The following is a 284,116-nucleotide window of genomic DNA, read 5'->3' as shown; positions in this document are numbered from 1 at the left end:
TATGTATGGGACTTATTCCTGGTGTGATAAGCGGTGATTCCTGAGAATATTTTATGATGAACCAAGTGGCAAATGGGAGAAAAGAATACCGACTTATGTATGGACTTACTCCTGGTGTGATAAGCGGTAATTGCTGAGAATAGTTTATGTAATATACCTTGTCCCAATTGTGTCAAGGTTGTCTATTTTATATGTTCCAAATGAGACATATTGTTATTGGAAAATTTAATTCATGTCCCAATTGTGACATACAGCAAGGGGAAATTTTTGATTTTGTAGCAATCGTGCCAAAGGAGGGCAGCATTGACTATAATATAAACCTAAGAATAAGGAATCAAGAATGACAAATGGAAGGTGGCAATACTGACGTAAACAATGGATCGTATTCCGGTGACAAAAGCTGGTCCTAGTAAGAACCAACAAACGAATTGGAAAACGGCTGACGAAGCGTCTGAAAAAATGACGAACAATAACAGTCTGGTAAAACCTGATTCGATAATCCCGATGCGAGTGGACGGTGATCTTCAGTATGAACTTCAGCAACTGATCGGGTCGCGATGGTGACAAGAGAGAGTCCAGTTAATTTGATGGAAAACAAGCAGACTAACTCGGGGTCGGCAAGTGGAAAGGGTGTATCCTTTTTATTAATAATAATAGATTTATCTACAGAATAGGGGTACAGAAGTAGATATCATGGTTGGAAATCACTTTACCTGTTCTAGCAGATACTTACTAATGTTCAAGGGTTACTTAAATTCAAATTAAAGTTCTTATAATGGACGTATTCAGTAATAATATATTAATTATGTCTTGCTGAATTCGGTACGTAGTAGAAGTTGTATAGACCCTTTAAAGTAGATCTAAAATGACATGCTGATTGTAAATGCTAAAATATCGGTTCATGTTAATGTACATCTTCGCAGTCACTCATTGTATTACGTTGATGTTAGGTGGAAACAGCACAGTAAAGAGCAAATTCTTAAATACTATTTCAAGTAACATCTATTCCAATAGACTATATAAGCAGTTCGCGCACGAAGGCTTGCTTACTTCACTCGCTAGGTATTAATGTATGGATCGCTGATATGTTATCAAAGCGTATAAGTACACCAATGTATCACGAAATAATTTCCTACATCTTTGTCATTCATTTGTCACACACTGACACGAGACAAGCAACGGTGAGCGATGCAGCAATTCACGGCTCAGCATGGCGCTGGGTTGGTGCAGCGTTGGGTGCTGTCTGTCCTCAATCACCGTGTTCAAGTTAACCATATTATCATAAGAGGACGAGGGTCTCTGGCATCGTTCGTCCTTACGCGCTCAAGAATGTACAAGAATGGAAGTTTCCAGAAATCAGATTTTATTGTATGTTACATCAATTAAGTCTATAGTGCCATCAAGGACTCGTTGCTTGCAAGACAATAAAATGGGGCAACAAAACGCCGTCTGTTGCGCTCTCTATCGCACTTACGGGGCTTATGGTAGACACAGTTATGCATGCATCTACCCCTAGTGCAAGGATGATATGGGGCATCACGGGTAACGAGTTTATAATAATACAATAATACCTTGGCTAACATCATTGTGACTTATTTTGTTATATTAATAATAGTATTTGTTGTACTACAATCGAGATACAGTCAGAGGCAGTCGTCTCAGTTATTTGAAAATATAGGATTACATTGTGCACATTGTAGATCTCATAGTGATCTGTACTGTGTATCATTATCAATTAGTGGATTCATGTTTCTTTAAATTTCTGAAATAATATGATTATTGGGGTCTCCTTAGAATACATTGTGGTTTGTTTCGATCTTAGTACTTATTAATAATAACAACTACATTTAACCATTAAAATTCAATAATTCAATTTGATAGGTAATTATCTTTTATTGTTATTCAAGTAGAGTACAAAATATGGTCACATAATATCTGTGCCGACATCTCTGCCTTTCTGGTCTGCAAAATTATTTTACAATCATTATTCATATACTTACCGATATTGCTTAGTATAATACTACATATATGCAATTAAAGATTGGCATATTGTTTTCTTATTATTTTTTTACGTTACATACTTATATTGTAATATTATTATTTTTTCAACGGTGTCAATCAGTAGGTACCACTTGAGAATAATTAAATGTCAATTCACGATAGTCAAATTGGTAATTCATGAAACACTACAAAGACATTATAATCAAGGTCAACTCATATCAAATATTCATCAATTGTATGAGAACATTGGATTATAAGATATTCTTTTAATTTATTTTTAAGTTTAAAGAAATTATGAAGTCTACAGAAGTAGTTAGGTTCATTGGTATATTGTAGAACTTTGTGATTAATTTTGTATAAAGTGTTAGTAATGGTCAATGGGATCCAACAACTCTTGCCATATCTCTTAAAATGTTTATACTAGTGAAAATATTGTATTTGTGTTGCATTAGAGCATTATGTAGGATTAGAATTCATGTCATTACAGTGGTAAGAAGGAAAGGGCAAACAAACTTACTTTAATTGAAAACTGATAGTGACATGGTTTAAAATCATAGAGTACTTAGCACTCAGAATTCAAGTTGGTGATAATTCACTATCCTTCTTTTCTTTCCTCGTTGTTGTTTTGTTTAAGTTTGATTATATTTTATTCGCTTTAAATGCAATTTACCAAAGATGTTTTATAATTCTCATAATTAGTATTGCCACATTTGCCATGCAAATATTTATTCACGTATTACTAAATACAAATACAAACTTGAAGAATATGTAGTTCATAATAATATTTAAAAATTAAATTATTGATTTCACTATAATTTCCTTGTATTAAGTATTAACATAAATTGTGTTGATTTCAATATTTGATTATACTATTGTGAATTGGTTGTATACGTATATCACTAATAATAACTAGATTATAGAATTTTCTTAATATCAAGCTTAAATCAGAATGACTTATAGTATTTACTATTTACTTATCTCAGTGTGATTTGTTGTGTATTTATAAGAATTAGACTTACAGATGTTGATTGCAATGTACATAATGACTATTGATACCAGTATTTTGTAGGTCTCATTGGCACTTGTTTTGTGCACTTGTTAAATCTAACAATGTTAGCTTTGATCTGTTAGAGGAATTATTATACTAATCATATTAATTATAATATAGGACTGTTAAGGTATTCTATGTTGCTCCTATTGAGTTATGGGTATGAGGGCATTACCCTCGGTTGGAAGGCCGAGTGGTCAGATATGGGGACATATCTGGGGCAGGATGGACGACTGTTGGCAACACAGAAAATCTGCCATCTGTCACCCGTGAGTGGAGGTGTGACTGTGTGACAGCGCGCGGGAGTAAAAATAGGGACGATATAAAAGTAATTAAGCGAGATATAAGTACTAGGTGATTAATTAAGCTAGATATAAACTAAGTGGATGTGACAAGTGTACCTGAATATAAGACTGTGGACATTGGAACTGCGTTTGATTCATATTAGGGTCATCCCGAGACTAATAAACCCGGATTGGAGGTTAAGTTGTTTATATTATGGAGAACTCGGCATGCAGGTTTCCTCACGATGTTTTCCTTTACCGTTAAAGCAAGTGATATTTAATTAATTAAAACGCGTATAACTCCGAAAAGTTAGAGGTGCGTGCCCGGGATCGAACCCCCCGACCTCCGTTTAGAAGGCGGACGTCCTAACCACTAGGCTATCATAGCTTCACCTAGTTTATAATATTAGTAGGATATATGTAAACTACTACCACCAGCTGTCGATACGATGCATTCTAAAATAAATCGACCGACCGACCGACAGACCGACCGGCCAAGTACGAGTCAGACTCGCGCCCCGAGGTTTCCGTACTACAATAGTAAAATGTTTATCTCTAAATCTCCGTTTAGAGATAAGCATTTACAATGTAACTTAATTTATTACTACTATGTAACTAGAATTTCGGTACATATAAAAATGAATCGCTAAATGTGTTGCTGATCGCAAATCTCGAGAACAGCTGAACCGATTTCGCGAATTCTTTTTTATAATATTCCTTGAAGTACGAATATGGTTCTTACGGAGAGAATTTTTTTAAAAAATTCCTGAAAAAGAATCGACTGTTAGGCGGTACGAAGTTCGCCGGGGCAGCTAGTGAAAAATAAAAATAAATAAATAGGTAAATAGTATTTTTTAACATTTTGCATGATAAATCAAAAACTATTTATTATGCACTAGATGATGCCCGCAACTTCGTCCGCGTGGATTCAGGTTTTTTAAAAATCCCGTGGGAACTTTGATTTTCCGGGATCAAAAGTCAAAGTCAAATGATTTGTTCAAAATAGGTAATAAATTACTCTTTTCGATTGTCAGTTGTTGGATTTGTAAAATATAGTGGTGATAATTATTTCGCAAACGCTACGAGGGTTCCAAACGTGCCCAAGACTGAGAAGAGCCCACAGCTAACTCAGCCGGGTATTCTTTTTATTATCACCACTTTACAAAATCATAAATTAAACTTATTAGAACTATCACAAAGCCGAGCAACTCATTCCCAAGCTTGCTTATCATTTAAATAATCCTTTACAATGTAATAGGATTTTTTAATTAGTTTACGTTTTATGAAAACTTCGAACTTGTTGAGAGACATCTCCAATATGTTTTCTGGAAGTTTATTATAAAAACGTATAGAAGTACAATAGCAAATGAATTGAACTTTACTTAGCCTAGAGGCGGGCATTAGGTACAAGTTTATTTTTATTTCTAGTATTTACATTATGACAGTCACTTTTTTTTGAATTTATTTATGTTTTTATGTACGTACAATAAATTTTCAAAAATATATTGACTATGCACTGTCATAATTTTAACTTCTCTAAATTTAGTTCTCAGTGACTCTCGTGGTCCCATACTATATTATGGCTCGAACAGCCCTTTTCTGCAGCACAAAAATAGAATTTATATCAGCAGCATTAATTACCCCATAATAATTCCGTGGTGCCACCCGAATCAGGGTTCCTACTGAAAACCAGCGCTATATGTTTTTGTACTTGTGCAAGACAATATGCATTTATGCTGAGTAGGTACCTTTTTTTTTGGGTTGTGCCACACATGACATACTTTATTCCGGCGCTTCTTCTACTTGAGGTTTTTTGACTTTATTACTCAAGTATAAGAGGCACTGGGATAACCTAACCAGTTGGTAACTGGTAATGTGTGGTAGCTTTAAAAAATAAACGTTTTTTCTTTTCTTTCTTTTTCTTTTCTAATAATATGCCATATGACATAATGCTGTGAAAGTAACTAAAATATACTAGTCTCGCCGTTTCTATGTCTGTCAACTGGCGAATCTTTTCTACCGCATATGCAGCAGAACTGTCTGTTCGATAAGTTATTTATATGAGAGCCCCATTGAAGTTTCGCATCTAACGTTATTTCCAGAAAAATAGCGGTATCCACTAAATCTAATTTATCATAAAAGTAGCCTATGTCCTTCCCCGGGATGCAAGCTATTTTTGTACCAAATTTCATCAAAATTGGTTAAATGGATGAGCTGTGAAAAGCTAGCAGACAGACAGACGGACTGATAGACAGATACACTTTCGCATTTATAATATTAGTATGGATAAAAATAAATAAAATCTGTTTTTGATGTACAAATAAGGTCCTTTCATATGATACCCCACTTGGTTTACTAATCTTACTTAAAGTTGAAAATACTAACTATTTGTTAATGAACACATTTATATTTATTTTTTGTGATGTAACCACAAATTCATTGTTTTCAGATTTTTCCCCTTACGTGTGTTATAAGATCTACCTACGTGCCAAATTTTATCATTCTAGGTCAATGGGAAGTACCCTACAGGTTTCTTGACAGACACACTGACAGACTGGCAGATAGACAGACAGACAGACAACAAACTGATCCTATAAGGGTTCCTTTTTCCTTTTGAGGTACGGAATCCTAATGATCTCTCTTTTTGCACTGCATTTAATCTGAATCCAAGAATTCCCGATCCGAAATAGCCGTAAGCAAGACTGTATCGTCACTTACCACCAGGTGAGATTGCAGTCAAGGGCTAACTTGTAGCTGAATAAATAAATAAAAAAATACTATTTGTACTAAGCGTTGCGTACTTTATTTGTAAGACGGACAGACAGACAGCCAACAAACTGATCCTATAAGGGTTCCTTTTTCCTTTTGAGGTACGGAATCCTAATGATCTCTCTTTTTGCACTGCATTTAATCTGAATCCAAGAATTTCCGATCCGAAATAGCCGTAATCAAGACTGTATCGTCACTTACCACCAGGTGAGATTGCAGTCAAGGGCTAACTTGTAGCTGAATAAATAAATAAAAAAGTACTATTTGTACTAAGCGTTGCGTACTTTATTTGTAAGACGGACAGACAGACAGACAACAAACTGATCCTATAAGGGTTCCTTTTTCCTTTTGAGGTACGGAATCCTAATGATTTCTCTTTTTGCACTGCATTTAATCTGAATCCAAGAATTTCCGATCCGAAATAGCCGTAAGCAAGACTGTATCGTCACTTACCACCAGGTGAGATTGCAGTCAAGGGCTAACTTGTAGCTGAATAAATAAATAAAAGTACTATTTGTACGAAGCGTTGCGTACTTTATTTGTAAGATGGACAGACAGACAGACAGATAGACGGACAGACAGACAGACGGACAGACGGACGGGCAGACGGACCGACGAACGGACCGACAGACGCATGGACGGACGGACGGACAGACGGACGGACGGACGGACGGACAGACGGTCGGACGGACGGACGGACAGACGGACGGACGGACAGACGGACCGACATACGCACCGAGGGACGGACGGATGGAAGGACAGACAGACATAGGGTTCCATTTTTTCCTTCTGAGGTACGGAACCCTAAAAGTACAAAGAAATACCACCAGGTAGGTACCTACCTACCTACCGACAGACAGACAGACGGACAGATGGACAGATGGACAGACGGACAGACGAACAGACGGACAGACGTACCGACAGACGGACCGACGGATGGACAGACTGACGGACGGACGGACAGACGGACGGACAGACAGACAGACAGAGGATTCCGTTTTTTCCTTCTGAGGTACGGAACCCTAAAAATACAAAGAAATACCACCAGGTAGGTACCTACCTACCTATATTATTATACATATACAGGTACCTTTTTAGGGTTCCGTACTTTATAAGGAAAAAAGGGACCCTTAGTATCACTTCGTTGTCTGTCTGTCTGTCCGTCTCTCCGTCTGTGTCGTATCTGTCACACAAACCTATAGGGTACTTCCCGTTGACCCAGAATCATGAAATTTAGTAGGTACGTAGGTCTTAGAGCACAAGTAAAGGAATAAATCCGAAAACCGTAGATTTGTTTGTGATTACAACATACAAAAAAATTTAAAGTTTGTTAATGAAAAAATAATTAGTATTTTCAATTTTCAATGTATGATAAGTATACCAAGTGGGGTATTATATGAAAGGGCTTTACTTGTGTATTCTAAAACACATTTTTTATTTATTTTTATGCATAATAGTTTTTGATTTATGGAGCAAAATGTCAAAAAATACCTGAGTACGGAACCCTTGGTGCGCGAGCGACTCGCACTTGGCCGGTTTAAAATTAGATAAAATAAATAACTAAACAAAGTTACTTACCTATTGTACTAGGACCACACGAGTAGATATCCTTACTAGGACCTCAACAACAAAGTCAGGTCAATAAACCAATGAATAAAATTGGTGTCCAAAGTTCAAATTCCAGAGGTCAATGTACAAAATGCAATAAGTATTTGAAGGATAACACTTATTGACTCTGCTCAATTTTCTACACATTTGCATAGCCACTGAATTATAAGAAGAAACTAATTAACTTATTAATAAATAATCAAGTACTTTTATGAAATAATTACGACTTTTATTTTTGAAAACAACACTCGTCGTCATAGAAACCACAATATTACACGCGCAGCCGCGCGCCGCTGGGCTGGCCCTTCCCTCCGCCACCCGCATGGTGTCTAATGTTTTGGGGTGAGAGGCATGATTATTTTAGCCGAAATCTAGCGCTTGAAAAGGGTTGAACAGTAGTTTGGGAAAAGTATTTTTGAGAAAAAACTACTGAATTTATGTTTGCAAAGTAAAGTTATTTCAACTAATGAATAAATAAACTACGTGTAATGATAAATTGTTTTAGAATTTTCATATCCCTAATCTTATTTATTTACGCCCAAAGTTGACATAAATTTAGTGTTAAAATAGGAATCTTTTGAGGCTCGTAACTTTTAAATCAATATTTTTTTCAATGTTTTAGATATCATTGAACCTAGATAATGACGAGATAAATCGATATAATTCTTAGTTTTGTGCGTTCAATATCGAATATCGTTGTATTTTCCCTCCTTCGTTTGTATGAAGAAAGCACCGAACTGAGCTGCCTTAAGGTGACGCAGGACGCTTGACCAAACCTATTTGCTTTTCACTTGACATTGTATGAGAAAGGTGAGAGGCACGATGATTTTCAGCAAAATCAAGGGTTTAAGAAAAGTATTTTTGAGAAAAAACTACTGAGTTTATGTTTGCAAAGTATAGTTATTTCAACTAATGAATAAATAAACTATGTCTAATGTTAAATTTCTTTAGAATTTTCATACTCCTAATCTTACTTATTTACGCCCAAAGTTGTCATAAATTTAGTGTTAAAATATGAATCTCTTGAGGCTCTTAACTTTAAAATCAATATTATTTTCAATGTTTGATATATCAATAAACCTAGATAATGACGAGATAAATCGACTTAATACTTAGTTTTGAGCGTACAATATCAAATAATGTAGTAATTACCCTCCTACGTTTGTATGAAGAAAGCTCCGTCCTGAGCCCTCTTAAGCCGAGACAACAATAAGGATTGTAAAATGGCCGTCGCCTGATGCTTGGTGTTTTGATAAAAAGAGGAGTTGTGATGTGACGGCCGTGGAATTGTTTCATCAAATGATTCTTTAGATTTAATTTCTCACTTAGAACTTAGAAGTCGCAGTAATTACTAAAGGTTTAGACACACAAAGTGGGTAATGCGCAGGTTACACAGAAAGCTCGCAAATTATGGCTGTACGATTTTATCAAATATAAGGAGTATGAAACAAGTCACTGCAGACTGCGATGGCGACGGAGCGGGGATCCAAACAAACGTTCCTTCCTCCCAGTGTTGGGGACGATACACAGAGAAATTTCAACTTTTATAAAATAACTAGCTTATGCTCGCGACTTCGTCCACGTGGACTACACAAATTTCAAACCCCTATTTCACCCACTTAGGGGTTGAATTTTCAAAAATCATGAATTTTCAAAAATCAATTTCAAGTCATAATAGCTATCTGCATGCCAAAATTCAGCCCGATCCGTCCAGTAGTTTGAGCTGTACGTTGATAGATCAGTCAGTTAGTCACCTTTTCCTTTTATATATTTAGACGAAGGTCTGGCACGCGCTGGCTCTCTCTCTATTACGTTTCTGTCACGCGTTGCAGGTATATTTCCAAGCCTTAAAAATCAACCATCATTCTTTAACAATGCTATCGACAGTTAATGAGCTGGAAGGAAGCTGCTTCTGACCTACCTCGATGGCGGAGTTTGCTTGACCAAGCCGTTTGCTTGACCAAGCCAATTCCCACCCAGGAGCGCTTTGTTGATGATGATCGACAGTTATTTGAATAGATAGAAGAGAACTTTTTGCGCTCAAATCCACTGTAAAAGTAGAAGAACTTTCCTCAAAGCCTTTAAATTCAAGTTAAAAGCCATTGTGTTGAAAACTTGTATTCACTATCTGTTGCAGACATACCTACTCTTGGCTCTCGTAAAATTGTAAATAAAGAGATAGAGGCGACGGCTCAGCTTTTAAAATGCAAAATAAAATAAATAAGAAAGGCTTTTATTTCTCACATTTTACAAGATTTGATATGTCTTGATTAGGTTTTTGTTATTTAGTCAGTTAAGCTTATAATATACTTATCTACTAGCTGATGCCCATGATTTCGTCCGCGTGGATTTTGGTTCTAAAAATCCCGTGGGAACTCTTTGATTTTACTGGATAAAAAGTAGCCTATGTCACTCTCCAGGTCTTAAACTATACCCATGCAAAAAAATCTGGTTGATCCGTTGCTCCGTTATGACGTGATTGAAGGACAAACCAACAAACAAAATTAAATACAATTTCGCATTTATAATATGGGTAGTGATTATTTATGTAAGAACCCCAGGTTGGGTAAAAGGGTTGGGTATAAGTCTCCTCCAAAGATGCCCAGTTTTACTCTGGTGGGTGTACTAAATACTATTAATTTAATAAGCAATCTATGAAAAGATACTTTTTTCCATGTTCAAAATGTGGAAATTTTTAAATTTTTTGTTTCCGCTGGATACACTTAGCTGCTACGGATGGGAACGTTTTTAATTAAAAGTCCATAGCACCTAAGCTATGCAAAATTGATCAAAAGTCAAGTGATAAGTAAAATTTTAAAGCGAACCGGTGAAAAAGTTATGACGGCACAAGCGCCATAAGCTGGTAACCCACGTAAAAAATTTGAAAAAAAAAATTGAGTTATAATATGTATCTAAGAAGTTGAACTTCTTTTTAATACAAATATGCTTGTTTTGCCATGGGTGAAGATAACATACACGGTAAGTATGTTATGGGTGTAGATAACATACCTAACTACAAACATTCTAGGTCCTAACCTACTTACTACCTGTCTCCCAAAATATTATGATGTCAAATATTCATAAAGACAATACCAAGGTTTCTGCATTCATTTTCATTGCGATATCCCTTACAAATGGGGTGATTCTAATGGATTCTTTTCAGCGATGAGTGACACTACGTCGAGATCACAGCGAGGGTATCACTGGGTATCATGATACCATAGACAAATATTTGAAAACAATGCTTAGCGATATCTTGCTTGTTCTTCAAGGGTAGGGAGATACCTAGTTATAAAGACGAGCGAATACAATATTGTCCTCTTTATTATCACCTTCACACTCAAGTGTCAAAGTGAGATATACATACATATACATACGCATTCACGCACATACACAGACATACTGAGAATTTCCCAGGCTATTCATATTGAAGTGCCAGCCAGGTAACCTCCCAGTGGGCCTGGGTGCTGCTGGTCCCTTTTGGATACGTCCGAGGGGAAGAGCAGTATTCGGGCCGGTGCACCCCGATAATATGGCTAATAATTTCTCTTCGGGGATAGTGTTGGCTATGGCTAACGACCTGGCAGGGGGGGGGGGGGGGAGGTTTCTCCGCATGTCCCTCTACTACTAGCAGAGGGCACAGTGGACGAGGCGAAGTATGGGACGCTGGCGAAAGGCTATTCATATTCACTTGTGTCATATATCCTCAATATTAAGTGACTAGAACTTGAAACCATCTTGAAACACTGTCGTAAGTCAAAGGACAAAGTTGATAGACAAGTGGGCTCAAGATTATGACACAAGTCCAGCGGGAAATTTTTCTTGGTGTCATGCTAAGGCTGCAGTAGGTAATAGGACGTAGGCAGTTTCCAAGTAGATACGACTTTACAAAAATAGTTAACTCTAAAGATTTTAATTTGTAGAAATTAATGATACGTTTTCTGGATGAAGTTGAAGTTGAATGCCCAAAAAATTAAATAACTTTTCTCTTCATTCATTTTTTCATGAATATTCAATTCCATTTCTTATTTTCATTTTGAAATGGGGCTGTCCTAATGGGTTCTATTCACCGCGGAGTGACACTCGAGGCCGGTATTGTGCTGCGAGGGTGTGACGACATGACAGACAAATCCTTGCGATGTCTTTTGAGGGTGCTCCAATGGTGTTTGTGAATTTTTCGAGTGGTAATTCAAATAGATTATAACGCTATTGTAGTGAGATGGCCTGTATGGACTTTAGCTTTAGAATATTTATCTACTAGCTGAGGCCCGCGACTTCGTCCCCGTGGAATTAGGTTTTTTAAAAATCCCGTGGAAACTCTTTGATTTTCCGGGATAAAAGTAACATGTCACTCTCCAGGTCTTTATCTATAGGTACCTATGCAAAAAATCACGTCAATCCGGTGCACGTTTATCGGCTTCTCGACTCTCTGTATATACCTACTATTTGAGTAGTCTACATCCCTACTATTTAAGTTGTACATGCAAGGACGTTCGAGGCTGAAAGTCCTGAAAGAAAACATCAATAGTGACTTACGTTCCTGTAATGTCAAAGTCAAAGTCAAAGTCAAATGATTTATTCAAAATAGGTAATAAATTACTCCTATGGATAGTCTGGTATGGTGTTACATTTGTAAGATATAGTGATGTTAATTATTACGCAAACTTAAAAACTAAAGCTACGAGGGTTATAATAGCATTGAAGGTAACAAACAGCATATGCAGGAACTTAAGATTTGCACTTAGCACTTAAATAAAATAAATAAAGCCTTTATTTCCAATCGATAATTCAAAAGTTACATTAATTTTTATAGTTCATTAGGTACAAGCATTGTTTAGCAAGCAGCACTTAGCACTTACTATTGAACTAAAGATCTGAATGAGAGATATACCTACTTCGTTCATTGGCTCAAAAAAAACCCTCTTCCCTCTTTTCAGTGAGTCGTTTTGAGAATTGCACTCCTCTAGAGTAAACCAACCCATTATGCATTCCAAGAGGAAGTGGGCAAAAAGGGTACAAAAAGTGGCATATCCGGGCGCCCGCGGCCGCTCCGGCCCCGGCAGGCGTTCAGACAGAATTCAAATTAACCACTTCATATTCCGGTTCGTACATACCGATACCTACTACCTTCATTTGTGTGTTGTAGGAACTAAGTGAAAAACTTGCGAAAAAAATCTATATAGGTATCTAGTTCTAGACTAAGTAGACCAAATTCACCAAAGATATTACACCTAGTAGTATATTATTAGGTCGGATTAATCACACATTAGTTAGTCAGTCAGTGGCCAGTGCACAGTACGAAAGGCGCTTAGATACAATATATATTATTTATTATACTTCGTCATCGTCGTTATCGTCAACCGATAGACGTCCACTGCTGGACATAGGTCTCTTGTAGTAAGTAATGACTATGGACTTAAAATTTTATAGGAAATATATAGGCAGAAAGTGAAAAAAGTGCAAAAATTACAAAAAAACGCTATCATTCCCAGAGCGCAAGAGGTATAATTTCCAACATGACGTGCAAACAAAATTCTAATTTTAACCACTTCATATTTCATACAACAGTCACATAGTCTCAGGGTTTATTAGAAGAATTTTTCCCCGTGAAACGACGTGATAAATATAGGTAGGTACATGTCCCTTGTCAGTCTGTTTGTTACCAATCTTGACAATTGACCAAAGATAGCGAGATTATTTGAGACTAAAATTATACCTACATATCAGGACTTCATGCTTAAGACTGTCTTCCGAAAGTACCTACCCACTAAATCGAATCAGCTGTTTCAAAGATTGGGCACATACCTAGCCAAATGCATAATATGTCAAAATACTTACTAACTACTACTAGTTCCCTAATTTCATGCCTATGAAAATTCATCGATTCGGACATAATAATATAGGAGTTCTTTTTTACTATATAGAACCTAAAACTAGACCAAACAAAAAATCAACTATTAAAATCAATAATTTACCTATTAATTTGGTTTACCTAAACCCATCGCTTTTCCTCCTAGTTTAGGTATACCTATCTCTAATCTCTGGTAAAAGCCAACCTTAGCCTACAAGGTATATTGTCGATACTCAGTAGGTCTAGTATAGGTACCTACTTACTTAGACATTTATGCCTTGTGGTAGGTACAGAAATGTTGACTGAGAAAATAAACTCACAAAGGTCTTCTCATTCATAATAATATGGATAAGAAAGTTTCCTAAGTTACCTACCACTAGCGAAATGAATGTAGAGCGGTTAATAAGTTCGTGAAATCTCCTTAAACTTTGAGCGTTTGCTTGAAAGTCGTAAACTTAAATAACGCTTATGCACATCATAGAAATAGAGCACTCACAGTTCAGAACTGAAAGTTCATCCAATGGAACAAAAGACTCCTTTTGAAAGCGACTGCTCTTTCCTTCACACGACCCCATATTTATATAAAAAACAACCTTATTGTTGTAAAGAAAGAGGTCACTTTACAATGAGCGCGTGAAAAGTTACACTCTATAAATAAGTGGTAGGGTTGTCGACGGACCAGGAAACAATGACGTTGAAAACGGCTGTGTTAACTGATACTACATAGACTGATGCAAAAACAATCTCATATGAGTTTTATTTTTGTGTTGATATAGAACTCTAAAAATAAGGCAAGATATTAGGTAGTTAAACTGATTACATACCGTCTACTACAAGATCACCCGTAAGTAAAGTCAGTATTGTAGGTTTATGCAACCGTATATTTGTATAGTACCTACTTATTATTATAAGTTGTACGACACATGCAAGGTTCTCGTAAGCTATAAAATATCCCCGCCAAACTAAGCTTTTAAAAAAGTGTTTAGTCCTAGAAAAACAAGATATTTTGTTGCACGAGAAAAAAATTAGGTACCGAAATAATGGTTAAAAGCAGTATTTCTGGAGACAACAGCATGTGACAACCCTACGGTTGGTGCAAATACTTCTCTTTGAAAATTGTTAATGAACGAAATCATTAGCACTGAAAATTTCGCAAAGATAAAATACTTTCACATAAAATATTCTGTTGTTTTTTGAGCACTTTGTAACTGAAAACTTTGCTGAAGGCAACAAGAGACGTCTGAGACGGATTAATTAAAAACTAAGTATATTACTTGAAGTACCTACTTACCTAGCTGGCTTTTTTCTTCAAGATAAAAGAATTAAACTAACTATTAGGAGATAAGTAAAATAATTTGTAAGCCGTGACCAAAACAAACGAACATTTGTTTTTTCTTTGACGGTTTGTTGAACTCGGAAATGAAACATTTCATATGCCCAAAATAATTGCTAATGCGCGTGGCCGCCATTATAGCGCGCGACGTCAGCACTAGATTGAAGTTTCGAGCTGATGGTATATTTTTACTTAAATATACGTCAAGTGACGTCAAAATGCCGTCATTTCGACGTTAATGAGGGTTCCAGCGCAATAGCAATTTGCGGTACTTACAAATGGTTTGTTGGTTTGTCGGTTTTTCCTTCAATCAATTATTATTATCATTTTGCATAGTTTTGCGTAGTGTAGAGTGACATAGGCTACTGTAATCCCGGAAAAACGTAGATTTCCCACGGGTTTTTAAAAACCTAAATCCACGCAGACGAAGTCGCGTCCATCAGGTAGTTGATAGATACACAAATATCATAATATTTGTCAGAATACTAAAAACATTTCCATATGGGGAATTACTTGTGATGCATACCAATTAGCAAGTCGGGCCTCCGATACTTTATATAGGTGATCTTTATAGCAGAAAGACTCAGTTGTACAAAACGATCAAAAATAATGGCAGTTTATGTAAGTTCATACTTAGTTCTTTTGTTCTTATAATACTTATACTTAATTAAAACTTTTATTATTAGTTTCAATTGTAAGCCCCCCCATACGCACTGTCGACTAATCGCGCAATTTTTATTCACTGTGCGGGCTAGCTCTAATAAAGAGCCTCCCATACGCACTGTCGACAGTGCGTATGGGGGGCTTCCGGGGTTGTGTTTTGCTTGATCAAACAAACGGCCTTTTTCTCATAGCTCGAACACTGTCCGAATGTCGCGTCAACCAAAAATATAAAATCGCATCAATCACCGTCAAGCACGTAAATGCTCGGACCTATGGCTCGGACTCAAGCATCAAGCAAACAGTTGGCTCAAGCAAAAATTAAGACGTCAAAGAAATCTTGACGTCAAGCTGGCTGTCGATAGAGTTACGATAGAGTTGAGATTATTTTCATTTATTGTGAATGCCTACTATTATTCTCCTAAATCAACGTTTTTTTAATGCAAGTTAAGCTAGTAAGATGAATACCTAGGTAAGTATTTCATAGAAGTTTCGCTCTAAGTTGGTCAGAACTTAGACGTTGCTGAGGTAGTTTAACCTAGCTAGTTTTCTGTATATAAAAGTTAAATAATTAATAATTTAATAGAGTCATACCTAATTTCATAATATTTATAAGTACCTAACTACCTATGATTCATTTATTTAAAGATTTTTTTGTCATCTACTGAGAAAAAATTTAATGTTAGGTAGGTACCAGGTGTTTTATCAATTATTATTTATGACTTGAGTATTTTTTATTATTTTACGCTGAATTATTCTAATGTTGAAGCACTTACCTATTTATATACCTACCTACCTTATTGTCTTTCCCTTTCAGAATTTTCACAATATTCTTTTCTTCATCATTTTATTACAAGTTGTTCAAAATACCACAACTGGATTCGAACTAACAAAACGAAGCGAAAACATTCAGGATCTACGCTATAATATTAAACCAAAAAAAGAAATAGAAATAAAAAATATCCAAAGTGATATTACTGAACAAAACAAACATTCGCGGGTGAAAAGGCAGTTTGGTTTTGGTCCCTATCCATATTATTATGGGCCAGGTTAGTTTTTCTTATCTTTTATCTAAATATTGAATCACTCCGAAAAAGCTTCCCATCTTTGGCAAATGAGTCCAACATAGATTTTCTCCTATAAATATAAATAGCTGCTAGGTACTTTAGTAGCCTATCGATAGGGTAGGTGCTATAGATCCCAGATAAAAATGAAAGGAAGTTGTTTCTCTAAGACCCAAAGCTACTATAGGTAAGTACTAATAGGGAGATGGTCGGTAACCGGTGTACCTACCTTTGTGACTCAGCTGACCTTACTATTCATCTATTATTTTTTTCAGGATATTATAGGCGTCCCATAGCCATACCAATAATCGTTGGCGGAGGTTTTGGGGGTTTCGGGCCTGGTGGTTTTGGTGGTCGAGGTTTTGGTGGAAGAGGCTTTGGAGGAAGAGGCTTTGGCGGAAGAGGTTTTGGTGGTAGAGGCTTTGGAGGTAGAGGAGGTTTCGGGGGTAGAGGAGGATTTGGTGGACGTGGTGGTCGCGGATAATACCTACTTGCATAACTATCCAAAATCGTTCCATTTTTTAATAAAAATTTGTTAAGTAAAATATTTTTTTGCAATTCATTTTTGTTCAAATCCTTATTCCAGCTCTCAGACTAATGACAATTATTATGGAATGGAAGTCGCATTACTTTTTAAAATAAAATTATTTTGTTCAGTGTCCTAGAGGCTTAAAAAGCCATAATCTGAGCTGTAACTGGTTTTTTTCAAGAATACATACAACTTACATAATACAAGAAGTTGCAAAACAAACTTTGAGAATTCGTGGCGTAATTGTATTTCTCGTGAGTTATTTACTTGTTTTCACATAAAAAACGTTTAATGCAAATATTGTTGATCGGTTAATACAAATTTGACTACTAAACAATGGTAATCATATTTTTGTGTTATTCATCATTACGTCGTGCTATCGCTACCTCGTACGCGGCGCGGTTACCACATATTAATAGGGATAAGCGGTTACACAGTACCTACCTATTATTCTATCTACGGAACTAGTAGTGACTTATGTCAGTGTCAACATAATGCATTTTATATCCTATATGTTATTGGTCTGTGTTTTATATCAACTGTCAAACTTCAAAGTGATCAAACCATAGAGATAGGATTAGTGATTAGGATCAAACATCAAACTCGAAAGTTTTGCATTGCAAAACATGTTTTTAATTTATATTTCCGTCTGCAGTAAATAATTCAGTGTTTTTAAATCAATAATCTCCTTATTTTAGAAAAATATACGATGAGATATAGGTAACTATATTCTTACCGAACTTTTCCCACACACAGCCGGTCCGGGACGGCAAAAATAATTTGCCTATGCGCTAATGAGACTTTGATTGTCCGTAACATTTAGAAACAAGTTCAAGGCAAGAAATTAGCATAATAGTAGTTAAGAAATAAAGCCTCGTTGCATAATAATCGTAAATACTTAATAATCTTCAGTTGGAGCGCATAGCTCGGTCGCCATGGAAGGTGCGTACGACGAAATTATTTCAGACAGTCCATTTTTCATACAATTAAAAAATGAATTTTCTAATTTGTTTCAACATTGTATTTCACAATCTTGGATTATTTGTGTGCCTCGGATCGGTAGTTTGAACACCCGCGCGTTTACCATCGAGGATTTCTGTGCACATGTTCTAGTGCCTAGTGATGAGTTACCAGAGACACACTACAGCACTCTCACAGAAAAGCAAGTCAGTGTCGCCAACAAAGTCATCACACTCGAAGTAACCAAAGGTTTGCCTCTTCAGAGCCACATACTATTTGAAGAAACATTCTACACAGAGGACTACATAAAGTACAAGGTATGGTGTGTCGAGAGCCCTTTAGAACCGAATGCAAATTTAGGGGACAATACTGTAACTAAAGATTGTTTGCTGTCAATAAATGATTGCATTGATTTGCTCTGGACGCAGGCTGCCGGCCGTCAGGTCCTAGATCAAATAGAACTAAACGTACAGCTGTTCATAAAGAAACATTCTACTCTACCAATAGCCTTAGCACCTCTGAGAGATGCAATCAGTGAATTGTACACACAATGCCTTCAAAGCACTTTGCAAAACCGCAGAATCAGAGAGAAATGTAAATCATCTAAACATCTATTGGAGAACATAAAACTGTCTGTTGAATGCTACATGCAACATTTATTATTTGACTCACTATTTAGACCTATCTGTACAATCTGTGCTTATGAAGACTCGCATCTAAATAAAAAGGTAAGAAACATGTCTGATATTCAACTTAGAGACCTAGATATAAGAAAGGAATTGTACCATGCAGTGCCTAAAGCAAAACAAATTCTCTCTGAAATTGATACATACAATACTGTCCTAGAAAAGGTATTGTGTTTAAAACGAGCACTAAATGCTATAAACAAGATTGATGAGAGCAATAACATGGTCTTATTAACTGCAGATGACTTACTTCCTGTATTTGTATTTCTACTCATCAAATCCGGTTTACCAAACTGGTACAGTCAGCTTAAATACATGAAAGAATTTCGTTTTAGTGGTGTGGGAAAGGGGGATGGAGATGAAAGTGATTTTCTTATTACAACATTAGAAGCAGTCATAGAACATATACAATCTGATGCCCTAGCTGGTCCACCTAACCCCGAAGCTTATTATTATGAAAGTAGTCTCACAGAGGACAACTTAATTGACAGTTCAAAAAGAAGGAGCAGTTTAACTGAATCTATATCAACTTGTGACACCAATGGAAGAGAAGAAACTCTTGAATATGTATTTGATTTGATCAAAGCCAACAACTCTGAACAAGTGCAAATACTACTCGAAAAGAATCAAAAACATTTAGACAGCATCCAACATGATAAAAATGCTATAAAGCTAACAGCACTTGATAATACAGATGATGATGATGACGATGATGACAGTGATACAGAAATATATCAAAAGCTATGTCACCCTCTGTGTAATTGCAAAAAATGCTGCTCCAAAATATCTAGAAAACTCTTAAAAACTTCCCCGACTGTGTCCTCCAGAGATAGCCATGGACTAACATCCTTGCATGTTGCCTCAGTACATGGTAGAGCTGCAATAGTTGAAATTCTTATTGACATGGGTGCACAAATAAACGCTACCGATCTTAATGGATGTACACCTCTGCATTATGCAGCATCTAGAGGTCATCAGAATGCATTATTGCTTTTATTACACTCAGGGGGCTCTATAAATAAGGAAAATATTGACAAAAATACTCCACTGCACTTGGCAGTGAATAATGGACATTTGAATTGTGTGAAGGCACTCATATACTTTGCAGAACATGGTAGAAAGAAGCTAAAAATAAATTGTACAAACGAGATTGGCAATACACCCTTGCATTTAGCTTCAAAATGGGGATATGAGGGCATAGCTAAACTCTTGATTGAAAATGGTGCAGAACCTTCTCTTCAGAATCGCTACAGTAAATCTGCATTTGACTATGCACACAATTTGAAGATACTGCAAGTTCTTAAATCCAGCACTCCTAGTTTGTATGAATACATCCACATAACAAGTACAGATGTAAAGACATTGAATTGTAAAACCGACAATCCTGTGACCTTGAAACTGCAAAGCCTTAAAATTAAAAAAAATGATGCAAACAGTGCCTCAAAAGCTGTTGAAAATTTAAAGAGAATTGAGAGAATATTACAAGCCATATCTTATGGTGACGTGAAACTTGCTTGTTTTTATATGAATATTAATTATGAAAATTATGCTAATACTAAAAGCACAAACAAAAGTCCATCTTGTCACCCACTATGTGAATGTCAATTTTGTAAGAAAACCGTGCAAGCTGTATCTGACTTTGATGTTAATTTCTCTGACTCAAATGGATTCACAGCGCTCCACTATGCAGCTAGATATGGTTTGGATGAGCTATGCAATATTCTAGTACTAAACAGTGTCAATGTAAATTCTTGTAATAAAAAGGGTCAAACGCCTTTGCACTTGGCAGCTATAAATAACAAGAGTGTTGTAATCAGGTGTTTACTTGATAATGGAGCCAATATAAACGCAATTGACTCGTCGGGCAATACTCCATTGCACAATGTAAGTGAAATGGGAAATATAGGGGCAACCAAAGTCTTACTTAACTTTGGACCAGATGTTACCTTATTGAATGGATCTGAGAAATCTGCTATAGATGTGGCTAAGGAAAAACTTCACTTAACAGTCATAGATTTAATAGAAAAATATTCAAAAATGAAATGAACGTTGTACATTATTCAGTGTAATCAGAGGTAACTCTTAACTATATTAAATGATTAAACTAACTTATATAACATATAGTTTTATATCGCAGCTTTACTAATTCTATTAAGTTAAACATGTTAAAATAATTTCTACTGTAATCATGAAAGTAAAATGTGGTTAGTTTCTTAGATTGTTCTAATAGTGCAGTAATAATGAATAGTAAGTATAACAAAATACTGTGCATCATTTAGGTGATGATGTCGATACTTAATATCGAGAAAGGGAAATACTACATAGAAAATAAGAATTGTATATTTTGTGATACCACTTATGCAAGTTTTTGTACACAGTTTTAAACGAAAAATTATTTTTAAGGTTTTTTTTTTTTGAAAAAAATTGTGAGAACACAAAATATTGTGTTCCCACAATTTTTTTTCAGTTGGAACTTCAGTCAAACTGAGGCTAATACCGCGCACGATGCGAAATGCGAATTATTATCGATAATGACCTATCTTCAGTGAAGTTCTACAATGCGGAAGTCAAAAAAGTCTACTTTACAGGATAGTAATAAAATTGTACTTATAAAATATTCGTTAGCAACCCTTGGTGTAGGTAACTTTGAAAAAGGATTTAAAAGTTTTTTACGAAATAAAAGACTGATTGGTCGAATGAAAGCGGTGGTATCTTCATCGAATGTTCAAACTCGCCAAAAATGACTTGCGCACTTAGAACTTCACTGACGCTATAAGGCTGAGATCTATAGAGCGCACTTTGACTTTGCTTAGACTAAAGACAGAGTTAAACGGATTATTTTACTGAAGTTAAAGGAGGTAGATTTCGTGTGAATTATTAATGTTATAACCCCCCCGCCTCATGCCCCGATTGCCAGATATACAAAACAGTACTATGACTATACATATAAAAAGTATAACCTTTAAAATTCGTAATTCCGAAGTAGCAAGCATCCATGAGCAACTTTATTTGTCTCCGCGTCAGAAGACTAACTATAAAATAAATCAAGTACCTAGGTATTATGTACTTGTACAAAAGTGCGCCGGCCGCGGCGCGCACCTTTGCATCTCTTTGTGGAAAACTCAACTTGTTGTTGGATAAACTTCTAATTATCTAAATCACAGGCTTGTAGCAAGTACCTATAAGGTACTTATTACAAGTTTAAGTCAAGTGAAAGGAATATTTAACATCTGTTTGATTTGTTGTGGTTGAAATAAAACTCGTTGATGGCGAATTGGCGTCACCGTATACCTTGGAGTGCCACTTGATTACCGTGTGTTCTCGCCCTTCTCTTTAAGATATTAACACCCGGTACATCAGTTGGGATTTATCTGAAGCTGCTTGAGTTTGTCCACCAGACAGTCCCAAGTTTTCCTCTGGTGCGGATATCTCTGTGCTCTTAGCGATGGCCTGCTGCAAACACTGCAGCGTCGCTTGCAAGTCTAACTGCCTCTCCGCGAGGTCCGCTCGACACTCCCAATATAGGTCGCAGATTCAGGCGAAGAAGGGAAATGCTCGTACAAGGCGCGGAGCCAACACGCGCTTTGTTCGCAGTTGAAACCCGCCGGCAACAGCTCCTTCAATTCATTCAAAGCGCCGAGAAGCAGTTCGTGGTTCAGCGCCTCACGAGAAATCAGTGGTGAAGTATAACTGTCATTGTAATCGCTAGTGTCCGTGACACAGCTTGCTTTACGCCAGCTGTGCGCAAGGAATCGGGGGACTTCCTTCATTTTCCAGATTACTATTGTTATTTTCCGAAAATGACTCCTTTTCACTTTTATGTCCTGATGCTACATTCCCTTTATTTTCATCAGCGTCGTCGAACTTCCACGCTCCCTTTTGTTGTTTTATATTACGATTACATAAATGATTCATTCCAAACCACTGCAAGTGGTAATATGAATCTAAAGATTCCCCCTTTTCTTTAACCGACTCTGCAATCTCTGTATCTCTTTTTACGGGTTTGGAGGGCTTTTTGGAGAGCTTAGCCGTGGAGGTATTTGAAATTTGACTCTCTTACTTTCTTTTGTGACCGTTGAAATTACTTTCTCGCCTTTGTCATCCTCATCGCCTTTGTCGCCTTCATCATCATTTGACTCTTGTAAGTAATTCTTGTTAATATGGTCTCCTATTGATGCCCACTTATTATGTATGCAGTTAGGAAATTCATTTTTATTTACACCTTCGAAATGAATTGCAGATATTTCCTTTGCCTAACATTTTTACTAGCCTTTTTAGTGCAGTTCGGATCAGTTTTAGGTTTTGTTGCACTGTCAACAGTTTGTTTGTGTACAACAGTTTGTTTGTGTACAACTTTAGGCTTGTAAGGCCTGTCAAAAACAGATTCTTTAGAGTTCATACTTTTTTCTTTAAGTTGTTGAATCATAGTTTTACTTCTATCAAAGGGTTCGCTATTAACTCTGGACGAAGAGGCAAATTCGCTAGTGACTTTGGTATTATTCGTTACAATATTTTTCCCACTCACTTGTTGAATCATAGTTTTACTTCTATCAAAGGATTCGCTATTTACTCTGGACGAAGAGGCAAATTCATTAGGGGCTTTGGTATTATTCGTTACAATATTTTTCTCACTCACTTGTTGAATCATAGTTTTACTTCTATCAAAGGGTTCGCTATTAACTCTGGACGAAGAGGCAAGTTCGTTAGGGGCTAAAGTATTATTCGTTACAATATTTTTCCCACTCACTTTATTTGGAAAGAGTTGGTGCTGCATTTCATCTATTTCTTGGATTACTCCTACCACTACCAGTATTGGAACAATCTATTTTAATAGTATCAGATTTAGATGTGGTAGGGGCTACTAAAGGGACATCTGGTCTGGTTCTAGATATAGTTGAAGCAGTTGGTTTTGGTGGTTGGAAATCATTTTTGCCGTATTTTTTCAAATTAAGTTCTCGTAACTTGTCAAGGCGTGCATAACTCTGGACGAAGAGGCAAATTCGTTAGGGGCTTTGGTATTATTCGTTACAATATTTTTTCCCATTTTACTGGTAATCTTATGGTCCGGTATGGGTACGGTAAGGTCTTAAGGTACTCGACGGGCAGGCGAAATCTTGCACGAACGGCGTGCGTAAGTATCCCGTATTATAATTATGATGCTCCCATAGGTTTATAACCTTCAAGTTAAGCAATGCCATTAGGACAAATTAACCAACCAGTTGAGAGCGAATATTTTCAATATTGCCGAATTTATAATTAATTATTTTACGAAATCTACCTACTACTATATTGATTTATACTACATTGATTTTTATTGTTTTCGTGCCATACTTTAGAATTTGTTTATGTAGCCAAGAAAAAGACTGATTAAAATTGTTAACTGTTTTTATTTTTTATAACACAAGTATGACTACTTACATCAAAATATTCTGAAAAATAAACTTGTTGCATTTATAAAAACTGTCTTTTATTCACAATCTCTGAAGGTTAAAATGCTGAAACTTGAAAATGTACTTAATACATAAATATATTAATTAGGTGTATCTATTAAAATAATATTAGGTATATCTATTAATATATTAGGTATATATATCTATCAATAGGTCAATATATCACATCTCTTATTTACAATAAAATGTATATTGTAGCTCTGGTAACGTGTAACGAGATTCAACAGTAAAAGAACCAGTTAAGTGCGAGTCGAACTCGCGCACGAAGGATTCCGTACCATTTGTACAAGAAAACTTTGTACCTACTTTATTTATTTTTGTGATATAACCTCAAATTCACGGTTTTCGGATTTTTCCCTATACTTGTGCTATAATATATTGCTACAGCTGCCAAATTTCATGATTCTAGGTCAACGGTTTTATTCCCTGGACGGATCTTGACAGACATGACCGACAGACAACAAAATGATCCTTTTTTGATAGGGTTGAAAATGAAAAGGGTTTTTTTCTCTGGAGGTACAGAACCCTAAAAACAATGTAGCAATTTTAATCTATTTGAAGCTTGCATAGTAGGTTTTAATTATTGGTTGAATCTCTAATACATGTCAACTTACAATCTAATTATGTACAATAATTTAAGTAGGTGTTAAAAATCTACTAAATATAAAAAATTACAATCTAAAAAATAAATAATATTTAAAGTTTTGCGCCCGTCTAAGTTATTTACAGATGTGGGGTTTTCCCTGTAAGTCTGATCGCTTCTTTCTGTTTCCGTTACAAAAATCAAATATACAAAGTCGTAAATAAATAATCTAACTATGAAGCAATTGTTTCAAAATACTTTGGCCCCATCTATCAAAAACATTCTCAAAAATCCTCAAAACCGAACCAAACTGATTTTCATGTATACAGCTTACAGATGTCTATCAAAGTTAATTACAAACTACATATATTGTGCTGACGTCGAAACATACTATATTTAAACAACGAATAAAGCTAGAATTATTTAATCAACACAAAAATGTGCAGAGTTCACCATTGTGATTTGAGAATATTATAATAAACGTGAGAATTTATGTTTATGTATGTTGAAAAATTTAAACTTGTCAAGGAACCTGTAAAACAAGGTCATTATTATTAACAAAATATAATAATATTTCCAGATTTTACTAATTTATTATAGTAACAATTGGGTATTTGACTCCAATTTTTTTATTTTATAAACTAGGATAAAAATTATGACGAAAACTGAAAAAACTAATTAAATCGGATCAAATAACAAAAATTTATAAGCATTTAAATATTTCTGATTAGACAGAGATAGCGATGTAGAATTATGACGTCATTGTGACTAATGCCACACACACCCACAACGCGCCCTGTCACCTCTTATTTTGATGAACTCCCTGGCGTTGTCCTTGTGGTCTTATTAGTGAGAGGTCCCGGGTTCGATTCCCGGCAGAGGAATTTCAGAATTTTATAATTTTTAAATTTTCTCTGGTCTGGTCTGGTGGGAGGCTTCGGCCGTGGCTAACTAGCCACCATATCGGCAAAGCCGTGCTGGCGATTTAGCGTTCCGGTACGATGCCGTGTAGAAAACAAAGAGGTATATTAATAAAAAACTGCCAAACCCCTCCCAGGTTAGCCCGCTTCCGTCTTAGACTGCATCATCACTTACCACCAGGTGAGATTGCAGTCAAGTGAATAAAAAATGAAAAAAACCTACCAATTTAATAAAGCTGAGTTTTTATTCTTTCCGCTTTGTAGGTGTGCGTTGCGCTTATGCGTGACAAATGTGCGCTTCTTATAATTAATTTACAGGGCAGACTCCCTACATACAGTACGCGGTAGAAAATAATGCACATAGACCCTTAGAAAGAGAAAGCGGTTTTGTAGAACATTGTCTTTGTCGTTGAGACCTACACAACGTCACATAGGTATGAGTGACAGAGACAACGCTCTACAAAGCCGAAATCTCATTCTAAAGGTCGATGTACATTATTTTCTGCCGCGTACTGTACCAAATAACGACAAAATATTTAAAAATACCTTTCGACGTTAGATTGGGCTGAAATATTATATTTGGCTCGCGTAATAATTCATTCATTGCTGTCTATTCTCTAAACAAAACTGATAGGTCTAAAAATAGTCCTTTTCTGCAAAGAAAAATTGAGACGTATAGGACTTTATTTCTAATTATGTCATTTATTGAGCAAAGCTATAAAATGACAAAGTTGATTGACTAATCGTCCATGAATTAATTTCATCATAAAATGCATTAACTGTATCTATCATTTAGATCACTATAAAAATTGTACTTACCTACTTAATACTAAATAAAATAAATAAAATATAATAGGTAATTTAACCTAAACCTACTGGGGAGGTAAGCTCCAAACGGGAATTTCCTCCTTTTTCTTATCTTTTCTATAATGCCTATCCCTCATTCGGATGTCATCTTGTCGCGTTCTGAACTCTATTTGCTCACTGCGCCAATCGACGCGTTTCTTCGGCGATCCATGTCTATAAATCCGTTTTTCTTTATCATTATCGTCAAAGTACACTTTGCTCTTAAGGAATAGTCCATTTAGTTCTGGATCGACTTCGATAGGTATTTCGTCTACGTAATCATTATCGTCTAGAAGTTCTGATACATCTTCTCGGTTGAATGTAAAGGAATGCGGGTAGTACACTTGTAAAATGTCTTCTTGTCTGAACTGTTGCATTTGCAGCCACACGTGTGGGAGTAAAAGGGGAAATCTGCTTATCCAATATGTGATGAAACCATCTGGCAGTTTGCCTAAACTGTCCCGAACTTCGACTTCCAACTCTCTGTAGTGATGTTTCTGTAAAGATATAGAAATCCTATGTTAATCCACAAAAATCGACAATTTACCAAATTTTAAATCACTAAGGTCTTTTGATTAGGAATATCTTTTAGACTGTGGAATAATTTGGAACATACAGATTTTTTTTAAGCACAAATGATTCCAAATACCCAGTAGCCCTAATAGGACTTTGCATGTTTCGAAAACCCTGCTGAATTTCGGTATAATAATATCAGAGTAAAATATTTTGTTTTCAAGGTCTGTGTTCTGTGCTTCATTAATATATTTTACTAAGGGCGGTAGTACATATAATAAAAATAATAATAAATCTTTTTTATTCAAGTAAACTTTCACAAGTGCTTTCGAATAGTCGGATACCTCTACCACTGGTTCGGAATGCCTTTCCTACTGAGAAGAACCAGCAAGAAACTCGGCGGTTGCTCTTTTCAAATATTTGATATACAATATTATGCCATGTATTACCCCTATTTCACCCCCTTAGGGGTTGAATTTCCTAAAATGACCTCAACATCGGATTTTTCAATACCATAATGGGGTGCATGATGCATCAGAAGTGGGATTTCAATTAATATGTACCTTATTTCTAATCGCCCTCAATAGATGCGAGACTCGGTCCCCTCTATAAGTGCGTCGCGCGCGCAAGTCTCCCGCAACCATAGAGCATACGTGCAATCTCCAGTCACCGCGAATGACGCAGCGCGCATCCTTGTCTAGAGGATGATCTATGCCTTCTTTGCTGGAACTTTCTACATGGTCGCTAACATCCTGTGGATTTTAATTATAGTAACTTAAAGATTAAACTTTACGAACTTGAACCATAATTAAGTTACCACAAATCAACGAGTCATGATCTTTAATATGGTTTAATATCTTTAGTAAATTGAAATGTCGTAAATCTTCTGTCGACTTAGTTTGCGTGGACTACGACTACACAATTTTCAAACCCCTATTTCACCCCCTTAGGGGTTGATTTCTAAAAATCCTTTCTTAGCGGATGCTTACGCCATAATAGCCATCTGCATCAATTAATCAATCAGTCACCTTTTCCTTTTATATTTTTAGACTAATCATCATTATTGACTTGGTTTGGTGGCAAGAGTACTTCTGAATTCTGTTTAATAAATATCGATGTACCTGCAAAAAGTTCAATATGCTCTGCTTGCCCCAGAACATGGGGTATTTGAGCACAGTCTCACACGGCGGCCGCGAGTGTGCCTTGCTCGATATCATCGCCCTGATCAAAATCTTTGTTACCAGCACCTCCTCTTCAGGCAATACTTTGCTAAAAAAATTATCCTTAATCAGACCCGATAGTAAAAGTTTACTACATACAAATAAATATTCTGTCCAGTTGCCGACTATTGGCGAGAAACGGTTGAGTTAAAAAAAAGTTAGCCAACAAATGAGAAGCCGGAAGCGAGTGTGTAGTTCGGATAGAAGTGTCGCTGCGCTGGGCGATGAGCGAGTGTTCGAGTTCGACAAGCGAGTAATTTCCCGCCATACATTAATTAATCCCTGCCCAAACTGTGCGAGTATTTTGACCGCCATTTTTTCTTTGATAGCTCTTGTTGATGCATCAAACTAGTGGTGAGCGAGTTCTCGCCGGCAGTGTACACAATCAGCGATCAACTATTAACATATTTACTCGTATATTCTCTTATTGACATGAAATCATACGTTTCTTTCTAACATTCTACGTTTCTTGAGCGAGAAAATAGTAAACTTCAAGAGGAAGCCTAAAGATCAATATATCTTAAAATGTCCCGTATGGCCATATCAAATTGGTACTAATCTACTTGAAGGTAGCAATTTCAATGGAATGGTAAACTTTAACAATTTCAACTTACTCTAACAGGTCTAAATTATAGTCTCCGGTCAATATATTGGCCTGTCTTCTTAACATGTCCCCAAACGGATGGTATCCTTTTGACAGCACATAGTAAAATACGCAGCCTAAAGAAAACATGTCCACTGATGTCGTCTGAAAATAAGAAAGAAAATTCTATAAACGGTCAATAAATAAGAAACAAACGGAGGACCTAAAAGAATCAGTACCCATATTATAAATGCGAAAGAGTGTTTGTTTGTTGGTTTGTCCTTCAATCACGTCGCAACGGAGCAACCGATTGACGTGATTTTTGGGTATAGTTAAAGACCTGGAGAGCGACATAGGCTACTTTTTATCCCGGAAAGTCAAAAAAATAAAACCTAAATCCAGCCGTACGAAATCGCGGGCATCAGCTAGTCTTGTCTATAAATTAATATGTTAAGACAAAATTCATGGAGAAATTTTGAGGGCAGCGGCAACGCGGTGGCACCATGTGAGCCTTCATATATATCATCTACATTTCTAGTAGGTATCTCAATATTGAATTTACAGAGATTATCACTATTAAAAATTAGACATGTGTCCGCTATAGCTTAACTTAACTGAAAACCGCTGCCTTGCCTTTAGCGTACCATAGCGTTATTGTCGTAGCTAACAACGGTTATCAGCTAACATCTATGACGAACCACTTGAGAACGCAACGCTGCCAACTGGCAACTGACAATGCATTGTTTGGTTTTTGGTAACTAGAAACGCAATAATTATGCCTTCTCTTTCTTTCTTTCACTAAAAGCTGAGAAGGAGCGGTTATTGGCTACCGGCTTAGTAACTAAGAACTTGATAAACCAAAGCCGACCTTATCTCTATTACGCTAAGGCTTAACTGTACAAGTACTTGTCCATTACACTTTGATCTATCAATCTTAATACAGTTAGCCTTAGAGTAATAGAGATAAGGTCCTCTTTGGTTTATCAATCTTCGTGAAATGTTTTTGGTTAACTTGACTGTGGCAAACTATTCGTGCAGGCGTCCACTATAGTTTGACCTATGTCAATGATCATTATAATTAAACTTTGCTGCTATGAACTTAAGGTTGTGATTACTTCACGATATTCATGAAAGTAAAATTGGTTTTATTTTAGTGAATATGCGCGCGCTAGCTATACAGACGCGGTATTGATACGGCAGCTAGCTTAGTTACCACTACGGAAACCGCTGCGCGTTGCGCATATTAAATTAGTTGAAACACAACTCTGATACCGATATTCGGCAACGGTTATCAATATTGGTATTGAAACTAAATAACTGTTGATTAACCGTTGCCAAAAATAGCCAATAACGCCCATCTTTATTAAAAATACTTCCACCATCATCGTTATCGTTCAATTTCCCAATGACCATCGAATCATCATCAACACTGTCACCATCATCATCAATGTCCATCAACCTTTTCCACAAATCCTCCTAACTTATCTTAACATAACCAGTACTTACCGTTCTCTCCCCATTAATCATCTCAGGCGCGATCCATCCATCAGTGCCAGTAACTCCGGACCTTCGTGAGAAACTAACGCGGCCTATATTCAGCTTCTTCGATAGACCGAAGTCTGAGATCATGGCTCTAACTTCGCCCGACCCCGTGGGCATTGACAGTAACACGTTGTGGGGTTTTATGTCTCTGTGGACTATAACAACATGGGTTTATTTTTGCCATATAAATGAAAAAACTTAAACTTAAAAAACGCTTCTTCTATGTTTTTTCGTTCACTGTTTTGACAAATTATAAAGACAAAAAAATCAAATTATTGTATTAAAAAGGGCTTCAATATTAAACTACCAATTACCATGATCTAAATATATAAAAGAAAAACTGACTGACTGATCTATCAACGAAATTTGGCATGCAGATAGCTATTATGACGTAGACATCGCTAAGAAAGGAGTTTTGAAAGTTTTACTACTAAGGGAGTAAAATAAAGGTTTGAAATGTGTGCAGTCCACGCGGAAGAAGTCGCGGAAATAAGCTAGTCTTCGATAAAATATAAACTTACCAATATCCATGGAATGTAAATGTGAAAGGCCCAACGTGGCCTGTCGTAACACTTCGACTGCATTGATCTGACATTCGAAACTCAATTTCTTCTCCACATAATCTTGTAACGTCGCCGAGCATAACTCTAGAGCTATATACCTGCAGAATAAACATTTTCGCTTATTACTTATCTATATATATAAAAGGAAAAGGTGACTGACTGACTGACTGATCTATCAACGCACAGCTCAAACTACTGGACGGATCGGGCTGAAATTTGGCATGCAGATACCTATGATGAGGTAGGCATCCGCTAAGAAAAGATTTTTGAAAATTCCAACTCCTAAGGTGAAATAGGGGTTTAAAATTTTGTAGTCCACGCGGACGAAGTCGCGAGCATAAGCTAGTAATACAATAAGAAAAAATCGTAGCCTTACCTTAAAAGAGGGTGGGCTCGGAACCGACGGCTTAAAATCCTTTCCGAAGCACGAAGGTCACGAAAAGGGCAAAGGTCACCTCGGTCATCTATTTAGTTACTGGCTAGGGTCAACGTCGCTTAACCAACGTGATTGTTTTATATGCGCTGTCACAACTATGCCATAAGTCCCTCAGGGTGTTGACTGCAATTTTTTCTTTTTTATACCAACCAAAATTGGTAACTGGATAATTGCCCGTTCGCGATTTTTGCGTGCCTTGGAGAACGCTTTAAGCCGTGGATTCCGATAACAATAACGCGAAATTTCAAAAAAAACCAATTATTTTAAACGCAGCCTGGTATTAAAAGCCCACAGGCCACAGCCATCCCAGTTTTGTAAATAACTGCTCGGTCATCCTTAAAAACACTGTGTTCGATCCGGTGACTTGCCAAATTGTTAAGAATAACAGATCCTGGTTGAAAACATGATAGGACGAAGGTCTTACCTAAACTGCTTATCCCGTTCAGTGCAGTAGTAACGTACAACGTGCGCGTGCGCATCGGATTCACGCAGAAGCGCCACCTCGCGGTCGGCGAAAGTGAAACACTCCGGGAGTAACCGTTTCACTGCAACTGCTCTCTTGTCAAACACACCTCTGCAAATAAAGAATAAAGTCGTTTGTAAACTTCCATAGGACAATAACCTTTAGTCCAAATAAAAATAATAGAAGTAAGATGTTTATTTTTATCCCTACACTGATTTTGACAAAGCTCATATTATTTCTACGCTCTAAGCATATAATTAGTACCCTTATTATAAATGCGAGTGTGTTTGTTTGTTGGTTTGTGGGTTTATTGGTTTGTCCTTGAATCACGTAGCAACGGTGCAACGGATTGACGTGATTTTTTGCATGGGTATAGATAAAGACCTGGAGAGTAACATAGACCTGGAGAGTAACATACTTTTTATCCCCGAAAATCAAAGAGTTCCCACGGGATTTTTAAAAACCAAACAAAGAAGTTTAAATAAATAACGAATCTTGTTACAACGCAATAAAGTGCAATTCAGCTCACAAGGAATTACGTATCATTTAATTAACGTGTCTCTTTCTACCATGTAAGCTCTTATCTCCTCCTCTCTTTCATGGATTAGTGGAACGCGAGTGCCGTCGAGGGGGCGCACAGCCATAGGTTCTCAAGTCATGTGATCAAATGAGCCATGCCTGCTAGTAGCCCGTCTACCAGTCACTTCCGGCCACCCTCTTTATATAATTCCAACGTGCTGAAAGTCTCCCTACACTGCGCTTACTTACACATGGCCACCAATCTAGGAATTTCCGGTTCCAACGACCATCAGACTCAAACTCAAATTATTTATTCAGAATAGGTAAAAATTTACGCTTACTGATGGTCAAAATTGTTAATTTGTAAGATGATATAGTGGTGATAATTAATACGTACTTAAAACTAAAGCTACAATGGTTCTAAACGCGCCCAGATATGAGAAGATCTCATCTGTCCTCAACTTGCCCATTGTTTGGGTTACGTCAGTGACCATAGTCCTCCTGAGGATCTTTTAATTAACTACAAAACCACTTACCTATACACAAAAGTGCCTTCACAGCCCTTTCCCAGCACCTGGTCAGTGTTGAAGCTAATCCTGCCGATGCGGACTTCCCCTTCACCCACGTCTATCAACTGACCGGTCACTTCTCCTTGAGAGGAAGTCGATGTGTTCGAACTACGAGACCCTCCTTGCGAAAGTTGTTGGAATTCGCGAGCCTAGAAACAATATTCTCGTTAAGAATATCAAAACATAAGGGTATAACTATAGATTGGTACAAAAATCTTTTTTTTGAATGGTGTAAAAATATCTCAGCCATAGCGCGCTTCCTTCCACTATAAGTCGTTGCCTACGCGCCACGTTATTTTGAACTAGCTGATGCCCGCGACTTCATCCGCGTGGACTTAGGTTTTGAAAATCCCGTGGAAACCCTTTAATTTTCCGGGATTAAAAGTAGCCTATGTCACTCTCCAGGTCTTTGACTATATCCATGCAAAAAATCCCGTCGATCCGTTGCTACATTGCGACGTGATTGAAGGACAAACCAATAAACCAACAAATAAACACACTTTCGCGTTTATAATAGGGGTAGGGGGTAATGATGGCGCGATTAATATGGAATTTCTTATGTATACCTACTTATGTGATAGGAAACAAGTCTAATTATTCACCTGAATAAATAGATGAACTAGGAAGTATTGAGAAGTAGTACAAAGTATTGAATACGATAATAATTTAAACAGATAACTATTAATTAATAATATACAAATATTGTTACAGTTTAGCAATTTTTAATACTACAAATACAAAAATTATCAATGGATTATATTTATAAAGCATATTAATACGCATATTGATAAGAAAACCTGAATAAAAAAAAATAAAAAATACCTGATTAAAGGTACCTGAATAGTGTAATTTTCCGATTAAATTAGTGCGTATTTGTATGGTGCGCCACAGGTTGAGATGGCAATCAGGGTATGAGGCGAGGGGACGCCCCGCTCACTCGACAGAAAAATAATTGTACATCGACCTAGAGAGAGAAAGAGATCGCGTTTTCGTAGAGTGTTGTCTCTGTCGTTGAGACCGACAGAACGTCACAATGGTATGAGTGACAGGTCGATGTACAATATTTCTTGCCGACTACAGCATTTAAACTTAAACGGCAGTACAATACAAACCTGATATCGCAGATACCAGAACATGGTAACGACTAATCCCATTAGAATTATAAGCAACACTTTCAAGGCCTTATTCTCCTGCTGATGCAACCAAATGTACGCCTGCTTGTACCACAGATCAGGTCTGAAATAGAACTCCTTTATCTCCAATTCATCGGTTTGGACAGACACTGATACGGAGTTAGACTTTTTAGTTTCATTTTCGCCATCTTGTTCAGCTGAATGAACTTGTCCATTTATCAGTTTCATGCCGTTGTTTTGGGGTACATTTTGGTTCATTAAATTCGTATTTGGCAGTAGCGGTATCCATGTCGTAGTGAGCTCTGGCACTTTATAATGCCCTAGTAGCAGGTATGGAGGTGTCACGTGTAAGTTTATATCATTGAGTTGAAAATGCACGTTTTTATAGGGCTCGTATGTGTCCCTATCGCCTTTTGCCTGAGTCTCTGTGACCGGACCTTCTAAGAGAAGAGGTCTATGCCCCGTGGATATAGTTACAGTGTTTTTGTCCACAAGTGATGAGAGAGCGTAAAGTCCGTGGTTGTGCTCTCCAATGTATAGAGTGGGGCTGCAATGAAATAAAAACTGTAAATGAAATGTATTTATTTCATGTAGGACAGCTTGTGCCACTTATGATGTCTCGACTCTACCATCGTTTCGGAAAGCAAATTTTAGTGAGAAGAGCCGGCAAGCACAAAGCATGTATATCGAAATGTGATGTGATGTGAGCTTATCTTTATTTACTCGTATTGATAACAAAGCCCGGCCTTATTTTGTTTATGGGATAAAATTTCAATACATTCGACTTGGAGAAGATAAGGCGGTTTCTGTAAAAATATGTAGTTTCAATGTTAGGTTCAGAGATGTGTATATAAAAATCTTTGAGCCCGCGAAACTTTAAAACTACACATTTTAAATAATAAACTCCTCTACAACTAAGGCAGGGATACTTACTATAACTCAATATTCGAATTTTTAATCCCTTGGCCATTCGTCAGAGTAGTGGCATCCTCCATAATATGGTCCAAAGTATCATCACCAATCGAGTTGAAAGGGACAGAGATAAGCCCTTCTCTGTCTAGCAAATAAGCCGCTATTACTGGAGTTTCGAAGTTATGCGACCACACAAGGTCGCCAGTTTTTCTATCGAACGACATTACCCGCCCATTTGAAGTTGACGTGAAATGTATTATACCTACCAACAAAGAGAGATTCAATTACAATTTCATGAAGATTGAATGGCGTGTCCAGTGATAAGAGATCAATTAGTTAAAGCAAAGGTTGACGCCCACTGCATGCTGACAGATTGAACATAATATTTTTTTAAAGAGAATTGCAACACGATCTATTATAGTTTATTTTATTGGGAAAACCAACAGCTTTTGTACTACATATCTAGGCATAGAATTAGATAACTTATAGCTAATATGCTAATAATATGTTTTCATGTTGCATTTAATATTTAACTTTGTCGGTATTTTAAGTAGGTACCTATTCAAAAATATGAACTAAGTCAACGCTTAACTGAGGTTTACACTAATAATCTAAATATATAAAAGGAAAAGGTGACTGACTGACTGATTGACTGACTGACTGACTGACTGATCTATAAACGCACAGCTCAAACTATTGGTCGGATCAGGCTAAAATTTGCCATGCAGATAGCTATTAAGACGTAGGCATCCGCTAAAAAAGGGTTTTTTTGGAAATTCAACCCCTAAGGGGGTGAAATAGGGGTTTGAAATTTGTGTAGTCCACGCAGACGAAGTCGCGAGCATCAGCTAGTTATTTAATAAAACTTTTGGTAGTGGCTGAACTTTTCATAGCGTCTGGCGTCATAAAACGTAAGATCGATCCAAATCAATCAAAGAATCAAGGAGATTTTGTTTATGGTATACTTAAATTGTGCACTATCTTTTACATATCAAAAGGCATTTCTGTTGCTAAAAACAAAGCTATGATAACATTTTTGTATTTACCATATAAATTGATAACCTGTAAAGTAGCAGATTACTTTACAAAGTAGGCGCACTTATCAACCAATCCTGTGAGCTATAAGATACTGCAATTTTTTTTATGGTTCTGTACTTAACAAGTTAGTAAGTACAGAAAATATAGGCTTATTTGTGATTGATTGGTCACTCAAAATCGGTAACGCCCACCGACTTTTTTGTCTTTTTCATTTGTATGGGATTACGTAACAGACAGAGCTCTATACAATATACAAATTAACTTACTCCATGGATAGAATATATTATATATGTAGTTCATTTTCATCTTTCGTTCGCGACCTTCCCAAGTTGGTATGCAAACAGTGAATGGCACGAATCGGACAACTTTAATATACCTATACCTATAGTACGCGACAGGTTGAGATAGCAATCGGGGTATGAGGCTGGAGGGATGCCCCGCACACTTGCACCTCACCCGCGCTCGTCCGCATCGGGTTAGCGCGGGTGCTGTGTGGTTGTGCGGGGCATCCCCATCCCGATTGATATCTCGACGTTGCACACTATATAGAAACCAACCATGTCAACAGTTATTTTTAATATTCACAAAAACACTTGCGTTACAGTTATTAGTTATTTTAATAATACCTAGCTGTAATTACCCGTATCGATCGTACTACTTATCGTACTATACGGTATAAACATATCACTCTCAAGGTAACTCAAATAAGTCACTGAAACTTCATTTTTTGTACACACATCAATGATCTGTACTAATATTATTAATACAAAAATGTGTCTGTCTGTCTGGTACCTTTTCACGGTTCATCCGTGTAACCGATTTTGACAAAATTTTGTACAGATATAGCTAACATCTTGAAAACTGACATAGGCTACTTTATATCCCGGAAAATCATAAGAGTTTCCACAGGATTTTATTCGAAGTCGCAAGAATCAACTAGTTTTATAATATGTAAAAAACAAGTAGACACTAGATACGCTACGCGTTTGAAGTAAAGACATTTGGGTCACCTAGCTTCGTGGTTAGCTAGCTATCTCTTCTGCTTTCGTACGTTTTGTATCATCTGCCTTATTCACCACCGAAAACGGATTTTATACGCCATATATACTCGTAATATAAAAGTTACATATCTATGGTATAACAGCATCGACCAACATAATACTCTCATTAACATCTATCCTATACTAATAAAGCTAGAACTATTGACATATTTTATAATAGGTCAATGACTACAACCGCTTAGGAGAGTTTACAGTGCACAGTGCTTGCGTAAGGAAAATATCAATTACCTTAAACCTGTGCAGTGGGTGATTTATCGATAAACATAGCCAGAGTGCTATATGTACCTTTGATTACTGAAGGTAAGTTGACAAAATGCAAAATACATCACATACCAATCTGAAAGCTTAAAAAACTGTACATACCATAATCGTTTAGCATTTCTTTGCCCATGGCGTGGGAAGTGTAGTCGAAGAATGTGACATTCCACTTCTGATTGTCATTGTTCGCGTCGTGCATCAGGATGTTGTACTCGGTCCGCGCGACGAAAACACCGCGCTTCTTGTCCGGCGGGCACGTGTTATCTTCCTCACTCTTGAATATCTTTGATGTATCAAAGCCTGGAACAAAAATAAGGTCATCATCTTCATCAACCCATTCATCATCGTCATCATCATCAATAGACGTCCACTGCTGGACATAGGTCTCTTGTAGGGACTTCCACACGCCACGGTCCTGCGCCGCCTGGATCCAACGGCTCCCTGCGACTCGTCTGATGTCGTCCGTCCACCTAGTGGAGGGTCTTCTAACGCTGCGTCTTCCGGTGCGAGGTCACCATTCCAGCACCTTGGGACCCCAACGTCTATCGGTAGTACGAACTATGTGCCCTGCTCATTGCCACTTCAGCTTCGCAACCCGTTGAGCTATGTTGGTTACTCTAGTTCTCCTACGGATCTCCTCATTTCTGATTTGATCACGTAAAGAAACTCCAAGCATAGCTCTCTCCATCGCCCGCTGAGTGACTTTGAGCTTTCTTATGACCAACCCATTGCCGGCTCATTACTGAGCACGAGTCTCCTCTCAGAATGAGAAGGGTTTAGCCATAGTCTACCACGCTGACAAAGTGCGACAACAAACTCTATTTCTTAAGAATCTTCGTCTAATACTGGCTTGAACATAACGCAACATGATATTAAGTACTCATAATTTTTAGGGTTCCGTACCTCAAAAGGAAAAACGGAACCCTTATAGGATCACTTTGCTGTCTGTCTATCTGTCTGTCAGTCAAGAAACCTACAGGGTACTTCCCGTTGACCTAGAATCATGAAATTTGGCGGGTAGGTGGGCTGGCTTTAGGGGAAAAATCTGAAAACCGTGAATTTGTGGTCACATCACACAAAAAAAAATTGTGGTCATAAACTAATAATTAGTATTTTCAATTTTCGAAGTAAGATAACTATATCAAGTGGGGTATCATAATATGAAAGGTCTTCATCTGTGCATTCTGGAACAGATTTTTATATTTTATTTTATGCATCATAGTTTTTGAATTATCGTGCAAAACGTCGAAAAATACGACTGTACTACGGAACCCTCAGTGCGCGAGTCTGAATCGCACTTGGCCGGTTTTTTAATTTACCTGAAACTTGCTCCCTCGTTCCTGTCAAGGGATCCAATATGAACCATGTATCACTTTTCTTCCCCGTATACAAAATCCCTTCCGTCGACCGACACGGCGCATTGGCAACCAACTCTGGTATGGTAAAAGGTAACTTCTTAAGCATCTGCTTGTCCCCTCTAGGCCCATACATGTACAGAAACCCATGTCTTGGATCAGGTAAAAATTGGGGCATCAAGTTGGCATGCTGATTTGGTACTTTTACCACTGGTTCTGAAAAGATATAAGTTGTACAGACTTTTGGATTATCGAAATCAAGAATAGAAAAAAATATTTATATTCAAATAAACTTTCACAAGTCTTTTGAATCTCTACTACCTACCTACCTACTTTTGAATCATCAGATGCATCTACCATATTTCAGAATACCTTACCTACTAAGAAGAACCAGCAAGAAACTCGGCGGTTGCTCTTTTCAAAAATTCGATTAACAGTAATATGACATACTAGCTAGCATAAACTTTTACAAGTGCTTTTGAACCATCACTGAATCTACGACTGATTTGAAATGCATTTCCTACCGAGAAGAACCAACCATATACTCTGTGGTTGATCTTTTTCTTTTATACTTATATCTATGCATTCTATTATACTTACTAGCTGATGCCCTTGACTTCATCCCTATTATTTATTACTAGCTGATCCCCGCGGCTTCGCCCGCGTAGATTTAGGTTTTTAAAGATCCCGTATAGCCTATGTCACTCAGGAATAATGTAGCTTTCTACTGGTGAAAGAATTTTTAAAATCGGTTCAGTAGTTCTAAAGATTACCCCCTACAAACAAACTTAACGACATCGGGCCGTGCAGCAGAAATCGTAATATTTTAATTTCGCCATAACTTCAAAACCAAACGTCCAATTTTAATCATTCAAAGACCAAATATTATCTCCATAAACTGTTCTTAGTGATGAAATCATTTATTTTGATAAGGATTAATAGCATGAGTAAAATAAACGCGTTTAAATGTAGTCCAAAAAAAATTCAAGATTTTTAAATAAAAAAATGGTTGCTGTGCCTCACTCGACATAGATGGGTATAGTGTGTCGCGGACTTTTTTGTAGATATTTATAAGATCTACAATTAATTAGAACATTTTATGGTTCTATCTTTTATAGTTTAGGCAGCGTACGCAAAATAAGTAACTTTTCTGGTTGATTTTTTACACCTTGTGTCCGAAAAACCCAAATATCTTACGGAACCCTATTTTTTTCCAAAATAAAATATAGCCTATGTTACTCGTGGATAATGTAGCTTTCGAATGGTGAAAGAATTTTTAAAATCGGTCCAGTAGTTTTTGAGCCTATTCAGTACAAACAAACAAACAAAGTTTTCCTCTTTATAATATTAGTGTAGATTATTTATTTTATTAGTTATTAAAAATCCCGTGGGAGTTCTTTGATTTTCCAGTATAAAAAGTAGCCTATGTTACTCTCCGTGCTTTCAACTATCCCTGTACCAAAAATCAAGTCAATTGGTTGCTCAGTTAGGGGGTGAAGGAAGGATAAACAAACACACTTCCGCATTTATAATATTAGTATAAGTATAATATAGATAGAAGACAATTTTTCTTAATGTCAATATTATTGCTGGTGATAAGAATAAGGAAATAAGATTCTTCCATATACATATTTGTTTACTTGTTTACTGTTAGTATAACTAATAGATAGCAAATTATTTATCTTCAAAACTTATTTAGTAATCTATAAATTAAACCTTGCGATTTATGATAAAACAATAGGCACACAGTAAGGATATTACATACAGAGGTTTGACTAAGCCGTCTACAAAGAGTATGTAAGCCGTCTAGACAGAGCAATCGTGCGGAAAGTCCGGCGAGGTGATTACGTAAAACGTTGCAGTAGCGACAGCAGTAGCAATGCGACAGTTCATTTGCTGTCTCTCTTCTTCTTCTTATTTTGCTTTGTGGCTATTGTTGTCTCTCTCTCTAGCCGTAGTTACGTGTGACGTTTGACAGCAATAATCGCGAGATTTACGCCTGTCGCAAGCCTGTCGCGAGATACGTAACCACCCCGCGGGACTAAAGGGCGACACGAACGTACCTACGTAGTTAGGGCGCTATATTGAAGGGTTGTCGTGGTTGTCATTTACCATGAGATCAAAGGGGTCGGGTTATTCTGTCTCTCTTTATATTGTGCTGTAAGTGTACTGCTTGACCGAAACAACCTACGAGTTGCCGGAGAATGATAGCGACGTTGAATTCCTTGATTTTTACGTCACCTGTCACCCTCCCACAATCCTCTGTTTCAGTGAAACGGTAATAAATAATAGGTAAATATAATCATAGAGCTTTATAAAAGGTTTATGAATATAATATACATTATACATAATATTAGGTAATAAACTGTAGGTATAGGTAGTGATAGTTAGTCTTGAGTCGGACGTTTGCTATACATTCGTATCCATCCATTATCATATCCATTCTGGGTCAGAATAATAAAACAGAAAATGCTTTCAAATATTATATTATTTAGTAGGTACTTATGTAGAATTAAATCTTATTGTTAACGCTTCAATTCTCTTGGAAAGCAATTTTCATGGCATACCTAATAATACGTTCGTTGAAATAGGTATCGGATTGATACGATTTTCATTGTCGCAAGTGCAATTATTTTTTTGCATATCTAAAATTGTTACTATTATCTTAATTAATATTCATTGAAAACCCGTCGGCAACGATATTTTAGCGGTTGCCGCCCGCAGTCTCGTATACATAATATAATTTTACAGGAGACAAGGTGTGCCAAATATACACGTTTTCAGGAAGCTACTTTGTTATTTGTGCACGTGATCTAATCAGAAATGAGGAGACCCGAAGGGGAACCAGAGTAGCCGATGTAAATTAACGGGTTGCGAAAGGGGCAATGGGCAGGGCACATAATCATGTACATAGTTCGAAAAACCGATAGACGTTGGGTCTCAAGGTGCTAGAATGGCGACCTCGCACCGGAAAACGCAGCGTTGGAAGACGCTAGATAGACGACATCAAACGAGTCGCAGGGAGCCGCTAGATTCAGATGGCGCGGCGCCAGACTGTGCGTGTGGAAGTTCCTACAAAAGAGACCTATGTCGAACAGTGGACATCTATTGGTTGTAATGTGGTTCTTCCGATACTATGAAATGAAAGGATCATTTAGGACATGAAACAGTCTATCAGCATTTTAAAAAATCGGTTTTATTTATTTTGATGGACAACTCGCGCTTGACCAAAAAATTACTACTTATACGCCAAAATTGTTTTCACAAAAAAAGACCTAATGGTTTCTAAGACAGTAAGTATCTTCTATGGTTTTGGATTTCCCCATTCTGTCCCAGTGAAAAACGTATGATATGGACACCCTAAACGTATTTATTTATGACGGTAGTACGCGCCGCGAGGTGTCTTAGTTGATAACTCCACGTTGCCGGCCATGTGGAACGAAGCCGGCTCAACGATAAGGGCGTCAACATTTAAACGCATTGATAAAAAACCGGCCAAATGCGAGTCGGACTGGCGTACTGAGGGTTCCGTAGAAAGTTGTAGGGTAAATTGTTCGCACATCACGGATATCGCAAAAATTGTTATTTTTTTGTGATCCACAAACTCACGGTTTTCGCATTTTTTCCTTTGCATGTGCTACTAAGACATTTCTACCTGCCAAATTACAGGATTCTAGATCAACGGGAAGTACCCTTATAGGTTTTAATTCCCTTGGTGGGTCTTGCAAGACAGGCGACGAACTGATCCTATAAGGGTTTCTTTTTTCTCTAGATGTACAGAACCCTAAAAATGATAATAAAAAACGTGCCAGGCACCTGAACTGGGCGTTATGTAGATATAGTCATAGATTAAGTTAATCATTTGTGGTTGTATTAATTATTTGTCCTGATTTGCACTAAGTAGCTTACTTCGACTAAATGAGTTTCTTTATTGAATGTAAAATTTAGGCCATTTTGGCCCAAATTTCAGATATCATCATATTACACTGATTAAATATTCTATTTTTATTGTTCTAGGTCAGATATCATATCCAATTATCTTATTATCTATGCCCAACAATAAACAACATAGTTTTATATTTGTTTTAGAGTTACGAACCTTGAAAAATCTCTTTTTAGGGCAAATTCTATGATGTTATCATAAATAAATATAGTAGGTAAATAAAAAATAAAACAACCTAATAATGTAGAAGGCAAAATATATAAAAGGAAAACCTGACTGACTGACTGACTTATCCTATATGACGTAGACATCCGCTAAGAAAAGATTTTTGAAAATTCAACCCCTAAGAGGGTAAAACAGGGATTTGAAATTTGTGTATACCACAAGGACGAAGTCGCTAGCATAAGCTAGCCATGTCTAAAAGAAGAACTGACTGACTGACATTTATCATGATCATGAAATTTTGCATGTAGGTTCTTTTAACATCCCATACACGATTACTTAATATTCTCCTTTTCCTTGGAACTCAAGCATAACTAGTGGGAGGAGCGGGCAGGAATATCGTCGAACAGCTGGAAGTTGAACTGACTACATTACTGATTTATAATTTTTAGTTTTACGTACACTTCATATTTTTTAAATCCATATCAATAATTGCAAAACTGGCAGAATTTGAACCCACATCTGCCCGCCAGATCTGCAATTTTTGATATATGTATTTAAAAATTATTTACATTTCTGATTGCTGTTAAGATTATGAGATGTTGTTTATTGATGCAGACTTTTAGTTAGAGCTACATATAGGTATACATCAAAATTTAAATGACTCTGTAACCTTGTTATAATATAGCTAAGATTGTAAATAAATTGAATGTGGATTAATTTTGTGACAGACCCTACAGGTATTTTTAAGTATGTTCAAAAACTTATCAAAAGTGATGTGCAAAAAAAAATTATCAACATATTATTTAAGAAAAAAAATTAATCATAAGTTGCATCAGACACTCTTAACTCAGACACTCAGAAATTAGTTTGTTATTATTTTATAAACATCTAATTTATTGTTGTGTAATGTTTGTTCTAATAGGTAGGTACCTATTCGAACAAACATAGAATATATGATGATTGTTATAATACATCCACAAAAAGTCATAAAGTTCATGCAATAATGTATAAGTTTTTTACAGGTTTTTTTCTACAGGTAATGAAGATGATACAAAAGCACATGTACAAAATAGTTGTTTTACCATCTTTTAGTTTCCATATAATATTTCCCGATTGCGGCTCCACAGCCACCATGCCGCCGCCTAACGTGGCAAACAACAGCGGCCGGTCGTCCAAAGTCCTAGAAATTTCCGTGATCTCCTGCAAAACAATTACATACTATTCAATTCACATTCATTTCACCTTGCACTTTAATATTTAATGCTCTCATAAACCACTTCACCTTTCTATCCTTATTCTCCGCTCCTAATACAAAGGTCTCCAACGCAATTAATAAAATAAATAGTAACTTCATCTTTGATTTTGGCTTATCTACTTTTGTACAGTATTATATCCATTATTCCCAAAATACATGTGTTATTAACTCCATCACAATTAAGCCGTATCAAAAGACAAAAGAATAGTCGCAGTAGATTTAAATGAGAAAATAAATAAAACACCGAAAACTTGCTTTTGCTTCCTTCACTTTCAATTATGATCACAGAGTACATTATATATACTGCAGGCCGATTGCGAATCGACTGCATCTATCATTTAATGACAGCATCAATGTCAAAATATGGTTTTCCTATCACGGTTCGGTGAGACAGTCCACAAAGGATAGATGTGGACAAAAAAATGTTTTGACAGTTCATTTACACTATCGATAAAATTTATTGTATGAAAAATGCTATTGCGGACGCGTTTTGAAGTTTGATGTCATATAAGAACCTCGACAAATGTTACGTCAAATGAGGTTTTCATTGAAACAACTCGAGAGGTGTTTTTATCAGTGACATAAGCTATCCGCAAATCGTTTTACTACTCATATTAATTAAAATAAAGTTATGAAAGGGATTAAAAAAGGCTATAGTAATTCTTCTGCTAGATAAGAAATCAATTATTAATTTTAGAAGCTAGTATAATAGTATAAAAGTATTTTTAGATTAATGTAAGTCTCATAAGTACTTTTAAAAGAATATGTGATGACTCTTTCATTAGTAGGTTTGATGCACAGAGTACATTAAATATAGAGGTATACTAACACTGAGAAACGAGAATCACAGAGTACTTTTTACACGCACCTATAACTTCTTGGAGAACAGTCATGTGCATTTTAACTAAATAATTAAATATCATTGCTTTAACGGTGATGGAAAACATTGTGTGGAAACCTGCATGCCTGAGAGTTCTCCAAAATGTTATCAAAGGTGTGTGAAGTGAAGTCTACCAATCCGCATTTGGCCAGCATGGTAGACTATGGCCAAAACTCTTCTCACACTCAAGAGAACCGTACTCTATAGTGAGCCAGCGACAAGCTGAACATAATAGTATACCTTTGACTCCTTTGAAAACAATATGGAGAACTCTCAGGCATGCAGATTTCCTCATGATGTTTCCTTCACCGCTAAATCAAGTTAAGTATAATTAATTGTTTAAAACGCACATAACTCTTAGAGATGCGTACCTAGAATTGAACCCCCAACCTTCAATTATTCAGAGGTGGACATCCTAACCACTAGGCTCTTAGGGGAACTTCTAAAATTATTCCCCAAAGTAATGTCCAAAAGTCAAATCATTTTCTGATTTAATTGATTTAGCTTTGGAAATTACTTTGGAATTTAAATTATTTAGGCAAATAAAACAACAGTTTGATGATTTTTTATGTATTCTTTTATTAAAGTAGATTAGATTCAGACATTTTAATTATATCACCATCTGCTTCATAAAATAAAACAACAGTTTGATGATTTTTTATGTATTGTTTTGTTAAAGTAGATTAGATTCAGACATTTTAATTATATCACCATCTGCTTCTTATAAATCTAATCTGGCACCGTTCATTATTTTATTTGTCTCTGCACGGGGTCCAAGAGCTCGAGTTCACAACATATCCCAATCCATATCTTTGTCAGGATGAAGAAATGAATGCAGCACTGTATCACCATTGCCTGAAAAAAATTATGATAACTGAGTAAGTGACCACTGACTGTGTTGCTTAATCTATACCACTAGGCACTACCAGCTTCTGTTTAGGTATGACGTTGTCTGCGAAGACTTTAGAATCAGTGTATATGGTATCTTTGTTACTAATTTAGCTAATCCAAATTGTTTCTTTAAATATTTGTGGTGCGAAGGAGTAAGAAACATCCAAACTTTCATATGAAGAGCAACGTTTTAGGCAGCTCTAGATACATAAGGAAACATACTCGAGAAAGCACTTGTAGTGTGGAGGTACTTACTATGAAGTCATAACCACCAGTAGCAATGGACTCAATTTGTATAATAGGTACTTTATGAAACGCTGTTAAAACTCCTCTAACTTTTCGGAGTTTAATACCATTGTAACAACTAAATATCACTTGCTTAGCTGTGAAGGAAAAGGAAGATCGTGAGGAAACCCGCATGAGAGCCTTTACTTGTATTGAATGATAACGTTTGTTAACTTACGAGTTCTAACTTCCAAGCAGCCACAGTCCGTCAATAAGGGTCCCAATACTTAGGCAAATCAGTGCCCAGGCATTTGCGTATACGTTCAGTGAGAAAAACTAAGTCTCCGGAGTCCGAGAAGCAAGCAAAGTTGCAGAATTAATCACAAAAAACAAACGCGTAAACTAAGGAAAAACAACAAAAAATTGTACTTTGTGCTCTGTGCTTCTGGGGTTCTAAATAGTTACCACAGACTAACTACTTATTTGTAATAAGTAACGTAGCCAAATTTAGGAGACTGTTATGTCCATGTAAATTGCTAGATTACCAAGTGATTACCATAGATATTCGATTTAGTCGGGTTATAAATAGGTCCGTGCTACCAATACGTCATCAAAATGTCGATAATGACCAATTGCGATATAGTGCATTAGTCGTCCGCGATAGCAAATTTATCAACTGTAACGATCACGATTCTTAAGGATATTTCTATTGAGATGTCATATGTCAGTTTACGGCAATCGGCCTGCTGATTACTACTGATACTGATTATGATTTTTGCTTTTGCTTGCTTCTAACTGTCAAGCACCTGTCAAGTGTCAACTGTCTTTTATTCTGTCATGTTCTGTCAAACTCAAGAAGGATGTTAGAAGGAGCCTCTGGGAGCCCTATTGTGACACTTACTGTTAGAGCGAGATAGCTAAATGCATTTAAGCTCTTGTTAAAGTTAGAACGTGACAAAATGATTATGTTTCGTCCTTATCACCGTGGCCATTTTTTTTTTGTTTGTCAAAATGTATTTGTACGTGAGTATTTGACAAACAACGTGAAGTGTAGAACGAATGACATTTCACAAGCGAAACACTCTGTGCCCAGCTGGCACACCTAAAAGCCAATAATTAGGAATTGAATTGAATTGACATTTCACAAGTAAGAAAATCTGCTTGAGCGAGAGGGACTGAGGGGGCCACGCTAGTTGCACATAGTCTGGACATATCTGTGCCTTGGATGAATGATTACCTTCAGGCCTTTTTAAAAGTTTCTTTTACAAAGTTAACTAAGTAACATTGTGAATGAAATTTTTAAAAAGGCCTTAAAGGTCTGATATCCATGGCTGAAAAATAAATTTAATAAAACTTGTAAATGACACTTGAACGTAGATAGAGTAATAAAGGTAGATTGAAGTACTGTGTAACCACGTTTGAGATAGCGATAGCACGACGTGACGATGAATAACACGACAATTATTACCATTATTTTGTAGTCAATATTTATTTTAACCGATCAACAATATTTGTATTAAACGTTTTTTATGTGAAAACAAGTAAATAACTCATGAGAATACAATTACGCCACGAATTCTCAAAGTTTGTTTTGGAACTTTTTGTATTTATTCTTGAAAAAACCAGTTACACGATAAGGGACAAAAAATTGGTTAGCTGCGTCCCTGTTTATCACATTAGTATATTTATCTGTCTTCTCTTTTTAGTGTGAATGAGAAGGCAAACGTTCCTGTATCTACCTTTATTACTCTATCTACGCACTTGAATTTGACAATCGTTTTAGTTTCATTTGACAGTACTCTTTTCGGTCGATCTATACGAGTGATAGCAGTGACCCTACCGCGGTTGTTTGACAGCTACAATGTCACGATCGCAATCATCTCTGATTGGTTAATGCTCGCTCACTATTGGCTACAATGTATTGTTGCAACAAGAATCGCACAAATTCAGCCAATCAGAACAATTGAGATTGTAATAATGATTGATGCAGGTTTTAGACAATCGCCCTACAGATGTAAATAGTTTTAATGCTGTAGAATACTTATTAGTATTGGCAACAATCTGGTTGTCGCTTATCGGACTGTCAAATTCAAATTTTAAAAGTGTCAAGTTTATGTCAACAACTTGCAAATAAAATTGCAAAGAAGAATAAAATTATTTTGTTGGGTGCAGTCCATGTGCAGTCCCGTGAAACGTATTGAAAATATAAAATTATAAACAAAGATTAAGAACTGTTAATTCTTTACGGAAAAGCTAATGGTGATGTAGAGCATTCGCCTCTATAATAACATGGAAGTTTCAGGTGCAGGTAGGGGTTTAGTTTATTTATGTATTCATTTATTTTACCAGTGAATTTATTTAAAAGTTTGCAGTACCTTTCTGTAGAATAACGTGATTAAATAAGTCTCCCGCTTTGCGATCATTCAAATCCCAGTTTAGGTGTTTGTACTAAATGTTTCTTTGACAACAGATGTATGAATGATAACAAAACAAATTACTTTTGTATCTCTTTGTAAACTCTTTGTTCGAATTTCGCAATGTTTGTTATATATATTCACATTTATTTTATTCAGCCACACTATAAATATACTTTCAAACTAAGTAGTAAATTTAAAAACAATGTGAAAGTGTTCCTTTCTGTTAGCTTTGAAATCAACTTTTGAATTACAAAATTTGGTACAAAGATAACTTGCATCCTTGAGATGGTCAGATGGACATAGGATTCTTTTGATCCCGACAAGTAAAATAACTCCAGTGGGAATTTGAAGGCCTAAATTGGCCTATATGACGTTTTGTCGGTCTCAAGAACTGAGACAATGCTCTACAAATCTATCTCCTTCTAAAAGTTGATGTACATTACTTTCTGCCATGTACTGTATGCATATTTTAAATAAAAATATATAACTATAATATTTCTAAAGGGTCTGTACTTTAGGTAATCTCTTTGTTTGATTAGTGGTCTCTGGTCTAGTATAATGAAAGACAGCTGTGGCTAGCTACTGGCAAAGCAGCTGCCAAGCAATTTAATGTTGTGGTTTATACTGCATGGAACCCTTCTAAGTTAGCCCACTTCTATTTTAGACTGCGTCATCACTTACCAATAGGTTAGATCTCAAAAAAAGCAGAGACCATTGACTTATATATTACTTTGTATGTATGGACAGGGTTATAAAACTAACAAAATGGCACAGACTCATTGGTGCTATAGCACCAATGCAACCTCAGTGATGTCTGCATTTCAAACGTGTCGTTCATTAGTATCTAAGAGGTAGCGCTGATTTATTTGGTTCCTACACCATGAAAAATGTTCGCTTGATTATATCTTGTCATTTATATCGATGGCAGAGACTTTTTTGCTCCAATCTGTGATCTCACCTGATGGTAAGTGAATATGCAGGGTTGTAAAATTGATTGTTTACACATTAAAATTCTTTCAGGAAAAGCACCAAACACTTCGTTATCGTTTCGCTACAACCCCAACAATGAAGAACTGGAAGAACTCTTCCAGGGCTGCGATGATGACCCACCAACACCTCAGCCTGAACCACCTGTCCGAAGTGAGAGTGCTAGCCCAAAAAAGATGGAAAAATCATCCTCCATAATAGACAAATATTTTAAATCTATGAGAAATGAAAAGCCTGTTGAAAAAGTTGAAGAAGTTAAAAATGACTCCAAAGATGCAAAAGTTGAAGAAAAAAAAGGTATATTTCAGTTTTACGATTCCCATGCAACTTTTTATACATTGATGGCACTTTGCCAGAAACTTTCACATAAATGCTTACAACAACTGTATGAAGTTTCCATTCAATCAGATGAACGATGCACATATGCACAGATAGGTACTATGTATATTGTAAATAGTGGTGTATAAAAAAACCTCTTGTTAAAACTACTTGTATAACTGTGTATTTTTTATTATTATTTTTTATTTGTCACATATTTTAATCTATAATATACTTTATTAAAAGGACCCGACTGACTGACATCAACAGCTCAAACTCCTGGCTCTAGAAACTTGAAATTTTATAGGTATTTTCTTTTTTTTTTTTTTTTTTTTTTTTAACACTTATAATGTCACTTCTTCTTCTCCTCCTCACGTAATATATGTATAATGTCACGCTAAGAAAGGATTTCCAGAAACTTAGATTTGGATTTCAAGTAGCCCAAGATACCAATTACTCTTCCGAAGTCACAGTTTTTATTAGGGCATAATATGTATATGGAACATATCCTCCATCATCATCATCATCATCAACTGATAGAAGTCCACTGCTGGACACAGGTCTCTTGTAGGGACTTCCACACGCCACGGTCTTGCGCCGCCTGAATCCAGCGACTCCCTGCGACTCGTCTGATGTCGTCCGTCCGCCTAGTCTTCCAACACTGCGTCTTCCGGTGCGAGGTCGCCATTCCAGCACCTTGGGACCCCAACTTCTATGGGTTGTACGAACTATGTGCCCTGCCCATTGTCACTTAAGCTTCGCAACCCGTTGAGTTATGTCGCTTACTCTAGTTCTCCTATGGATCGGCTCATTTCTGATTTGATCACATAGAGAAACTCCAAGCATGGCTCTCCCCATCGCTCGCTGAGTGACTCTGAGCTTTCTTATGACATATCCTCCGCATTAATGTATAATGATGATGCCTCGTGAAAAAGCAGCATTAACTTTATAGTTAATGATATTCTTTTTTTGAAATCAAATAGGTGACACTCCTAAAGAGGCGACATCCTCCCCAATGAAGGAGTACTTGAACCGTCTTGGTAAGAGAAGCATTTCGGAAGTTGTTACAGAAGTTAAAGATAAGGAGTCCAATGAGACATGGAAAATATTCCATGATTTTAAGTTTAAAATTGCTCAAGCTGTTGAAGATATGAAGACACGCTCAGTTGAAGGTTAATTTTATATTTTGTACTTTATATTACAGTACTAACTACCACTTTTATGTACCAGTGGTAAACTAAATTATTTGATAATTTGAATAAAAATGTATTCTATTCTATTCTAATTATGAGTTACGCTGACGTACCTGCGCAAAAATGTTATTTTTGAATGGTGCGAAAATATCTTAGCCAATCATGTAAAGTCATTATAAATTAGCCATTTGTTTTATATATATAACTAGTCTCTCACATGCAATTATAACATGCTTTATATATTTTATATATTTTTGCAATACACTCAAATTATAACATGCTTTTTGAATGAGCATACTTTTAATAGATTTAATTAACGCCAAATTCATTCAGGTTTTTATTTATAAACAGAAAAAGAAAAATCCTTGCCAAGAGAGAACTCTACAGATTCTGAGGATAACTCTGCAATAAAGGATTCTGACCAGCAGAGTATGGGTGATACAGATAATCAGGTAAGTTATTAATATTATAAAACACCTCATCATGATTAACCCATCACTGGCTCACTACAGAGCACGGGCCTCCTCTCAGAGTGAGAAGGGTTTTGTCCATAGTCTACCATGTTGGCCAAGTGAGGATTGGTAGACTTCACACACTTTTGAGAACATTATGGAAAACTCTCAGGCATGGAAGTTTCTTCATAATGCCTTCACCGTTAAAGCAAGTGATATTTAATTAAAACATACATAACGCCGAAAAGTTAGAGGTGCGTGCCCGGAATCGAACCCTCTATTTCCGAATAAGAGGCAGACGTTCTAACCACTATCACAGCTTAAAACACCTTCAGATTAATAAACTAGCTGACCAGCCCAGTCTTTGCTTGGCGGTATTTCTGAAAATCCTTTCTTAGTGGAGGTCTAAGTTATAAAGAAAACCCAAACGTAGAATCTCAAAACTAAGCGGCAGGCTATTTTTTGCTATGTCAGTCAGGCAGTTTCTCATTTTATAGGAAGCTTTTGGAACCCTCGTAGCTTTAGTTTTAAGTTTACATAATTAAATTATCACCTTACATGATTATCTTAGAAATCCATCAATTTGCGATCAAAAAGTGTTCAGTGGTATGTATTTTATTATTTGAGTAAATGCTTTGAGTTTAAATATATATTGTATTTAAATATATTTGTATGGATTTGGATTTATAGCCTTTTTATTGAATCCTTTATTAAAGTCCTTGAAATTACATTTCCAGTAATCTGAAATATGTATTTGCAATAGAATATGACTTCCTTATCAGTCAAACATTTTTATCTTTCCCCACTGTATAAAGGTTTTTTAAGAATGAGTTAGACCAAATAACTACTAACGCTATCTTAATAGGATTAAGATTAGGCACCAATACCTATAAAAATTTTGTTAATAGGTATTATATTTTTTACTCATTGAGAGAAGTTCTAGTATTCAGCCGTATCGTAATAATAATCCGTAAGTATAGTGCATTCAATATTAACTGGCGTATTTCCACTTGAGACCGTCATTAGCAATAACAATAGGATTAAGTCGTGGCGGGTGAATTCAAAAGTATCAACACTGGTTGGTTTGCAACAAAACATAATATAAGGTTGAACCGGCTCCGTTAAAAATGATAGGGCACTATGAGTGTTTGGTTTATTAACCCTATTGTTATTGCTAATAACGGTTTCAAGTGGAAACACGCCAGTTAATATTAAATGCACTATAACCACAGAACAGAAAAAACAATAACTCAAACCTCGTTAGGTATCATCATTGGATAGTAGTATACATAATTTATCGGACGTAACTCAACCATTAACAGCCAAACCTACCGACGCTGATCTTAGCAAGGAATTGAGTTTGAACAAAAGTCATTCGGAATCTAGCAATGACACACATAAGAATTTAGGTAAGAATAATAATTGTAGAAAAGTTTTTTACCAACATAATTGAGATGAAAATGATTTTAATGGTTTTTTTATCCATGAAATTTTTGTTCTGATCAATTTATTATTTAGTGTACTCGGGAATTCATATATTTTTTTTTCATCTTTTCAAACTTTTAAAAACACAAAACTCTCGGAACTCTTTACTTTGACTTTGCTCAAACTTTACTTAAAGTTAAAAAGAGAGTGAGCAAACAAACAGGTGGGCCACCTGATGTTAAGTGATTACCGCCGCCCATGAACATTTGCAGTACCAGAGTAACTGCCGATGCGTTGCCGGCCTTTCAGGAATTTATTTGCAATGGAATTTATGATAGACAAATAACTCTGTCTCGTTTTACTGTTCCGCTGTGGTCCATCTTGGCCCTTAGAAAAGAATATTTTCTGGCTTTAAATTCTACAAACACTATTTTGTATAGACTATAGGTACTGGGCCTTAAGAATTTGAATTTAAAATAATTTCTTGTACAGTTCTTGCAATTCACGAAGGCTAGTGAACTTTATTTACTTGTGGTAACGTCATTTACATGGTCATTGCGTAAGTGTGCGTGCATGTCGGACCAATCAGTCGCGAGCAAGCGCTGTCAAACGCACACATTTAGTGTACCTTACGTATACCGATACGACTTAAACACAAGCATGAGTCAGTGGCCTTCGTGAAATGCAAGAAGGCATTGTTACATTTACAATACTGTTGTAGCTCGTAGCGAATCAGATTTAGCGGGAGAGTTCCTACAAGACAGTTTAGAAGTAGAGTCAGGGGTAGAGGCCCTTGAAGACACGATAGACTCATTCGGAGATCAAGTAGAGACAGATATTGAGAACAGACCACGAGATACAGATGTGATCCAAGCCCCTCCTACCCCCACAAACTTCGGATTGCCACCCAGCAAAAACAATTTACTCAAAGAAGAATCCACAAAGAAACCAAAAAAAGTTTATCTGTTCAAATTCTCAATGTATTTACTAACAATCTTTCTTATAATAAACTTTTTATTGTTCCCAAATTGTAATATATGGAATGGATTTTGGTTGGGGATTTGGTTCTTCAGTTTTATAAGTAACGTGAAAGATTGGGTGCTGGACAATTACTTTAGTGAGTGGGAACCTCGGAAAACCTTTTTCCAGTTGAAGAACACGAATGCAGTGCCGTTTGTGTATACGATACCTTCGGTCAAGGAACACAGGCCGTTGAAGAAATATGAGGTATGTGTTATGCACTATGTGTCACTATTTACCTAGTATTTCCTCACATTATTTCTGTAAAGCTAATCGCATATTAGAGTCAAGTCATGCGCACCGCATTCAATGCATCTTTAGTACTGAAAATTTGAACGACATCATGAGTACGCGTTACATTTAGGCTAGTCTCACTTTAGATGCGTTTACGTAAGAATTTGACACATACTTACGAACACGCACAAACAATCCCGACCTTGCAATACTATGCAAGCGCACAGACTGGGTGCGAGGTTGTCGTACTTACACCCGTAATTACGTATTAGGAAGATCGGGGGGGTGATTACGTAAAACGTTGCAGTAGCGATAGCAGTAGCAATGCGACAGTTCATTTGCTTTTACTATTGTGGTTTTGCAAAAGTTCTGCTTGCTGTTTTTGTGGCTATTGCTGTCTCTCTCTAGCCGCGGTTACGTGTGACGTTTGACAAAAATGATCGCGAGATACGTAATCACCCCGCGGGATTGTTCGTGCGTGTTCGCACGAGTCAAATTTGTACGACTAGCTTTATTCGGCGCATGTATAATATCCGATTAGCATTGAACGTAATACTAAATTCTCTTTATAGGGTTGGATTAATCACTACAGGTATCCAGACTATGACCCTTACTCGTACCATATAAACAAAACATTGACTGCATTCATGAAACTAGAAGGTGAGTTAAACGTTTCCTTTTAAATAGGTTTCCCACCCCATCCTCCTATATCGTGACCGCAAATAATGATTTAAATTGTAGCTATAAAATTTAACTTATAATGAAGAACCGTTTTTTGAATTCAGTAAAATCAAAGTCAATAAAATCCATGATATAATTAACGTCTAAGCTGGTATGCAGTAGTTAAGTCTCCTATTCAAGGATCTAGGATTCACACCTTTAACTCTTTAAAGTTATGTGCGTTTTAAACAATTAAACATACCTTGCTTTTTAACGGTGAAGGAAAATATCGTGAATGCCCGTAAGGCCGCATGAGTTCCACATAATGTTTCTAAGGAGTATATGAAGTCTGCCAATCCGCACTTGGCCAGCGTGGTGCACTATGGCCTAAACTCTTCATTCTGAGAAGAGAACAGTGCTCAGTAGCCAGCCTGCGATGGGTTATGATGATGGTGATCTATTATGCATTTGAACCATATTGTAAAATCCTAGTGTGCGTTCTACTTTAGCACAGTTATTAGAACAAAAATAACCTTCAGAGGTAATTGGTCGAATTAAACCCGGCGCTCGACCAGTGTAATGGATGTCATTTCATTTTAAATTTTAAATGTTGTCCAACGGAATTTCCTATTTTTGATTTCACAATCGATCCTAAAAATCTCCCAATAGGTATTTGTAATCGATAAGAAACATAATTATTGAATACAAAAATCGACGTTAATCGATTTTTAACAGTTACCTACCTAATCGTTATTTGAATTTCCAAGAGCTGCTTATTTTTTTTTATTAATATTTGTTATGTCATTCAAGCGCTATATTTAGAAATGTTTGAGAAAAAATAACATGATTTCTACACCTCATTTAGAAAAGCTCCTACGTTATTTATCAATAATTTTTTTTATGTTTTCCTTGTTATATTTTAGAGCTTGATCTCTGCCACTAGCTTCGCCCAGTCCAATAATTCAAATGTGTTTAAATTTTGCCTCGGCCAGCACCATATAACTTTCCTATCAGAATTAAATATACCTTTATTATACAAACATATTTATTGTATACTAGCTGACCCGGCGAACTTCGTACCGCCTAACAGTCGATTCTTTAATTTTTTTTAATACTTTAAATTTTTGTATCCGTAAGAACCATCCTCGTATAACAAGAATATTATAAAAAAAGAATTAGCGAAATCGGTTCAGCGGTTCTCGAGATTTGCGATGAGCAACACATTTAGTGATTCATTTTTATATTATAGATTTCTTTACGAAAATAACGTACGGATTGGTGTACAATAAAGAATATTTTACGTTACTTAATATATATGCTTAAATAATGATTTTCACAAAGACAACCTTTTTTTTGTGCTAAATGTTTTTCAATAAATGTAGAGCTAGAGTAAATTAACAATTAATTGTAGCGTATAGTATTTTAATTGTTAAAATTATTATTGTAAAATAAACGAGAAGATCGAGTTGTAAATTGTATCTAATCATGTTAATTTTAAAAAAAGATTTTTATTTAGAAAAACTAAAAAGATCAACCGCGTTATTCTAAGGCGGAATGCAGACGAATGGAGCTGGGGAGCAACGTTTTTCTTGATAACAACTCTAGCTAACCTTTACTTGTTGTGGCATAAAAGCAGTGACACGCAGCTCGCCTAGGCCATACGTCCTTTGAAACTCCTCCGTGTTTTGTTTTGAATATACCAATTTCAACTATATGTTAACGCTCTTAAAGCTGAGTTTTAGTTGTTATAAAAATACTCGGACGTTAGGGCCATCTCATACAGACGAAGTGGAGTAGACCACTTCGTTCGTCTGTATGAGATGGCCGTGAGGAGTGAATTCGAAGACGATTTTTCCTGTCATCAATATCTGACCACCCATCCCAAATATCCAATAGGTATAATCATACTGTCTAATCTTTTGCCATTCGGTTTTATACCTTCTGTTTAATCTTTTTAGGGTGCAATTTAAGGATATCGTACACGAGCACTAAAATAGCTAAAAGAGCTTTATGGGATGAAAAAATCGAGAACATAACATTCTACCAGCACAGGTTGTACAACCTAACGGGAGCGAGGGTTATTATGCTGCCCAATGGCCTTGTGAGGAGACGGTAAGTTAACTACTATTAAGGTGACGCAGTACGCTCAACCGAAAATGGCAGCGCACGTAGGTAAACTGTTTGCTTTTCATTTGACATTGTATGAGAAAGGTGAGAGGCACGATGATTTTCACCGAAATCAAGCACGCGAAAAGAGTTTAGGGAAAGTATTTTTGAGAAAAAAAACTAAATTTTTGTTTGCAAAATTAAGATATTTCAACTAATAAATAAACTATGTCCAATGTTAAATTGTTTTAGAATTTTCACACTCCTAATCTTATTTACTTGCGCCTAAAGTTATCATTAATTTTGTGTTAAAATAGGATTATTTCGAGGCTCTTAACTTTAAAATCAATATTTTTTTTCAATGTTTCATATATCAAAAACCTAGATAATGGCAAGACAAACCGATATAATACTTAGTTTTTAACCGACTTCAAAAAAAGGAGGAGGTTCTCAATTCGAATGAGGTGCCATGGTGCAGTCCCATAAAAATATGAAGTCTAGACGATTCGCGCAGCTAAAGCTAATTGGCACCGGCACCAAAAAGTATTATTATGGAACTATATTAACTCTTGTATACATAATATATTCGGTAATAAATTAAATTATTTTTCAATTTTTAGTGTTTGTGTAACGAAGTCGGTTTTATTTTTTTTGTAAAAATTTTTTATGATCATACAATATCAAATAATGTAGTAATTACCCTCCTACGTTTGTATGAAGAAAGCACCGAACTGCGCCCACTTAAAACTTGTCAAAGGCTGAGAAGTGTCACAAGTCGTTGCAATGACATTCATTCATTGAGTCACTGATAGGTCAGGTGAGGCCTGATAGGTAGATTGAGTCAGTGTCTGGTCTCAGCCGCCAAAAAGATTGAAGAGAAGTAAACAAACTATTTTTCTTTGTTGTTTGAACTATCTTTGACGACATCAACAAATTTTCATAATATTGCTATCCCTGCGACTTCGTTCGTTAGAGGTTGAATTTAAAAAATCCTTTCTTAGCGGAAATCATAATAGCTATCTGCATGCTAAATTACAGTCCGATCCGGCCAGAAGTTTCAGCTGTGCGTTGATAGATCGGTCAGTCAGTCAGTCAGTCACCTTTTTGTTTTATACCTTTAGATGATTTACCTAAAAAAGCTCTAGCAACAAGATACTGCAATAGGAAATGTTATAAATAGAATGTTTTTGATAACACACATTCACACATTCATAGGTACCTATATACAGATATATAGTCCGTACAAATTAACTCCTTACGCGCCATTTTAACTCTGGGTCAACTTTCATGTCAAAAGGTATGGTTCATCTTTAAAATAAAGACTAAAATCGTACTTTTGACATGAAATTGGCGCGTGAGGAGTTAAATTTTACGCATAAGAGCTAGCGGGGACCACGGCGCGGTGAGTTGCGATGCGTTTTAAAATCCGTAAATTGGAATTCAAAATTAGGCGCGGAATTAATTCCGCAGTGCGCGCGCTGTATAGTATATAATTCTATAGTTCATAGATTTTGCGGAAATAACTGTACGGAAATTTACCGTGGTGCACGCGTGCTTATAGGAATAGTACTAGCTACCCCGCGACTTCGTCCGCGTGGAGTTATGTTTTTAAAAATCCCGTGGGAACTCTTTGATTTTCCGGGATAAAAAATAGCCTGTGTCACTCTCCAGGTCTTTATCTATACCCATCCAAAAAATCACGTCAATCCGTTGCACCGTTGCGACGTGATTGAAGGACAAACCTACAAACCAATAAACCAACAAACAAACACACTTTCGCATTTATAATAAGGGTACTGATTATGTCGCTTTTCGATGTTATATCACAATATGTTTATTTTGCTAGTTGAGATACTATTACATAGAATATAGTGATAATAAGTAATAACAGACTCTCGGATAAAAGTGCTTCCCGTTGCACGAGTGAAAAATGTCGGCCAAATTGATAACGACCTAATTGGGCGTTTGTTTCTTTTTATCACCTAACCTTTTGAAGTTTTCCTGTAATTAATAGCATTACCTACCAAGCAAAATCCTACGAATATTATAAATGTGAAAGTGTGGATGTTTGGATGTTTGTTACTCAATCACGCAAAAACTACTGGACGGATTTGGCTGAAATTTGGAATGAAGATAGATTATACCCTGGATTAACACATAGGCTACTTTTTACCCCGGAAAATCAAAAATTTCCTGGGGGATTTTGAAAAATGTAAATCCACGCGGACGAAGTCGCGGGCATCAGCTAGTTATTTACTAGATTGCCGCTTGCTTTTCGAATTTTTAGAAATCCTATAGGAACTCTAGATTTTTGCGATGCCTTTGTTCGTCTCTGGCTATCGTCGAAAGTTATCTCAAGCTATCTCTGAATTTCGTAAAAATCGGTTAAACGAATGGACCGTGAAAAGACACACATTCGTATTTATAGAATTACTAGCTGATGCCCGCGACTTCGTCCGCGTGTATTTAGGTCTTTAAAAATCTCGTGAGAACTAAAAGTAGCCTATGTCACTCTCCAGGTCTTTAACTATATCCATGCAAAAAGTCACGCCGATCCGTTGCTCCATTGCGGCGTAATTGAAGGACAAACCAGTATACAAACACACTTTCGCATTTATAATAAATGGCCGTGTTTTAATTTTTTAATATACTTGTGGTCTATTCTACATGGAATTCTTCAAAATTAAAACAAAATTAAAAATATCGCATGTTCCCTACTTGTAAACTTACAACGTAGACGTTGTAAGGACGTTGTTTAGAGGAAATAATAAATTCAATATAATCCTTATCTAGGCATAAGGTTTGAAACGCTGGATTTGTCACGCGAAAAGCAAATAGCCTTGCTAGAGCGGCTAGTTAAAAATACAACCGGTTCAATATGCGACGTTCGGAACGAAAGGAATGTAAATATATAATGCGCATTTCATATATGTATTAGTAAAGATACAATATTGGTTTTAAGATCAGCAGGCCTATTATTCCATATTTCAGTCTCGGCAAAGGATAATATCGCGAAGAAACCTGACTCTCACGAAAAGTAGAGTGGAATTCAAAGCAATATTATGTCAAAAAAACCCGGCCAAGTGCGAGTCAGTTTTCACAAAAAGGGTTCCGTACCATCGAACAAAAAATAATACTTTATTTCAAGTTACCACAAATTCACGGACAATGCTACCTGCCCATGATCCTAGGTTAACGGGAAGTACCGTATAGGTTTTGATTCCCTTCACGGGTCTTTACAGACACTACAGACAGACTAATAACAAAGTGATCCTGTAAGGGTTATTTTTTAATTCTAGAGATACGGAACCCTAAAAAACTGGTCGCTGACCTTTGTTTATAGACCCGTAAAATAGGGTTATTGACTCATATAGGCCTTAGCATTTAAAATCAAGTATCAGCTACTATGCACCTTTTCTTATCAACTGCGAAACGTGATGTCATTTTATTAATCAGTCTTTAATTAGTCTTACTTAGATATACATATCTACCCCGAAATGGTATGAATTACAAAGATTATTATTTTAGGATGTTAATAAATAATTATACTCAATAAAAAATTGATAACGTTATGTAAATATTTTATTCTACTAAGTACACAATATATTTTAAATACGGGCATAAGATTGCGTTTCCACAGAAGCGGAGCGGAGGAAGTCGTGTTTAATGAACCAATCAGATTTACGGATAGATTTCGTGAAACTTTATCTCAATAATAATAATGATCTGATTAATCGAAGCACACACGTTTGCACTCCACTCCGCTTGATCAATGAGCTCAGACTTCTGCGGTATGCTGTCAATAGATATCGCCAAACAATCGAGCAGCTGTTTAAGAAACAGCTGCTCGATTACGGTAGAATGACAGCTACAATGTCACGATCGCAATCACCTCTGATTGGTTGACGCTCGCTCACTATTGTCTACAATGCATTGTTGCAACAAGAAGAGCACAAATTCAGCCAATTACAACAATTGAGATTATAATAATAATTGTCGATTGATGCAGGTTTTACGAAATCGACCTACTGAGTAATATAACTTTTTGACCTAATACAAATATATACAATATATAATAATAAATATGTATTTTAATATAATATATATAATGTAGCAATTGAAAAATTAATCTCTATGGATTGACTGGTCAGTTCTGACTGAAACTTAGAGTTCCGAAGTCTTGAAATCTGGATGTAAGAACGGTGCCTAATGTAAAAGAGAAAATGATTTAAACATTTTAAACTGTTCATGAGAATGCGAAACATTTCTGCCGGTATATAATAGCCATTTTTCAAATTTGTGTCCAATAATAGAGATTTGAAACGTTCCAAAAACCAATTCATTCTTAGCGTTTTTTATACCAATCACGTGTCTAAACCGACGCGACGACCTATATTCGTGGCCTAATAAAAACCTATTTTCCACCAAGGCAATGGAGCAAAAAATACCCAATCTGCGTAATATTGAACGAAAAGGAAAAAATACAAGTACTGGAAAAGGAAAGTGCGGCTGATAAGAAACTGCCTGAAACCGGGGAGAAGAAGAGTAAAGACCAGCCACAAGAAACGGAGAGCATAGAAACTAATACTAGTCCCGAAAAAAAGAAAAAGTTCGTTTGGAGAAGAAGAGAAAAGAGGTTTGTAATTTTTTTTAATATTTCATAGACTTCATCCGCGTGGAATTAGGTATTTTAAAAATCCCGTGGGAACTCTTTGATTTTCCGGGATAAAAAGTAGCCTATGTCACTCTGTAGTCTTTATCTATACCCATGCAAAAAATCACGTCAATCGGTTGCACCGTTGCGACGTGATTGAAGGACAAACCAACAAACAAACACACTTTTGCATTTATAATAAGGCTACTGATATAATAAGGGTACTGATGTAAAGACATTTTAGCAGAGTCTTTATTGTTTTAATCCAGTAAGTTCATTCCAGTGCTAGACTGGAATTGATCGTTACTGGACTGGATTACTTACTAGATTCAGTACACTTCTGCAATTCTGGATTGTGGATTACTAGACTGCATTGCAATATTGGAATACTGAGATCTTGAAAATGGAGTGAATTATTTTACAAATGATTAATGCTTAATCACCGTTACATGAAGAAAAAATGATATATACTTTTGTTTATTATAATTTCAGTATCCCGATATCCATATTATCCGAAATAATTATTATTTATTTTATTATAAGTATTGATTATTATTTTAAGACATTTAATCTAATCTATTTGATAGATAGAACGTTAACATTTTACGACTTATGTTTTATCGGTTGTTTCCTGTATCAACATACTAGCAGTTGCCTGCGACTTCGTCCGCGTAAAATTTCTGGTTTCTCATGAGATTCGAAATTTTCCCGCTGCAAAAGGGATTTTCGCGTCGCTAACTTCAAAACATAGGATTTTCATATAATCTTCCAACCCCCATTTCACCCCTTTGGGGGATTTTCGTAAGATCCTTTCTTATCTTACACTAGTCCCCTAGAAAGAACCTACGTTTCAAATTTCAAGTTAAAATAACAATAGTTAAAACTTCCTATACAAACTTTTCCCACCCTATTTTACCACCCTTAAGGGAGGATTTTCCAAAATGACTTATACAGATTTTTATTATTTGAAGCTAGTAACCTAAACGTCGATTTTTACGTCTCTAACTTCAAAAACATAGGACTTTCATACAACCTTCGACCCCTCCTTTCACCTCCTTAGGGGGGAATTTTCTCAAATCCGTTTCTTAGCTGACACCTATGTACGTCCTAGAAAGGAGCTATCTTCCAAATTTCAAGTTTGTAGGCTTTATAGATTTTGAGATTTCGTGATTAGTCAGTGAGTGAGTGGTATTTCGCTTTTATATATATAGAAGATTTAACAAATAATCACGATTATGTTATGCGTAACGCCAGTCAATTATAAAACGATTTTGTGTACTTTGAACAATCCAACGGTCACTAATCGGAAATACCAAGCAACTAACAAATTATTAGAAAAATCACACAGATTTAACAGGTTCAATGTGGCTAATTCCGTTGTACACAATCTCTAAACTAAACTAAAATGGCACGTCTAAATCTATTGCTATCCCTTTCATATTGTTCCTTGCGGGAAAGGATAGCACCAGATTTAGACCTGTTAATTTAGTTTAGTTTAGAGATTGTGTACAAGAGAATCGGCCCCATTGAAGTTTTTTTATGCTGAATTTTTTCAAATGAATGAATTTGATCCATATAATTGTCTCAATTTAGTTGGAATTAGCACCAGTGTCCTCGATTTCGAAATGTATTTCCTCTTGGCATTTAGTTCATCGCATCATATAAACTAACTACGCGACTTCGTCCGCGTGGATATGGGTTTTTTAAAAATCCCCTGGGAAGTTTGATTTTCCATGATAAAAAAACCGGCCAAGTGCGCGTCAGACTCGCGCACCGAGGGTTCCGTACTACAGTCGTATTTTTTCGACGTTTTTCACGATAAATAAAAAAAAATTATCAAGACATAAAAATAAATAAAAATTAGTTTTAGAATGTACAGGCAAAGCCCTTTCATATGAACAGTTATCTTACTTTGAAAATTTAAAATACTAATTATTTGTTCATGAAGACATTTTTTTTTTTGTGATGTAACCACAAATTCACGGTTTTCGGATTTATTCCTGTACTTGTGCTATAAGACCTATCTACCTACCAACTTTCATGATTCTAGGTCAACGGGAAGTACCCTATAGGTTTTCTTGACAGATACGACGGACAGATGGACAGACAGACAGACAGACAACAAAGTGATCTTATAAGGGTTCCTTTTTTCTTTTGAGGTACGGAATCCCAAAAGTAGCCTATAACTCTTTAATTTTCTGAGACACAAAGTAGCCTATGGGCCGTCTTCGGGATGAAAACTAACTCTGTACCTTTCGTCAAAATCCATTAAATAGGGCTGTGAATTCATTGCATTCATGGCATTCATCATATTATGGGTAGTGATTATAGTATAAATATGTATTTCACCTTTTTATTTCAGTATATCTCATAACGAAGCTGAACCAGGAAAAGAAGGCTTACGTCATAGAATAGTTAGGAAAATGCATAGAGGTATGTCAACTTTTTGTTTTGTTTACTTAATTCAGACAAGACTGTCGACAGTCGAAGAGAAGATATATGGAGCATATTTTTTATTGTATGGCAAAAGTCATGGCCTGCAATGGCCTATAACATAGAGATGAATTAAAATAGAGTACGACAAAAACTCAACCATTAAATATTTTAAAATTACAGCTCATTCCATTAAAATCCCCACTCGCTTATTTACAGCTAGAGCTTAGATAACTTTGGGTGTTCTTAAGTTAAGACCATAAAGAACTAAGTTTTCTATGCTTCCACCATTAGAAGCAAAAGCTTAACTAGCTAGGAACTAGCCACCACCACCAAAATCGGAACTAACGTTGCCGTCAAGTGTCCCCTTTGTTCTTGTTTGAATAGTCTAAGCTTTTGTTCTTCAACAGCGCCCATGTCAATGTCATTCAAGTGCCAAAAGAGCTTTGTCGCACTGTATGTAGGATGACGCAGCAGCACCTCGCTGGCGGTGCACTGCCAATGCAACGCATCGTCTGGCTTCACTCTAACATACTAATTACCAGATAAGAAGACAGACAGCACGACGACAGGCGCTGAACCCGACAGCCAAGCCCAATCGGATAAGAACTCACAGTTAGAGGAAGTGGAAACCGAAGTGGAGCTTACCGCCAAGCCAACCTTAAACACTAAAGATGACGACGAAGAGTTGGACGAGAGTGAACTGACGAGAATCAAGGAGTTTTTGGAAGAGACTGTAAGTTCCACTTACATATAAGTATAATCTTAAGGAAAGTAGTGCACAGTACGCGGCGAAAATATTGTACATTGACCTTTAGAATGGGATAGCGGTTTCGTAGAGCCTTGTCTCTGTCGTTCAGACCGACAAAACGTTACATAGGTATTTTACTAACAACTCACTTTTATTTATTATTATTAAATTAAATTCTAGTCAAATAATAAGCACGCTGAGCAAGCGAGTTTATCATCTCAGGGCACCAGTCTAGGCAATTTTGTGGTTATACCGTCATTTTTAGGTTGTCAGAGCCTAGTTGATCACTCGGGTACCGGGTATGACTCTTGGAATGCTGAGATAGAAGCGTCTATGTTCTAGCTTCATCCAAAATATAAATGATACTTAAAAATCGATCAGTTTTATATAATAATCAACTCTTAGCAAAAGATATAAAAAAGCTTTCTATTTTAACGGTTTTCCTTGTAATTGACATACTATAAAAATATCATGTTCTCAGCGCAGAAAATAATCAATTACGCAACCGTATTTACATAAAAAACAAACAAATATCTACTTCGTCTAATGTCTACTAAAACCGGTCGCTAGAGCGAAATAATATGATTATAATGTTGGCTTCATTAGAGTGCCCTTGAACTTGCTAAAGTCCAAACATAATTGGGTATTTTCCTACTTTTGAATTGGGTATTTGACTCCAATTTTTTTATAATTTTATTATAAACTAGGATAAAAATAATGACGTAAACTGAAAGAACTAATTAAATCGATCAAATAATAAAAAAGTTATAAGCATTTAAATATTTCTGATTAGACAGAGATAGCAATATAGAATTATGACGTCATTTTGACAAATGCCATAGTAGGTGGCTTCGTGCGGTTTCATACAAATTTTCGTTTTGCGAGAAAGGGATAGAAGTCCCTCCCACTCCAAAATTAAAATGCCTGTAACTTTGTAAATCTTTGTTGGATTTTAATATTTTTTTCAGCGTACGTCATTATTTTCATCCTAGTTTATAATAAAGTACTAATATTTATCAAATTCAAAAGTAGTAAAATACCCAATTTGATAAATATTATTAAGTACCTACTTTATTATACATGCACTATTATATATGCCTCTTTATCTGTGGTCTTACTTTGAACTTATAACAATTCTAATACTAAGTATTGTTTTTCTCTAAGGAGTTGGACCCCGGTAACGAAGGTACGGTGGAGGGCGAGTGGAGCATACACGTCAAACCCTCGAAGGACAAACACTCGCGCTTGTATCTCTTCGCGCGCACTGGCCGAGATAAGCACGAATGGTATGTAATCTACGGAAAACAATATCTAAGGAAATACATATATCTAAATATATAAAATGAAAAGGTGACTGACTGACTGATCTATCAACGCACAGCTCAAACTACTGGACGGATCGGGCTAAAATTTGGCATGCAGATAGCTTTTATGACGTTGAAATTTTTTTTGAAAATTGAGATTTTTGAAAATTCAACCACTAAAGGGGTAAAATAGGGGTTTGAAATTTGTGTAGTCCACGCGGATGAAGTCGCGAGCATAAGCTAGTAAAATTTTTAACTCTGAAAATGTGTCTGTCCTTTTCATATTACATTACTAAAAAGAGGATTAGAATACTCTAAAATTTACTTGTGCTCAGAATACGACGGTTTTTTTAGAACCATAATGCATACCAACATCATCATTATGATCAACCCATCGCCGGATCACTACAGAGCACAGGTCTCCTCTCAGGGTGAGAAGGGTTTGGACCATAGTCTACACGCTGGCCAAGTGCGGATTGGCAGACTTCACACACCTTTGAGAATTTTGAAATTTAGTCTTAGCACAAGTTAATTCATCAGGTATCGCCGTTTAGTCACTGCGGTATCAGAAGCGAACGCATCTCAGGACAACTCAAACTCTGAAGAAAAGTCTGGAAGCGACACAGTCCAGGAAACTAAAGATGGCGTCGAGTTATCCGTTTATAAGATAACTGAGAAGGACACTGTTGCGTTTGCTAAGGTATGGACTTTGACACTATTATAGTCGACGCATTTTAAACTGAGTCCTTGAGTTATCTGTCTGTTTCGCTCGCACTTACAGGTCGTAGGTAAGTGCGAGCGAAACAGACAGATAACTCGACGACTCAGTTTAAAATGCGTCGACTAATAATTTACAGTACGCGGCAGAAAGTAATGTACATCGGTCTTTATGCGTATTCGGCTTTGCAGAGCGTTATCTCACCACTCTCACCTATACCTCACCTATATCGTCACTCATACCTATGTGACGTTTTGTCTGTCTCAACGACAGAAACAATGCTCTACAAAACCGGTACCTCTTTCTAAAGATCGATGTACATTACTTTCTGCCGCGTACTGTACTACTTAAATGTATCGAGGGTATTGTGCTAAAATCCTCAAAAGACTCATTTGGTTTAGGCTCTATATACTCGATATTGTTAACCGAGTATAAAATAAGAGTTGTTTGATGTAAAATCTCACACAGTTTTACGACTTGGTTATAATGGCTCTTTTCTGGAGACGCGGCGTGTTGCGTGGTGCGTTGTGTCGCGCGTCGTACTACGCCATATAACAAGCAAACGCTTCTGCATAAATGCTCTCATACTTTTTTTTTAGGGTTCCGTACCTCAAAAGGAAAAACGGAACTCTTATAGGATCACTTTGTTGTCTGTCTGTCGGTATGTCAAGAAACCTACAGGGTACTTCCCGTTGACTTAGAATCATGAAATTTGGCAGGTAGGTAGGTCTTCTTCTTCTTCTTCTTCGCTCTGGGCTGGTTTCCGCACTTAAACGTTTCCGTCTGTTGTGCGTGCATTGCCCCTCCCCGCTGAAGTCTTCACTCCAGCCATCCAAGCTCACTCCAGAAGCCGAGTAGACCGCCCAGGTTGCCGAGGGCTTCATGGAATGAGGTCGGGGAACCCAAATGGCGTTCGCGTTGTTCTGCTACGCCCGTGCACATAGGTAGGTCTTATAGCAGACATTCGGGGAAAAATCTGAAAACCGTGAATTTGTGGTTACATCACACAAAAAAAATTAAATTGTAGTCATGAACTAATAATTAGTATTTTAAATTTTCTACGTAAGATAACTATATCAAGTGGGTTATCATATGAAAAGCCTTCACCTGTGCATTCTAAAACATATTTTTATTTATTTTTATGCATCATAGTTTTTGAATTGACATGCAAAATGTCGAAAAAATACGACTGTAGTACGGAACACTCGTTGCGCGAGCCTGACTCGCACTTGGCTAGTTTTTTACTTATACTTGACCATATATGTATTATATTTTGTACTTATACTTGATCCTCAAGAGCTCAACGTTTGAGAAGCGGACTGGATTCTGAAAGGTCGGCAGTTCAAACCCTACCCGTTTCACTATGTTGTACCTATTCCTAGCACAAGTTTTACGCTTAGTTGGAGGGGAAAGGGGAATATTATTCCTGATTATCATGGCTAATATTCTTTTAAAAAAGAAATGCTTGAGTGAAGACGCGACGCGCAACCCGAAAGAGCCCTAAGAGTAAAATACCCTTGAATATGATACAATACATAATATTATAATATTTTGTTTGCAGAGTAAAAATAATGATACCATATCAGAAGGGGTCACAATTACAACACCATCACACCCAGTCCTTATGAGTGTCGACTCATACGAAAAATCTTTTTGGCCTTATTTGCAGAAAATTATACAGGTATACATTTGTTTCATTATTCATTAATTATATCAGTTACCATACTATTTAAAGACCTTAGGCTTTCAAGTCAAATCTAAGAGATACTTCATATGGTTGTTCATATCACCGTCACAAGGCGGATTGAATAAAAAAGACACTCTAGTACAGATTTTCAAAATAAAAACTCTAATGTCTGTATTCCACAGTTAAACATTATACTTTGTCCATTTTATTAATAGTTTTTTGACAGCTCACGCCCATGAAGTTTCGTATTGTTTAAGTTAAAATTTCATACAAATAATATTGTACTTCATAGACGGGTACCGCCCCCTTAGTGATGTGCGACACATAACGATTAATACGATTGTGCCACAGATTACAAATAATCGGTAAAAATAAATGCTAGTATACATACTAGCATTTATTTTTACTGTTACATTAAGGTGTAATATGTTATTTAATCAGGAAAAACACAAAATTTTAAGGTTGAAACCAATAAATTAAAATATTAGCATTGTATAATGTTTTACTTTCTTCTTATTATAAGGCATACAAATAAAACAACTAAAATAGTTTATTTACGTTTACTCAGCTAATGTAAATGCGTGTGACCAGCACGGGCGTTTGTTGCGAGTGACAGACTACATCAAAATGGCGGCTGCACGGACGGTTGACGTATAATTCAGTTTTTACGATTATAGTATTTATTATCATACTAATAAATATGAAAATAAATATAATATTATATTTTTTACAAAAAAATAAGCGATTTCGATTGTTACCTTCTTTAGGACATCACTATAACTTAGCAGTCGTCGAGCTGTCAAAAGGCTGTTCTTAAAATGGACAAAGTATAGGTATTATTTAGCAGTTGAAATTTTTGAAAGATCTCTGGCAATGTGATCAATGCTTTTTAGTTTTTTTTTTTTTTTTTGTAAATTTATAATGTAAATAACGGCTACATACCACGATTAATTTCATGAATATTATTATCAGTATTTCGACCCAGGTGCAGTCGTGGTCACAGCGGGACGGGACATTATAATATGTAAAAGCGTAAAATCTTTAGTTTCGTAAATTGATTTAAAAAATATGTAATACAGAGCCACAAAGTCGCAGTACACCAAAGGGTGGACATCGGAGTAATGTGCCAGTTAGAACCTTCTCCGCAAGAAAGGTCCAAAAATAAAAAGAAGAAGAATACCGGTGTTTGATATATTTTATTCACTTTACTGCTAAGAATAAGGCGCCGTCCTATTGTCATAGCTCGCGTGATGATGCGATGCGATTTCATCGTGCGATGAAATACAATATGAACACATCGCATGATCGCGCGATCTTCAATAGGACATTCAGTAGAACACAGTTTGTTTGAACGCACGGGACGCGCGATCATTTTCGTCGGACGCACGCATCATCGCACGAGCGATGACAATAGGACGGCGCCTTAGTCCTGAAAATTGCTATTGCGCTGGAACCATGTCCCATTAACATCGAAATGACGTCATTTTGACGTCAGCCAAAAAAAATACCATCAGCTCGAAACTTTAGTCTTGTGCTGACGTCACTAAAATGGCGGCCACCCGCATTATCAATTTGCGTGATTTATTCATATTTTGTTGAGTGTCAGATATTACGATTTATCATACATAATTACTTGGACGATCTAACCTAAGGACGCGCCTCGCATGATTATTCCCCTCTGTCAATAGTAATGGATTTTTAATCCACTGCGTTTATAAACACTGTTTGCGGAATCGATTTTGTCATTGTCAGAATCGTTTTCGATGTGTGACGACGTCTTACACGCTGGGTGAAAAATGCCTGTTTGTGCCGTTAGTGAGTGCAAGAACAAATCAAACACATCAAATTTACAAAAAGATGGAATTTCATTTCATAAGTAAGTATTTTTGGTGTAATAAACGCTTTCTATAAATTAAATTACATAAATTATTATAATAAAATAACAATCGAGAACTTTACCGATTCAGTAATTGAGTACGTAATAATTCGGTAGAAACGAGTCACACTCCTCACGAGACTATATTTTGTTTTTTCTAAACAATTGCAACCCTCGGTATATACAAATTAGGTTAAAATTTGAATACGCGTGAACAGCATGAAATTACGTAGTAGTAAAAATAACACTAGTCTCGTGGGAAGTGCGGTATACTATAGACGGAGAGCCAGCGCCCAAAAAACTGTTTGAATTTACTAAGGCTAATTTTTTGCGCATACTGACCAGCTCTGTCCCCATATTCTGCTGACTAACCATTACAACTTTTATTTATATGCAATATACAAGTTATATAACAATTTTCAGCCTTAGTAAATTCATTTTATTACCTCGCAGGTACGACACCTTTGATAGCGCACCTGAGTCACTGTTCTCAGTTCACTTGACTGACCGCAGTATGTTTGTGTACGCAACCATTCTAATGAACTATAAAAAAATTAGCCTTAGTAAATTCAAACAGTATTTTGGGCCCTGGCTCTCCGTCTATAGTATACCGCACTCCCCACGAGACTATAGTGTTATTTTTACAAAATTTTTCGGTATTAGATTTAATTGCATAGGACATAAGGTTCGATTTTTAAGAATCATGTGATAGTGATTGCGGTTCGATTATCGATATCGATGAAAACATTTTCTTTATTATTAACGACTAAATTACCGTCTTCAAGTCAAGTAAAGAATAGTTATTATTAATTACCACAATTTTTTCGCTACCTATACTTGTAATAAAACTGGTCGATTTCTGTGATTTCACGTACTTAATACATTTAAAAAAATATTAAAGCAACGCAATTTTAGTGATAACCGCGAAACGGGGTAGGGTGTCTCTGAACTGGGTAATATGTAGCTAAAAGGTGTACCTTTCTCAAGGATGAGGATTAGGTAATAATTTATCATAATCGTTTTATTTTTACAGATTTCGATATTTTTACAGAGAGAATCGCCAAGAATATACATGACATTAACCTAATGGTAAATAATGACGTGTTAAAAATAGAAGAGGCCACCGTGTGTGTTTACTAATTTATTTTCATAGTATCATATCTGTCTTATGGAATTTTGCTGTGGGGTAAAAGCGGCAGGTATTGAGAAAATTTTTGCATTGCTAATTTGTAAGGGCAATACGTGTAATATTTAATAACTTACATTTAATTTTTTTGGACAAAGAGTACACCATATTGGAATTACCATGTAAACCCAATGTGCAATAAATAAATGATTGATTGGAAAGAAAAAAACATTTTATTAATTGATATACCTACTAATTATGTTTGGTAGGCTTTTGCGCGGTCAGGTTTATTTTGTATTATATAATAATATAAGTCATTAACTTGGACCATCTAACCTAGGTTAGATCGTCCAAGGTCATTAATAAGCACATTTTCACTATCGAAATTTTAAATGAAAATTTCGTTATATAAAAAAATACAAAAGATTAAAAATGATATAAAATAAGTAAAAAAGTATGTGCATATTTTTTAAATAAATATTTTTCTTATTTTTACGTTGCATTATTAGTTTTTGGGATAATTACCTATTAAGTGAGGTGAATGTATGCAAGAATACGCTACGCTGACCAAACACTGGTTTTAAGTAATTAAATACGAGTAATAAATTCTTACTTCTACTTTTGTTTCTGAAAAACTATCGATATATTTTAAAATATCGATACGGTAGCATCGCAAATCAATTTGACTGTCTTACACTCGTAATGTCTTTGTATGTTGATGTATATAACTTATTAGTGTGCGTAAAATGTAGTAGTGTTGAAGATTTAGATATGTGTGTGTTAATAATGACACAAAACTTTGTTGAGTGAGTGTGTCAAGTTGTCTATGTAGTGTTTCCTCGTCCCGCACCAAAAGTGACAGAAATTTTTATTCGTAATATTAGGCGCGTTACAAGTCCATAGGTTAGATCGTCCAAGCATAATTAGTATTGTTTTTGATTTAGGTCCAAGGAACTATCTTTGAAGCATCATTATTTTTGATATAGCGCCAAAGTTATTAATTATCATCATTAGTTTTTGCCCATATAACATTGTACAATAGGGTTACGGTATTTATTATTTTACTACCTTTTTTATTGAGTAATTTAGACAAAAATAGAAATTATTATGCATTTACAAAAAGGTATGTCTATAGACCCAAAAGATTTTCTATACTACATAATAAATATGTAGTACACATTATACAGAGTAGGCATGTTTCTAGCTCTTTCATCATCTAACCGATAGACGTTCTCTGCTGGACATATGTCTTTTGTAGAAATTTCCATACGCTACAGTCTGGCGCCGCCGGATTCTAGCAGCTCCCTGCGCCTTTTTATCAAACGTCAAAACGCGCACTTAGTATGAGAGCTTATATGAAAAAATGAATTGTGATGTCATATTTAACATACATTTTTAGTTCAGACGATAATTTAAAATCGTCATAAAACTTAAAATTACCATCCAGCATAGTTTTTACATATTATGGAAAATTCTCTTGATTTTGACCATAGGCAACATCACTATAGAATAACACTAAAACAATTATTAATATTAGACACTTAGAAGTTATATCGTATCGACAATTTTACAGATTTTACTTGGTGTAGTATACCAAGTATGTCATATCTATAGGTGCAAAACCCATCCCCGGATTGCGAGTGCCGATTGCTGCCCGCCGAGGCGACATGGGTCAACACAATGATAGCGCGACTCATGTACGATGTCATGCGGGACCCGCAGATGATCGCGCGCGTACAGAATAGGATACAGAGGAAACTTAACACACTGAAGGTAAGTTGTGCCGATGGCTGCCCGCCGAGGCGACATGGGTCAACACAATGATAGCGCGACTCATGTACGATGTCATGCGGGACCCGCAGATGATCGCGCGCGTACAGAATAGGATACAGAGGAAACTTAACACACTGAAGGTAAGTTGTGCCGATGGCTGCCCGCCGAGGCGACATGGGTCAACACAATGATAGCGCGACTCATGTACGATGTCATGCGGGACCCGCAGATGATCGCGCGCGTACAGAATAGGATACAGAGGAAACTTAACACACTGAAGGTAAGTTGTGCCGATGGCTGCCCGCCGAGGCGACATGGGTCAACACAATGGTAGCGTGACTCATGCGGGACCCGGAGATGATCGCGCGCGTACAGAATAGGATACAGAGGAAACTTAACACACTGAAGGTAAGTGTTAGTAATTTAAGAGCCCGCTTTATCGAAGCGATAGGAGTGGAGCCTAAAATAGTGATGTAGCCACAGATGACGGAAACAAGGTTACCTGTGCGTGTCACCCTTCTCCTCTAACCGAACCTCACCCGAAAGAGGCCGGATTTGTTTAAGCAAAAATCATTCACCCGTTCATTTTTTAGTCAAAAACAACACAGTGAAAGTTAAATGAAGTGAAGTGAAGATTGGAGGCTCAAAATGGTTAACGCCCACAGAGAGTTATAGTTTGGACGTATTGTAACTCTGATTTTTCATTGCGCAGTTACCATCATTCATGTCGCCATTGATGGTGACGGAGCTGCGTCTGGCGGGCGCGTGCCCACTGCTGGGTGGCGTGGCGGCGCCGTCGTGCGACGCGCGCGGCCTGTGGCTGCACGCCAACTTGAGATACGAGGGTGGTGCCACCATCACCATACTTACCCAGATCAACCTTATGAAGCTCAAGGAGAAAAGTTAGTACAGCCACAGTATACTTACCTTACAGGTAGGGAAGAATCCCTCAGCAAGGACTCACTCTGTCTATATATACCCATGCAAAAAGCCACGTCAATCCGTTGCACCGTTGCGACGTGATTGAAGGACAAACCAACAAACCAATAACCCAACAAGCCGACAAAAAAACGCACTTTCGCATTTATAATAAGAGTACTGATAACGCGCTCGTGGCACTCGATTGATTCTAATGCTCTCGAAGGGACGCGCAGCCTAGGTATTTTTTATTGAAAGAATTATCAAAATCGGTTCAAAAGTTTCAGAATTTATACACCTAAGTATTTTTACCTTAGGGGTATAAACAAACAAACAAATCTTTCCTCTCTATAATATTAGTATAGATGAAAATTATTTTCCAGATGTCGCACTGGAAGAACAAATGATTGAAACAAGTGAAGCTACAATTGAAAGTGAAATTCTGCAATCGAGGAAGTCGTGCGTTTCACCGGAATTAAAAGTAAGTTTTATATAATATCGTATGTTACAATGAACATAACTTGTACTACAAATTAACAAAATTTTGACAGTTATTATTAACTCAGCAATCAATTGAGATTTTATGAATGCTAGTCGTTTTACCCCGCATTTACACATTCGCCCTCGCGTCTCGTCTCACCACTCGACGACGCTCGTTTCGTGTTTTTCTACACATTCACTACACCGCGCATGGACATTAAGGTCCCTACCATAATTCACATATTTTATCTACGATAGATTCTTAACAGAATATAAGTATTGTACTAGATTCATAGATCATTTGTTATTATACTCGGTTGAAACAATACAAGACGAGGAGGTTTTGGCGGTGGCGTCCGGGTTTTATTCAGTTTTTATATCTGCTTAAGTTATTAACGATTAATTTCCATTGTTGTTTATATTCCTTAACACAGATCTAAAAATCTAGCTAGGATTGCCAGTTCTTGATCTTGTAACATTCTTAATATTGTATATGCTTTATCCAACAAGCACACAAATTGTTCAAGATCAAACCCATGTATGTGTGTAACTAGATGATTGAAAAATAAACGTTTTATTTATTTATTTTATTTATTTATTTATTCTGTAGTGTTTGAATGTAACTAATATTCTTTTGCCATCGACTGACATCGTGTCATTCGCGTCAAATATAACCACCGCGCGAGTACTAGATGCAAGTGTCACCAGACGTCTCTTATCTCGACTCATCATTCGTGTGAATGTGTAAATGCGGGTTTATCATCGCATTTTCAATACAATAAATAACTAAGAAACTTTTTCTTTGGGTGCTTAGAGAAAAAAGCCGGCCATTTACGACTCGGATGTGGAAGACTCAGCAGAGTCCAGTAGTGATGATGAGAGTCCGCCCGTGCAGCCTGTCGACAGCGCTGAGAACATGATCGTCACCGACTCTACGTTAGTATTATGGCAATCAGTACCCATATTATATATGCGAAATTGTGTGTGTCTGTCTGTCTGTCTGCTAGCTTTTCACGGCCAACAGTTCAACAGTTTAACCAATTTTGATGAGATTTGGTACAGAGTTAGCTTATATCCCGGGGAAGGACATAAGCTATTTTTTATCCCGAAAAATCAAAGAGTTCCCACGGGATTTAAAAAACTAAATCCACGCGGACGAAGTCGCAGGCATTATCTATGTGTTGTTTAAAGAAATGTAACAAGTCGTAATTAAAAAATACGCACTGCGTAAAAACTATTGTTACGAATGATTTCTAAACAATTCATTTCCTCGTTGTGGAAATGTAGTAGGTTTTGGATTTTTGCTGTTTTTGACGAATATTAAAACAAACTTATGTATTTAGTTATAGATTTAAGATGAACTGGCAGGTTTTATGTGAGCATTCGATGGCACAGCCGATCCAGCCCAATTTAGTAACTTGGAAATAATAAATGAGATATATATTTTTTTTCAGTACATCAGCAAACGAAGGCGGTTCTTCAAAGAAGAAATTTCTTCGTATGGTGGACAAAATCGCTACAAATAAATATTTTCAACAGGTGAATTTATTTTTTAAATAACCTTTCGACAGTATCACCTCAATTTTCTCTGGTCAATTCTGAACTCCGAAGTTCAGTACATCGGCGCAAGGTTGTATTTTATTTTATTCAGATACAAGTTAGCCCTTATGACTGCAATCTCACCTGATGGTAAGTGATGATACAGTCTAAGATGGAAACGGGATATCCTGAAAGGGGTTTGGCAGTTTTTACTAAACCTATACCCCTTTGGTTTCTACAGACTACACGGCATCATAACAGAGCGCGAAATCGCTTGGCGGCACGGCCGAATCCCACCAGACCAAACCAGAGGAACTTTTCACAATTCATTTTAAAATTAAAGTTAATAAATTAATAATGGTGTTCCCAACATTTATACCAATTTTAGCTCCATGCTAATTACTGTAACCTTATCCCTATTTTTTGAGCTTACTTGACCGGGCTATAAAATGATTAGAGTTTATCTTGTACGCAGGTTACCGACTATAAGTACGTGAAACGTGCGATGGAAGGTCTGTCGAATACGGACATCAAATTGCAGCTGGAAGTGAACGGGCTAGAGGGCAGGCTCGCTATAAACCTGCCGCCGCCGCCGCACGATCGACTGTGGATTGGGTAAGACATTATAACCACTATAGGTATATAACCATTGACTTATTACTTCGTATGGACAGGGCCATTGAACAAACAAAATGGCATCGACTCATTGACGTCTGGAGTTCAGACGGGTCATTCATTAGTATCTAAGAGGTGGCGCTGATTTATTTGGTTCCAAAACCGTGAAAAATTTCGTTCGCTTGGGTATATCTTGTCATTTATATCGATGGGTATAACGCATAACTGACTAGGCTTCCGCGGTAGTGGAGCGGTACGGGAGGGTGACAGTTGTCACAATTTGACGAATCATTGATATATTTAATAATGTAGACTAGCTGATGCCCGCGACTTCGTACGCGTGGATTTAGGTTTCAAAAATCCCGTGGGAACTCTTTGATATTCCGGTATAAAAAGTAGCCTATGTCAATCTCCAGGTCTTTATCTATACCCATGCATATGCAAAAAATTACGTCAATCCGTTGCACTGTTGCGACGTGATTGAAGGACAATACTTTTTATCCCGGAAAATCAAAGAGTTCCCACAGGGTTTTAAAAAAACCTAAATTCCACGCGAACAAAGTCGCGGGCGTCAGCTAGTACGAAATAAGCTTAAAGTCATGAAACATATTTTGTTCCAGTTTCTCAACAAACCCTCAGCTAGTACTGAAAGCGCGGCCCGCGGTCGGCGCCAGAGCCGTCCGGTTCGCGCACATCAACAACTGGATCGAACAGAAGCTCACTAAGGAGTTCGAGAAGGTTCTAGTCTTACCCAATATGGAGGATTTCATCATCGACGTGTTGACGCCTACGCCTATAGACTTTGAATAAATAGGTAATTGTGTTTCTGTTACTGTACTCTATCCACAGAAAAGTTAGTATAGGGCTCGCTCTGTTACGTAATCCCATACAAATGACAAAGACGAAAATCTCAGTGGGCGTTAACCATATTGAGTCACCAACCAATCACAAACGAAACTATGTTTTCGAATGTTTTTTGAAAACATTTTCGAATTGAATTCCGAATGTTTTTTGGAAACCGTTTTGGATTTAATTTCGAATGTTTTTTGAATACATGTTTGTGATTGGTTGGCGTAACAAAATGGACTCCCACTGAGATTTTTGTCTGTTGCATTTGTATGGGATTACGTAACAGAGAGAGCCCTATACTTTCTGTTGATAGAGAGATGGCTTTATATTATTTATTTATTAAGACCTGATTTTCCAACGTTATATTAAAACCAACTCGATAATAAAGGCAGATTTTGAATTCGAATTCTAATAAACAACTCATAGCCGTTTAATTAAAGAGCATTAAAAAGTTATTAGACCAAGATTAAAGTGTAGCGGAAAACCCGCTTGAACGCGTCGTATTGTAATTTTAGGAGAGAAATACGCGGACTAAACGCTGAGGAGTTTTCACGCGCAGTTTTCGCTGTAATTATCTTTGGATTTCAGTGAAAATGGATTCAAAAATGTTTGACCAGAGCATACAATGTAAGGTATTGAGGTTTCATGATTACTATGTACGTTAATTTAGCATTCATTTGACGAAAGAAAATGCGCTTTGCTTAGCCATACAGGGTTTAACCATTGGACTGTATTTAAGAGGAGAGAATTGAATTGTGTGTTTGTTTCGTTATTTCTCTAAAATATTCTAAATTTGTATGTGACCAACTTATGATTATAATGTTTTTGCTAAATATTTGATATTACATACTTAAAGATTATAGCTGTGACTGCTTACGCTGCACTACTTACACCACTTACGCCGTTAAAAATGATTCGGGTTTACATAAACAAAATTCCCCTTTTAAGGGAACCCGGAGCCGTAAAACCATTTAAAAAAACAATTACGAACGACATGATACGAATGAGGAGCTGTGTGCTGTGTGTAAAGGCCTGTAGAGTGTTGTAGCATACCAAACACTGGAAAGCTAGCATACCAAACACTGGAAAGCTGGCATACCAAACACTGGAAAGCCGGCATACCAACCACTGGAAATCTAGCATACTAAACACTGGAAAGCTGGCATACCAAACACTGGAAAGCCGGCATACCAAACACTGGAAAGCCGGCATACCAAACACTGGAAAGCTAGCATACCAAACACTGGAAAGCTGGCATACCAAACACTGGAAAGCCAGGATACCAAACACTGGAAAGCCGGCGTACCGAACACTAGAAAGCCGGCATACCAAATACTAGAAAGCCGGCATACCAAATACTGGAAAGCTGGCATATCAAATATTGGAAAGCCGGCATACCCAAACACTGTCAATTGGTAAGCCAGCTTACCAAACAATGACAAGCTGGCATACCCAGTTCCAGCCCTCAGAATAAGGACTGTTAGAAGTAGCCGTATTGTGACACTTACTGTTAGAGCGAGATAGCTAAATGCATTTAAGCTCTTGTTAGAACGTGACAAAATGTTCATGTTTTGTCCTTATCAATTTTGTCATTGTATACAAAATGACAATTTTTTTCTTTTTGAATGTTAAATATGTTCGTCTCAAGGTAGCTAATTATTGAGCTGTACACAATGGGGCCGATTCTCTTGTACACAATCTCTAAACCTAAACTAAATTAACAGGTCTAAATCTAGTGCTATCCTTTTCCGCAAGCAACATTACGAAAGGGATAGCGATAGATTAAGACGTATCATTTTAGTTTAGTTTAGAGATTGTGTATAACGGAATTAGCCACTATGTCTAAACTAAATTGATAGGTCTAAATCTAGTGCTATCCTTTTCCGCAGTGAACATTGTGAAAGGGATAGCAGTATTAAAGATTGTTCACATTTTACAACCAAATAAACAATGGTGCGAATAAAACAACTAAAATGGCAGATATAAATATATTTCTATCGCTATCACAATACTTCGTGTGGAAAAGGATAGCACTAGATCAATTTAGTTTAAAGATTGCGTTCGCAGTACGCAGCACTGTAAGATTTGTCTTTCACTATGCTTATCAATTTCGTGTATATATTAAAAGCTCTAGTGTTAGGCTGTTACATTAAAAATTTAAATCCACAAATATACACACAGTTGAAGGTATTAAGAGATAATCTATTTATATAAAAATACATAAATTACCATCAAGCTCAAAAGACTTTTCTAATAAAGAAAAAAAAGACGATGTAAATATTTGTAAAATATGAAAAAAAATATTAGGATATCTATTAGGCCGTGTCCCATTAATAAAAACGTTGTACCAGGCCGGGCTCGCTTGGTCACGTGACCCAGGATGCGTGTGATCCCTGGCGGTTTTTTTTTTTTTAATTTATTATTAACATACAAGAAAATTTATATATAATAGGTAGTACGCATTGTAAAAAAAACCACAGAGAGTTCCCGATCCCCTTCATAAGAGAGTGAGATATACAAGAGAGGAGTTTACGTGAATTTTTATTGATGTTGCCGCGCCTTTATATGAAATTTATTTGTTTCAAAAAAGTTAAAACGGTTTAACTTAAATATTTTCACCTTAATTTAAATAATAATGTAGAATGCGTGTGTTAGAAACTCTTATTATTTCACATAGTGTTATTCTCTTGCTTTCTAGGATATAATTGTTTAATACGGTTAAGAGTTATTAATGTTATTTAACCCTTCCACTACAAAGAAGTTATATATTATGTATATATTATATTCATAAAATTTGTATATTTATTAACGTGTTTATATAACACATTTTTATAATAAAATTAACTTTTTCTTCATTTCGGGTTTTTAAATCATTACCTAAATACTAAAATAAAATTTGAAACTCCATACTTTAATATTTGACGTAAAATTTCTAAAATATATTTACACCCAAAAATTATAAATATCTAATTGTCGGAGCTTCCTAGAGATAAAAAAACTTTGACAATAATTCCAAATCACAATTGTAAATTATTTATACTTTGTTAAAATCTATAAAACTTGGATTTCCGAACGGCAATAAAGTTTGGTTAAACAATTTTGTTAAAATATTTAGATTTTTTAAATTTTAACCGTTGAAATGTCTTTCTATGGAATTAAATTTATTCTAAGTACTGAATGCTTGTTCTCGTTCGTTCACTGCCAAACTAGACACAGCATTAAAACTGAGGTATTGTTTCAATTCAAGTATGTACATTGACGAGAGAATTTGAGAACAAAGAATGTATCAGAACTGTGTCCAAGTCAGTTCCTTCAAAATAGATTTTGTCATTGTAATCATTTTGATATTGTTAATATATATTATAAGCAAAACAAAAAAATGCTCTTTATAATGTAAAAGAAAATCTTAACATATTAATGTTGTTGTTCGTAATGCTCGACACATCGCTCCTCAGTTTATGTTAATCTTTAAAAAATAAAACATCACCAAAAAATCGAATTTGATTCTAAAAACATTTCAAGGGTACTCGTATTTGAAAATAAATTAATTAAAAATAAATTGTAGATTTTTAACTAAAGGCTGACCGTTTTTGCTCATTAGATTTTGCGAATATGTTTTTAAATAAACGACCACTGCACTGGGTTGAGACGAAAGTTGATTTCGTAGACAGAAAACATATTATATATAATAAAAATGGAAATGTAAATTTAGCCCAAACGAGCCAACGTTCACTCCATAGTCTATACCCACTCTGTCGAATTCTTTTTGGATAATCAGATATAGAGCAACGCTTGGGCTCGCTTTTCCAATAATATCATAATGTTATAATGAATTTGATGGAGTGGAAATAGAGCAAGCGTTCGGTCTAAATCCACCATTATATATGTCAAAAAATCGGCACGCAATTCCAAACACATTTAACTGCATCTAATACTTAAGTGTAAGACAGATGTACGTTTTCACATGGTCTAAATCTTTCTCTGTCTACGACTGATTCTGTATAAAATTCCCGGTCGTTTATTCGGTATGATACCGATGAAGGTCTTATGAAATTTTTGGATTAATATTTAAGATTTTCTATTTTCAAATTATATTTAAATATCTATGTATAACCAAATTTGAAAGTGTATTTAAAATGCACGTTATATTTCAATTCCTATTATTATATTTAACATATCATAACGACGTAAATTATGTACCTGTTTCAAAATTATACATATTTTATTTGATATTTTCTATAATATCTCAACGCGTTTGTTACTTTATGGTCAAGTCCAATCTAAGGGCCCATATTATAAAAAATTGCGATTTTAAACGCGTAAAATTTAACTCCACACGCGCCATTTTATCTTTTTGTGTCCAACTTCATTTCTAAAGTACGAATTTAGTACTTATTTTAAAGGTGAACCCGTACTTTTGACATGACAGTTGACCCATAGAGGTGAAATGGCGCGTGAAGAGTCATTTTGTACGGACTATAATTATTTAATTTATATTGATATAGTCTTAGTCAGATCCTTTCATCACAATTTACAGTGTATTTTGTTATTAGATTTTATTATATAACACTGTCTTATGTTCTTCGTAGATAATTTCTTAAAACATGTTAAAATGTAGAAGATATGTATTTTATAGTACTGTAAAAACAGAATGTAGCAAGAAATGTATTTATTCTAGGTTTATGGTTTTTACTTGCGCCAAAACGGCACAAATAATTTTGCCAATATAACTTAGGTTACAATAAGGCTGTTTTTGCACCAGGAATGTGCGAAGATTCGTGGCGATAAATTAATCACATTTCACACTCATCTTTCACTACGAATTGTTGCAAACTCAGCCTTATATAATGCTGTATTAATCTTGTGTATAATTCATGTTATCGTATAATGGTATAATGATTTATTGCTTTTGTATAATGATTGATAGATTTTGTATAATTGATAGATTGCTTCTTACGGGTACGAAGTTTGCGAGGAAAATGTGTATTTCTTTGTTTTCAAACTCATATGAAAACATTTTTTTTTGCTTAGGTGTGTGCATTATATAATAATTTATAATTCCCAGCAAATAAACTGAATTATCCGAACATAGTTATTAATACAAAGTTGGTGTAAATCTTTTTTCTTTTTTGATGTTATAAGGATGGTTTCTTGACGGTATGATTTTTTTTAATACCTTTACATTGTTTATACTTTATACGCACTCCCATAAACTTACGAACATGTGCACGCCGTGGCTTGTACCTACAACATGCACGCGAACCGCTCGCAAACCAGTTTTATTCCACATTATATTCTTATTATGTGCGTTGTGAGCACGGTTCGTGTGCGTGCGCAGGTATGGATCAGCCTTGAACATGAATAAAGTTAGTCACTGACTTATACTGCAGTCGGCACACTCAAGTATAGCATAGCTTGTCTGTGAATGAATATTCAAATTGTATAGGATTTAAGTTATTTTCTGTCGACAGATTATTGTATAATCGACTTAAAATCTCGTCTGTCAGTTCAGTGACGACTATTTGTGGTACTAATTATATCGGTGCTGTTTTCTCATAAATAAATTTTGATTAGGTGCCTAGGATGCTTTCCTTAATACGCTATATTCGGATAATTTATCTAATATTCTAGGCGTCTTATTCAATATATTATAAGCTGGGCATACTGCATTTTTAATACGCTACCCTACTCCACGCCACGCCACCCATGTTCCAACGACTCATCCGACAACACGTGTTTGAGTTTTATTTGAACCGGATTTTAACTCAAAAAGGCGGCATGAAGTGAGCTGGCGTGTTGTGTAAGTTTCCAGCATTAATTTTATGTATAGGATTATTATAATTTGTCACTTTTTTGCTATTACATATTTATATTAAAGCTGTGATCACAGTTCACATAACTTTCACATTGTACCAAAAACCAAATGCTATATGAATTTGTCTATGTATATAGTTAATCAAATTATAAAGTGTTTATGTGATATTATATTATTATATAGTTAAGAGTTAAACCGTGCCGAGTAGTTTTTCTATGTGGTATCAGTTGTGATTTTGTCGATAAATAAATTGCTATATTTAAAATATATGCTTTTTTATTTAACACGTGTACGAAATAAGTTTTCCTTAGTGGACTTTCGAGTCGAGCGTCAGTGGCGTCGCGACCTTTATAACGCATAAATTTTAATTCTTATTACATCACGAAGTCTTTGGTTGACCCATAGAGTTAAAATGGCGCTTTTGCGTAAATTGGCGTTTGTTCGTGAGATTTAAAAATTAAAAAACAACGTTATTTTTAAACTATTTTATTTCATTCAACAGCTCTGCATATCAAACAATACACATATTAATCCTCATTTATATACATTTTGCACAGGCACTTATTCGTCGTATATATCTATATCACAAGTTGACAACTATATCAATATCATATAAAGTAGGACCAAGAAATGAACTGCGCAAACAAACGATTTGAAATTAATTCAACATAAAAGCCATCTAAAACCAAAATCACCCGTTTAATTGAGAATACCTACTTTTCTTTTTAAAATGACAAACCTAAGCTTAATTACCAACAAAAATTACGAACTTAGCAAAATTCAGAACAAAAACATTTTTTTTAAAACAATTCTTTTAGGTTTCCGTACAAGGGTGCCAACGGCTAACCATATTACTAAGCCTCCGCTGTCCGTTCATCTGCAAGCGGGATGTATCTCGTGTATGTAATAGGTAGAAAGTTTAAATTTATTTTTATTGCCGCTCCTAACAACCGCTATTAAAAATTTCAAAATGGCGGCCATGAAAATTAAAAAAAACTAAAAAGTGTAATTTCTTGTACGATGGTATGCAACCCTTCTTGTGCGAGTCCGACTCGCACTTGACCGGTAGGCTTGTAACGGTGTAAGTTTACTAAGATATTTCATTTATCACGCAGTTCATTAATTGACTCTTATCATCTCTCAAACCTATATTTATTTCAACATAAAATATTAATAATAATTATAATTTGTTGAATAATTTTATACATGAAACTTTAAATTTACATAATCTCTAAAATCTTATTTAAATATAAACTATGAGAATATAAAGTATTTATATAAGTTACATAGGATTTTTAGTAAATATATTATGTTAAAATAGAACATAATATAATATTGTGGCTAATTCCGCTGTACGCAATCTCTAATCTAAACTAAAATGGCACGTCTAAATCTATTGCTATCCCTTTCATACTGTTGCTTGCGGAAAAGGATAGCACTATATTTAGACATGTTAATTTAGTTTAGTTTAGAGATTGGGTACAAGAGAATCGGCCCCATTGTATCTGTTAAAAATAGATTCTTCGATGGAAGCACTTTTAATACAAGATACTTAGCTTAAAAGTAAAACAATGAGGCTAATTCCGGTGTACACAATCTCTAAACTAAACTAAAATGGCACGTCTAAATCTATTGCTATCCCTTTCATAATGTTGCTTGCGGAAAAGGATAGCACTAAATTTAGACCTGTTAATTTAGTTTAGTTTAGAGATTGTGTACAAGAGAATCGGCCCCAGTAAAATATTACAGTTAAAAAATGAAGACGACTTCGAACCTATTACTGTTCTTTTCAAATGAGAAGACCGTCAGCATATTTGAAATGTCAAACTTATAATATTGAGATTTCTTTATTGTTTTGCGTACTTTTACGTTTAATGGTTGAATTTTTGTGGGGTTTCTTTGGAAGTAAAAACAGTTAAATACAAACCAAGCTAAAAAATTTGCGAGCGGTACAAGATTAATACCTACAGGAGTAATGGTGCGTTTCCACTTTAGCGAAGATGTGTTTTCACTTAATCTGGTTATTGAGAGTTACGTAGGTAATAGAATCATCTCTTAATGCTGATTGGTCTATTTAACACATCTCCGCTCCACCCCGCTTTAGTGGAAACGGAGCGTTATGAAGCACCTTGTCGATGGTCTTTCCATTTGAAACGTCTAGTAATAACAATTGATCAAGATTTTTTAGTAAAAATCCAACATCAGAAGTGGGATAAAATTAATATTCTGACTCTAATATTATATTTCTTATTTTATATTTAACTGTATTGTAACTTTAATATGTACATAGTTGAGATCAACCTTGGCATTATATTAATATACAAGCTAAATATAAAGATCTTACGGATTTTGGCACTGTGGACCACATTTCACTTAAAAACTATTAATTTTATTGCAGTAAACTTACCTAAAATATTTATATATAAACTATACTGTACAATATTGCATCTTTGCAAGCATTTATGGTTATATATCTTTGCAAGCATTTCCATGATTTATTTACACTTAAGGCAAGCGCACAAGAATCATAAATTGAAAAAAAAATAAGGGCGTAATCTTTACGTGCGGTTAAAATAAAGCTAAACGCGTGCAGAATAACATTTTTTGAAAATGAGTCGACAAACTATTTTTTTAATGTAGTAAAGATAATAATAGAGCTTTTTTAGTCTATGGCACCAACTAGTCGGTAGTTGGTAGTTGGTACCACCATAAAATACCTTCCAAAACGTACCACTTCGATAGAAGATGGCAGCCTCAAAACACCGTTTGGCGGTTATTTTTGGCAGGAGTGATGTATGAACGTCACTTCCGTCGGAAAAAGGCGACTAATACTGAGGTCTATAGAGTGTACTTTGACTTTGCTCAGACTAACGTTTCGGCTAAAGAGAGACAGTATTATCTCATGACATAGCTCTGTCTTGTTTTAACTCTGTCTGAGCAAAGTCAAAGTACGCTCTTTAGATCTCAGCCCAGTCTCAATAAATCTCTCGTCGCGTCTAGAGAAGCTTTACTTCAAAAATATTTTTACTCAACTTAAGTCGATTAAAAAAATATAACGTTAAACGAAATCAAAATAATTTCGCTTTACTTTATGACTTTAACCTATTACCTACTTGTGTGTACTTGCCTTTATACACCTAATTTCCTAATTAAACTTTTAAATGGCATCTTGTACATACAATCACAATTAGTTACACAACGTGTATAAATACTTTTCTGTAGTCTTACGTAGTAGGTATTTACACTTAAAACATTTATGTATTATATTATACTTAGGTACCTACTTATATAATAATATATAACGGAATATTTTTTATTTATAGTGTCGCTTTTAATAATTTTATGTTAATATACTTTATTTTTCTTAATATATAAGTAACTAGGTATTAGTTTTCAAAGTAGGGTACAGATGTAAGATAAAAAGAGCTCTACACCATAATGGAAGGGGATGTACCTATCTGCGTATGGGTATTGGGTAGGTACCTACTGTATTATCTTCCCCTGCCGCGCCGGTCGCGCCTCAGATCGGAGTACTTTTTATCTGAAGCCTACTGTACCTACTTAATAATGTGTTGCCAGATTACTAATAAGAAATTTGACGTACCTAGATCACCTACATGTAGAGTTTCGACGCGAACACAACACAAATTCAAGTTCAATGTTTAGATTGTGGTGCGCAGACGAGCGGGTTTTCGGTCTCACTACGTTTAATGTACAGAAAAGACAGTGGGTAGGCATTCCATTCGCTTCTCAGCCATCGCCTTCTTAACCAATCGCTGTGAGCGAGCATGTTTTTATCACTAATATAAAGGCAACATGACACTTTCAATGCTGCAAAAAGCAATGCGCAGTCCCTTCAGCGTTCCGCCTCTCAACCAACACCTTCCAATCGTGCAACCGAGGGGCACAGACGAGCGTGTATTTGCCCAGTCTCCTGCGCGCCATAAGGAGGAACTCTCCCGCTCCGGCCGCCGCGCCGCACGACGCGGACACGTGGACGTGCGCGTGCAAACCGCGCGGTTTGCGTGACCGCGCGTGTTTGTGCGGCCTACTGCTCGTCTGCTCGACGTTGTTGTCGATTTCATACCTGGAAAAATAATTTCCAATTAATGTTAAATCAAATAAAATAATTTATTCAAAATAGGTAATAAATTACCTACACTTTTTGATTGTCCGTTGTTGGATTTGTAAGATATAGTTAGATTGACACTGGAATTGAGAGTCAAGATAGGGGCTTCTTCAAGGGACCAGACATGTGTCGCTTGAATGGTCCCCTACCTCAACCTTTAAGTTGAATATGACATATCTCGTCTGAATGGTCCTCTAAAGAAGCCTCTATCTTGACTACCTATACGACTTATAGTAAATACCTAGAGTCTTATGCGTGAAAAGAGACGAAAGTCGACAGTCAAAAAATAAATTGGAAGTTCAGTTCAGTTTCGACATTTACGATTGGTTACATTAGCAGGACAATTTTCTAGTGCAGGAAAATGCTAACACACATTGGTCTCATGAAAATTGAAAACAACTTAAACTGTGGTGAGAAATGATACGACGGGACTTTTCGCTTGAAGTGACCTCTACATCGTATTTTCATTTCGTGGTTCGTCGTTTGTTCGTCTGACGTTTCGGGCGGGAAAGAGTAAACAAACTGACCGATAGTACTCGTCGTCATCAGCGAAGTCCCCCGCGTCGCCCGCGGCGGTGGCTCGGATGAGCTTCGTGAGGCGCCACGTCAGCTGCGTGGTGTCCAGGTCTTCCCGCTGCTCGCTGCCTACCATCATGCCACGGGATACTGCAACCAACAAAACTTATTTTAAGAAAAATAGCGGTAGTCCGCGCATGTAGGAAGCGTCAATACTGAGCGGTGACTAAAATCCGCAAGGTTTGTAGGTACAGTACGCGGCCGAAAGTGATGAACATCGGCCTTTAGAATGACATTTCGTCTTTGTAGAGCGTTGTCGTGTAGAAACCAAAGGGGCATGGGTTTATTAAAAACTGCCATGTCCTTCCGTTAGCCCGTTTCCACCTTAGACTGCATCGTCACTTACCACCAGGTGAGATTGCAGAGAAGGGCTAACTTATAAAAAAAGCTACTATTCATATTTGGCCGCGGTATTAACATGTTGGTCCTCGGCACCTATCTAATTAGATCACTAATTGCTATTCTCCACTATACCTATTATTACCTACCTATCTGTGACTATCTTCATCTACAATTTAATTACGTGAGAAAATACACGTGCTCAAAACCGAATCTAAACAAAAAGTGCCAACGCATAATAGCACCCGACCATTGTGTGAGCCCACCGCCTATCGCCTATAAGTCCTAAACACCGCTGGACACAATAGGACTGACATCATTCCGAGGCAAAAAATCCTCTACCGTCCAGATTTGTTATCGAGTAATAACTGTCACTATTGTCCTCATAGCGAGCTTTTTTGCCTGAACGTAGTCTGTTAAGGTACTGTTTGAGAAGACAGGATATTCCATTCTTTAATGACTGTCGTGCAATGTTGTAGCGAGGAATTGGCAAAAAATATGAATTTTGTTTGTTGTTGTCGATAACACTGTTAATTTTGGGACGATTTTTTTAAATTGTAATACAATTGAAAGTTGGAACTGTATGAAATACTTTAACCCTCTAACAAATAAACCTGGAATAGCGGTGGAATAGTTATACTCTGTTTTGTCTTTCTCTGTCATCAGTAATTTGACATTTGAAGGCAAAAGATAAAACAGATTATAACTATTCCGCCGCTATTCCAGGTTTATTTGTTAGAGGGTAACAGTGTAGAGCGGGAATACCTAAACGCGTTCGTGTAATAGAGTCAGCCTTGAAGTTGTGTAGCCTTGTATATAATCTTCTTCTATATCTATATCTATATTATATATATATAAAAGGGAAAGCTGACTGACTGACTGATATATCAACGCACAGCTCAAACTAAACGGACGGATCGGGGTGAAATTTGGCATGCAGAGATAGCTAATATAACGTAGACATCCGCTAAGAAAGGATTTTTTAAAAATTCAATCCCTAAAGGGTTAAATAAGGGTTTGTAATTTGTTTGGTCCACGCGGACAAAGTCGCGGGCATAAGCTAGTGTAGGTATAAGTACCTATGTAGTTATGAAAATTGGTTAACAAGAGATCGAAATAAAGACAAGATCTTCACCTAACAAAATGGAGTTGAGAACGAAGCGAAGATTCAAATAGAGAGGTCCCGATTCAACAAAAATCAATTGAAACGTCACAATTTTTACAAACCCGTAAATATTTCAACTGAAACTCAAGTAATTAACACAACTTCGTAATATACTTACTTACCCCTACATACTCGAGACTAGAGAGTACAGTATAATATACCTCTACGAGACAGATCGAGACGGCAATCGGGGTTTGAGGCGGGGGGACGTCCCGCACACTCGCACGCGCTAACCCGCACCGGGCTGTAGGAGTGTGCGGGGCGTCGCCAATCCCCAGTCTCCACTTCGATTGCCATATCGACCTGTCGCGTACTATACCTACCTACCCACTTAAATGTCTTTGACTAGACTAAGAGGTATTTTCAAGCAGTTGACTACAAATTGAAGCAACAATTTACAAACAATTAACTTGTCGTATGCTTAGTAATTATAATAGACACATTCAATTGTCTTGTTTTATTGTATCCGATTGTTGATACTATCTATTAAATACGTACCTATTTGCTATTCTTTCTGAATCCACCGCTATAAAACCATACAGATTGTAATTTATAAAGGGAAACTAAATTCAGAGAGTTCCTTGTTCGTAATTTGATCATTTGGATTACTGCAGTACATCATCATCCGATAGACTGTTGGACTTAGGTCTTTTGTAGGGATTTCCACACATCGCGGTCTTGCCCCGCCTGAATCCAGCGAGGTGCGAGGTAACCATTCCAATTTCCAGCACCTTCGTGTTGTACAGGTCTACCGAAATGCTTGTGTTGGGAAATAATCTTTTGGCGTACTGATCGAAAGGTTTTAAAATGGCTAATAATGGTTGTTAACCGCGGTTTCATTAATTGTGACTGTGTTTTATCTACTCGTTGTCTACATGAGCATGTGTAAAATGAATGAATTGAAACCCGCATTAATATTCATGAAGAAGTTTAGAAGTTATGACAGAGGTTATTGCGATTTTGTTTTAGATAGTGAAAGGATCGTATTCGTAGATGATGAAAACGCACTTTAACCGAATAGGTACCAGTAGACTGTAGACTCTTTTTTTAGGGTTCCGTACACGAAGGGTGCCAACAGGTCCCAATTACTAAGCCTCCACTGCTCGTCCGTCCGTCCGTTCATCTGTCTGTCTGTCAGCGGAGTGTATCTCGTGAACCATGATAGTTCGAAAGTTGAAACTTTCACAAAATGTGTATTTCTAATGCCGCTATAACAACAAATACGTACTTAATAAAAATTTCGAAATCGCCGCCAAAAATTAAAGTGTTATTTCTTATATGACTGTACGGAATCCTTTGTGTGCGAGTCCGACTCGCACTTGACCGATTTTTGTAAGTCTTTTGTTTGGTGAAGTAAAGATACCTAAGTGAATAGTGGTAAAAGCAAACGGTCATCCACCCCGCCCCGAGCGGATAATTACAGAGGAGGCTTTGACTAACGAGCCTCCATACATCTCTTGTACATATCCAACCTCGTTATAGGCAACAGTTCCAACTGTACCTATTGTTATTTATCTTGAATCGTCTCGAAAGTGTTATTTATAGGCATATAATTTTAGACTATAGAGATGACGATCAGAAAACTCCATAAAAAAGTATTTCAACATTTTCTTTTATCTAATAAAATTTTACGAGTGTCTGTTGTTTTTTTTAACGGGCAACGATGTTTGAAAATTTTGCATAATTTTACAGACGTTATGTTTTCACTTTTTTGTGGAAACATTAAAATGTAGGTAGGTATACTTACAGTTCTTTCTTCCTTCTGGGCAGGTTTTTACATTTAAAAGTTTCCGCGTGCTATAGGTACAGTTATCTTGACGGTTTTATTTGAAAGTCGCCAACGATTTTTAAGCGCAGTTTTTTTTCTACAATCAACATTGTGGTTCCTTTGAACAAAGTTTCCGATCTCAAAATCTCACCCTTACCTTGCTACAATCTCATCAGTCAGCTCAAAGATTGAATTATTGTTAAAATTAATATTGTACCAAGACTGCTATTATAAACATAAATCAAATGCTAATCCCGACGCACCAAAACCCTGTTCCCGTTCCACCGATTTCATGGAGTCAAAAAAGTATCAACAATTATTATGCAGGATGACACACAAAAATTTCAATGATACATGCTAGCGGCGGCTAATAGCGGCCGCCCACCGCTTCGAACCCTGAGCTATGACATAACTCCACCATTATAATCTATCAAATAATAAAAAAGTATTAAAAACCCTTCTACAGTCACTCCCCGCCGCGTCGCGTGCCTTCATACTAGTTTGTCCAGTATCCTGTACTTGTCACTTGCTTATTATGGTGGTAAATTGAATCTAAGTAGTCATCCCATACTCCTACTGCATATGTAAGAGCTTCCGTAAATCGAGACCGGTACGGGTTGCATTTTAATCTCTGCTCGTTCTAAGAAGTTCGCGCGGCCGTTTAGCGGTACAATAAGTTGGATCTGGTGTCTTTTTATTATTTTTCCTTAGCAATATTCTCATCTTATTATCGCTTGACAAAATCTTGTAAATACCTACTTATAGTCACCGCATTACTGTATGTGTAATATATGAAGTTAAACTTAAGTTGAACAAAGCCACTCGTCTTATCGACACGGCAAAATCTTCAGGTTGTTAACAAAATAATTGTCCATCCCAATTTACCTCTGTTTTGTTGTCATACAAATGTTTGCAAGAAGCCGACAAGACAAAAAGTTTCGTAATAAAAAACCGCTAATTCGACTTTACACGTCTTTTTCTCTCTAACGTGTGCTCATAATTGGCTGTTACGGAATATTTCTCGGTTGCTAAGAGGGCATTATAATTTTATTTCATAAAATTTCATTTAGGATTTCGAGAAATGTCGGTTATGACGACAAATTGCGGTGCGGTCGGCGTAGGCAGGGCTTTATTAACATTCAGGAGTGGTTGCCACCACTTCTGGTCTGAGCCTACTTATTATCGCGGTGGTGTAACAGCTTCCATAATAATCAGCTAATATTATAGAGGGATTAATAACAAAATGGCGCATTAGCGATTATATTGCTGAAGTTATGCAATTTTTTAGTATTGGATAATTTTCTTTGGTTTTTAATATCAATGAGTTGATTCACGAACACTAAAAGAAAACATCAACACTAAAGCTTTAATCTCAGCTCTCAAGCTATTAAGTGTCTGTTTTTCTTTTTCATAAAGGACCCACGCCTACTGCCTGATGGTCAAATTACTTGTAAATCTTGATCCTCATGCCTCGAATCGTGTGTGGGTATGGGCTATGGCAACATTCAAATATTATGGTCATTTCTCCAAACAAAAAAATAGTAACACCATAACTAAAAGACAAAATATTATATATATTTTTTGCAAGTTGCAACACTCACCTTTGTTCATTTACACGTTTAAACCGACAGACGTCCAGTGTTAGGACAATAAGGTGTTTATCAAGATCTCCACAGTACACGATATTATGCCGCCTGTGGCTCTGAGCCACTCGCTTGAAATCGTTCATTCCCGTAACTCCAAACCCTTTCAACGCTTTCACCTTTAGACACTTCTAGATGAGTATTGATAGATGTCTTGGTCATATCTATCAGCTTTTGTTCCATGCCAACATCAAACGAGTTGCAGAGAGCCGCTGGACCGTGTCGCAAGACTGTGTCGTGTGGAAATCTCTATAAGAGACCTATGTCCATCAGTGGACGTCTATCAATTGATGATGATGATTGTTACATGTAAACATAGTGTAAAAATATCCTTACCGAGATCACTAGTACAGAAGGCCATTTCCAGTTCAGAATCAGAACACGGTCGGCAATCGGCAGTCGCTGGGTCGTAGTGCCTCCTGACCAACGGCCGGGCTTCGTATCTGAAGATGGCCACTCTTCTCTTCGGCCCTTCCTCGGGTTCCGCCTCAACGTATAATGCTGCCTGTCCGTGTCTGCTGCGGAAACATCGTAGTTCGCGAACGTCACCATCATCTGGAGCGTATAGGGGGACAAGCCTGCGGACGCCTTCTACGAAGATGCGAGCTGGAAAGCGTTCTGCTGTTTCTGTAAAATAGAAATAGATGGATGTTAAAAGGAATACGGGAAATGAACGGAGCAGTTCTTCCAAATATCTTTAGATAATATGGCATTTGTAAAGACCTTGGTCCCTAATAGCTTCTACACGGCACCGTATCGGAATTTGGAACACGTCCTTACGATTGGCTTGTAAATCGAAGGGGGCTCAGGTCAGGTCTATTTAGTGACTTGAGTGAATTTCATCAAACAATATTAATTTAGTATTCTTTGAACTTCCATAAATTCTTGTATTTTTCCAGCAATTTAGTTCACAACAAATCGATTTTGACCATTATTTTAAGATGTACCTACGGTTACGAAAAAATCAGGCATATCTGAAATCTCTGCAAATTCTGAAATTTCTAGGTAGTACCTACTTACTTACTAGTAAAGGAGACTTGAACATTACGGCTCGAGCATAAAGCCCCGATACGCTCATATATATCTACCTATTTCCTAGCTCAGGTCTACAGGTTACAGGTCCCAATCATGCCCTACTATAGCTTTACCTATATCAAAAATCGTTACCTGTTTCATTCAGCTGAATTGACTGGAAGAAGTCAGGCGGGTCGGGCCTCCTTATAACCCTGACGCAAACCCTGAAGTCCCGTTCATCCGCTGGCAAAGGAGGCTTGAACAGCAACCTCAGCGCGCCTCTTGGGTAAAGCCAGGACACACTGCCCTCCCTACACCTCAGGTACACAGGCGTGACTCCCCGCTCGGCGCTCGATGTCAGCCCACTGCAACAAAAAAGCCATTAGTGAACAAGATTACCTGTAATGGGACACGTAATCTGCCCATTAACATGTTTTCCTTAAGAGGGGTCTCTCCGTCATTCGCTGCATACAAACGTAGTTTGGCTCTTATTTAAATACTAACCAAACTCAATGAAGTTTTGTAGATACTTTCTTGAAGTTGAAACTTATAAGTATCTGGTTTAGCAGATTCCCGTTAAAATATTCAGTTCCAAAGTTACATCGGTCCCAAGAATTTATATACAAATCTTTAAACCCGTGTAACTTTAAAACTGGTTATTTTTACGAAAATGTGGCAAACCACAGACAGATAGGTACTTATTAGTTTCTAGAAAGTCTCTACGAAATTTCATTGATATTAGTTTCTAGAATGCGTCTACAAAACTATAGGTAGGTACATCGAGTTAGATTGATTAATATACAAATGAGACCAAACTACGTTTGTATGGAGCGAGAGACGGAGAGACCGCCGTTAAATACTGTCATGCCAGTGATATCGATATATTAATATTGAACGTCTGAAGAATTTTTATATTTATGGTTCATACGAGACGCTTGATATTGCTTGCACTTGGACCAGAACAAAAATATGCCGGTATTCCAATTTCTAAAAAAAAAGATTCCAAAATTATGAAATCATTAGCTTATGCCCGCGACTTCGTCCGGAATTTAGGTTTTAAAAATACCGACAAAAGTCTGATGTTGCGGGATAAAAAGTAGCCTTGTGACTCTCCTATACCTATACCCATGCAAAAAATTAAGTCGATCCGTTGCTTCGTGATTGAAAGACAAACCATAAAAAACCACATTTCAGCATTTATTAAATAGGTAGTGATATCAGTTGTAGAAGATGCTTCAATCAAACAACAATTCAGTAAAAGGTTTTTCCAAATGTATTTCATACATCAGTTTTGTAGAAAGAATCGGAAAATGTGCCCCCATGGGCATCCGAATAGAAAGCTAGAGGAAATTTTTTAGTTTTGAATGGTTGATAAATTCGTATTTTCGTTGCGATACATAACTAGAACAAGTAAAGACGTGAAAATCACGTCGCCGTTCACGACAGCAAACAAAAAGATATTGTACAAAAAGCACGAGCCATTTTACGGGTAATCAAGATAAGAAATACGCTGCAAGTTGCAAGCCACAGATAACGGCACGCGACAAACGCGTTGTTTGAAAACTGGAAAGTGCTCCGAACTAACCTCGAGGCCCGAAACGAATGTAGTAGGTACCTACCTACATGTACATATACTATGTCTCGAACAATATGGGCAGTATGCCAACTAATAATGGGCATGCTAGTTTTGCATCATTTTCATATTTTGGTGAAATTTTTTTTTCTTCACAGACGGTTTTCCACGGAAAGGGATTTTCCAACGTCTAAGGTACTACATTAATTAATCAAGATCAATAGTGCTGATCGAAGTACGGAATATCGCTTTTCGTGAATCTTAGCAAACTATTGTTTGCTATTAATTGAATCAGATGTTTCCCTTTCTACGCAGGGTGCGAGAGTTCTCGCTCACGCGCTCTGTATCTTGGGTGCGCGCGTAAAATTCAAAAAAAAAATTGGTGAACTTTGTGATTTTGCTTTGTGAATATTCACAAACTACCTTATATTTTGTACGATAAAATAGGTGTTTACAATATGAAAAGGATTTAATATTATGCTATCTGTGAAATGGTCCATCACTACTGCCTACTTATCTCGAATCTTGTCGCGTGGGCATAATTTCTGGAGTAGCGCCTACGCCCTGCCCACTGCCCGACGATGGCCAGCTCGGTCCTAACATAAAACTAAGATATACGACTAAGGGCATGCAATAAAAGATAACATGCCTGAAGGCATATGCGACAATAAAAAAGCGACATGCCTTTTATGTAAAACGCATTGTATTGTATGTGTGGCCGACGAACGCCCCTTGATAAGTCGTGTTGTAGCATCTCAGAAATTCAGCCAAGATTTATATGGCATTGTAAATGAGCAAGTTATTGAATAAAAACCCGAACAAGTGCGAGCCAGACTCGCCCACCGAGGGTTCCGAAGGTTCCAGCGAGGCTTTAAAAAAGAACATAATCATTTCATATACATAGTTATTTGGTTAAATCAATCAATCTACTTACCGTCTCAATATCAAATTCCTTTTGTTTCAAGTTTCAAATCTTACTTTGCTTGTCAAGAATTACCTATTGTTAATTCTAGAAAACTGTGCTGCTATAGAGACTTTGTTTTAATTTTTAGAGTTTTCGCTTTGCAAGCTTCGGAAAAGCTAATGGTAGGAAACGGATTTTCTTGGCATTTTTCATAAGTAAGAAACGGGGCTCAAAAATAAACAAAAATCGATAAGGGTTCCGTTTTTACCATTTTAGTACGGAACCCTAAAAAGGCTTTCCGGGAACTTTGACATGAGGCTATACAAAGTAAGACTTTTGTTGTTGACCCTGTACTGGTAATAAATTAATACTCACTACTTTATGAGCTACTAGCTTATGCTCGCGACTTCGTCCGCGTGGACTACAAAATTTCAAAACCCTATTTCACCCCCTTAGGAGTTGAATTTTCAAAAATCCTTTCTTAGCGGATGCCTACGTCATAATAGCTATCTGCATGCCAAATTTCAGCCCGATCCGTCCAGTAGTTTGAGCTGTGCGTTGATAGATCAGTCAGTCAGTCAGTCAGTCATTCAGTCAGTCAGTCAGTCAGTCACCTTTTCCTTTTATATATATAAGATTGTTGATTTATCTCGAGAAAGTCATACCTAATTATTCGAATTAGATCGATGATTCGTACTTTTTGTTGGGAAATATAAATTCATGATTTTCATTGTCCAATGTCCTGAAAATAAACATACAAAAAAACATTTCTGGTTTAGTAAAATCTTTGATATTTTACTGTACAGGAACCCACCCTGTCTCTTAGTTTTTATTTAATTGTCTTAATACCCGTCGCATTACCCTCTTCATCAATTAATACTCTGTCGTATTTTTCACCTTTTTTATACCATTGAGAGCTATTTTTAGAATGTACGTCGACAAGTCACATCCTTAATACTTTCACGTCATCGCAGGGCTTCCTTAATCCTTCCTAATGGGCTGGATCTTGAGATATGCGCCTGCATTATATAGGCTTGGGTAAAAAATATCGATGTATCAAAACATTGTCGACATTTTCGTCGTTGTCTTGGAATATCCATTGTAGATATTATGTATATCGAACTCGTAAGCGATTTTCAGAAACATGGATCTTGGTTTCCTTCTGTATATCAGTATAATAATAATAATAAATAATAAATAAATAAATTTCTTTTTTTGTACCGTGGCCCATGTGGTGTTAGTATTGTCAGTCTCAATATACATAATTATTTGACATCAAAAATCGATGTACAACCTGGCTACTTACTATGACAAACGTAAATCTTTGCTAATCAGGGGGCACGGCAGTGCCCCCGCCAAGACGAGCCAAACTAAAGGACGGGGCACTACGTACCTTTTCTCGAAGCGTTTCGTCGTATTTTCGAGCAGTCATAGCTTCGGTCTGGATGACGCTAGAAAGCTGAAGTTTTCAGAATAAGGTGTCCTCAGCAAACTTATTAAAAATACTAAGTATCATATTTATTTTTATTTGTTTTTAAACATCTTTATTGTTAACAAAATTACAAAGAGTAAGAACACAGGCTACGCTTAAAAAACATAGGCCCCTAATATTTGTAATATTATGTACACATATTAGAGGGGCCTTTGTAATAAATCACCTTTCGCAACATTCAACTCCTTTTTTTTGCTATGTTCTTACAAAAATAAGTTAAATAAAGGCATAATAAATTTGATATGATTTAAAGCTTGGTCAGATATAGTTGCAATAATAGAAGAATATCTAAAAATTACTTATTTATTTATTTATCATTAGAAAATCAACAGCGAAATACAACAATAAGTTTCTTAATAATAACAGAAATATGGCCAAATTACAGATACTTATATCGATTCTATCTCAAAGCATCGGTAAAACATATCGATATATATTTTTTTAAGTAGCTAAACCATCCCTAGTATTATGGAGAAGCATAAAAACCAGTTGCCGTGAAGATGGGGCTCCGCATACTACTCTACAGATACTTTTTTAAGGCTTCTGAATATGGCAGAATTAATGTTGTAGGATAATATGTTTTTTACTTGTCTTATGGTTTCTTATAGCCATTAGATTTCTAAGCATTCTAAGCATTAAGATTGTCTCACACAGCATAAGAAGTTTAAATCTCAACTGCAGCAATGCACTAGCTAGTTAGAACTTAGATAAATATCAACTGCAGCAATGGGTAGATTATTGCCTTACTACAGTTTGACTTTTCTGCTGGGTCTTAAATTGAATAAGCAGCTCATAAAATAAAAATTAAACAGGAGCACATTATAATTAAGTTAAAGTACTTAGGTAAGTAAATATTAAGAATCAATAAGTACGTAATATGATTCAAATAAATTCCCAAAAAAAACGACGCAAAAGCGACGAATGTGGAATGAAATTGGAAACGATTCGATAAAATATCAAATACTTATCGCAAACATTGCATATTATTTTTATAGAAACAAAGTGAAAATTTAAAAAGTGGCTCAAAAGTTTTTTTAAATTATAGGGGTTTTTTCTTAATAAATTCAGTCAGAGATTTAAATATGGAACTCCAATTCATTACACTGACGTGGGCTGATCGTCGCGACACACACGTGGACAAGGGTTGTCGGGGGTGAACAACCTTCGGCGCAGGCTTGCATCCATAGAACGAACTAGCATGTCGCGCAATGTTGCACCGCGCATAAGGAGATTACGAGGCTCTATTAGGATGTGATTTGCAACTTTTATAGCGTTGATTACTTTCTTGGTAGAGATGATATGTTGACAATTTATATTTTTTTATATAAATATATATTTTATATATACTTATTTGCATTTTTAATGATATTTTTTTATTTGCAGACATGAGTTGACTGCGATATCACCCTCATTTGTAAATTCATGTCCAAACCAGAGATCTCCTTGGACTTTTTGAAATATTTTAATTAGCAACTTTAATGACTTTCTTGTTAGAGATAATATTATGTTGGCAATTTACATTTTTTATCACGTTTATCTTAACGAGCGCTATCTTAGCAGTGCTTAGCAGCAATAAGCTTATGAGTTATGACAAATCTGTTCATATTTACAATTATTATAATTTAATGTTTTGCCGTTTTTCTTTCTTATGACATTTACCATTCTGCAAGAACATAAAATAATAAGCACATACAGGTAGTATTTTTAAGTTATTGGTATTTTATGAATAAAGATGAATCTTCTCTTAATTTAAACTTGTATTCCGAACCAGTACAGTGGTAAATTCATAAATTCCCTTAACGATTCAAAAGAATTTCGTAAAAGTTTATTTGTATAAAAAAATGTTTGTATTCTATTCTATTTAACTCTACTGTACTCTACCTAATTCTACTCTTCTCTATTTTACATTATGTATGTATAACGAACTAAGTACACTCTTGTTTTCTACTGAAGAGAAAAAGAGAAAGAAGATAGTTGATAGTCTAGTCAATCTAGTCTAAAAAAATCTGATAATAAATTGGGTAGGTACCTACTAGGTACTTATTCAATATTTTTGCGTTGTCAACACCTGACTTACTCCTAACGTTATCAACGCGCTAAAACAAACACGTTACAAAAACCATGCCACATAAAAACCGCATCTAGGGATTTTTTGTTTTCAAGCACACAGAAACGAAAAAAGTATGGTGGGGTGTTAACGGCGGCGCGGGCTAGCTGTTCCGCATCTCTAATGGCCACATTTTTTAATTTTTTTGTACAAATCACGTTTTAAGAACCTTGTAACGTTATTCTTCTGTATATACCTATTGCCTATGCCTATGGAAAAAGCTAGGTTGTTAACGAAAAAGTAAGGCGCTAGCATTTTTTTTAGAATAATTTATAGAAGTAACGATGCTATTCTTTCATAGGCACGGTACCTTTCAGATACCTTGGTAGTTGGTACCCATCAAAACTTTCGTGCTAGATTTAAGGCATATTTAAATTAATTTCTACTTCTTCATCAATTTATAATGTTATCGCTACATTACCCAATTTTATAGCGTAATAAAAAACTACTAAGAGATACTCGTATTTTTTATAAAAATGCCACTGAGTTGAGTTGAGGCTCCTCATTAAAGCTACTATTTTTATTTGCATCGTATTTATGCAATAAAAAACCAGGATAAAAATTTACATTAGTTTTATCCCACATAAATTCTTTAAAATAATAGATAGCATATTTTAGTTATAAAATTCTTTGTTTTTGTTCAAAGAAAACTAGATGCTAAAACTGGTATGATGAGGTCATTGAACAATATAATAGCTGTGCTACATGGAAACAAAATAGGTAGCCATAATAGAAATAGAAACTGATAAAATAGGCATTAGATGTATCTACAAAACTGTCTCTACAAATTGTGAAGGCTTATTTATATTAATCACATTTTTATTATGAAAACTCGTGCAGTAGGTTAAAATGTTAAAATAAATAATTAAAATACTAAATAGACACCTACAGCACCTACGTTATCTCGAAAATAAACTCTTGATCGACGAAGTAAGCAATTTAATTTTATAGAACGAAATAAAATATAATCTGTAAAAAATGTCATTGTTAAGTTTACGACTGAGCCGCGACCGTGCATTACAATCGATAAATTAAAAATTGTAACGTATTGGTGATAAAACATAAAATTTTACCATGGCCTTAAAGAGTGCTATATTCATTAAATCCCTGGACAATACATAAAGGTATAAATATCATATTTTACAATACATAAATGACAATACATAAATTCTTACAAGGAATAATTTACATTAGGAACATTTGCCCATCCCTTTGATTTGTTTCATTATTGTAACAAAATGTCTTTTTATTTGCTTTAAAAAAATGTTTGTGATGCCTGCTTAGGTTTTACCTCATATAGACTAATTCACTTATTATTATTTATTTATTTTAGCTTGCAGCCTGCAGTCCCGGACGGTCGTCTTTTAAATTTAAATTTAAAAAGATTGAAGACATTTTAATTATCCATGAAATAAACCGGCAAAATTATTTTCGTCCATTTTAGATTTATTTAAATAAATAAATGCCCATAATATTTTAATTCAATTTTCAGCTGGTACTTTATAATGGAGTATTTATATTTTATAGGTCTATGATGAATACCTACCTAATGGCGTATTATTTAAATTAGAATGGTGGGTGAATGAATCAGATTAAGTTCACAAAAGTCGGATGATAATGTAAATAAAGACTAAACAGTTATTGTGAACGCAAGAGATCCAAATCCCTTGTCGTACTATATAATGCTTTCTGACTGACGAATGCAGTTAATATTTTGATGGCTCAATTTAAGTATCACAAATCTGAAAGAAAGTTCGTTAGCGCATAACAAAAAGCTCCATAAAAGTTTATCGCAGTTACAACAGTCGCGCCTGAATAATAAAATAAATGTGTATCTCTTCTACGAACACTTTTATTTATTCCCGCCCAAACCTGACGCGAGTCGCGAGATAACAATGAGGCGTACGTTCAACCTTCATCTGACGTAGGGTCGACATCATTATCAATTTTAACCGACTTGCAGAAGGTTATCAGTTCGACCCGTATGTGTATACAGTACGCAGCCGAAAGTAATGTGCATCGACCTTTAGAAGGAGATAGCAAATTACGACCTATGTGATGTTTTGTCGGTCTCAACGATAGAGACAGTGCTCTACAAATCTGCTATCTCCTTCTAAAGGTCGATGTACATTACTTTTTGCCTTGTACTGTAATACATTTGTAATTAATTAACTAAAGTGCTTAATAATAAGAGGGCAATAATGTGGGCATGAAGAATGAAAATACTAACCGCTTTTGGCTATAATAAAGGTCAAAGATCATATAGCCTCATCAAGAAAACTAAGTTGAAGACAAGTATAGAGCTACTTATCCCAAATGGTAAAAAATAAAATATTTTATTTAAATAGATACATTTTCCTGTCAAGGCCACTAAACATTAAAACAACTCAAAATCCTAACACTTGAATCTAATTAGAGATATGATATTGATAAAGAAATATAACTACAATCTCTGTATACCAAAGCAATAAAAACCCCATAAAATTTACGATTATGAATAATTCCAGTTCGATAATTTATTTCCATGTAAGATACGCTGATCTTTATCAGATTATGATAGCTAACAGTCAATAAATCTACATAAATATTTATTAATAATTAAGTAGTAGGTAGGTTGAATAGTAATTGATTTGTTCTTAATTATGTTTTATTTAGCTTTAATAGGTCAAGGGTGTTTTGGCGATGACATATATACGAATTTTTGTAGATATTAGAAGAGATACAATTTGTACCTGCGGTGGTTGTTATAAGTGGAGATCTCCTGAGTTCGATTTCGGCAAGCACAATTTTGAAGTTTATAATTTCTAAACTGAATCACATCTAATGATTTTAAGCTTATTTCGTGGTTTAACGACATATTTTAATGTGTATAACCAATCAACCCAATTGCACGGGTCGTGGTCACGACGGGACCACGACCCGTGCAATTGGGTTGAAATATCGACAAATAAAAACAAAAATTAATCGTGGTATGTACCCGTTATATACATTAAAAAATGAATCACATCTATTCTGGTGCGAGGTTTCGGCCGTGACTAGCTACCACTCAAATGACAAAAACGTACCACCAAGCGATTTAGCGTTCCGGTGCAATGTCGTGGCTCGTGTACAAACTACAAACCTATCAAGAGCGGAAATAAGGTGGAATGGGCGTTTAAAGATTTATTTTTGTAATAAGCGTAAGTACCTATTGCTTGCTATGTGGCTGGCTTTTTCCGCTTATTTATCTGTGGGAGGGCGGGCGATGCATATTATCGCTTTCTGTATGTCGCACCATATAGATTTGTCTGTTTTAGCGGATTAAGCTTTTGTTGTGATATTTTTTTAATGAAAATAAATTGGCAACCCTAAGGAAACGACGCGAGACGCGCTTGTTCGGCCCACGCGCCATGCCGGTAGCGTATTACCATACTCGATACCATCGTGGCATACTATTGTAATGCCTTGAATATGTCGCGGTGCATCTTCAACGCGAAAGCCCGACATACCATCATGATCGTTAGTATAAGTCCCGCAAATTGCTATTGCGCTGGAACTATGTCTCATTAACAAATGAGATATAGTTTCAGCGCAATAGCAATTTTTCAATTCAACACACCCGCACGTCATTCGCGCTCGCCCGCACCGGGTTATCCGATTGCCACCGATTGGCATCTCGATCTGTCGCATCGAGTAAAGAAGAACTCTTTCACTGGATCTTACTTAAAATTCTAAGTAGAAGAATATTATAATTCTAGGTACCTATAACAATAATAGTTGAAACAAAAAGCTGAAGGGGAATAATTTACATAATATTACCTACCTTATCTTTAAAGGACACACTAAGTTTAGAAATCGCAGTATAATAAATAGAACTAACGATAAAATCAATTCTGTTACGTAGGTGCAGTACCTACCTACGAACTAGGAGATATACTATCTAGAGCTTATGAGACGCGGATATATTGGCTATTAACTTTAGCCATAGATACGTTTAGACTTTAGACACAAATCGCGACGAAAATTGCACGTTGAACTGAAAGTGCGCGTACGCGATCTATAGAGCGTACTTATACTTTGCTCAAACTTTACTTAGAGCTAAAACGACACAGAGTTATGAATTTGATATAAATCTGTCTCATTTTAACTGTCTCTTAAATCTGAGCAAAGTCAAAGAACGCTCTATAGATTTCAGCCTGAGAGTATTGAGACTGAAAAAACGTCACATAGGTATGAGTGATAGAGATAAGGCTCTACAAAGGCGAAATGTCTTTCTAAAGTTCGATTTACAATATTTCCTGCCGGCCACTATACATCATCATCAACCCATCGCCGGCTCACTACTGAGCAAAGGTCTTCTCTTAGATTGAGAAGGGTTTGGCCTTTTGTCCACCATGCTAGCCAAATGCGGATTGGCAGACTTTACACACCTTTGTAAACATTATGTAGAACTCTCAGGCATGCAGGTTTACTCATATAAAACGCACATAACTCCGTAAAGTTAGAGGAGGAAGCCGGGATCGAACGACATTACCTAGTGGTAAAAAAATCGGGAGGTCGGAGGTAGTAGCTGAGCCAGCCCTTAGACACATTGCCGTGTGCACTGTGCTAGCCCTAATATGTATAAATATAGTTTAAAGCCATTGTGTCCGATACAATTTCAAGTCTTGTCCCCGCCACGAGCCGGCAGAGGCGAGATTTATAGGCTTTCCAGTTCACCCACACAATCACACCGGCTCTTGACTCACACAGCGGCCATTTTTAGGTCAGCGTCAATGCTACTAAGATCACGATTTAGTATCTGTGTCTACGGCTTCATTGTTATAAATACTTAAAGAATTTTGATAATATTTAAGCGAATTTCGAACCTTGCTCTACTGCTCAAAGGCGCTCCGGGCGTGCAGGGAGACGCAGGTTCGAATCCTGCAGGTTCCGCAGTTTTTGATTATGTATTTAAAAATTAGTAGAGTGGGTAAAAACAAACTATCTATCATGAAAATGATGTATTACGTATCGAATATTATAAGTATATAATTAAAATATGTATGAACCTTATGCCATTTATATTTTTTAAACGTAGAGTGTAGAGAAGACCTAAATACTTCGTGTACAATGTATTGCCACCTAACAAGCCTTTTAAAGTAAAAATACCTTGCATGTATACCTATTGCATATTCATAAACGTAAGAGCTTTAGTAGGCTTACACAATGAATCAGAACTTATAAATCAGACCTTAAGCTTCGTATCCACTATATAGATACAGGTACAGACAGATGGACAGTTAATCGGCTCGACCCGCGGCTACTTCAAGATGGGAGACGCTTCCTCAACCTGAGACTGCGCCATGAGGCGACTTTCACCGAGCCTTTATGCCTGGATGGAGTATCCTGGGTAGGCTCTAGGCACTGGCCGCTGCAGCGTTACCGGGGGAGAGTTGCCTCTGAGGCCTCGTGAGTCCACGTCCAAGTGACGCGGACATTAGAAATCGGAGACCTCGTCTTTTCGCCGGCGAAGACACTGTGCAGGGGTTGTCTCTGTGTATTGCCCTACAAGATAGGGTGCATTGTCGGTCCTTGCCGAGCCATATTACTTATATTTTATAGGTTTTTATCACGCTCAAAGAAAAGTCTCAATCAGAACCGTAGGTAATTTAGTAGCCTTAATAAATAAGTCGAGGCAAACTTGCTTCTCCTGAGGCTACTCAAATGGATACGAAGCTTTATATGAGAATGCAAGGGACATTGTATTCAAAGTCACGTACTTAAAAAGACTATCAAGCGTCGATTCGATACACATGTGTCCAATTTATTGTTAGTGACAATGTATGTAGGTCATGATTTATATAGTAATTAGATAAGGCTAGCTTTAAGTTTTATTGTATTAAAAAAAAAAAAAAAAAAAAAAAAAAAAAAAAAAAAAAAAAAAAAAAAAAAAAAAAAATGTATGTACGGATTTCCGTGAAACAATGACTATCTTATATACAAAAATTAATGGTGGTTCGTCACTTATATGTTCGCACAATGTTTTTTTTAAATTCAGATACTATAGTTAACCCTTGACTGCAATCTCATCTGGTGGTAAGTGATGATGCAATCTAAGATGGATGCGGGCTAGCTTGGAAGGGGTAGGTATGACATTTTTTGGTTTATATACGGCATCGTATCGGAACGCTAAATCGCTTGGTGGCACGGCTTTGCCGGTAGGGTGGTAATTAACCACGGCTGAAACCTCCCATTAGACCAGACCAGAAATTTAGAAATTGTTGTTGGGACTTGCAGTAAAGTTTCTGAGATTATTAATTATCATGAAACGCGTACCGCGCGAGGTTCATTGCAGCGCATGTCGGTAATTCAGCGTTTCCCAAATGTTTGCGATCCATCACCGCGACCAAACTGTGAAAATGAAATGCCTCGTTTTTCACGTCTCATATAATTTTATATTATATGGTTTTCACTGTATAACAGAATAGTATATGTACTAACAACAATACACAATAGATCAATGACTAGCACAGAAATCTTGTCATCTAAAAGATATCATCTATCTTGGACCATGCGATGCCGGAACTCAGTAAAACAATGAGAAAATAATACAGTTAAACAACGATACTAGCGAACCTACAATATACCTACTTAGGTACTCATCCGCAAAAACAGGTATTTTCTTATACATAATATGAAGGCTGTAGTGCTATCACAGCGAACTGGTACTGTTGTACTTCCTTTTGCCAAAAAAGCGGCTAACTCCAAAAAGTATTTTTTGAGTTATCGCCAAAAAACGTGGAATTTTGAAAAACTGATGTTTTTACAAAAGTGTGCTATATAGAAATTAGAACCAAGGTTTTTAGTTTGGCCCTACAAGACATACCTACTTTTTAGGAAGAACAGTTTTTTTAAACTCCAATGTTTTTTTAGCGATAACTCAAGAACTAGGGTTTGGGGTTTTTAGCAAGTAATATAAACGAAACCAGATAATAGTTTGGGAAGCACTGGTCTCTATATTCACCTATATGGCACCTTAGAAGGAATTCAGACAAAGGATTTACTGAACCGCACGTGCGTCGTTGTATATTCATAAGCAGCTTTTCAACTTTGGAAATTGGTTTGAAATAAAATGTTTAGACTCTTCGCCTAAGGGTTTAAGAGGAAATATTTTTCAAATTCCAAATTAAAGTAGAATTTGATGTGAAAATCATTACCTATTTAAAGTATTTTCTTCATTTGTGAAATACCTTCGGAGTTATGGAATTCCGCTTAAATAATATATTATTTAAGCGGAATTCCATAATATTGGTTATATTGGTAAGAAAGAAAGAGGCTATCGACAAGCAGTAGGTTAGCGCAGACTATAAAGAATATTAATAATAAACACGGACGTCAAATAAAACAGTCCTCTGTCACATTGAACAGTCCTCTGTGTTATAAATTTCCAGAAGACTGTTGCACAGAGGACTGTTATTTTTACGTAAAAAATGTCATACCACGTATCAGTTTAAATATTACTTCATAACACAGAAACAGCTATAAATTATCACACTGAGCAATTATTTTGTTAAATAAATATAATTACAACACATAAAACACCGTAAAATAGACTTACCAGAGGAATGTTCACTCGACACTACAGAAACGTGGCCCCCACACAGACGCGGAGTTGTCACTGCGCAAAATGGCGGCGACTTGTTTAGCATGGCGACCGAGCAAACTTCACACTGTTAACGTTCGGTTTCAAGGGAAATGTAACCACAATAGTGTTTAATATTTTTGTGGCGCGATATATTCAAATTGTTCAGAGGACTGTTCAAAAATGTATGGACAAAATTCGAACACTAGTTTTTAGTACTAAAAAATTATCTAAAATTATAATTGTTTTTTGTTCACATGCATTCAATATTCTTTATGTTTATAGAGTTATAAGATTTTACATTTTTAAACACAACTAATAAAAACCGAACCGAATCATACTCGATCTGGAATTAGGACATAACAGAGGACTGTTTTTAATGGCTTTTAGACCGAATTTATTAAATGATAATGATTTTAAATATTGATTAAGCTTGGCTCCTTAAATAACACGTTATATATTGTGTGTTTTAATAAATAAAACTATGCATTAATATAGCCAAAGTAAAAAAAAATGGTAGGACAATGATTTTCCTGTTAGTAGAGAAAGGCCCATATACCAACCACATTTTTCCAACAATTTCCCCTCTATTATTGCATTAGGGGACCATTGAATGTTTTAGCCTCAGATTCAGGATTGGTCTCGACAGCATCGACAGCGCAGTGGAGACCAATCCTGAATCTAAGAAATCCTCAATCAAACCAATCTACGGTGTTAGCTTAGCTGAATTATTGCAGCGATTTCTTAGTCCTATTCGGAATCTAGAAAATATATTTCAGCCAAGTCCTGCATGTTCAATACTTGACGTATACAGGTACTAGGAGACTATGAATGCAAGGATATTAGATGTTGATGTGTAACAGTGTAATAGTGCAGAATGGCAGCGATGATTGCCCTGATTGTATAATGGGAGCAACTCGTGCGATGAGCGCGGGCGTGTGGGCGACCCTCCATCAGCGCTCACCAACTGTGCCTACTTGTACGAGATTACATTTCTGCACCTCACCTCACTAATGCTTCAGGTCAATTTAGATCACTGGAGATCAGTTTGAATACTAACCTATCTTACTAACCTCGCTGCCTTACACCCTAGAAACGATCGTGTCTGAAGTAAGTAAAAATTTCAAAAGAAAATAAGTATTTGGATGGCGTCTTCGGCAGGTATTAAGTAGGATAATATTTTAACTTGGTATAATATAAGCACTAAGCGCAGCTACAGAGGTTATCAAAAAAACTTAAGTAGTAGTTAGGTAGGTATGTACTTCTACATAATATATAATATTGTCACCATGCTGACAGCTGACTATTATTATAACTTTACCTATCTATAGCTGTGCCTATAGTACACGACAGGTCGAGATATCAATCGGGGTGGGGACGCCCGGCACCCGCACAGCCCCCGCGCTAACCCAGTACGGGATTCCGATTGCAAACTTGACCTGTTGCGTATACATACATTTTATTACTAACTAGCTGACCCGGCGAACTTCGTACCGCCTAACAGTCGATTCTAAACTTTTCTCTCCGTAAGAACCATCCTCGTACTTCAAGGAATATTATAAAAAAGAATTAGCGAAATCGGTTCAGCTGTTCTCGAGATCTGCGATCAGCAACATATTCAGCGATTCATTTTATATATAGAGATACATATTACATACCTATAGGTGGAGCAAATTGCTATTGCGCAGGAACATCGAAATGACGTCATGTCGACGTCAGCCGAAATAAAAATATACCATCAGCTCGAAACTTCAGTCTAGTGCTGACGTCACTCAAATGGCGGCCACGCGCATTAGCAATTTGTGGGACTTAAACCTGTCTATATATTTACCTAACCTTGTCTAATAATGCCATAATATAGCCAGGTGTTTCATAAGGTGTTCTTGTAGACATAATTTCCTCAATCAATATGCGACAGGTCGAGATGGCAATCGGAGTGTGAGGCGTGGGGACGCCCCGCACAGCCGCACGCCACGTGCGCTCGCCCGCACCAGGTTAGCGCGAGGGCTGTGCGGGTGTGCCTGGCGTTCGCCCACCGGTTGCCATCTCGACCTGTCGCCGACTATACCTACCTAGTCTATTTTATTCAACAACTGCATTGACTGAGAATATTACCTACAAGAAACACCTGGGTATATTATAGAAAATGGACTATGACATATATTACTCAGTTAAGGATATACGTAATAGAAATAAAATTAAAATTAATGTATGATTATAAAGTGCACTCTACTGAGTAAGAGGTAGGTGCAGACTCCAGACCTCCGGCTCCCACTCAGATTTTTTCCATTATGACTGCTATAAGACCTACCTACCTGCCAAATTTCATGATTCTAAGTCAACGGGAAGTACCCTGTAGGTTTCTTGATAGGCCGACAGACAGACAGTCAACAAAGTGATCCTATAAGGGTTCCGTTTTTCCTTTTCAGGTATAGAACCCTAAAAAAACAAGGTCGCAAAGCAGGCACAACACATTCCTCAGATTCTCATTCACCACCAAACTTCCAAAGAAGTGACAAAATTAAATAATCTCCGCCGAAAAAACAGTGACTGTTTATGAACTACGACCACTTAATACGACTAAATTTATGTCCTTTAATTTCACATTCCATTAGTCATAAATTGTGTTTTTGTATGGAGCAATCGTAAAGCATTTTTGGGGTTCCGTACCCGAAGGATGCCAACGCGGCCCTATTAGGCCTCCATAATGTTCTCAAAGGTGTGTGAAGTCTACCAATCCGCACATGGCCAGCGTGGAGACCCGTGCTCTATAGTGAGCCGGCGATGTGTTGATCATGATCATTTCTTGTATGATAGTACGGAACCCTTCATATCTAACTCGCACTTGACCGATTTTTTATTGTTGAGACATGAATTTCGGAGTGCGCATGTGCGGGCGACGTCACCGGCGCCAGCGCAGCACATGTAGTGCGCAGTTGACAGACGTTGTAAATAATATCTTGTAAAACATACCGATGTAGGTAGGTACCTACCTATCCAATGCTGACCCAGCCCTTGGTAATCAAAACAAAAAGTAATGCTTTAAGAATTCAGAATGCAATGCAACTTGCAAGTCAGAAAACAATTTGGTAAGGGACCGTCGCGTCGATGGAGCGAAGTACCCACATAATGTAAACACTAAACAGCATTTGCGGCTGGTATCTTTTGACTTGAGGTTGCAAATAATATTATTATCTTTCAAAACATACCAACTACCGAGGTAATAGGTACCACAAAAGTACCTACAGGTTTGTCAGCATTTGGATACCTGTAGTTATCCTAATACTGACAAAGCTCTTGTACTTAATCAAAACAAAAACCTACCTAATGATTAAGAAATTCAATAATATGCAACAAATTAAAAATCTAAATTAGTATAACGCGTAAAATTTAACTCGAAAAGCGCCATTTTAACTGTTGGTGTCAAACTTCATGTTAAAAGTACGATTTTAGTCCTTATTTTTAAAGGTGAACCGTACTTTTGACATGGCAGTCGACCCATAAGAGTTTAAATGGCGCGTGAGGAGTCATTTTGTACGGACTATACCTACCTAGTACCTACTCGTGATTGTGCGAGTGTCGCTTGACCACAAAGTTACCTTCGACAGCGTCAATAGCTCAACGGGTAAAGAAGTGGACTGAAAACCGAAAAGCTTGACGCTTAGTTGGAGAGGAAAGGGGAATATTAGTCATTTAACAAGGCTAATATTCTTTTTAAAAAAAAGCGCACCAAGATGACCTTCAGGAGGTAAAGCATGACTGTTAATCTGACTAATTTATGTAGGTAAGTAGATACCACATCGTTAGTCGTAGGTACTGGAACACTGAGTCACTATCATCATCATCATCATCAACCGATAGACGTCCACTGCTAGACATAGGTCTCTTGAAGGGACTTCCACACGCCACGGCCTTGCGCCACCTGAATCCTGCGGCTTCCTGTGACTCGTCTGATATCGTCCGTCCACCAAGTGGGGGGTTTTCCAACACTGGGTCTTCTGGTGCGAGGTCGCCATTCCAACACCTTGAGACCCCAACGTCTGTCGGTTTTACGAACTATGGCCCTACCCATTGCCATTTCAGCTTCCCAACCCGTTGAGCTATGTCGGTTACTCTAGTTCTCCTACGGATCTCCTCATTTCTGATTTGTTCACGTAGAGAAACTCCAAGCATAGCTCTCTCCATCGCCCGCTGAGTGACTCTGAGCTTTCTTATGAGACCCATAGTTAGCGACCGTGTCTCGGATCCATATGTCATCACTGGCAACACGCGTGAGTCACTATAGTAGGTATTATTTCTCTGGCCACCAATAGGCTTTTGAAATCCTGTACTCACCAAAAAAACCGAAGACCACTTATATTCCCTGTCCAGTCCATTCCCTGATCTGCTGAATTTGGACTCTATCGTAAATTGAACCTGGGATTGCATTCTGATAATGCCTACGGGCAGAAAATATCGCAATTCGAAATGCCAGAGAACCAGAGAACACGTAATGATTGTTCATAATTAAGTTAACTACGGGTGTTTAACACATTGCCGAGTTTATAAAACACTGAAAAAATGTAAACTACCATAAACAAAACAGCCGTAGCCCGTAGAGCGGCCGCTATTACGTGCAATTTGAAAAATATGTAATTAGAGAGTAGCCGGCGACATAGCACATGCTTTGTTGATTACACCTTGATCTCGGAAAATTCCCTTGATATAAAATTCCTTCAAACTTGGAATTTAAAAATTTCAACAAAATTATACTTACGCTGCTATTTAAAAAGTAACAACTAACTAAATGACTGCGTAGTTATAATTTAAATAGCATTTATGAAATTAAAATAATATGACAAACTCGCAATTGTTCAACAAGACAACTGAAAAGTAGATTTTTTTTATTATTAGATACCTCTAAGGCACAAATATTAATCTGGTCTTAAGTATAACGAATTACAATCATTAAAAATAAAGTTTGTGGGTTTGTGATCAGTCGATGAGTAGTCGGTCAGCTTTCATACAACTTTTAATAAATAAATAGAGATTAGAGAGAGACGTATAAAAAAGTACTAAAAATTATCGCATGTTACGCAAACAATTTATGTGAGATATGCAAATAATTTAGACGAAAGGATCGCATGGAAATATGTATCGATAAGGTGAATACTTGATATATTGATAGGATACAGGCGATCACATGCTTTCACGTGATCACGCCAATCGTGGGAATGTTTACAAATAATGCACATAATTTTACGATCCCATCATAAATTTTTGATAACATTTTTTCACACACTGTCATAAAAATAGAGTAGGTAACTACAATATAGGTAATGCAGTGGGTAGGTAAGAACTTGCGTATATTTTCAATCCCATATCGACTGAGAATGAAAGGAGTGTTCAAGATTATCTTATGAGAGTAGGTACTACGATAGAGTTAACTTTATTTCGTTGGTACTGATAGTGAAGTGATAAGCATTGGTCACATACGACATGACAGGTGTCATATGGCTGTCATACACCTGTCACTCTGTCTATCTCCTTATCAATATTATGTCGGCTAACTGAACAGAACTGAAGTATTAACTAACTGATCTTACTAGACTTTGTGACACCTAGTATACCTTGATAATACAGACACTGACAGTCATGTTTGAACATAATATTATTACATTTTTGTATAACACTTAGATTAGACATACCTACCTACTTAATATAAAAACACATATGCAGTGTAAAACCACTATATCCAGATTAAAATAACATATCAGTGCTGGTGCTCCGCAAGGTAGTGTTTTAGCTCCAATGCTTCATATTTTCTAAACTTCCTTGTACATAATCTGTCTTTCCATCTCAATGCCTATAGTATGGACAAAGGTAACTGATAAAGTCATTTATTATGGTACACAACCTATTCCGGTTGCACATACAGATAAAGCCCTATCATATGATACCCCACTCCGACATCCTGACATTCAGATTTTCCCCCTTATGTCTGCTATAAGACCTACCTGCCAGCCAAATATCATGATTCTAGGTCAACGGGAAGTACCCTGTAGGTTTCATGACAGGCACGACAGACAAACAACGAAGTGATCCTATAAGGGTTCCTTTTTCCTTTTGAGGTACCTACGGCACCCTAAAAACTACGTACGTGAAGTGAAACAGAAAACAGCATATAATCTAGACCAAAATAATGTAGTTACACTTTTAGAATTCAGTAGTGTAACGAAAACGCAAGTGAGATGGTTAGTATTCAAGTCGCAAACCGCACGGCTCTTTCTCACGGCTCCTTGCTATTCCGCTCGTGATCGCCCGTGTGAACCACATACATGCGGGCTCGTACTTGTACGCTTTGATCTTATCTATTGAGCATATATCGCGTGAAATTGTCAAAATTATGGTATCTGCTTGTAGAAAAAAAATGTGAAAATATAAATCACAATTTGCTATCGTATCTTCAACTCCAACGCGGAGGACCAAATCTGGTGCTCGATTACGGTAGAATGACAGCTGCAAGGTCACGATTGTAATTATATAAACCTCTCCTTCTCCTTTCCTTCCTCCTTCCTTTTAAACTAAACAAGGTTGGTAATCGCTAATTATCTACGACAATGTCATAAGGTAAGTAACAAAACAAAAAGGAACGTATTTTCACGAACTCGGACGAACTCGTTTTAAAATGTACAGGTATCATAATATAATACCCCTTTCATAATATGATACCTCACTTGATATCTAAGTTACTTTTTTTAGGGTTCCGTACCTCAAAAGGAAAAACGGAACTCTTATAGAATCACTTAGCTGTTTGTCTGTCTGTCTGTCTGTTTCCTTTCCTTCCATTTCTTCCTTTTGATGTACGAAACCTTAAAAAAGAAAATTTAGACGAGTAGCATTTCTCACATTCGTTAAAAGTATGTCTCTACCAATACAAATTGAGTAATGCACAAAATACAGAGTCATTATCTAAAGTCTAAACAAACAAAACTAATGAGCATCATTAATCATATGTGATGATGACAGTGGTCAACTTGCACCGTAATAAATCTACCGAGGCGGTGAAAACGCGATCGTGTACTGAGATATTACTCGAAGCGATGCGAGTTTTTGCTTTAGGTACTAAATTAATTGTGTTAACTCACACTTCGGTCGGAGAAATCTCATAATTCACCGGGCCCTTTCTTTTATATTTCTTTCTTCTTTCTTTCTTTTCTTTTTCTTTCTTTTCTTTTTACTAGCTTATGCCCGGGACTTCGTCCGCGTGGACTACACTTTCAAACTTCTATTTTTTAACCGACTTCAAAAAAAGGAGGAGGTTCTCAATTCGTCGGAATCTTTTTTTTTTTTTTTTTTTTTTTTTTTTATTTTTTATGTATGTTCCCCGATAACTCGAAAACGCCTAGACCGATTTTGAAAATTATTTTTTTATTTGAAAGGGTATACTTCAAAGTTGGTCCCATTTCAATTTGGTGAAGATCTGATGAACATCTTCGAAGATAGATACTGGAACTCCTCAACGGATAAGAGTAAATTTCTCGCGATCAGTGTAATAGCTTAGTAAACAGTAGACTTTTAACCAGTCATAGCATAATTCCATGGGGCCACTAAAAATTGTGAAATAAAAAATTTTTACAAAAAAAATAAAAACCGACTTCGTTACACAAACACTAAAAATTGAAAAATAATTTAATTTATTACCGAATATATTATGTATACAAGAGTTAATATAGTTCCATAATAATATTTTTTGGGGTCGGTGCCAATGAGGTGCCATTGTGGAGTCCCATAAAAATATGAAGTCGAGACGATTCGCGCAGCTAAAGCTAATTGGCACCGGCACCAAAAAGTATTATTATGGAACTATATTAACTCTTGTATACATAATATATTCGGTAATAAATTAAATTATTTTTCAATTTTTAGTGTTTGTGTAACGAAGTCGGTTTTTATTTTTTTTGTAAAAATTTTTTATTAAACATCCCATGGGAACTAACCTATGTTATTTTTTGGGGTGTAAGCTTATTCTGTACCAAATTTCATCAAAATCGGTTAAACTGTTGGGTCGTGAAAAGCTAGCAGACAGACAGACAGACACACTTTCACATTTATAATATTAGTATGGACTATGGATTTATAGTATTATTTCATGGGTAGATGGGTTGATATTAGTTTCAATTTTATAGTGCTCAATTACAAATTTCTGCCACTAACTTTATATTATACGTAGGTGATATGATATGTACATATTATGAGTGTTATCTCTGGATTATCCCGACGCAGTCATTGATTCAGTCGCAATTTAATATTACATTTTTATTCAAAGAGCTTATGAATAAAACAACGAATAGTTAGGACAAGACGTCGACTCGACATCTCCATTGTGTAGATAGGTATCATAATTTGTCAAATCTCGTTAACATTGTCTATATTAATCATGCGTAAATTGCTTTTGTTCAATTTTTCGCCAGAAGTTTTCCGTTAATTTACTGGAGCCTTCATTATTATTCTGACGCCGAAATGTTAATCTTATACCTACTTTCAAAAAGGTCATACTACATTACATATAATAATTTTATTATTATGAAGGCCGCGATTACACTACTACTTACTTGAGTAAAACTTACAAGTGTATCCGTGGCCTAAAGTCAAGTCTTGACTTTGTTTATAGTATAACCTACCAAGGATAAAAAACCAGGTCATCGGCAAATAAAGTACAGTAGCAGGCAGGAAATTTTGTACATCGACCTTGAGAAAGAGGTTTCGGCTTCGTAGAGCGTTGTCTCGGTCACTCATACCTATGTGACGTTTTGTCACATCACTGTAGCAGTGCAGATCTACCTGGTCATGCTTGGCGTAGAAGCGCTGCGGAGGCTGGAAAATTCCGAACTGAAAACCGCGTAGAGGTATGCGTAGTGAAAGACGCCCTAAAAGCACTTAGAGGAATTATATATAAAGAGGATGGCAGTAGGTGGCTGGATAGGGAAGGAATTGCACCCGGTGTGATGGTACTTATAGGAAAAGCCAGTACAGCTGTGGACCAAATGGATAGTCTAGATTTAGGCATATCTAACATTAGATATGCCTAAATCCATACTAATATTATAAATGAGAAAGTGTGTCGGTCTGTCTGTCTGTCTGCTAGCTTTTCACGGCTCAACAGTTCTACCGATTATGATGAAATTTGGTACAGAATTAGCTTACATCCCGGGGAAGGACATAGACTACTTTTTATCCCGGAAAATTAAAGAGTTCCCACGGGATTTGAAGAAAAACTAAATCCACGCGGGCGAAGCCGCGGGCATCAGCTAGTACAATAATAAGATGAAGTCACATTGTTATAAATCATCAATTCTACGCCCTTAGATGCACTAATAATGTTTACAAAGCACATATTGACTAACGAATCGTAATAATGTGCTCGTGACGCAGAACAGAAGCGGAAAAAACAGTGTTTCTCTTTTGAGTTTTCCTCATTTCAGAGCATTTCAGAGTCAACACAGGCGTTTTGTCATTCTCCCAGCATTCCCTTGTATCGAATTAGAACACGTCGAGTGGGTACCTATAGGTTATACACTTTTAGTTTTGTCTCAAAAATGATTTCTACTTTGATAACGAAGATTATGTACGATTTGTATTACAAATATTGGATACTAAATAATGCCCGCGACTTCGTCCGCGTGGATTTAGGTTTTTAAAAATCCTGTGAAAACTATTTTCCGGGATAACTAGCCTATGTCCTTTCCTGGGATGCAAGCTATCTCTGTACCAAATTTCATCAAAATTGGTTGAACGGTTGAGCCGTGGAAAGCTAGCAGAGACAGACAGACACACTTTCGCATTTATAAAATTACCTACTTAGTATGGATTAAAATTAGAACCCACAACAAAATACACAAGTTTCCTCTTGAGTTCAAATTCTACAACTTGCTAATTCGCAGAATTTTAACGTCACAGTAGGTATCTACTGTTTCTGTTTCTTAATTGTTTTGACTACTTAATTTGAAAGTATTGACTATTAAAATTTTGTAAATAGGTTAAAAGTACCTAACCTAATTCTAGCCTTAAATATAACGAGTGAAGTTGTAGCTTTTGATGATCGACTTCCGATTGCAAGTGCCTTTTCAACACTTGAAATATCTCAGGGAGAATATTAAAGAAATTCTGCTCAATTTAGACGGACTTACTTTAACAGCTTCGAAAGGGTTTTGTTTCCTTGTTTACGGAGAATTTATATCCGATATAACTTTTGGTTAAGTAGCCCCTTAAGAGCTATTTAGACTTGTAGTGGGTATTGACTATGCTTACTTGTGAATCTAAAAGAACCATTTTCTTTTTTATTTGGTTTACCTTTCTTTTTACCAACTGCTAGCAATCGACTTGATTTTTGTAACGTAGGCTACTTTTAATCCCAAAAAACAAAGTGTTTTAAAAACATGCGGACGAAGTCGCGGTCATCAGATAATACTTGAATAATACTGACCTAATAGAGGCTGATTTTGAAAGACATTATAATAGTCCCTACCGGTTGAAGCATAAATATACCTACAAAATAATACCTCTTTCGTAATACGATGTATAAACCTAGTAGGCGAAATTTTAAAAATTATTATTCATGGCACGTTCAGCTGGAAACCTGTTGTGGAAAATAATAATTTGTATACCTACCTATTTATATTTATTAATGTTTTAAGGTATTATAAGGGACTTTACCAATCAGACCACGGCCACGTATCGAAAAACGTGTCAATGGGGGATAGGTCCATAACCCATTAAACCAAATAGATACGGTCTATGTGGTTGCTTTGTTAATATTATCATAATCATCATTATCGTCGCTACAGCCCTTTGTAGGCCCGTCTGCTCTAGCAGAATTCTCCATCTTCCCATTTCAAGTTAATAATGGTGGTAGATTCTGGTGTTGATGGTTCTAAACTAAATTTAGAGTGTCTCTAGCTTTTTCTTTTGAAATTGCTAAAAAAGTATGGAAATCGAATATTCAATAAGGTAAAGCCTCTAAATTTTAGTGCTAAGTTTAGTGCTCTACAAAATATTTAAACACTGTGCTCAAGACTGGCACCTTAACTTTGATAGTTAAATTCAATTTAGTACTAGGTACATTGGTAAGAAAAAGAAGCGAATACTCTAAGGCTGAAATCTACAGAGCGCACTTTGTTAAAGCGCACACTGTTAAAACGAGACAGATTTATGCCATTTATATAACGCTGTCTCATTTTAACAGTATCTTAAAAGTAAGTAAATAAGCAAAATCAAAGTGTGCTCTATAGATTTACCCTGAGTAGCCATCAGAATCAATACCAATGTCGCAATCCTTCCCAACAATTTGCGTAATAAGTTTGCAAGAAAACGTATCTTAGAATTGGGTCAACAGTCCAACAGGTGACCTATTGAGACTTAACAGATTTGGGTACCTTTACTTTCAAAGGTTCACAGCAATGCTAATGGTTTTAAAACGCATCTCAGCTCATATTTATTCACAACGCGTTCATGAATAACGCAACGATTGAGGCTGTAAGCACGATCCTCAGGGAACAGTGTCCTTAGTATGAGGTAGGTACAACTACCAACCACCAACGTTAATAGTATTCGAGTGTTAAAACACTTTAGCGTTATAGCAAATTGGATCTTAATTTCATTGTTTTAAAGCTCAAGTTTATCTATATATCTACAGCCAGCGCTCCAAGCGGAAACACTGCGAAATTAAAATCAATGGTATTGAATTTTTGACTTCGAACGATGTTTTGGTCCATTTTACTTTAGTGTTAAAGTTAAATGAACCTTAATCGCCTTGTCTTCTCTGTTCTTGACCTAGGTCAAACGGAGAAGACCCCGCCTGCAAGGAACCAAAAGCTTAATTTGATATACAACATATTATAATTCAGTATCAGTGGTATTAAATGTTTGATTTCAAATCAAGGATCTTTAGGTCTACTTTAATTTAGCATTATTGTGTTTCGACGGTCGAATTCTACCAACGTTGGTGAGATGTAAAATCTCGTACTAAGCATACAGTACTAGTGATACTGATAACGCACAAGATACCCTGGGTTCGCATTAAGGGCAGTTCAGTTCAGCATCTTTATGGCAGAGGTATACGTTAACTGCGTATAACTGCGAGTGCGAAGTTTCTGATTTTGAGCCTGAGATAAGGATAATACCAGATTAACAAAGTTCTCCCGTGAATTGTAAATCCGTGTAGATCTCGCATGAATATACTTAGCTACTACATTATAAAATATCCCTATCCCTTATGTCCTATCCATAACTCTAACATGGGTAGGCATATGTATAAAAATGAATCGCTAAATGTGTTGCTGATCGCAAATCTCGAGAACAGCTAAACCGATTTCGTTAATTCTTTTTTTATAATATTCCTTTAAGTACCTACGAGGATGGTTCTTACGGAGAGAGAAGAGAATTTTTTTTTTAATTTTTCATCGACTGTTAGGCGGGGCAGTTAGTTATGTATAAAAATATAAATCAAATGAACAGATATCATAGTTCATGACAAAAGTAACTTACATTAAAAATACGAGAACCTAGTTCTTAGGTGACCGGTGTATATAAGTACTATAGATGGTGTTATATGTTGAAGGTATGTTTTTATTATGCTAATAATATTAGAAGATATAAATAATTAATTGCCGAAAGGTAAAAGTAGAAAAAAATATTGGTTAATATTTTGCTAAATTTGTAATACGCAATAGAACTTCTTTAGCAAAATGTTTCCCTCAGTTGTTTACTTAGAAAATTATTACAACAAAATACATTTAGTCGTAGTAGGAAAGGTGCACGGACAGTATTTTACGTGCAGTGGGGTACTTTATGCCCCAGCTTGTTGATAAACGAGTGTTGTCTGACTTTCGCGTCACGTGTCCGTTATGTCGCGCCTGATGTCAGAAAAGTAGTTTAGAAACATCTTTTTGTTACGTAGGTGACTTTAGATAATGAACTTAGTTTGTAAAACAACTTAGCTATAAGTAAGGTAAGTAATATAACTATAAGTAGGTAACATAAGGTTCAGGCGGCGCGAGACCGTGGCGTGTGGAAAGTCCCTACAAGAGACCTGTGTCCAGCAGTGGACGTCTATCGATTGATGATGATGATGATGATAGGTAGGTATTTTTTTGTTTCGTCAAAGTGAAAATCAAGGACTCAATTTGCCATTAGAGTGTCACTGCCAAGGAGTTGCGAGAGTTGAAAAGCAAGCCTAAAATTGCGAGGAGATGAATTCTAACTCCCAGGACTCTCAACTATGGAGGACGTCAGAAGTAGGGATATCTACTCGTGTGTCAGAAGTCAGAACGCGAACGTAGTTTGTTAAAAGGCAGTATTTAAACATAGTGAAGGATAAATTGCTGCTTTGTATTTTTAACCGACTTCAAAAAAAGGAGGAGGTTCTCAATTCGTCGGAATCTTTTTTTTTTTTTTTTTTTTTTTTTTTTTTTATTTTTTATGTATGTTCCCCGATTACTCAAAGACGCCTGGACCGATTTTGAAAATTCTTTTTTTGTTTGAAAGGGTATACTTCAAAGTTGGTCCCATTTCAATTTGGTGAAGATCTGATGAACATCTTCGAAGCTAGATACTGGAACTCCTCAACGGATAAGAGTAAATTGCTCGCGATCAGTGTAATAGCTTAGTAAACAGTAGATTTTTAACCAGTCATAGCATAATTCCATGGGGCCACTAAAAATTGTGAAATAAAAAATTTTTACAAAAAAAATAAAAACCGACTTCGATACACAAACACTAAAAATTGAAAAATAATTTAATTTATTACCGAACATATTATGTATACAAGAGTTAATATAGTTCCATAATAATATTTTTTGGGGTCGGTGCCAATGAGGTGCCATTGTGGAGTCTCATAAAAATATGAAGTCTAGACGATTCGCGCAGCTAAAGCTAATTGGCACCGGCACCAAAAAGTATTATTATGGAACTATATTAAATCTTGTATACATAATATGTTCGGTAATAAATTAAATTATTTTTCAATTTTTAGTGTTTGTGTATCGAAGTCGGTTTTTATTTTTTTTGTAATACCCCTATAGGGCTTGAATTTTGAAAATTCCTTTTTTAACAGATGCCTTCGTCATAATCTGCATACCAAACAGCCCGATCTGTCCAGTAGTTTGAGCTGTGCGTTGATAGATCAGTCAGTCAGTCAGTCACGTTTTCCTTTTATATAAATACATTGTGACGTCATGTGTTTTCATAGATAAAACGATAAAAGCACCTAATCGTAGTTGCAAAAAAATATAGACGAGATAAAATTCAAATGTAATTTGCTGTAACCCTGATGTACCCGCGTGCGGAAATGCAATACAATAATGGAGATATTATAAATTACCTATTATTAATGTTGTGGGAAATTTCTTGTCTAATCTGTTTTTGTTATAGTGAGACTGAAAGATCAAACATAAAGAAAATGCCAACACACAAAGTAACGAATAGGTAGGTATGTTACGGTTAAAAATTATTGCATATATGTACCTATACCGTTATAGTTTAATGCCTATACCTATCATGGTTATACTATGAGGAATTATTACGTTGGTACATAATAATTCAATGTGTTAGTTTGAGTTTCTCTATTGAAACACCTCAAGCTTAAGAACGTTATAGAAAGTCCGGTAAGAAAAGTTATAACTTTTTAGTTTTTGTAGTTTATTTATTGTAGGTACACGCCGAAGTTAATAAATCGCTCTAATGTGCCGTAAGCAGGGCACGACCACGACAAAGCTGAGGAATTTACCGAGCTGGACCGCCGCGCTGCCGTCGCGTCGTCGCGCGTCGGTTGAATCTGCCAGTCACCGAGTCTCGATAGCCCTTTAATAATATAGATATAGTACGCGACAGGTCGAGATGGCAACTGGGGAAGGAACGCCCCGCACACCCGCACAGCCCCCGCGCTAGCCCGGTGCGGGCGAGCGCGGGTGACGTGTGGGCGTGCGGGGCATCTCCCCGCCTCATACCCCAATTGCTATCTCGACCTGTCGTGGACTATAGACATCATATCAAGTAGTAAGAGCACGCGACTTCGTTAATGTAACAGATGATTTTTTAAACATTTCAAACTTTTGTTTGATTAAGTTTATAATCTTTTGTATTTGAAGCAAGAATACCAATAGCTTCCACCATCGGAAAATAGACAAATTTTCAATTTATTTGACCTACTTAGTATCTCCGTTAATATTTTAACTCTCCATAAATTGCTTAGCAACTGAGCGCATTAATTTAACTTATTATCGGATCGAAAGCGGTTCTAGATTGTAAGCGGCTAGTGCAACAATGCCTGCTCCAGTCGCCAGAGGTAGTAAACTTGATCTAGCTATATAGGCACCAACTGGTTACTATATTTTCCGCGTTCAGATTGCGTGCCGCGTGCCCGGCGGCTGCCAACAATTTATAACTTGCTGGAACCACATGTAGATACTTGTTATTATTTAACGGTGGACCTCTACGCCCTGGAAAGACTTCGCCTCGGGCTACTGCCGAAGCGGACTGGCCAAACACATACCCCATACCTCTACCGATACAGACTGTATAGACACAGAATACTCTGTCGTTTAGCCATAACTTTTGCATACCTACTCCGAACGCTTGCAAAAATATGTAGAACGGATCAGCACAATTAACCAGAAATTTACTTCAAACTGCTGCCCATATTTGAATATGGTTAAGACTAAATAAGCACCAGATTTCATCGTAAGTCGTAACCAAATTCATTTAAATGCCCGCTTCTCTATTTGGCGACCGAGCCGTTTTTGCTGCGCCCAATTTAAATACGATTATAGTGCTGTCCAGTCGTCGAAACGATTGCAATGCCTTACGGAGCACGTGCGTATCGAATAACGATGTCGATGACGAATACGCGTTCAGGGAAACGGGTTGGTGCATTAGGGCATAACGAGGCCCTTAATAGAGCAAGTCTCGGGTGCGAGTGAGAAGTAGCGGAGGGATTGGTATCGCCTTCAGTTGACCGACCTTGCGGCACGCGCCGACCGCACCAACCATTTGATCTACCGGCCGTCATTAAATCTAATTCCACAGCTCTACGCCCACGATATATTAAAATTGCAGTACTTACCTACTATATCCAGTGTCAGCATACGTTGATATAAATGACCGTCTCAAAATTGAGGAGATTTAGAAGGGAAACAATTTCGCAATTCTACAAATTTATACTGAACGGTCTTTGCTTAGTTCAACTAATAAAATAAATTGCTGGCTTATCATGAAATAAACTTGTCTGAAAACGCAATGAATAAATTACACTTACTTATCCTTATTTTTTAATTCTACAACGTAAAGCAAACTCTACTTACATATAACGCAATTTTAATTGCTCGTCTGGAATGATTTGTTCAAGTTGCCCATTAGAATTAATTATACATACCTAATATAAATGTTTTAATGAAGATCAAATCTGAATTTGGTCAGAACCCGATACCCAATTATAGTCGCAAAAGCGAACCCTTAAATCAATCGAGATGACAACAGCACCATCGAACGATCGAATAAGGTATTCGCAAAACTGACCGACAAATTCCGGTGCCTTATATCGTTACTAACTTTCTACTAACAAGTATCTCATTAAAGCGTAATTTTGCCGTTTCAAAAAGTCGACATTCATTGCGATTGATAATTGTAAGTAATTGCGTCGATAGCCCATCGGAAATATCGGAGCGTCCCTTCATGCTATTGCAAAAAGATTTTCCCAGTGCAAACTGTGAAGGGCGCGGGTGATGCGTTTGCATTGTGCTTCATCGGAACTTTAATCGATAAGCCTCCCAAAAACATAATTATCATACAAAAAAGATAATTCCGATGAGTCATATTAAAAGGTTAGATTAGGCTGCTGTTAAGTAGCATAAGTATACATTGGAATTCATTCAATAGATGAATAAAGGAAATTGCATGCATGCACGGACTACAAATGAACTTATTGAGAATCATAATCCATTAGAGGGAAATCCTGTCACAAAACGTTTTTCCATGAATGTGAAAAATGAAACTATTGAAATGAGTCTAAATACATATATGTATATCATAATCGGATCGATTACGGATACTTCACAGGTAAATTGGACGAATATTAATGCTAATCTATTCTTTGCCTTTACAATATTTTTTAGCTCTTTCGACATAAATTTGCATACGAATGGCATTATTGCCATTTAAAAAATGTTGATTTATGTTGTTAAAGGTTGCATTCTTCTTCAAAGAATACTGTTTTATTGAGAGAACAGGTTTTAAAAGAAAACGGCAATGATTGTTATTATTGACGAATTTGAATAACGAATTCTCAACTTGCATAAACAAAAGACTAGACGAAATAATTAAGTTCTTTGAATGGAATTCTTTTGATATTCTTTTTATAATAAATTTTATTTTACGAGTGAGGCCACGTACCTATCCGACCAAACGGAGATAGGCGGAGATAATGTTTAGCAGGCCTTAGAGTGAAGAGAATCTAATTTTAAAAATAAGAAAAAAAAATCACCTCATCTATTCTGAGTCTGATATTATCAGTCTGATTGTTCTGCTGAACACATCTCCACTTCATATTAGGTATATGTATGATAAAATTATTATTAGATTAGTCAAAAAAATAAAAGTACCTACTCTGAATTCTGATGTAAGTATTTGACATTGATTCGATACACCTTTTAATGGCTATTTAATAAAATAAAGATAACTTTAAATGTAGGTACCTAATAGGCACTTATTTGCTAGATCGACGTCAGTTGTCAGTTAGTAAAGAGTCAGTGGTCTGAAAGTAATGATAGCGAAACAAGAAAAAAAAATACCTACTTACTACTTGAAATCGTCTAAATTCTATGTTTTTTACGAAAGCACGCGCAATCAAGAGACGAATCAATAATAAATAAATGAAAATAAAACCTCGATCTTCTAAATTACATTCAATTTTAGAGCTGCTAAACGATTACAACTATTACTCACTATTAATAATTCCGATTGGCACAATAATTGCTTTAATAAAACTCCGTTTTTATAGCAAATAATAATAGGAGAAATTATTAAAAATATGGTCTTAGCAATAATAGCCAGGCCGCGGTCAAGTTCGCTCCGCAAACAGGATCCTATTTCATATCGTATCGCCAATGGCCGCTGGGTTACTGAGGCGACAATAATGAAGCTTACCGGTGGAATGTTCAAGATTTTGAGATTTATTGCGTTATTCTCTACTACTCATTAGTATCTAATCGTATCAGCTTTATTAATGAAACATCAGAAGTTCTTTTAAGTCTACATCAAATATCTACTCATCCAAACAGTTTAATAACTGACAGTGATAACAATCTACTACTACTAATAATAGATAATAATAATTAGTGTAGGTATAGCGCAAATTATATTGTCCGCGAAGGCGACAATAGTGAAGTTTAGCGGTAGAATGTTCGAGATTTTGAAATTTTCACGATATTATCTGCACGAATAGCACTTAATTATAGCAGCTCTATTAATGAAATAGGTACAAGAAATTCTTATACGTCTACATTAAAAACCCATCCGTAGATTATTCGTATTATTGGTATTGATAATAATCTACCAATTAGTGTCTACCGTAATTATTTTAACTAAGATTACGCTAAGACTAATGAATTAATTAATTTCCAAACATAACCATTAGTACGATTACCGTGTTATTATCTAATTAGAATAAATCAATAATTGAGCATTGGAATTTTTTTAACACACCAGGTATAACCATTTTGATTTGATTTATCTATAATAATATATTAACTGACACTGGTTGAGTCAGATAAATGTTTTGTGACTTTATTTAATCTAACCTTGTATAGTTTTTTATTTGGTTCATCTAACTTAAATTGAATTTCAGTTATATTATCTTAGAACCGTCACTAGTTACTATCTGTCAATTATTTACCTAATATAACGGAAGAAATGGATCCTGAATATAATCAATTTGGTACAAGTAATTTTACAGTACTTTCATCGCGGCAAACTTTACATGAAAAAATTGTTGTGAGTTCGAAACCTAACCTACCATCTATCGTGAGTGATTTCCATTATAAAATGTAAAAGAAACCGGCTTTACTCACGTATTTAGTCGATGTAAGTCCGACTAGTTTCGAACGAAAAATGACCCCGGGTGGGGTCATTTTTCACAGGGATGGGTTCAAAACTAGTCAGGCTAACATCTAACTTACCATGTTCACTTTTCAGTCTCTACTAAAATTTCTGCAATAAGCTAAATCAATGTTTCAGTTCTGATATATTCTGTGTATTGCACATACCTACGTGGGCTTGTTTAGAAACCGCAGCGGCCAACACGGCAACAATGGCGACCACAAACAGCCTTTTGTGTCCGAAGTCAAAATAAATTATTGAGAGCTCGCGCCCACGTAGATCCTATTCAAACAGTTATGTTTATTTTTCATATTTAATCGATGATACCTTTTTTGTATTTCTCTACCCAAACTAAACCTGTGAAGAAGCATTTAAAGCACTTACCTACCTGAAACATTAAAGACGATGTGTTATGCAGCTTGGTCATACATAATATTTTGTGATCAATTGAATGTGTTATCTCCGTAGAAAATTTTGAAGTGTGAGAAAGCTGAGAGTTGGTAAATAGGTATGTTAGTTTTTCTGGATTGCCTGTGTATGATAGTACCCACATTCCGAACAAAAATTTTTGCGGGCTGCAACTCGTTTATGCTTACAAAGTTACAACTTGGTGTCTAGTAGGGTCATAATGTACTCACTAATTTTACAACTTAATAGAACATGCTTTTCGTCAGAATTAGGTAGGTGCAATAGCTCTTCTTTACTAGATATGTCAGCTGGTTTGTGGTAGGTTTTTACTTTTAGGTGGAACTGCAGAAAGTATTTTGTCACCGTGGCAGAAAATCTACCTTGCTAATCCGTCACGTCTGTCGTGATCACGTCATATTATACTTAATATTGGTCATAAGGTCATAAGCACCTGTACTAATAAATTATTTAGAGTTGTGCATTAACTCAATAACGACCGTTCCTTAATCATTAAACTAGTATGTCCTTAATGGACTTTTTATCGTACGCTTTATCACTTTCTAATTCATTTCACAGTCTTGTCTGAGTAATAAAAGTCACTCGATTAACAGCGAAATACACCTTCCATAGTTAAAACATAATAAATAATGTAAAAAATATGTGCTTTTCAAACATTGTACACGTGACGCCCGGGTTTAAGTGGACTTTTCTAGCTACTTGGAATGTGTACCTACTATTTATTTAAGGCCGGCTGCGTGTCAGGCATATACTGGTGGTGTCAGTAGTGAATGTTTACAGACTGGTTAGACGCCGAGCGCTGTAGCACGCCTACACTTTGGCTCATTGGTCGAGTCATCCCGAGTATCAACAATCAACAATGACCACTCGATGCATTTCAAACCTGACACGGGTATAGATTGCATGAACGATAATATTGATTTTTAAGCCCAGCTTAATTGATACTCGTTTGTGATTTCATCGTCATCCATGTGCCATCTTTTGGGTCCACTGGTCCCTATGATACGGGATATCCTAGTTTAGGGGCCAGGACTCCAATTAAGTCAAATGTAAAAATTCTGGTCGTAAATAAATATTCATTCATTCATTCATTCATATTCCATTCTTAAACATCATCAATCTAAGATCTTCTCTGTCTTCTTAGAATCCCGCAGTACTCTTTTTCGGGCAGGTATCTTAACCTATACTGTCTACGAAGGTAACTTGTATAGTGATTCTCTTTTTGATGCCCGAGGAACGCAATTTTTCTCTATACGACAGTCATCATCAGCTTCCAGTCACAATTGGCTATTTTTAGTAAGAAGTGATTATACTTATTATATATCTTAAACATTAATAAGTATATGCCCCACATTTCAAATGTTTTCGTTGCTGCAACATTCAAAATCAAAATGTAACCTACAGTAGAGCTGGAATGGCGCGTGGAACATTTTGTACGGACTGTGCTACTACTACCATCTACTGCGATCACCAACCCGTCTGTCCAGCGTGGTGATTATGGGCAAACCCTCTCGTTGGGAGAGACCTTTAGTCCAGCAGTGGACTGGATAGGCTGTTGATGATGATGAAGCTACACTATTGATTGTTCTTGATTTGATTGAGTGTTCTTTCTTGTTTTGCAGTCATATGTAACGAAGAGTGGATCAGACCAGACATTAGCGCGATATTTTGTGGGTAATGAAATTTTGGTACCACACAAGGACAATTAACTAAAATACTTCAGGAATTCATAAATAATGCATGTCGAACCCGAAGCGTTTCATCATAAAGGCGCGTATGTACGCCGGGTGATTGCGGTTTTTTCTCGCATCGCACAGCACCTCAATCCGTGACCGAATGGACGGACGGGTAATGCAATTTTGATTAACTCCGCCAAGAGGCACAAATCACTGTGCCGATAATGAAGACATTATTTTATGACGTGCATTGCGTTTCAATGTCTACAGTCTACACGCTGCGTGCTAACACGCGGGGCGATGGTGTTTTATCTGATAAATTGTCTAAACTGGCAATTTTGAGACGAGAAACAATGCTCCGCCGTACTCCGATGAAATAATTAACAACGACAACTTATTACATTTATTAAGTTGTAAATAAAAAGCTCAAATAACTTCGCAAGACAATACTACAATAAGTACTTTTTTCAATTCTAAACCGACATGGGACGAAAAAAGATTTTTTTACCGGAGGATAATCCGGGTCCATTTGACAACAACCTAGACCCAAAAAGAAGGTAAAGGACAAAACTAAATGGAAGATAAGGTCAAGAGTCAAGACCCGCGAAGGGCTGCGATGCCAAAGAAAGTGAAAAGGGAAGTAGGTACATAGTAAAAAGTTCAATATTCTGCCCTCACCGCGCGTATGATGTCTGTATTACATTACCTATTCATCATGTACCATAACTCTTCGTTACCATTGTTTCCCATGGAATCGTAGGAATAAAAAACCGTTGTCCCCGATAGCTAATAGGGTTTTCGTAACACGCAAAAGGCTCGTAAGTCGTAACGTTAACTTTCACTCGAACAATCGCACCGAGCTGACGAGACGGCCACGAGATCGAGTCACGAAGGACAAGACAAGCACAATAGATCTATGGCCTTAGATTGATCATTGTTGCACGTGTGATCACACCTTTACATAACCGGATTATCGAGTATTTATAACAATAATTATTGCCAAATACAAAGATTAAAGCTTTACACCGAACAAGGTACTGGAACTAGTCAACAAAGCGAGAGAGCTCATGTCTTTTATCATGCGGAGGAAGCTCACGTTTTTTGATTTATTCCATTCTAATACCAACAACTAACACCACTGGTAGGTATTTGTTTGAACTCATGCTTATGGCTCATGCTCATGCAGATGAGTGTTTGAAGCAAAAATTGCAGGCAAAAGAGCTTTAGGTCGCCAAAGACCCAAATGGTTGGACAATATAAGGAGGTGGACAGGGCTTAGTTACCCGAATTTAAAAGAAGCGGTTTCAGCTCGCGTTTTCAATTTCACGTTATGACCGCCAAACTTCGTTTCGAAGAGGTCACGCGATGATGATGAAGGAACAACATCTACTTTGGGAGTCTGCAAGTAACCTTGCAAACATATCAAATAAATTCATTTCATTTCATTTGAATAGGAGTAGATAGGTGCGACAGTAATTTTACGGGTGGGGTCAAAAAAGAAACATCGCATCTTTGATCTTTCAGTTTTAAATTTGGACGAATTAAGCTTTCTACCTACTAACTACTTTAAATTGGTACTCCTTTTACATGTTTTAACACATTTTAACATGGTAATTTATTTATCATACCTACTTTGTTCTTATAAATACCTTAGTTACCTACCTACGTATAATATAATAGAGATCTCAGTTGAATGCATTACTCTTTGACAGCCAATAAGTTTTTAGTTACGTCCCTTCCTACAACAGCATTTAATAAGTGGAAATGGCACTTGTAGAAATGTTCACTAACGAGAGAGTATATATGATTTTACAAGAAACGTTTTGAAAACGCAACTGTACGCGTCAAGTCAACAAAATTAAGTATACACAAGAAATACCATTACATAGTGGGGAGGCGATATGTGCTTAGGTGCGAACTTTAGGGGTAGGCACACACGAGGCGTTAACGCTAAATCGCCGCTCAAATACGGAGGTGTGAAAAGCCCCATCGTGGCTTTCTTATTGTGGACTAAGCCGACCGGTCTAATAAATTCGAATGACCGCTACCCGTTGCCGTCGTGATCTATGTGTGCTGCTTAAGGCTTAGCTTTTAAGCTCCATTCTCCTAGAATATTATTATGATTAGTTGCTGCTAACTGCTAACGTTAGGTCTGGTGCTCAATAGGTGCTCATTTTTATCGTCCTTATTTTATATCTCAACTCGATCAGATTCTATTGTACGTTGTATTATAGACTCTTTGACTATTTGGTTTGAAGATTAAAATATAAAGTGTTAGACATGCAGAATATATAAAGCTCCAGATATTCTGTGCATCTAGAAAGTACCTACTTTGGCATTTTAGATTTCTGGATAAGAGCTCTAACGTTTCTATGAGATTTGAAATCCGAATCATTATTATTAAGATTTATGTATTTAATAATATTCGTAAAATCTTTATTCAACGCCTATAAATATGATATTGAAACATCGTCTAAAAAAGGTTTCTAGCTAAATTGGAAACTCTATACTCGCTTTACGTAAACATGAATTTCTATTCAAAATAATTTAAAGCGTGTTAAGGAGACAGACCCAGTTAGCCATATTTAAACAAGCCAATTGGAATTCCGAGTCAATTGCAACATTTACATACATAGGTAGTCTAATATAAACTCGCTTACTTATTGAGTTTATCTCTTCCTTCTAAGAAAATCTTGTGCAACGAGCTGCGACTAAATCTTGTTGTAGATCTAATTTGTTTAAGTCTAAGTATAGCGTTTATCTACCCGATTTACCTAAATTAGCAAACCAGTCAAAATGGCGAACAAGACCCGAGGGCTATAACGCAACGTATTCCTAGCTGCAATCACCAATAATGTTGAAGATGATTATAATCAATTTTCAGTGATTTAAGTATTTGAAGACAAAAAATATATTGTGAAAATAGATATACCTAATTAGGAATATTCTCTCCTAATACTTATCATAATCAAATGATCATAATATTAATAAAATGTAATATGATCAATGATCATAACTTTACACTTTCTTGGAGCTACCTATAAGTATAAGATAAATTAGTGACCTCTGACAGAGTGAACTACCTCTGATCATACTGAATCTGATGTCTATCAAACCATTAGGTACTATTAAGAGTTCGAAAGGCGACTATCTGATTTCAGTTCAGTTCAGTTCTGATAGTAAGTTAACTTCATAGACAGTACAAATTACAATCAGAAGAAAGTGACATTTTAAATGAGTCTGCATTGTGCAAGTGTACTACTCGAACTGAACTTTGTTATGAAAACACATCTCTAATTTTTTATAATAAGTAAGTACCTTCCTAAATCTAAATAAAAAAAGAAACAAGTACCTACCTACATGTGCTCGTAAAATAATGAATAGCGTCGTCAAAAATTACCGCTCCCCCCTTGATATATCGAATGTCACATGCGTGTCATATCGGGTTACGTCTGAACCGCGCGTAGTGGAGTGGAATTAAGCAATTTAACACGAACACCAATCAGTTAACTGTGATAAAAGGAAGTAAAAATTATCGTGCTGAAAGGACGGATATTGATTTACGGACGGAAACAGAAGCTTTTAAAAGCGATATGGATTTACCATACTATGATAACATTGATAACTAAAGTAAAGGTGGTATTAGATGGATCGTTTTCTTCAGTTTTTGATGCGCATTTTAAGTGAAAAAATTAAGATAAATGACAAACTGCACAACTGCAACGAAAGATAGATTAAAATGTTAAAGCACTTCAAGAATGAAACCGGTAAGGTTGGGATCTCGGTTGAAGAAATTTAAACGGAAGACTACAAATAATGTCAATTACTGAACGTTACTTTGCTTCATCATAAAAGACGCTATAAAATACAATGTCTCCAATCAATTAGGCCCTTATCAGACCATCTATAGCTAAGCTGAAACCCATTGTTATGTCTACAATCTACATGGCTAAAGCCATGGCGTAACCAAACAAGTTTCTGTAATATATGCGTCGAATCAGTTTTATTAACAACACAGTTCAATGAATAATGCCTAAAAGCTCCTAATCATGGCAAAACATGTTTTAAATAATCGACTTAATTACGGTATGTGACATGTTCATTTTGTTCTCTTATCTAGTGCGAGTCTAATTAAGTAATTAGTAAGCTAGGAGCGAAGCCTCCCACGCGCTACCTTCTGAGGTATTTTGATCAACAAAATAAATTTACCTGCCGAGATAATCTTTATACAGCCCCGAATCAAAGCTAAATCAATGGTAGTTCTTTCGCCGATGATGTTAAAAAATGAAAGAATCCTTTGTTACGCGTTGGAATTACAAAGGAGGGCCGCGGAGCGCTCACGTTTTTTGTCATACTAATTTCAGTATCCCTAACAGTCCCATTTTCTTTGCTTACACAATCATCGCTAAGGATAGCTAGAGCTCGATGTGCTAAAGAAATCATTGCATGCTTATTTTTTATCGACCGAGATTGCGAAGGGCTATAAATGGCAGGGCCCAGCCTCAGGCGGGTGCCATTTGCAATCGGTTATGGAACGACCGCGAACCTCTTTTTACATTATAATCGGTCGCCCGGGCTCACTTCTTTTTTTGAGACATCCAGATAAGCGGTGACTATAAATGGCAACGGATGCAAAGAGGTCGCATACAATATATTCCTTTGACGACATTAAAAATTTTCCGCAAACGAATACAAGGTTCGATGTTCATCGAGTTGCAAACACTCAAGGTGGTTTTATTTGTAGTCCTTTTAGCTGGAAACAAGATGAGCCTGCGGTGTTGACTTACATGGAGTAAAAGGTATGATGGATGGATTCGAGACGTAGCTATCAAGTCGGTAAACCGGGAGACGCCAACGCGAGAGTCAAATTACAAGACAGCCCGTGCCGCCTCATTAGCGACGCATCGCGTTATAACGTAAATAATAACTCGACGTCAATGCGTGAAGACGACGACGTAGCTCATTTGCATAAAAATAATCGAGAATCACGGGTAAACAAACAATCGATTTTTTATACGACAAAATCCGGTATAAAGACACCACAGTGACTTGTAACAATAACATTTTGAGATGGGTTAACAAAAATGTTAGGTGCCATTACCATTTATTGTCAGCGTGGTTCCGTTGGAGAACAACGCACAATTTATATAGATTTCAATCTATCGATATTAATATTAGAAGGGCCTATTATGATCGACGCAGTGTGGAGGTTGAGGGACATTAAAATGCAGCGCGTGCGACGCCGGCCCGCGCCCGCGCATCCTTCTATAATAACCAGACGTCTCTAATGCATTATTCAACGAATTCTGCTTTCTTCTCAAATACCGAATTTGTTGACGAAAGAGCGAATTTCAAGACCGTATTCCGTTAGATATTTAAATGGGAGACAGATTCCACAGAACAAAGGATAAGGATTGATAGAATTTTTATTACTATAATAAAAACGTATATTCATTTGTAGAGATGTAGTGAATAGTGATATGTACGTATTAATTATGCATCGGTGGCTCGGCTTGTATTACAGGTTATAACTCTTTAATTAGCGCCCGGGAGGTAGTGCGAGGCGTCTCCGGGAACGAATTGAAAAAATAAACAGCCACAGCACAAAGAATGCCTTCATCTGACCTGCCGACACAATGCCGACCTACATACGGACTACGGTGTTAATTGCTTGTTTTTCATTCAAAGAATTCTTCTGTTCAATGAAATCGTAACAAATTGTTGTTATTGTGTTATCTTATCACCTATCACGCCTGGTCTCAAATTGATGAAATTAATGAAATTTCTTTGGTTTCGACATTTACTTAAATCTAAATATATAAAAGGAAGAGGTGACTGACTGACTGACTGATTGACTGACTGACTGACTGACTGACTGATCTATCAACGCACAGCTCAAACTACTGGACGTAATATGTTTACTTTCATAAATGATGATAATTTTTTTTCATGGGTACATGTTTTTTTAATTGAAAATATGACAATAAGCTAGCCTTATCTAATAACTATACAAATCGTGCCCGCGTGGAATGGTGCCAAGAATAATACTGGCTGCATTTCCGCGCTGGACAGCCAGGCTGATCCGTTGCGCGAAAAATGAGCCAGCCCTAACTGTCACCAGATGAGGCTAAAAAAATTTAGCAATAAGAAAATAAGAATAAATATAATTATAAATAAATATATGTATAAATAGCTTACGCCCGCGACCTTCTCCGCATGGACTACATAAATTTCAAACCTCTCTTTTACCCCTTTAGGGATTGAACTTTTAAAAATCTTTTCTTAGCGGATGTCTACGTCATAATAGCTATCTGCATGCCAAAGTTCAGTCCGATCCGTCCAGTAGTTTGAGCTGTGCGTTGATAGGATCAGTCAGTCAATCAGCTTTTCCTTTCATATATTATGTAGAAAATTATTAGGTAATATTCGAACGCCTTTCATACATTTTCTAATTCAGATTCAACTTCCTTATATCCTTTATCATATTACATATCTTCTTTATGTATACCATAAACATAATTTTATACTGGAATGAGCAATCTAAGCTCTGAGTAATTGGATATTTTAGGTTCGCATTTTATTCGGCCGAATAAGCATAGAATGTTGTTCTAATCGCGTGAAAAACAAAGCATTGCAAAATAAGTCGTACATACCTACTTCAATTATATTGTCTTCTCGTTTTGTTGGTTGGTCAATTAATTTAAAATGACTTGGCATTTTATTGGCACGACCTTCAGACTTATTCCGTTCACAATTAATATCAGTTTTGTGAATAATAAATTTGTGTTAAGCTGCATTTTGCTTCATATGTACCAACACGAGTATTGAGGCTATTAATTCAAATAAAACACGACCGCTGTTGTAACTTCTTTCATTTAAAACTAGGCCATAATCATTACTATTAATCAACGGTAAAACGTGAGGTTTTTCTTCGGCTATTATCTTATTGATCATTACTTTTATGGCATTAATTATGTTTCCAATGATGTTACACGAAAGGGTTTTAATTTTTAACATTCAGTATTTATCTTTGTTATTAAGAACAAAAACAATATTAAGCTCTCTATGTTGTGAAAATTAGTAGGTGTGTATATTTATAAATAAATATTATGTTGAATCCGTACAGGCAACAATTTGCGAAAGATTTAAATACAAATCATTAAATACATCATAAGATAAATTTACATACGTATAGTTTTTTTATGCACAGCCTTAGCAAAAATTTCCTTGATGATAAAAACAAGTTGTAATTTTCATGACGCAGTTTTTGGTAAATCCAGTGTCGATCGATATACGTATATTAAAAATAATATTTAGAAGGATTTTATAAGATAAGCTCTCTCAATGTTTTTTCTTTTCTTAAAAATACATAGTATTTACCATTTGGATTCTCAAACGAATTTTTCATTACTAGGTTTAGGTATCCTGTGGGCTTGTATAAGTACGCTCTGTATTTCAGATACAATACTAAGTATATCCTGTATACTAGACGTAGTACAGGCAGACCGTGGACACATGGCAGTGGATTGGATTACCCTAATAACGGCCAGACATGTTATCTTCGTGATTGAGCTTCAAGCACATCATAAAAATATTTCTATGTACACACTGTAGTACGAGACGAAAGATGATAGTAATGTTCCACGATATCAAGTGCCTTGGGAACTGAGATTTAATGTGTACCATACGGACAGTATAGGAATAAAGCTTAGGTACTTATATAAGCCGTGACAGCCTAGTGGCTAGGACGTCCGCCTTCTAATCGGAGGTCGAGAGTTCGATCGCGGGCACGCACCTCTAACTTTTCGGAGTTATGTGTGTTTTAAGAAACTACATATCACTTGCTTTAACGGTGAAGGAAAACATCGTGAGGAAACCTGCATGCCTGAGAGTTCTCCATAATGTTCTAAAAGGTGTGTGAAGTCTACCAATCCGCACATGGCCAGCGTGGTAGACTATGGCCAAAACCCTTCTCACTCTGAGAGGAGACCCGTCTTCCGTAGTGAGCCGGCGATGGGTTGATCATGATGATGATGATGATGATGACTTATTATAGAACTCTAGGTACCACATTTTGTTTCAAAGGAAAGAAAGGTCTTTTAAAGATTACCGATCTCCTCCTGAGAGACAGATAGGGTTTACTAAAATTATAAGGATAGCCATCTTATGATAATTTTACACGATAACTATAAAATATACTTCCCAAATTATGTTCCAAATGTCACGAACAATAATCAGCATTGCCTTTATTAATTGAAATCTTCTTTGAAGATAATATACTAAAATGTTCGATGATCGAAGGTCAAACTATAGACATAATCAAATCTACTGTGTGTATTTTGATCTCAATCATTTGCGGTAAATTGCTTTTTATTACTTTCAATATCTCTTGTAGTTATAGATAAGTTTGTAGCACCCCAATGTAATTCTATTGCTCGATATATTCGTAATTTGATAGCACGGCATTTTCAATGAGCTTCAATAGGCAAGGCAAGGCGAGCGTCTCGGACGGAACACGTGTCGTTGATTGGCCCCAATTGGCGGGCGAATAAAAACAATCGTCGCTTAAAAATAACAGTGATTTCATCCAGCAACATGTGATGGATGTTTTCTCTTAGTGGAACGGAGCGTAGAGTTCCCAGGCATGGCATGTGAAATGTCCTGGCGCCGCGGTCCCATGAACTGCCGAATCGCTTTGGAATCGCTAATGACGTAAACGAAACCACATATTGTACAGAGCAAAGCGTAAACTATTATCATAAAGACAGCTTTAAGGAAGTACTTGGCATGTTTAAGACCATCGCATTTCTAGGCGAAGGTCTGCGTCTCATTAGATCTCATAAACAGAGCTTAGATCTAAGCTTATCCAATCAAAATTTATCCAGAATGTACCAGTAGGTATTCTAGGCACCATTCCACGCGGGCATGATTTGTAATGTAATTAGATAAGACTAGTCTTAAGTTTTATTATAACACTAGCTGACGCCCGCGACTTCGTACGCGTGGATCTCAGTTTTTAAAAATCCCGTGGGAACTCTTTGATTTCCCGGGATAACTGGTAGTCTATGTCACTCTCAAGATCTTTAACTATAGGTACCCATGTAAAAAATCACGTAGTCGTGATTTTCAATTAGAACAAAAAAACGAATGTACCAGAAATATCGATCCTTCTCCTGCCTTTAGTATTATTTTTGACACTTTTGTATGGAAAACGTAGAGGTGCCTTGCAAGTTGCTGGGTGAACGTTATAGCTCGAGGGCATAGCTGTTTTTTATAAGGACAGTGAACTGAGGAAGCTTCCCGGAACCCAGGGCCACGGCACAATGCTCTAGTTAATTCAATCTGCCATATGGGAGGCGGCACTTGGGTCAGCACACTGTAAGGCCATGCGCTACACACCATCTGATGTTTTATCGGCCACTACGTAAATAGATAGTGACATCCGGATTCTGCGGTCAGATTCGTACCGAATATGGGTCGAATTCAGGAAGTAAAACCGCAAAAAGAGTTCACATATTCTTTTATCATTGTTTGCCTTTCGGCGTGGACATCGGCAACGTGTCTTTGTACTTCCGGCATTAGTATAGTGATAGAGACCGTTAATTGCATGTATTCACACAGGCGTCTCATCATCGGGATCGACGCAGATCCCATCTGCACGTTTTTACTGCGTAGATATATCTTGAGTTTTTGAGCTAACGCTTCGTAGGTATATGTACCTAATTAATATTTCACTTTCAAAACACGGACGGTGACGATATTGTGTGTGCTATAAATTAAATTAATTAAAATAGAAGTTAATTTTATGTAACAGATTCATAAATGGAATTATTACGCAAAGTAGAATTTAATAATAAAATAGAGTACCTACCTAAATAAACCTAAATTAAAAATACGTGATTCCTTTATGCTTTCTACCACTACATCGCTATGGTTTCTCCACTAGCTAAAACCTTGCAGAAGCTTTAATATGGAATTTTATCAAAAAGCAGACAATCATTGAAATTTAAATTTTAGAAAGCTTTAAAATATCAAACCAGTTGCTGCAATTTTTTTTTTTTTTGGTAATTTTGTGCTGGTTGCAAAACATACGATAACAATCTTAAAAGCCACTTCTTATGTCCAAAATCTACAAAACATGGCACGAGACCAGGACGCGGAGACGGCGACAAAAACTGGTATTCGTCATGATGTCAGCAAAGTCGCTTTTGTCGTAGCTTATCTATTATCTATTATGTGGAAACGGCCATTGTTAAAAGCGTAGGATCGTTTGTGCGTTGGCGCCAGGAACTGGATTGAATATTTGAAGGTGTTTTTTGACTCCATTAATTGAGCTTACTGATTAGCTGTCTTCATTATTCCACAAGAGGACGCTAAAAGGGGTTAAATATAAAATTATAGCAGCTTATTTAAATATTCTAGACTAGATGATGCCCGCGACTTTGTCCGCGTGGATTTAGGATTTTAAAGTGCCGTAGGAAGTTTTTGATTTTCCGGAATAAAAAGTAGCCTATGTCCTTCCCCGGGATGCAAGCTATCTCTGTATCAAATTTCACCAAAATCGGTTAATCTGTTGAGACGTGAAAAGCTAACAGACAGACAGACAGACACACTTATAATATTAAGTATGAATAGAATTAAGTTAAGTTAAGTTAAGTTAACCTTCAATATGATGTACGAGTATCTATAGCCAAGCTAAAGGTTGATTTGTGAAATGAACTGGTTTTGTATCGAACAAATCTACTATACTAATTTTTGGTTGTATGAATATTTGAAAGTGTAAAATTGGAATTATGAAGAGTGACGATTAAAAGACTAAAGCGATCTTAAAGAATTCGCCATGCTCTAAATGTTTTATTGACTTACACCACGAAAAGTAATTTAAAGTTTAGAGCGCGCTTGAGGCATTTGCTGAACTATTAAACTAATGAAAGTAGATTTTGCGTCAGAAGTCGCGTCAAGCAAAAATATAAAATCGCATCAATCATGGTCAAGCACATAAATGCTTGACTCAAGCATCAAGCAAACATTGAAAACGTTCAACATGCTTGGCTCAAGCAAAAATCTACGTGCTTGCCATCAACCCCCTCGACCGTCTCGGAAGGCAATTCTTTTATCTTATTTTTATCGTTCGTTGTACGCACACACATAACAACATTACGCACATCCGCTGCATTTAGTGACTGCACTTGCATTACCCATAATGCAACTGCATGGACAATTAAATAAAATGGAGGAGATGTTGTTGTCATCATAATAATTTCATCTCTCTTCCGGTGTAAAAGTAGTAGGAAAGTACCTACCAAGTATTTTTATAATTATTATTCCCATCACAGTTAAGGAGAGAAAGAGGGAACCTAAACAGGTATTAGAAACATCATACATGATACATCACCGGGCCTACTACCTACTGTATTGTTCAGTGTCAAGTGTGCCTTGTGTATATTTTATATCCATAGAATCTAAAGCTACTTTAGTTCTGTTCAGTGTGCATGTTAAATTTAGCCTACCTACTTATCAATCAGTGCAGTGTATCGTGCGAACGCGTCACATAATAGAGGATATTATAATAAACAGCCGCGTCCCCTCCGTCCTCCCTAATAAATATTAATGTATGAACTTGAGCCCCTCAATACTCCGATGCTGGTCCATTGACACTCAATTTGCTTTTTTGCCCAATGATACGCTCTTACACTTTGTTCTTAAACTCTTCAAGCACTTTTTGATTAGCGCCGCTTTTATAATGAGGCTTTGACGATTTATTGTTCCAATATAAAGGGATTTTCTTAAGGGCCCCCGCTCAATTTTGATCAGGCTATTTTTATTACTTTTCGAGGTACCTAATTTAAGTCTATAAATCAATAGACCATTGATTCACCACCAAAAGGTTGGAAAATCGATGCCATAGACGTCCAAGTTGTAAGTCGTCAAGAAAGGTTGCAAAAACGATTCCTTTATCAATTGAATTTTTCCTGCCGAAGATTCCAAGACAAAAATGTCTTTTGATCCTTTTGCCTCGTTTACTTTATATGTATATCTTTATTCTTTATCTTTATTATTTTTATTTATATATCATTATTCTTCAATGACTTCTACAGTAGGTATACATAGAAGTCATTGTCATTCTTATTTGGAAATGCACATGGTGTTTCCAGTGGCAGCAATGGCAGTCATAAATAATTTTGGATAAACTATGGCACAAGTATGTATGCACAGTGTGGCATCATTACTGTGATGTTAAATTTTTATTTTAATCACGATGCCGATCTGGTATTATTGTTCTTTGTTCCTCAGGTCCTATTCTATTATTTTTATAGTAGGTGTAGAATTGTTTCAGAACAAATATTAGGTATGATCATGTTACTTAATATTACTTAACATTAAAAGCCGTGATAGCTTAGTGGTTAAGACGTCCGCCTCCTATGTGGGAGGTCGGGGGTTCGATCCCGGATACCTCTAATTTTTCGACGTTAATATATGAGTTTTAAGGAAGGAAAATAACGTGAGCAAACCTGTATGCCTGAGAATTCTCCATAATGTTCTTAAAGCTATAGCTTAACTACGGACAAACTTAAAAAAATACAATAATCAATTGTATTGTAGGAGTCGATTAGTCGAGGGGTACTTTACAATGTCACTTTTTGTGTTAAATTCACCATCAACAATAGCCGCACCCCAGGGCCGGAAGGGTCACGTGTCCTCAAACAGGGGAGGTTGCGAGAACAGTTTTCCCATGCGTTTCCCACGCCACCCCTAACCTGCAATGGGAATAGAATGGGAAACCATACTTGTTGGTTTTTGTTCCATAATCGCCTCTGTTAGCTTCGTTTCCGGGGTCATTAAATTAATTTCTTTAAATTCTCTAATGTTCCGGATGTGTTGACATATTGATATTGTGTATTGTGAAACTCATTAGACTTGTTATAAAGATGTAGATAACAGATATTATGACTTTTACAGATAACGCACTAAGGAGATCTATGCCCGAATTTTTAACAGTCAATTAAACTAAGTATAGTACGAGACAGGTTAACCCAATGCGGGCGAGCGTGGGATGTGCGAGGCGTCATCCCGCCTCATCCCCGGATTGCCATCTCGACCTGTCGCGTACTATACCTATACTAACTTATTAATTGTTAAGGATACTTCAATATCATTATCAAGAAAAGTTTTAGATGTTGGCTAACCAATGCCAAAATATAAAATTTGATTTAAATACCTAGGGGAAGGGTGCGTTCATTGGTCTAGCAGCGCTTTTATTGGACCACCTTAATATTTCAAAGACTAACCACACCAGCCAAAGAAGATAGGTACAAAGAAAGAAAGTCGGAAATCGTAGAGGAGTACAAGGTAAGATAAACAAAAAATCATAAAGTAGGACTATAAATTCCTTTCCAAGTTAGCTAATTACAGACATAATTCGCAAGGCACATATTACAGGATTAAGTCTGTACCGTTATTGGACTTATTGGAATTTCGAAAATCGAAAGCGTTGCCATTTTGATAATATTTAAAATTCTACAAGAATTTAAAAGCTGATAATTTTCTGCATGCAACCAAACGACTTGTTATACAGACAGACGGAATATTAGCAAATTGGCCGCGACGGTATTCGCCGCGGGCGAGGATTGTTGAAATGGTACGGGACCACTCTCGATGATTCGAAACCGGGCAAATTTTACCATAGTTCGGCATTCGGCAAATCAACTGGCCACAGTACCTATTCGACTAATGATTTTAAACTTATTTCGTGGTTGCCATATCACGATTAATCTGATGTTTTTATTTGTCGATATGTGGAAGTATTGTAAGTACTAAGTATGTATGTCGAATCCAGCGGTAGAATTATGCAAACCAAGACGACATCGAAGAGACGTTGTGAGTGTATTTTGCCGAACAGCTCGTGAAGTTCCAGCGAAAAGAACAAGAAAGTGGGTAATTCGCTACTGCTCTTGACAGCTCGAACTTCATCTCTCGCAGCACCGCAGTACCGTCGTGACCACGACCCGTGCAATTGGGTTGAAATATCGACAAATAAAAAGATCAAATTAATCGTGGTATGTTATGTACTATGTACATTGTACCCGTTATCTACATTAAAGTATTCGACCATTCAGAATACGGCGAATGTTTTATGTTTGGCAAATCAGCCGGCAGATGCGACATTCTATTACGGCGAATAGTCCGCCCTCAAAACACAAATCTCAGTGGGCGCTAACCATTTTGAGGCACCAATCACCAACCAATCACAAAAAACTATGTTTTCTAATTGAATTTCAAATGTTTTTTGAAAACATTTTGGATTTGAATTTCGAATGTTTTTCGTGATTGGATGGTGACTCAAAATGGTTAACGCCTACTGAGATTTTTCTCTATTGTATGGGATTACGTAACAGAGAGAGCGCTATACTAACTTCTTTCCGCGGATAGAGTACAGTAGGTAGATATATAATACATACCTGATAATATTATTTCTGTGATTCTGGGCGCGATTTCCAGAGAGTTTCGGGATCTAATAGATAGGTATTAGGTAATTATTAATTTATTATACACTCCTATTTCTTTAATAGAATAGGTATGATTAATTTACTTATCATTAGATAGATTTCGTCAAGAACCTTTTTTTCGTCTCAAACAATCTCAAAGAAATAAAAAAGCCTATTCAATGGATAACGTGAATGATTTACATTGCAAATACCTATACCTACCTAGCTAGATAGCCACGTTACAAACTGCTGAAAACCTTGACATTTAGACATAATATGATACCTACCTAAAAATATGTATTCAATTATTTATTTTGCATTTAAAATTACTTACAGTGTATATTATAATATAAACATTTTATGTTTCATTTCGATTATGTAGGTAAATAGATATATACCTACTCGTGCTCATTTGAAATGGCATCTTTTGATGACGGTAAGGTACTTAGGTACTTTAATAATTACTTTGTGCAGGTACAGAAATACATTTATAGGCACAAATGTAGGTAAAAATACCGGACTAAAGTGAACAGTCCAAAAATATTGTACTCCATGTTAGGTCTCTGGACATTATAATAAAATTTGCCTTGATGCTTAGTACAGTACGCGCAGAAAATAATGTACCTACATCACACATCGACCTTTAGAAGGAGATAGGGGATTTGTAGAGCATTGTCTCTGTCGTTGAAACCGACAAAACGTCACATGGGTATGAATGACAGAGACAACGCTCTGCAAAGCCGGAATGTTATTCTAAAGTGTATATTATTATCTGCCGCATACTGTATAGGTATCTAGTAAGGTAGGTAGTAGGTACCTAGGATCTAGGAGAAAAAACCTGCCAAGTGCGAGTCAGACTCGCGCACCGAGGGTTCCGTACTCGAGTATTTTTTTCTACATTTTGCACGATAAATCCGAAACTACCTATTTTGTATAAAAATAAATAAAAATTTGTTTTAGAATGTTGCGGTAAAGCCGTTTCATATGATATCCCACTTGGTATAGTTATCTTACTATGAGAATTGAAAATATGAAATGGTACCTTGGTTCATGAACGCATTTTAAGTTTTTGTTGTGATGTAACCACACGGTTTTCAGATGTTTTCCTTTACCTGGGCTATAAGACCTACCTACCTGCCAAATTATATGATTCTAGAAAACGGGAAGTTAGTATAGGTTTTCTTGACAGACACGACAGACGGACAGACAGACCGACAGACAACGAAGTGATCCTATAAGGGTGGCTTTTTTCCTTTTGAGGTACGGAACTCTAAGAAACTAGCCAAGTGCGAGTCAGACTCGCGCACCGAGAGGGTTCCGTACTTCAGTTGTATTTTTACGAAAGTTTGCATGATAAATCAAAAACTATTATGCATAAAAATAAATAAAAATCTTTTTAGAATGTAACTACAGGTAAACCCCTTTCATAATATGATACCCCACTACTGAAAATAGCTAAAAAGATAACAGTGAAAATACAGAGAACTAAGTAGGTAGGTAAACCTAGGTAAATATTTCTATAAAAATTACCTAAATGTTTAAAGCGATAAAACATTTTTTTTAAATTTATACTTAATAGTAATTAAGTATTTAATTTTTATGAGATAGGTACCTAATTAAGTATAAGTACCTACCTACTTACTACATTCTTACTTACATGTAATAAAACAATTTATTTAAATATTGTAATCATACCTGCCATTCCAGTCGCACTGATCACCGATCATTCCCGCCTCCGCAACGCATATCAGGCCCAAAACAAGAGTCCAAAATACTGCCTCTGGACCCATTTTTCCAAAGTACAAGTCCAATCAAAATAATGCACCAATACGAACTCACATCACTATATCTTTCAAAAAGTTATATTTATCAAATTCATATTTCGAACGCTGAAAACATTGTTTTGACGGAAAACAAACAAAGCGCAATTAAAAATCTGCGCAAGCGACAACTCTACTACACTTTCAAAACTCTACTAGTCCAACTTTCGAGCAGCGAGTAGAGACAGAGATAGACGATAACTTTAAGTAGCAGCTCCTCTACAGCTTTGCTAAGGTGTGAATGAGATAGATATAATAATAACAAGGTGAAGAAACAGAGATATATCTTTTTCTCCCTTTTATAATTGGCAAGCCACAATATACCTTATATACCCACATATAAAGCTGAAATTCTATTACAAAATAAGATAATTTATATAAGCTTTTAGAAATGGCGCGAAAGACCGTAGGCTTTTACAATCGACAATCTTTTTAAGCTCTGGGCGGTTAAGATCCCGTTTTATTCAAGTACGAAGCTTTTATGCAGATTCTTTTATGTTTTCATTACGATTAAAATTGAAATTAAGTTCACAAACGCACGATTAACATGAAATAATCATTTATATGAGATCTTATTCCCATTTAAATTTACTAAAATGAAAATTCATAGGTATGTACCTATAAAAAAAAATTAAGTAGATATTGGGGCCGATTCTCTTGTACACAATCTCTAAACTAAACCAAAATAACAGATCTAAATCTAGTGCTATCCTTTTCTGCAGGAAAAATTATGAAAGGGATAGCAATAGATTTAGACGTATCATTTTAGTTTAGTTTAGAGATTGTGTACAACGGAATTAGCCTCATTCTATAGGTTGAATTATTTAAATGAAACCTTTAAATTAAGATAAGATTAGCTTATCTAAACTTATCTTTTGACTTTCCTCAGTCTTTAATCGTAGGTAGTTAGTACCTACCTATACTTACCTACATATTTACTGCAATAAAAAACTTCCATATTTTATTACAGCGAAAGTTTCAGCTATAATGTCGCTGTATTTCAGGCTGTCGATCGACAATTTTAGTCGAACGTCGATGATTGGTGGAACACGTCGAACAAAGTAATTAAAAAATAATTTAGGAAACCTAGGTACCTAAAACTTGGTTAAGTAAAAACAAAAATATAGGTACCTATCTATGTATTAAATGATTTTGTTAAAATTGTATACAATTATGATTGATTTATTATAGTGCAAAAAATGTTTTATTTTAAAACCGACAAAAAGTACGGTAACGATATCAAGTTGTGCCATTTTCACTATAATTTTAGACTCTAATCCATTGTAATAAAAGACATACTAGATTTATTGAATGTTTGTCAAGTGTGGTGCAATGTACCATCCCCTTGTTTTTTTCGTCGTGACCTAGCACATTGTTTGGCTGGCTTTTTCTGCCGCTAAGCTTTTGAGATGATGCCTGCGCCTAATATTAGTAATTATTAGTTAAAATGTAGTTTTTACTGCTTACTTAATAGCTTGTTTAGAGCGGCATGACTTTCGATTTATTTTTTTGCTGTTTAGTGGTTTGCACTTGCAGCATCAATTAAGTACCTTCTACCTTGGGTCTACTTTTTTCTACAACAATATCCACTCGGGCATCAGCTAGTTTTAAGTAGGTAGGTACCTACTCGTATATTAATTGACTGAGTGAAGCGAGGTCTCTGATCTACTTGAGTGAAGTTGCACTTGTCCGTCTGTCCATCTGTCAGAGTCGTATAACTTATGAACGTAATTACTTCAATTTTAAACACAATATGTAAACTGAACGCCTTCAGCCGAATATTGCATTAAAAATATAAAAAGCTTTAATAATTTCAGTCTCATACGAAATGGCGGGCTTTAAAGTGGAGATTGAATTCGACACTATGTATGTTAAAATTGAAACGAAATTACGTATTTCATTTTTAATGGGCATCAGTATTTTTAACATAACTTCACAATAATACTCTCAGCATTTTAATAGGCGAACGTCTTCGACAAATCATCTTCAATTAATCTTTAGCTCTTTTTGCCTGTAATGTTAAACGTTAACTATTACCTACATTAAAACTAGGTATCTCATGGGAATTATATGGCTTACCGCGAGGTCTTAATTCGGATTTCGGGGCGAACCACTAGTGTTTTATGTAGGTATATTTTTGTGTGTCATAATTCCCTCGTACGATAAGTAGAGTAGAACAATGGGACCTCAAAATGATTATAGGTAATATCGTGTTAAAGTTTTGTTTGCGTTTAGATAAACTGAATCAATAGGCCGTGTTTGTTCGTCAGATAGTCGCTCGTGCTTGCTTTAGGACTGATTCGCCTTCTTATCTTACTACACAAATATGGGCTTGTATTGTCTTTGACCTGCTATCCTGACAATCTAAATATATAGAACGAAAAGGTGACTGACTGACTGACTGACTGATCTATCAACGCACAGCTCAAACTACTGAACGGATCAGGTTGAAATTTAACATGCAGATAGCTATTATGACGTAGACACCCGCTTCATACCTAAGTTCATACCTAAATGCATACCCTGGCTCGAACTCCTGTGCACGCCACTGGGTATGAGGCGGGGGGGTGCCTCGCACATCCGCAAATCACCCGCTTATCATAATTACTTTTTCGGACAGTTGTGACTTGTGAGCTGCTTGTGACGAACAAACATTATTCCAAATTCAATTAACTTATGATATGAAATGAAATTATAAGTCCCTAGGTACCTACTTACTTTTCTGGACAGCTGTTGTAAGTTTGTAATATCTACTAAAGCCTAAAGACGAAAGGCTTTAATGAGTGCAGTCCTACCTGTGATGACGTATGACGCTGAAACGTGGACACTGACAGTTGGCCTTGTCCACAAGTTCAAAGTCGCTCAGCGGGCTATGGAGCGGGCTATGTTGGGTATCTCTCTGAGGGATAAAATCTGTAACGAGAAAATCCTTAGGAGAACCAGAGTGACCGACATAGCCCAACGAATTAGCCAGCTGAAGTGGCAGTGGGCAGGCCACGTTTGCCGCAGAAGCTATGGCCGATGGGGCAGACGTGTTCTGGAGTGGAGACCGCGTATCAGCATGATTACGGCTGATAAGATTATCAGCGTGATTTAAATTTGGAATAGGTACATACTGAACTACATCTGTGTTTACACCATTGAGTTTGTACATAAAGCATTATACATCTTTTTCAAAAAGGAATACGCATTTATTATGCAGTTATGATTATTAAATAAAATTACGAAAACCGACGAGGCCCTATGAGCTTGATGCCTTTGCTTTTCCGACAAAAAAATATTAGTCTAGGAATTTGCCGCGATTTTGTTTTCTTCAAATACATAAACGTTAAGTTTATTTTAATTTATTTTTATAAATAAGTTAATGTTCTAAAAATACGTTTAATAAATGCTTATCTCATATTATTATTGTGTTAATTTTTTCGCAAATGGTACGAAAAGTAGAGTATTTTCCTCGGTGATAAAACTGTCTTAGTCTTGGGTGAACTTAAATCGTCACCCGCGACAGAAGACACTGCTTTATCCCCTTGGTAAATAATCTAGTATTCCATTTCATAACAATGGCTCAAGGTAGGTATCATTTTTAACATCACTTAATATAATAAACATCCGTGGCTGGAGAACAATGCACAGAGGGCGATATAAAAGCCGGCACCTCCCTTGCAAAAGCAATCGGCATAATGTTACCGTGGACGTTTATGTTATTGCCGCTAACGCTAGTGTGTTCTTATAAACCATCATCAGTGTCGAGTTGTCTGTGGCATAAAAATTCATGTAAGTTTATTTATCAACTCAACGGCTTCAAATCAAACCTTCCACCAGGCACCAGAGGTATAGAGGTATAGGTACTCAACCAAGGAATTGAAACTTTTAATTTCATTGTAACTTCAGGGGAAGCCCCTGATTTCAAAATTTACCGAACCTCATTTTACTTAGTAGGTACCTAAAAGTATTACAATGTATCTTATTGCATGTAGGTATATTGAGCCTGCGTTTTTGAAGCGTAGCTTTGTAAAGGTCTTAGTAACTCGCAAAAAGTGAACGAAACGCAAGTGCTGATGAATTTTGTTGACTGGGCAGCGCGTATTTTTTTCATACTAAACCAAGTAAGTCAGTCAGAGTGCAAGAAAGGTAAAGCTTCAGTTCTGGCGGAACCAGGGTGTTTCAACTCTAAAGTCCCACGAGCCCACGACGCCTCACGACTTTTTATCTAGCAATGAATATTCAAGTAGGTATCTAGAGGTATTGCACCTATCGAGCTACCTATCTAATCTGCGGTGTTCTTCCAATTTAGACTTTTATATGAGTAGTTCGAACTACCTTCGTAGCAATAAAAAATTGAGGTGTTGATTATGAATTTGATAAGGGCTTTTGTTATAGGTGTGGAGAAATGTCCGGATCACTTGGTGGAGACGCTTTGCGATTGTTCTAAAAGCTTTTGGCCTGCACAGCGTACATGTACAAACCCTCAAAGAACCCTGGTTGGAACTGTGTGCGGGTTCTCCAGGTGTGACTGCCCGGGTGATATGGTGTTGGATACGGAAACTGGCTATTGTTATGATTTAGACAACTGCCCTACGAAGCATATGAATGATTAAAGTAAATTTAATTTGTTTATTAAATAAAATGCATTATTTAGTTACCTGGTAATTTCTTTTCCCAAGATAAACGGTTTCTTGGTTATGAAGTAATAAACAGGCCAGGCGCACTTCGCATTTTTAGGTTTAGCTACAAGTACCCGGCGAGACCCTTCCACTTTTCGTCCATTGTCCGTTTATCCGCAGCGCAATGCACCGCACCGCACCGCCCCACATCTCATCGCAGTGCACCGCACTGCAGCTAGCGCAGCAAACCACACCGCACCGCAGCGCACTGCAACCCATCGCTGCGCACCGCACCGCAGTGCACCGCACTGCGGTACGCCGTACAAAACCCTATGGCATCTCCAAAGGTACAAATTTGGTCGATTTATGCAAAGTTAACGTTTGAATAGATACTTACACTAGGGCTATTATGTATTCTGAGACTATAGCCAGAGTGAACTGCTCTAGATAGCTGTTGTAAAGGCGGTATAGTTTGAACTTTGATTTTCTTTTATTGAGCCGTCCGTCGCGTGTCGTCGCGTTGACAATGTTAGACACAGTTCTAAAGTTACCCGTGACTATACATGACTTCTTCTTATTTTTTGCTTTATGGACTGTACTGACAAGTAGGTACAACACAAAACAAAACATGTCATATTATTGCCAATGTCATTGTGACAGCTATAAGACATCTATGAAAGAATGTAAAATAACCTCAAAACTAAATAATTTCTAAAAAAAATGATCCGTATTTGCCAACAAAATATATATTTACAGAACAAATCAATTTTCAGAAATGCATTGTTTAAGGACTTCGCTACACGAAACTCTAAAATAATCAGTGTTTGTCAGAAAAGTATAGCAAGACACTATGCTAGCAAAGAAAAGCATGAAAATAAATTAGAAAGGATATATTATGGGCCTTTAACTCCTCAAATAAAGGCTGTTAAGATATTTTCCGTGAGCTCCAGTGCTGCAGGGTTGGCAGCGCAACCACTGATTTTGCGTGAGGCTGCTAACATAGGAAGTACTTCATTGATTATAGCACTTTGCTCGGTGGTCGGCTTCTTTACGTTTGTGACTCCAATATTATTACACATTATAACAAAGAAATACGTGACGGAAATCCACTATGACCCTGAAACCTCTACATACAAGGCTACTACAATCAATTTCTTCCTGGCCCCTGTCAAAGTGAGTTAACTTTTGTTTTTTTCTCAGATTGACATCCTATTAGAATAGAGTGAGGGGATAGAGAGCATCTGTGTTTGTATACACACTTATGTGTTATGATATCTCCTGTCTAGTTTGTTAGTCTCTATTTAAATTGTCTGCTGTGGTTGAAATCAGGACAACATTCATTAAAAAATATTTTCTTACCTTATTAAGTGTAAGAGATTATTTTTATTCTAAGTTCCCTTGAACTGTTCAAATTAGCACTATCAATGGCTAGTGGCAATACATTTAAACCTAATTCATAGATTTTTGTTTTCCCATTGGTCTAATATTTTCCTGCAATTAAAACAGTACTCAAAAACAGAATGCAAGCAATAATCTCTGTGCTAATTGTTAGTACAATTCAGGATGTTGTTCAGTATTTCGTTTCAACATGAAAAGATAGTCATTGAAAAGGCCAGTTTTGCCTTATCTCATGCCATCTTTTATAGATACCTGATTGGTAGAATGATACTGAAACCTGGCTTTAATAAATATTGTAACAAGAACTTCTGACAGTGAACTCATGTTTCAGTTGGACTTCAAACCAGAGGATGTAGTAGTGCCAGATATCCCTGGAATGTTCACAACTATGACAGCTAAAGGCAAACCACTCTTTATAGAGGCGAGGCACTTCACAGACCCCATGTACTATGCCAAAATAATGGGCTACGACAAACCTCTGGACTTCAAACTAGGTGAAGATAGTAGTGATAGTAATAAAAGTAGTTAAGATTTGTTATTTATGATTTAGTGCTAGTCTTTAAATTAAAAATATTATTTAAGAAGTACTTATTGGTTTTTATTTTTGTTTAGTCATTTTAGTTCATTCATTTATTTAGCAGAATGAATTATTTATTTAAGTTCAGCAAAAAAATGCAATGCAAAGACGATAAATATCTAAGATATTGGTAAACTGGCTTGCCTGTCAAAAGGTCAATCATAATCCCAGAAAAATTCTGTTTAATTGGAATAAAACAAACAAAAACAACCTAACAAACACACCAAAAAATGCAAACTTGCACAGTTAGTGCCGGTGCAAATATGGTAAGGTATTTTCCCCTGCCAAACCATTATCACCGGATTTTCGCTTTGAATCTTGGCTAATAGTAGTGTTAATTGATTTTAGATATATTGAAATATCAATATAGGTCACATCAACAATGATTTGGCAGTAATTAATGCTCTGCGCTTCGCCTCGCCAGATGTGCGCCTGTCCTTAGTCTGCTGAACAACACATTTGAATTTGAAATGAAGTGAAAATATTTACTCTACATGCTATATTCAAAACATACCTACCATAAATATTTTACATTTATTGCATAAAAACATTTTTCCCAATGGTTTCTAGAATATGTCTATCAAAGATTGCAGTTATGAAATAAAAAAAATATTTGTTAATAAAATATTCATTTAATTCATTATTTCATAGGTATTAATTAACATTATGGTAAACGAAAAACAGTTGCATAATAATTTTCACTGACAAATCAATTCAAAAGTAATAATTGGACGAAATGAAAAATATATATTTGACTACTGACTAGATGATATTGCTAATTCTTGTTTTATGGATTTGATTTACTTAAAAAGTAACTGCAATAATATATAATTATAAAACAAATAACATTTCCTAAATACATAACATATTTACACATACTTAGTAGCCATAAATATATCTCATTTATCTAGACTTGGCTGGAATGATTTTAATAAAGTAGGTATAACAATAATTGCAACAAGATTTCTTCTAATTGTCAAGAAATAAGAACATGTAAACTATGTTAAAAATCGCTTATTCACTATTATATCCACCTTAGAACAGCCACTCTAGGGTGTATCTCAGAAAGATGTGTCTGTCTAGCCACACATGACACAACACTAAAAAATAATATACAAATTCACCATCCAGAGTAGATGGACATACATTTCTGAGTATACAGCTTAGGGTGGATGGCATGTCTTAAATTCTTAAAATATCATTTTGACTTAATAAATACTTTTAAAATCAATACAATATCAATTATGAAATCATATACAGTAAAGCAATCTAGGAAGCTCTTACATTTAGAAAAGTTATTTTCCACTGCTAGATCTAATTTTTATTTCAATTCGATTAAAACAAATGCATCTGTCCAACTTTTTTTATATTTATACTTAAAGCAATAGTAAGTGTAAGTAATTAATTTAATGCATAATAATAGTAGTATTACCATGGAATGTTAGACATTATTTAGTAACTTACTTAACTTTAATTTTAAATAATAATAAAAATTATCTGAAACATCCCTGATGTATGTTTTTTGTCAACTGTAAAAAATTCTATTGTATTTATTTGTAGCTTGAGCGACTAGTGGTTGCCCAAGTTGCTTCAAATTGGTTTTTGTTAGAAAATGGTAATACGACAAGATCGTTGACATATTATACTACAAATATCTATATGTGACCACTATTTTTTTTAATTTATAGAATACCTAGTGTTTGACTGCAATCAAACCTCCTGGCAAGTGATGATGAAGACACGCTTGCCTAGAAGATGCTTATTTACTCTTGATATTATATTTTCTAATAAGCATGAATTCAATGAAAAAATTTTTTTGTTACAAAAACTAAAAAAATTTAAACAAACATCAGAGATATGCCAGCTCGTGACCTGCACTTGCTTCCAGTCATATTCTTGATAATACTAACAACATTCGAACTTATAAGTTCAAAAATCACAATATCAGGCCCTTTCAGTCTCAGACCTTAATTAGAAAGCTGATTATGTACTTAATAGTTGCAAAAGGTATATAATCAAACTAGCTTATGCCCGCGACTTCGTTCACGTGGACTACACAAATATCAAACCCCCTTTTCACCCCCTTAGGGGTTGGATTTTCAAAAATCCTTTCTTAGCGGATGCCTACATCCTAATAGCTATCTGCATGCCAAATTTCAGCCCGATCCGTCCGGTGGTTTGAGCTGTGCGTTGATAGATCAGTCAGTCAGTCACCTTTTCCTTTTATATATTTAAGATTTCTAATAACATATTCGATTATGTATTATTACCTAAATATACCCTATGTACCTGTACATTATTCGATTTATTTCAGCAAAACTATAAAATTCAATTTTTCATGTGACACACTGGAAAAAAAATTAAACTAAGTAACTTACTACTCTACTAAGTAAGTTCCTTTACATTTTAATTTTGTAGTCAAACAAGGAACTCTTTGTCATGTTTGTCTTTCCATTCAGTCAATTGAATTAACTTATGTGTTACCCTTAAAGTGACCCTATAGGTATTTAACATTGGTAAAACCATGTCCATCAGATGGTACTTATTATTTTAATATGCAACAATAATTATTTATGTGGGCACCTTATAGGTTATAAAATCTAAACTGTGCATTGTCAAGTAGTTTCACATTTGAAGTTTCTTTTAGATTAAATTCTCTAGTGCAGCTAAAATACTATGCGATCAAAATAATAGCAATAACTTAGATATATTGTGACATTGAAACAACAATACAGCTGAGAATCTTTTTAAAACCAAATAAAAACTTAATAGAATTTTATAATACTATCAGCCGCACTCAGAGTCGCTAATCGTTACTTAAGATTGAGTTAAAACGAGTCAGATTTATATAGCTCTGTCCCGTTTAATCTCGTTCTGTACGGCTGTAAGAGTTAATAACGCAAAAACTTTACATATATACAAATAATTTACCTAGCAAACCACACTTTTCAAGTGACAATATTGACAGGTTGAGTTCATAGACGTTGGCGTAAACTTACCTTGACCGCATTGAATATCCATGCACATGAACTTAAAACATGCTTTTCAAATGTCCATTGGTAAATCAATCTACCATTAGTTTGGAATGTATTTCTTATATTCTTGTTGGAATGTGTGAGCTCAGGTACCAGGAGATCACACACATCAATTAGTTCAGTCGTAATGTAACGTGTTGTCAGCGAGAGAATGAGTGGCGTTTAGTTTATCGTCGATGGATTCCAACGCGGCGGCGCGTGCTCTGGCCCTCGCACGCCACTCCACGCGGCAGAAGGCGGCGGTACCCGCTGAGCCGAGGATAGCGAGTACGCCTAATTGTACTGATAGCGGAGCTCGTGATGAGTAGAAGAAACACGCCGCTGCAGCTAGTGACTGTAAACGATAACAAATTAATTAGATAAATGAACGTTATTAACATGTTATAATTTGTCATTGATATAAATTAAGAAGTGAATTACTTCTAGGTAAACGCGTCCAATCATCACTTTCCATCAGGTGCGAATGTGGTCAAGCGTATAATAAGCCTATAATGAATAAAAATATAAAAAAGAATAGAACCAAAAAGAAAACCTTGGTAAACCCTCAACTATACAATCACGACGATTAAGTTTTTATACATTTTTCACATTTCATCAATGTAATCCAAGGCAATCAATTAATGAATTAAACTGTGTTACTAGTTATTATACCCTCTGTCGTTATTTAAGCGTCGGAAAATTTTGTTAAACAAAATCAAACGGCTCAGACAGGTAACAATTCACAACAAAATCGTAGACATTCAATTTTGAATCTACATTTTTCTACACAAATTAAATTTTGAAGGTGAAATAAAATTAGGTACCAACCTGAGTGAACTTGAACAGCGCAAACGCAGATGTGCTGTTATCGGCGTACTTTCCACCCAAGATAGAGTAGATTTGCGTATTGTAACACGCGTCTCCGAATCCTAGCAAGAAGCTGCAGAACATCGCGAGGTGTGGGGAGGGTCCGATGTATGAGACGTCCATGGTATCGCCGAAGGGTGCAGCGTTGGGAAGGTTGATGAAAATGAGGAAGAAACTCGTCATGTGGATCAGGTATCCCATGATGACGACCGGGTCGCGGCCCCAACGGGTAGTTTTGCTGCCGAGGATACCGAATAGTGCTCCTCCTGTAAGAAAGTAAAATATTTTATGAATTGCTAGTTTTAATCATCAACATCAATCCCATCACCGACTACTCCACCACGCAGGCCAAGTGCGGATTGGCAGACTTCACACACCTTTGAGAACATTATAGAGAAATCTCAGAAATGCATATTTTCTGACGATGTTTTCCTTCACCGTTTAAGCAAGTGATATTTAATTGCTTACAACCCACCTACACAACTTACAACTCGGAAAAGTTAGAGGTGAGTATTCGAGATCGAACCCCGACCCTCCGAACAGGAGGCCGAAGTCTTAACCACTAGGCTATCACCGCTCTCTAGCACCGCGGTAGTTTTATTATTAAACGTAAATTAGATATAATATGTAAAAAGTCAATATAGCCATCCTAAACTAAACTAAGAGAAAGACAGATTTAAATGTACTGCTACCTTTTCATAATACTCCCTGCAGAAATGGATAGCACTGGATTTAGACTTTCAATCTCTAAACTAAACTTAAATTACCCGGACTTTTATGCTATATTTTTCCACAGAGAGCATTATGAAAGCGACAGCAATACGTAGAACAGATAATTTTTAGCGTTAAAGCTATCGTGAGTGATTTCCATTATCTTCTTCTTCTTCTAAATATATAAAAGGATTGACTGACTGACTGATCTATCAATGCACAGCTCAATATACTGGACGCATCGGGTTGAAATTTGGCATACAGATAGCTATTATAACGTAGTCATCCGCTAAGAAAGGATTTTTGAAAATTCAATCCCTAAGGGGGTGAAATAGGGGTTTGAAATTTGTGTAGTCCACGCGGACAAAGTCGCGAGCATAAGCTAGTACCATAGATGATTCCGGTTATTCTCACGTGTACCTATACTGTGAAAAAGGGCCCCGGATAGGTTCGAAACTAGTTGGGCTTACGTCGACTAAACACGGGTATAGCCGGAATCATCTATAGCCACTATGTCCTTTATAAATTGCATCCACTTAACTGATCGAACATCTACTCGTATATTATATGTATCGATACTGTTCAAACAAAGGTTATACAAAACACTCGACGGAACAATGAGCTCCCGATTCCAATGGCACATCTTGAGTGCCACTTGGAAGAACGTTACATTTACCGTAATAAGGCCACCGTGTCTATTACAAAATATTAAAGTACTGGGAGACAGGTTAGGTACTTATTATAAAATATATGCCAGGTAACAATGGATAACTGATGAATGTTCTGTGTCATGAAGAACCCCCAACTTTTGTTGCCCTCATTTACTTCATCGTTAAGTTTATAAAATATATTTTTCACAAAATATGTTCTAAGACATCGCCCACTTAGCCCACTACATATGTTAAAAGATTCCTATTAAATATAGGTTTTGTTAAGCTGGCAAAAGTCCTAAAGTTTAAAAAGTCGACTTTTTAAAGAAAGAAACATTATTTTCCAAGTTTCAGTTGGCATACGAATATGAATATTATTTTGGCACATTTTAAGATTTTTTGGGTACTGTTGATCTGCTATGGTGAATAAGTAATAAATAAAGTCTAACCTTTTCCATCTGATGGTCGTACCTATTATTTCGATTCTTGCCCTGGTTGGGACTATGCTATGTTGAAGGGAAATTAAAAAAAAATATATAACAATGACTTACCAAGAACTTCTCCCAATCCGATGAATACTCCCGAAAGACCGACCAGCTGTTTGACATTGTCACCCATCGCCAGAGTGAAGCCGATACTTGGACTGTATACGCCACTGAAGAACGACAGTTCCACGCCTAAAAATAGTTTATAATAAAAGGTTAATAGTTTTTTTTTTTCAAACTGACTTTCAAAGCCACCACAAAATGAAAAAGTCTATGCTTGGTACCTACAATAATATTTAACCATTAACCTGAATCCTCATGGTTTAGAACCTTGCAGCATCAGGATTAAGGAGTTGGAGATTAAGGAGGATTTTCAAAATCCGTAAATGCAGGGAGAAATTTACTCGAAAAGTTTAGTCATTAGTAAATTTTCGTGTAGCTACAAATGGTTGGAAACTGGAAAGATTTAGGTTCATCAATCAATTTCAGATAACTATCCTCTAAAACAGCATTCAGTTTAAATATTTCGTTAGCACGATGATTTTATGCTATCTAATAATGTTTTTTTAATCAATCATAAGAAAAACTGTCAACAAACCTGTATAAATGAAAGCAGCACTCAGCAAAATCATGTCCCCGGTGCAAAAAAGTCTGAGCGCGCCTCGGAACGCCTCCATGGGGCCTTCTGCTTCAGGCACCGGCACAATCTCGCTCTACAAAACGATGACGTCACTATGTTAACATTTCTTTTTCTCTAAGTAATTTAGTCGCCCGGGAATTCCCGCGGGAACTCTTTGATTTACTGGGATAAAAAAGTAAGTAGTCTATGTCACTTTATATGTCCATACAAAATGTGATTTTTTGTATATAATTTTTATATCCGTACAAAAAATTACGCCGATCCATTGCCGCGGTCAGCGCGATTGAAGGACAGACCAATAAACCAACAAACAAACACACAGATATTTACAATATGGGTAGTTATATTAGTTTGGATACAGTAATAGTAGTAGATATAGTATTAGTATGACTTAACACCAATACGCATATCAAATCGTCGGATGACGCGTTTAGGCTTGGGACTTTAAAATTCCGCGAGCTGAAAAACGCGCGTAAGTTTTTTGATGTCTTGTCAGTGTAGATATGACGCCTTTCTAACATTTCTATATCAGATTGTAGTTTTCACATGCTGACGGTAAATCCGCAAGCGTTTTTCGCTCACAAAACTCCGCTAAAGTCCTAGCCTTGTTCGCAGGCTTCAATAATTTCGCACCGGATTCCCTTGACCAGTCCGCTTTAGGGTTTTTAATGAGCATGTATCGATATGCCTACATAGTCATTTAACTGGATACTTATTATACTTTATTTGACGTTTGACCTTTATTCCGAGATACATCAATACACAATCGAAAGTGTAAAGTTCAAAAGGTTAGTAGGTATTACAGAAATAAATAAGTCTTAAAAAAATATTTGCTTTCCCAGCATCTACGATAATTCTATATTGATGCCCAATATAGGAAGAGGTTTATCTAACGACATTCACATTTTTTAATCTATCTAAACAAACGAGATTATATTTAGCCCGAATTTACACATTCATCTTCGTGTTTGTTTCGTCTCGTCACTCTTGCGAATGTGAAAATGTGGCTTTATAAAGACGTAGTGTACTATAGATGTAGTGATACTATTTAAGTGAATTGTAAAACATCTTTGTTAACCTACATTTAAGCAAATAAAAGATCGACTTGATTTGATTTGATTTGACCGCATCGAATATTTGATGTTAGAAATTGCTTATGGCAATGTGCACGGATGCTAAGGCCGAAATCCTATGCTCGTACTTAACACATTATAGTGGCTAATTTCGTTGTACACAATCTCTTAACTAAACTAAAATAACACGTCAAGATCTATTGCTATCCCTATCATAATGTTGCTTGCGAAAAAGGATAACACTAGATTTAGACCTGTTAATTTAGTTTACTTTAGAGATTGTGTACAAGAGAATCGGCTTCCATGGAGTTTTATTTGGATGTAATAATTCCAGGATGAACTGTTTCGTCAGTAAAACTGTAAAACGGAACATCAAGACTATAGCGCATCGACCCTGACACACATAAGCTTTTATCGTTTTTTTATAAGTAATAAACCATCAAAGAAAATCTTCCGCTTGAATGGATTCGCCTGGACAGACGTAATCTTTATTAATTAAACAGCTGTTGGCTGCAACGTTGCTGCGTGGGATTATTGCAAAACTTTTGGTTGCATATAGGTTGAAAATTGAGACTTTTTTAGGACTTCAACTGTCAAAATCATTATCATCATGCTCAGTTCAAGTTTTCTATTTTGAATTAAATTGTGGTCATGGACTAATAATTAGTATTTTCAATTATCAAAGTAAGATAACTATATCAAGTGGGGTATCATATGAAAGGGCTTCGCCTGTGGATTCTAAAACAGATTTTTATTTATTTTTATGAATCATAGTTTTTAATTTATCGTGCAAAATGTCGAAAAAATACGACTGCACTACGGAACCCTCAGTGCGCGAGCCTGACTCGCACTTGGCCGGTTTTTTTAAATTAAAGCGTAACTGTAAGTGGGAAAAAGGCCATACAATTTCATACATTTATGCTTTCCCGGCTACCGCGCCCAATGTTTGACCATTGAGGTCAAATGGGACGATGCTGAACAATTCGCGTCCAGATAAACTTATGAGCGTTTTAATTTGAAAGTTGGAACTTTATGAAGCCATGTAGAAAATAAAGAACCACCTTTACATCGTAAATAAGGGGCGTGCATATGGACGGCCTTAGCATCAGTAGGAACACCATGCCCACAACGCACACGTCGGTCAAAGCGCCGAACACTTCATTTCTTATCTGCCACCGACTATGTGCGTCAAACCTAAGACCTTTATAAAGCCAAGTAGAAATAAAGAATCACCTTTACATCGTCAACAAGGGGCGTGCGCCTGGACGGCCTTAGCATCAGTAGGAACACCATGCCCACAACGCACACGGCGGTCAAAGCGCCGAATACTATGTTTCTTGTCTCCAAATCTATGTGCGTCTTTCCTTGGAACTTGATGAATACGAACAGATTGCCGAAGAATAAACTGAAAAGAAAAAACATTTATTAAAACTTCGAGCTGCAGAGTCAAACGCAGTTCCATCACTTTTCTCATAGAGCATTATGAAAAAGATGACACTAATTTTAGACGTCAATTGAATTTAGTTTAAACATTCAAATTTTTAATTTTTAGTTCAGATACAAGTTAGCCCTTTACTGCAATCTCACCTGGTGGTAAGTGACGATGCAGTCTAAGATGATAGCGGGCTAACCTGGAAGGGGTATGACAGTTTTTATTAAACCCATACCCCTTTGGTTTCTACACGGCATCGTACCGGAACGCTAAATCACTTGGCGGCACGGCTTTGCCGGTAGGGTGGTAACTAGCCACGGCCGAAGCCTCCCACCAGACCAGACCAGAAATTTAAAAAATTATAAAATTCCAAACCCCTGCCAGGAATTGAACCCGGGACCTCCCACTATTAAGACCACAGCGCTCACAACTGCGCCAGGGAGGTCGTCAACAACCTAATTAGCACCACTGTCATAGATTCCTAATTTAGGACTCTATCCTTGACTTCTAAAGTCAAAGAAAATTTGTGCAGTCCACGCGGACGAAGTCGCGGGCTTAAGCTAGTATAATACAATATAATACAATATATATAATATAATAACTTTACTAGAATAGATACACGTAGAGCGGAGCGAGACTAATAATTAATCTATGAGATACACCTTGCAAAGATTGGAGCCATTTATAGGAACTAATGATCTTGATTTGAAGTCCGTGAGATGGAAAAGTTTTATTCAGTGGGTCTTATTTGTAGTAATAAAATTAAAACTGGATTCTGTGTCTCGAAAGGTCTTTGCTCCGACTATGATAAAGTACATATCTCGAATAAAAAATAAACAATAAGCTCTTGCGATGATTAAGAAGGTAGGATGACTATTAGTGTTTTGTCCGCAGTACATCAACCTTCTTGCATATTCAGTCCATAGCTAATTGTAAATCAGCGATAGTTTTTTTAGTCAGTACCCTTATTATAAATGCGAAAGTGTGTTTGTTTGTTGGTTTGTCCTTCAATCACGTCGCAACGGATTGACGTGATTTTTTGGAAAAAACCCATACAAAAAATCACGTCAATCCGTTGCACCGTTGCGACGTGATTGAAGGACAAACCAACAAACAAACACGCTTTCACATCTATAATGAGGGTACTGATACCGGATGTTAATAATAGCTATAAGGCACAGGATAGTGAAGCGAAAACTCAGCTATCAAGCGATTGAGATTAATGTACATAACACGAAATTACCTACATCGATTTTGGAGAAAAGGAAAACTTTCCTAAATTCTTAAAAGAAAATGGTAATTTAGTCGTCCTAGGTAGGTCTCTATCTCCAACTCTCATTTTTAGGGTTGCGTACCCAAAGGGTAAAATGGGGTCCTATTACTAAGACTCCCCTGATTGTCCGTCTGTCTGTCCGTCTGCCACCAGGCTGTATCTCATGAACCGTGATAATTAGACAGTTGAAATTTTCGCAGATGATGTATTTCTGTAGGCGCTATAACAACAAATACTAAAAAGACAGATTAAAAGGGGGCTCTCATACAACAAATGTGATTTTTTTCTTCTTTTCTATAGATACAGAACCCTTCGTGCGAGAGTCCGACTCGCACTTGGCCGGTATTTTATTTTGATTACTGATGCTTATTGCAAGTACAATAACACCCTATGTCTATTTACGTAAGGAATAAATAATTAAGTGGGTAGAAAACACCACAATGTTGTGAAGATAATATATTTCCCTTTGTCTTTTTATGTGTGATACAGTCATAAATTACCATAGTGTAGAAACTAGAAATAATCTAGATGTGTGACTACAATTGCTAATCATTTCCTCAGATTTATAGCCTGCCTGGATTATAAATAAATCAAGGTACAAACGTACTACAAGCATTATACCTACCTACTAAAAGCTTGTTTTGCTCAAGAAATATATTTTTATTGGTCCACAAAACTTACTATAAAGCTGTTGGAAATAAGGCATACTTATATCAATGTATTACATGAAATATCTGCTGTACATACAAATTCAGTGTGTGATAAGGGTAGGTAGGTAGGTAGAGGTACCTACCAACAGTATAACATTACTAAAAACTTATCAAATCAAGGTAAACAAAGCACTTATGTAAGTAGGCACCTATACCTACTCAATTACTTTTCAAAAGTAGAACTTATACTGTTACAGAATCTCTATAAAACACTTCAAGAAGTACATACTCATGAAATACTAAGTACAGTACGTGGCAGAAAATAATGTACATCGGCCTTTAGAATGACATTTCGGCTTTGTAGAGCGTTGTCTCTGTCACTATATGACGTTTTGTCGGTCTCAACGACAGCAAAAATGCTCTACAAATCCGCTATCTCCTTCTACAGGTCGATGTACGCATTGCAGCATACATAGCTTACAACCCCGGAGGTTCTGTACTTGCGGCGGTAATATGGACTGGATCGGGCAACTACAGATTCTGTAGTTGCCCGATCCGGTCCATATTACCGCCGCACCCGCACCGATTATCACACCGCTACGTAGAGCCTAGTCGGGGGAAGAAGAAGGTTATAAAGAAAATAGTTGAAGAAAGCTCACCTGCATTGCAGCATAGCCCAGAACACTCCCGAGTTCCTGGAAATGGTCTCGGCATCGCTATTCAGAGTGAGATAGTTGCCCTGTCCAGTCCATATTGCGGCTGCGCCCGCGCCGATCATCACACTGGCCACGTAGAGCAGCCATGTTCGAGGGAAGAGGAAGGTTATTATGAAGAATCTGCAAATAAAGATGGATTAGGTAAATAATGAAGTAAGAAAACTTATAACGCGAGTGAGAAGTGGTGAGTGGCGGACACTACAATTCATCATAGACTTTTGAAGAGGATCACGTTAGGCGTACCTACTTAGATACCTATTTTACAAAAAACCAGCCAAGTGCGCGTCAGACTCGCGCACCGAGGGATCCGTACCTACTTGTATTTTTTAGCGATATTTTGCACGATAGATCTAAAACAATTATGCATAAAAATAAATAAAAATCTGTTTTAGAATGTACAGGTAAATCATTTTCATATGATACCCCACTTGGTATAGTTATCTCACTTTGAAAATTGAAAATATCAATTATTTGTTCCTGAACACATTTTGATTTTTTTTGTGATGTAACAAATTCACGGTTTTCAGATTTGTGCTATACGATCTACCTACCTTCTAAATTTCAAGATTCTAGGTCAACGGGAAGTAGTCCTATAAGTGATCCTTTTTTAGGGTTCCGTACCTCAAAAGGAAAAACGGAACCCTTATAGGATCACTTTGTTGTCTGTCTGTCTGTCTGTCTGTCTGTCAAGAAACTTCCCGTTGACCTAGAATCATGAAATTTGGCAGGTAGGTAGATCTTATAGCTGACATTTGGGGAAAAATCTGAAAATCGTGAATTTAGGATTAGATCACACAAAAAAAATTAAATTGTGGTCATGAACTAATAATTAGTATTTTCAACTTTCGAAGTGAGTGACTATATCAAGTGGGGTATCATATGAAAGGTCTTCACCTGTACATTCTAAAACAGATTTTTATTTATTTTTATGCATCATAGTTTTTGAATTATCGTGCAAAATGTCGAAAAAATACGACTGTAGTACGGAACACTCATTGCGCGAGCCTGACTCGCACTTGCCCGTTTTTTCATTTTGAGGTACGGAAATGCGTGATGGTATTAATTTTACTCGTCTAAATTAGTAAATGATCACTACTAGTAACTAGTAACTATAGTTAGTTAGTAGTTAACTATAGTTAGTAGTACCTACAGTAAAGAGGTTCAATGTACCAGATAGTGTATCGCACCTACGCCGAACATACCAACATTTTCAGCTATTTGTAAAGTTATAGATAAATTACACTTCCAGGAAAAATCTAGTTCTACATTACTAACAAGGTTAATAAAATTGTAGCATCTAATTATTTCCTATAGATATTTGACCGATTGTGGACAGTTTAATGGTAAAAATAAACAATGGAATCTATAAGGAAATCATAGTCACTTCCCATTATGAGTTACAAAAGCATGAAGTCCTTAGACTTATTGTACAATAAAATTAATTAATATAGTGTATAAAACGATTAATCCGTCATTAATACAGTCTGATTTGAGCCTAGCACGATTCTACGGTTAATGCTTTTTAATTAGACTCAGTCAACAATAACAACGAATGATGTAACTAATAAACAGGACGCTTATTATCAGTTGTTGACTGTTAGCGATTAAAGTTGACCGTTAAATATCTAGGCGCTGTTAAATATTTTATAAGAACACAAAAATAATTGCGTTGAGTACTTAAGTAGGTACTTAGTACTTAATCAAAATTCCACACGATTCATCGTAATTCTTTATGCCCGCGACTTTGTCCGCGTGGACTACAATTATTTCAAACCCCTATTTTACCCCTTTTAGGGGTTGGATTTTCAAAAATCCTTTCTAGCGGATGTCTACGTCATAATAGCTATTAGCATGCCAAACTGCCCGATCCGTCTAGTAGTTTGAACTGTGCGTTGATAGATCAGTCAGTCAGTTACTCGGTCGCCTTTTCTTTTTATAATATTTAAAAAAAATTAAAAGATCGTTGAAGTACATTGTCATGCGTAGTGCCTTTGCCTTTGTAACATTTAATTTTCGTCAGGAATGTTATCTACCTATATACTTTGTCTACGAGTAAACTATTTTATATCGGAGGTCACACAAAAATCGTGTGCATTGCGTTGCACGAAGGCGTTGTTGTGACGTAGGAAACAAAATGGGTGTGTCTGAACCCGTCAGCCTTGAATTTGTACATGATTCGATTCTAGTGAATGTACTGGCGATCTGGCACGTCTATATACTTAAACGTACGTTACCTCCTGTAATTTAATATTACCTTATTAGTTATTGCTATAAACCGAAGAGTATCCTATTTTTAGGGTTCCGTACCTCAAAAGGAAAAACGGAACCCTTATAAAATCACTTTGTTGTCTGTCTGTCTGTCTGTCAAGAAACCTACAGGGTACTTCCCGTTGACCTAGAATCATGAAATTTGGCAGGTAGGTAGATCTTATAGCTGACATTTTGGGGGAAAATCTGAAAACCGCGAATTTAGGGTTAGATCACACAAAAAAAATTAAATTGTGGTCATGAACTAATAATTAGTATTTTCAACTTTCGAAGTGAGTGACTATATCAAGTGGGGTATCATATGAAAGGTCTTCATCTGTACATTCTAAAACAGATTTTTATTTATTTTTATGCATCATAGTTTTTGAATTATCGTGCAAAATGTCGAAAAAATACGACTGTAGTACGGAACCCTCATTGCGCGAGCCTGACTCGCACTTGGCCGGTTTTTTGTTAATGTGGTAATTAGTATTCAATCAAATGTAGCAAGTGCAGTTAGAGTCACGGCCATTAGACACGGCAGACTGGACACAAAAATCGAACTAGTTTCTGATCGGACTGAATTCTTAATTTTAGAGATAGAGCCTGCTAGCTACGATTACCTACCTGTGACTTTATTCCTCCTGTCAATCTTTGATGGTGCAAGGTACAGTTTTAGGTATCTAGGAGAGATTAGTAAAATATAAAATATATAACCTACCTATTTATAATTTAAAATGGACTAGTAATTTTTTTTTTAGAATAATTGTAGTAGATATATTTTGTTTCCCTACATAGTTGTCCTAGGTAGACTACCTAGAATAATAAAGGATTCCAACATCAATGGTAGACTACTTAAAAACACTTGCTAAGGAGATTTTAAAATATTTTTTATAATATCAGCGTTTTTGTTATTAAATAGGCACTCGAGAAGTCTAGTAAAATCTAGTTATATAACAAAATCCTTGATAAGTTCGATTACGCTACCTACTTGATAAAGTTGCGTCATTTTATGTCAATGAATTTAGATTAATTACTTTTTTATCGGTCATCAAATAAACACTTGATCTGTTATCTACTTGATATTAAAGTAAGAAAATATAAATTATGACTAGAAAGTGTCTGTGACGTTGTTTGCGTCAACGCGTACGAAGGACCAGAAATGTCAAGTATTTTTTGTATTTCTTTCGCGCTTTGATAGTCACGACTTTACCGGCAAAACATTGTTACTAAGATTCTTAAGCGATTTTTTGTACCTGCTTCCAGCGCGATGATTCGGTTTTTCCGTATTTTAGGTTTTATAGAAGCGACAAATTAAAGCAAGATCAAATGAGTAAATGTTTTTAATCTACTGTTATTTATTATAGGTAAGTCAGCACTTCTTCCAGACCTCAGTTCTCTAAGCATTAGAATGAAGAAATTCTTCTAACTGTTAACTTAAACAGATACCAAAAGAACCATGACATAAAATCCCCACGGTTAGGTGAAAAAAATTCGCCGTGAAACACGATTGAAATGCAAGCAGTGGCTTCATAGTAACGGACCCGTATCGATCGCATTCTATGAGTTCAACTCGACAAGCCTTTGGAATTTGAAAGAACCTAATTAGTTATTAATACTTAGGTATTTTTCTGGGTCATGCCCGCATCACACAAATTTTTACCTTTTGTGTCGACGCGGTATGACCCGAATATTTGTATAATATTATAGGTAATTTTGTGCAATGGGCTATATTTACTTGATTACTTGTATGCACCAAATAAATAAATAAATATTAGTACGAATCGTGATTAGACTTGGAGGGATGTGGTTCGACCTTGTAGCATTAATTCTCTAGATTGTAACTCATAATAAGGGTGCGTTTCCAATAAAGCGGAACAGACTGGAGACGTTTTCAATAATCAGTCAATTTATTGTTAGATGACAAACATGATAATTTTATGACCCACTCCATTTCAGTGAAACCCCACCATTAAGATGATTGTTTCGACTGATACTAAGACTAGCGCAGCGGAGGCAGACGTGTGTGCTTCGACCAATTAGATTATTGAGTAATAACACCATAAAAGCACACCATCAGCTATCTGCAATAATCTGATCGGTCTGGTGTACACGTCTAAGCTCGGCTTCTCTTCAGTGAAAACGTATACTTTATCTATAGAATGGATTTTTAATACAGTTTACAGGCGAGATGTTCATTTGCCGGATGAGAAGTTAGGCCATGCGTGATGACTGATGATGCGCAACTAAAGCAATCAATTGAGAAATACGTAGGTACAAACTACGGTAATTATGTGTGTAACTAAATATAAAATGAGAGTCATTTACCTATAAAAAATTGGAACTTAAAAACAGACTATTCTGTTAATAGTTACGACTTATGACACATTGCAAAAGAATAGTAGGAACTAGGAAGCATACTACTTACTAGGTAAACATATAGGTTGTAGGTATCAGAAATATCTCAATCTTCTTAAATATATAAAAGGAAAAGGTGACTGACTGACTGACTGATCTATCAACGCACAGCCGAAACTACTGGACGGATTGGGCTGAGCAGATAGCTATTATGACGTAGACGTCCGCTAAGAAAGGATTTTTAAAAATTCAACCCCTAACGGGGTAAAACAGGGGTTTGAAATTTGCGTAGTCGCTGGCATAAGCTAGTTATTTCAATAAAATTAAAAGCATAAATGGTATTTTATAAATAATGTAGGTACAATTTATTTATTGAGTAACGCTACAGCAGTAATTAAAACGTTATAATGTCGTAAATGGCTAAGCTGATAAGAAACTAAAACAGTTGTTACGCAACATATCGTCCGCGAAAATTACTTGCTCGTTACGCTAAGCTATTATCTTTGAATTTTTAATTCCTTTACCTACTGTAGTTTGAGCTGTGCGTTGACAGATCAGTCAGTCAGTCACTTTTTATTTTTACATATTTAAATAATGATGCCTTCAGTGATCTACGAAACAAGCATCAAACCAATTGGGAATGGGGATTAGTCACTGATATGAGTAGGGAAATAAGTTGTTATCTATGGGATAGATGCCCATTATTCAAATGGTAGTATGCGTCGTTTTCATTGTTACCAACATTATTATAAAATTGGAAGTGTCATGAATACGGTTAGGTTGTACTTACGTAATTGCTTAGCCGGAAGCCACCCTGACCCATCCGAATAATTAATCATACTGATCTAATACATAATATAGTAACTGATAATAATATTAATATGTATGTATAGATGTAGCATTTGTTAGTAAAATAGTAGATAGATAGAAATACTTTATTGCACACAAAACATGAAATAAACAAGAAAAAAAAACAAAGAAATTAAAAACTAAAGCAATTGTATGCAAAGGCGGTCTTATTGCTCAGAGAAATCTCCACCAGGCAACCATTGGTACTTTGGTTTGGTACCTATAGTACGTAGCAAAAAAGAAGAATGGGATAAAAGCTTTCCTAAAAGGAAAAGGTGACTGTCTGATCTATCAACGCACAGCTTAAACTACTGGACGGATTGGGCTGAAATTTAGCATGCAGATAGCTATTATGACGTAGGCATCCGCTAAGAAAGGATTTTTGAAAATTCAACATCCCATGAAATAGGGGTTTGAAATTTGTGTAGTCCACGCGGACGAAGTCGCGAGCATAAGCTAGTTTCTAATACAACGCCTAGATAGATAGGCGGGGTGATTACGTATCTCGCGACAGTCTTACGACAGGCGTATCTCCCGATCATTGCTGTCAAACGTCACACGTAACAGCGGCTACAGTGAGATAGCAATAGCCACAAAGCAAAATAAGAAGAACAAGAGAGACAGCAAATGAACTGTCGCATTACTACTGCTGTCGCGTTGCTGTCGCTACTGCAACGTTTTACGTAATCACCCCGCCGGTACGGTCAGCCTCAGAATTCGAGTAGCAATTCCGCAAAACTCTCAGAGGTGCGCAAAACCGTGCCGTGTAGTGCAAGCGAATTCGATCATTAAGGTGCTAAACGAGTTCTGGCCTTTGACTGTAGATGACGAGATGAAAGAGCGTTTAACAAGTTAGTTATGACAAAAAGTAGGCAGCTGTAGTTCTATGATGTTAGGTAATAATATGTCCGTATAGCGTAGGGTGTGAACAAAGGTGAAAGTGACGGTTTTCTATTGCTGATAATGTATGTTTATGTGGTTATTTGGATCACTTGGCAGTATTGACGTTAATGTAATGGCTTGTGATATTATACTTAACATTATGAGTATTTATGTGTATGTGACTTTAATCGAAGTGCTAGGGCTGATTTTTCAATCGTTGTATAACTTTTATCTAAGGAGTAGAGGTTTTAACAGCTTTCGTATAGAAAATCTGTCAATATGTCAAATTTATTCATCAGATAAAGTATATACGGCAATTGAAAATCAGCCCTTATAGAAGAAAGTCATTTTAATTTTAAAAAAAATTGTTGTTTTATAATTAGTAAATTATTAGCTGAGCAAATAGTACCTTAATTGAATAGGACACCAGTAAATAGCAATTAACTAATTAATTAATTCATAAAATCATAGCCAGGAAAGATGCTTATCAGATAAACGTTAAAGAAATAATCATAGTTTATAAATCTACACTGTAATTGTTTAAACTACCTAAGTATGTTGTAATAGAAGCATTGCACAACTTGGCTTTCATTAGAACGTACCTGCAATGTAATCACCCTGTGCGACCGGTACTTGGACAGTTATCCATACTTCCATACTAATATTATAAATGCGCAAATGTATCTGTCTGTCTGTCTGTCTTTCTGTGCTAGTTTTTCACGCACATCCGTTTAACCGATTTTGACTGGATAAAACATTGATAGCTGTAATCCCAATTTACGAGGGATGGACATAGACTTTTCATCTTAAAAAATCAAAGAGATTCAAAAAGCCCAATCCACGCAAGTCGCGGGCATCAGCTAGTAATATCATAAGTGGCACAAATTGTCCTACATCATCATCATCATCATTATGTGATTATTACCCCCTCACCGGCCCACTACTGAGTATTGAGCATGGGTCTTCTTTCAGAATGTCCACCACGCTAGCCAAGTGCGGATTGGTAGAATTCACACACCTTTGGAAACATTATGAAGAACTCTCAAGTATGCTGGTTTCCTCATGATGTTTTCTTCTACGTTAAAGCAAGTGATATTTAATTGCTTTAAAGGCACGTAACTCCGAAAAATTAGAGGTGAGTGCTCGAAATCGAACCTCCGACCCCCAGAATAGGACCCCCGACTAAATAGGCCATCACCGCTGTCCTACATGAAATAATTAAATTCATTCCATTTCGGTTTTAAACGAGAACGATCACATTAGTTCCAAATTGGTGTAGTCATAAAATATCTACGGTGTGTTTGGAAAAGTCAACGTAAATCTCATAACGGTTGTCATCCATTAGATTGTATGTGTATTGTGTATATAAAACATACCCAGAAGTGCAATTAAATATTAATCACGATGCGAATAGGCTTATCGAGAGTTTTTACCTTTTATAATAACCTGACTGCAAAATTAACTTGATAAGGGCTCAATTGCTATTGCAACCTCAATCAAAATGGCGACCTAAACACAAAAAGCATTTAATATTCGGTCGAGTCTCGAGTTAGAACGAGACTGGCTTTAAAACCATCAACCACCCGTATTAATACAATCGACTCAAGATGGCTGCCTCAGAATAGAACATGCTACTTCCATTTCAAAAGGGCGCCAAATACAAAATGCGATAACATGTACATACCGAATATTTCGCCTGTTTGCGACTGCAGCATGTTATTTCAAAAGCTTGTTTTTAGGGTTCCGTGCCTCAAAAAGAAAAAAAGAACTCTAATAGGATCACTTCGTTATCTGTCTGTCTGTCAAGAAATCTACAGGGTACTTTCCGTTAACCTAGAATCATGAAATTTGGCGAGTAGGTCTAGGTAGTCTTATGGCGGACGTAAGGGGAAAAATAGCAGACGTAAGGGGAAAAATCTGAAAACCAAGAATTTGTGTTTACACCACAAAAAAAATGTGGTCATGAACAAATAATTTGTATTTCCAACTTTTAAAGTAAGATTACTATACCGAGATTACCTCCATTTTTGGGTTCGCCCAATTTTGGGCATTGTGTCCTTTTCAATCAGTTGCAAGTTGCAACATAATTCAGACACGGATGGCACTTAAAAGTTGCTAACAAGTTGTCACATTTTCGCAACACATCCACACTTGTTATTAATTGTTATTGTGCATAATATTGTCAACAAAATAACCATGTCCTTGTCTTCTTGTGCACCTTGTTCTGGTTTTCATACAAGGCACGCAAATGTGCCTGTATCAAAATGTACATTGAACAACTTCGTTATGTTTTTTTTGTAAAGAATATGGCCGGTTTTTTTAAATATTTGCAATGGCTGTAAATTGGTCTCTATTGAGTTTAGTAGTCGCGATTTGCGGAATATACTCAGGTACCTACCTACTTTAAATTCTAAAATATTACTTGACTACGGAATGAAGTTTGGTCAGTGTTCTCCTAAGAATTGAAAGTCATCATGCGTTGATAAAATAACTCTTCGATTAATCCATACTAATATTATAAATGCGAAAGTGTGTCTGTCTGTCTGCTAGTTTTTCACGGCCCATGCGTTCAACCAATTTTAACGAAATTTGGTACAGGCTTTTTATCCCGGAAAATCGAAAAGTTCCTACGAGATTTTTAAAAACCTAAATCCACGCGGACGAAGTCGCGGGCATCATCTAGTTTGTTAATTTTCCTTCTTATCATTTTTTGTAGTAGTCATCCTAATGGGCTTAAAAGCCAGCGCGTGCCAGACCATCCAAACAAACATCCGAACAAACATTCCTCCCAGTGTTTGGGACAATAATTTATAACTTTTTTACCAGCTTTTATAAAATAACGAAGGTCAGGCACGCGCAGGCTCTCTCTCTCTAAGCATTATCTGCCAGTATAGTGCTATTCCAACCAAGGGTTACCTTGAAGAGGTCACTACTAAGCGATAAAAGTCTCTGATAAAGTCGCTTCCCGCTGTGTCTGTATGTATGAACGCGTAGATCTTTTAAACTACGCAACGAATTTTAATGCGGTGTTCACCAATAGATAATGATTCAAGAGGAAGGTTAATAGCTATAATTTAACTCTCAAAAAATTAGAGATCCCTAGAGAAATTGAAATAATGTGAATTAGGTCGGAAAAAAATCCTCTCATTTGAGAGTTTGCGAGGCAATGACACCTCAATGACACCACATTAGTATCTACATTGCACCCATGCGAAGCCGGGGCGGGTCGCTAGTATACTTACAAATAAGTTACTGCTCCGATCAACATAGCGCCTCTTGGCCCCGTGATGGTGATGATAGAGGGAGCCATCCAGTTGCAGATGGCCAGCGTGGCGTAGATGATGGCGAGTGAGGTGTAGCCGTCGCCGACGAAATTCGGGTCATCTTGCGTTATACTGTCCAGAATAGTTTTCTGAGAACAAAAACCATAGAATCGATGAATAAGAATAAATAGGTAATACTCAAAGGCGTGTGAAGTCTGCCTACCCGCACAAGGCCAGTGTGGTGGACCATAGTCCACCGTGCTCTGTAATGAGCCGGCAATGGGTTGATCATGATGAGGTCATGATAAGGTATTTAATCGCAACGTGTTCTCAATTTAAAACAATTTAATTTTCATTTCAATAAATTCTCTCGAGTCAGGTAGAAGTATGCGTGGTATACCGAAATATACCGATTGTGTATATAAAACTTCTTTAAGTAAGTTCTTCTTCAAGTTTGCATAATAATTATCACCACTATATCTTAGAAATCCAACATCTGACCATCAAAAAGAGTTATTAATTACCTATTTTGAATAAATCATTTGACTTTGACTTTGCTTTGGCTGTTTTATTGAATATCAAAATCTCACGTAGGCCTGCTTTATAGGCGTTTTTATGACAATCAAGACTACAATTTACATCCGGTTTCTAAAGCAGATTCCAGTGAGAAAAACCGCCAAAAAACTTTCACTTTTCTAACTTAGTCCTTGACGTTCAATCAATATAGGTATTTCAATCTCCAAAAAATGCTATATTTTATAAATGCCGTCTTTACCATCTTACCAGAACTTATCTTTAAAGATGTTTAAAGACTTAAGTAAACTATTTACAAAAGTAGAAATTAATGTCTTAAAAAAACCGGTCAAGTGCGAGTCAGGCTCGTGCAATGAGGGTTCCGTACTACGGTCGTATTTTTTCGACATTTTGCAGGATAATTCAAAAACCATAATACATAAAAACAAATAAAAATCTGTTTTAGAATGCACAGGTGAAGACCTTTGATATAGTTATCTTACTTAGAAAATTGAAAATACTAGTTTTTTGTGTGATCTAACCCTATTCACAGTTTGCAGATTTTTAAAAATCCTGTGGGAACTTAAATTTTCCGGGATAAAAAGTAGCCTATGTCCCCGGGTTGCAAGTTACCTCTGTACCAAATTTCGTCAAAATCGGGTGAACGGTTAAGCCGTGAAAAGCTAGCAGACAGACAGACAGACACACTTTCGCATTTATAATATTAGTATGGATAGCCTCAATAGGTCAACGGTTAAAGATACGGACTGAAATTCGAAAGGTCGCCGGTTCAAACCCCACCCGTTGCACTTTTGTCTTCACGCTTAATTGGACAGAAAAGGGGAATGTTAGTCAAGGGCCATGGCTAATATTCTTTACAAAAAAAACATAACGAAGTTGTTCAATGTACATTTTGATACAGGCACATTTGCGTGCCTTGTATGAAAACCAGAACAAGGTGCACAAGAAGACAAGGACATGGTTATTTTGTTGACAATATTATGCACAATAACAATTAATAACAAGTGTGGATGTGTTGCGAAAATGTGACAACTTGTTTGCAACTTTTAAGTGCCATCCGTGTCTGAATTATGTTGCAACTTGCAACTGATTGAAAAGGACACAATGCCCAAAATTGGGCGAACCCAAAAATGGAGGTAATCTTGGTTCAGAACAAAAATTATACTTTAATATCGCAATTTTAGGTTAGTAAGAAACCGGGTTTTATCACCTTTTTATGTTCAGATAAAAAATAATGTTGCAACGGTGTTGTAACACTGATTTGGGTATTGTTATTTATGCACTTAATCGAAAAAGGATCTACCTACATTTGGAATTGATAGTCTGATAGGATCACGGATTCATTATTTTTGTATTATTGACCGAACGAAGCGAGGTCTCCGAGATCCGAGTATACTTGGGTGAATTTGCATTTGTCCGTCTGACTGTCTGTACTTTGTTCGTCTTATAATGCACATTCTTCTTAATCGTTCATACTTGATATAGCGGTCGTCGCTATGAATGCTTCACTGCTGCTCAGGCGATCTCCCTCCAGCGACATCTGTTGTTGGCATAAGCACATATAGGTAGGTACTACTTCAAATTCACAAGTAAGTAAAATTGTAAATCAAATGCAAAAATTATGGACGCTGTTTTGGATATTAAACTTGTGTTAAGTAATAGGGCTCGTTTATTGCTTGTTTTACATGATTTCTCTCTTCAGCGAAAACATAGTTTAAGATGGCATTTAAAAGTTCAAGTATTTAACGAACATTTGATTGTATTTGGCACTAAGGAGTAAGGCCAAGAGCAATAGGTTTGTTTGCAACCTTTTATACATGATCGCCGGTGACATTTTCAAGTCTTGAAACTTTACTTTAGTTTTCGAATTCTGTGATAAATAACTATTGATAACATGATTAGTAAACAGCATCTTGATTAGCGGAAACTTTTCACGAACGCGAAAAATATTCGCTATCATATCCCGTCTAAAGAGCCCTCGTGTTTTCATATCATTTCCGGCTCAAATGTATTATTTTAGGTTAGGTATCTGAGATCTCTAAGAGTAAGTATATGTAGTAATCTCTTTATAGGTTTTCTAAAATTATTTACTTATAAGGACTTTCTATGAATGAATATAAACAATTTTATTCGGAAGAAGCGGATCATCATTCAATGTAGAGCTTTGCCATAAATTGTGATCTGCTAACAGATAGCCTGAAGATGGTTTAAAAAAAACTTAAGGATTGAGAAAAATATTTCTAAATATTCGATGTTCATGCTATTCGACTTGCTATACGAATGATTTAAAGAATCTTTTGCTCTTAAAATAATACTAATGAAGTACTTACTTAATTATCATACAAGAATACATAATTATGTACAAATAACTAAACCAATTCAACTAGTAAGTCAATTTTAACAATCCAATAAAAAAATCGAAGTAAACGTGAGTTTGCGATAGACTCAGACGACTCAATTATATTCAACTGATAATAATGTCAACATTAAAATGACATGTTATTGAAAAACATACCCTTGAAAAATTGGTATCACACCAATAAATCTGTGTGACCTAAATTGATTAATCCTTGAGTTTATCGACAAGTAAGTATGTATTAAGTATAACAAACAAAGATGCTATCAGCTATTGCGGATAATGTGTATTGATATTATTTTGAAGTAATTTAAGATTTAAGAGGGCAAGAGACTGGCTTCCCGTAGCACAGGGATCCAAGTTAGGGGCCAGGAACTTTGCTTGGCAATATCATGGCTACCTTCATTTATATTTTTTGTGTAGGTACAGTATCTTACATATTTTTTTCAAATAGAGATTATGACTATTTATGATAGAGCCATTGCATAAATATCAAATTAACAGGTCTTCTTTTTATCTTTTTTTCTCCTACAATTTATGTTTTACTTTGCCTATCGCGTAGATATCTCATATTTTATATCTAAACATCTACTGTTGAATTTAATACTTCATTTACGCAAAGATTTATGGATTTAATTCATCTATTCCTTTTCATTTTATCAATTTCTGGTACAAAATGTCCAGTAAATTTATAAAAGGGCTTTTGCTTTGGTGTCTTTCCATGTTTATAACCTTAAAACGCTGACGCGACGAGCTCCATGCGCCTATGAAGGTGTGGCCCGAAGTATCTATAGACCGTGATAGATGTAAGGAGGAAAGGATGGCCTTTGCCCAATATTGGGACACATCAGGCTGGAATAGGTATCACCGACAGAGCTCTATGCAGAGCATGCATCGAGAGTGACGAGACACCGGAATGTACTAAGTACTTAAACGTAGTGGTGCTTCTACCCAACAAGAAGCCTACATTGACTCCGCATCAACACTTCCTGAAATCCTCGCCGACCCGAGTTGCCTGAGTTCAGAAGTCGGCTAGGTTAGCTGGAGCGATCAGGCGGGAAGCCGCACTAGCGGTCTCACATAAAATGGATAACTACGTATAAGTGTAGTAAAGAAACCCAGGATTAAGTAGAAGGACATAAGACTGTAAACAAATAAATCCTATGCCTTAAACCACTTAAACAGTGTCAATTCATGAAGCATTTCACAGCGACGTACATTCCTCGGGGTAAATCAAGTTGTTTCATCATCAAACGATAAGTATTTAACATAGCTTGTGGTTGCAGCAGCGTGCGATTTGGTGTTAATAGACTATCGTTTTATAACTAGCTTTTCCCCAGACCGGCTGCGTAGATTTAGGTGTTTTAAAGATATCGGAATTGGAATTTCTCAAAATTATTTTTTTAACGTTATAGAGAAAACTCAAGATTCTAAACAAAACTGTTTTGTTAAATAAATATTTTTCACTAGCTGATGCCCACGAAGTCGCTGACATCAGGTAGTGAAAAATATCCGCGTGGAATTAGGTTTTTCAAAAATCCCGTGGGAACTCTTTGATTTTCCGGGATAAAAAGTAGCCTATGTCACTCTCCAGGTCTTTATCACGTCAATCCGTTGCACCGTTGCGACGTAATTGAAGGACAAAGCAACAAACAAACAAACTTTCGCATTTATAATAAAGGTACTGATTTTCATTATTTCTATTCTGAGCGATTTGAGGTGTACGTTGATATTACAGTCAGTCAGTTTCTTCTAGATAGAAATCAGGTTGAAGAAAACTAGGCAAGACAGTAAGTATTCGTAGTTGCAAAGATCAAATTGAGAATGGTCGACAAAAGCTAAGAACACGGAGATTAAGAAAACGTGGAATATATTTTAATGCAGACGATCTTCCTTCCCGACGCGAACCATAACAAAGATAGGTAAGTACCTAGGTCCTTGGTATAGTAACCTAGATCTAAATTATTACACAAGTTATTCCATCAAATAGCAGAAAATCTATAATTTTTTTTAAGACTCATTGGTTTTATCCACAAAAGAAAGTGTCGTAGAGTTGGCAGATCACTTGAACAAAGGTTTGACTATGAGCGGCATGTAACTGGTAGGGGCTATATTGATTAAACCCACATTCATCGAACTACTTACGAGTATCTGTAAATTTTTCCTCTCTGATCTTCAAAAAGTCAGATAAGGGACATAGATACGCGACAGGTTGAAATGGCAATTGGGGATGAAAAGCCCCGCACAGCCCCCACGTTAACCCGGTGCGGGCGAGCGCAGGTGACGTGCGGGTGTGCGAGGCATCCCCTCGCCTCATAACTCGATTGATATAATATCTCGACCTATCGCGGACTATATCTCTACAGTGCTCTACAATGGTGGAATCTAGAGATGTAGGGAAACCTATAAGATCTAAAGAAAAGTTATTAAGTAAGTTAAAGTGGAAGCGGAACCTGGGCGTGCCTTCCTGGCTTTTTTGCATGGGTAAAGGCTAGAATAAAAAGAGAAGTTAAAACCATCTAAATAAAGCAGTCGTGATCAAACGATAACAAAAACTGCTATTACACAAGCGCAAAGCGGTGTAGCGCCGGTCTTGAGAATCTCGAACAATGTTCTCAAATTTCCAATATACGAATACATTACATAATTTGAAATATAAATATAATATGGGCATGCCAATAACTTTTTAGTGTCGTATAATATCACAGGGTTTATTGCAAAATTGAATCATAAGCCATAACCATTGATGTCGAAACTAATGTACTAACAGCCCGCGTGGGCCAGTCCTTCGTTATTTTATAAAAGCTGAAAGTTTGTCTGCGTATTGTCCCCAGCACAGGAAAGAACGATCAGCGACTATGAAGTTTGGATCATGGTGGTTTTGAGGTGACTTTGAGGATGGGGAGCTCAGTGTGGTCCTCGGGTTGGTTGGCGTGCTTTGGTTCCGGCATGCCTCTAACGGTGTTTGGGAGCACGTAGTGCCCCAGTGGTGGGTATGCTGCGGCGGACATCCGCTGGCGAAGTAACGAGGCGTCGTCGGTCCCTTGCGCACCGTCGTCAGCGGTGGGATGGAATTTCGTGAGGTTTTTAGTTGTTAGGAGTCTGACATAACCACTGTGCTCCCCCGTGGCCGATGGTATCCATGATGGATTTTTCTCTCGAAAAAAAAAAGCCCACAGGATATCATTTCGAAAACTGCAGATCGACAAAGAGACCTAACTATTGAGCTGCTATTGGTAAAGCTTAAAATGCTTTTTTGAAGAGATGGTCATAATAATATCTAAATATATAAAAGGAAAAGGTGACTGTCTGACTGACTGATCTATCAACGCACAGCTCAAACTAATCCACGCGGACGAAGTCGCGAGCATAAGCTAGTGTATTTATAAAGGTAGATTATCCCGCCAACTAACTATCAACCTACTTTCGAGATTGACTAAGCATAATTAAATTGTTATATTTTATTACTGGGCACTTTTACATTTTTTTGGGACAATTCCTTAAGTTGAATATGGCATAATGTCGTAAAACTAAAAATACGCAAACAAACATTTCAAATAAGGGTCTCCCGTTTTACATAAGCCAATGACCTTCCGTGAAAAAATAATGGAAATATCTTCTCGCTCTCTTTAATTTAATCATTTAAATTTGCGCTTTAATTCTGACTCGCTAAGAAAGAGTAGTGAATTTTAGGTTTGTAAAGAAGGTATTTTATTCGGCAACACTTTTACAAAGTGATATTTTATTCAAGCTTTTTTTAAAGAGCTAAATCTTTTAGCTAAGGCCTAAGCTAAAGTTTCTAGCTAGTTCTTCTCGGAAGAAAAAACATTCTGCAATTATCAAATATGAATGTGTTATGTAAGCAACCTTTGAGGTTGATACAATATGCAGTATGATAAAGAGTAAATACCTACACACTACTTAAATGCCTCTATAATTAGAAAAAAAATTACACGTGTTTGCTAACACCAATTGCATTTTTAGGGTTCCGATTGCATTTTTAGGGTTCCGTACATCAAAAGGAAAAAAAAACCGACTTTGATACACAAAGACTAAAAATTGAAAATAATTTAATTTATTACTGAATATATTATGTATATACAAGAGTTAATATAGTTCCATAATAATACTTTTTGGTGCCGGTGATTTTCGAAAATGTTCATCAGATCTTCACCAAATTTAAATGGGACCAACTTTGAAGTATACCCTTTCAAACAAAAAAGAATTTTCAAAATCGGTCCAGGCGTCTCTCTTCGAGTAATCTGGTAACATACATAAAAATAAAAAATAAAAAGATTCCGACGAATTGAGAACCTCCTCCTTTTTGAAGTCGGTTAAAAGGGAACTCTTATAGGATCACTTTGTTGTCTGTCTGTCTGTCCGTCGTGTCTGTCAAGAAAACCTATAGGGTACTTCCCGTTGACCTAAAATCTTGAAATTTGGTAGGAAGGTAGGTCTTATAGCACAAATCCGAAAACTGTGAATTTGTGGTTACATCACAAAAAAAAATTAAAATGTGTTCATGAACAAATAATTGATATTTTCAATTTACAAAGTAAAATAACTAGACCAAGTGGGGTATCATATTATGAAAGTGCTTTACCTGTACATTCTAAAACAGATTTTTATTTATTTTTATGCATAATAGTTTTTTAGTTATATATCTACATAGTTTTAAAAATATAAAAGTGTTTACCTAATTAAGTACTTACTTATTTATATGTATAATTATTATTTGAATAATGTTTAGTTAATTTTGTTTGAAAATGTGTTTAAATAGTTTCTTAATGTTAATGAACTAGCTGATGCCCACGACTTCGTTCGCGTGGATTTCGGTTTTTAAAAATCCCGTGGGAACTCGTTGATTTTCCGGTATAAAAGTAGCCTATGTCACTCTCCAGGTCTTTGCCTATACCCATGCAAAAAATCACGTCAATCCGTTGTTCTGTTGCGACATGATTAAAGGACAAACCAACAAACCAATAAAGCAACAAACAATACACACTTTCGCATTTATAATAAGAGTACTGATTTTACTACATAGTTAGAAAATTAGTCAAAAGTAGTGAGTTCTTGACACTTCTCTAAAATTTGTTTAAACTTATACACTAAGGAAATATTTAAGTATGTAACTCCACATTTTTTTTATTATACAAGTTGTGCCTTGACTATGATCTCACTTGATGATAAGTGATGATGCAATTTAAGATGGAAGCAGGCTAACCTGGCAGGGATATGGCAGTGTTATATCCATACCCTAATCGATTTCTATGCAGCATCATTACCGAAAAATTAAAATGAGAAAGCTAAAACACTTTACCACCCTTTGCCAGTTGGGGAGTAACTAGCCATGAATATAATCACTTGATAAGAGCAACCGCTGAGTTTCTTACTGGTTCTTCTTGGTAGGAACGGCATTCCAAACCAGTGGTAAATTAAACTAGTTGACGATTCAAAAGCACTTGTAAAAGTTTACTTGAATAAAAATATATTCAATTCTATTCTTTTCTAGGCCTCACACTAGACTTATGTTGCATACTCATATAAGAAAAGTGGCAGGTAACACTTTATATCAACTTTGCACCAATGAACCTTAAGATTAATTCACTTCTAAGCATGTATTCTAAGCATTTACCTGCTTATTGAAATAAATCATGTCTTTATAACACATGTAAACAGAAATAGTAGGCAAAATGATAAAAGGTACTTAAGTTTATGATTAATAAGTACCTACCTATGTAAAAATAAAATTCCTTAACAAATTATTATCTCAACAACAGTAAGCATGAGGTGTTCAATATTGATAAATAAAACATTATGTCAACTATTGTATTAACTTGATGTGAAGGCTGAAATGTGAAAGTAATGTACCTACCTGTATCTGTACTTGAAACTACTACTTACTAATGAACTAGTTTGAAATTGCTTGAATTGCAATAATGATAATGAATCACTATACTCATCTAGCTTATTAAATCTAATAATGCAGTTTCACTTCAGTGCATGCATTTAGTTATAGAATATTTTTCATTTGCTTAGAAACATTAAAATGTAAACACATAATATGTATTTATTTATGTAACTATTGTTCTATCGTATTAATCATCGTACTAGACCAATCATATAATATCTTACCTCTATATTTCCCATAGTCTGGAATGCAGTAAACACAAACATAAATCCGAAACCGAGAAGAATAACATTTAAAAATTTGCGATCCATCGTAGCTCAAGATATTAATAACTACTTTACACAAAAACAATAAATACTATTATTATGATAAATAGAATTAAAAACGACACATAAAGTATTGAGGTATTAATATTGAACTCCTTGTTGGAGTGACACTCTTTATTGCTTGGCGATTGCCTTTGTAATGTTAATTATATATTCTAGTATTCTACGTCCACTCTCCAAATATTTAAACTCCCTCCACCGGGGTTGTCGAGAAATTCAACGGCAGTAGCAAGTTTTCGTTATGTTCACGCAATTTCAAAGATAAAAGCCAAAGTCGTCATCATATCACAAGTGGTAAATAAATAAATAAGCTGTCAAAATCATATGTTTTTAAAGTCACTGTTATTGTCTTTTTGGCATTTGTTCTCCGTAGAATGACACTAACAGCTACAATGGCTACAATGAGGCTACAATGCACGATCGCAATCACCTAGATCTATAAAAGCTTGCGCCGTATTCACCATCCATCTTGCTGTACATCCCGCCAAGGCCATGCACGATGCACGATGCAAAAAGACCGTGAATAGGCTTGCTGTACGTCGATAATTATTATTAATTGTTTGCTGGATGTGCACGATGAATTTAGCGTCCAGCACCGCGGCTTTGAGCGGACGTGCAGCCGGGATGGATGGATAGACGCTTAAAAAATGTATCCAGCGTAATTATGTTGTAAATGCATCCAGCGAGCGCCCCCACCGCCACCCGCGTCGTGCAGATGGTGATGGACAGTGAATAGCGCGGACGTACAGCAGAATCGTCCTGCATCGTGCTTGCTTGATGGTGAATAGACTTGCTGTACAGCAGATTTTACCATTGAGGTTGTTTCGTAACGTGAGTGCTCTCTCTCTCTCTCGTTTAAATACTCTCTTGCTTGATACGTCCACGATCGTAGATAGAATAATAGTTAGATTTAAGTACTGCGTAACCGCGTTTGAGATAGCAATAGCACGACGTAACGATGAATAACACGACAATTATTACCATTGTTTAGTAGTCAATATTTGTATTAACCGATCAACAATATTTTATTAAACGTTTTTTATGTGAAAACAAGTAAATAACTCATGAGAAATACAATTACGCCACGAATTCTTAAAGTTTGTTTCGCAACTAAAGTTGCATGCCTTGTATGTAAGTTGTATGTATTCTTGAAAAAAAACCAGTTACACGATAAGGGACAAAAAATAGGTTAGCTGCGTCTCTGTTTATCACATTAGTAACTCTCTTTTTAGAGTGAATGAGAAAGCTAATGTTCCTGTATCTACCTTTATCACTCTATCTACATCAATCACCGCAGCCTTGAGCTGACTTATAGCCGGGATGGATCATCGTTGGATGGTGAATACGGCGCTAGGTAGGTATAAGCCGACCGAAATATCTGCGAACGGCTAGTGACATCATGCAACGTGCTCACGTCGGCACCGGTACTGGATACCGGATGGACGAAAACGGGCGAGTTGCGGGGCAGCGCGAGGGGCAGCGCATTCCAGCGGGTTTCATAGATATTACCGCCACGTTATAGTTATGTTCAACTTTAAAAGTAAGATCACTATTCCAAGTTTAGTGACATATAGGCTATATTTTATTTTAAAAAAAATTAGAGAACCCTAAGGAAATCGTAATAAGCTACCCGTGCTAAGCCGGGGACGGTTGCTATAGTTGTATGTATGCCATTATATTTTATGACAGAACTTACTAAGCGGCACTTATAATATTGAAAAATACGCTTACGTTAACGGTTAACCCTCATCAATTACTGCTCCAAGCAATGATATTAGAAGAAAATAGGTAGATACGTTATACGCGGACCGCAAGTGGCACGTTAAAACTAAGCTAATTAGCAAACCTGAGCTCAGTCGCCCGCTGTCGTCGCGCTATCGATGACGTCGTTGATAGTAATGTGTATTTTGTTTTCGTCTCCCAAAACAACCGAAAATGCCGTCGTGTGTGATGAGATTCTGCACAAACTACACAAGCAAGGTTTCCAAAAGTCAAGGAATCACATTTCATTCGTAAGTAAAACTATTTCTTTTATATAATTCGTATTTTTCACTTATTTAACAATAACAAACTCGTGCACGTTCGTGTAAAATGCAACTCATTGCAATTTGTACCTTATGTCACATGCCATAAGTACGTATCAAGTTATCGTTGTACGTATTTTAAAGTTTCCGATCAAAGAATATAAAATAAACAGATAGGTCTCTTCTGAGTATTGACAATTCAAATAGTGTGCATATTTCCTGTTTTAGGGAAGGATAAATTAACTATGGTCTAACATCTTTTTACGGTCCACTGCTGGGTCTCTACATACAATGAGGGAATTTTGGCTATGGGTATGTAGATTGTGTAATAGTAAATATTTTCAAAAATAAAAAATATTTTCATTTCACATTTTATTCCTTTACCTACCTTCCCGCGGCTTCGTCCGCGTAAAATTTAGTAATTTTATTTCGACTTCTTTTCCATGTATGGGAGCCCCCTTTATTTAATTTAATTTAATTTTTATTATTTTTATTATAGCGGCAATAGAAATACATTCTGTAAAAATTTCAACTGTCTACCTATTACGGCTTACGAGATACAGCCTGCTGACAGATGGACGTACAGACAGCGGAGGCTTAGTAATAGGGTCCCGTTGGCACCCCTTGGGCACGGAACCCTAAAAACGAGCGGAACCGCGGGAAAAAGCTAGTTAGTAATATATTAAATACCACAGTATAAGGTTTTTATTTTACTATACAACTACAGTGTAGGCATAAATCGGCATTAGCCGAAAAGACTTTACTGTTTTTTTTTTCTTTGGAGTTTCTAGTTTACCGTCTCGTCCCGTCTCTTTTACGCTCGCATTATTAGGCATATATCCGTCCTTCTTCCACTCTTCTGTGCAGGACGAGGTAGTGCAAAATATAACCGTCTCTTTTTCGTGCGCAACTGAAGCTGAGGTTATTACATAGGTTATTAGTTCACCGTCCTTTACTCTCTGTTGTGTGAGGTTAAAATACTATCTATGCGTTTATGTGTGTTGAGTCTTTCGGCGCTGACGCAGCGTGCCATTAATAAACATCGAATTTGATATAAGTAACCTATCTACCTCTTTTTCTTCTAATATCATTGGCTCCAAGCACCTGAGGCTCCAAACCATGCAAGTCTGGATGCGCAAGGCCCCCCAGCGTTGCTATCTACAAGTACATTCGGTGCGCAACTAATAGATCGTAAAACTGTGGTACTAGCGTAATAGTATCTATCTCTAGTCCCTAATTTATAATTCTAGTAGGTAATAATTTAAATAAAAACCCCAATTATATCAATGTTACCCGTTTCTACTGTTAATTTTTGAAATTAATCTGGCAATACTGTTTTCAGCTCAACTATTTAAAAAATCAAAAATTGCTTTGTATTTGTGATTTTGTATGCTTGTGTATCTGTGTTATTTTATTTTTCTGATTTATTGCGATTCGTGTCGAAGTTTAGAATAAAATTAGGAATATTCTAATTTGATGATTAAACTTTTAATCAGAGTGAAATTTGAAATGTAGTGCCTTAATGGAAAGTTATTGTGTATGGCGCTCGGTGGTGTTTCTATCGTTCACGACGCGAAGATGATCTCATTGACGTGCTGACATTAGTTTCGTTACGTTCTTTTCGGCGAGATATCTTGATCGTTTTATTGTTATTGACCAAGTCCAATGACCTTGTAACGTTAGTAAATTAATAGAAACTTATTTGACAAAATGAAGAAGCAGTTCTACAGGGTGAAACAACTCGCCGACCAAACCTTCTCAAGGTATTTATACTACTTGTACTATCAATGTATCAAAGATGAGATAAGATTTCGACTTCTTTGTGAATAGTGTAGGTAGATTTGACTGCGGTATCATTCAGATAAACTGCAGACAAGCTTGGAGGAAAGTAAATTCAGTACAAAATTTTCTTTTTAGTTAAAAATTTACGACACATTTATTCGATTATTTTATTGTTTAATATCCTAAATGATTATGTATAAACATTTTACAAGCACAATTTCTCTTATAACTAGGTCTGGCAAGGGTGAACCTTTGACTGATGAACTACAAACAGCGGACAGGAAAGTTGAACAGCTAAAAAATGCTTTGAGTCTTATCAGTAAAAAACTAGCGACACCTGCAGGCAATACCCAAGGTCAGGACCCAGCAGCAAGGGAGAAGAGATTAAAAAAACTGCCAGAATATCTCCTAGGACTGTCTATGTGTGAAGCCAGTAACTATGATGATGATGATAGCATTTTAAAATACATTTTACATGAATGTGGTGAGTAAAATAATAAATTTTATTTGGGAGTTATTAATATAATATTTTATTAAGTACTAACTTAGGGGATGTCATAGAAAATAACATACTGTATATCTGCCTACTTCACTAAAAAAGTAAAAAGTTATGTTTAGGTTTAGCCAAATTATATGTAAGTTTTGTGTTAAAACACAAAGTGAAAAGTTTGTAGTTTTGGAGTTAATCTTTAGTAAGAAGTAATTATGTCACTATTTTATTATTAATTGTAAACTATGTAATTGTTGAAATACTACTTAATTGTTTGTACTATTTACATATTATTATTGTATTTATAATTTAGCTCTTAATAAATTGTATTTTTTAGGTAAAACAGAAAAGTTTCTTGCAAATGAAATAGCAGAACACGAACTGAAAGTGGAACAGCTAGTTTGCGCTCCGCTTGCAGCAATAAGCTATCATGAGCTCCCAGCTATAATGAAAGCCAAAAAACACCTCACTAGACTTATAAATGAGAAAGAGTCTGCAGCTAGTCGATATAATGTGAGTATTGGTTTTGCCACACCCCTTCAAGTATTGAGAAATATTAGACAGTTTATTTGGTTAATAATCTACCACAAAAATAAATATTTACAAAAAGTATAATGTGTACACTGTCTAAAAGGGTACTTAATTGCAAAAGAGAAGGATGTTATAATCTATACTTATAATAAAACTGTAACTGGACGATTTCTCTAAACTAAATATATTTTTAAAATTTTAATTCAAGGAAACATTGCTACTGATTCTGAGCACAACCTAATTTTAGAGTATTCGCATACTCTTCTTACTAATGTAATATGAAAAGGACAGACACAGTTTGACAGTTTTAAATTTTATTTTTAGATGTATAACCTGTGATTTTAGCGCACAGTTGCGAGCCTACTGTTTAAATTTGTAGTGTGCACTAAAATTTAGAGTCTTTAAATGTAAAGTTCATGTTCTGTCCCTTTTTAGCATTGTTAAAAAGAAAAGGATGCAGATACTCTAAATTTAGTTTAGAGAAAGACAACAGAATCGGTGCCATTATCAATATAAACCCCAAAACATTTTTTTTGGATTTTTTGTCTTTCTGTCTATTTAAAGCTACTGTACGAATTATATACATACTCCGGGTTATCATATAAAGTAGTTTTTATCCCAAAAAATGTTAGGGATACAGACTCAAATATGTATGGAGTATGGATAGTATGGATTGAACCACCAACAGAATCATACTTACATTACAGACCCTAGGTGCTAAGTTATTATATTATTCAATATATAGGTGGCTACAGCATACAAATTTAGACAGATAAGTCTTAAGTTTTCAACTAGTAAGTTTAACAAAAGTCTTTAAAATTAAAATATAGAAACTGACTTATGTACCTACACACAATACATACATCACAGTACATTTATCTCTTGATATTGGACATAACAACGGTTTCCACTGAGTCACTATCAGTTGATAATGGCCTATGATATTAATAAATGCAGAAAGGATGTTTTGTATAAAACATTTTTGTATCTAAATTTATGGGCATGCATAGATTTTTTAATATTGAAAATTGGAATTGACTACTTAATTATAATGTTGAAAAACTTTTATACCAAAATAATAATTGTAAATTACAATTTTGGTATAAAAGGGTAAAATATGATTAAAATATTTTTCCTGAAAGATACTGATACTGAAGAAGCTGAGATTGATAAGAATGCTTTGTGGTTGTGATAAATAATTTGTATAAAATTATGTTGAAAAAATTATTTTAGCAAGTTTTAAAAATGTAGTTTGCCAATGAAAGAATGGGTGGTCAGATTTTTATGCTAAATAAAGCATGTGACTTTGTCCGTGTGGATTTAGATTTTTTATAGATTCTGGGTGATTTTTTTTAATTTCTGCGATAAAAAGTGTTAGACCCTGGGATATAAGTTAACTCTGTGTCCATCAAAATCGGTTAAATAGATGGGATGTGAAAAGCTAGCAAACAGACACACTAAACAATTATAAGACATTTATAAAAATGGTAGGGATATGAATACATCATTCATTTGTACCTATTAAAAAATTGCTACCTAGTCATCATGATCAACCCATCACCAGCTCACTCATGAGTCTCTTCTCAGAGTGAGAAGGGTTTTGGCCATAGTCTACCACCATATACCTACCATCCATAGTCAGGTTTCCTCACGATGTTTTCCTTGATCATTAAAGCAAGTGATATTTAATTACTTAAAATGCACATAACTCCGAAAAGTTAAGGTGCGTGCCCGAGATCGAAACCCTGACCTCCGATTAGAAGACGGACGTCCTAACCACTAGGATATCATAGCTTTTACTAGCTAGTACCTGCCTTGAATTACTTAAGAAATTACTAGAAAGTAATGAAATTGAAAAATCCATTAGTAATGTTAGATAAATAAATGATTACATTATAGAATTTGTTATTGTAAATAATGATACATCAAAAAGGGAAATAAGGACATTTATTTATAAATCAATTTACAATACCTATTTTGAGTTCTAATTCAAATAAGTTGTTACTGAAATAATGTGACAGATGGACTGACGGACAGACTTATTTGCCCTATAAGTTTCCTTTTTTACCAATTTGGCACAACAATCCTAAAAAGTAAGCAATCTGGATATTTCCCATATCCTTATAGTTAATTTCGGGAGTGATTATTTAATTTGTAAGTGCTTTTGAACCATCACTGAATTTACGACTGATTTGGAATGCATTTCCTACCTAGAAGAACCAGCCATATACTCTGTGGTTGCTATTTTTCTTTTATACTTATATTTATGCATTGCTTACATACTTATATCTAATCAAGATATATAAGCAATGCCCTTGGCTTTGTTTGTTTACTAAAATGTTGCTCAAAAATATAAAGGTTTTACAGTGACAACATGACTGATAGTATGGCTACTTATCTCAACATTCTATGACCACAACTCCAAAACATATCTGTTAAATAAAATCTAACCATATCTCTTCAATAAGTACTACAATGAGTACAAATATTACATAATCAATGAAAACAATAAACAAACAATTCAAAAAGAAATTATCTAATCCAAATACTTATTAAGTACATACTTACATATTCAATGAATCAATGAATATTTAAGTACTTTATTTATTTGCATAATAAAATCATGTAAACAAATTCAGTAGGTAGGTAATTACTAAAATTACTATGTGATTAATAAAGAATAACAATAGATAATATGAATGTTAGTATTTAACAATAGGTACGGTACATTGTTATAATCTGTGTTGTCTAATGTCTTTCAATAATTATTTTATAATTAATGTTTATCTTAGGTTTAATAATTGTCATAACAATCTTATTAGAAACTAGTTTCTGCTCGCGACTTTATCTACATGGACTACACTACACAAACTTCAAACGCCTATTTCACCCCCTTAGAGGTTGAATTTTTAAAAATCCTTTCTTAGCAGATGCCTACGTCATAATAGCTATCTGCATGCCAAATTTCAGCCCGATCCGTTCAGTAGTTTGGCCTGTATGTTGATCGATCAGTCAGTCAGTCACCTTTTCATTTTATATACTAGCTTATGCTCGCGACTTCATCCGCGTGGACTATACAAATTTCAAACCCCTATTTGACCCTTTTAGGGGTTGAATTTTCAAAAATCCTTTCTTAGCGGTTGCCTACGTCATAATAGCTATCTGCGTGCCAAATTTTAGCGCGATCCGTCCAGTAGTTTGAGCTGTGCGTTGATAGATCAGTCAATCAGTCACCTTTACCTTTTATATATTTAGATTTAGATTATCTAAATTCATGGAAGTTTGATATATCATACTCCTTACAAGATTATGGTATCCCTTTGAAAAAAAACTGGCCAAGTGCGAGTCAGGCTCGCGCACCGAGTGTTCCGTAGTACAGTCGTATTTTTTCAACATCTTGCACGATAATTCAAAAACTATGATGCATAAAAATAAATAAAAATCGGGTTTAGAATGCACAGGTGAAGCCCTATCCTATGATACCCAACTTGATATATGAGAAAAGGGGAATTTCTTTTTACAGAATTTAGAGCGTCAAAAAGAGGAAAACCCAACCAAGTATAGCGCGGCAAAAGAGGAACTAGAGGAAGCCGGTAACAAGGTGGAAGCGGCGCGGGACGCTCTCGCGGCGGACATGTACGCGCTCGTCGCTAAGGAAGCGCAGTTGGCGCATACGTTGCTTCAGTACGTGAAGTTGCAACGGGCGTATCATGAATCTGCGCTGCATTCCTTGCAAGACACCGTCCCTGAGCTAGAAAGGTTTATAAGTGAGTAATTTTGTTGTTTTTAGGTTTGTTTTTCTGTATCCGAGAGCGATGGCGGGCAAGTGCGTGCATTGTCGCTGAGGTTGTCAAATCCCGTGGGAACTGTTTGATTTTCCGGGATAACAAGTATCCATGCAAAAACTCACGTCGATCCGTTGCTCTGTTGCGACGTGATTGAGAGACAAACCAATAAACCGACAAACAAACAGACTTTCGCATTTATTGATATGGAGATCAGTACCCTTATTATAAATGCGAAAGTGTGTTTGTTTGTTGGTTTGTCCTTCAATCACGTCGCAACGTTGTAACGGATTGACGGGAGTTTTTGCTTGGGTACAGATAAAGACCTGGAGAGTGACATAGGCTACTTTTTATCCCGGAAATCAAACAGTCTCCACAGGATTTTTAAAAACCCTAATTCCATGCGGACGAAGTCGCGGGCATCAGCTAGTGGATTTATAAAGATGAGCTATTCCTACCTGGAGTATTAAAATATTTTTTCTGTAAGGCATTCTGGGCCAGAACGTTATATTATTCCATTGTAGGTGGTAACTACAGTCAGTACTTACCCAAATTGATGAGAATGTCAAAGCACACGCACAATAAATTCCTGCCCAACACACTTCCATAATTGAGATTCAACCGACGGCGTGTGGCTTTCTCATTAATTCATCTCATTAGAGACAGTTACATGTGAGCTTTAATCAAGATGCTGCAATAATCTAGATGTCCGCTGTAATTTGTATCACTTGATTTCATTAAGCTTCGTACTTGTGTATGAAACTTTCTGATTAATTGACTTTGTGTATAGTAGACGTTCTAAATAAATTTACAGAGGTCTAAACCTATAAATTGGTATTTTTAAAGGTGGTCTGTCCGATTTATTGTCTTTATAAGTTTCAAATAAAAAGATGATAAATGTCGTTTATATAATAACTAGCTTATGCTCGCGACTTCGTTCGCGTGGATTACACATATTTCAAACCCCTTATGGGTTGAATTTTCAAAAATCCTTTCTTGGCGGACGCCTTTGTCATAATAGCTATCTGCATGCCAAATTTCAGCCCGATCTGTCCACTAGTTTGAACTGTGCGTTGATAGATCAGTCAGTCAGACAGTCGCCTTTTCCTTTTATATATTAAGATGTGGACAGTAAAAAAATTATAGAATTAGGATTAGAAAAATATATAAACCTGATCTCTCTCTGCATCATATTACTCATTGCTGATGAGGGTCGTATCTGCTTCCTCTTTTCATTATTATTATTTCATGCAAATTACAATGGTAGGAATTTCCATGGGATAATAATGTGGTGGGCTCCCAGATCCCTCCGCAAAATGTATTAATGTGAAGCTTATTTTGTGGTTTAACGCCATATTTTAATGTAGATAACGGGTACATACCACGACTAATTTGAAGTTTTTATTTATCGATATGTCAACCTAATTGCATGGGGTCGTGGTGCAATTGGGTTGATATATATGAAATAAAAACTTCAAATTAATCATGCTATGTACCTACATTACAATACCTACCTGAACTCATCTTAAACTACCCAATAATTCGCCTGCTTTTCTGACTGACTCTTTTATGTATGTAGATGTAGGTATCTACATTACAATATGTAATAATATATTGTTTTCAAAAACGTGATTTTTTTAAAATCCTTCTTGCCAGTTCATACATTCAGCACTTCAAATTGTAATTTTAATAAGTCAATCGGTAACCAAACAACAAGAAATTGAACAACAAGAATTTCGATTCTTGAGATTATCCAACAACTAAATAATGACAAAATCATTCATACAGGTAATTACAAAATACATATTATTTAAAAGTAGATATCCGTATTCTATATGCTTTAGTATATTATATACATTTAGTCTACAGCTTAGAAATGTTACTAATCAATGTTACTAGGGTCACCGAAAGCTATTTGGATCGGTTATCGGACATGCGACATCACGTTTAATTATCTTGGTCGTTAATGGTAACACATACCTAACTAAACAAACATTATTCAACAACAAATACGAAAGTGTGTCTGTCTGCTAGCTTTTCACGGCCCAACAGATTAACTGATTTTGATGTTTAGTACAGAGTTAGCTTACATCCCGGGAAAGGACATAGGCTACTTTTATCCCGATAAATTAGAGAGTTCCTACGGGAATTAAAAAACGTGCGGCAAAACGGACGAAGTCGCGGGCATCATCTAATGTAATGTAATAAGTATGGGTTGCTTGGAAGAGATCACTGTAGTGACAAGGTCGCCCTTTGTTTTTAAGTGTACCCTGTATTTTTACTCTTTGTAAACGATAAATCTCTCTCATTAAACGATGTTTAAATAAATAAAATATATGACATATTGTTGCAGACGACAGCTCGGTGAAGCCCGTATTCGGCTACCCGCTGGAGGAGCACCTGCGCGTGACGGCGCGCACCATCGCCTTCCCCGTCGAGCTGTGCGTGTGCACGCTGCACGAGCTGGCGCTCAACGAGGAGGGACTCTTCAGGATCGCGGGTGGTCAGTGTCTCTCATACAAGTAACCCCCTGTTCACACAGCGTCAAGTTTTGTCGGATCTACTTGTTATCGGATCCTACGAAACCGGATAGTGTGGCGTCCGTCGTGGTTGGTGCCAAAGGTCTCCCCGCCCGCGGCCGCCATCCGACCAACCTACCGGTTCTTGTTATTGCCGAATCCTACATTCGTATACTAGTGTGAACCCATGCATTGGAATACCGTTGCCACTAAATTGGATTTTATAAAAATCAGTTCCCTCTAAGAATCGGATGTGACAGTGTAAACGGGCGGTAACTCTCTGTATCAGGATCAAATAGTTTATTTAAAATGTGTGTCAATTGAGTGGACGATGTGATAACTGGAACATATTAATACTAAACTTTCCTCCTCAGGTACATCAAAGGTGCGGCGAATGAAGCTATCCTTAGACGCGGGCCTCTTCAGTGTTCCCCTCTCTCCGGACTACAAAGACATGCACGTCGTAGCGTCCGTACTAAAGTCATACCTTCGAGAACTGCCCGAGCCTCTGCTGACGTTTCGTCTGTACGAGAACTTCATCCTAGCCTCAAAGCAGCCCTCGGAGCAAGCCCGACTCAACGCTCTCTGGGAGGCCATCCACCTCCTGCCCGACGCCAACTTCCAAAATCTTAGATATTTAATTAAATTTTTGGCTGCCTTGACGCAAAATCAAAGCACAAACAAAATGACACCCTCTAACCTCGCCATCGTGATCGCGCCCAACCTGCTGTGGGCGCCCGACGAGAGCACCTTCGACATGAACATCACCACCGCCGTCAACTGCGCCGTGGAGCTGCTCATCAAGCACGCGCACTGGTTCTTCAAGGACGATCTCAACTTCTTCATCTCCTTCACCAAAGAAGATTTGCTGCCCGACCAGTGCGAGTACGGGTTCACGCCCACCTTCGCGCAGGGCTTCCCGCAGACGGCGGCGCTGGCACACGACCAGCCCAACGGCGACCACGGCATGAGCAAGTCCCTACTCACCTACAACCACCAGGCGCACAGGCTGTCCGAGGCGCCCGGCCGACACTCGCGTAGCAACAGCCACGACACTAGCCTCATACTACTAGACAACGACATGAAGAAAACTCAGTCTAATAGCTCACTGTCCGACCAATCTAGTCCCCCTCACGGTAGTCCCAAACCCGTCATGCGCATAAAGAAAAAACCCTTGGCGCCGGTGCCGCCCAACTTCACGCCCGACAAGCACAAAAAGGTGGAGGCCCAAACGCAAGCCACAGAGGCGCCCAAAGAGCAACAGAATTCGACCAAGGACGCGGAGAAGCCGGCGAAACCTCCGCGACCGGTCATCTCCGAGAGTTCCGGGAAAATCATATCTGGTGTGCAGACTATCAACCGGTCCACGTATCGAAAAGCGAATAAGGAGGAAGCCGCGCGAGGCGGCAGCCGTGAAAATCTCGCGGATATCCGCAGACAGAGTTTAGAGTTCGAAAAGGATAAATTTGACAGTTTGAAGGCAATGGAGAATAGGAACGACAAGGAGTCCACGCTCGTCGTCAAAAATGTAACCGCTCAATCCGGAGTGGTGACCAGGATGAGAGTGGGCGACGTGAACAGCGGGCCGGCCTCGCTGGGCTCCGAGAAGTCTTCGGACAAATGTGCGAGAGTTCAAATGCCGAAGCCTTCGAATCAACCGCCGCCTCGCCCCGTCGCCGCGCCTCGTACTATATTGCCTGCGCCCGTCGAGGCCGAAAACGAGGTGCAGCTGAGGCACAAACCGGCCGTACCCGAGCGCCCCGCCACGCTCCGCCCGCAGAGCTTCCGCGGGCAGCGGAGCTCCCTCACAGACAACACAGAGATTACCCCCACAGTCCTCGAGCGCACTCACATCTATACGGTGGACAAGCAGCATCCGACTGTCATACAAGTAGGCGGGGCGACCGAAGACGACAGCTCTCGAAGTACAGTGCAGCGGACGCATAGTTCGGGAGGCAAGGACGTGGAGTTGGAGGAGCCGAAGAGCTTGACCAACGCGAGCAGACAACTGTCACAATCGGAGGGCAATATAACGGAGGGCGGGCCCAAGTCCCCGCGGCCGCAGCCGGCGCGGCCGCCGCGCCCCCTCGTGCCGGCCCCGCCGCCGCCCGTGGCGCCCGCGCACGAGAGCACCGACCTCTAGTCCAAACCGCCTTATAGTATTACAGGAGTCCGTAGTACAGATTCCCGCATCCATTGCTCACCGTGATAGCAAGTCCAAACTATTCGATACGTCGTCGGTCGTACTCGTCGAATGTATCAAAACCGCATGCAATATTATGTATAAGCAGACACGCGTCATATGTTTTGCGTGCCCAGGGACTATGCGACTATAACGTATGCTAAACATCATGATTTTGGATCGTGTGAGAACGCTCTGAGGCGTTTCCCTTGAAGGCGTGGTAAAACAGAGTATTAGAAACATAATATTCCTCTTCCGCTACGATCGCTCGGACCGTGTAGAGATGGAGCAAGACTGATGCCCTCTATTTAATGTACGCTAGATATTCTAAATAGATCGCTTCTAAAGTTTTCACAATATAAGTAAGTACATTACTATATAATTGTATAATTATTCTATTTTTTTGCAGATATCCTATTTATTTTTGTAAAATGATAACTTTTATTATCATAATTATTATATTGTAGTTTTACAAATCGGTGAATCATAATGAAACATCGTCGCAAGTGCTATTTTTTTCTAACCATTATTCCATACGGACATATCAGATTGAGTCAATTTAGCTTTTTATGCGATCGATTATACTTCGTGCTTTATAAAGTTTTGTACAATTTAGATGTAATATGTTGCAGTAAATCCTTGTGATATTAGGAGATTCGGCGCCTCGGCCGCGGCGGCCGGGGAGTGCACAAACGTTTAACTAGTAGCCATATTTTTTAATATTGACGAATTGACAGTGCATTATGCCGGAAACATACTTGTAATACGCCACGCGTGTGACCAGAAATATGCTACGAACTCGTGACGCCGATCAATCGAAAATGGCGTAGCTAATCATTCCCTATCACTCACACACTAATATAGTTTAACGTGTAAGTGAGAGAGAATGATTAATGCCGCTATTTTCGATTCGTTTCACGAGTTATATCAAGAACTCACATAACACGCATAGGGTGGCGTGTGAAGACGCAAACACATTACTGTTTACTGATATATCGTGACGCGACAGACGGAATTGTTTTAATGAAAACAGCCCAATTTATGTAAAGACTAAAGCCAAGTTTTACTCACGTAAGTAGCTTACGTTATTAACTTACGAAAAAATTTACTAATGTAAAAATACCTATTTAGCAGTTTATTAAGTAGGTAGTAGTATTAAGCATATAGCTTACAACTTACGGAAGTTGAAAAATTTAAGTGTAATCCCGGCCTAAGGCCTAACGTGCATTTGGAAGATAGTTAGTTTTGAGTGCGCGCATTATTATAGTGCAGCGGGCGTTTAAAACTGGTCGCTGCGGCCATTGGTCGCCTAATGCGCTGGGAGCCTAATATGTCACGGAGCAATAACGCTCGAGGCGCAGTCTGCTTGATCGATCGTCGCGCTAAATTCTGATGACTTGTAGTGCTACCACAAAACAACACAATTTAGTCCGTTTTGCCTCACACCAGGATGCTGATTCGCTAACTCGGTGTCTAACGATGATTGGTAGTCACCGAGCTCATTTCACATTGGTTGGTTCTACATAGTTGGTTCTGGTTGGTTCTACATAGTTGGTTCACTGAGTGATATTAAAATGGTATTTCATAGAAAACCTTCGATGGATTAGAAATGTCAAATGTGGTCAGTGGCTATCATTCATCATTGAACCCTGAGTTAGGGAATCGCCACGCTGAACCCAGTTATGTGTTTGCAGCTTTACAAGTGTGCTCGGCCCATAAGTCGTAACTCGTATCAGCCACGCTGTTTCAGTAAATATTAACTAGGCTAATGTATGTTATGTAGTATTTACGATGTTTTATGTGATATGCATTTTATTAATTATATACTGCAAGTATACAAGCTTCTGTTGTAAGTAATAATAAAATTAAACCCAAATATTATTTAGTATTTTATTTACAACAATTTACACTAGTTTTTACGTTTGCCATTTCACTATGTAATAGTTTCGTTTACCCACTCGTAATAGTGAAACTAGATTTGGCAGTATGTGTGCAGATTCAGTAATAACTTCGTCTATCTTCTTGATTTTTTGGTGATTTATGTAGAAGCCTCCTGCTTGAATTATTCTGATAGCATCACCTGAAATGACGATTTATTTAAAAACTCGCATTACCACAATAAATTTTTTGTGGCTCTCACTAAAAATCATCTACTCCAACATAACCTTTGCATCATACATTTCGCATCTACTCCAAAATACATTGAGCATTCACTTTAAAATAGTATAGTCTGTATGCACTCTAAATTACTATATCATACTAATATTATAAATGCGAAAGTGTGTTTGTTTGTCCTTCCTTCACACTAACTAAGCAATCAATCAACTTGATTTTTGGCAGGCAGATAGTTGAAAGGACGCAGAGCATGTTACTCTCCATCCTTACGCCACTTTTTATCTTGGAAAATCAAAGAGTTCCCACTGGATTTTAAAGACCTAAATCCAAGCGGACGAAGTCGCGGAGCGGCGGCTTTGAAAAATATTCTTTACTCACTTTCTGTAGGGAAGCATTTGGCCTTCAATCCAAGTTCCAGTACTGTAATGCCTGGTGATAACAGCAGATTAACAATAGTAGCGCCTTCAAACACTTGCTGCATATCTTTTTGAGTCAAAGAAACTAACGACTTCACATCTTTACTGTAAATAGCTTCAGTGGTTTTTCTCGCCATTGATAGACCATCTTCTGAAAGAAAGAAATTCCAAAAAAGATTGAAAAATTTGAAATGAAAGTTGGAAATTATAAAATTTAAACGAAATTCTTAGGAATGAGTACATATACGATTATTAAAATTATTTATTGTGTTAATAGCTGATGCCTGCGACTTCGTCCGCGTGTATTTAGGTTTTTAAAAAATCCGTGGGAACTCATTGATTTTCTGGGATAAAAAGTAGCCTATGTCACTCTCCAGGTCTAAAACTACTAATACTAAATAATGATGCGATGTGATTAAAGAACACACCAACAAACAAACACACTTTCGCATTTATAATATGGGTAGTGATAGGCTTGCGTCTGACAACAATCATACTTAATGAGAAGAATTCACTCTTTCCTTGAAAATATCAAGTTATACATGGGAGGAAACGGCGCCCGATGGACGATCCACAGCTGAGCAAAGTCTAAACAACTTACCTCCATGAACAACAGTGGTGAGCTGTTCAGCCAAACACTGCTGCGGGTACCTCTGCTCTGGGTGCTGTTTATGTTTGTACATTATATCCTTGATTTCTCCTAAACTATAGAATGTGAACAACTTCAACAATTTCTCTACATCTGCATCTTTTGTCCTGATGAAATATTGGTACAAACTGTATGGACTTGTTTTCTTGCCATCTAGCCATATCGCGTTTCCTGCTGATTTACCAAGCTTGTCGCCTTCTTCTGTTGTCACTAATGGTAAAGTTAGACCTAAAAAGATGACTTTATTTTAGTCCTGTATCTAAAAACCTGTTACAGTACACATGTACATCAGCCTTTAGGATGACATTTCGGCTTGGTAGAGCGTTGTCTCTGTCACTCATACCTATATAACGTTTTGTCGGTCTTAACGACAGAGACAGTGCTCTACAAATTTGCTATATCCTTCTAAAGGTCGATGTACATTACTTTGGGCCGCATACTGTAATTGCAAAAAAATGATTTTGATTAATCACCAAAAACGCGGGAATTTTCAAAAGCACAAAAGTCACATTTCCATGCTTGTAGTAGTCTGTGAGTAGAGTCTGTTATGTGCTCAGACTTTTATAAAGGTATGCATTGTTGGATATTGTATGTAATTAGAAGCATGCTATAAAAATGACTTACCATACACATTTTGTTTTGCAGTCTTACTAATAAGATCGTGCCCAGCGCTTATGTTACCCATTTGATCACTTCCACCTATCTGGAAAAAATCTTCTATAAAAAGTATATCTAGAAATTTCAACCCAATAAAATATTTTCGTTTGTTACCTGAAACCTGCAATCGTGTTCTTTCAACAAATGCAGCCAGTCGTAAGATTGGAATATTTGGTAAGCAAACTCTGTAAAACTCATGCCAAGGTCGGAATTGATTCTATTTTGTACAGTCTGCTTTAATAACATTGTGCCCATTCTGAAATTCCTTCCAATTTCACTGACAAACTTTATTGAATCTATTTCCCTGTACCATGTCTCATTATTTACAATCCTGAAAAGAAGAAAATTATCTATTTGTATTTTACACAATCAGTGCTTTCTAAAAGTTAAAATAGTTATATTTCAGTAGGTTTTTTGAGGTTTCTGTAACTTGCAAATCCACAATAAGACAGTGGAAACACTATATCTCACTCTCCTATAAGAATCTTGCCTAGCAGTGCAGTGCAGATGAGGGCACTATCTCACTAGGATACCAGTGGTGGTGCAACAAGCAGTGGCGTGCAATTCATAGAGGCATAAAAGTACTGCTTACCCTAGTTGAAATGACCAGTGCTCATTTTTCTTTATGACCTGCCATTCAGCAGGTCTCTATAAGGTGTATCTAAGGCCTATCTTACTAATGCTTACCCTGGCTTCAAACTCTGTGCACACCACTGGCAACAAGGTTGTCTTACCAACAAAATGTATATAACTATGGGGAGTATATAGGCTTAGACTATTCAAACGAGAACAAAGGGGACACTAGACTGCAATGTTAGTTCAGATTCTCAAGATAGCTTTGCTGCACTGTACATATATCTTGTATGATTACATTATGGTGATACATACTTTATTGGTTTGAGTTTGTTTCCATCTTCTGACCAAATATACTTTTTGTGATTCTCAAATACTTGCTCAAGATTACTTTTTATGCAATTTATATTATTTTTTAATACATCCTGAGGCAAAGCTGTTCTTTCTGTGCTTTTTCCACTGGGATCACCAATATACCCTGTGGCACCTCCTAACTGAAAATATATACCAATCACTTATTTATTTACATCTAAAATATTGCTATACATAATTAAACCTATCTATTACTAATGCAGCAGAAAATATAAGGAAACCTATACATACAATGAGGTGGTCTTATGGTTAAATAGCTATCTCTCCCAGACGACTTGTACATATATCAAGTACCTACCTAAGGTATTAGTGTTTATTTATAGTTTGAGTTACAAAATAATATTTAATTTTGCATAATTATTTAATTTTTAAGGGTTTGGTAGCACTTTTATTAGAACTACTGACTACAACTTTGTTGATTATTTCTTACCAAAGCTATGACATTGTGTCCACCTCGCTGCCAATGTAAAAGATTAATTATGACTAATAGGTTCCCTACGTGCAAACTGTCAGCTGTAGGGTCAAATCCTGCATACACACATTGCGGAGATTTGTTCAATAGATTTATTATTTCATTGCTAAAACAGAGAGCAGAAAATATTGAAAATAATAATAATTAGGTAGTAAAGTAAATTGTTGAAATAATAATTACGAAAGAATTGATTTGTTAAATTTGTTATTTTATTCTTTTCATTAATTTTATTTCATTTTCATTAACAAATTTAAAAAACTTAAATCTAAAAAAAACAACATTAAATTAAAACTAAAATAAATTAAATTAAATCTAAAACCTCATCGAGACCACCGCAGCGAGGCATTGTACCCAATTTGTTAAATTAAACTGACAAAAAGTGATTATTATGTCTATTTTTAGGTTAAAATAAAAACCATCTAATAAGTGCAAAAGTGTAACTGTATGTTAATCTATTTATTGCTTTGCATTGTATTTGTTGCTTTTTCAGTTCAACCACTAAACAGCTGAAAACGGCAAGCGGCGCAAGTATGCCTCTCTTATAGAGAGTTACATTTTTGTGCCATTTGCCATGGAGACCCTGGGGCCATGGAGTCTTAGTGCTAAAAAAAATTTACGAGACATTTCACCGCGATTAATAGCCTCACCTGGTGACAGAAGGGCTGGCTCATTTTTTGCGCAACGGATCAGCCTGGCTGTCCAGCGCGGAAATGCAGCCAGTATTCTTGGCACCATTCCACGCGGTCATGATTTATATAGTAATTAGATAAGGCTAACTATGTTAGTTAAATAAGTTTATTTGTGTAATTTATTTGGATTTGGCTTTTTAAAAATAAAATAAAAGGACCACTAAATTTGATACAGAGATAACTTGCATCCTTGAGACACAAAATCAAAGATAATGCTTACTATTCAGTATGAGAGCACAAGATCATAATCTAATATTCTAGAAAATATTAGTGCCCATGGGTTTTCAAAACATAATTCCACGTAAGTCGCGAGTATCTGCTAGTTATAACTTATTTACATAAAAGAACACAGAAGAACATACTTATTCACAGAGAGAAACAGTGATTTATTTATAAGTGTGTAAACTGTAAAGTACTTACGCCGCGGTATTTGGAAACAAATCCTGATACATTCCTCTTTCACTGAGTTTTAATACATTTCTGCTACTTGCATACCTTCTGCTTGTCCATCGCAAATATACTTTCGGTAATGGTAGTAACTTTTTAAAAATAGTCATTGTTTTACACAATAATTTCGGTTTTAGCTTAAATAATAATTCGAATGATATAACCTAAAACATCGTTTATAAACCCATTTCCAATGTGTTTGAGTTGCCTACTCAATCTCGGTTACAGAATCAGTTCAGTTTGTACTCAAGGTGTATTTTATCTTAAAAATCTTACTTTTTAGCCATAATAATTACTTCTTTTATTTATAAATTCAAGAAATAGGTAGCTGGTAGATTGCGAAAATTAGCAAACAGCTGTGACAGTCACCGACAAAAGTGACAGTTAATCATGAAGGCCCGTTGACATCTGACATTAGCGTGTGCTGCCAACTCTAAAAGTTCAAAATGTATTCTGTGGTTCAAAAATTATATAGTGGGACAAGGCTATTTTGTCGCGTTGATCTTTTTGGAGTGTTGATCTTTTGGCGCGTGGCCAAAATTGCAACTAAGAAGCCCCGTAAACGTTACCGTACCGTACGTAAACCTCTACAAACACACTTTCGCATATTTTACAGTATGGGTAGGTACTGATTTTATAAATTTAGTGTGATACAGGCTGGGGGTCGATGTAATACAGGTGTCACTGAAACAACATGTGTCTCAAAATATTTAATGAAATAATAATACTTATACATATTACATATCAATAACAATATATACTAAAAGTCTAATCTATACAATACGATAATATTTAATACTAAATTATCTTACATTTTATAAAAGCTTTGGACTTTAGTAAACACATATTTTGTAGTTTTTGATTCACATTATTAGTTGTAAGATACAAAATCACAGTATGCTGTCTCAATATCACTGGTAGACCAAATTATAAACACTAAAAAGATGGGTATTAACAAAGTTTACTCATTTCTAGCATAGGCACAAAGAGTGTCCATAGTCTAAGTCTATGTTAGTTTTGGTATAGGCAAAACCTGAAAATAATTTGTACAGAATCAGTAACAGAATCGATTGCAATCATTTTTACTACAGGTTATATTTTGACCAAAAATACTTTCAAATCCTGCAAGTTTGACACCTAGGTGAATAACCGCATGCACCAGCTGATTCGAGCCGCGCAAGTGGGAGCGCGCACGATTGACGATAGCCGTCCCGTTCGCTCAAACCCGCTTATTTGGGGTGACCATGTTTTTCGAGGGCAACGGACTCAACACAACAAGCTTATTTATAACTTCGTTAATTTTCATTAAATATTTTTGAATATAATAATATATTCTTTACGTAAAAATATTCGACACATGTTACAGTTTTTGAGTATACTAAAACTAACGGTGTATAACTAAGAAAATGCTTGGCAAACAACTTTCATGTTTTAAAACAACAAAATGTGACTGAAAACCCCATGTGAATTAGGTCAGTAACACAGCCCAAATCAAACGGGACTTCTTTTAGTAAATTTTTTCGTTCGTGACCCCAGATGGATACAAAGTCGCACCTGCGTTATCGGCTTAATTAACTAAACACTTACGACTGAAATTAATAACAATCAATCTATCTGTAATCTGTCGCCAAATTACTTAGCAAAAAAATTGTAAGTATTTGACATACAAAATAAGAATATTGCTAAGTAATTTATCAACAGATTTTATAAGTTAAGCATATTAAAATTAAGATTTAGTTATTATAGATTCTTACTTTTTAGTCGAAACTAAATGGTATTTATTGACTAATTTGTTCCTTCGCTAACCTGGGCAAATATACAATAATCAGAATTTAAAGTTATACATAAGCAACTAAAAAGACTTACACAGATTACTGACACCATATTTTCGTACAAAAAAACTGAGCTAAAATCACGCTATTTCTTTAGAGAATATTGTGACAAGGATGACACTACTTTTAGTTCATTCAAATTACTTTAGTTATAGTTTGGTGTTACAGTGAATAAGGGTCGTAACGCATGAACGGTTAAGTGACGCGCGGAGCAAATAGTCGTATCATTTCATTAAATGGCAACGTAAATGAGTGCACGCGGCAATTTTCGCGCGCATTAATGTAGGAGATTATCGCGAACACAAAAGTCAGCCATGTACACGCACCCTTAGGTTGAGATCTATACTATAGAGCATAATATTGAGTTTATTCAGACTTAAAGTAGTGTTAAAAGGAGAGTGTTCTATCGCTGGCATATCTGTCTTGTTTTAACTGAATCTTAAGTCTGAGCAAAGTCGAAGTACGATCTTATAGCCTATCGTGTCTCGAAATGGAACTTAGTGAGAGAATCAATACTAAGTGTCGCAAACTTTTGATAATACAATAAAATACCTACGCTTAAATATATTATTTGCACATGATACATCAAAGAAACTTAGGTTACTATGTAGCGGTGAGATACATACAGGTCTCGTCACAAAAGAACTTGCGCAGTTATCGATTTTAAGCACCCTTACCCAACATTCGTGAGACCTGTACTTAATCCTCGAGCGTAACATTTTTGAACAGATAAGACATAGATTCTTTATTATGGATGCGTCTGATCGCCTCGCTCAGCAGCACTGATATGTCGATGGTCTTGATCTTGTTGCACTGCATCTTCTGCAGCTCGTGCGGCACCGTGTTGGTGACCACCACCTCGTCGATGGACGAGTCCTCGATCAGTCGCGGCGCGTCTGAAGAGAGCAGGCCATGTGTCGCCAGCACGTAGATTTTGTACGCACCGCACTCTTTTAGCACCTCCGCGGCTGCTACGAATGATTGTACGTCGTCTATCATGTCATCCTGGAATGAAGTAAACGTTATACTGTTAAACTAAATTACGTATATTCAGCGACAGGTCGAGGTAATCGGGGTATTAGGCGGAGGGCCAGTTGGTTACACTCATCGAGTGAATACATACCACCATAATAGCGATCCTGCCGCCCACATCGCCGACCACGTTGATTGGAGGCTTTTCCTTGGCGGGGTGCACCGGCACTCCGACTGACACGTCCATTGTTCGTGAGCGGTCCACGCTGAAATTATCACGTAACTTTATTACGAATACAAACCACCCAGATTTTTTTTGAAGTGAAAACTTCTTTAAAGATACTTTTGATACAGTCGAGCGGTTTGACGTCAAGCACGTAGATTTTTGCTTAAGTCAAGCATTTTGACTGTTTAAGAAGTTTGCTTGAGTGCTTGACGCGTGATTGATGCGATTATATATTTCTGCTTGACCCGACGCGACGGCAACGTTCGGACAGTGTTTGAGATATTATTAGAAAAGTGTGCATCAAGCAGCATGATCATGCAAAACAAATCTACGTGCTTGACCGTCTCGGAAGCTCTTAAGCGCCATCTCTAAGGACGAGAGAATCGCGCCAATAGTTTTGCTGTGTGACAAAATTCGATGCAAACCTGATTCCTTGGAGTCCACATTTCGAGCGAGGTTCAATTCCGCGATCATTTGGAAAGCAAGGCCAAATTAGCCTCCAAAAAGCTTGGGGTGCTCAACAGAGCAAAGCGGTACTTCGCGCCCGAGCATAGGCTCCTACTCTATAAGGCGCAAGTCCGCCCTCACATGGAGTACTGCTCCCACCTTTGGGCTGGAGCACCCCAGTACCAACTCCTTCCATTTGATCGGATCCAAAGGCGGGCTGTTCGACTTGTGGACGATCCCAAACTAACCGCCTCGTTGGAAAGCCTGGAGCACCGCAGAGACGTTAGCTCTCTATGCGTGTTCTATCGCCTGTATAATGGGGAGTGCTCTGAAGAGCTTTTTGACCTCATTCCACCCTCTTTTTTCTACAACCGCACCGCGCGCCACCGTAAGGAATTTCACCCTCACCATCTGGGTGTCTGGTGCACTTCGACCGTCCGCTGCGCCAGATACTTCTTTCCACGCACGTGCAAACTGTGGAACCAACTCCCATCGGCGGTGTTCCCACTAGATTATAACATGGGGTTATTCAAGGGGCGGACCAACAAATTCCTAAAAGGCCGGCAACGCATCGGCGGCTCCTCTGGTGCTGCAAATGTTCATGGGCGGCGGTAATCACTTATCAGGTGTTCATCAGGTGACCCGCCTGCTCGCTTGCTCGCTATATCTATTAAAAAAAAAAAAAAAAAAAACACGATGGGCAAATCTCCACAGGGCAATTATGACGAGTGACTCTGGACGAGTGGTCGCGTCTCGCGGCGATATCATTGAGTCTCGTGACGATACCGCCACGTTACGACTTGCGCCACAGTTGAGAGGCGCAACGAGGCGTCATGTCACGCGGTGATGTGTTGCGGTCTCGTGGCGTTTCGTTGCGAGTCGCGACGACAAGCTAGCGGAATTATCGTTGTCGGATAATCTTCATAGATTATCCGACGATAGTAGGTCAGACTCGATGCCATTCTCTCATCCGTGGTGATGGTACTGTAGGCGTGTAGGCGCCATTCGTTCGTTCGTTTCTCGCTAATCACCGGCGATCGGACAAGCAAGTGCCTTAGCGAACTTTGCTGCTATCAAGTCATTTAAGAAAAAATAGATTATACCTGCATAGATTCCTTACCTAGGCATGCATGGAGGGGAATACCGTCCGTCCACTTCATCACTCTCAGCCTCCTTCTGTTCTCCGTGTATAACGGCTATAGCCAGCCGAAGCCTCTCGGCGTATGAGGTGGCCTTCTTTGCAGAGCCGGGGTTTCGAGCTACTATCACTGAGTTGCGGTAATCCGGGATCTGAAGGTTAAAATTACCATATTGATTTAAGGCTTATCTCTTCATGGTTTAACGACAATATAAAATATAATTTAATTGACATGGCATAAACTTCCAAATTCTCTCATGGTCCAGTCATCCCGACGCCCACAAAATGCTGCTATTTAGGTATACAATATGGCTTATTTTGCTTGTACACAGCCTCATATCTAAATGGACAGGTTTAAAAATATTTCACGATATTTCTTGCGGAAAAGGACTGCATAACTTTAAGACCCGTCAATTTAATCTAGATTGTGTACAACCTAATTAAAATTGATGCTAGGAAGTAGGAGTAGGAACTATTGAGCTGTGTTCTTTCCCCAAAACATTCTAAGCACTTTTGCATGCAACTCAGTGACTTTATATGATACAACAACATCATAATAATTATTACTTAAAATAGGTATTTTATAGCAAATATTATTTCATTCTTTAATCAGTTCAATGAAAACACTTTAAAATTACATAAACATAGCTCATAATTATAGGTATTTAATAAATAAATATAACAGCTGTTTACTGAACATAAAAACTTGAGAATTGTAAATAAAAACAAAACATTCAATGCTTGTCCGCTCAAATGTTTATTATAAACTTTGTTAAAACAGCTAAATAATCAACTTCAGAACTGTATAAAACAAAATCGTAAATAGATATCCTATTACAGTGCGACAAGGCTCTTTAGGCACTTGAATGACATTGAGAGGGGGGCTTTAGTTGTAGAACAAAGGCTTGAGACTATTCAAACAAGAACAAAGGGAACACTTGAGGGCACCGTTAGTTACGATTTTCGCCACGCGCCAAAAGAGCCTTGTTGCACTGTACATTTAGCAGATGACCATTAAAGCAGTGCGCCAAGCGATTTAGCGTTCCGGTACCATGCCGCTTAGAAACCGGTCAGGGATATGAGTAATTAAACTGCCTTACCCCTTCCAAGTTAGCACCTTTCCATCTTAGACTGTATCATCACTTACAGTACGCAGGAGAAAGTATTGTACATCTGCCTTTAGAGTGACATTTCGACTTTGTAGAGCGTTTGTCTCTGTCACTCATACCTATATGACGTTTTGTCGGTCTCAACGACAGAGACAATGTTCTACAAATCTGCTATCTTCTTCTAAAGGGCGATGTAACTTTCTGCTGCGTACTGTACCAACATAAGAGATCGCAGTGAATGGCTAACTTGTATCAAAATTTTAAAAAAAGATTATGAATAACCACTTACACTCTCTTGAATATACTGCAACAAGAAGGGTGATGCCCTCAGGTTATCGACGGGACAATCAAAGAAGCCCTGGATCTCTTTCTGATGCAAATCCATAGTTATGATGTGTGTGAGACCAGACTTGCACATCATTTTCGCCAGGAGCTTGGTCACGATACATCCACGCTTCCTCATTTTGCACTGCTTGCTGTATGGTAAGTATGGAATGACCCCAACTATGGAGTGTGCCGAAGATGTCTTACAAGCATATGCCATGATCAATAGTTCCATTATGTTGTTGTTAACATCCCTGCAAGTGTTTCAAATGCTTCATTTTTTCCTTTATGCTTTGATCGTTACAGTTCAAGATGTGCTGTCAGTTGTTAGCATGTCAGTATTAGTGAAAAATTGTGTTCACTTATTTCACACTTTTGGTAGTGAAGCCAACGTGTCATACATTAATACAAAACTGCAGCATGCTTGTAGTTTGAAAAAGAAAGTATTTTTATGTGCTAATGAAAATTTATGAGATATAAACTCAAAACTTTTTTGAATCAAAGCAGCAGGCAATTCGATTTTGTATGAAACTACATAATATGTTGTACTTAAATAATCAAAGTTTTTTGTGCTTTGAATAAATAGACAGACACCCCCATGGGAGTATATGAAAATGCTTAGTAATCAATGAAATTGAGATTTTGTATGATGTTCGTTTTATGCCATATGGATGGAGTCCTCTTCAAGGATGGAAATGCTGATGAAAAGATGTTTTATCACCAGAATGTTAGTTTGCTTGGTGGCATGTTTTATACCCATCTAGTATTTATCGAATGTTAATATTGTAGAAGTATAGAAACAACAACAAGAACTTACTTTGTCCCAGTCTGTATGATGTAGATATTCTTCCCACGGATAGAATCCGCAATTTCGACCATTGTCTCCCTGTTTGTTTTGTGGTAAACCGAACATCCTCCTTTTCGCACTCCCAAACGACTGAAACAAAATACATTTGTCAATATATTATTCAACAATCAACATACATGTCATAAGCAATAACATAAGTAGATGTATAATTGATAATTCAAAAACACTTGTAAAAGTAAAGAATAAATATATTACTATTTCAATGACAATGAAATCCATACATTCTTCTTTCTTTCTGGGTTTCTATTCCGCACTTAGACAGCTGTTTGTTGTATGTGAAGAAATCTTAACCTTAGTGTTTAATCATTACCTATGATTAAACACAAATTTCACACATTAAGTAGAAGCTTTGTACAGATGTCGAAACTTGTGTGGAAGTTTCTGACAATATTATCATTAACGTGCAATAGGTGGTGCACAAAATGCTGGGTATCAGCTAGTATACTGTATAAAAGGATGTGTTATTATCATAATGCTAGCATGTAGGCAGTGGCGTGCACAGGGTTTGAAGCCAGGGTAGGCACTAGTTAAGTAGGAGCCTGTTTACTGGCAGGTCATTATGAAAAATATGCATTGAGCTATTCAACTGGGGTAAGCAGTGCATTTATGCCTCTATGACCTGCACGCTACTGCATGTAGGTTTCCTTTACAGTATATACCCCCCATAAGAACGAATGTTTCAGAAATGCCACTCGTGCGAAGATGGGGCGTTTTAGCTAGTTTTTATTTTAAAAAAATATTTTGATTGAAGGTCTTCTTTTCTTCTCTATAGTATATTGAAGGTCTTCAATAAGGTCAAATTAATTAAGCCTGCCATAAAGATCGTAAGAGTAATATGTGCAACAGTTATAGATATTTACTTTGCAACGAGGTCTGCTAATTCGGGGTGCGAATTACCGCTCAAAATCACGACGTCCGACGTGGAATGAATCTCCATATTGCACTTACTAGAGGGACTCGTGTATCCAACCAACCTGTGAAACCATACAACTTTGCATTTAGCAACCCTTCAACAAATTCTAGTAAATAAATATGATGTAAGATTATAGAAGGCACGTTGCTTCAACAAGAAAAACAATAAACCTGGTTTTGTTGAGTAACATAATAACCTGATGGCGGTCCTTATTTTCGGCGTATGAAAATGTTATATCAGGTTATTTCTGTAGCCCGAGGTGTAAAGGGAAAGAAGATTACACCTTTTCCGCTGCAATACAAACAATTTTAGAGATATGCTTAGTATTAAAATAAATAAAAGAATAAAACTCAGCAGTCCACAATCGTGGACCAGCCAGAGTTGCCAGGGTTAATAATTTTATTTTTAAATCATACCAAGACTACAATAATTTATATTCATAACTCACTAGAATTTTATTGGATGGAAAGTGCAAGGCAAGAGGTAATATCCTTTCTTTTATTGCAAAATATATAATATGTTATTTTTCTCTAGATTTTTATTTTTAGAATTCCAAAATATGTTCAAAAGTATTGTGATTAGTGGTTCATATGTCAAAAGTACGATCCACCGTTCTTGATATTGATGCAGGTTTTACAAAATCAACCTAAAGGTAATGTCGCGACGAACGTCGCGAAATATTTAATTGTACAAAATATAAATAGTAATCATCGTAAAATTAAATCATCCAATTATAATATCTAATTACAATAACGAGCAAAACGAGATTAGAAGGAGAGGAATCCAGAGCCGGACGCTTAAAATACTATGGTAAGTTGTCTGTGACTTTACTCTATGGGTCTAATGGTCTATACTTGAAACGCGACGCCGACTGTCTGTGGTCGAAGCCTTAAACCACGGCGCCCACCATTTTGTTAACTGACTGGATCCGAGCACGGCAGCCTCGCCTCACAGCACGCCTGCCGTCATCAGTTCGGTGCCTCGCATCCTGTATTATTACTCGTAAGTGGCTAACTATAAGTAACTATATTTGATTGCTATTAATTATGTGCATAAGGAACGTTTCCATGTAGCCAACGTCGAGAGTCGTAAGGGCCCTTTATTGGCAGGCCTTAGTCGGAATAGTAAATCGTCAGCGTCGGGAGCCATTGGGACCCTTGTTGGCAGGACTTGGCTGGGAGAAAGTAATCCGTCAGTATCGAGAGTCGTAGGGGCCCTCGGGTGGCAGGCCTTAGCGTCGAACCGCTAACTCTCGATACAGATGACGAGACCAGCTAGCTCTCGACGTCAGTGACGACCCCGGCTAACTCTCGGCGTAAGTAGCAAGCAAAGGTGTGGCACTTTGAGCCGGCACGAATAGCCAGTTACCTGACCGAAACGCGGTAGGTCAATTGGACCCAATTATAATCCTAATGGCTGGGCTAATGATGGAACCGTTCCTCCTTTAATTTAGCGCTAGTCAGCACTGGTCTTCCCCGCTTAGCGGCGAGGAAGACAGTAGCCCCGGCAGATTTCGTCTAGGCGAAATCTGCCCGTCCCATATATGTATTACAGAGTGCGAGGCAGTGGATTCTGTCCTATGCGACGGGGAGGAAGGCCGCTTCCTCGCCCGTCGCCTCAGTGCCGCGGAGACGGCGCATTAACCTGGTGTCGCACGCGCAAGCAGACTGCGCATCGAGCAAGGGTGAGTGCATAATCAAACATTCACAAACTAGCCTTCGTGACGTCTCTGGTTTCAACCCTCAAACCCGGGCGGCAAGCCGAGTCTAACTAAGCATAAACAGGAGGCGCCACGACATGGTGGAGATGCTGAGGATCTGATAAATCAGTAAATGAGCTTTCAGCAAAAAATGCTAAAAGAAAGAGGGTTGTCAAATAAGTTGTGAATGTTGTTATGCACTGACCTAAATCAGACATGTCTCGACAAGTCTCGACACGTATAGAGCGGCAAAGACCATTAGACCTTAATAGGTTATTTTCATGTCTTGTTTTCTCGTAGCTATGTGATTTGTTCTGAATATGATTATTCTTAAGCGTGAATGACCGACCTACCTACACATGAAAATTATTTTTCCTACTATTGAGTTTTGATACCTACCTACAGGTGATGAATAATTCTACTTATAACTAACACTTTAAACTCTAATACCTACTTTAAATAAGCAAAGTTATGTTGCATTTCACTGATGATTTTAACGTTTTCTTAGACAGTTTTAATATAAATACCTACAATACATTGTAGTGAATAGTGACAAATGTTCAATGTTTAATTTAATAAAGGATAGGTACCTACCTAATGTGAAGAATAAAGGAGGATGCTGTGCGTATAGTCCTATAATAGAATAAAGGAAACCGAAAATTAAGAATAACCTCATTCTCTGTTAAAGTCTAATTGTAAAGATGCGACGGTATTACCAATGTTCTGAATTATTATATTCACAATAAAGTGACACTGTTACTGCAGTTTAGTGGAATAATTATTATAATTATGTTGATCCATGTGGGACTAAATCAATTAAAATAAAAGTTTGAGCTCGCATGAACTTTCTGACAAATTAAGATTATTGTAATATCATATTCAACTGAGACTTAAAGATGAGTCAATTTCAAAAGTGTTTAGGGTTCCGCACCTAGTAAGAAAGAAAATCAATTCTAAAGGTTATCGTTTCTTGTATATATAACAATTATAAATGTGAAAAAACCCTTGGTCTCGGTGCGCAAGAAATTCTTTTTTTTCACAAATTTTATGAATGAAACAGTGAAGTGATATGGACATTAACAATAGACGATAGGTACCTAGAGCAGTCACCTGCGATAGTACACTGACCTTTGCCGGTGCATTCACACTGGACTTGCTAGAACGGTTAAATAGTTACACACATACCTACCCGACTTGAGATTGCTATGATCATACAATTTTGATACGAAGGGGTCAATCATTGAATGCTTATGCTGAATGGTCACACAGTGTGTGTGCCCACGCATACCTAGTAACTGAGATGATTAAATACTAAAATTGAGACCCGGTTTAGCAATGCGAACCTTAGGCATGAAATAAAAGCCAGTAGAATGTACAGAGATTTAAGAATATTTGTAGAAGTTTATTGAATAGAGGTATAATGCTACTCTATTTTACTACATTCTATATCTTGTCGCAAGGGTAGGCATAACCCTTCTAGCATGTTAGTGGAATTGTGTACACATCTGTGGGCAGATGACTGACAATTATTGATAAGGTCGTTGTCACACTATGACGACAGGGCCGGACTATGAAATTGATTTATGATAAAGTCGGTTACTTACTTTATCCGCGATACTAATTAATTTCATTCTACAACAACAACGGTACAAAATTATTTCGTTATAACTAGTCGTTGAAATTTATTTGATAAATTATTTGATGAATATATGAGATTTATAGAACAAGGGTTACCATGAATATTCAAACCATAGGACATTGATGTAACACAACAACTAAATAGAAGTTTTAAATGAACTTTAAAGTGAAATAAATGAAAGATGGACGATCATTTGAAAAATAGATCTACGATACTGACACAGATAAATAAAATTAGTTAGATTAAAAAAAAAAAAATTTTTTTTGTTTTGGCCAATCCGTTTCCTTTCTTTCTCTCTCGCTTTTCTCCTAAGCGGTGCTATTTCATTTATAGAGAGACGAGCCACGAAGTTCCCGGTCACATTGAAAACATAAACTAATAATCTAAAAAACCTTAAACCACTAACCCGTTTAAAGGAACTTTTATCTACTAATATTTCGAACATACCGACAAGATGGATCGGATGAAGTCTCTTGGTGATGTTGCACTCAATGAAAACAAAATTACAAATTCTATCAACCAATGCATCTCAAATAATAGAAACTCTTGATGATCCAACCACTCAATCTCCAATGATTATACAAGAAGCAGAAATTATTTCTTCGAAATTACAAACTTTGTTAAATAGATTGAGCTCCGAATTGACCAACTACTTTCGATTAAGCAACGATCCTGCGCCTGATGACATATCCGAGATATCTACAGTACAATTAGAAGCCGAAGATATATTGTGTGAACTTAAAGTCAAAATTAAAGAAAGGACTAAAGTAATTGAACGAGCAAATCAAGTCAACAGGGATACGAATCCGAATCTAAACAGCCGGCTACCGAAACTGAGTTTACCGGAATTCGACGGCGATATCCTGCAATGGTCAACATTTTGGGATCAATTCAGCTCAAATATTGACAAACGAAACTTAACCGATGTCGACAAGCTATTGTATTTAAAAGCTTCATTGAAAGGTGAAGCGAAGAAGATCGTGGAAGGCTTAGAGACAACAAACAAGAATTACAGTATAGCACTAGTGACATTAAAAAATCGATATGGAAAGGAAAACCACATAATTGACGCACACTACTCAGCACTGTATCGTGTCAAGGCTTCCACCGCAATGAATGTCACGGAGGTGAGACAAACACTGAACGAGATCGAACGACATCTTAGGGTGCTTAAATCGCTGGGCGAGGACATAAACCACAACCATCTACGTTTCCTAATCATGGAAAAATTCCCGCAAGAAATCATTTACGAAATGAAAATGAAAATAAACACCGAGTCCATCGAGGAGATAAGGAAATGCCTCGAAGTCATTATCACGGCTAGGGAAGACGCAGAGAGAGTTATCCAAGGAAAATCTGAAGACAATTACACTACCCAATCTCTACACGCGAATGCATCCGACGACAATAATATGAAATTAAAATCCAAAAGGCCAACAAATAAAGGAAAGTCTATAAAGAAACCCGAAGGAAAATTTCAAAATAAGAATCGGGGATTATTTCAAGGTCGTCAGGGAAGTTTTAAGAAACAATTCAAAAGAAAATGGGAAGAGCAAGTAGGAGACAAGGAAAGACAAAACACTAAGAAAAGGAAAATTCAATGCATTTTTTGTCAAGAGAAACATTTCAATGATCAATGCGAGACTTTTAAAACTTTACAGGAAAGAAAAGGTCAATTAGCTAACCGATGTTATGCATGTTTTCGCAAAGGACATACCGTAAAGATATGTGAGAGAAAAATAAAATGTGCACACTGCAACGAGGTTGGATCTCACAATCGGGCACTTTGTCCTAAAAATCTACAAAAGGAGAGTGAAACAACTAATAAATAAATAAAAATAATAAATAAGAATGTAAATAATAAATAAGAATAATAATAATAAATGATTATATAAATAATAAGAATACAAACGAATCAACTAATAATTTAATGCAATTAGATACCAAGGATACTACGATACTTCAAACAGCAGTTGTGAACTCGAAATCTGAAAAGGAAGAACATCCTGTTCATTACTTGCATCATTGTGTCCATCAGAAGGAGAAAACCATCAGAATTATATACCGACTCCAAGAAAGCGTTTAAACAAATGTCTATGAACTTAAGGGAGTGGAGTTCTAATTCTTATGAATTTATGACACAAATCCCAGACTCGTCAAAGGAAATCCGTGTTAAGATATTAGGACTTGATTGGGATTTAAAGGAAGATCTACTTCAATTGAGATACAAGATCGACTCTAATGCGAACAATAAACAGGAAGTATTGAGAGTGATCGCTTCAATCTACGATCCTTGCGGATTTGTCGCACCACATATCCTACCTGATAAATTATTTCTGCAAGAACTTTGGAAAACCAAAATTAAATGGGACACCACCTTTTCAAAACAGACGAAGGAAGAGTGGTCGACAATACGTGAACAACTAGACAAGATTAAAGAAATATCAATACCCAGATGTTATATGGCGAATGCTCAAAATAACGATGTTCAATTGCATTGCTTTACCGACGCGTCTCTTAAAGCTTATGCAGCTACTGTATATATAGTGAATGAGAACAAGATCAGTTTCGTCATTGGAAAATCCAGACTTGTACCTATAAAGGATCAGGATAATTTGAAAATTCCTCGATTAGAATTACTCGGAGTATTGATTGGAAGTCGTCTTATAAAATTTATTCGGAACTTTCTTCCTGCAAAAGTAACACATCAATTTCTTTGGACCGATAGCCAAATTGTAATCGGATGGTGCAAGTCTTCTAAACTTTTACCACCATTCGTAGCAAGGAGAATCCAAGAAATTAAATGAAACAAAGAATTGATCATAAGATATGTTCCCTCAGAGCTAAATTCAGCAGATGTAGCAACAAAACCTTACAGCGCTTGTGAAGATAAAGTGAAATGGTTAGCTGGATCTCAATATTTGTTACAAGCATCTGATACATTGCCACAAAGGGCAACGAATAGTGATCCCTTTTTGTTTCGGGAGGCTCTTCCGAATGATAGTGAAGATGAGGAAGTTGAAATTAATGAAACTATTTCTGTAATATAGAATAAACGAAAAGGAACAAGAACATTATAAAAACACTGTCTTAAGGATCGCGAACTATCTACAGTAACGAAGGAAATTGAAGCCGTGGTAAACACACGTCCACTAACCCATATAGATGCCGAGCTGGATCATATATTGAAACCAGCTGATTTCTTGGCTGTAGGAAAATGTATGACAAGTAGAGACTACCCGGAAGGAACCTTTAGCAGAAGGAACCGTTACAAAAACGGAACTAGTTAAAGGTTGGAAAAGAGCTCTTAAAATCCAAGAAGAATTTAGAGAAATGTTTTCTAATCGTTACCTTCTCAGCCTTCGAGAAAGATACCAGCATTCACATAGGGATCCAAGAGTCACTTCGAAATTAGAACCTCAAGAAGGACAAATAGTCCAGATAAAGGGGGAACATCCTAATCGGGAAAGCTGGCGAGTTAGGAAAATAACAAAACTTATGAAGGGGAAGGATGGATTTAGCAGAACAGCGAAAGTAAAAGTAGATAATAGCGAATATATTAGATCCATTTCACACTTATATCCACTGGAAATGGACGAACAAGAAGCTCACGCTCTAGCTGACAAACCTAGACCAAGTTACAACTATATACCTTCCGAACGCATAACAAGAGAAGTGCACGAAGAAACCACTGGAGAAACCAGTGAGATACGTAGTGGTGAAATCGATACACCTGAAAAGGAAAATGATCACACCATACAAGACCATAATGAGACGATGTTAGAGGATCAACTTCTGCCAGAGGAGATTACTAACGAAAACGAAGTAGACCTTTCTTCCGAGGAGCCAAGACCCAAGAGAGAAGCGGCTGTCAGGGCCCTCGAGAAGATTAAGGAATGGACGCAGAATCTTATCGTCTTATTGTAACTTCCGTTGTTGGGGAGTGTCGCGACGAACGTCGCGAAATATTTAATTGTACAAAATATAAATAGTAATCATCGTAAAATTAAATCATCCAATTATAATATCTAATTACAATAACGAGCAAAACGAGATTAGAAGGAGAGGAATCCAGAGCCGGACGCTTAAAATACTATGGTAAGTTGTCTGTGACTTTACTCTATGGGTCTAATGGTCTATACTTGAAACGCGACGCCGACTGTCTGTGGTCGAAGCCTTAAACCACGGCGCCCACCATTTTGTTAACTGACTGGATCCGAGCACGGCAGCCTCGCCTCACAGCACGCCTGCCGTCATCAGTTCGGTGCCTCGCATCCTGTATTATTACTCGTAAGTGGCTAACTATAAGTAACTATATTTGATTGCTATTAATTATGTGCATAAGGAACGTTTCCATGTAGCCAACGTCGAGAGTCGTAAGGGCCCTTTATTGGCAGGCCTTAGTCGGAATAGTAAATCGTCAGCGTCGGGAGCCATTGGGACCCTTGTTGGCAGGACTTGGCTGGGAGAAAGTAATCCGTCAGTATCGAGAGTCGTAGGGGCCCTCGGGTGGCAGGCCTTAGCGTCGAACCGCTAACTCTCGATACAGATGACGAGACCAGCTAGCTCTCGACGTCAGTGACGACCCCGGCTAACTCTCGGCGTAAGTAGCAAGCAAAGGTGTGGCACTTTGAGCCGGCACGAATAGCCAGTTACCTGACCGAAACGCGGTAGGTCAATTGGACCCAATTATAATCCTAATGGCTGGGCTAATGATGGAACCGTTCCTCCTTTAATTTAGCGCTAGTCAGCACTGGTCTTCCCCGCTTAGCGGCGAGGAAGACAGTAGCCCCGGCAGATTTCGTCTAGGCGAAATCTGCCCGTCCCATATATGTATTACAGAGTGCGAGGCAGTGGATTCTGTCCTATGCGACGGGGAGGAAGGCCGCTTCCTCGCCCGTCGCCTCAGTGCCGCGGAGACGGCGCATTAACCTGGTGTCGCACGCGCAAGCAGACTGCGCATCGAGCAAGGGTGAGTGCATAATCAAACATTCACAAACTAGCCTTCGTGACGTCTCTGGTTTCAACCCTCAAACCCGGGCGGCAAGCCGAGTCTAACTAAGCATAAACAGGAGGCGCCACGACAGGTAAAGGACTAAAACTAAAATCGTACTTTTGATATGAATTTTGACACAAAGTTAAAATGGCGCGTGAAGCGCGTTTTATAATTAACTACACACTAAAATTTTACCGTTTAGGTAGAAAATTTTAGGCTGGTATAGACATAAAATTCATAGAATAAAGTTAAATCTTACCATAGAGCGTAGACTGAGTAAAAAATCTTAATTACCTACCTACCTCTATGCATAAAGATTATAAAGGTTATTATGAGGTGTCAACTGTCAACAAATACAAAAATGTCAAATTCTAAGAAAAAAAAGAAAAGAAAAACCCAAACAAAGCAACATGTGATTAAGAATAATTATGATTACCAAAAGTGTAAGGTTAATTTAGTATTTTTCGAAAATAAATAGATATGGGACTTACTAAACAATATTTACGGTATGCCCCAAGCGGCATTTTCAACGTCATAGCAAGTCCAGACTGCAATAGTACCCATGTAACTCTGAAAGGTGTTAGTGGAAGATATATTGCCGTCGGTACATGTGAACATGTTATTATTTGGGATATGAGATTAGGAGAAAAGGTATAACTTATTCATTGACTATGCATTTCAATTGCGAAGACCGTCAGCGAGATACCCGCATACCTAAACCACCATCAACTTCAAGTAACCCTATGAAGCCAAAATCTCTTTATCTAAAGTTCAGTGTGCAATCTATCCTGCTGTGTAGTGTTAGACCATAACATGTCTTACGATTTTTGTTCAACGAGAAGGCAGTACTCTACTGCTGAGCTTAGTGTCATTTTCACTTACTACTTCATAGTAAGATTTATGTCTGTATATTATAATTATTAGACACTATAGCAGTCTATTTTTCATATTTTCCTATTCCTAAGGTTGCCAGGTAGAGATTGATAATAATCAATAATGCAGTCTTTTGTATCCTACTTGTCTGTATTTTCTATTCTTTTATTGTTCTTTCTTGTGGTGGTACAAATAAAGTCTACATATGTATATGAAAGGAACACTGACTGACTGATTGAGTGATCTATCAACGCACAACTCAAACTATACAGCGGATGGATTGGGCTGAAATTTGGTAAGCTGTTATGACGTAGACATCTGCTAAAAAAGGATCTTTAAAAATTCAACCCCTAAGGGGGTCAAATAGGGGCTTAGCATATCATAAGCTAGTATATAATAATGGTATATATATTTCAGGCTCAAGTAATCCCAGGTGAGAACGTTGTGGTATCTCAAATAGCCGCAAGTCCCACTGGGAACCACATGGCAGTGGGCTATGTAGATGGAAATATAAATGTGTTTGAACTGATCAACAATGACATTGTGTGTGTATTCGCTGGCCACAAGTCTGCTATCACTTGTTTACAGTATGATGAACCGGGGCATAGGATTGTGTCTGGATCTAAAGTGAGTATAACATTATTTTCCCCTTTTTGTGAGTAATGAGTGACGGTCATGGATATTTTTTTTATTTTTTTTATAAAGAATATTAGCCAAGTTCATTACTGACTAATATTCCTCTTTCGCCTCCAATTAAGCGTAAAGCTTGTAGCAAGCAATTGATTGACGTGATTTTTGCATGGTATAGTTGAAGACCTGGAGAGTGACATAGGCTTTTTATCCCGGAAAATCAAAGAGTTCCCGCAGGATTTTAAACGCGAACTTTATTCCCGATTTTAATTCCACGCTAACGAAGTCGCGGGTATCAGCTAGTATTATATAAAGTGTCTTACAGATGGGACTATTTTTCAGGATACTGAAGTGATCCTCTGGGATGTGGTGTCAGAGACTGGGGTAGCAAGGTTCAGCGGCCACAAGGGGGCGGTGACCAGTGCACTTTTTATCAATGGCAAGAACTGTATTGTGAGCTCTTCAAAGGACACTTTTATCAAATTCTGGGACATTGAGACTAAGCATTGTTTTAAAACTCTTGGTGGGCATCAGATGGAGGTAAGCATTAAATGATATTTCTTATTTTACAATATTATTACGGGACGAAATACTAACTGAACCAAAGAAATGTACTCAGTGAAATGAACAATTTATGCCAATTTTGTGATGGAATGGGATTTCATGCTAAAGCTTCTAATTTGGCAGAATTTTGGCAGGTTTGTTACAGATTTTCAATATTACATTCAATTCAATAATGTTACATGATGTTTTTCAATGATCGACTAAAATGAAGTCGACATGGATACGATAAACAAAAAAATTTTTTTAAATGCAAATCTAGCAGCAGTAGCATCGAATGAACGACAAATATGCTGTACATCGACATTAATATGCATCATAATTTCACAGCAATGTAGGATAGTATATATAATCCATACTAATATTATAAATGCGAAAGTGTGTCTGTCTGTCTGTCTGTCTGCTAGCTTTTCACGGCTCAACCGTTCAACAGATTTTGACGAAATTTGGCATAGAGATAGCTTACATCCCGGGGAAGGACATAGGCTACTTTTTATCCCGGAAAATTGAAGAGTTCCCACAGGATTTATAAAACCTAAATCCACGCGGACGAAGTCGCGGACATCATCTAGTAGTATATAAGTATCAGCTTATGAGTCAACTAACTTAGGCCCACAATTTGGCCCACGTAGATTAAACAAATTTCAAACTCCTGTTTTAAACCCATAGAGGTTGAATTTTTAAAAATCCTTTTTAGCAGATGTCTGCATCACTTACTAGCTATCTGCATGCCTTTTAGCCTGATCCGTCCAGTTTGAGCCGTGAGTTGGTAGGTCAGTCAGTCAGTCACCTTTCTTTTTATTTAGATTATTTACTGTCATTCTAGGTATGGTCAGCTGTACTACTAAAAGAAGAGAGATATTTGGTCACAGGCAGCATGGACCAACAGCTACGAGTATGGAAGTTGAAGTGGAATGAAAAAGTTAAGGACGAGGACAAAATTGTGCAACAACTCGAGATTGTCAAGTTAGAAGACACTGACGCCACTGAAGACAGCTCAGTAAGCTTTCTTTTATACTTCTATGTAAGCTCTAAAACTTACCTATACTCTATCTATGAAGAGAAGGTATTATAGGGCTCTCTCTGTTACATGTCTGTCCTTCCTTCGCACCCTAACTAAGCAACCAGTCGTCTTAATTTTTGGCACAGAAATAGTTGAAAGGATGGAGAGTTACATAGGCTACTTTCTATCCCGGAAAATCAGAGTTCTAACGAGGTTTTTTAAAAACCCAAATCCACGCGGTCGAAGTCGCGAGCATCAGCTATTATAAAAAATGTACTTCGTAAGGTAAATATTTGTTTATTTTACATAGATGTTACAATGCCACCAAGTGGGCACGCTGATCCGCGGCGGTAAAGGCCGAGTGGTGGGGCTCGCGACTGACCCAGGCCAAAGCGTGTTGGCCTGCTATGGCACTGACTCCTTGTTGGAGCTGTTTGCCTTCTGCGCTGACGAGGAGGCCACTGCCAGGATGAAGAAGCGGGTCAAGAAACAGAGGAAAAAGTTGGCGTAAGACATTTTATTTATGAGAATGACATTTCTTCCTTCTTCTTTGACAAATCTTTTCTATTTTAGTCGCACCCTTTCCACAAATTTAATTAAAGCTATTTTCGTAGTTCGTACCTACTATTAGCAAAATAAGTTTATTTATTACGAGTATCTGTAAAACTTGAGGTAGGCTACCTAGAAAGGAAGACACTTCCCTAAGGAAATCCTTTCTAGGAACCCAGAACCCACCAATCACCAAACCCAGAACCTACCGATTCACCAAAAATGTAAACAAGTGAAGGTTATCTTAAACTATATGATTTTTATAAGCAATATGCCGAATATGTTGCCCAAAAAAGGTAATTTCGGTCACGTCGTATAGTCACGAGGTTTGAAAGTTTTAAACTAAATTAAGTTTGTCTCTCCGTTTCTTATTACATTGGTAATAAAAAGATGCGAATACGCTAAAATTTAGTTGCGATCAGAATCTGTACCTATATAATTTTAGAACCTAAAGATGAATTTAATTTTTTAATAGCAAACAAAAAGAAAGCCAAACAGACGACATAGCAACGGATGTATCGGAGATCCTCACACTTTCGGACGAAGTACGGCGACTAAGTTCCGTCAAGCTATCGTCGAAAATAAAATCAGCGACTGTGTTGATGGGAACCACGGGCGAGTTGCGTGTTGGGGTCACCTTGGCCACCAATACCTTGGAGCTGCATAGCTTGGCTGTTGCTGAGGGGAACGAAGGTTGGTATAAGCATAACGGATGTATCGGAGATTCTCACGCTTTCGGACGAAGTTCGGCGACTAAATTCCGTCAAGCTATCGGCGAAATTAAAATCAGCGACTGTGTTGGTGGGAACCATCGATGTGTGGGAACCACGAGCGAGCTGCGTGTTGGTGTCACCTTGGCCACTAATACCTTGGCTGTTGCTGAGGGGAATGAAGATTGGTACAAGATTTATCTTTAGGAGCCTGCGCAATTGAGCCGATATGATACCCACGCGCGATATAATAAAATATCACACTCTCGATATCACACACTAGCGAGTGGTGCAGATTGCAGAATAAAATGCATATTGCAATAAACAAAGGTCCCCCTTATATATTAACCGATTAGTATGCACACCCACACATAAAAATTCCATCTCTTTGTTCATTACAAAGTAACAAAAATAAGACAAAGTTGTCCAGTTATACAATATGTACCTATAGGAGCATAGTCACACGACACGTGTAAAATCAAGGTTCACGTCGCTCACAGGTCTTCACCGGTCATAGATAACGGTATCGAGCTCGCTGCGTGGGCGATCCCGCCCCCACGCGCCTCATCCGTCGCTAGACCGCCGCGTGCGCATATCCTTCCGCCCCCGCCGCGCCCCACCAAGCATCTCACACCGCATACGTCACACACACACTGCCAATTGCTAAAAAGGCATAAACACCAAAATCAACCCAAAACAACACTAATACAAACCAATTTCGACTCTATCTACAGCGACAAAAGGTCGAAACGATAACTGGTCCGAGATCGGCAATGATCTCCTACTCACGTGCTAACCCGCACCGGGTTGTGCGAATGTGCGGGTGGTTCCCTCCCCGATGGTCATTGCAACCTGTCGCGTAATACATAGTTTTATTTTTAGTGAAATGTCTGAAACAAATCACGATGCCCGGGCACCAGAAGGAGCCGCGCTGCGTCGCCATCAGTTCAGACAACTTGGCCGTGCTCACGGCCTCTGCAGACTCCATCAAGCTGTGGAACAAGTCAGTATTGCCATTTTACTTCTTATCACTTTTAACTACTAGCTGATGCCCGCGACTTCGTCGGCGTGGATTTACATTTTTCAAAATCCCGCGGGAACTCTTTGTTTTTCCGGGATAAAAGTAGCCTATGTGTTAATCCAGGGTATAATCTATCTGCATTTCAAATTTCATCCAAATCTGTTCAGCCGTTTTTGCGTGATTGAGTAACAAACATCCACACTTTCACATTTATAATATTATATTAGGATTAGGATTATGTCAAGGCGCTTATTGTTATTATACTTTTATTTTAAAACTAGATGCAGTCTATCGCTTTTCTCATCTATACTCATACTATAAGGAGGTAAAGTTTATAAGTTTGTTTGTAGGGGGTAATGGAACCACTGAACTGATTTTAAAAATTATTATTTAACAAGTAGAAAGCTACATTATTCCTGAGTGATATAGGCTATATTTTATTTTAATTAGAGAGCCCTACGAAAATTGTAATAAGCTACCCGTGCGAAGCCAGGGCGGGTAGCTAGTCTAAATAAAAACCGGTCAAGCGCGTGTCGGGCTTACGTACCATAGTTGCCGACACGACGACACTTGACTCCACTAAGAATTAATACTTTAATTAATCGAAAAATGGTTTTCACACACCCACAAGGTTAGGTTCGAACCATAGTTTTAATGTAGGTAATTAAGTCGTGCTGCAACACGGACACGTTCCACTACGTTACAAATGCGAATGTTCCGCATTTGCGGATGCGGATGCGAATATCCGTAACACCCCTGGTTCCCATAATAGAGGTACTGAATAAATTAACCGACTTGATTTTACATCCAGATATTACACTTTTTTGCTGTAGAAGATCTGGTTTGCGAGACTTGGATTTTTGTACATGCTATGTTTTTGATGGGATTGTATTTTAGAACGAGTCAGACCTGCCTCCGTACGATCCCAGTGACGTGCGGTCGGCCAACAAGCGCGTGTTTCGCGCCGGGCGACAGACACGCACTAGTGGGATGCGCAGATGGCTCGATGCTACTAGTGGATGTAGCAGCCGCGTGCGTGCTGGAGCAAGTGCCCGCACACTCCTCCAACTGCACCAGCGTTGGACTTACTCCAGATCTGGTGAGTTAGTGAACTTAATTTGGATGATGTAGCTTCAGCGTCTAAATACAACCTCCTATCATTGAGCCCCGCGGGGTGATTACGTATCTCGCGACAGGCTTGCGACAGGCATAAATCTCGCGATCATTGCTGTCAAACGTCAAACGTAACGTAACAACGGCTGTAGAGAGACAACAAAAGCCACAAAGCAAAATAATAATAAGAAGAGACAGCAAATGAACTGTCGCATTGTTACTGCTGTCGCTACTGCAACGTTTACGTTTATGTAATCACCCTGCCGTTTTACTCTCGTAAGAAAAATCGATTTACGGGAAATTTTTCTTTAGATCTGTATTCCTCCTACGCTAAAGTCGGTCACGCGTACTTTCAGCGTCGCAGCGTGGTGTTTAAAAGCACACATTGAGTAGCCGAACACTGACCAACCAGTGTAGAAGGAGTTCAGGCGTCAATCTTTCACATCTTAGATCCTGCTTACATAGAAACGAATTCGGACTATTACTTGCTTGCAAAGAAACAATAAATACCATGCCATACCCTTACAGAGTCTTATGTGTACTCGTTATGTTATTCTAGTATGTACATGTGAAATGCAAAAAAGAATAAAGAATAATATTTGTGTAAAATATTTTCACATAAATTTTTTTAATATAAAAATAGCGAGAAAACGAGCACACGGGTCACCTTATCACACCATTAGAATTGTAGAGACCTAATTCAAAAATTAAGAATATCGAGTTTGAGTTATATAAAATTTTTTTACAAAAAAAATAAAAACCGACTTCGATACACAAACACTAAAAATTGAAAAATAATTTAATTTATTACCGAATATATTATGTATACAAGAGTTAATATAGTTCCATAATAATACTTTTTGGTGCTGGTGCCAATTAGCTTCAGCTGCGCAAAATCGTCTAGACTTCATATTTTTATGAGACTCCACAATGGCACCTCATTGGCACCGACCCCAAAAAATATTATTATGGAACTATATTAACTCTTGTATACATAATATATTCGGTAATAAATTAAATTATTTTTCAATTTTTAGTGTTTGTGTATCGAAGTCGGTTTTTATTTTTTTTGTAAAAAATTTTTATTTCACAATTTTTAGTGGCCCCATGGAATTATGCTATGACTGGTTAAAAATCTACTGTTTACTAAGCTATTACACTGATCGCGAGCAATTTACTCTTATCCGTTGAGGAGTTCCAGTATCTTTCTTCGAAGATGTTCATCAGATCTTCACCAAATTTAAATGGGACCAACTTTGAAACAAAAGAAGAAACCCTTTCAAACAAAAAAAGAATTTTCAAAATCGGTCCAGGCGTCATCGAGTAATCGGGGAACATACATAAAAAATAAAAAATAAATAAAAAAAGATTCCGACGAATTGATAACCTCCTCCTTTTTTTGAAGTCGGTTAAAAATGACTTGTGGATGACCATTTCCATCGACTCATAATAAAATAGAGAAAGACAAACTTTTTTCTTTCTACGCTATATCTTATACGAGTCAATGGAAATACTTAGTCATCCAAAGTCATTTTATCACTTTAACTCGAAATCCTTAAATTTTGAACTAGGTCTGTATAATTCTAAAGGTGCGTTATGTTAAGTGACTACTGCCGCCCATGAACATTTGCAGCACCAGTGGAAACGCCAATGCGTTGCCTGCCTTTCAGGAATTTGTTTAATCCACCCCTTAAATAACCCCATGTTGTAATCTATTGGGAACACTACCTAAGCGAGTTGGTTCCAGTTTTGTGACAATTTGTTGATCTTTTAATATTTTCGCAGCGTGGTTGTTATTCTGGCGGTGGTGACAAAACGGTGAAGTTATGGCAGTTCGAACTTATTCCCGACCCCTCAGGGGACTCTAAAGCCAAGGTAACACTGACATTTCAAAAATCAAAATCAAAATTTATTTATTTCATGTAGAACAACAAATGCCACTTAGGTATGCTACGTCTCCCACGTTTGCTTCAGTGCCAATATTAACATTTAATTAAACTATCGCGAGTGATATCCGTTATAAATATAGATGCTCCCGGCCCCTATGAAAAAAGACCCCGATGGGTTCGAAACTAGTCGAGCTTACGTCGACTAACCACATGTACAGCCGGGAGCATCTATATTTATAGTTCCTATCTTAATATTCCTGTTGAATTTTTAAGGTACTATCACTCCTACATACGAGAACACTGGAGCTCGAGGAATCAGTGACGGCTGTGAGAGTGAGCCCGAACAACAAGTTCATTGCCGTGGCTTTACTCGACTCCACTGTTAAGATATTCTTCTTAGACACATTTAAAGTAAGTAAAGGACAAATAATTGTACTAAGTTACAGTCTGAACTGTTATCTCTTTTAAAATTTCCCAGCGGAAAAGGATGGCATCAGCTGTCTCTTTAAAGTTTATGTACAACAGAATTATCACCAATATTATCTACTAGCTGATGCCCGTGACTCCGATCTCGTGGAACTAGGTTTTTAAAAATCCCGTGGGAACTCTTTGATTTTCCGGGATAAAAAGTAGCCTATGTCTTTAACTACACCTATGTAAAAATCACGTCAATCCGTTGCGACGTGATTGAAGGATAAACCAATAAACCAACAAACAAACACACTTTCGCATTTTTACAAATGCGAAAGTGTGGGTAGTGGTTTGTATTAGAAAAGTAATTTGTGCCTTATAAGAAAACACGTGCATAGTCATAAGATCTATCGCCGGACCCATTACTGAGCGCGGGTTGCCTCTCAGAATGAGAAGGTTTTGGCTATAGACCACCACGTTGGCCAAGTGCGGATTAGCAGAATTCATACACCTTTGAGAACATTATCACTCAGCATTCAGGTTTCCTCAAGATGTTTTCCATTACCGTTAAACCAAGTGCTATTTAATTGCTCAAAACGCACATAACTCTAAAAAAAACGTGCTGAATTGAGAACCACCTCCTTTTTGGAAGTCGGTTAAAAAAGCCAGAGAGGCGTCCCTAATGTCTATCGGTTTTTCGAACTATGTGCCCTGCCCATTGGCACTTCAGCTTCGAAACCTGCTGAGCTGTCAGTTAGTCTGATCTACGATACTTTGACCAATCGTATACAATTTTTTCAACAGTTCTACTTATCTCTATACGGGCACAAGCTGCCAGTCCTCAGTCTGGACATCAGCTACGACTCCAACATCATCGCGACCGGCTCAGCCGACCGCAACGTAAAGATCTGGGGCATGGACTTCGGAGATTGCCACAAGTCGATATTCGCTCACAACGACTCGATCACGTCACTGCAGTTCGTGCCGAGCACGCATTACTTCTTCACTGCGTCTAAGGATGGCAAGGTCAAACAGTGGGATGCGGACTCTTATGATAACATTATCACTTTGAATGTAAGTTGCCTTCTATCTATTTATATATGGTCATAAGCTGCCAGTCCTCAGTCTGGACATCAGCTACGACTCCTACATCATCGCGACTGGCTGAGCCGACCGGAACGTGAAGATCTGGGGCATGGACTTCGGAGATTGCCACAAGTCGATATTCGCTCACAATGACTCGATCACGTCACTGCAGTTCGTGCCGAGCACGCATTACTTCTTCACTGAGTCTAAGGATGGCAAGTTCAAACAGTGGGATGCAGACTCATATTATAATAACATTATCACTTTGAGAAACAAAATTGAGATATGAAGAACAAACTGAATACTTACCAGCGGGGCAAGCCGATTACGGTGTCGCATCGCAAAAAAAAATTATCCTGGATATATCTTTGGCGTTCGTTTGATTATAGTATCTCAATTTTGATTTGAATGTCGGTTGAAACGTTTTTCAGAAAATGCGTCCCAATTTATTTTTGGACTGCGAAATGAAATGCTCAAACGAATGCACTTCGCATTTTGACTTTGTATACAGCTGTTAAGATAGTTTTACTTGAATTTTACCAATCCAAGATTATTGAACGCTAGGGTCACGCGGGCGAATGCGTTGGTTTGTCCGTCGGTGCGGGCGGCTTACACGTGGCGACCTGCGGGACGGACTTCGGTGTGCGGCTGTTCTCACGAACAGACGAGCCACTCGTGTTGGGAGACACGGATGAAGCCGAAGAGGGACTTGCTACCGGGGAACAACATGTGAGTGGCTTAACGAGGGTATATAACCTCGATATTTAGAACTGATACGAACGTTTTTCAAATTTGCACGTCAAAAATGTTTCAAATTATACAATTTTATGCAATTTCCAGGCACCAGTACCAGGTCTGCCGGGACTCAATATGCCTACTAAGAAAACCATTGGAGCAGAAAAAGCTGTAAGGATTTCATAAATGATTAAAATTTTCACTGACTCCATTTGCAGCACCCAGTTGCTAATAATGTTGTGTACACACAAAATAACAATTTAGAAAACAGCCCATTTCTTGGTGAAACATTGGGGCCGATTCTCTTGTACACAATCTCTAAGCTAAACTAAATTAACAGGTCTAAATCTAGTGCTATCCTTTTCCGCAAGCAACATTATGAAAGGTATAGCAATAGATTTAGACGTGCCATTTTTGTTTAGTTTAGAGATTGCGTACAATGGAATTACCCACATTGTTAGCAAAATGGGCCTACTTTTGGTACTGTTATTACTTATTTTATACGAACCAACGACGCTTGAAAATCGCTAAAAATTGGAGAACCAGCGGGCAGTTGTATGTAAGCCGGTTGTATATTCTGCTCCAAAAAATGTTTTAAATCAAGGGATTTTTAACAATTTCCTTGGTTATATCAGGCGGATGCAATAATGGAGTGTCTGTCAGTGGGCGCGGAGTATCAGAGGGAAGTGAGCGAGGCGCGCGGGCAGTTTGTGCAGCCGCCCATACTGATGGCTGCCTACAACTGCACCACCGCCGAGGACTTCCTCTTTGAGACCGTCAAGAAGATACGATCTAGGTAAATAGGCTTTTTTATTTCTATTTTAAGTTTAATGTCAAAGGTATTAAGTTTTTCATGACCGATTCTGGCCATCTAGACACTTCCCTGATGCAGTGACCTAACACCACGCTTCTCCTTTATCCTCCAAAACAACCAACTACAGCCATATCTACGCAGTACGCTATACATTGCAGTGAACTGGAAGAAGCCCTGCTCCTGGTGCCGTTCAGCTCAGCGTGCGATATCGTGCGCATGCTGCCGACCCTGCTGGAGCGCGCCGACCACGCGGAGCTGCTGTGTCGCCTCGCGCTGTTCCTGCTGCGCGTGCACCACGCGCCGCTCGTGGCCAGCCACGGCCTGCTCAAGCATCTCATACAGATACAGGCCAAAGCGGCCATGCGTCTCAACGAGCTGCGGGTGGGTGAGCTTTATCCAAACCCTTCGCCGGCCCACTACTGAGTCTATTGCTCTTCTCTCAGAATGAGAATGATCAGTTAAATTTTACAAAAAAAAAAGCTTACTTTTAAGAAAGATTCTAAATATGTACCAATAATAAAAGGAAAAGCTAACTGGCTGATCTATCAACACACAGCTCTAACTACTGGATGAATCGGGCTGAAATTTGGCATGCAGGGTAGCTATCATGACGTAGACATCCGCTAAAAAAGGATTTTTGAAAATTCGTCCCCTGAGGGGGTCTCTCGCCCTCTGCCTCACTGATGTTTCCTGCGCGGCCCCGCTTCGTGTTAAAATGTATGATTTTTAAAAGCTAGTCCGCAAATCTTTGTCTACTGAAGCGGAGCGGCAGTTTAATGCAATTCTAAATAATTAGTAAATAAGTAGTATTTAGATCTAGATTTAAGTGTCTGAATATTTTTTTGTAAACTTACGAGAGCCACATAGTTACGTTAGTGACTCAGCTCTTTAAAAGAGAATAAAAAAAAATGGTTAATATTTGCACAGCTCCGCTCCTCTCTTCTCCGCACCAGTGGACAGGCAGCCTTAAGAGGGTGAAATAGGGGTTTGAAATTTTTGTAGTCCACGCGGACAAAGTCGCGGGCATAAGCTAGTTTTCTTATAAATATTTTAAAAATATTTACTAAGAATTTAACGAAGTCATGTTTCTACAGGATATGGTTGGCTACAACCTGCACGCTCTGCAATGGATGCGGCGCGACATCGAAGAAGCCGACAGCGAGCAACTTTTCCACGACGCGACAGTCGCGCGACGCACGCGCGACCGACGTGCGCGGACGCGACAGGCGGTCAAACGACCCATAGTCACTGTGACCTAGAATAACATTATGAATAAAAACTGTATTAAGTTTACATCATGAATGTTTTTATTTTTCTTCCTCTTGAAATTGACAGTACCTATTCTAATCAAGGTCAAGTGTGAATTTCCACTGAAACGAAGCGACGTGTTTTTTTACCATTAGATTATTGAGAGACTAGTGATCCGCCCCGGGTTCGCATGGGTAGCTTATTACAATTTTTTTCATATTAAAATATAGCCTATGTTTATTTTGAAAATAAAATATAGCCTATGTAGCTTTCTACTGGTGAAGAATTTTTAAAATCGATTTACTAGTTCCCGAGATAATAAGTCGGAAGTGCTCCATATTTTTAGCGTAGCGAAACCAATAATTAAACTATGGACAAAATAATATAATAATAAAAAAATAATTTATATATTCTCCAAGAGTTACTAAAGATAAGATATTTACAGAAATATTTATAAGAGTTGTGTTTGAGGACATATTTTTATGTACTACATTTTATGACGTCCGTAATTTTTTTATCAAAGTCTAATTTAATGTACCGGGTATGTAAGTCTGGATCGTGACCATGGATTTTGATAAGTACAGGCAGACCGGTCGGTGCAGTAAGGTTAAAGTTGAAGGACTGACCGCTCTGCTGAGTACGGCACACCGCACATCCGCAAAATAGAGTAAAGCAAAGCAGTGTATTTCTCGATAACAACTCAAACTAAGCTTTAATTAAGTCTCTCGCTCTGCCGTGTAAATCCAAAACACTGTATCTTAGAAAAACCGTTTTGAGAAAACTGTGTCTTACGGTTTTTTTTATTTAGGTTGATTTTGGGTTGACACTCAAGTTATAGTGTTTTGGCTTTACACGGCAGTCATTTTTCTGTCTGTTTTTGTTCTTTTAGTGTAATCCTCCTTGTGGTGGTATAAATAAAGTGTAAGTATAATAATATTTTTATAATATTACACAATAATTTAATAATATTACACAATAATTTAATAATATTACATAATAATTTAATATTATATAATATCTATTATGTTCTTCTCACTTTTCAAGTGTATGATTTTCCGGAATAAAAGTAGCCTATGTCCTTCCCCGGGATGTAAGCCACCAAACTCTGTACCAAATTTCATCAAAACCGGTTAAACGGTTGGGCCGTGTTTTTGAAAGGTCCGAACGTGTGTTTAGCAAAAGCAGCTGACAGACAGACACTTTCGCATTTATAATATTAGTATGGATGTTTCTGGTACAAATAAAAAAAATTCATAGTCAAATAATAATTTATTCAAAGTAAGTAGTACATACCTAGATACTATTGTAGTACACTTTTTGATTGTCATTTGTTGGATTTCTAAGATAATAATGTAGGTTAAAACTAAAGACAAACGCGCCCAGGTCTGAGATGAGCCCACTACAAACTCAGCCGGGTATGATTTTTATTATATCACCACTTGACAAAATCACTTAAACTTATTCTCATTCCCAAGCAAAGAATTTCTATGTCGATGTTCCCAAGCTTTCTTATGATTTACATTATGACAGTTACGTATTTTTCAGTGATTTGTTCATGTTTTTTGGACCATCGCCAGATAAACTGAAGAAAAAAAATCAAACAAATGAATGTGACATTTTGACAGATTTCTATTACAAAAACTGTCGTAACGTCTTTATTCGTTAGATATACATTTTATCTGGAGGTGGTGAAACAGGCCCTAAATCAAAACTAAATATTGGTTATATGCACTGTCATAATTTTAACATTATTTATAAATTACATCTTATATATATATTCGCCCCAACACTTCTCCCATATGTGCGGACTGATCTTGATGTACCACGGACATTGCTTCTTCAGGTTGAACTGCACCGTCCTCGACATCACCGCCTGTTGAGCCATGGGCACGTTGCAGTACATCTCTATCGGGTAATCGCTGCAGGTGTACAGCACGCAGTCCTTGACGTCGCATCTGTCCCTATATTTGACGTCAGTCGACATCGGCAACCCCGACGCCAGCAGCTTCCACTGTTCGAATTGATGCTTCGTCAGCTTGCACTCGTCCATCAGGCATGCGTTGGTGTGCAAAAGCCCGCTAAAATTGAAACTCGAATTGGATTTCAGAGCTGTGAGTCGGCAAAAGTTGAAATGGCACTCCACCAGCGATGCCATTATCATCGTCTTACCCGTCGACGGCGGTCCCGTGAAGAAGAGATTGTTCTTTTGGCCGTTCTGCCTCATAAAGTGCTTGAAGGTCTCTTCGAAGAATGTATTCAGGTCTATATCGTTCATCCGCAGCGTCTCGAGGAACTTGAGTCGCGTCTCTTCTTGCACGTGCTCGTTCATCAGTCTGGGGTTGTCGTTCTCGAATTTCAATTTGGCTCTTTCGAAGCGCTGCTTTATCGATTCTTGAAATATCGTAATTCTTGCGATGTGAATGTACGTCCTGATATTATCCTTGTACTGCTTCGAGCAGATAAAGTTGATCCCTTCATCCGTTCTTGCGAACAGCGCCATAGCTTCGGCTTCCGTGAAAGCGCGGTTTGTGCATAAAAACATAATAACTTCTCCGACGTCAATACGTCTGTTTGAATTGTTCTCCGGTCCGTCCAGAACTTGCCCTGCTTCGCCGAGTACTTGACATCCACGGCTCGGACTCGGAGTATCTTCGAAATCCTTTTCGTCCTTTTCGCCATCTGACTCCGCAATCGCCATCTGGCTTAGACTCGATACCATATTTTGGTCCTGAACATAAGTTTTGAACAGCGTCTCCCACAACGTCTCATAGTCCATAAACTGTGTTGACTGCGTCATTTTGCAGCTCTCTTGTGTCTCTAAAATGGTCTCCTCCAGTTGAATCGACGTTCCCGGTTGAGGTTCCATTTGAGTTTCCAACTGCTGCTTGACTTTCTTGGCGAGTTATCAGTTAAGTGGGAAACTAGGCACGTTTCACCCTTACAAGAAGTTGAGTTCCGATTCGTCATTCGATGTTCACCGAGGTTATGTGGTACATGTAAACGTAAACCGGTTTGTAAGACAACTGCGCGGTTCCGAGTCGCATCCGCCCTTTTATACCCCCACTACCCCTTCCACGTGTAAGCTCGTTTTAATATTTAAATGCGTCTGCTTTTATCGTTATCGCTAAACCACTGACCGACCAGTCGCAAGGCCACCGTATCCGTTCCACACCGCAAAGAGTATATTATATACTTAATCACTACGCGTTTTACCTAGGTACTACTTATATAGATTCGTGGTCCAAAAGTCAAATCGTGACGAGTTTGCTAGTGATGTTACTGTCTCGATTTTATATTTAGGTACGTTAAACCACGAAATTAAATCAACGACTTTCAGAAAAAGGAGGAGGAACTGTCGGTTACGTATAAATTGACAACAAAGACTATCGTTGAACTCGAGGATCTAACTCCTTTGCCCTGATGCTGTAACGGGTTTTTTGAAGAATCATCCGTTATATTTTTACAAAATTTGGTACAGAGATAGCTTGCATCCCGGCCCCCGGGGACGGGCCGCTACGGATAGACTACTTTTTGTCCTGGAAAATCATAAGTTCCCATGGGATTTTTAAAAACCTAAATCAACGCGGGCATCAGCTAGTTTAAATTAAAATGTGAAAATTACAAATAAAAAAATATATCATCTAAAACCACCGTAACGAGGCAGGGTGCCCAGAACGCTGGCTGCGTTAACTCGTTGAATGGCCAGGACCGAGGTAACTGCCAGCCCGGTTCCCCGTGGATTCAGTGAGACGGGATGACAAATCCTTAAAAAGGATCTAGCATCCTCGCCCCACGAACTCACGGTCTCCACCAATAATAACCTTATTGAGTGGATTTACCCACAATACAGACCGCACTATCGATATCTTAACTAATTTTCAAAGGTAACTGGACATAGGAGACCTGTGCTTTGTAGTGAGCCGGTGATGGGTTGATCATGATGATGATGATGAACTATCGATAGTTCGGCACACAGACTACAGTGTATACAGTGGTTCGGCAACACTATACCTACTTTTGGCGGCGCCGAATCCAACTCAGGGCAACTGGGCAGCGTTCGGAAAGCTTCGAGATGTTTTCTCCGCCTAGGGATGTTTTGTGTCTTTTCGTCCGAAAAAGTGCTTGAAGACCAAAGTCTTCGAACCACTGTGCGTGTTGCCAGTGATCCAATCCATGATCCGAGACATTATCCGGCACTGAGTTAGCATATAATCCTACTCTATGAGGTTAGCGTGGGGCCTGTGCTGTTCGCCCTCCCAACCCCGATTGCTATTTCGACCTCTGTTGCCGGTTGCGTAATAGGTACCTACTATTACTGTACTATGTAACAAAATAATTGAAAATAAACATTTTATTATTATTACTTTGGGTTCCGAAGGCCTTTTCAAGTCTCCTTGTTTTATTTTCAGTATAGTCTGGGTAACGAAAGATGAGACTGGAAAAGCCCGGCAAATTTTAAAAATATCAGTATATCGACAATTCGACACTGCCACGACCAGTGTCGAGCGGGTTAATGAAAATCATCTTTTTAGGATTCCGTACCTCAAAAGGAAAAACGGAACCCTTATAGGACCACTTTGTTGTCTGTCTGTCTGTCAAGAAACCTACAGGGTACTTCCCGTTGACCTAGAGTCATGAAATTTGGCAGGTAGGTAGGTCTTATAGCAGATATTAGGGGGAAAATCTGAAAACCGTGAATTTGTGGTTACATCACAAGAAAAAGAATTAAAATGTATTCATGAACAAATATTGCTATTTTCAACTTTCAAAGTAAAATTACCATACCAAGTGGGGTATCATAATATGAAAGGGCTTTATTTGTACATTCTAAACCAGAATTTTATTTATTTTTAGGCATAATAGTTTTTGATTTATCGTGCAAAATGTCCCAAAAAACCCTCGGTGCGCGAGTCTGACTCGCACTTGGCCGGTTTTTTTTATTAATCAATAACGCCGGTTACGCACTCATCCGATCCGAGTCCATGAATATACGTTCCTTTTTGTTTTGTATGGGAGCTTATGACATATTATTTATGTTGTAAATAATCGCTGGTATTCTCACGGATGACGGATAGAACTCGGATGACGGAAGTGCAGTGCGTAATCGTCGTAAAGAAGAACTTTACAGCAGTCAAATAAACAACAATAGCTATAGCTGCTATATTTTTATTTGTAAAAAAATATTCTACTCACTACATAGCCAATATATCAGTTAAAATTTAATAATTTAAGTATCCATCCCTGCGTAAGTCATATTATTTATCATCTATACAACAAATTAATGTTTCACAATGAGTATTCCCGCCGCCGCGCGACGTCCTTCGACCATCACTAAGGCCCGGTATCCACCAAAGCGGAGATGGGCGCAGAGGAGAGAAGTCTGTGTCCACTGAAGGTAAGCGGAGAATAGTGGTTATTTATGAAATATTTCTCCTTTCCGTCTATCTTTGCTTTGGTAGATAAAGGGCCTAATGCTAGACGCTGACTTGCGCCGCATCCCTCCTACAAGGAGCAATCCCGGAAAAGAAAAAGGCAAACCTCTGATTCTGTAACCATTAGGATTCATGAAATGCACTTTTGAATTTTTGATTAAAGAAGAAGATTGAATAATCTTCAAAAATAGACAATTTTGACGCACAAAATTGCAGTTAAGAGTGCATTACAATTTGGATGTTTCAGAGATAAGAGCCACGACTTGTCATTCGCAAGTCACTTGTAGAGATCTACTACATGTACCTTGACTTTGCTCAGAATTAAAACGAGACAGATTTATGTCTCTACATAACTCTGTTTTGTATTATCACTGTCTTAAGTCTGAGCTAAGTCAAAATGCGCTCTTATCTCAACGTAGTCTTGTTAAGTACTATTTTTTCTCGTGAATGACAAAATATGTAGATAAGCTTGCGAACACACCAGCACCCGACAGAAGGAATATAAATTATCTTAGGTTTGTTGCAGTGAGTTGGTCCAATCCACAATGAACCAATGAGCTTTAACAAAACCGTTCGTGTACACTTGATGGATTGGTATGTACGCAATTTTAGAAAACGCGACCTCTAGTGCCAACGCACGGAAGTAATTTATTTCAAATGTTTTTAGCGTTATACATATTTCTGAGTACAATCCACATTTGAATGTTCACCCAGAGACGAAATGTGTGCAGCAGTTGAGCGGTGCGGCGCAGATCAGCGAAGTACTTAACGGATAATTTATGCTGAAACTTACGTTGAAATGACTATACAATATACATAATGACGATAACAATCAACAAATGTAATGGTCCTTTAGAGCTCGAGCACATATAGGCGGGCCGTGACACTGCATCCTTCAAAGTTCAAACCAGTGGTTATTTTCTTTGACCATTTAAAATGTTTTAAAAATTATGTGTAACGAACATTCGAATTTGAGCAACAAAAATGTTTGTGGTTTTGGAATTTAGAATCTTGAATTCTGATAATAATAATTGACAGTCAATTCTAAATGGATTCGTAATCTAAGGCTGAGATTTATAGAGCGTATTTTGACTTAGCTCAGACTTAAGTCACTGTTAAAACAAGACAGTGTTATATCGTTGGCATAAATCCGCCTTGTTTTAACTGAAACTCAAGTAAAAGTACGCTCAATAAATCTCAGCCTAAAAGAGCATAGTTATAGCGAACTGAACCGCTAAATTGTTTAACGACGCTTCTATCGCTAACTCTGTCTTAGTAATTTTTAGTGTCAATTTAAAAATACTTTTAAAAGTCTACTTGAATAATTTATTCTATCTATATAATAATATTTAATTTAATTTAATTTAAAACAACTTTATTGTTAATAGATTTACAGAGAGTAAGAATACAGGATACACTTAAAAAACAAACGGCGACCTTACCACTAAAGTGATCTCTTCCAGGCAACCCATACTATATTATATTTCTGAACATTTCAGAGCCGTGGCTGGGTCCCACCTAAATGTGCACTGGCCATTAAGCTTACTGGAAACTAGACATTTACACTATATTTAAGTATAGGTATATAAAACTGATACATATCGAAGATGATTAAGCTAAGATCTATATAGAGCGAATTTCGACTTTGCTCAGACTTAAGTTTCAGTTAAAACGAGACCAATTTATCCTAGATGATATAACGCTGTCTCATTTTAACAGAGTCTTCAGTCTGAGCAAAGTCAAAGTGCGCTCTATAGATCTTAGGCAGTGTCTCATAGTTAAAGGCAAATATTTTATTGCTGCAAAGTGTAACGGAAGATCTTATTCAAGCTTACTTACTCTTACATGGAATTATTTGAAACTGGAAAATTTATTATTTGGATCTTATAAAAATAATTTGAAATTAATCTACAAGACTAAACGCATATGTTACCGATTTGCGATCGCTATAACCTTATCCACATAACGAAACTAGTTTTTCTGATTGCATTTCGAATGTTTTTAAAACATGTTTGTGATTGGTTGGTGACTCAAAATGGTAAACGCCCACTGAGATTTTTAGCTCTATCATTTGTATGGGATTGTGTAACAGAGAGAGCGCTATACTAACTTCATTCCGCGGATAGGGTATAAATAAATTATGAGAACATCTACTTTATTAGAAAATCTGTTTTAGATTTGAGCAAATTATCAATATTTTAATAATATCGATATTAGTGGTTGTATTTTACACACTTTTAACGTTACCTTATTAATTATGTTATTAAATTGAGAGAACATTTTCATATTCTAGAATATTTTTAACATACAAAATATAAAATTCTATAAGATTTTTGGGCACATTTACGCAATTAATTGCGCAATCCAGTTGCGCAATTCGTCTTAGCTTCTCTTCTCTTCCGTCATCAAGAGACAAGATTTTATAGATTGTTATTGAGAATACCTATCCATTAAAATCGGTCGCATGCGCGCTTAGTTTCAGTTATAATTGAACGAGAATTTAAAAGCTTAAATATCCGGTACATTCATTATTTTAATTGACATTATTATTAATTTCACATTATGCAAATATTCAGTTGAGTGCATACAATTGCTCACAATTAATTATCACATTGTTATTGCTTTTCGGAAACACACACAAACACATATCACATACCTATCGAATTAAAATACTTTCATCGATAATACCGAGCTCCGTTCGTACGGATCAATAATACAATAAAACAGAAGATATTTTATAGAGTGACCATCAGTCTTATCATCGCAATATTACAATGTGGAATTGTTTGGAACATACATGGCCAATATTTCAGCATAAATTATATAATTACTTACAGAAAAAAAACAGAACTGGTACCGTGTGCGTAGTGTATACACGCACACACGCACGCACGACGTACACATAGACACAGACGAAACATAACACGAAATCACAAACACATGCTTGTTAGACATAAGCACACGACACAACCGGTTTGTTAGTAACTTGATATACATTGTTCATCGTAATCTTAAAACCGTAATCCGTAAAATTAACCTACGTTACAATAAATAACCAAATCGTTTAGTAAAACGCAGCTGCATCTTATCTTGAGGGATTCTGAATGCGTCGATTGAATACAATCTTTTTAAAAAGTAGTACTAAAACCAGGTTTATAAAAATAGTAGGTATATATTGCTATGAGGTGTTTTTTTTTCACTATTCAACCAATTGTTAAACCAAAGTTGAATTTCAATTAGATAACTAGAAACATAATACAACTAAGAAAAATGTACAGAGTAATATATGAATAAAAATAATACTGTATCACTGCTGCGAGCAGCAATGTTAGTGGGGTACGTTAACTATGTGACGTTACCACCAAACTATTAAGATACTAAAGAGAAGTTAAATTCACTGAATTAATTCTTTAAAGACATTCCCTTCCTAGTCACTCTAAGTATACGATCGAAAATTATTTTTAAAATCTCGATAATAAACTATTAAAACGAGAGAGCTGAAAAATGTTATAGAGAGCAAATTTTTGAGATTATTAAATATTTACGGTATTTTAGCTGCTTATTGGTCTAAATATTTATTGTCAAGGTAAATTGCCGTTTCGCAAGTGAGTGAGTAAGCGATCCCACGAAACATTATAGCATCGATAACTATACAGGGATCCCAATTAAAGGATGAATAATCTCAATTTTTAAAGCTTTTCGAATACGACACCTACCACGTGGTGATATACGGCCAAAATTAATTCCTTTCTGTAACCTGTCGACACGTGAGTGAAGGCACACGATGCGTTGCGTCGGCGGTGCGGCGCCTGAGCGGTGCCGCTGCGTCATTCTATATAGAAATCACGTTACCATGCCACACGATGCGTTAAGACGACGTGCGGCGCCGCACCGCGCATGCAACAGACTTGGGACCAGAGAGACGAGGCGGGGAGAAGTGGTGCGTTGCAACGGTATACTTTTTGCCGGAGCGGCAACGCAGTGCCCATGTGGCACCCAATACTCCACAGCGGTGCGGCGCCGTAACGCACCGGAAACGCATTGTGTGGCCTTAGTTTTACTTAGCAAAGTTATTTGTTAAAAATTGTATGAATTTTTGACAAATAACAACGTCGTTATATAACTTACCGATAGATTACAGATAGAGTATTAATTTCAGCCGATAATATACATATAAATATAAGCTGCAACAAAAATTACGTAGTTTATTCGCTTACGAACGCACGAAGTGTAAGCAAGGTCTAGCTAAAGATATCACAATGTCTCATAGACTGCTCGTATTACTGGCCCGTGGGGGGTTCATATAATAAATAAATTAATACTAAATTAAGTAGAGACGTTAAGTAAAGGACGGTGATCGAATGAGTTAATATAGACGACTGGCAAAAAAAACTAAAACAGCCCCGAGTAAATTACGAGTAATGTAAATGCTTTTCCGCTTTTAACACAATTATTTACATAAGACTGACCACAATGAGGTGATTCTAGTACAAAATAAGATAATGCCACGACCATTTGGTTATGCGTGCTCGATGGATGCTCGCCCGACGCGCAGCATCCAATGCAGTGGAATAATTAATATTGGTTCCTCACACTTTCAACGATTACAACTAAACTCTAAATACGTAACTAATACCGAAAATATAATATTAAGTATAACGGCATCATGCTTCATGCAGATTAAAAAGTGCGATGCTACTTATGTACCTATACACATTATCATACATTCAAAACCGTGTCATGGGAAGATTTAAAATTTATTATTGCTCATCAAGTTTCATCGTTCTGTCCTACCTACTTCCTTAAAAGTTAAAAAATAATGTCTACGGCGACTTCGCTTGCACTTTTGTATAAGGAGACTCATATTCTGTCATTATTGCTTAAAACAGACCATAATATATATCCTTATTTATATAATTATCATTACGAACGAATAATAATAATCGTGAGAGTAAAAAAAATACTTACATTTAAATACTGACCGAAATGGGAAATAAATAACTATAAATTTACGAATTATCGTTACAACTAAGTAAATAATAAAAATTTACAATATCTTAAAACTGACCTAAGCCTAAAAGAATACTTGCTTCCTGCAATAGGTAACCGTAACAATAATTTCATCAATATTAAGAGAGCGTTAAAGGCAAGGTTCTGAAACCCGAAATTGATCACTTATCAATAATGAGTTTCACAATAGTTATAGACCGAGAGATGGCCGTCATATAAATGAACTTTCATACAACACTTTATGTTGTATGCTCTTATGTATCAAGGCATACAGCATAATGCTGCGCTGGAACCTTGTTTCGAGTTGTGCCACATATGACACAGTTTATATCGGCGTTTCTTCTGCTTGAGACAGGTGGTTGGCTTTAACGCTCAAGTGGGGAAAGCGCCGGGATAACCAACTCTTAGTTCTAAGATGTGATGTGTGGCACAATTTCAGAAATAAACTTTTTTATTTCTCTCTCTCTTTCTTTCTTTCAACACAATGTGGCTTATTCCGTTGTTGCTGTCTAAATATATTGCTATCCTTTTCATAATATTCCCTCGGAAAAGGATAGCATTAGATTTCTATCTAGCTATCAATTTAGTTTAGATATTGTGTACAACAGAATTAGCCACACTAGCTTTGTCTGTTTGAAACTGTAAGACGTAGGTACATAACATACATTTTCTCTCATAAAAATATAGATCATAAATATCCTTTGATGTTTAATTAAAGCAAAATTAATATTTTCACAAAACAATTAATGACTTTAAGGTTTTTTTTTGGCAATCACTCGGTCTATAACATCCAGACATTCTACATACACAATATGTTTTCGTCCATCAAAATAAAATCAAATAAAAAACATCGAACCTTGAATGCCAGAATACACAACATTCATAATTCGTCGCTCATATATCACAATGTAGGGAAAATATTCAAATCTCTGTTAACATTGGTACCTTTACACCTATTGGTCTAAGAGATAGTGGGAAATTTTGGGTAGGAACTTAATAAAAGCTGAATGTTTCATACCCTATCTTACCTGCTGGTCGATTGCGAAAAAGCTGCATCGATCATTACTACAATCTCAGTTATTGTTGTGATTGATTGAATTTATGATATTTTTAATGCAACAATGCATTTCAACCTTGAGAGTGTTGGCCAATCAGAGGTTGCGATTGCTCCATTGTAGCTGTCAAACTACCGTGGTAGGCCTCCTGAGTACAGAAGGTAACTTTCGGTAAAATAACAGCTATCAACGATCGCGATAACATCGGCTGGTAGATTGCAGAAAAACTGCATCAATATCCTTGCTACAATGTCATTGTTAGTTAAATTTATGATATCCTTGCTGCGACAATACGATTTTGGCTAATAGCGAAATTAGTTAATCAGAAGTGACTGCAACTGTTACACTATAGTTACCGTAATTGGCCCTCAATCTTTCTCTATTGCTTAAAATGTGATGCTGCAGCAAAAATACCATACATTTAGCGAATTACAACAATCAAGACTGCAGCTATTTAACCTAAACTAACCTAACTGGTATTTATTTATTAAAACTGATTTAAATTTTAAATTAACTTTTTCCAGCCACCTGAAATTCGTGAATAGACCACGGCCAGCTAGATAATCGTTTCCATAGGCAATTAAGGTACAGGAGTTTTTATCAACTAACTTCTCAAAATAGACCACTAGCTCTTTACCTACATCCTATAGGCACTGTAAACGAGTATTGGCCGCGCCAATTATCGCATCATTTATACACACTTATGCCCTGCATATTAAAATTATTACCATTTCAAATAATCATATATCCCTCGTAATACTATAACTTTACTTTTAAATCAGATCTGTTTTTGAGACTCAATTTTCTTATAGAGAACTTAAATTTAAACTATTTGTCCGATGTCGCATTTTGTTATTAATAAAATTAGTAGGTATAATTAATTTAATTTGATAACACCGATCGGCCATTTTCTTATTTAAGTCAATAAAATCTATAGAGCGCACTAAGACTTTGCTCAGACTTAAGCTTCAGTTAAAACGAGACAAATTTATGCCAGCTATACATCGCTGTCGCGTTTTAACAGTGTCTTCAGTCTGAGTAAAGTCAAAGTGCGCTCTATGTGTAGATTTCAGCCTTAGTCTGAGCAAAGTTAAAGTACACTCTATAGATCACAGCCTAAATATCAACCGGAGATTACTCAATACTATGAGGTATCCAATTATAATGTCACTAAATATCTTATCTAAATTGGTAGATATGCTATCCTTTTCTGTAGGAAGCATTATGAAAGCAATACAGAATTGAACTTAGTAAAGTTTCAAAAATTCTGTAAATTATTAATAATATGCTGTAATTTGTGTAATTATATTCATTTTCATGATTCATGACATTGCATTGGCGTGTTCTATGGTTTCTATACCAATACCTCTGGAAGATGATTTATGTTTAGGATAACAAAGTCAACCGGTCGGCATTTTTAAATTAGATCAATATTGGTATCACCTACCTTATCGGAGATTTCATATATTTATTAATATGGATATAGGAGTAGAAAAATATTTTGAATATAATAATATTGAATTATTTACCTAAAATATCAACTATTTCTATACTGTTAATGTGGGTACAAATAGTTTAAATTTGGTTCAGATAAAAACATACATTTGCATATCAACATGTAACTTTCGTAGTCTTTTGTCACTGGCCTTACATTACAATACTACCGATCCAGTAGAAACGGATGCGCTATAAAATATCCATTTTTTTCTTAGACACATAAAAACTTATATTTATTATAATAAAATCAGAATTTCTTTTTAAGATCTCTTTTTTTGCCATAACGTGAATTTGGTGACGATTATTTTAAAAGAGCGAAGTTATTTCTTAAAAAAATTAATTATTCGATTAAATCTGAAAGCATAGTGGGGTGATAAATAATAAAAGATTACAGAACAACTATTTTGTTTCTTCAAAATACAATATGGGAGTGTTTTTTTTTTATAAAATTGTATTAAGGGAACGCAATATGCTCGACTGCCGGCGCACGTGGGTAACCTGTTTGCTTTTCACCTAACATTGTATGAGAAAGGTGAGAGGCACGATGATGAGGATTTGGGAAAAAACTACTATTTTTTTTTGCAAAGTAAAGTTATTTGTCTAATGTTAAATTGTTTAAGAATTTTCATACTCCTAATCTTGTTTATTTACGCCCAAAGTTGTCATAAATTTAGTGTTAAAATAGGAATCTTTCGGCACCGAGCTGCGCCCTCTTAAGATTTCTAATAAAATTTACACCACCGTTTGGCGCCATTTAGGCCAGAGTTTCACCAGCCAAGAAGCCAATGATGTCTCTTCCACGCCATTTTTGCTCTATGTATCAACTGTCACGTCAAAAGTACCGACTTTATGGTTTCCGAGAGTTTACTAATAAAACGTCAGACTAAAATGAACCTAAATCTTATTGAATTAAAATTACATTTTGTGTAAATTTTTCAACTCTAAGAAAATAATCGTCACAAGAGTCCACTTTATAAACAATACGTTGTCTATGGTATATGTAACTGGCCGTTATTGTACACGGTACGGTGTAGTTGGCTGTGAGCTGCGTAACCTTACTTGCAGTGTATAGAGAGGGGTATCACAGGGCAGTCAGTGCATCTCTTCCGCCGCTACGTGGCTCGCGACGAGGTTGAGCGGCGCCTCGTCGTATTCTGGCATGCTTCGACCCACCTGAAGAAAATGACTAAATTTTATGATTGATGATTATTATGATAAACCCATCAATGGCTCACTACAAAGCACGGGTCTCCTCTCGGAGTGAGAAGGGTTTTGACCATAGTCTACCACGCTGGCCATGTGCGGATTGGTAGGCTTCACACACCTTTGAGAAGATTATGGAGAACTCTTAGGTATGCAGGTTTCCCCACGATGTTTTCCTTCACCGTTAAAGCAAGTGATATGTAATTAATTAAAACACAAATAACTCCGAAAAGTTAGAGGTGCGTGCCCGGGATCGAACACCCAAACTCCGATTAGAAGGCGGACGTCCTAACCACTAGGCTATCACAGCTTACTGTGATGACTATATATAGGAATCTAATGCTGGCTGCTCGATTGCGGGAAAACAGCATCGATCATTATTATAAGCGCAATCGTTGTGATTGGCTGAATTTATAGTATTCTTGTTGCAACAATACATTGCAGCAATTTTATGTAGATGAGGTCGCAGTTATCTTCCGCGCTCTCTTTGCCAAGCGCATCCACAAGGACTCAATTTTATCAACAAGTCTTTTTTTGTTTTTTTTTATTAGCCTTGTTAATTATGACTAATATTCCCTTTTCCACTCCAATGAAGCGTAAAGCTTGTGCTAGGAGTGGGTAGGTACGACAATAATGCAACGGGTGGGGTTTGAACCGCTGACCTTTCAGAATTCTTAAGAGTCTTCTCAGAGTTATTGAGGCTCTCTTTAGTCTATACATATCTATCGTCAAGTGTGAACCTAATGCACATACCTGCGTGCGATGCGTATGCGAGTGCGGGCGCGGTGCGTGCGCGTGTAAGGCGGCTAGTAGATGCGGTTGTAGTTGTCTCCGCAGCGCCGCCAGCACCGCCTCCTCCGCACCCTCCCCGCCTGCTTCCCCCCGCCCCGCCGCGCCGCCTCCGCTCACCGCTCCCCCGCGGACGCCCGACTCCACTTCCCCAACAACTGGCGCTACTACGACACCCCCACCCCCGCCCCCGCTTGCGATTTCTGCAGTGCCTCCGCCGCCGCTTCGACGGGATTCTAAAACAATATGCATTAGAATACTTAATAGTGATTTACAGTTACAGAAGGCTCACTCCGCAAAAAAGTTTAATAGGTGCAAACAACAAAAAACATTAATATTGGGTAGCACGCATTGCAAAAAAACCAGAGGTTTGACGCCGGCTCACTACAGAGCACGGATCTCCTCTCAGAGTGAGAAGAGTTTTGGCCATAGTCTACCACGCTGGCTATCTGCGGATTGGTAGACTTCACAGTCACAAACCTTTGAGAACATTATTAAGAACTCTGAGGCATGCAGGTTTCCTCACGATATTTCCCTTCACCGTCAAAGCAAGTGATATTTAATTACTTAAAACGCACATAACTCCGAAAAGTTAGAGGTGCGTGCCCGGAATCGAACCCCCGACCTCTGATTAGAAGGCGTTCTAACCACTAGGCTATCACAGCTTTTTAGTAAAATTTTAATATAGTATAATTAATTGATAAACACACGCAAGGACAGAACAGTGACGAGGGGTACTCACTGTTGCGCGAGTGCTTGGCGTCGTGCCGAGGCCGGCGACGTCGCGTGTGTATGGTGTCGCGCCGCATGGCCGTGGGGCGCGGCACGCCGTGCAGCTTGTAGTACAAGCCGCACGCGTTGCACACCATCTCCCCCCGCGCGTCACGTCTCCATATCGTGGTGGTGTGCGTGCCGCAGTTGCTGCACGACAACTCGACACGCTGCACGCCGCGCGCCGCGCCCGTCGCGTTCACACCTCCCCCGCCGACACCTGCGCCGCTGTCCGACACCTCTTGCTGCAAACCAAATATTATAGTCTTATTTTCAGTACTTTTCTGATATCTGATACTTCCTAAATGAAACATCTAAAGGCGAACGCATACAGACGAAATCAAAATAGAGTCTTTTTGTTAAACAACATAAACTTTTTTAAAGAATAGACTAGGGCTTGGCTGCAATCAGACCTACTGCCAAGTGATGATGCAGCCATACTTGTAGTTGAAATTGGTATTCTGCAAAACAGAACAAAGCAAACAAGACGCACCGCCGCCTTACTAAAAAGGTTTTTTCAGTTGTTATCAAGAAAGACTATCTCAGCCGGTGTGAGTTGCCCCGAAGGTACTCACATTGTCATGCGCAACAGGCCAGGCGCTGGGCGCGTCGTGCACGAGTTGCGCGCGCGCGGGACAGCTCTGCTTCCGGCGCGCCGTGCCCGCGTTGCCCGCGCCGGCCCCGCGCCCAGAGCTCGACCACTCACCGTTCTACGACAAAAGTTATTTCGCGTTTATTTCAAAAGTTCAATTTCATTTATACATATATCAAGGACAGGTAAACATTGAACTATAATATAATTAACCACGAATGTTCCATAAATCTCCTATCCACACAGAATATGAATGAAACAGGAAGACATAAAATAACCAAGTACTCGTATTTCTCATCATAATAAATTTCCTTATTGTTTATCCTTAGTATGCTAGGAAATACATTAACTTTTAACAAAAAGTGATCGTGCTGCAGTTCTGAGTGGTGATATGGCCATACCGACATGTTTGCTGTTCAGCTATTATCAAGGCAACAGTTGCGTCTCTGTCCCACCACTAGCAGTCCTTATTAATGGAACATGTCAGTACTTAGAAAAAATAGTCACTGACCGATGAGACGGCAGCATTGGGCCGCCTGAGGCGTAGGTAACGTAGATGTGGCAGTGCTGAGTGGGGACACAGCCATACCGAGATGTATTGATGTGTTGCTATTGATCAAATGTGGCAGCACTGGCAGCAGTTGCGTCTCTGCCCCGCTATCAGCACACTGAGTAGGCGTAACCCAAGTTACAGGGACTATGCTAAAATGACCTCACTGACCGGTAAAACGGCGGTATGAGAAGCGTAGCCAACGAAGATGTAGCAGTTTTGAACGGTGACACAGCCATACTGAGATATTTGCTGTTGATCAAGTGACTATATAGGCAGTTGCATCTTTATCCCGCCACCAGCACACATAATAGCTGACCCTAGTTCCCTATAACCGACCCTAGTTATAGGGAACATCTTAAAACGAAAAATGATATTTCACTGACCGGTGAGACGGCGCCATTGGGCGGTATGAGGCATAGGAAACGGAGAATTGGCAGTTTTGAACAGTGACACGGCTATACTGAGATATTTGCTCTTGATCAACCACTAGGCAGTTGCGTCTCTACCCCGCCACCACCACACATAATAACCGACCCTAGTTACAACGAACATGTTAAAACGAAAAATGATATTTCACTGACCGGTGAGACGGCGCCATTGGGCGGTATGAGGCATAGGAAACGGAGAATTGGCAGTTTTGAACAGTGACACGGCTATACTGAGATATTTGCTCTTGATCAACCACTAGGCAGTTGCGTCTCTACCCCGCCACCACCACAAATAATAACCGATCCTAGTTACAACGAACATGTTAAAACGAAAAATGATATTTCACTGACCGGTGAGACGGCGCCATTGGGCGGTATGAGGCATAGGAAACGGAGAATTGGCAGTTTTGAACAGTGACACGGCTATACTGAGATATTTGCTCTTGATCAACCACTAGGCAGTTGCGTCTCTACCCCGCCACCACCACACATAATAACCGACCCTAGTTACAACGAACATGTTAAAACGAAAAATGATATTTCACTGACCGGTGAGACGGCGCCATTGGGCGGTATGAGGCATAGGAAACGGAGAATTGGCAGTTTTGAACAGTGACACGGCTATACTGAGATATTTGCTCTTGATCAACCACTAGGCAGTTGCGTCTCTACCCCGCCACCACCACACATAATAACCGACCCTAGTTACAACGAACATGTTAAAACGAAAAATGATATTTCACTGACCGGTGAGACGGCGCCATTGGGCGGTATGAGGCATAGGAAACGGAGAATTGGCAGTTTTGAACAGTGACACGGCTATATTGAGATATTTGCTCTTGATCAACCACTAGGCAGTTGCGTCTCTACCCCGCCACCACCACACATAATAACCGACCCTAGTTACAACGAACATGTTAAAACGAAAAATGATATTTCACTGACCGGTGAGACGGCGCCATTGGGCGGTATGAGAGGCGTAGGCAAAGGAGGAGTGGCAGTTCTGAGCGGTGACACGGTCATACCGAGGTGTTTGCTGTTGATCAACCGTCGCAACAGTTGCGTCGCTTCGCCACCACTCCGACCTGAAAACAAAGATATTTACTGTATTTTTTTCCAAACGCTTAAAAAAACAAACATTGAAAGGATAACTTATATCTGAAGAGCTTTTTATCAGAAGAACAAATAAACGAATAAAATTAAAATGAATGAGAAGAGACCATAGTCCGCCACGCTGGCCAAGTACGGATTGGCAAATTTCACACACCTTTGAGAATATTATTGATAACTTTCAGGCGTGCAAGTTTTCTCACGATGGTTTCCTTCACCCAAGCGATATTTGATTATTTAAAACGCATATAGCTCCGAAAAGTTAAGAGGCTCGGGATATAACCCCCGACCTTTCGAATATAAGGCGGACGTTTTATCTACTAGGCTATCACGGCTCTCATTCTATTAATCATATAATTATTATTTTTTACAATACAAACCGTTTTGTTTGTGTAAAGCCTGCCAAAGCGATTCCTTTTCACTCTCGGGATCGTGTGGCGGCTTCGGTGATGACTGTGCTGATGGTACTGACTGGGTCTCTTCAGGGTCGTCCTTAACAAAGTTACAAATATTTCATAGTCATTTTCTTTTTATTTGATAGGAAAACCTACTAAGCTATTCCATATTCCATACTAACTAATAGCTATTCCATACTAATATTATAAATGCGAAAGTGTGCCCGTCTGTCTGTCTGCAAGCTCTCACTGCCCATCCGTTTAACCGATTTTGACGTTTGTAATGTAATAGAGATAGCTTGCATCTTGGGGACAGACATCGGCTACTTTTTGTCCCGGAAAATCAAGTGCACGTGGGTATTATCTATTTAGTACAGGAATAGCTCGCATTGCGTACACGGATATAGGCTACTTCTTATCTTGGAAAATAGAAGAGTTCCCTTGGTATTTTTAAAAACCTTAATCCACGCGGGCGAAGTCACGGTCGCCATCTATTAAATAATATAGTACAAAAATAAAAGTGAAGTAAGAATTCCCATATTGATATAGAATGGCTAAAACCTGTAGTTAGTCTAACTTGTCTTATAGTCACAGTTTTTGGTTCATTTTGAGTTAAAAATGGCTACAGAACCTGTAATGTAAAGTTTTGGTACTGATTCGATTCTAGATTTTTTACCGATATTTTCCGATTTGCATAACAAAGGATCATGTTTTTAATACATAGTTACTCCTAGATCGTTGAACGTATATAGATAGGTAAGGGTGAAGCCACACAACGCGTTGAGTTGGCGGTGCAGCGCATGAGCGGTGCCACCGCGACATCCTACCTAGAAATCATTTTTTCCACGCACATGCAAACTGTGGAATCAACTCCCTTCGGCGGTGGTCCCATTAGATTACAACATGGGGTTATTCAAGGGGCGGACCAACAAGTTCCTGAAAGGCCGGCAACGCATTGGTGGTTTCTCTGGTACGGCAAATGTTCATGGGCGGCGGTAATTACTTAACATCAGGTGATCCGCCTCCTTGTTTGCTCGCCATTTTAATAAAATAAAAATCGCTGTACCATGCCACGCAATGCGTTACGGCGTCGTGCGGACCGCACGCTCAAGGGACTTGGGACCCAAGAGACGAGGCGGGGACAGGTGGTGCAGTGCATCGCCATATTTTCTGCCGGAGCGCCAACGCACTATCCGTGTGGCATCCAATACTGAAATCCACAGCGGTGCGGCGCCGCAACGCGTCGGAAACGCATCGTGTGGCCTCAGTCTAAGAATACGTTAACTCTTCACAAACAAGAGGACAATGTAACACTGATTGTCAAGATTTACAATGATGTCGTGCATTCATGCTTGACTTAAGATATATTGTCTTCCACATTCCAAGGAACTTGCCGAGTACAGTTACGTACTAATTACCGTATGGAAAATAATTAGTATCAGTCATTTTACCATTTTATGGTCATTTTCATTGAGTTAAACCATAGAGCAACAAATCCCATATATCAAACGCGAAAAAACGCCCTCACTTACTGATTACGAGGACGTAAACTAAGAACTAATTATTATTTATTATTCTCTCTCTCTTTTAATATTATTTTACAGAATTGTGCCTTATGATAAAGATTACGATATTGTTGATTGAAGAGTAAAAACTGTTTTCTGAATGACAAATAGCATGAGGGTGAACCAAGCTATGCTCTATTTAAGGAGAGAAGTTAGTAATACTAACTTCAGTCAACAATATCGCAATCACACAAAATGACTATACTAACTTAGTATAGGGTCATTTTGTGTGGCCAACCAATCACAAACCTATGTTTTCCGGTAATTAGAGAACTCTATTAAATAACATTCGAAGTTCATTTCAAAAACATAAGTTCGCTTGTGATTGGTTGGATGGTCGCCCACTGAGTTTTTTGTCTTTGTCATTTGTATGGGATTAGGTAACAGAGAGAGCCCAATACTAACTTCTCACCGTGGATCGAGTATATGTAGATTGCGGGACATTACAATATCATCTACTTGATATAACATAAGCCTGGTCATTAGCACGTAAGTTAATTAAAGTTAGTAATGGCATCTCATTGTAAATGCTTACCTGCGACACTTCAGAAATATCCATTTGTAATCTGTCTGGGTCTGACCCACTACTGCTCTGGCTGCAATCTTCATATACTGGCGCGTTCTCTTTCGACTGTTTTGATTTACTCGTCCGGCCATACACGTGCTGCTTGTACTCCTCCGCGAAACTCGAGGACTTATTGCTTGTTAGGGTTCTGTGTAAAAAGACGCCGGCTTCCCGGTCGGCTTGTTCGGATTGCTCTACCGACTCGTTCTTCATGCAGCCGTACAGCGAGAGGTCCATCTCCTTGTTGTCATGGTCGTCGTTGCTGCCGGGGCTGGCGGCGTGCGGAGCTGCGTACGCGCTGTACTGCTCCTCAGGGTACTCCTGCGTGTATGTGATGACCTCGCTGACGCCGGGCACATGCGTCCTGTCAATGACGCTCGTATAATTAGGCGGGAAATTCTGAGATTCTTCGTTTTCTCGCTGCGCGACCGCGACAGCCTTGCTTATAATGTCGATGACGGCATTACAATGCATAACCTCTCTCGCTCTGTCGGAAGGCGGTAAACTCGGCACGCTGTTGAACATTATGTGAGGACTTTCCTCCGCCTTCACAGCGTACTTAGTCGGGTCGTAGTTTTTTATCTGAAGTAGTGTGACCGCCGCCTGCCGACTCTCCAGGTTCTTCATCTCCTCCGTGGAGTCCGGCGACCCTATCTCGGCGTACTTCTGTTTACTCGCGTCGTCGTACTCGCATTCGTTCAGTGGCTTGATTATTTCTTCTAGTTTGTCCGCCGTCACATTCAGGACATCCTATAAAAAGAGTAAGAACGTTTGAACAAAGGCTGGCCAGTGTTAATAGCGAGATAATAGACATTAACATTAACCAATGAGGAGCTCGCTCAATTTCATGACACTTCGTGATATCGCTCGCGGAGAGGCTGATAAGATAATACCACAACTTTATCGGAAAGTGTTCGTACAGTGTCCTTTCTAATTTTGAGGAAGATGTGCTTTTTACGAGATATACCTGGAGTGAGTAGACGTAGAGATAGCAGCAGGATAGCGAGGCATGCCCGAGCGGCGCCGGCTCGCGCATCCATTGTGATTGTTATATAAGTTATGGTGTTTCTTTGTTGTAGGTGTTAGTGATATTATGTGTCCTAGTTTCCGCGAGTCACGCACTCGGCGAGGTGATAAACGGCCCTTGTGATATATTCTTTCAAGATGTCAACAATCTCACGCTGAACTGTTCGAGGCGCAATGTCGACAGAATACCTAATAATTGGCCCGAGGCGATGAAAAATGTTTCAAACCAAGGTAATGCCGGTAGTAAAGTAAAACTCGCTCATTCGTTGTGATAATAATTAATTGTTGTCCTTCTCATCGGTACTAGTAGCATTATATGTAGGTATGCTCTTCTTATCTATGCTATAGTATAGGCTTTACGTATCCGTATTTGTAATAGATCTCTCATCTCACTATTTATTGAATATGCTTACATAATACATTAAGCAGCAGTTAGATAAATGCATTATTATAGGAATAAAATTTATTACAAAATAAATAAATATCTTTCCACGCTAATAAACAAAATCTAACTGCAAAACTCCGAACATAAAAAAATAAAAACAACTTAATAAATTACAAGTATGCCAACAGTAAGTAGTAAGTACATATTTTTATTTATTACATATTTATTATACGACATACCTAAATATAGACTATACTAATCTTGATTCTTGATTCACTGTCTTGAATAACGTTTTTCCTGATAACTCGTCTATTCAACAATGTGCATGTGATAACAAATCGTAATTATCAGAATTGAAATGGCCTACTCATTTATTTTATCAAGCATTTGTACAAAAAATATCAATAATTAATAATTTCTTATACTTAATCTAAAGCTGCACCCATTTTAAGTATTATCTGAATACTTCAATGTTTACGTTTACTTATAAATGAATAACTTTTTCGATTTCGATGCAATTCAATTACAATATACAGTATCTATACTACTGTACTGTTGTACTTATTGGTTGTTCCTCTGGTGTTAGAAATATTCATGAATTTTAAGGAGATGAATCTTTAAACCAAGCCAAACGTAGGTACCTACACAAAATGCAAACCATTGACAAAATGTTTTACATATACCTGCTTAGGCGCTCCGCCCACATCAGACTTTTTGTAGGTTTCATAATCGGGCCACCGATTTTTATCATAGATTTTGACCGACTTTTTGTAAGGACGTGCGCGTTTCAATATTGCAATCTGTATGTTTCATTTTTTGCCAACTAAAATAAGTCTCCGATTATCGGACGTGGGCGGAGCGCCTTAATAGAACCTTCCAGGTATAAATAGGTCCTTATGGCAACTCTCTACCACCCAGTTCAATTTAGTATCTATCTACTATAAGTCAATGACTATCTACTAATATCTAATACCTATCGAATCTACGTGTACATTATTTATGAATCCTATGTTGTTAGTGTCCAAACATTATCCCGTTGGTACCCTAAAGGTGCCAATGAGACTAAGACTCCGCTGTCCCTCCGTCTGTCTGTCAGCGAGCTGTATCTCCTGCACCGTAATAGATAGAGAGCTGAGATTTAACAGAAAGTGTATTTCTATTGCCGCTATAACAACAAATAATAACCACCCCATATCTTTGTACGAGTTTCTACCCCATAATATCCCTCGCCCAATTCATTTCCCTTATCTCCTCTCTTTTCCTAACCCTTCGATCCTAAGATGTCTATGCAATTATATTAATTTGTATGATATTAAATTATAATGTATCTCTAACATCAATGTTTAATGTTTTAACGGTCATAATATTATTAATTGTTATATTTCCTTTATGTTAAACTAAAATCATACTAATTGTCCAATGTATAAACTAACAACTTGTGTTGTCCTTGTGATGTCTAGGTCTAACAAAGGTTTATATACACTGTAGTCTGTGGGTTAGAAAGAAAAGTCTCTCATGAAAGGAATTCAAGAACCAAATTACAACGATGTTCTCTCCACTGAATTGACATTGGCGGAATTATTGCGGACAACAAAACCGCAGTACATAGAGCCATAGACAAGAAAAGAAGAAGAAGAACAAATAATAAAAATTTCAAAATGGCCGCCATGAAAAAAGTGGTATTCCTTGTACGATGGTACGGAACCCTTCGTGTGCTAATCCGAAAAGCAATTGACCTATTTTTTTGTAATATTTCAGATGGGCACGTATTGATAACCTTTTTCAACAACAGCATAACGAATGTGACCGAGCTCCCACCGGTGCCGGGCAACAGAATCGCTATTAGTTTCAAGTCTAACAAAATCAATGAGATCAATGACGATGCCTTCAATAATATCCACCGGTTGGTGTACTTGGATCTGAGCAATAACCGCTTATCTGGTACGTATCTGGCTCGTTTGATTAATCTTTAAAGGCCTTAGACTAATGAGTAAACAAGATTGTATTCGCGCAACGTTAGTGTTGTACCTAGGTACCTACGTGAAATAGGAAAATATAGCACGGGACAGGGCGAGATGGCAATCGGGGTATGAGGCGGGGGAACGTCCCCGCACACCCGCACGTCACCCGCGCTATCACGCACCGGGATAGGGCGGGAGCTGTGCGAGTGTGCGGGGATTCCCCAACCCGATTCCCAGCTCGACCTGTCGCGCACTATATACCTACGTTTGAGTAACATTACAAATAAAATAAAACAAACAAACAGAGAGACCGACAAGAAAGCGAGTTTATAATGTAAAACTAACTTCAAAATCATGGTATCAGATAATTTCTTTGTTATCAGTATGTGATTCGGTAAATAATATTGGAACGGTACAATCACTTAGGTACCTACTACTAGGTATCTGCCTAAACAATTACTTAGTTTATAAAAGACAATTTATTAATAGTAGATTTATACGTAAATATACTTTTTAGCCGACTTTTGTGATTGGAACTGTTTATTTTTCAAAAAAATTAAATAACTGCAATTTTTCAATAAAATATAAAATCTTGCAATATTTTTATTGTAATTTAAAATTGTAAAGACCTTACGCACTAGATTGGCCATTTCGTATTTAGTTGCGCATAATATAAAAGAAAATATCTCCAATAGTAGCGCTGTTATCAGATAGGTAGAAACATTCTCTGTATCTGATCTCAGATAAGTCTATTGCGTTCGCGGAACTCCTTCTCGAGCTGATATTTGTATTGTAACGTTACAAAAAAAGTGGAAGAGGAAAATATTATGATAATGGCTATTTTTGTAACAATATTATCAAATTTCAAATAATGATAAAGCCTATCATAAAGGATGTCTAACCTAAATTAATGTGGTATTAGTCATATCAAGTTAGCCAATCAAGCCACACGTTTCACTAAATTATTATTAGAAGTTCACATTCTCGGATGCGGATGTCTGAATTTATGCGAATGTTCCGCATTTGCGGATGCGGACACGAATATCAGTGACACCCCCGTTGGGTAGCATTGTACACTTTTTGATTGGTGAATTGGCGAACGAAGGATCAACTAGCAAATACGCGCGAAGCACGCGCCACTCTGGCCCCGCCCACTTTCTTTGCAGGTCGTTATTAGTTGCATTAATTGATGCGGATATCCGTAACATCCATGCCCCAGACGCTATAGTCCACCATGCTGGCTTAGAACGGATTAGCAGACTTCACACACCTTTGAGAACATTATGGAGAACTCGTGCAGATTTCGTGACAATGTTATCTTTCACTGTTGATGGTGAATTAATATTGTACCTACCGCTTGCCATTGTACCAAACCTACATGATTAAACGCCGTTCACGAAAATCCCAGGCTACATTTATCCCGGAAATCAAAGAGTTCCCAGCGTCTTTTAAAAACCTCCATCCACGCGAACGACGTCGCGGGCACCAGCTAGTCTCAAATATTAGGCTATAGTGACGTGAAGTCATAGAAAAATAGGGCTACCTTAGAGTTACCTGCATCAAATGTACTAACATTAGGCGCCTGCCAGTGACATCGGAACCTCGACAGTTTGTTAAAAGTTCCCTACTGTCGTGAACTGTGCCGATATTTATTGCTTTTTTAACAATTTCAGGAGACGTACTTCGAAGTGAAATATTCCAAGGACCGTACAAAGATGGCGTGTACAAAAGCATAGCGTTGGAGACGTTGAATCTGGGCAACAACCAGATTCACTCCCTGGACCGATACTTGTTCCAGTATACACCGAACCTAACCCGCCTCTACTTGAACAACAACCCTATTGAAATACTCGATCATGTCACGGTACTCGCTCTATCCAGTGCTACCAAGTTGGAGGTACGTTATTTTTCATTACTAAGCCGCGGGTACACCTGTAAGCTTTACTTACTACAACTCTGAGAGGAGACCCGTGCTCTGCAGTGAGCCGGCGATGGGTTGATCATGATGATGATTTATTAGCTTTTTGTCTTAGATATAAAGACAAACCTTAATAAATATAAAAGCGAAATACTCGTTCATATTCCGATGAATAGGAAATAGTATAGTCGATTAAACCTTAATTGAAGCCTCAATAGCTCAACGGGTAAAGGAGTGGACTGAAAACCGAAAGGTTCAAACCCCGCCAGTTGCACTGTTGTCACCTACTCCTAGCACAAGCTTTACGCTTAGTTGGAGAGGAAAGGGAAATATTAGTCATTTAATATGGCTAATATTCTTAAAAAAAAAAGAAAAAAAAAATTACAATGTTACAGGTTCTAGATTTGGCCAAAACCGACATCGACAGCATACCGATAGACGCCTTCCGAGGTTTAGTGAACCTACGCCAGATCGACCTTTCCGGGAACAAGTTCGCAACTGTGCCGGAAAGCTTGGGCCTGGTCGGCACTTCTCTACAATACCTGACCTTCAACAACAATCCCATTGTCGAACTCAACGATGACAGTTTTATAGGTAAGGTTTACTTAAAATTATGGAGTGTAGAGGTAAGGAGCACGATCTCTTACGGGGGAAAAGTTAAAAACCGGCCAAGTGCGAGTCAGGCTCGCGCAACGAGGGTTCCGTAATTCAGTCGTATTTTTTCGACATTTTGCATGATAACTCAAAAACTATGATGCATAAAAATAAATAAAAATCAGTTTTAGAATGCACAGGTGAAGACCTTTCATATGATAACCCACTTGATATATGTAGTTATCTTACTTCGAAAATAGAAAATACCTACTAATTATTAGTTTATGACCACAAATTATTTTTTTCTGTGTGATGTAACCACAAATTCACGGTTTTCAGATTTTTCCCCTAATGCCAGCTATAAGTCCCACCTTCCTGCCAAATTTCATGATTCTAGGTCAACGGGAAGTACCCTGTAGGTTTCTTGACAGACCGACAGACAGACAGACAGACAGACAGGCAGACAGGCAGACAGACAACAAAGTGATCCTATAAGGGTTCCGTTTTTCCTTTTGAGGTACGGAACCCTAAAAATTAGATATTATAATCAAAAGTTTATAATATTATGCAATAGAGAGGTAGGCAATCGATTGCCTTAGACCATACCTACCATAGTAAAATTTTAACCTTTTATCACTATGTTGCGCATGCAATTTCGGCATGAAACTAGGAATCAGCTTAACTTTTCGGTGTAGACTTTCTATAAGCACATCATCAAAAACTACTCAGTAACGCAACTAGAACTTGATTACGAATTTTACAATCATTACATAAAATACGGATTTCGTATAGATGAAGATGACTTTCTATTTTCTCTGTTAAGTACCTATTGGTGACTTTATTTAAAACAGTATGATGGCTGATAGGTAATATGTTCAATTTCGACCTTTCGACTCGAAAGTGATCCACAAATACTTCTATATTCGGTTCTAAATTCGGTTGAAGATTGCAACTGGAAAAATAAAATCTACAAACGTAATATTTTCGTCATTCTTTTAGCCATTCAAAAATTAGGCGTTTAGAAGTGCAACTCTTTCCTCAGAGTCGAATCACTCAAGGAAATAGGATAGGTAAGTCGTTCTAAGTATACATACCTAAGTATTGTCTACACTTCAGATCCTCTTTAAAGTATGTTTAAGGTCAATGTACAGAAATGACCCCTCAACATTATGATTGATATTATGTAAAGATATGCTTTAAGATGCCGCTGATAAAAATGCATCACTTAAATCCGAAGGTGCCTCCACACAAAGACACAAAGTCCAAAAAATTTGCGTTGTAGGTACCGCCTTGTTCGACAAAATGTATTGCGTCGAAAAACAACTCTTTCACAACGTTTTTTCGTGGAAAAGGTTTCGAACATGCAGGTACGCTGCATGTAACGTTTAACATACGATTTTTTTTGATTAGTGTGGACACGGTTTGATTTATTCACATAGTTTCATATAACTTTATATAATTACTAGATGATTCCCGCAACTTCTTACGCGTGGATTTAGGTTTTCAAGAATCCCGTGGGAACTATTTGATTTTTCCGGGATAAAAAGTGGCCTATGCCCTTCCTCGGGATGCTAGCTATTTCTATATCGAATTTCGCATAAATCGGTTGAATGGATGAGCTGTAAAGGCTAGCAAACAGACAGACCCACTTTCGCAATTATAATATTAGTATGGATTAATTATACGAAGATAACATGTTTGACGTTAGAGGTAACCATCTATCACAATGCAATGCATGACTTTGCAAGGTTAATTATGTGAGATTCCATATAACCATATAAAATACTAAATGATGCCCGCGACTTTGTCCACGTGGATTTAAGTTTTTAAAAATCCCGTGGGAACTCTTTGATTTTCCGGGATAAAAAGTAGCCTATGTCCTTCCCCGGGATGCAACCTACCGCTGTACCAAGTTTCGTCAAAATCGGTTGAACTGTTGAACTGTTGAACCGTGCAAGGCTAGCAGACAGACATACAGACACACTTTCGCATTCACAATATTAAGTATGGATGCCATTAAGATGTAAACAAAGCAGATATTAATAAACGAAGTAGTTAAAAAACATAGAATTCAAAAAGTACTTACAGGTAAGAAAATCTGAGTATGACAACAAACCAATGATAATAATTTATTTTTTAATGTGATACCACCTCGACAATTTCTGATATTGTTCATAGAAAGAATCACCCAAATCAGCATTGAAATCTTTTTAAAGTAAGTTTAAACAATTAGCACTTATTTACCCAGTGGAAGATGGGCATAGTCGAAGACGCTACTTTTATCCAGGAAAATCAAGAGATTTTCAACAACCTAAATTCACGTGGACATTAGCTAGTAATCAATAACGGCAGGTTTCCTCGCCATGAAGGATTGAAATCTATACTAATACTAGCTGCCCCGGCGAACTTCGTACCGCCTAACAGTCGATTCAAATTTTTAAATTTTAAACCAACCAAGTAAGAACTATCCTCGTACTTCCAAGGAATATTATAAAAAAACAATTAGCGAAATCGGTTCAGCTGTTCTCGAGATTTGCGATCAGCAACACATTTAGCGATTCATTTTTATATAGGTTTAGAAGATTATAAAGAGGTAAAGTTTGTAAGTTTGTTTGTAGGGGGTAATCTCTGGAACTGCAGAACCGATTTTGAAAATTCTTTCACCAGTAGAAAGCTACATTATTCGTGAGTGACATACGTTTAATTTTATTTTCAAAAAAATTAAAGATCCGTACAAAAATTGCAATAAGCTATACCCGTGCGAAGCCGCAGCGGGTCGCTAGTCTGTGATATAAGTAAACCAACTAAATTCCTAAACCAGTTATCAGCCTATAAAATCATGAATAAAGGGATTTATGCTACAACTTTCAGGGTTAACAAATCTCGTCGAGCTGGAGGTCGGCGAGAACAATTATCTCGAGGAAGTGAAACGCAGCACATTCACGCCGCTAAAGAGCCTACGGGTCCTACATCTGTGCCATAACCGCAAACTACGATACATCAGCCATAACGCCTTCCGCGGGATTAAGGACAAGTGGACTTTGAAAGAGGTAACTTTGTGTAGTCCACATTTTTAGGGTTCCGTACCTCTTATAGGATCACTTCGTTGTCTGTCTGTTGTGTCTATCTAGTCCCGTCAAGGAAATCAAAAGAAACGCAGCACATTCAGACCGCTAAAGAGCATACGGGTCCTACATCTGTGCCATAACCGCAAACTGCGATACATCAGCCATAACGCCTTCTGCGGGATTAAGGACAAGTGGACTTTGAAAGAGGTAACTTTGTGTAGTCCACGTTTTTAGGGTTCTGTACCTCAAAAGGAAAAAAGGAACCCTTATAGGATCATCGCGTTGTCTTCTGTCTGTCTGTCTGTCGTGTCTGTCAAGAAACCTATAGCTGGTATTTCCCGTTGACCTAGAAACAAAAAATTTGGAAGGCAGGTAGGTCTTTTAGCACAAGTAAAGTAAAAATCCGAAACCAACCGAATTTGTGGTTCCATCACAAAAAATGCATTTAAAAAATCTTTTAATGGAAACTGATCATACAAAATATACATTTTCGATCACTTTTATCCCAAAAATAACGCCCGATCGTCCTCATAATTTAAACAAACTCATCACAAAATAAACACGATCATACTCGTAATTCATCGATCCATTACATACTTATATTATAACCGTAAAATATAAGTGTTTTTGGTTGCTGTTGTATTCTATTTCTCGAACTCGGATAGCTATAAAATTATCATCTTTCACCAGTAATTTACACGTTTAATAATATACTAGCTTATGTTTGCGACTTCGTCCGAGTGGACTACACAAATTTCAAACCACTATTTCACCCCCTTAGGGGTTAAATTTTCAAAAATCCTTTCTTAGCGGATGCGTTCATAATAGTTAACTGCATGCCAAATTTCAGCCCGTCCGTTAAGTAGTTTGAGCTGTGCGTAGATAGATCAGTCAGTCAGTCACCTTTTCCTTTTATATATTTATATTATGTACTAGCTGATGCCCGCGACTTCATCCGCGTGGATTTAGGTTTTTAAAAACCCCGTGAAAACTCTTTGATTTTCCGGGATAAAAAGTAGCCTATGTCACTCTCCAGGTCTTCAACTATACCCATGCAAAGAATCACGTCGATCTGTTGCTCCGTTGCGACGTGATTGAAGGGCAAACCAACAAACAAACACACTTTCGCATTTGTAATATGGGTAGGTAGCGCTTCAAGTTTTTACAAAAAAAATAGGACACAGTGAAACATTGTCCGAGAGTGTGTAAGCATTTACTTTGCCCCACTTGTATTTTTTCGAATTGACAAGAAAACAAACTGGGTCAGCTGAGCAATCATATGTATATTATAATCGTTGTTATCATAAACCGTTGATTGCACAACTTATCATAAACTATGTTGATGACTTTATAATTTAACTATTATAGATGATATAGCGACTTCATCCGGCTGGATTTAGGTGCTTAAAATTCCCGTGGGAACTCTTTAATCTTCCGGGATAAAAAGTAGTCCTGCCCCGGGATGTAAGCTAACCCTGTACCAAATTTCATCAAAATCGGTTAACTGGTGGGCCGCGAAAAGACAGACACACTTTCATATTCACAATATTAGTATGGATTCTTTATACTGAGATGATGAAGTTAGCATAGTGGTTAAAACGTCGGCCTCCTATTTGGAAGGTCCGGGGTTCGATCCCGGGCACGTACCTCAAACAATATAAAAACGAAAAATATACTATAGAACTGAAAATCTTATAAATAATCTATTCAATTTGATTAGAAATCAACTGGTCGTTTCCGTAATGTAAACGAATATCTTCTCGCCGCATTTTTCGGTGAATCACTGATAAGTGTGAACACTGCGGTATATACCTAATCCAAGCAAAGCTATACAATACATTCACTTTTACACAATCCGCTTCAAACGGACTTCAAATATTAATGCTGAGGCTTAGCAATGTTTGAAAAACCCCAATAACACAAAGGTCTGTATCCGACTAGTCTATGCCCGCGACTTCGTCCGCGTGGACTACACAAATTTCGAACCCCTATTTTACCCTCTTAGGGGTTGAATTTTCAAAAATCCTTCCTTAGCGGATGTCTACGTCATAATAGCTATCTGCATGCCTAATTTCAGCGTGATCCGTCCAGTAGATTGAGCTGTGCGTTGATAGATCAGTCAGTCAGTCAGTCAGGCAGTTACCTTTTCGTTTTATATATTTAGACTAGGGTTGCCATATTATGGTACCCAAATGGAAAACAAGTCCCACTTTTCCATATCGATGTTGCGTAGTACGACACCACTATCCAGGTCTTTATCTATACCCACGCAAAAAACCACGTCAATCCGTTGCGACGTGATTGAAGGACAAACCAACAAACCAACAAATAAACACACTTTCGCATTTATAATAAGGGTTTTCATAAGTTTGCTTACGTAGTTAGGCATGCAGGTACCTACGTATTATTTGTGTACAAATTTTTATGTGATAGATCTTACTCGTATCATAAGCTTCTTAAATGATATTAGTTTACCTACAATTTAAAAGAGGAAAACCTATGATATAAGCATCCAAGACCTAAGTAATAAATAATCGTACGGTAACCTTTTCCCGCGTGGTTTTACCTAGACATCGCAAAAAACGGCGAAAAATACCTAGTTATCTATCTACTCTGTAAATGACGATCTAGTTCAAATATCAAGATCCCAATATAATAGTACCAGAACTGTCTTATTTTCGATAGAGTAGTGTTTGTGCGTACCTTTAACGTTCGCATATTTGCCACTTGATCGCACAAATTTTGCTACTCAGAAAATAAGATAGGACTGGCTCTCTCGGGATCTTGCTCTATAAGGACTAATCTTCAAGAAAGGATGGTTTGTAAGAATATCGTTTATTATCTATATTATGTGACAGACATGTTAGTTTTGGATTTTGATGCCTTCGGTGTGTGCTTAACTGGGAAATCCCTAATTCTATATTCGGCTCGGGTCAATTCGGAAAGTAATTCCCAATTAATAGAGCGCTTAACTTTATTGATAGTCTGCATCGTTCTCTTACCAACAGGCAACAGGTGAGATCGCAGTCAAGAGCCAACTAATTGTAATCGAATAAGAAAAAAAAATCCACCAAAAATAGAATAAGGAACATCCTTAAATAAGTCAGTGCAGTGGGACAGTGGCCTGGGTACTGACTATACCATCGATATTTAAATGACAAGATATGCCCAAGAGAACAACATTTTTCACGGTTTTGGAACCAAATAAATCAGCGCCACCTCTTAGATACTAATGAACGACCCGTTTGAAATCCAGACGTCACTGAGGTTGCTTTGGTGCTAAATAAACATTTTAGGACCAATGAGTCGGTGCCATTTTGCTTGTTCAATGGCCCTGTCCTTACGAAGTAATATATAAGTCAATGGACTATACTAAACTTATACATAGCTATATTCGACTCATACGAGTAAGATAGGCGAAACTCATTAGTCACGCCATCGCCATCACTCTATTCGGCCTAGAGCCGCCGCCGATAGTTATTACTGGGAACCCAAAAAGAGGCCGATATTGCTTTATACTATTACTAGCTTATGCCCGAGACTTCTTCCGTGTGGACTACACAAATTTCAAACCCCTGTTTTACCCCTTTACGGATTGAATTTTCAAAAATCCTTTCTTAGCGGATGTCTACTTCTAATACTCGTAGCTATCTACATGCCAAATTTCATCCCAATCCGTCCAGTAGTTTGAGCTGTGCGTTGACAGATCAGTCAGTCAGTCAGTCAACTTTTCGTTTTATATAGGGACAATATGGATACTATAACTGTCTCGTTGGTCTAGTGGTCAGCATGTTAACAGATAACGAGGTCCTGGGTTTGATTCCCGAGTCGGGCCAAAAAGTGTTGGATTTTTCTGTTAAGAGATTCTCAATACCTACTGGCCCGGAGTTAGGAAGTTGGTGGTGTTTACCCCCGTGCCTCGGAGAGCATGTAAAACCGTCGGTCCTGCGGTCTCTCTCCGGTTGTGTCGGAATTCCGTCCCATCCTTGTGTATAGTGAGTGCACCTGTGTTAGCGCACACACTTGTGCACTATATCTCCCGCGCAGTTGGCTGATCTCCATGAAGTTAGGCCCCTTGGCCGAAATACGGTCGGGATGACATTTTTTATTGTAAGTAAAAATTATGTGTACACAATCTCTGAACTAAACTAAAATGTCAGGTCTAAATGATTGCTATCCCTTTCATAAGGGTCCCCGTGGAAAAGGATACCACTAGATTTAGACCTATCAATTTAGTATAGTTTAGAGATTGTACACTACAGAATTAGCCACAGGTTAGAAGTATAATCACCTAACGCAAGTGGAACGCAATTTGATAAGATCAAGAGAATGTCATCGTTAGTGGATTGGACGCGTGGTTACGTTGCAGTTAGCACCAAAGATGTAATTAGTGCGATAATCCTTAGGGCGCATACAGAGTGGAGTGGAGATGAGCCGAGAATTTCGGTTATCAACATAAACTCAACTTTATGTTCATTCGTCGAATATAAAACAAATCCAGTTTTGGCACACTTTTGGAGGCTATTTCTCTCTACTTCAGGCCCGATTTAATTGAAAAAAAAAAACAGGGATCGACGTAACTGGATCGAGCCAGTGGGTACGATTAATCGTACAGATTTTTTAAATTGCGATTTAATAAAATGTGTTTCTGTTAAAAGATAATTACTAGTCTAGTTCTGTTCGCTAGCTCATCATTAATCATCATAATCAACCCATCGCCGGCTTTGCATTGAGCATTGTTCTCCTCTCAGAATGATACGTGTGTAGGCCGTAGTCCGCCACGCTGGCCAAGGGCGGATTAACGGGCTTCACTCACATTTGAGAATATTATGGAGAACTGTCAAGCATGCAGGTTTCCTCTCGATGTTTTCCTTCACCGTTAAAGCTAGTAAAAAGCTCACAAAACTCCGAAAAGTTAGAGATGCCTGGGATTGAATCCTTGACTTCCCAAATAAGAGAGCGACGTCTTAACCACTAATCAATCACTACACTAATCATTTTTCAGTAATATATTGTTCTCTCATTCAACAGGTGTACCTAGATGACAACAGCCTGAGTGAGCTATCAACAGATTTGCTACCGTGGAGCAAGTTAGAGGTCCTTGGAATGAGTGGGAACAGCTGGCTGTGCAACTGTGACTTGGCCAATATCGTCACTAAACAGGAGGCCGGCACTAAGTTCAAAACTGGAGAAATACCATAGTAAGTTGAAAAGTTACTTTTAAAAGTACAATTCTTGCAATTCACGAAGGCGAGTGGACTTTACTTGTAGTTACGTCGGAAACGCGGGCATTGCGTAAGTGTGCGTGCATGTCGGACGAATCAGTCGCGAGCAAGCACTCGCAAACTCACACATTCAATGTACCTTACATATACCGATACAACTTAAACACAAGCATGAGCCACTCACCTTCGTGAATTGCAAGAACTGTATCTAAAAAAGTTTTTCCTACAGTACCTAATAGGATAGTTAGTTTCGATTAAAATTATAGGCTCCTTACTAAAAACAGACAAAGAAGTAATCCTATATGGGCTCCATTTTTCCTTTTGAGGTACAGAACCCTAAAAACTTAAACAAGCATTGAACACTAATTGTTTATTCATGCATAATTATATACTAGTACCTGGTATACGATACGCGGCAGAAAATATTGTACGACCACATCGACCTTTAGAAAGAGATAGCGGTTTCGTAGAGCGTTAATTGCTAAATCCATGCAAAAACTGTCAAAACGTCATTTTGTACAGAAATAGCTTGCATTCTGTAGATAAAAATCTTTTTTCCCAGAAAATAAAAGAGTTCCTACAAGATTTTTAAATGCCCGTCCATTTAAGCAATTTTGACGAAATTTGGTTCAGATATAAGCTTGCAGGAACTTATATGTGCTACTTTAATCCTGAAAAATGAGTTCCCACAGGAATTTTTAAAAACCTAAACTCACGTGGGCCAAGCTGTGGCAAAGAATATTTTATGAATTATGAGTATAATATGTACACATTATAATTACCTTTACCATAATAACTAATGGTCATCAATCTGTAATTTATAGATAAGTTACTTATAGCAATTTTGTTATTTGCTAAACAAACACCATACCAGTTTTTTAACAAAATAACAAAGTTGCTAAGTAACTTTCCGACGACAAAGATAGCTTGATTATTCATTTCAACCATAAACAAATATATTTTTATATTATAGTTGTGCTGCACCTATGAGGTTGGCTGGAGCCTACGTCACAAACATAACAGCGTCTTTCTGCCCTGCGTTTGACACTACATTTGCAGCCAAGAAGAGTTTCACCATATCTGACTTAAGACCAAAACATATTATGTGGAGTATCTTAGGTGTAGCAGCAGTAGTTGGTATTGGGTTGATATGCGGACTTCTAGTCAATACAATTAAGGCAGTGTACAACAAGAATGCGAGGCCCCAGCCCATTCGGTACTTTAATATCAATGATGATACCACTTTTGCATAGTACAGCAGTATTTATCTTATTGTATTATTATTATTACAAATAAAATAATTGTTCCATCAAGTAAATAAAAGGTATTCTAGTAATTAGTGTACTGGTGTAGATATTGTTCTAATTTTATGTTTATATATTTACTATGGAAATAAATATAATTTTTTAGACACCTACCTCTTTAGGACCTGTGAGTGAGTTTGCATACTGAACAAATTGTACCAGAAGTCGCTCTGATTTGTGTGACAACTCTCTAAACGTGTGGAATTCATCAAGTTTGCTTGCACAACTACCACAGACCACCTGTGGCAGCATATCTTCAGGTGACACCTAAAAGTATTCCAAACATTAGGCACAAATACATTAGCTTCACATCTCCATCACTGTGAGATGATGTGGCCACTGACCTTTTACTAGTATAATCATTACTGATGATTCACCTCTAGGTAATCTGATAACTGAGTAATAACATAAAAAACCTAATAAACCTGTTATGTATCATAGGTCTGACACTCAAAGGTAACATTGATTGGACAAAATATAATACTCTCCCTCATACTTTATGGTTGGCTATATTTAGAAAATATTGCTTCCCAAAATAGCAGTATTGGGAGATAAAATGTGAAAGGTTTCACATGCAGGATCTGGTTTACTATCGATTCCTAATAAATACAAAGTGCATGACGGTGTTGGGCACGACGGCCGCGGCAGCAGCTCGCGCGCTCGAGAGGTGATCTCCGTGTGCTCCTTTGTTATCAAGCGGCGGTGATGCAGCTCGCCACCCGCCTCGCCTATCACTTCCACGAACGACATTAGTCATACGCTCGAGCACTCGACGCGTGGGTCGTAATATGATATCACAATGCGAAAATACCCAACACCCGCGAGAAAGTTAATGGCGCTTATCAGTATCCACAATCTCTTACGCTTATGCTAAACTTTCACACGAGAATAACACATCTTTTACACCACCGAATCGAAATAATATAGCAAATTAGTTACCATTAGTGACAAATATGTGATTATCATCTCGGAAAGTCGTGATTTATCCTTATCACGGTCGAATATTGGAAGTTTAACATCACTGCAATTATCGCCACAGAATGATAAACAAAGGCGACACACTGAATGGAACTTCGGCGGCAAATTACACATATTTAGAAATCAAAACGGAGAAACGTAGCCACAACGAAAGAGAACATTTAGAAAAAAATGTGTTAACTAATATAAAAATTAAAAGAATTTGATGAAAATATAACTTAGCATGCGATGATGTAGGATACATCACATCGCGATTGTCAACCAAACGAGCGAGCAAGCTACACACACACAGTTGCAGACCATTGTTTACGGTACGCTGATTATTGCGTGTGTGCTAGATAGTGGCGCTAGTAGTACAACAGTTGACGTACTGATAAAATGATAACGTTGTCAAGTGATTACTGCTATCATTCGATAATCGATACAAAACATTATCACTCGTACCAAAATATTGTTATAATGATAGATCGTTTCCACAGTCTTTTTCATATTATGAATAATTTATCTTAGTAATAGCACAGCATAAAAGTTCTAATAAAATTTCTAAGTTACCGTACTGTAAAAATAAAATGTTAGATTTTGAATTATTTTTAAAGAAGCAAATAAAATTGATATAGTTACCTAATACTGCAGATTAATATTATTAATAGAGACGGGTAATTTATTAATTTCATAAATTATCTATTTTCATACTTAATAAAAAATCTAATAGAATAGTTTAGAAATCGATTTTCATTATCGACATCGAATACATCAACATCTCTAACTATGAAATTACCTATTTTTGTTCTGTCTATGCTTCGATTTATGTCATTGTCATTTTTGACAGTTGATGAATCATTTCATTCATGGATTTTCGTGTTTTCAATGTTTTTGTATTGGAGGCTTATTGGAGGCCTTTTGTTTTTATGTTAAAATAATTTTATTATAAAGTGTATATTTTGTAATTAATAATTTGAAATGTAAGCCTAATAATATAATTCAGTTAGGTACAATATTCAATACAATGTTTTTACTTTTCTAATATAAACTTAGCTCATATTTTTGTGATTCCCATAAAGTAATATGATAAAGTGTTTAAATTAAAAGTTTAAAGTGTATCAAAACAGCTGCAAACATGAGTAATAGTTCTACACAAATAATGGAAGAGACTGTGAGTGAATCAACATCTGATACAGCTCAGCTAGTAAGCAATGAAGATCCCAGCACATCAAACTATACAGATTTGAACCATGATATTCAGGTAAATCTTTAATATTTAGAGTTTACTGTACAACAAAACTGAAATGAGTAGGTAAATCTGCTAGGAGCTGATCCATTAGAATAGAATAAATGAAATTCCAGTGCAAATCCTCTGTGACTGTCCAGTTTTGTAACAATTGATACAGCAAGTTTAAAGTCCAAATTTTAAGCAGGTTGGATATATAGGACTAGCCATACATGGTCTCTCTCTCTAGTGCTATCATTTTTCTTTTTAATATCCTTTAATAAGGAGTTTTTTTCCTATTGGAATATGCCACTCTGTAAGGCCTCACATATATTAATTACTTACTTACATAATGCCTTCTTGTACAACTGTAACAGAGCCCTAAGTGTTATCATTACTGAGCTATTTTGTTTACATGTCAATAAAAGCCTAGTTTGTTAGGCAGTAGCCTACTATCTAAGTTACTTAAATACTTTTTATTTAAGTACTAAGCAGCATTAAAAGTATGTACTAAGTTTTTCCATATCTCCTATAACTATTGAAAAAATAATTGCTTGTTGATCTGCATTTTTAGGAAACAGTTGAAGATGACCTACAAGGAAGTCACGGTGTTCGAAGAAGACAACCAGTACAGAAAATTGAACCTGGTTCCATGAACACCCTTTCAGCCAAATATGAGGTTAGAATGTTTTGAGAAAAGATTAAATATCTTTAAAGTAAATAGACTTAACAATTTTTGTATATAATGTTGCTTTTTGAAAAGAATAACTGTTTAGTTAAAAAAATTGTAAGTATTACAAACAGCTGGTAGTCTAGTATATGGAACCCTGGTACGTGAGTCTGACTCGCACTTGGCCGTTTTTTTTCGTATTCTATGAAAATACTAGTCAAGTACTAGTATTTTTATCTTTTAATGTTTTTTTTACACCTAGATATATATTTTTTACATTAAAGTGATATTTTTACAGAGTTTGGATTATGACACATGTGAAAACCATTTACTATTGGATGAAGAAAGAAAAAGAGGCTATGCTTTTATTGTATGGAAGGATATGGCACGATGGTTTATCATTCTAGTTATAGGAGTCATAACAGCACTTATAGCTTTCACAATAGACATATGCATTGAGGAATTTTCAAAAATCAAATATAAACAGCTGAAAAAATGTATCCTTTTTTAAAACACATTATATGTATATCTTTTTCCTAGTAATTTTTTTTAGCTTAGTATTGTATATTACACTGTGTTCAAAGTCAACGTAATTATTCAGAACTAAAGGATGCCTGCGACCTCATCTGTGTGGATTTAGGTTTTTAAAAATCCTGGGGGAACTCTTTGATTTTCTGGGATAAAAAGTTGCCTATGTCAATTTTTGGGATGCAAGCTATCTCTGTACTGAATTTCGTATAAATCGGTTAAACAGGCCCTTAAGAAACCCGTGGGAACTCTTTGATTTTCCGGGATAAAAAGCCTATGTCCTTCCCCGGAATGTAAGCTAACTGTATACCAAATTTCATCAAAATCGCTTAAACTGTTGGGCCGTGAAAAGCTAGCAGACTAAATCTGATCAGATATAATATCAGAGCAACTAAATCCACGAGGGTTCCAATCGCGCTCAAGTCTGAGCAAACTCAGCCAGGTATTCTTTTTATTATCACCATATTACAAAATCACTTAAACTTATTAGAACTATCACAAAGCTGTTAAGCAACTCATTCCGAAGCTTTCTTTTTATTTAAATAATCCTTTACATTGTAATAGAATTTTTCAATAAGTTTACGTTTATTGAAAACTTTAATGAAAAATGAGGGTACCGAACGGGCGTGGGGTGACTTTTATGCTAAGCAATTGCCTAAGCTTGGCATTTCGAGGTGTATTAGGCTATTAGGCGTCTGTAGGTGGTGGTCTGTGATACTCGCCAATGTAATGCTCAGTGTACTCTAATTTATTAATTGTGTTGTGACTTGTGACACAGTAATGTGTTTGCACTTTGCAGCTTTATGTAACTAGGCCAATCCTCCCTCAATATCATATCAGGAACTATGAGTAATAATTTGCTTGACCTTCCATTCAGCTGTGGATAGATATGTGTTGTTGGACAAATTATACATACCGTACCTACTGTGGGTGTTATCTAATATATGTATAGTGTTCTTTGGATCTATGTTAGTGGCATATGTTGAGGTATGTAAAAAAGTGCGCTCGTTTTTTATGTGAACATGCGTGAACACTTCGATGGCTTAATATTAATTGATCAGCTTGATGAATATTTTTAGGGTTCTGTACCTCAAAAAAAAAAGGAAGTCTTATAGGATCACTTCGTTTTCTGTCTGTCAATTCGGGGGAATCAAAATCTATAGGGTTGACATAGAATCATGAAATTTGGCAGGTAGCTTGTCTTATAGCACAAGTAAAGAAAAAATCCGAAAACCGTGAATTTGTTACATCACAAAAAATTAAAGATTTGAACATTAAGATGGCGCTGTCCGTCGTTACCTTTCTGGTTTGAGATTTCTTGTACTTACGATGGTGCGGAACCCTTCGTGTGCGAGTGCGACTCGCACGTGACCGGCTTTTTACCTGACTGCGGCGAAGCCCAAAGGAGGGTTATTTTAATTATTAATTATGTATATTATTTCTTAAAATATTCACGTTACTATACTATATTTTAGCCCGTAGCAGCCGGTAGCGGTATTCCCCAAGTAAAATGTTACTTGAACGGAGTCAAAGTACCGAGGGTTGTCAGGATTAAAACACTGTTTGTGAAAGCTGTTGGCGTGATTTCTGCAGTTGTTGGGGGATTGGCTGGTGGGAAGGTAAGAGCAAATCTTCAGAGTTTTTCTAATCTAATCTAAATTAGCCTGTACCTACTGTCCCTCAACTTGGTAAAAGTTTGGAAGGGGTATGGTAATTTTTAGGGTTCCGTTCCTCAAAAGGAAAAACGGAACCCTTATAGGATCACTTTGTTGTCTGTCTGTCTGTTTGTCTGTCTGTCTGTCTGTCTGTCCGTCCGTCCGTCCATCTGTCTGTCAAGAAACCTACAGGGTACTTCCCTTTGACCTAGAATCATGAAATTTGGCAGGAAGGTAGGTCTTATAACAGATATGAGGGTAAAAATCTAAAAACCGTGAATTTGTGGTTACATCACAAGAAAAAAATTAAAATGTGTTCATGAACAAATATTGCTATTTTCAACTTTCAAAATAAGATTAATATACCAAGTGGACATATGAAAGGGCTTTACTCGTACATTCTAAAACAGATTTTTATTTATTTTTAGGCATAATAGTTTCTGATTTATCGTGCAAATTGTCGATAATGTACGATTGTGATAAGGAACCCTCAGTGCGCGAGTCTGACTCGCACTTGGCAGGTTTTTTATTAAACCTTTGGTTTCTAGTTTCTACACTGCATCGGACCGGAACGCTAAATCGCTAAATCACAAACATGTTTTCAATAAACATGTTTGCATTTATAATTCAATTCGAAATCGTAGTTTGGTTTGTGATTGGTTGGTTACTCAAAATGGTATTAATGCCCACTGAGATTTTTGGCTCTGTCATTTGCATGGGATATCGTAACAGAGAGAGCGCTATACTGACTTCTTTCCGTGGATAGAGTAAAGTGCTGTCCTTTTCCGCAGCAAGCATGGTAGCATTATATTAGTAAGACCCATCCTTTTAGTTTAGGGACAGGCAAACAATGGTATTGATTCTGAGCACAACAAAATTTTAAAGTATTCGCAACGTCTTCTTACTAATGTAATATGAAAAGGACACACACAGTTTGACAGTTTTAAATTTAATTTAGAGCCACAGATTAATAGAGGATACTATATTAGAGCTGTCAAACCTCGTGACTGTACTGCCAGTCGCGAGCCTATTGTTTAAATTTGTAGCGTGCACTAAAATTTAGAGAATTTAAATGTAAAATTAATGTTCCGTCCCTATTTAGCAATATTAAAAAGAAAAAGATTCAGATACTCTAAATTGGCTTAAGAGAAAGACAACAGAATCGGCGCCATTGGTGTACAGTGTTAATGTAGGTATGTCACGTTGTAGGAAGGCCCTATGATACACAGCGGGGCTGTGGTCGCGGCGGGCATCTCGCAGGGCAAGAGCACAACCTTCAACAAGGACTTCAAGATCTTCCAGTACTTCCGGGAAGACCACGAGAAACGGGACTTCGTGTCGGGAGGCGCGGCCGCTGGTGTGTCTGCAGCTTTTGGTGCACCTATTGGTAATCTTAATATATGATACACAAAAATGACCTTTTTCTACCTGTGTCCGTTATAGACTTTGCAACCATCTAACAGCTGCACGATTGCGGGAGAATGACAGCTACAATGTCACGATCGCAATCATCTCTGATTGGTTAACGCTCGCTCACTATTGGCTACAATGCATTGTTGCAACAAGAATTGCACAAATTCAGCCAATCAGAACAATTGAGATTGTAATAATGATTGATGCAGGTTTTAGACAATCGCCCTACAGATGTGGCCCAAACCGGTTTCATTAGAAAGGCAACAATGCGAAGATTGTTTTAGACCAATAAAAATGCATTAGGCAAATTTTAGCGTAGTAGCACACGCCGGATATCCGCTAGTAATCTGAATAATAGAATAATAATCCGACTATGCACTGGTATTGCACCAGTACAGTTGATAATAGACACTGATGTGGTGTGGGTGTGGAGTGATTAATAATATTCTTATTATGATAAGACTTGTTTATTTATTTATTTATTTATGTATTGTATTTCAAAAAAAATTAGACAGCATTTTCGGTGAAATCTTGAACAATTATCGCATATTTCAACAAATTAACACAAAACAATATTAAAAAATATGTATAAACCTTCCTTTTGAATCACTCTATCTATTAATGAAAACCTTTTTATAGGTGGAGTACTATTTTCGTTAGAGGAAGGCACAAGTTTCTGGAACCAAGGCCTCACATGGCGGACTTTCTTTGGGACGGTCGTTTGCACGTTCACACTCAACTTCGCGCTGTCTGCCTATCACGGACACCCAGGGGAATTGAGTTATCCAGGTAAACATTACCCAGATTTCCACATGGAAAACATTACCCACATTTTCCACATGGAAAACATTATACTACATTTTCCATGTGGAAATCATGACACTACATTTTTTAGGGTTTTGTACTTTATAAAGAAAAAAGGATACCTTAAAGGATCACTTCGTTGTCTGTCTGTCTGTCGTGTCTGTCGTGTCTGTCAAGACCCGTCAAGGGAATCAAAACTTATAGGGTAGGTACATCTTCCCGTTGACCTAGAATCATAAAATTTGGCAGGTAGCGATGTCATAAAGCACAACTAAAGGGAAAAATCCGAAAACCGTGAATCATTAAAAAAAATTGAAAACTGTACGATAGTATGAATTATGGAAAAACTCTTTCCTTCGTCAAAAATAAGAAAAATCATAAATAAAAAGATTTTTTTTTTTTAAATTTAATGCTTGAAAACTGCAAAAAATTTGGTAAATTTAAAAACGGTTGTATTCTTTTTGCGAGAGTGGAAGGTGGTGGGGGTTTTGAACCCCTAAACTCATCTTACGGCCATGGGCTAGTGCTATGCCTGCCATCTGCATGCATGAATAACGGTAAAAATGTCTTTGTAGGTTTATTGAATCTCGGCAAGATGGAACCGTTTCCATTCCAGTTCTATGAGCTACCTGTGTTTATGCTCTTTGGGATGATTGGTGGTCTTATGGGTGCTCTATGGAATTATATCAATTACAAACTGTCCGTATTTCGTATAAGGTAAGTAGTTTCGTAATTAAGATCCATTACTGGGTGGGGTAGGGGTAGAAATCCCATTGAAACTCATTGATTTTCCGGGATAAAAAATAGTCTGTATCCGTCTCCGAGATTCGAGCTATCTCAGTACCAAATTTTGCTCAAATCAGGCCGTGAAAAGGTAACAGACAGATAGACACACTTTATAATGTAAATAACGGGTTTATATACCTATACCACGGTCAATATTATGATTTTGAATTATCGATATTTCGACCCATTGCATGACTCGTGGTCACGACGGTACTAGAGGGCTACGAGAGATGAAGTTCGAACTACCCGCTTTCTTGTTCTTTTCACTGGAACTTTACGAGCTTTTCGGCACTCTATGCACTCACAACGTCACTATTAACTTTGGATGTCGTGAGTCGTCATGTCAAAATTTTTAGATGTAGCAATGTTTTATAGCACAAGTAAAGGGAAAAATCTTAAAACCGTTTATATATCACAAAAAAAGTGTTGGTGGTTCCTCTGGTGCTGCAAATTTATAATTTTATAATTTACTAGCTACCCTGGCGAACTTCGTACCGCCTAACAGTCGATTCTTTTTCTGGATTTTTTTTAATTTTTCTCTCCGTAAGAACCATCCTCGTACTTCAAGGAATATTGTGAAAAGAATTAGCGAAATCGGTTCTGCTGTTCTGGAGATTTTCGATCAGCAACACATTTAGCGATTCATTTTTATATATAGAGATTTCCACAAAAACAAAAGATTACAATGTTGATTTCTTCGTGCTCATAAGCGCTTGGCGGCTTGTCTGAGCACTGCACATTCCTCTTTCGTTAGCTTAACAAAGTATGTGATTAATTGTAGCACCTATGTAGTTAACAGTTTGAGCCTCAATAGCTCAACCGGTAAAGGAGTGGACTGAAAACCGAAAGGTCGACGGTTCAAACCCCGCCCGTTTCACTATTGTCGTACCTGCTCCTAGCACAAGCCTGACCCTTAGTTGGAGAGGAAAGGGGAATATTAGTCACTTAACATGGCTAATATTCTTTTATAAATTTAAAAAAAAAAACCTTAGAGTTTGCTTCAAAACACCGACCCGTTACCAGTTTATAGAAGCCGTTATTGTTAGGTACATAAGAACGCCGTGGCTGCGCGTGGTAGAGGCGTGCCTGGTCGCGGCCGTGACCGCCACTTGCGGCTTCCTTATGATGTTCGTGTTGGACGACTGCCGGCCGCTAGGGGAAGACCCGACGAAAGTGCCGTTGCAAGTAAATACACAGCATTTTATATTTTTATGATAGTGTTTTTACCTACACTTCAAGGAAATTTCTAAATATTTTTATAATTTTTTAGTGTTTTTATCTACACTTCAAGGAAATGTTAACCTACACTTAAAAATATTTAGTAATTTCTAAATAATTTTGAAACATGTATCAAAAATTGCGGAACCTTGGATTCACATCTTATCGCTCACTTAGAAAACACATTGAACTTTAGAAAGGGATAAAGGTTTTGTAGAGCGTTTGTCTCTGTTGCTGAGACCGACAAAATGTCACATAGGTATGAGTGACAGAGACGACGCTCTACGAAGCCGATATCTCTTTCTAAAATTCGATGTGTAATATTTCCTGCTGGGTACTCTAGCTTCACGTAAGAAGGAATATAACAAAACATGTTACCCGCGCTCGCTCGCATCAGGTTAGCGCGGGGGTCCCCTCCCCGATTGTCATCTCGACCTGTCACGCTCTATAGAATCTTACGAGATTTATGTATTATTCACAGCTATTCTGCGCTGACGGCGAATACAACACCATGGCAGCGATCTGGTTCCAAACGCCCGAAGCGTCGGTACGCTCGTTTCTACACGACCCCATGGGGTCTTACAAACCCTTGTCGTTGCTGGTGTTTGTGGTCTGCTACTTCCTCCTGTCCACGTGGACCTTCGGCCTGGCGGTGTCCAGTGGACTGTTCATACCCAACCTGCTCACCGGCGCCGCCTGGGGACGGTCGCTGGCTATATTGATCCAGTATATGCTGCCATATCATGTAAGTCCATACTGGCGCCGATTCTGTTGTTTTCTCTAAACTTTTCTCTAAAGAATATCTGCATCTTTTTCTTTTTAATACCGCTGAAAAAGGACAGAACATGAATTTTACATTTAAAGACTCTAAATTTTAGTGCACGCTACAAACTCGCAGTTAAAGTCGCGAGGTTTGACAGCTCTAAATTAAATATAAAACTGTCAAACTGTATCTGTCCTTTTCACATAAGAAGAGGATGCAAATACTCTAAAATTTAGTTGTGCTCAGAATCAGTACTACTATCTATATTTATATTAAAAATGCAAAAGTGCGTCTGTCACGTTTAACTGATTTTGATGAAATTTGGTACAGAGATAGCTGTACCAATACCAGGTACCAGTACCCAGGGCCAGACATAGGTTACTTTGTGACCTGGAAAACAAAAGAGTTCCCACGGGATTTTTAAAAAACCTAAATCCCGTAGATGATCGCAGGCATCATTTATTTTGTACAGAGATGGCTTGCATCTTCAAGATGGATATATGCTACTTTTTATAAAACAAAAAGTTCCCACGGCTATTTAAAAAACCCAAATCCTCGCGAACGAAGTAGCGCGGGAACCATCTTATACACTACTAGCTTATGCTCGCGAATTGAATTTTCAAAAATCCTTTCTTAGCGGATGCCTACGTCATAATAGCTATCTGCATGCCAAATTTCAGCCCGATCCGTCCAGTAGTTTGAGCTGTGCGTTGATAGATCAGTCAGTCAGTCAGTCACCTTTTCTTTTTATATATTTAGATAATATGTTCTTCAATTTTCATCCCTCAGTCCAGTCCACTGCAGTTTTATCAAATTTCCCCAATTTGTGTATTTATTTACTTACCCACACTCTGCAGATAAATGATTAGTATATTTTGTGCAGAGTATAAATCCAGCAAAGTACGCGCTAGTCGGCGCCGCAGCTCAACTGGGCGGCGTGGTGCGCATGACGATTTCCCTCACCGTCATCATCATTGAGACTACGGGACAGATCTCCAACGCTCTCCCCATCATCATTACCCTGGTGATTGCGAAATGGACCGGAGACTTCTTCAATGAGGTAAGTTTTCCTTGTTTTGTATTTTGTTGCACAGAGTATAAACCTAGCGAAGTATGCGCTAGTCAGCGCTGCTGCTGAACTGGGCTGGATCACCACACGAGTCGTACAGTACAGCGAGTTACGAAGAGAGGTATGTTAAAATGTTGCAGAATCAGCAGTGTTTTCGTCATTATGGCCGTAGCAAAAGCCAAGACTTAAATTGACTATTGGTCGTAATGGTAAATACGGCATTCACATCCAACTGGCTGGCATGCCTCTACTGCCGTGAGAGCCACCGCCTCTGGCGCATAACATCTACGCGTCAGAGGTGATGTCGCATCCCGTCTTCACTCTGCGCACGGTCGAGAACGTTGGGTACATTGTGGAGCATTTTGTACGTTTAGCAGCGACTATCGCGAAGTGTGCTCACCTATTATTCCCAATCTCCATATAAAACTGGTGATTTGATAGCGGTTGGCAGCCGTCAAATCTTAACTTTTGCTTGAGGATTACAATATCTCACTCAGAATTGCAAATTCTTGAGCGAAAGTCGCTAAACAACAAAAAAGTTGCAGAACCAGCAGTGTTTTCATCATTATGGCCGTAGCATAAAGCCTTAAATTGATTATTATTGGTCGTCAGGGTATATACGACATTCACATCCAACTGGCCGGCGTGCCTCTACTGCCGTGGGAGCCACCGCCTCTAGCGCACAACATCTACGCGTCAGAGGTGATGTCGCATCCCGTGTTCACTCTGCGTACAGTTGAGAATGTTGGGCATATTGTGGAGATTCTACGCGTGGTGTCATACAATGGCTTTCCAGTTGTCGACCCACCGTTGGCTGATGATGTAAGTTGCTTTTTTTATTCACTACGACCCGTTACGTACAGCCGACTAGTTTCGCGGCCGTTAGAATCTGTAATTTATATGTAAAATTAGTCGACCATGCGTGATGGCTCTACTAGCTGGTGCTCGCGACTTTGACCGCATAGATTTAGGTTTTTAAAAATCTCGTGGGAACTCTTTGATTTATCGGGATAAAAAGTAGTCATTCTCCATGTCTTTAACTATCTACACATCGATCCGTTTGCTCCGTTGCGGCGTGATTGAAAGACAAACCAACAAAAACACTTTCGCATTTATAATATGCTTGACCACAATCACTCCTAATGCATACTGATGATTTTCGATCGATGTGATAAAAAGTGATGATTATATTATTTGTAAATGATGAATTCCTTTTAGCAAATAGCGAGAGTTGGCCAAACAGCAGTAATCGCGATTGTCAATAGGCGGTAGGTCCCCAGAGAGACCTGTTATGACGTCGACACATGCTTGCGATATACAACACACATCGGAAAACACCACAGAGTATTTTATATACTGCTAACCGGATCGAATGGCAAGCGCTCCCAAGCGTCGGCAAGCATACGCAAACACACATCCACACGCTTGCCAGTGCTTATTGTTTGCTATTTGTCGCAAGCATGTGACGCGCCGCCATCATAAGCACATAATTTTTAGGTTGAAGTGACCACATATAAGCGGCTACGAGGAATGATATTACGATCCCAGTTGATAGTACTGCTACAAAACAAGATATACAACGAGAACGCCAACACGACGTGGTCGAACTTCAATGTGGACATGAACATGTTCAGGAAGGAATATCCCAGATACCCTTCCATAGGGGAGGTAATATTTACCATCTATCTTCTACCAATCCTAACAATATATAAAACACAAAAAATGTTTGTACCTATGTCCGTTATAGACCTTGAAACCATCCAACCGATGTGCCCCAAACCGGAAAGCCAATAATGCGAAGATGGTGTTAGACCACTCAAATAATGCATTAGAAAGAAAGAAAGAAGACATAAAAACGTTTATTTTTGAAAGCTGTGCCACATACCTATGAGTTAGTTTATCCCGGCGCCTCTAATACTTCAGCATTAGGCACTTTCTTTTCGCTATTAAGCACACGCCGGGTATCCGCTAGTCTATAATATAAAGGAAAACCTGACTGACTGACCTACAGCTTAAAATACTGACTTTATAACGTAGAGGAATATACACTAACTTTACTTTGAGATTTATAGAGCACACTTGACATTGCTCAAATTTAAGAGTTAAGACAGCGTTAAAACGAGACAGCGTTATATCGCGGGCATGAATGTCTCATTTTTCGTAAACTTAAGTCTGAGCAAAATCGCCCAACGTGCCTAAAGACGTTTTCACTTCAATAACCAACTTCTATTTGCAGTTGGAAATCTCAGACTGGGAAAAGACTTGCACAATAGATCTGCGACCGTTCATAAACCCGTCGCCTTACACTCTGCCGCACCGCGCGTCGCTGCCGAGACTGTTCCGCTTGTTCCGCGCGCTCGGCCTGCGACATCTGCCCATCGTCAACGACCACAACGAGGTAAGGTCTTGGCACTCCACTCTGACTCGACTCACAGTGCATGCACGATAGATCTGCGTTCATATATATGTGTATTTTAATTATTTCTTTTGAATAGGTTGTTGGAATGGTGACACGCAAGGACATTGCAAGATACAGAGTTTGGAGACATAGGGGCCACATGGGTATGGAGGAACTACTGCTGTCTAGTGAAATTTAGAGAAAGTTAAATTATAGTCACGACTCCTGACTCCACGGAGAGAAGTTAGTATAAGGATCTCTCTGTTACGCAATCCCATACAAATGACAAAGATAAAAAACCCAGTGGCAGTTAACCATTTTGTTACACCCAACCAATTGAATTTCGAATGTTCTTTGAAAACATGTTTGTGATTGGTTGGCCACTCAAAATGGTTAGCGCCCACTGAGAGCTCTATACCAACTTCTTTCCGTGGATAGAGTAGTGTCGCGTTCACACATGTCATAATTAGTGTCAGGAGGGGAACCAAGATGGCAAATCATCTAAAGGAATTCGTAAGGTAATTACAGTTTATACAAGGATTTACAAGCTTAATTTGCTATAATCCGCCAAAACAAACAAATCTGTGTGGTACAACGTGCAGCACCGCCCGCCCTCCCACTACTAAAGAAGCAGGAAAAGCAAGCACAAATCTTCTAGAACACAATGTATGTAGGAGATGTAGTAATACATTTCCTGAAGATGCTCCGATGTCAGATGATAGCAAATTAAGCTTGTAGTTCCATGTATATCATGGAATTCCGCACGTAACATTTGGAACTACTGCATAGGAAATAACTGGTTTCCACCATCAGTAAAATCTGTGGTTAATTCTTGTGGTGGTTGTGCTAGGCCTTTTGATATTAATATAAGTGATATTTTTTATTTAATGTATATAATTAAACTAAAAGATGTTCCTTTATAAAATGTACCTACACAATTTGATATTTAACATTTTATTGATTACTCGCGACTTTGTCCGCGTGGACCGTGGTTATGGGTTTTAAATCCCGCGGGAACTTTTTGATTTCCCGGGATGAAATGTGGGTTCAGGGTATAAGCTATATCCATTCCCAGCTAAATTGTGGCGTCAAAAAGTAATAAATATCCAAACTTTCACATTTATAATATTGTTAGTTACTATCTAAGTAAAATAATTAATTTTTAAATAGTTTTAATTTTAAATAGTTTTTTTAATTAATTATGTAGTCATTATTAGGCGGCATGCTATTTTATATTAATACAAGCAGGGTTGCCCCAGCTTTGCACCGATAGACTCATCGGTTCTATAGATATATTTTATCTATTACCAGCTGAACCGCCCCGGCTTCGCTCGGGTGGAGTGTAGAAAATTGAGGGGGAGGTTGAATTAAATTTTTCTCTCCGTAAGAACCTTCCTCGTACTTCAAAGAATATTATAAAAAAAGAATTAGCGAAATCGTTTCAGCGGTTCTCGAGATTTGCGATGACCAACACATTTGGTCATTCATTTTTATATTATAGAGATATATTAATAAAAATAACAATGTAGATAATGTCTGTAACATGCCGGCAAGCTGAGTTTAGTACCGATGTGTAGGTGTACCAAAAAGTAATGAACTTTGTAGTGTGTTGCCCAAGGGAGATGAGAGGACTTTGATAGCTGAAATGAAACTGTAAGAAAATTCTGTGGACATGAACACTGGGCTGTGTCCTTTGAACATTTGTTAAGTAGTAGAGACAAAAGAATCTATGGCAACTGTTTGGAACTACTTACTACATACCTTATTTGTCATGTTATATGATTTAGCAAACACACTGTATATTGTGGTAATATGACCTCAATCAGTCAAGTCATTCTGAAGTTACAAAGATAAGATACAGTGCGACAAGGCTCTCTTGGCACTTGAATGACATTAACAGGGGGCGCTGTTGGAGAACGAAGGGGGTGCAAAGGGGACAATTTAGTTAAACGGCAACGTAAGTTCCTATTTTCGCCACGCGCCAAGATACCCTTGTCGCACTGTCACATAACCAATGGTTATGTAAAGACTCCACCAAGAGTTGTCTCTTACTTTTCTTTATTTGTTTAAACAACTTGCATGCCACCTTTTTGTACTTTAATGGTAAGTAGCTTTGATGCCAGAAACCTTCACGCAAGTGCCAACAACATCGATACAAAGTTTCAACTCAATTAGACAAACAATGGGGCCGATTCTCTAGTACACAATCTCTAAACTAAACTAAATTAACAGGTCTTAATCTAGTGCTTTCCTTTTCCGCAAGCAACATTATGAAAGGGATAGCAATAGATTTAGACGTGATATTTTAGTTTAGTTTAGAGATTGTGTACAAAGGAATTAGCCACAATGTGTGAACACATGGGTAGAAATCGAACACAAAGATTTTTAAACAATAAAATTAACTTTTGATATGTTAAAGATGAGGTGTCAGTGAACAGGGATTACTTTCTATATTATTATTATTTGTAAAGAAAATAAATGATTGTGTAATATACAGCTTAAAATGTTTATCATGTAGGTAAGGGTACCTTCAACCGACTGATTCATGTAAGCCATATTTTCAAAAATTGAAAGTACTTCCTTGTCCATGTCTTTACATATATGAGGTTGTTGTATTCATTAGAACGAATGAAAATCTGTTTAACTTTTCTGAGAATGCCAGAAGGAACAACAAAATTTGTTTCACTCAGCACTCATCCGCGAAATTTGGAAAGAGTATAATAAATATGGCTCCTAGAATCTATAATAAATTACCAAAAGAACTCGCAGATAGATCTCTTAGTATAAGTATGTTGAAATACAAACTTAAGGAATTTCTTGTAAAAAAATGCTATTATTCCATAAACAAGTACTTTGATGATAAATTTAAAAAAAACTGTAAAATTTTCTTCTACAAAACTCAATACTATTATTTAATTATTTTTGTGACTAAATATATAATGTGACTAATTTTATCAAGACTATGTACACGTTGTTAGGTATATCATAACATATTGCATGCTGATAGGCAGAATTTGGCTGTACCTTTTTGTTTTGTAACATCTTCACTGTTTACCCATATTCGCAATAAAGAAGTTTGTATTTGTATTTGTAAGTTACAGTACATTTCCAATGTAACTTAATTTATTATTACTTTGTAACTACAATTTTGGTACATGAAAAATAAAAATAAATAATATAAATAAGTGACTACAATATCTTCAAAAGAAATTAAAAATGAAACCAAAGTTTAAGTATTTGTTTAAACATTTATTAAAGTATATTTACAATGATAAAAATTGTTGAAATGTTCATAAAAATAAAGATATTAATTCGTTTTTATGTTTTATTAATAACTAGCTGATGCCCGCGGCTTCGCCCGCTAGTTAGGTTAGGTTTTTAAAAATCCTGAATTTCTGATTTTCCAGAACACAAAGTAGCCTATCCATATTAGCCCATCCTCGAGATGCAAGATATCTCAGTACCAAACATAAAAACATTTAAACGCATGTTTCTTTAAAAATCCTGTGGCATCACCACAATTTAAAAATGCAATTCCTTA

General features: G+C 37.2%; 13 protein-coding genes and 3 long non-coding RNA genes across 19 annotated transcripts; 10 read left to right on the top strand and 6 right to left on the bottom strand.

Moving 5' to 3' along the window:
* The first annotated feature begins 15,487 nt into the window (after window positions 1-15,487).
* On the top strand, window positions 15,488-17,124 carry LOC117987851 (uncharacterized). Its single transcript, XR_011237478.1, has 3 exons — window positions 15,488-15,515; window positions 16,372-16,603; window positions 16,894-17,124. It is a non-coding gene; the product is annotated as an uncharacterized lncRNA (long non-coding RNA).
* Window positions 17,125-17,560: 436 nt separating this feature from the next.
* Window positions 17,561-23,220, top strand: LOC117987399 (ankyrin repeat domain-containing protein 27-like). The gene has a single exon (XM_069502486.1). It carries the CDS (start codon window positions 18,083-18,085, stop codon window positions 20,837-20,839), a length of 2,757 nt encoding a protein of 918 aa, XP_069358587.1. The 5' UTR covers window positions 17,561-18,082; the 3' UTR covers window positions 20,840-23,220.
* A 940-nt stretch (window positions 23,221-24,160) lies between these two features.
* Window positions 24,161-44,397, bottom strand: Ire1 (serine/threonine-protein kinase/endoribonuclease Ire1). The gene is made up of 14 exons (XM_034974403.2): window positions 44,148-44,397; window positions 43,948-44,065; window positions 38,722-38,973; window positions 37,508-37,702; window positions 35,067-35,307; window positions 34,113-34,680; window positions 32,968-33,149; window positions 31,874-32,023; window positions 30,972-31,111; window positions 30,415-30,605; window positions 28,940-29,073; window positions 28,227-28,374; window positions 27,669-27,857; window positions 24,161-27,089 (listed from the first exon to the last, which is right to left on the bottom strand). Exons 1-14 carry the CDS (start codon window positions 44,217-44,219, stop codon window positions 26,619-26,621), a joined length of 3,051 nt encoding a protein of 1,016 aa, XP_034830294.1. The 5' UTR covers window positions 44,220-44,397; the 3' UTR covers window positions 24,161-26,618.
* A 3,834-nt stretch (window positions 44,398-48,231) lies between these two features.
* On the top strand, window positions 48,232-83,733 carry LOC117987395 (testis-expressed protein 2). The gene is made up of 22 exons (XM_069502711.1): window positions 48,232-48,424; window positions 49,554-49,817; window positions 50,822-51,010; window positions 51,383-51,483; window positions 52,748-52,892; window positions 53,630-54,135; window positions 54,735-54,822; window positions 56,781-56,934; window positions 61,358-61,564; window positions 63,945-64,015; window positions 64,561-64,751; window positions 65,931-66,052; window positions 66,611-66,770; window positions 68,350-68,469; window positions 69,555-69,659; window positions 73,092-73,250; window positions 73,963-74,152; window positions 74,552-74,649; window positions 75,463-75,584; window positions 76,103-76,187; window positions 76,663-76,802; window positions 77,423-83,733. Exons 1-22 carry the CDS (start codon window positions 48,406-48,408, stop codon window positions 77,610-77,612), a joined length of 3,426 nt encoding a protein of 1,141 aa, XP_069358812.1. The 5' UTR covers window positions 48,232-48,405; the 3' UTR covers window positions 77,613-83,733.
* A 1,237-nt stretch (window positions 83,734-84,970) lies between these two features.
* Window positions 84,971-145,460, bottom strand: LOC117987408 (meteorin-like protein). The gene is made up of 5 exons (XM_034974419.2): window positions 145,191-145,460; window positions 94,254-94,465; window positions 93,423-93,713; window positions 88,123-88,261; window positions 84,971-87,553 (listed from the first exon to the last, which is right to left on the bottom strand). The coding sequence occupies exons 1-5, from the start codon at window positions 145,283-145,285 to the stop codon at window positions 87,292-87,294; spliced, it is 999 nt and encodes a 332-aa protein (XP_034830310.1). The 5' UTR covers window positions 145,286-145,460; the 3' UTR covers window positions 84,971-87,291.
* Window positions 145,461-150,600: 5,140 nt separating this feature from the next.
* On the top strand, window positions 150,601-151,904 carry LOC117987409 (transmembrane protein 70 homolog, mitochondrial). Its single transcript, XM_034974420.2, has 2 exons — window positions 150,601-151,092; window positions 151,649-151,904. Exons 1-2 carry the CDS (start codon window positions 150,640-150,642, stop codon window positions 151,844-151,846), a joined length of 651 nt encoding a protein of 216 aa, XP_034830311.1. The 5' UTR covers window positions 150,601-150,639; the 3' UTR covers window positions 151,847-151,904.
* Window positions 151,905-152,513: 609 nt separating this feature from the next.
* Window positions 152,514-182,417, bottom strand: LOC117987405 (UNC93-like protein MFSD11). Its single transcript, XM_034974414.2, has 8 exons — window positions 182,030-182,417; window positions 172,984-173,153; window positions 163,349-163,525; window positions 160,568-160,739; window positions 158,220-158,334; window positions 157,688-157,813; window positions 155,737-156,041; window positions 152,514-155,263 (listed from the first exon to the last, which is right to left on the bottom strand). Exons 1-8 carry the CDS (start codon window positions 182,114-182,116, stop codon window positions 155,048-155,050), a joined length of 1,368 nt encoding a protein of 455 aa, XP_034830305.1. The 5' UTR covers window positions 182,117-182,417; the 3' UTR covers window positions 152,514-155,047.
* A 3,107-nt stretch (window positions 182,418-185,524) lies between these two features.
* LOC117987400 (rho GTPase-activating protein 44-like) lies at window positions 185,525-197,325 on the top strand. Its single transcript, XM_034974408.2, has 6 exons — window positions 185,525-185,918; window positions 186,171-186,421; window positions 186,765-186,940; window positions 190,482-190,725; window positions 193,097-193,246; window positions 193,637-197,325. The coding sequence occupies exons 1-6, from the start codon at window positions 185,866-185,868 to the stop codon at window positions 195,403-195,405; spliced, it is 2,643 nt and encodes an 880-aa protein (XP_034830299.1). The 5' UTR covers window positions 185,525-185,865; the 3' UTR covers window positions 195,406-197,325.
* Window positions 197,321-202,203, bottom strand: TyrRS-m (Tyrosine--tRNA ligase, mitochondrial). The gene is made up of 8 exons (XM_034974413.2): window positions 201,808-202,203; window positions 200,657-200,804; window positions 200,170-200,348; window positions 199,396-199,612; window positions 199,249-199,327; window positions 198,577-198,852; window positions 197,938-198,126; window positions 197,321-197,524 (listed from the first exon to the last, which is right to left on the bottom strand). Exons 1-8 carry the CDS (start codon window positions 201,942-201,944, stop codon window positions 197,361-197,363), a joined length of 1,389 nt encoding a protein of 462 aa, XP_034830304.1. The 5' UTR covers window positions 201,945-202,203; the 3' UTR covers window positions 197,321-197,360.
* Window positions 202,204-202,531: 328 nt separating this feature from the next.
* Window positions 202,532-210,047, bottom strand: LOC117987406 (phosphoribosyl pyrophosphate synthase-associated protein 2). Of its 2 annotated transcripts, none has more exons than XM_034974416.2 (7): window positions 209,834-210,047; window positions 209,611-209,724; window positions 208,700-208,819; window positions 207,848-208,136; window positions 206,432-206,601; window positions 204,790-204,904; window positions 202,532-204,671 (listed from the first exon to the last, which is right to left on the bottom strand). In XM_034974416.2, the coding sequence occupies exons 1-7, from the start codon at window positions 209,851-209,853 to the stop codon at window positions 204,366-204,368; spliced, it is 1,134 nt and encodes a 377-aa protein (XP_034830307.1). In that variant the 5' UTR covers window positions 209,854-210,047; the 3' UTR covers window positions 202,532-204,365. The 2 variants fall into 2 exon arrangements, with proteins under 2 accessions (XP_034830307.1, XP_034830308.1); XM_034974417.2 differs by having other exon boundaries at window positions 209,860-210,047.
* Window positions 210,048-210,507: 460 nt separating this feature from the next.
* On the top strand, window positions 210,508-211,347 carry LOC138403148 (uncharacterized). Its single transcript, XR_011237435.1, has 2 exons — window positions 210,508-210,665; window positions 211,218-211,347. It is a non-coding gene; the product is annotated as an uncharacterized lncRNA (long non-coding RNA).
* A 3,138-nt stretch (window positions 211,348-214,485) lies between these two features.
* Window positions 214,486-217,973, top strand: LOC138403184 (uncharacterized). Of its 2 annotated transcripts, none has more exons than XR_011237483.1 (2): window positions 214,486-217,099; window positions 217,844-217,973. It is a non-coding gene; the product is annotated as an uncharacterized lncRNA (long non-coding RNA). The 2 variants fall into 2 exon arrangements; XR_011237482.1 differs by lacking the exon at window positions 214,486-217,099 and adding an exon at window positions 217,134-217,291.
* Window positions 217,974-218,315: 342 nt separating this feature from the next.
* Window positions 218,316-230,685, top strand: LOC117987398 (WD repeat-containing protein 3). Of its 2 annotated transcripts, none has more exons than XM_069502673.1 (16): window positions 218,316-218,440; window positions 219,288-219,497; window positions 219,843-220,040; window positions 220,888-221,061; window positions 221,375-221,571; window positions 222,089-222,306; window positions 223,206-223,326; window positions 224,242-224,443; window positions 226,243-226,332; window positions 226,620-226,757; window positions 227,562-227,831; window positions 228,408-228,572; window positions 228,684-228,749; window positions 229,214-229,374; window positions 229,551-229,773; window positions 230,487-230,685. In XM_069502673.1, the coding sequence occupies exons 1-16, from the start codon at window positions 218,426-218,428 to the stop codon at window positions 230,649-230,651; spliced, it is 2,613 nt and encodes an 870-aa protein (XP_069358774.1). In that variant the 5' UTR covers window positions 218,316-218,425; the 3' UTR covers window positions 230,652-230,685. The 2 variants fall into 2 exon arrangements, with proteins under 2 accessions (XP_069358774.1, XP_034830295.1); XM_034974404.2 differs by having other exon boundaries at window positions 218,337-218,648.
* Window positions 230,686-235,790: 5,105 nt separating this feature from the next.
* On the bottom strand, window positions 235,791-268,402 carry LOC117987411 (uncharacterized). Its single transcript, XM_069502680.1, has 9 exons — window positions 268,026-268,402; window positions 267,201-267,353; window positions 251,576-252,355; window positions 249,461-249,572; window positions 248,916-249,055; window positions 246,973-247,107; window positions 246,369-246,642; window positions 245,591-245,862; window positions 235,791-244,807 (listed from the first exon to the last, which is right to left on the bottom strand). Exons 1-9 carry the CDS (start codon window positions 268,176-268,178, stop codon window positions 244,727-244,729), a joined length of 2,100 nt encoding a protein of 699 aa, XP_069358781.1. The 5' UTR covers window positions 268,179-268,402; the 3' UTR covers window positions 235,791-244,726.
* Window positions 252,428-267,195, top strand: LOC117987403 (phospholipase A2 inhibitor beta-like). The gene is made up of 8 exons (XM_034974412.2): window positions 252,428-252,577; window positions 252,685-252,862; window positions 254,775-254,957; window positions 256,651-256,874; window positions 257,291-257,489; window positions 260,361-260,539; window positions 265,589-265,758; window positions 266,756-267,195. Exons 1-8 carry the CDS (start codon window positions 252,551-252,553, stop codon window positions 267,033-267,035), a joined length of 1,440 nt encoding a protein of 479 aa, XP_034830303.1. The 5' UTR covers window positions 252,428-252,550; the 3' UTR covers window positions 267,036-267,195.
* A 526-nt stretch (window positions 268,403-268,928) lies between the features above and the next one.
* On the top strand, window positions 268,929-283,886 carry ClC-b (chloride channel protein 7). The gene is made up of 15 exons (XM_034974409.2): window positions 268,929-269,307; window positions 269,846-269,950; window positions 270,240-270,438; window positions 271,347-271,456; window positions 271,945-272,088; window positions 273,334-273,511; window positions 274,177-274,326; window positions 274,917-275,058; window positions 276,174-276,312; window positions 276,827-277,090; window positions 277,992-278,168; window positions 278,790-278,999; window positions 279,675-279,845; window positions 280,414-280,575; window positions 280,673-283,886. The coding sequence occupies exons 1-15, from the start codon at window positions 269,182-269,184 to the stop codon at window positions 280,772-280,774; spliced, it is 2,379 nt and encodes a 792-aa protein (XP_034830300.1). The 5' UTR covers window positions 268,929-269,181; the 3' UTR covers window positions 280,775-283,886.
* The last annotated feature ends 230 nt before the right edge of the window (window positions 283,887-284,116 follow it).

Source organism: Maniola hyperantus, chromosome 13 (genome assembly GCF_902806685.2).
Source record: "Maniola hyperantus chromosome 13, iAphHyp1.2, whole genome shotgun sequence".
Lineage (NCBI taxonomy): Eukaryota > Metazoa > Arthropoda > Insecta > Lepidoptera > Nymphalidae > Maniola > Maniola hyperantus.
This window is presented reverse-complemented; position numbering and strand designations above follow the sequence as displayed.

Coding starts and splice junctions, on each gene's coding strand:
- LOC117987399 (XM_069502486.1), top strand. CDS start 18,083: ATGGAAGGTGCGTACGACGAAATTATTTCAGACAGTCCATTTTTCATA.
- Ire1 (XM_034974403.2), bottom strand. CDS start 44,219: ATGAAGTTACTATTTATTTTATTAATTGCGTTGGAGACCTTTGTATTA. Junction 35,308..37,507: donor AGAAATGCTAAACGATTATG/GTATGTACAGTT, acceptor CTTTGTTGGTAG/GTATAATACATTTCACGTCA. Junction 27,858..28,226: donor GCATATTGAACTTTTTGCAG/GTACATCGATAT, acceptor TAAAATCCACAG/GATGTTAGCGACCATGTAGA.
- LOC117987395 (XM_069502711.1), top strand. Junction 56,935..61,357: donor AATGGCCTTGTGAGGAGACG/GTAAGTTAACTA, acceptor TTTTCCACCAAG/GCAATGGAGCAAAAAATACC. Junction 64,752..65,930: donor AGGAGTTTTTGGAAGAGACT/GTAAGTTCCACT, acceptor TTTTTCTCTAAG/GAGTTGGACCCCGGTAACGA.
- LOC117987408 (XM_034974419.2), bottom strand. CDS start 145,285: ATGGGTCCAGAGGCAGTATTTTGGACTCTTGTTTTGGGCCTGATATGC. Junction 93,714..94,253: donor AATTCAGCTGAATGAAACAG/GTAACGATTTTT, acceptor TCTATTTTACAG/AAACAGCAGAACGCTTTCCA. Junction 88,262..93,422: donor CTTCTGTACTAGTGATCTCG/GTAAGGATATTT, acceptor TGTTGGTTGCAG/TATCCCGTGGCATGATGGTA.
- LOC117987409 (XM_034974420.2), top strand. CDS start 150,640: ATGATCCGTATTTGCCAACAAAATATATATTTACAGAACAAATCAATT. Junction 151,093..151,648: donor TCTTCCTGGCCCCTGTCAAA/GTGAGTTAACTT, acceptor CTCATGTTTCAG/TTGGACTTCAAACCAGAGGA.
- LOC117987405 (XM_034974414.2), bottom strand. CDS start 182,116: ATGGATCGCAAATTTTTAAATGTTATTCTTCTCGGTTTCGGATTTATG. Junction 163,526..172,983: donor ATCGGAGCAGTAACTTATTT/GTAAGTATACTA, acceptor CTTTATTTGCAG/ATTCTTCATAATAACCTTCC. Junction 157,814..158,219: donor TGCTGCTTTCATTTATACAG/GTTTGTTGACAG, acceptor AACTATTTTTAG/GCGTGGAACTGTCGTTCTTC.
- LOC117987400 (XM_034974408.2), top strand. CDS start 185,866: ATGAAGAAGCAGTTCTACAGGGTGAAACAACTCGCCGACCAAACCTTC. Junction 185,919..186,170: donor GCCGACCAAACCTTCTCAAG/GTATTTATACTA, acceptor TCTTATAACTAG/GTCTGGCAAGGGTGAACCTT. Junction 186,422..186,764: donor ATACATTTTACATGAATGTG/GTGAGTAAAATA, acceptor TGTATTTTTTAG/GTAAAACAGAAAAGTTTCTT.
- TyrRS-m (XM_034974413.2), bottom strand. CDS start 201,944: ATGACTATTTTTAAAAAGTTACTACCATTACCGAAAGTATATTTGCGA. Junction 200,349..200,656: donor GACACAATGTCATAGCTTTG/GTAAGAAATAAT, acceptor ATATATTTTCAG/TTAGGAGGTGCCACAGGGTA. Junction 198,127..198,576: donor CACCACTGTTGTTCATGGAG/GTAAGTTGTTTA, acceptor TCTTTCTTTCAG/AAGATGGTCTATCAATGGCG.
- LOC117987406 (XM_034974416.2), bottom strand. CDS start 209,853: ATGTTACTCAACAAAACCAG. Junction 209,725..209,833: donor ATGTTACTCAACAAAACCAG/GTTTATTGTTTT, acceptor ATGGTTTCACAG/GTTGGTTGGATACACGAGTC. Junction 208,137..208,699: donor ATCATACAGACTGGGACAAA/GTAAGTTCTTGT, acceptor AAACACTTGCAG/GGATGTTAACAACAACATAA.
- LOC117987398 (XM_034974404.2), top strand. CDS start 218,478: ATGGGACTTACTAAACAATATTTACGGTATGCCCCAAGCGGCATTTTC. Junction 221,572..222,088: donor AAACAGAGGAAAAAGTTGGC/GTAAGACATTTT, acceptor ATTTTTTAATAG/CAAACAAAAAGAAAGCCAAA. Junction 228,750..229,213: donor CCATTGGAGCAGAAAAAGCT/GTAAGGATTTCA, acceptor TGGTTATATCAG/GCGGATGCAATAATGGAGTG.
- LOC117987403 (XM_034974412.2), top strand. CDS start 252,551: ATGTGCTTTTTACGAGATATACCTGGA. Junction 252,578..252,684: donor TTTTACGAGATATACCTGGA/GTGAGTAGACGT, acceptor TCTTTGTTGTAG/GTGTTAGTGATATTATGTGT. Junction 254,958..256,650: donor GAGCAATAACCGCTTATCTG/GTACGTATCTGG, acceptor TAACAATTTCAG/GAGACGTACTTCGAAGTGAA.
- LOC117987411 (XM_069502680.1), bottom strand. CDS start 268,178: ATGTGTAATTTGCCGCCGAAGTTCCATTCAGTGTGTCGCCTTTGTTTA. Junction 249,056..249,460: donor GGCTTTACACAAACAAAACG/GTTTGTATTGTA, acceptor CTTTGTTTTCAG/GTCGGAGTGGTGGCGAAGCG. Junction 247,108..248,915: donor CCAATGGCGCCGTCTCACCG/GTCAGTGAAATA, acceptor CTTTTGTCGTAG/AACGGTGAGTGGTCGAGCTC.
- ClC-b (XM_034974409.2), top strand. CDS start 269,182: ATGAGTAATAGTTCTACACAAATAATGGAAGAGACTGTGAGTGAATCA. Junction 271,457..271,944: donor TGTTAGTGGCATATGTTGAG/GTATGTAAAAAA, acceptor ACTATATTTTAG/CCCGTAGCAGCCGGTAGCGG. Junction 276,313..276,826: donor CGACGAAAGTGCCGTTGCAA/GTAAATACACAG, acceptor TATTATTCACAG/CTATTCTGCGCTGACGGCGA.